This window comes from Chiroxiphia lanceolata, chromosome 2, assembly GCF_009829145.1.
Source record: "Chiroxiphia lanceolata isolate bChiLan1 chromosome 2, bChiLan1.pri, whole genome shotgun sequence".
Classification (NCBI taxonomy): domain Eukaryota; kingdom Metazoa; phylum Chordata; class Aves; order Passeriformes; family Pipridae; genus Chiroxiphia; species Chiroxiphia lanceolata.
In genome coordinates, this window is record NC_045638.1 from 21,161,569 (window position 1) to 21,449,926 (window position 288,358).

At 37.1% G+C, this 288,358-nt stretch overlaps 1 protein-coding gene across 2 annotated transcripts; it reads left to right on the forward strand.

The window, feature by feature from the left end:
* The first annotated feature begins 52,717 nt into the window (after positions 1–52,717).
* On the forward strand, positions 52,718–187,003 carry ANOS1 (anosmin 1). 2 transcript variants are annotated; one of them, XM_032680358.1, is made up of 14 exons: positions 52,718–53,094; positions 78,258–78,305; positions 124,508–124,570; positions 127,755–127,977; positions 133,156–133,340; positions 140,504–140,633; positions 150,582–150,784; positions 153,301–153,448; positions 158,306–158,455; positions 175,596–175,690; positions 177,821–177,992; positions 179,206–179,426; positions 181,594–181,735; positions 182,594–187,003. In XM_032680358.1, exons 1-14 carry the CDS (start codon positions 52,903–52,905, stop codon positions 182,650–182,652), a joined length of 2,031 nt encoding a protein of 676 aa, XP_032536249.1. In that variant the 5' UTR covers positions 52,718–52,902; the 3' UTR covers positions 182,653–187,003. The 2 variants fall into 2 exon arrangements, with proteins under 2 accessions (XP_032536249.1, XP_032536250.1); XM_032680359.1 differs by lacking the exons at positions 52,718–53,094; positions 78,258–78,305 and adding an exon at positions 121,420–121,455.
* Positions 187,004–288,358: the final 101,355 nt, after the last annotated feature.

Below are 288,358 nucleotides of genomic sequence, written 5' to 3' on the forward strand. Positions count from 1 at the left end.
AAACAAATTCTGATTCTTCAGAACAAGGTGATCAGCTCAGATATACGTGTATGTGATGTTCTTAGAGTGTACAGACTTTAATGATAAATCAAATAATTTTATTTCTTATTCCTAGTGTCCTGGTTTTGTGGTATAGAGTTCATTTTCTTCCTAGTAGCTGTTAGAGTGCTGTGTTTTGGATTCAGCATGAGAATAATGTTGATAACACATTGATGTTTTAGCTGTTGCTAAGTAGTGCTTACCCTAAGCCAAGGACTTCTCAGTGTCTCTTGCTCTGTCAGTGTTCAGGTGCCCAAGAAGCCAGGAGGGAGCGTGGCCAGGTCAGCTGACCTGAACTGGCCAAAGGGATATTCCATACCATAGAATGTTATGCCCAGTGTATAAACTGGGTGGAGTTGGCTGGGAGGGGCCTCATCGCTACTTGGAGATGGGCTGGTAATCGGTCAGCAGGTGATGAGAAATTGTGTTGTGCATCACTTGTTTTCCTTGGCTTTTGTTCCTCTCTCTTCTGTCTCCTCCTCCTTCCTTCTTCTTCTTCTTCTTTATTTCAATTATTAAGTACTTTATTTCAATTATAAAGTACCAGTTACGTAGTGAGTATCACAATGACACTTGACATTCAAACACAGCTTCTATTACATATTTTTTTACGCTGTGACAGCATACAAGCAACACAGCCTGGTACATATATTAGCCATATGTGGAGAAGAGTCCATTTTCTTAAGATAAATGTAGTAACTTCCCCCTCTCACAGGAAAGTAACCTTGAACATCTGCAAATAGTCCTTTGAACCACAGCAAGTGCAGGAAAGAGACTGTTGTTAAAGAGGGTAACATTTTTGATGCGTAGACGTGGGTGTAAGTATGGAACAAACTTGAGATTGTCAACTAATAAGTCATGATCATGAGCTCATAATTTATTTATAACATCCTCCACACTGGTTTTATTACTGTCCTGTGCAGCTTTCTAAACAAACACTATCAGCCTGTCTTTTGTTCCATCTATGCTCAAGTGTAATACTGTAAATGTCTTGTATGGGTAAATTAGAAGGCTTTTTAAACTATTGAAAAAATAAAATTAAATGCTAATCTTACAAAGTTGGATATTCTTTTCTAAGTTTCTCTTTAGAAGTAATTCTTTATATGCCTGCTTAACATATCAGGGCAACTGAGACTGCTGCTTTTGTGTGGCATAATTAGGCTTTGGTGCCAACTTCTTTTATGCTGACAACATTGTGCCAGGTCCTATAAACAAACTGTTTTATAATAAATATAAAGATAATAAATTAAACAATAAATTAGGTAGCTTGGTTCCTGAATGCATCAGAGCAATATCTGTTACTTGATGTGCCACAGTTTATAATGTGTTATATGTTGAAACAGTCAAAAAAGCTAGAAGGTATTACGCACTCACTTCGAGGAGGAGAAAGACTTCAGCTGGTCTTAAGATTGCACTTGTGACCCATAAGATAAACTCCGAGGGAGATGTCATGCATGTGGCTCTGAGAGCGAATGGCCCAGAAGAACTGAGTTTGTATCTTGTAACTCCAGGACACAACACAACACAGACTGGCTGCATTCATCATCCTGTCATCCACAATCTGTTTCAGCCTCAGTCTTGTCAACAGGGGAACAAGACCAAGTTTCTTGGTGCATAGGTGCCCATCACAAATATATGTTTCTATGCAGGTTTCTGCTTTATTCCATAATGCACATGCACCATGTGTTTGTGGCTATATGGTCTTAGGGACTGATGAAGTCTTAAGGCTAGAAGACAGAGTTTATTAGCAATGACCTTCAAATACAGGAAAGCCTAAAATGAGTGTCTTGCAGCCAGTTCCTCCATTTCAGCAACTTCCAGCCTTCCTCAAAAGGACTTTTGGGTCATAAATTGTGATTTTAAATCTCCCTTTTCCTAAGTCTTTAAATTCAACTGTCATGTGTTTACGACTTTTTCGCAGCCCAAAACCTGGTTTGGCTAACCTTGTGAAGGAATAACACAACACCAGGGGTTAAAGTCATGGCAGTTTTCTACTGATGTAACTTGGGCCAGAATTTCATCCCGGGGTATAAAATGATTAGCAACATATTACACAGCAGCACAAAGCTGTTACAAACCCCAGACTGTTTGACTTATGATCTATCCACTTGCATGACCGTGCTCCCACATTTTGACTCCCTGTACCGGAAAAGCCTCCAGACTGAAGCAGTAGTGTAGAACAGGAAGATTTTACAACAGCTCAGTAAATCCATCATTAACAAACATAGCTGTCTTAGTCAAGAGGGAGCTTGAGCCTTTATTTTTAGTCCATACAGTAAAGTTTGGAGAATCCTGGATTAGACAGCCATCTCTGTAAGAATGAGAGGGTGAAAGGAAATGGGTCAAACGTGCCAATGTGGAGTTTGTGAGGAGTGTGGGATTTCACAGACAGATCTGAAAATGATAGCAGGTTCCCAGTGTCCATCTCCTAGGCTATGGCAGGCACAGAGAAAGCATGAGGAAAGCAACAGAGACAGGATTAGAAAGAGCAGGAAGGAGCATCTAGGCAGACTGAATCAGTGGGGCTTCACATAGTAGTTGATTGATATGGGTTCTGAAATGCAATCAGGAGTGTGGTAGCACAACACCTTGAAAGCAAGGCTAGGAAGCTGAAATGAAGACGAACACCTGTAGTTGGGCCAGGTTGAGGTCTTATTCTGTGCTGAAGTCAAGACAAACAAGAACCCTTTTGTGAAGGAACAAGATTCAGGATGGAAGAGGTTCCAGGTGCGGAGAAAAACATACAGCAATTGACAGGACTTTATGATGCAGACTTTACAGTTATTATGTATATATACCTTGTATGTTTCCCCAGGATTTGTATCTCTCGGTCAACCCCAGGCTTGCCCACTTCCCTGCTTCCCTCTCTGATTGGCCGGAGAAGCTGCAGAGAGGAGACAGCCACCATTCACCCTTTCCTTCCCCCTGCTCCTCCCATGTTCCTCCCCTTTTGCCTGTGTCCTATCCCGATTTGTTTCACCCATTCGTCTGTCTTATGCTCCCCGCCATGTTCTAGCCCTTTCCCCCGCCTGAACTGATTAAAAATCCCGTGCATGCCTCAATAAAGTATCCCATCTGCACCCCTACCTGTCTCTGACCCATCCATGCTGTGTCACGGCCCCATCCCCCCTCGGACCATGGCACCCTTCTATGGTTTTTCAGGACTATGATATACATCCTTACTTTGTTGCTCATTAGCAGCTGTATAAAGATAATTGAGAGAACTAAGCTAGATTTTTCATCAACAAGCAATAAAACGTTGATAAATATGTTACGTGAATGGCAAATGTTAGAATTAATAAGCTGAAATGTGACGAATTACTGTTTATATATTTGACTTGTAATAATTGCTTCATTTATCATCTGAATCTGGAAAAACTTAAATAGTAGGCATTTATAATTAATTTTCTCCCCTTGCAAACTGCAATTCATTCCAAACTCAAAGGAGTCAGTGTAATTTCTTTTCTATCAGCCACAGGCCATAAGTTAATGCATAAAAAAAATCAGAACATTTAGAATAACAGTCTAATTAAATTATATCCTCTACTGTTGAGAAAACACATGATTCTTCAGGAGATGATCAGTCACTGCAGTAAACACCATTTAGTTCTTCTTACAAATCTCTGTCTACCCACTGGCATTCTTAGAATGACAAGATGAGGAATTCACTTTGCTGAACAGATGAAGGATATTGACTTCAGTCTCATTAGGAACTTCAAATGAGAATGACAATGGGAGTTCATTAAATAATAATATTTTTCCATATACTGAGTTTTCTTCATCATGCAGAAGAATATGCTTTACACAGCAACTGACAAAGCCCACATTTCTGTTTAATGTTTCCCCATTGATCAGCTAGATAATGCCCTTTCCTTAAGGTCTTTTCTATTTGAGCAGCAAGGGCTGCTACTGCCTAACTGAAACCAATAAGGTAGATGGTGTCCACTTCAGCTCAAAACTCTGGAAGTGCCCTTCTCCAGGCTGAATCCATCTGAGTCTCTGGGAAGATCTGGGGACTTCTGTGAGGACCACATCAGTTAAAGTGGCTACATACAAAGTACTCTTCACAAACAGAAGCTGCTGTCCTATGGAGCAGAGTGGAAAAGTTATCATTAAAGACCTGTCGACTTATACAAATTTTCTAGTCAAAGAACATTCAAATAGGTATAAGAGATCCACTCAGTGTATACAGGTGGGAACAACTGTCAGAGAAAGGCTGGACTAGCTCCTTTTACACAGCCAAATGATCTCAGGTCTCCCATAAACCACAGAATCATAGAATATGTTGAGTTGTAAGGGACCCACAAGGATCATCCAGTCCAACTCCTGGCCCTCCACAGGACCATCCCCAAGAGTCACACCATGTGCCTGAGAGTACTATCCAAACACTTCTTGGATTCTGTCAGGCTTGGTACTGCGACCACTTCCCTGGGGAGTCTGTTCCAGTGCCCAACCACCCTCTGGGTGAACCTTTTTCTAATATCCAACCTAAACCTCCCCTGAGATGACTTCAGGCCATTCCCTCAGGTTCTGTCATTGGTCACTGTAGTGGTTTGGATTTTGTTTTCCCCCAGAGGCTAAGAAAAGTGGTAGATCCCAAGGGGTGGAAACCCCTGGAAGTTTTGAAATTCTGCCCAATGGGCGCTCCTGCAAAAATGTAAACATACCACAACCAGACCGGAAGAGAAGAGTTGTAGTTTTTGGTTAGAAGAAGGTGCCATGTTGTAGAGCCACGAGGAAGGGGCTCTGAGCCCCTCGGGGCCTCTGGCCCCCCCCCCAGCCCCGGTTGGGGGCTACAGGGACGTGGAACAGTGTTAAGCTGGACTATGTATCTGTAGCTATGAGCTGGGGAATGGTTCTTCGATGTGAGCAGAGACAGCAGCAGCAGACGCAGCGTCCGCAGAGTCTGGTTAAGAGCCAGGACAGATAAGAACTGAACCGGAGAAGCAGCAGAAGCCAGCAGCTGAGTTCTACAGAGTTCTTGGGGGTAAGAACTGATACCAGACCCCCCAAAACTCCTTTGAGACCTCTGAGAAGGAGGGAGGAATAGATGGACTCCTATTTGAGAGGAGCCTTGAAGTACATGCAGCAGTGGAGAGAGAGGAACTGAGAAGCTCGGTCGTCCTGAGAGCTGAGCCAGGACGGTGTGGGAGGTTGGCCTTGGGGGCCCTTCCTTGCTGCAAGCTACAAAGAAGCTCGCAGCCTGAGACAGGGCACAGAGGCCCTGCAAGGAGCTTGAATCTCCTGGAGATACCAGACCGTCATGAAGACTCCCTGCGTCTTTACGATATGACGTGGTGAAATGACCTTGTCTGGGGTGAATGTAGCCCACGGAAGACCCCTTTGCCTGCGTCAAGGGGCCGAGGGAGCTTGGATACCTCCCTCGTGAGTGCTGGTAGAGATCCAGCAACAGCTGCATGCATGAGATGAGGAGAACCTGCTGCCTTAGAAGATGCTGCTGCTTAGTGACTGGAGGGGATCTGTCCTTCTTTCCCTCCTGGACTTTTATTTGGAGGGGAGAAGAGATCTGATCCATTGTAAATACTATATGTCATGGTAGAGATAGCTGTGATCGTGTCTATAATGTGCTATAGTATTTATTTGTACAGTCATTGTAATATATTCCCTTTCCCCCATTCTGAGTCTGGTTGTGTTTTGTCTGGAAAAACCCATCTCACATTGGGTTGAGATGTGGGAGGGGGAATGGAGCTAGGGAATTGGATTTTGGGGTATTTCAAACCATGACAATCACCATAGAGAAGAAAGCAGTGTCTGCCTCTCCTCTTCCTCTCATGAGGATAGCTACTCACTTGACTATGCATAGTCACTTGGGCTGTGTGTGTGGTGAAAATCACCCATGTAGCTACTTCAAATGCTATTTTATTATAGAGTTGTTACAGCTGAAAAATAATTAGGTTGGGTTTTTTTTTCAGGTGGTAGACATTATCACATCATAAATACCATTATGTTTTGGCAAGAGATTGAGTACTTCATGCTAAAAAATTGCCCTCAGTATAATCTATTTACTTTTAATGATGTTTTTTTCACCTAAGTATTAGCAAGAATCTTGAAATACTAAGGATATTTCACAAACTGAATATAATGAATGCTTACTTGTGTACAGCCACTACCAATTAGTTCTCAGTTCTGTGTTAAGAATGGCTTTTCAAGTCTTTTTAATTTCAAGATCTTAAGGACAAAAGAACATGTGACTTCTCTTATGGCTCCCTACCCTAATTAGTCACTTAATTTCACATACAGAGAACTAAGTAGAACTGACAGGCGTTGGCTTCTCTTGCATTCTTGCAATTCTCTTTTTCGCAAGATACCATTAAGGTCAGGAGTTTTAGAAAAGGGTAGAAATTCGTCTCTTTCAAGATGCATTCCAACACCTTTCTCACGGAAACTTAGGAAGGTCATTCATTTGCACAGATTTTTCCATAGTCCTCCTGTGGTATTTAAACTTTCAAGGCAGTGGTCCAATTCTTGCTGTCTCCAGGAAAAGGCATAGTTGCAAGCTGCAACTCTCCAGCAAGCTGCACTGGAGTTGTATGCAATCCGTAAAGTCCTGGCCCCTGCTCCCACAACTGTTTGGGCCTTTTGCACTGAAAAGTCATGGGAAACAACCTGCAGAAGCCTCTCAGAGGGCTTCACTCCTCCCTCTTCCCAGTAGTTCCTTTGCCAATGGGCAGTTGGATCAGATTCCTTTGGTGCTCCCTTGTCCTGCCTGGTGGTGCAGTGGAGAGTGGAGGGGAATTCTCCCCTTCTTTGTAGCCCTGAGGATGCTCATCTGGGACACAAGTAGCGAGTATTTGAGCTCACTTTGGCTCACCACAAATCAAGTTAAGACACTTTATTTAAAGGTGATTGGCAGCAACTCCTCTTGCAAGTCTACAGGAAAAAGAGTAAGCCAACTATCTGTACTGAAGGGGATATGTTCAGCATCTAAACCCCAGAGACAATTTTAGACATGAAATCTAATTTTACTTAGCAGTCCTTGACCTAGCTCTAGGGTTAAATGAGAGACAGAAGGCTAGCAATTCTTTGTAGTCAGCAGAGATGACCTCTTCCCCCTCTGCCCCACTCCGTCAGCAGACCAATCATTGTCTTCAGCTGCAGCTTCAGTCCCTGGCAAGAAGAGAAATGTGATTCTCCACACTGGTACATCTTTGTCCCTTTACCAATCATATCAGGAATCACCAAAAGTTATGTTAAGGAATCGACATAACCTGGACTCACTAAGCCTGAAGACATTGTATACAGTAGAAGGGAAAGTCAATTCAAATCCCTTTCTCATAACAAAATGACTGGTTCCATGTGAATAGATGTCCTGATCATGGACATCCTTATTGCAGGTGGAATATTGGGTTTTTTTGCTCAGCTTCTTCAGAGAAACAACAACCCAAAAATTGAGATAACTGACACAATGGACAAGCAGTTCTCTAGTGGTATACAGAAAATGAAACTATCAAGTCAAACCTCTATTTAGACTTCATAATTCAGAAACATCAGCAAGAATAATTTTTAACAAATTGTAACTGTTATAATACATTGCAATTACACTAATTGTATTGTAGTTAATGGCGGTAATATAATGTGCTTTATTTTCTTTCCTTAAACCCAAACAATCAGGTGAATGAATTACAAAAATTGTTTGAGCTATAAGATAGCTACCCTATGCTGGCACAAATCTAGCCATGTTCATCATCTCATCTCACTTGCAACTTGTCCTGTTCACTGCAGAAAGTGATCTTTGGATCTTCTCAATAACCAGCATGAAAAATGCTGCAGACAGTAGTTTGGAAATAGAGCAGCATTTTAAATCATTGGAAGCTAGGGGATGATGTTATCCCAGTGTAGGATAAAATCGCTTTCACTACTGAAGGTCTTCCCTCTCCTCCCCTCCCCTCTTTTTTTCCCCACACTATCACTGTTCCGTTCAAGCTCAGTTTTCCTTTTACATGATTTAATACTGTATATCTCTTCAGATTATCTTCTTTTGCCTTAACTTTTAAATTTCATTGTAATGTTGTTTGTTTCTCTTTTTTTCTAACTTAATAAAATGAGGCAATTAATAGCAGAATAAAGAAATAATTAACTTGTCAGCTCCTAGCAGTTGCCAGGCAACAGACAATATATTACCATCAGTAGATGGTTGGCTTAATTACTGCCTAAATAAGTATTTTTTAGGTTTGAATGTCTCCTTTAACACAGTCCCAAAGTGAAATCCATTAGGCTATAGGTTTCAGGTCCCCACACAGAAAGGATAGAAAGCACTAGGATTGCTAATTTCCCCACATAATACAATGTCTTGTTTATTGTCTAATAAAATAACTCATGCCATAGGATCTTATATAGGATTTAAACTGTCATTCCAAGAATTGCTTTTCCAAAGGTACTTGGACACCTGAGCTGACAGGCCTGTGTCCTTTAAAATGAACGTCTGGTGCAGAACAGTGCTTAATTTATTTTACATTTGAAGATAATATTTGATGATATAATAAGAGCAAGTTGAAGACGTAGAAGTATAAAGTGAGGAAAGTGAGTCCATGCTGTTAAATCTGAGAGTTTTATCTAACTATAGCAATTTGATAAATACCATTGACAGACTGACTGACAAACAATACAATAAACCCACTCCAGTCTCGAAATTTTTAAATGTGATATTTTTGATTACTCATTTTGCTAGTGTTATTGAGACATTTGAGTTAGGAAAACTGATTTTGTCTGAGTGTATCAATTAGTACATAGATTTTAATACATAATAAGGCCTGTGGGCCAGGCAAAAAATATTATAATATAATTTGTCTCATGGCATGCTGTTAAGACGAAGTGACTGTTTTGCTACAAAGTATTGTAATTCTTAATGTCTTTTAGCAGGAAATCTGCTCAATTCACTACACAGTGTCAAAATAAAGATTCTACAACCAAACATAAATGATGACATTGAAGTATGACCCTGGTTGCTCAGGAACTCCTATGGAACATGTACTGAACTTGGGAAGGGAAGAGAGGTGACATTGGTAAGGTGAACTTGAAGAGACTTTTATCTGTTTCATCCTTGGCCAACACTAATCTTACGATGCTGTATTTACAGATGAATGGAAAAGAGCTCTGATCATTGATGGAAGACTGTAACAGCTGCAGGATGTATCACAGTCATTTACACCAGGCTGAGGTGAGGTTAAGCATGCCGTTCAACCAAAGTCATTAAGTAGGGTGGTAATCCACAATTTATGTATAAAGGAGGCACCTGGAACAGTAACCAAATGTATCTGACATGAACGAATCAGACCACAGGACCAGAAGAGTTTTTAAAACTCTAGTCCCACCTCTGCTCATGGTAGGGTCGATCAGAACAGGAGGCTTTAATTCCTGAAGATACGAAATCAAGATCTTACCATGAGTAGCCCAGCAGTCAAAACAGCATTTTGTAACTAACAAAGTTAATCTTTGTCGGTGTAGGAGTAGCTCAGTTCAGTTTAAGACAAAATTACATTTCATTTTTTACATGACAGATTCACAGAGATTCAAGTCTGATTTTGGGACTATTTAATAAATGTCTTCAATCAATATGTTATGTATTATATTATATTATATTTGCAATCAGATATGTCTATCTTGTATTGGCCTCATAAGCCACCAGTGTGCCTGTAACAAATGTGGATAGAGCCTTCCTAAATCTTCGTTCGCGAAGCCCAGCCATGATGATGATTATATTATATTATATTATATTATATTATATTATATTGAGTGAAGAAATTCTAATTGAAAAGTCACTAAGGTTTGCAGATAAATTTTGTTTCCTTTCTGCTGTGTTGGTTTTTTTTAATTTCATGATGCAAATATACACTTGATGTTTAAAAATCTTAAAGCAGTTTTGTTCTGATTTAATTAACTGGGGAAGGTCACATAGGTTAAGATGATATGTAGGACAGAGAGCTTACTGTAACACTTACAAGCATGTCTTGTGAGACAGTGTCGTCTATTTTATGGTAGGGTGAATTAAGGGTCAAATTTAGTCCTCACATTGGTGAATGGCAGCAGATTTGGGAGGAAATCCTAACAGTTTCAATGAAGAGTGTTGAATGAGACCAAAAGAGAAGGGCTTATAGGGATCTCAGTTCCCATTGGTCAGATAAAGTGACTTTTGTCTAGATATATTAAGAAATAGTGTTAGGTCCTAAACCAGTTTGCTACTATTTTATACAACTGGTTTACCAGTGTTTTCTTTTTCCCTTTATGCATACACAAGTTTGCCTGCAAATTATTTCTGATTTAAATAATTGATTAAGAGTCAAGTTCAGAAGCTGAAAAACTTGAGGAGAAAGCCAAAACGATGTCCCTAAAGTTCAAAATTAAGGTCTTCACACACAACCTGTCTTCCCGTCTTATTGTTAGTCTGTGTGTACTTCCGTCACCTGATTTGAATAATTTTTCTCTATTTAAAGGGACCTCTATAAAAATTTTGCTCAATATTGATATGGCTAAAATTATTGCTTTCATCTTCTTTCCAAGGTATTTCCTATTACTCAGATCTAAGTAATGGGACAGTGCTCTTCTGTATTTCAACTTGCACATCTCTTTGGAGAAAAACTAATAATTAGTAACCACTTAGACTTAGGGGAAGCTCAATATCTATAGTTACAGTGAGAATTTTGTCCAATGGAGGAACATACTCTGATGGAAGAACATTAACTGGTAATACTGACTCTAGAATGAATAAACAAGCAGAGTATTACCTCACATTTGCTGTGAGTGAACTGAAATTCCACCTCATTGAAAAGCTTGGCTACATTTTAAATAGAAACAGAACACAGATTTAGCATTTACACATGCAGAGTGGGGTTATTCCTTTCTAGAGGAATATTTTTTTTGTTGTGGCTTAACCCCATCCAGCAGCCAAACCCCAGGCAGCCACTTGCTTACTCTCCCACCACCAGTATTTAGGAGAGAATTGGAAAGGCAAAAGCCAGAAAATTTGTGTGTTGAGATAAATACAGTTTAATAGGAAAGAAAAGCTGTGCCTACAAACAAAGCAAAACAACGAACTGATTCACTGTTTCCCATGGGCAGGCAGGTGTTCAGCCATCTCCAGAAGAGCAGGGCCCCATCACACATAAAGGCTGCTTAGGAAGAAAAATGCCATCACTCCAAATATCCCCTCTTTTCTTCTTCTTTCCCCAACTTTGTATATTGAGCATGATATGGAACATCCCTTTGGTCTGTTGGAGTAAACTGTTTCAGCTGTGTCCCCTCCTAATTTCCCATGCAACCCCAGCCCCCTCATCAGTGTGGCAGTATGAAATGCAGAAACGGCTTTGGATCTGTGTAAGCCCCACTCAGCAATAACAAAAGCATCTCTATATTATCAACACTGTGTTCAGCACAGATCCAGAACAGAGCCCCACACCAGCCACTGTGAAGATTAACTCTTCCCAGTCAAAAATAGCACAGAGCTTCACCACACTGATGGCAAAGCCACAACACAAAAGTCAGAGAGAGAGGTTTGTTGCTATAGAAGTTAATAGCCATAACATGAAGCATAATGTGAAATCATATTTAAGTCAACAATGCTGAAGAGAAAACAAAAGAGAGGGTTTTGTGACTGCAAAGAATAAAGCTAGATCACTGGATTAAACAAAATGTTAAAACTGAGTGTATAGTCCTCCTCCATCCCGTGAGCGCACGGACAGGATCCAGGGAAGAAGCCGCGGTTCTGGTTTCCGCGATTCCTGCGGGCAGACCCGAGGGCACAGCGCCACCTGCCGTCCGCCGCCGCCGGGGCGAGCGGGAATGCCGGGCACAGAGCGACCGCGGGGGTGGGTGTACGAACGCCCACAGGACTTAATATTCCCTTTTGGCACACAGAAAGCTCACTGAGTTTTGTACCCACACAGGACTGTTACCCTCCCCCCCGCCTCCGGTAAACTGGCTGCATCAAATGCAGCCCTAAGATTGTTTTGTTGTTTTGTTTGTTTTGTGAGCTTTTTGTTTTATTTTTAAATAAATCTTATATTTTTATTAAAAAGAGAGCCTTGTCTGAACATAGTTAGCTTTCAATAGAAAATATGCTAAAAGCTTGAGACAATATTTAGAAATTTAGTCACACAGACAGTCCTATATATTTTAATCTATAAGTGAATGTTGAAATTTTTAAATGTCAAGTAATCTATTACAGAGAATGTACAAAATCAGCTTCACTGGAAAACGTGGGATTAAATTACTGCATTATGCAAATAATGCTAGCAAAAATCTGATTATTTTGCCATGTAAACTGAACTGTTCCTTTATGGCAGCAGTTTCACAAGCAGCGTACTTCAGAGAAGGTAAACAGGAAAGATTAAATCACTCCTTTTTAGTGACTCAGCTTTATTGAGCCTAGCAGTTACAGTCACAGTAGCCTTCAAAGTGTTTTATTGCTCTAAGCACACACTAAGCCAGATCCTAGTTTTCCAGTTAACTACACTAGGACCATTAATGCATATCTAATTTGGACATGAATTATTCAAGTCCCATTACTTTGGGCCTTATTAAAAACCTTTAGCAAGTCAGGTAAGTGGTTAAGAGAAGATAAATGTATTTGCTGTGCTGTAAATGTACCATATTCTCAATAGTGTAATTACATTGCGAGAGTAGATGGAGTATTTGACGATGATTCACATTATAAAAACATTATAAAAATACGTGAGGACATACCATCACTTGAGTCACATTTAAGGTCACCCCTGACAATTACCTGTACTTAATATTCTGTCAAAGCTTGACTGTTCTACGGAACTTGTTACACAAGTAAACCTTTCAAGAAACCCACTCCTTTCTTGAAAAGCTACTATTTCAAGCAAGGGTGGCAGAACTGGAATTCCTGAGGAGTGAGTAGGATTTGGGCCTTGGGCACTCACCCTCAGAAAGACTCTGGCTCTCCTGCACTGAAGGCAAACCCAGGGTTCAGTAGGAGAGACATTAGGACATCTATGGGATGGAAGTGACTCTGTTTTTGATATGAATTCACAGTCTGAATAATCAGATCCATAGGTCACGACATTCAGCCACAGTGTGGTGGAAATGTTATACCATTAAAGAGCCAGAAGATATTGTCTGCTCACAGGAGGCTGCTTCTGGGCAGAAGCTGTTCACTTAATGAGTTTATACAGTAATTCTTAAGGAAATAGGGAGCTTGTGGTTTTTTGCATCATAGCTGCTGCAGTCCAATAAAACATTTAGCCACTTACTTAAGTAAACTCTAACTTAAATGTTTGTTACATATTTTTAGCTATTTCTTGTGACACGTTCTTAAATGCTTTGCAAAGTTACTGTTCTCTGGAACTCTGCTACCAGCATCATGTATGGTGCAAAATAAAAATACATTTTAATAGGAAATCCTAAACTATGCTGGTAACTGGTAAATCTGGGGTGGTATATAGAGAAGCCTATTAACAGCACAGATACGGCTATAGATAAGCTGCAAAAGCCTAAAAGTATTATCACATTTATTTCACTGTGGTAATAAATAATTGGAAGGAGTCAAATCAAGAGAACTGAGTTTTTTATGGTTTGATTAAAACAAGCAGAAATTATTTTGGCATTGCAGTTTGGAAAAGTGTACTGCCATTTGACTTCAATATTTGTTCTAGGCAGAGAAAATATAAATATATATTTGGATAAAATATATCCAAACACTTCCTTATGCAAGTGCCTTTCCTCAGTACTAAGCCCTAACATTTGTTTAGGTGCACAGTATCTACTACAAGAGGTCAGTATTCCATCTTTTGCATTACCAGGTAGCAGAAGTATTACCCATTATCATAAACAGAGGTATCTATTCTCCACTGTGCATAAATGACATTTATTTACTCAACATAACGGTAGGGATCAGTTTTAATGCCATAGTCCAGTACCAGTACAAGAGAAAGGCTGGTACAGAACACTTAGGTTCTTGAGTACTAAAGTGAGATTCATCTCACCTAATTTCAGCCTTTTTCTTCTGCTTGCTTACCTAGGTTTTCTTTATTGAATGTAATGGAAGATAAACACTTCCAGAGGGCAAGTAATTAGAGAGAACCAGGGCAGAAAAATCAATTCAATCCTAGATGTTTGATAATAGAGAAATTTTAGCTAACACTTGCCTTCTATTTGAGATCTAGTTTACCTTGATGTTCCTGATAATTACTTGTCAACTCAGCTGTCCTGGGGATTGTACTTCTTTCTTTCACTGTTGATCAAAGATGATCTACCCCACATCTGTTGCCAAAGAAAAATTGGGAAAGTTTGACCTTTCTTGTGGATATTGCCAGGCATTTTATCTTTCATCACTGGCAAGACATATGCCAATTCAGAGCGGATTCTATTATGACTTACACAAATGATGTCTAATCCATTTCACCTTTACATTACTCTCTTGTACAAAAATAGCAAAAAAAAAAAATAAAAAAAAAGAAAAAAAGCAATATATGTCTCAGTAATTAATACTTGTCTGACAGTTTTAAGGTAACTGAAAATGAAACTGCCATTTTCATTATGACTTCCTTTTGACGATGTAATAGGAACTAATCATTATGGACTAGACTGGCCAAGATGCATATGAAAAATGTGAAGGGTCATTAATAATTCTTTCCAGGTCCCATTTACTCTAGGAACTTCTGTCAATAGCATACATCTGCTATAATGTGCTGGCTCATCTGTTATGTCTACCAATAGCAAGACTGGTACCAAGACTTTCACTTATTTCCATGCCTGACCCACACATTAAGAGTAAACCTCAGCACACAGGCCATCCCAACAGAGTTTGCCAGAGACATATGCCTTGTTGCAGTTTCCCTTCTGAAAATAGGGCTGCAGAGACTCAGTCTTTTCGGAATTTTGGAACTTTTAGGTTAGAGTTTCCTCATGAGGTCTTTATTATGTGGTGTACATTTTATCCTAGGAAAGAATAGAGAGAAAACAGAGAAGTTCAGGCACTGTCTTGGAGATGTTGCACAGAAAATTTTGATGACAAGTAGAAGATTTATTACAGGTCTCTCTTGCCACACTGCAGTGAATGATTTCCATCTGCCCACTTCAAGAGTTCCAGAAATGGGAATAGCTGTAGTAAAGAGTCCCAAAAGGTCTCAAAGGTCAGTAAAATTTTACACGTCTTTAAGAAAACTGCAGATCATTTCTCAATTGGTTGGGATGTGCCACAGAAAAAACACAGCCTCTGCTTGTGTGCTATTAAATGACTTCAAACTCTATTTCTTGACATTTTTTTGGCTAATAAAAAGATACACCTAAGAATAATAAGCACATATGGGACATTTATTTGTCATACTATCCCTGACAAGTGAATTTCCCACTGGACTAGAAATACAGAACTGCTGTGAAAACCTAGACAACTTGTTGTAAGCAAGTATAGGCTAAACTAGAAAATGAAAAGTAGTTATTTTGGAAATTGAATCTTAAGGCTCTAAATAACATCATAGAAAACTTCATGAAGTTCTTTATATTAACCATGTTTTTCTAAAAGGAGAAATAAGAATTTTTGTGTGTGTGTGATACTGGTGCCTTCAAACTTTCTCTTTTTAAATTTACTCATTAGACAGAACTGAAAATCAGCAGTAGCACATATTATTATTTTACACTGACAAAAGTTCAAATGTGAGATCGGATCCTTCCTAAAGGTTTAAAGTATGCTTGTAAGCAGCATGGAAGTTGTAACATGGTTTCCATGGGTTTGGCCATGTCAAGATGCAGAGCTTTAAAACCAGTTTGGATAAAACGTGCTGTTTGTAACACACTATTGAAGAAGATACTTGTTCTAAAGTTTACTAGACTATGTGACTGTTTGTCCTGTGAAACACAATGGAAGGAATATATCAAACATTTTATAAGCAAGTTGCACTGCAACACATTCTATTAAACAAGTTGCTTGGAAGCAGGATTTTAGAAGCTTTTCTTTTCAAAGCAGAGTTTGCATACAAAAAATCAGATGGAAACTTTATGGAGTCATCTTATGTCAACAGAGAGGGATCTATTTCAGGCACTGAAATCAACATAATTCCTCAGGCACATAGTACAGAATAATTTAACACAACTGGTGGTCTGTGCTTAAGAAAAGCCAAACACTGGAGCAGCAGGGATTCTGCAGGTCAGGAAACAGCGTGGGAAAACCTGCTGGTACTATGGATGGCGTCCTCATTTCAAGGAACAGCAATTCTAAACATTCTCTTAAAGTCATCAGTAAATACATAAAACCTTTCAGATGAATTTTCACTTTAGGCAATTAGCAGCAAAGATGAGAGACAAAGGGTTTACTTTATGTCTCACCTTAAGTAATTTATGATTTCCACTGCTAGCGTTCCAAGACATAAAACAGCATTTGGATACTTAAGACACAAAATATGTTGAAACCTTTGTTATTAATAATAATCTGCAGCAACAGGTCATATTCTTATATGAATAAAATTGACTTTAAAATTTCATATTAACAATAAGTTAAAAAAGGGCTTAAAAGTTGTATCATATTATGATTACATTACGTATATTTGCAGTGAAATTGCATAAAATGGCTTGTTAACATTTCAAGCCTTCAGTGTGAAAATTAATTTTAACTAGATACATGTAAAATCAGTAATTATGGCAGCTTGGTCTGATTAACATGAGTTAAAGCAAGCTAGAGTTTATGTTAATTACATTAAATACCTGAATTACAACTTCTGTTACAAACAGAAATATTTCAGAAACTGATAGAAAAGCACTGAATAGTCTGTCCTAAGAATTTCTATGGAATGTGCTAATTTTTAATATACTTTTTCATCTTTCCCTTCAATATCCAGACAGAAGAAGCTTTTCACTTTTCCCTTCTCTATCCCTATTCACTTTAAAAGCATGCCATCACAATTGAGGCAAATCCTGGTCATCAAAAGAAAACAGTAGAATAAAGGAAGATATTACACTCCTGTTTCACTATAATAGCTAATCTCTTACCTTGCATCTTTACTCAGTAGAGTTCTACAAATTCTCTCCAGATCCAGTGCTTGAACCCAGGAAGGTAGAAGGGCTTTATCCTATTTTCAGTAAGTCTAAGGTAGTTTTTATATGTCAAACTCACACTGAAACATATCACCACATTATCTTTACCCAGCAATAAGGTTTAATATACAAACCCCTTCTTTTTGACTGTAGGTTTGGGGTTTTTTTCAATGTCAGGTTTAGTCTGAATCTCTAAAATAACGTACATAGCTGACTCAAACTATCCCACAGGGCTGCCTCTATTCTTTCCAGATTTTGACATTTATAAGTTTATGTAAGGTCATCTTTCTCCACAGGCTAAGAATTACAGCAATATCACTTTTTCTGCTTAACAAAACCAGTTCCCAAAAGGGCAAGTGACTACAGGATCCAATTGCTTGCAAATTATTTCCAAAAACCTGGGAAAGCAAAGAGAAGATGAGATTTAATAGCACCTCATATTTACCCAAGAATTTAAATTTCTGGAATTATGTTATCTGTTAAGAATTTTGAGGCATATCAATGCTTTTAGTAAGCTTAGACTGGTCAAAGAACTGAGCTAACACTGCAGTCAATGGAAAACACCCATGAATGAGCTAAGGGACCCAAGGTCACAATCAAGTTGGCTTTAGTGACAGCAATCATGTGTATGTTGATGGAAGACAGTGCTGTGTGCCTAGAAAAGAAAGGTATTTTCCCTATTTCTGGGATCTGCCATTCGTTGCCCTCAAGGGACTGTGTGAAGTTCTGATGCAACTCCATTTTTGTTCTTCTGACGGCTGCAAGGACTAATTTTTTCTGGCATTTGTTTTCCTAGTATAACAACCCAATGCCCCTCCTTCCTCCCATAATCCCCCCTGCTTAGTAGCAGCATACAATATTTGAAGTTTTCCACTACAGTTCATTTGAATGAAGAGTGCAAATTTGAAGAGTGCAAATGCAATTCACCTTTATGTAAAAAGAAAAAAAAAAACCAACAAAAAACACCAACCAAAGCCCCTCCCAAATCAACAAAAAAGCTCCCAAACATATTACCTTTGGCTTCATTCAGTTGGATTTATGCCACCAGGAACAGCTTCCTCTTTCTAATTTAAGATTAAATTTAATAAACCCATATCCAACCAAAGAATGTTCTACAAAAACCCCTGCCACTTTTTTTTTTAATTGTAGAAGTATGTTGTTAGGTTTTCTTGTGGTTATACAAAGCCATGGTACTTTTCAGTTTTAGAATATGTAAAATAGTGTAGTTCCTTCTGCTGCAGGAAATCTTGACTTGTACGTGAGCTGCTCTTGCAGCTCCCAGTACCTCCTGCTCTGTTTTCCTTGAGTATTGCTGTTTCCTAGTGCAGAACCACATAAAATACTGCTCTGTTCTCTGCCATAATCTTACTTACAAACTGTCTTTCCTTCATTAAAATCAATGAAAAAACACCACCACCATCACCACCATGAATTGCCCCCCCTTCCCTCCCTCTTTGCATACAGCAAGAGCCCCACTGAGCATGGATGTAGAGGATTTCTTGACTATATTTTATCTTGTTCTCTGAATGTTGACTCTCTAACTTCCACGTAGAAGAAAAATTATAATCTTCTATTATTAAACAAGAGAAAACTTCTCATGAAACTGATTTAAAAATTGAATCTACTGGTGAACTTGTATGATTAAGTAAACAAATACAGCACTTATACTCCATCAGGACCACTTTACTTTCCCTGCTTTCAGTTATGCCCTTGCTTTATCTTTTTTCCCCATTCTGTTCAGCTGCCTGTGTTTTCCAGGTGGTCCTTCAGCTCTCATTGTTTTTGACTCCCCAATACTGTAGTAGCAGTGATGTCATTCCAAACCACACAAGGTGTTCGCCATGGTGTGTTCTGTGATGTCTGTCTCTGGTCATCCATATTAGGGAAATGATCAGAGCACTCCATATTGTTCCATATTTACACTTTTTCCTTTGGAAATCAAAACATGGAAGCGTTCTTAGCTTCCTGATTTAGGATATAATCCAACACAACTGTGCTATAAAGCTGAGTTGACTAGTTTTGCTTTAACTCCTGAAGAAGACCAACTACCAGAATCATGCTGAACCTGAAGTCCATCACTTCTATCAGGTTCACAAAGATCATCGTTTAAGAGCAAGGGCATCATATAGAAATGCACCTTTTCTCTGTCCTCTCACAGATTTTCACCAATGGAAGCAGGGAGGATAAGCCCTCAAGACTCTCTACTTCATTCCCTTGGATTATCCTCAAATCAACTCCTACATAGTCTACTTGTAGATCTTCTGGATAACTATTTCCAGGTTAAGCCACTAAAATCACTCTTTTGAACTGTGGTAAAATATCTCACGGCAGTTCCCAACACTGCCTTCTGCTCAAAGCAAACCTTCCCTTCCACTCAAATCAAGCAGCAACTTGGTTGCTTATTCATTGACACCAACATCCTTTCTCAGGTGAAGTACAACTCCTGCTCTTCTGGAGCACAGTCCTATACTTGGAGAGATGCCTGAGAAGGCACAGGTGAACTCCCTTGACAGGTTAACCCACTTGAGCTGTTCCTGTCATGAGCTAATGAAATTTCTATTACTCATGCACACATGCTTGGTCTACTTCCCATTCTCAGTCTTTCATTACGTGGGATAGGGAACACAACAAACATATGTGATATGTTTGATGCAAAACCATAAAGAAGTAACTTCTACTACACACTATACTTCTTTTAACTTCTTTTACATACCACAATCAAGATACACAGATATTAACAAAAATAATTTTAGTCACTCCACATGTTATGTATGAAATTGACAAAATCTACAGTTCTCAGAAAAAAAAATATTATCTCAAACTGCTGTAGTTAACACAACTACATTCATTAGAAGTTTTAATAATGAAAAATCTTAACAAATCCAAACAAATAGGATCAAATCTGCAAAAACACCACATAGAGCACTATTACAAGTAAGTGAATAGTCACTGACGACTATATTTAGGGTTACTCTTGCTTTCTTGGTACTGTATACCACAAATTTTAATGTAGTAGTAAGTCAGAGGACTATCAAAATTCTGTATGATATTCACATACCCCTACAAAAATAATGAAATAAGTCCATTTGACAAGATGTATTTTTCACAGTACATAGAAATGTTGTAATGCGTACCTGTCCTTAGTCCAAATTTCTTAGCATAAATATAGAGCTCTATTATCTGGACCACTGAAACAAAAAAAATTTTTAAAACCACATCAGCTCACACAGTGAACCTCTGAGACAGTAAACAGCAATATTCACACTTACACATTCATCAGTGTTAATGATAATGGTAGATATGAAAATGGTAGATAAGTAAAATAGTATTAGTTCCTTCTATTTATCTGTTCATCTGCGCTTATTCATACCAGAGAGTGTGTATGAAGCATGTAGTCAGGAAAACAACAGTTCTTGTACCTCAGTCTCACTACAGTTTTGTTATGCAGCTTTATGCTACCATTTTATCTGCGGGGAAGCTGCAAGATGCATGCTTTATTCCTGATGAAGGAACTAAAGGGGAGAATGAGGAGAAAGCAAGAAAAGTTAGGTGGTCTTTTAGAGTCTGTTTCCTAGCTTTGCTGAGAGTCCCCCACATAAATCATGCACCAGTGACAAAATGGAATGCTGACATCATTTTATATCAAAGACAGCTGTGTTTGCTCCTCAGGTTTTTTGAAATTGTTCTGAGTGACACCTAAAACAACCTGTAAGGAAGATTTGCTTCAAACAGGAAAATTGAAGATACTTCACTTAGAGAAATAATATTCTAATTTCTCTCACACAGCAATGTCTCTGGACTCCTAGTCTTCAAACATATACTGGATCGCCATGTCAAAGAACTTTTTTTCCCACAGTGGGGCATTTTTGACCTTTTTTCCTTTTTTGCTTTAAAACACTTCTTTTCAGAAGTAACTGTACCTGGGTAAAATTATTAAAGTGGCAAAGTGCAGCTGATCCAAAATGGATATGGTGACTGGCTCGCTTGATAATGTGGATAAACTTTTTTAGAGAGGGAAAAACGGAACACAAAAATACCCAAACAAACCTTTCTGAGCCTTCTGCACATACTGTTCCTCTCAGTGTACTCTGCTGAATAGGTGAAACTTGCAAATGTTCTTTGCAGTTGTGACTCAGCTCTGCTTATACTTATTTGCATGCTTATCTGTATATTAAAAGGGCTAACTTGGTATTTTGTTTGGCTGCACGGTATTTGCTTATTTTTACTGGCATGTCAAGGGACAGTGGCATGACAGAGAGAAAATAAGAATGAATGCCTCAACTTATGAAAGATCCCGAGTGACACACTGTGGATGTTTGTTTCTGGCATGATACCACATAGTCAGTGACTTTTTAGATTGACCTACAGCTGACTTTTAGCAGTGTAAAATGATGGAGCTGATGATCAACCCTGTAAGCTTCCTATCACCTTTGAAATTCTTCAGTTATCAGAAATAGAGAAAAAGCAGAGGGTTTTCAAGGGGGCTAAAATGACATAGTTTCTGTTTTCATTACCTAAAATAAGAATAATCTTCTTAATTGGAAAGCCATGAGTATAGAAAAACTGAAATGGAATTAGGGCTTACTGTCCAGGTTGTCAGTATGCTGCTAACATGATGAGGGGCGATAATGGAATTCAGTTACTGACTTGCTGCTGTAAATGGAAGTAATAAAACATTGTTTTTTCTTTATAGAGGACAAGAAAGAAGTTTTCTTCTTTATTAGGGAGTTGTGAAGAGTAATTATTCTTTGAAATGTGCAAGGAAATTCATGGCAATGACAAACCATCTATATTCTTTTAATGAACGCCATGAAAAAATGTTTGATGGATAAACTGTATGGAAAGCATGAAAGTGGTATTGGTATTGAATTTCTAAACACTTATTTGGAATAAGTTTTGGCTACATTTCAAATACATTAAAATAGTTTAAAATATAAAGTATGTAGTGTAAAGATGTTAACATTCTTTTAACCCATGTAATTTTGTTTTCATTATTAAAATAGCTTATGTGCTGGTGATCAATACACAAGATAAAAGGACCTCACTAGGGAAACAAAAGATAAGAAATGGGCAGCTCTTCAGGTTTAGGAGGAAAAGCAGTAAGGTTGAAAATAATCAGTTACAGAAACAAAGGAGAAATCTCAACCAAAAAGGAATTCTTCTGGCACAAAATTTTTGAAAATATAGAAAATACTAAACTAAATTTGACACCAGTTTTCAATTGCTGCAGAAGCTGACTCTGAGTGTTTCCATAGGACTCCTAAGCTTCTGGTTCTAATAAAATAAGAAAGACTAATTTAAAAAGATGTTTCCCACAAAAATTCTCTATATACTTTCTGGCACAATCTGTGTGAATTGAGACCTGAGGGCTTTAGAGAGAAGATATCTTGGAGTCTAAATGTTCAGTCTGAAAAAACTTCATAAACATAAAAGTTCCTAACATAAAACTTCATAAAACTTCATTTCACCTTTGGGATTATACTTCCATTAAGGTTGCTGTTTCCTACTCACTCATTCACTCATTCATTCATCATGTCATAATGAACTGCTTCAGAGGAATAATATGAATGCCTCTTCTCTTTATCTGCCCTGTGATAGAAAAAAAACAGAGGGGAAATAACTCTGTATAATGCAATCCATTTTCAGTATTTTCTTCTACTACTATCCTTTTCCCATCTTATTTGAATTTAATAAGACAAAAGAGACACAACAACCTTCCCCTAATCTTGATGTCCTGGCAGTTTGAAAGTAGTGGAAAACTCAGCAAACAGCTTAGTTTTACTTTAGCTCTAAGGGACATCATGACTACAAAGTTCTTTTGTCTTCTTGTAGGTAATACTTACAAGAAAAAAAGACAGAATAGACAATGGAGACTAAGTACAGCATCTTAAAAAAGATGAAGTTGAGAAACTACTGAGTGACAGTACATGGTATATTGAACTAATCATTCTGTGCAGCTTGTCAGGGCCCATAGTTCAGAGATGTATGGCATTAAAGAAAAAGCCCAAGAAAACATAAAAACCCCCAGTAATGACTGGGGCTAAGGCTGTAGATTACGCAGGTGGTAGATATCAGTTATTATTTTACATTGATTATTATTACTTCCCAATCCACTTTTTTATTGCATAAAAAACTTTGCATAACATGGACGTTCAAATTCAAATTCAATTTGAATTTTAGGGGGATCACGTCCATGTTATGCAAAGTTTTTTATGCAATAAAAAACTGTCAACTCGAGTGCATTTTGGATATGCCTTCCCTACTAACTAGATTCTAATGTCTACATCCTTCAGGTGTTTTAACAGATTTTCTCTAATTTTTTTTACTCATATTGAAGATCACAAACCCACAAAATAAGTGCTTAGATATGTCTAAATACTACATATGGAGTGATACAGCTTAGAAAGCCAAAGATATGTCAGATATGGACTTCTGAAATTTAATTTACAGTGCTTAAATTCTGTAAGATTTAGGCAGACAACAATGGAATTGGTAAGTCTGCACTACTTAAGTAGCTGGAATACTGTATGAATTAAGTGGCACTGCACAAAACAGACTTTTAAGACCTTGGTGCAAACAACACTCTTCATAGAGGGTGATGAATATCTACAGGATTTTGAATTTGCTTTTTCTTTCCTACTTGAAGTACTAAGCTACAGTTTAACACCTTTATACATTATTCACCTGGTAAGGAAGATTTTGCCCTGACAGGCTATGTCACAGAGTGCAACCTTTTCTTTTATAGCTACTGCTTTAATTCCTGTTACCTTTGTAGAGGCATTTATGTTCTGTTAATGTAACCAACTGTTAACACTAGTTCTTCCTCATTTTCACTACAGTATATTAACAGAGTTCAAGGGAAAATTTATTTAATACCTTTAGGCATCTTGGGAATGTAGAAATAATTGCAGGATAAAATAACTTAAGAAATGGAGTGAAGTGCATGTATAATTAATATGTGTGTTTCCCATCTGGGAGAATGATTGGTGCTGAGAATGTAAGTGTAATTTATGTATTCGTAAATTCCATTTTTCTCTGGCTGAGGAGAATCCTTTTGTTTCACAAAAATGATGGACAGTTAAATCAAGTTAGGAGATAATAGATATGAAGATATTTCAACATTAGGTTCATATCTCCCTATTATTCTTTGCAATAATGTCTTCTATAATTAGGGGTACTTGCAAGGTGTTATATAAAGGAGAATAGGAACATTTTCTTAGTTTAGTTTCGACAGCTCTTGGATTCCACTGAAGGCTTGTTAACTCCCGGAAGTTTAAGAAAGACTAAAAATCTCTGAATATACCAACACACAGGCTCATTTTTTTCCACTAATGTCAATGAGAGATTTTGTTCCACATCTTGAAATCCCAAGGTCCTTGGAAGGTTCATGCTTATCAACAAGCTGACAGCATTCATTATTCTAAACATGTCTGTACATCTAACCCCTCTGATAATAAGTGAATTCCCCAGTCTTGAAATCAGTGTGGCAGCATCCATTCAATGGATACAATCTATCCTTCAAGTTCACTTCAGAGTAAATTCTTCCACATAGATGTTCATGAAGGATGGTGTGGATTACTTCATTTTGTAATTCTCTTGAAAGTCTGTTTTTCCAGAGATAGCGACCTCAATTAGCATTTCCTTCATGATGTTGATCAATTAAGCAGATTCAGAGTCTCATTATTTTGTGTTTTCATTTGCATTATCATTCTAATGTTTCTAATCTAGTTTTTATAAACAACAGAACCTTCTCAAAAACTTATATGTCTTCAGAGATTTTTTTTTCCTTTTAACTGTGAGGAGGTCTTTAGGAGCACAGGTTATGGAGAGAGAACTGTCTGCTGCGTTACTGAATCAATCCTGAGACTCCTTTAGGTCAGTTTGCTTTGAAATTTTAGTTGTTATCTAATCTTTACCTAATCTTTTTTCAGCTATCAGTTTTGTTCAGTTGAAATTAGGAATTACTATTTTTGCCAAACTAGATAATGCCATACAGGATCTGAAATGTGTTGGAGCAAGAATAATTTTCTACCTACATTTCACTCAATCTAGATAATAACAATTACTAAACAAAAGAAAATAACACAAAGTAAGAAAAAATAGCTAAAATGTTGTTAGTGAAAAAAATGGGTCTGTTATTGCAAATTATTTTCATTCTACCTAAAATTAACAGATAGAAACACTTTGAAATTAGGGGTTTAGAACACAAAAACATTATAAAATATTAATTAAATTTTCCTTATTAACTGTGTAATAATTCAGTTTTGCCTCATGTTTTAAATCTTGCAAAAAAAATACTTTTAGGAAAATTCCAATCTAAAACATATAACATGATCTAAATAAAAGCTACTATAGCAAATGAAATTTTGGGCTCAAGCATCACTTTTATTACATATTTCTGAAGATGGCAAGGGCATCTAAATTTGAACACTACAGATGAAGATTAGTCTGAGGCTTATGACATAGCCTCTGATAAAGTCTATGTGATATATTGTATATATGGTATATCATATAATAGACATATTTACCCATATATTTTTGCAGAAATACATGACTGCAAAGTACCATATCTTGTTACCTTAAAGGTAAAAAGGAGAGAATGCAACAGTTTTACATGTATGTGTTTAAAATGCAATTTTGCTTTTAAATGGACAATGATGTTAAAAACACCATGATCTGCTGAGACGTTAGGAGGGACCAGCATATACCTACAAATCCATGAAGGAGTAGTCCTGACCTTTTAGACTAACCTAGTTGGGGGGGTGAGGGAGGAAGGATGGATTACTGATAGATTGCTTAATGCACCTACTGCATCTAAATGTTTTGTGTGTTACCATTAAATTATGAAGCTGTGCTTTTGCTTTTTTCTGACATTTATTTCAAGCATATGTGATTCTAGCTTTCAAAGTCATATCTATTGGTTATGTGCTGCAGGTGCAGCTCCTCTGTTCATATGGGTTAAATTACATATTGGGACAGCAGTTGGATCTTAGCTGTGATGTGATGATCATCAGATGGGTTTTGCCCTTTTTGAGCACAAAGACCTGCAGTATACCTTAAACCATAAAATTCCTGTTTAGAGTAATATTGAAGGTCTGACATGTTCCCAGCAGGATTCAAGCATACGAAAGCTGAAGCTTTTGATGGCCAGAAATTATTGTCCAAGTGGAACCATCACTTTCTAAAGGCAGTATCTCAGAGGAAAATCTTACAAACTTACTGCTAAGGGTGGACCTCATAAACATCCTGAACTTCCTACCTAAGCAGTTTCGTGGATAACAGGTACTTCCATGTAATTTGTTTGTTGTGTTGTGAAATAATCCTGTGAACATTATTTTTAAATTCATAATTGTAATTAGTTATGAGTTGATTTTATATTATATTGTAAGAGATTGTTTTCCTTCATTATTTTTGATGCAGATTTTTAACTTTTTTTTTTTTAAAATATGTTTTACTTAAAAAATTTGCTGTTTCTGTTTTTTCTCACAGAAGGATATCATTAATCTCACTTGAGTCAAAATTTGTACAGAGGAGAAATAGATTTTATTAGACCCATGACATAGCTAGAAAGAAAAAACCACAATGTGAAATGTTTTTTCTGTGTTTATTTATCATTCCAGTCTTTTAAACAAATTTTGGTTTTTATTTTGGTCTTTGCTAAAATTCATGTTTTATGTCTCAGTCACAACAAATAAATCTAAACTTGGAACATTTATGCCATCAATCTTTTTTTTTATTGCGTAAATTCATTGATATCTATGTAATTTTACTCATACTGGAAATATTCTCAATACTAGAACTCCTATGAAGAGTAAATTACCTTCATCCATTTTTCAATAAGAAAAATGTCAAATCCCACAGAATATTTTAAATTAAATCCAGTGGCAACAAAGAAAAACGAGAAAAATCAATAAAGATAAAAAACATTCTTTAATGATTGAAAAAATAGTAAATGTTCTACTGCAAATCATCCAAAATGTACTGAAGAAAATGGAAATACTTTTATAAAATTAGTTTTTCTATTAGTTTGTTTCATTTTTTCTCCAAAAGCTCCTTGCAAAATTTTCCAGAGTTTGTGTTTAGTTGAAAAGCTCTGGTCATAATTGTCATGGAACTGGTCTGGATCTCTGGAACTATTCAAATCAGAGAATTAATGAATTAAGCTGAATTCATTTTCAGTGTAACTTACATATTTTCAAACATATTTATTATGATAAATTTCAGTCTATGCATTACTACTTTAAGCTATTCATGCAAAACTGTCCAGCATTTTATAGCATCCTTACTTCTAAGCAGACTAATGCATCAGCTGCACATATGTGGGCTGCAATGAATATAATTTTGTTGAGCTCTATGTTTTACAAATTGGAGCTCTATGAAAGAAAATTAATTCCTCACTAGAGATATCACTGAAGAACCTATAGATCTATTTTGAACACCTATGAGATACTTGTACTTAGAGTAAAACAGATTTTACTATTCATACCCACCTAGGTATTGGCTATTGTAATGATTGTCTCAAATATGTTTGCTTCTTTTCTAAAGGTAAGGCAAATTCCTTGTCAGGTATGAGATGCATTTGTGGACTGAAACTTCCTGAAAAGATCAGAAAAGGACCACCTCTAGCAATTACATCTTTTGAGAGTGTAATTAATCTAAGCAGTTGATATCACAAAAGTGAAAACCACTGTCTTAATCCAGGTCAAATATGATCTGATATGATCTGTGTTAACATATAGAAATCATAAAACTTCATTCTAAGTGGTCTACAGCTACATCATGCATTGTAAGTACTTATTTCTAGAAGTTACTGTAATTGGGTATGTATTTCTGGTTGCTCAGCTTGTCTAACTCAGAAAGGTCATGACTCAAGATGTTTGGCAGAATGACATTTGGAGGGAAAAGCAAATGTTTGTTATGGAAAGTAAAAACAGATAAATAGGAATATAGAAGAAAGCAGTAAATGTCAAAGCACTTCAACACTATGTTAGTTTTCATGTTATGTTATTTACATATAAATTCTTAATATAGTTTGGAGAAGTGGCTTAACAGTAGATAAAAAGGTAAGCGCAATTAAAATAAAACAAAAAATAAATAAAATAAAGCAAAAACAAAATCAAAAACATACACGTACACGAAAAAAACCCCAAACATTGGAGAAGACAGTACCTTTACCTTCATTACATGAGAAGACCTAAAACACAGAGTGGATGTTACAGGTGTCAAGGGGAGAAGAGGAGAGAAAAGAGGGTTTGCCTGACTTCCTGTTCCCTTGCCAGGACATTAGAACTTTGCTAATGTAGCAGAAAGTACAGCAGCATGGGTTTTTTTCTGATTTTTCAATCCATGAATCATGGCCAAGCAATGAGAGAGATGAGGTACCAGACAGTCAGCAGAAGATGTGTTCTGTGTGATTGTAGCCAGGCACTGTAAATTCATGCCTCCTCACTATGAACTGTTAAGAGAAGGGAAGGACTCAAGACCTTCTTTTTTAATAGGTTTGAGCCTAAGCCATACACGGAATATGCTGCCTGGCAGAATGCAAAGTCCTTTGTGCAAAAGCCCTGATATTATACAGTGGAGCTAGAGGAGACTTCCAAATGAAAGCACCTAGTATGCTCTAAGTCACATAATAGAATTCAAAATTTATTTTATAATAGTATTACAATCTTGACTCCATATTAACTGAATCTGAAGTGTAAAATCCTGGTTCCATTGGCAGTAATACAAATTTCATCCTTGCCTTTCCTGAGGCTAGATTTCAGCTGATGCATAGTGCCTTGCTGAACCCATGATGGTTTGCACCAGCTGAGGATTCAGTCCAGTCTTGCTAAGCACAGCTAGGCTTTGCACCATGGACACTGGGAATAAGGTTAACCATTATTTTGCTTTACAGACAAAAAAATATCCATCAAAACATCAGACTCCCTGTCAGGACCAGCCCTAGTTGGATTTCAGAGACTGCTGTAAAAGTACCTTAATGAAATGCAGAAGACAATACAGTAACCCATAAGCTACTTTACAGCAAAGGAGAATATATGACTTTCATATTGAAGAACATATGATGGATTATTCTATCCTCCATTATTACCGTGCCTTTTCTTTTTTAATAGCAATAGACATAATACTGAACATTACTTAATTTAGTTTTGATGCCAGATTTTAATAGCAACTATATGAGATACAGTCCCAGACCCTTTGTACAGATAATTCGATGACAAATAGATTCAGCATTTTTTTTAAGAATTCAGTTGGACCTTTAGATAAATCTTGATCAGCACTTAGGATTATGTTATATTTTCATCACTCAGAACAAGTAACCAGAGTAGGACAACCAAACTTTTTCTCAAATAACATAGGCTCACTCCACTAGTAGAAATAGTAGAAAGTTTCCTTGTTCAGGCTACCTCTGATCCACTAAATACAAAACTTCCAGCTCTTGCCGAATCCCTTCCTCCTTCACTAGAACCATAATTGTGTTCAGTGATGTAGGAACAGCGCTTCATTTCTGACAATCTGCACTGCCTACGGCATTGCAGAATTTGCCCCATTTGTCCTGTGAAGGGCATGACAATTGTACTTTACCTAACCTATCTATTAAAGAAATCTTTTAAAAAATATGTCCTTTGGTGTTTATGGTCTTCTGTCTCTGACTGAATTATGAGTTGAGGACTAAATGCCGTAGATGGAAGCATTTAACTTTGAGGCTCTGCAAGAGAAAACAATCTTTATAAAGGACATTAACTAAGTAATCTATCTCCCTTGTGTTGTTTCTCCTTTTCTTGTACACAACAATAGTAGTCCCAAATGCCCAGATAAATTCACCATATAAGACACTTTTCAGGCCTTCTAACAGGCTCAATGAATGTCCAAGGCCAGCTGCATCCCTGGCCTCAAAAGAGAGACTGAGCTTTGTTGTTACTCACGTTGCATGCGTGAAGTGTCCAAAAGTCTGCCTCTGGGCACCTCAGCTGTCATTTTCCCAAAGCTCACTAACTGCAAGAGGGGAGGATTTGTTGCACAGTGTGTGCATTAGAAGTGCTCCTTCTCTGTACATGAAGGAAGAAACTTCATTTACTAACTCAGAGAATCTGAATATACTTTCTTAATAGAATAAAGAACAAAAGGTACCCAAAAATGTGAAACATCTCATTTAATAAAATGATCAAGTGCACCTCATAGCTCCTAAATATCAAAAGTAATGAAGAAAAAAACATAGTGGGTAGCATCTCTCCATATTCATAAGTTAATTTTGGGCCCTGGTGTGCTACTGTAGGAACTGCAGTTGTCTGAACCATAAAATAAAATGCCAGTGATGACCATTCAAAAGTCTGACTACTTCAAACCATTGTTGCAGAAGCGATATTGTTTTTCTGTATTTGCAGAGTAGGGAAACTTTGCAAAATATTAAATGCCACTGCAAATGCTGACTTTTAATGTGTATTTCAATAACACAACAGACAATTATGTACACAATAGGAAAAACAGAAGGGATACTAACGGTAGAAGAAGGAAGTGAAAAACATCACAAATGTATGCAAAAGGTGGATCAGAAAGTGCTTGAGTATTTAACTATGATATGCAGCTTCTTTGCACAATGTATGTTTGAGGAAAGATTGATAAAAGAAATAACCTAAGTTCAGAATATAGACACTGTATGTAGGTTTAAAAGATTATTGTGAGTAGATCTATTAACCTGACTGGAAAGGAATATAAAATACAGCATAAAAGAGTTGGAAATACCATGTGATGGAGTGGTCTGAAAAAAATATGAGGAGACCAATTGACACTATACCTGTGACAAAATCCACAGAACAAAAGTACAAGTACATTAAGCAATTCTTATATTGTTATTTTATATTGAAGTATTTAAAGTTAGAAAGTGAGATTTTGGCTATTAAAACAAAATCTTTTCCATTTGACAAGAAATATCACTTAACATGCAGGAAGTACTGATGGGTATGAATAACTAGACGAGAAAACCTAGAGTACAAAAAGCAAAACTTTAATTCCAGCACTGGTTTTAATCTCATGATGTGGCCATGATAGCCATAACATATAATATTATTTCCATTAAAAGATATTGAGTCCTTCTGAAAGCAAAATCCATGGGCATTCCTAAATACTAAGGAAGCCCATTACAAAGTCACGGAGTCATAATCAATGGCTGCATTAGCAATGCTATCCTTGACACTTTAGGTAATAAGGAAGGTAAGTAATCAATGGATTAATAGTTTTTACACATATTTCTCAGAAGTGCTGTCCAGGGAAAAAAGAATCATTATCATCCTTGTGCAAACAGTAATCCAAGGCACAGACAGAACATCAGATCTAATTACAGTTGCACAGTAAATCTGAAGCATAGCTGGGAACAGAGCACGAGGTTACTAACTCCCAGCTGGGATTCTAACTGCATAAAAACACTACCATTGGCTGAGATCATATTGCTAAGTTACACTGCACTGAGAGAATTGGAATAGTAGCCATCAGACAACCATTATATTTGTACAACACTTGAATTTATAGGATCTGGTCTAAATCTTCTTTATGGGCTTGAAATAGAGTGAAATTGGTGGAGTCTCAGTGGAGTCTGTGAAAGTGCTGTTAGATCAGAACATAGCAGAGAACCATGACATATATTCTTGAGGTAAAACACAGCTTTCTAAAGTAATATAGGATGAAGGCATAATTTGTTGCAGAATGAATTCTCCCAGAGAACAATTTGATTGCTTGGAATGATTCAAAAAAAGCAAAGTTTTTTGTTCTGTGATAAAAACAAAAATCCCTCCATAAAGCTTTTATTCAGAATTTCACTATTATTTGTTATATAATTTAACATTCAGCACACTTTAATATCTTGTTCTTGAATACTCTTCTTCCTTCAGGCAAAAGTTACATGGTATTGCAGCAAACCAAAAAAGGGCTTGAAACCAGCACCAAAATCTTATATTCACTCATTTGCAAACCTAAACCTCCATTTCAGTATGCAGAACCTTTCAGACTGCATCTGCAGTCTAATGGGAAAAAAACAGGCTTTAGCAGGTTCAGCCAAGGCAGAGAGGACCTGTCAGAAATTCAGCAAAGACAAATGCAGGGTCCTGCACCTGGGGATGAATAACCCCCCCTGCACCAGTACAGGCTGGGGCTGACCTGCTGGAAAGCAGCTCTGTGGAGAAGGACCTGGGGGTCAACAAGCTATCCATGAGCCAGCAGTGTGCCCTTGTAGCCAAGAAGGCCAATAGCATCCTGGGCTGTATTAGGCAGAGTATGACCAGCAGTTCGATGGAGGTGATCCTGCCCCTCTGCTCAGCCCTAGTGAGGCCACATCTGGAGTGCTGTGTCCACTTCTGGGCTTCTCAGTACAAGAAAGACATGGAAATCCTGGAGCAGGTCCAGCAGAAAGCTACAAAGACGATTAGGGGACAGCAGCATTTCTCTTATGATCTCTCTTCCCAGAGAAGTTGTGGGTGCCCCATCATTGGAAGCCTCCAAGGCCAGAGTCAATGCAGCTTTGAGCAACCTGGTTTAGTGGAAGGTGTCCGTGCCCTGCCAGGGAGTTGGACTAGATGACCTTTATTTAAAGGTCCCTGCCAAACAAACCATTCCATGGTTCTATGAAGTGGTGACTGTATCACCACCAGAAAACTCACAGAGGAGCCTGGCCCTTCTGAGAGTTTTTGGAACACATTTCAATACGCTGATGATGAGACTGAGACAGAAATCATGTCACAGACCTTGTTCATCAACTGTTTCTCAAGAAAATGGCTTATTCTGCTGTCCTCTCTGCTATAATTTTACTTAAATCAATAAACCCTTAAAAATCGCACTTCCTCACTCTTCATATTAACCATCTTGTCATAAATAGCTTACAAGAAAGAAACTGTACTACAATTTGTTTTTCCACTGTAAATCTGTCACCTTTCTCAATACTATCGCAGTGAAGTAACTAGAGCCAGGAACTAATGAGCGCACATATTAATCCACAAAATCCAACCGCGCTAATTATGAAAGATGAATTATGCAGCAAGTTCCCTATTTGTAGTCCAATTCCCTATTGTTTTATGGAATCTCATTATACTTCTGAGATAAAATGCTTAAAACAAACTTCTGCTTTTAAGCATAATTTTAGACTCTGAAGTTATATTGAAAGATGTGAATGAAGGCTGACTGGTTTTTGGTTTTTTTTAATAATACCATCATCATTATAAACAATTTTCTTTCTGACTTTAATATTTTGTAATTTCTTCCTAAAATAATTAAAGCAATAAAGTAAAAATATAAAACACCCGCTGCTTTGAACATTTGCATATTCTTCCTTAATGGATGGATGAAATGACATCATGGTTAACTGGCACTTCTGAATTAAGATAATTAATCAGAAATGAAACCATAAGGAGAGTGGGCTGGACTTTTAATCTAGTTTTCAGTAATGACTGATTTTTGTCAAGTAAAATAAGTAGCATTTTTTGGTTAGCTTCTTGCAGGAGAAATCGTTGAAAATCTGAAGTTTTAGAGTTTTAGATGGTTGATTTACTCCTTTGTGTTCTGCATAGGAAAGTCTAGTTGATGAATACTATTTTGTGGTTTTTTTTAAATACAGGTTTGAGGTAGAAAGATATGACAGGGAAGGACTTGTTAATTGACTTTATTTTAATTCTTTACATTAAACATAGAAAATGTATTTAAAAAGCAGGAAAAATGTTTAATATAGGGATTGTGGTGAGTTGACCTTGGGTAGCTGTCAAACGCATCCAACTGCTCTCTCACTCCCCCTCTTTAATAGGAATAGGGGAGTAAATAAGCTAAAAAACACTCATGGGTGGAGATAGAGAGTGCTGGAGATCACTTACCAATTAGTATCACAAGTAAGACATATTCAACTTGGGGAAATTTAAGTTAATTCCTTGACAATTAAAAGTTTAACTGAATGGTGAGATACAAAGACAGAAAGTAAAACACCTTCCTCCCAAAAATGTTTTTTCCCCAGACTCAACTTTGGTCCTTCATTCCCAACCCTTTGACCTCCTCCCTCATTAAGCCGTGCATGGAAGATGGGGAATATGATCACTCCATAACAGTTTCTTTCTGCTGCTTCATCCTCTTCACACTTTTCCCTTGTTCCAGAATAGGGCCTCTCCGTGGGCTGCTGTCCTTCAGCATAAACCTGCTCCAACATGGGGTCCTCCGTGGGCTGCAGTGTCAATATATGCTCCACCACCCTTACACAGGCAGCAGGGGAATCCACTCCGGTATCTGAAGTACCTGTTTCCCCTCCTTCTTCTCTGACTTTTTCTCTGACCTTACTGTTTGCAGAATTATCCCTTGTGCTCCCCCCTCCCCCCACTGTTGTGCAGAGTTTTACTCTTCATTAAATATACTTTCCCAGAGGCACCACCAACTTGGCTAATGGGTTCAGTGCTGTCTTCTGGTTAGTCTTTTACAGAGACAGCTGGAAACAGCTGTGTCTGACAGGGGCAGCCTGTGGTCTCTTCTCACAGAGCCGACCCCTTCACACTACCAAAACCTTGTGATGTACACCCAATATACACTAACACTGGAAGGATGCCTTTACATCTCCTATTTAAAACATGTACAAATGCACCTTCAAAAAAACCCCCAAAAACCCAAAAAAACCCAAAACCCAAACCAGAAACCCTCAGGAAGGAGGAACTGAAAAAGCGTACTACTATGAATGCTTCAGAAAAAAAAACAGATAAAAGGGGATTGCATTGTTATGATCTGGAATAAAGAACAAAACAATCAGTTCTCCATGCCTAGAGAGGATGGAACCTGAATTAATGGGTTTGAATTACAGCTAGGAAGATTTAAGATAGATATTAAGTAAACCTTTCTAATGACATGGATCATGATACACTGAATCAGATTGCCTGAAGAGCTTTTAGATTTTCAGTCACTGGAAATCTCTAAGGACAGGTTAGGTAAACATCTATCAGAGTTGACAGGTACAGTTGATTTTGCCTGCTGGCAAAAGTACAGGGTAGATGACCTCCTGAGGTGTCTTTCAGACTGCTTTTCTCTCATTCTGTGATAGGCAGTGATTTAGTCTACAAGTACACTCATGACTTCAATGGGTATTTATAGAAAAAAGTACTCCTCAAAAGGACATTTGCAGAGATGTCTGCTTTTCTGAAAGTAAGGAGGTATGCACAAAAGGAATAGAGATCCTGGCTGAAAATGTCATCCATTTTTTTTCTGATCAAAAAAATAACAAATAGGTTTTCTGAACAATACAGATGGGTTTGAATTTGCAAGAGGGTGTGCACACATTGCCTTGCTTACTATTGTAAGCAGAGCAAGACACTGAAACACATTTAAGTGTCTATATGTCTACAGGATATAACTTTTGTAGAGCTTTAGCACTGGGCACTTAAATGGCTCTCAGAAGATGGTATATCTTTGCCTAAGTAACTGCCCACACTTCATCTGGATGATTATTATAAGAAACTTGGAGTTCTTTCACTGAGTAATCTATCAAATACCTGCAGTTACAGACATTTGCACATCTACACCTGAGACTTCTTTTGGAGTCAGTGGAGAGGAACAGGCACTTTGTTCAGCTGACTTATTTTCAGTGTTGCCTTTAGAATAAGATGATTTTTGCCCTGGAAGTACTTCTTTAAGACTGTGAAGAAAACTAGAAGTGAAAAGTGAATAGTTGAAAACTGGACATACGTAATAAAAAGATAAGTAAATGAATATCATTCTTCCTTGGGTAGATTTTCACATTGTATATCATTGTCTTTCACATACTTTTTTTTTTCACACAGCTTCTGTGGAATAGGAAAAGCTCTTGACTTCTTTTTGAAGATGTGGAAATGAAGCACAGGATAGTTATGAGAATTGCCCAAGGTTATACCACAAAATTCAACAGAAGAGAAGCCTGAATCTAAGTTTGTGAAGTCTCTAACTGTTCCACTGGTTTTTTCCTCTTTTTAAATAATAAAAATGAATTTTTAACAAAGTATGTGTTCCTAAGGCAGTCATCATCAAAAGAGCAGCCACTATTGCTGCTCTTGACTTTATCCCTCCAAACAGACACTGATTTCCTTAGCTAGATTATTAAATGAGGAAAAAAAAGAAAATTGCTGTGTGTGAGAAGGAGTGAGAAATCTTTCTAATTAGAATGCTGCAAAATATTTGAGGATTACATAATAGAAAATTGTCTGGTGCTACAAGGATGGCAAATTTGCAAAAACATACCTTCAGAATGAGGATAATCTTACAAGCATCCATATGGTAAAACATTCATTATTTCTGATTTGGAAATGAATAAATTATCTTCCAGGGCTAAAACGCATATACACACACACTTGTATTCAAGTACTATGTATGTATTCATACTTAAATGACATATAAAAGCATTTCTTAATTTTCATTAGTTTGATCCAAGAATGAATCCAACTGTTTTCTTCAGGATCCAACTGTTTTCTTCAGAATGCCTAGCAAAAGGAAAACAGAAGTATGGAATAGAGGAGTTGATAAATGTCTAGTGCTTTAAGTATTTTTTGATCAAGAAGAACTGCTAAGCATATTTGTAAGGGGAAAATAATAGTTTATCTTCAGCTATGTGGCAAGTGGCACTAGTCCCACCAAAGAGAAGATACCCAAGACAAATAAGCTCTAAGAAAGTTTTTTAGCTTCAAACTTTTCAGCAAATTCAATAGGCCCTGATGTCCACAGTTTTGTCATAAATATTTTAGGTAAAATCTCAGTCTAATTTTGGCAGAGTAGCAACAACCCCTCAGTGTGAACAGAAAAACCCATTTTCTTCTAGGTTCATTGGAGCTCTAGAAGCTAATGTCTGAAATGCATACTTAGTTCTTGAAATGGAGCTCAGCACTGAAAGGAGAAAAGAAATAAGAGAGTAGAGAAAATAACTCTTCCGCAGGGTAGAAAAAACATGTAACAAAGAATCTCTAGGACACACAGAAGTACTTCCTGACACACATTAAAGCCCTAGCTTCTTTTCCATCTCCCATGATATTCTCCAAAGCTATGTGTGCATACAGTCAGCTCTTATATTAATTAAGTTATATTGGAAATAAATCTCACTTGTGATAATATACCCTGCTTCTCAATACACAGAGAGTTCAAAGAGCATCATTTGTAAGTCCTCTGGTAATTCTGCTTGACTAAAGTTTATGCACGTTGATCAAGGTGAAAAGATCCTGTAAGGTGTGAAGAAATACAAATCTGAAATATTATCGAATGCTTCTGAATAATCTGTAAAATGTTACTGCTAAGGTTCTTAAAAATTTAGAGATGGTACAGGTAGTTTTAAATGATCCAGCACAGCAGCCCTCAGGGGTAACCTTAGATCAGGGGTAATGCTGGCAATGACAAGAAGTGGCTACAAGGCACAGAATATTTTTTTTAATTGATATGTGTGAAACAATACATCCATTAGCAGCAATATTTTGTTCAGACTACAAGATCGTACCCAATAACATTAGTGAGAAAAGTAGCTGTCTATATGTAAATATTAATTCACCTTTTCAGCAAAACTAAGAGAACCAAGGAAAACTGTACCAAGCTTCCTCCTGTTAGTAGTTCTAGGGACAAATCTGGCCTCTAGCTGGAACAAGCCCTTAGTGAAGTGCAGATGGTGTCTCTGGTGTTGTGGTCTTTAAATGCATTACACAATGAATTCAGACCCTAATTTTTCTTATAATACAACATATGTGAGTGTTTTATATATTCTCAGTGAGTTAAGTCAAACTGTATTCACTTGGTAAACTCCATGCAGAAGTCCTCCACAGAGGAGGAAACTGGTTCTGCTATGTACAGAAAAATAAATTTACAGCAAAATATTGTTCTCCATCAAAATAATAATTTAAGAATAAATATGTAGAATTCTAGTCTTTCTTGAACAGACCTATTTTTAGTTATCTGGTCTAAAATCCAACTAATTTAATTTGCAAGTTTTTTCTAAAGTACAGTAAGATGGAATTCTAAAATATCCATCCTTTTCTTAAAATCCACTTCTTTTTGATAAATAATATGGTATGTGTAAACCAGTAAAATCAATACTGATTCAAAGATATATATCAATGAATGTAAAGATTCCAGCAAATAAAACAGTTGAAATTGAAATTTTTCTTTCATTTCTGCAGATTCTTCCAATGATACAGAAATTTTAAACAGATTTGCAGATTACAACGTGATTTTTCAATGAGTGTTCTGCACAGAGATTCTTAACTCTATTATGTTTTACATATGCCAGATTATGTGGCAAGAGGAGGCCCTGCAGCATGTAACTCATGGTCACATGGCTGGTCCGCAGGAAAACTGGGACCCAGCAGCTGGTGTTCTGAATCATTAGGGGTACTGAAAATTGAAGCACAACAGGCATGTTATTCTAGAGCTACACTAATAAAATCTTGCATTTCATTACTACCTCTGCTTTCTGTCATGGGATTTACTTTGCCTTTTATTTTTATACTTCTGGGTAAATATACTATTTAATGTATTATATATCTTTTGTAAGGCTTTATCTTTACTGCTGCTTTTTCTATCACCAAATAAAAATAGTTCTTCTTTTTTCTTTTTACAAATTCCTCTTTTTATATCCACGGCAAGCCAGACGGTAGTTTTACTTTAAGAGTGTTCGAATGTTGTGTCCAATCTTTTCTTCTTTGCTTAGCCTGCAAATTCCAGATACAGTTTGCTCTTTTGAATTAATGTGCATGGCTTTTCTATATTAAAGTCCTTAAACTCTCAATCCAGTCATTGTCTCTAATTGGTTCTCACAATTACTTAAAGTTTGACCTTTCAAAATCAAAATCCTTACTTACAGACATGCTTTTGTTTGTCCTACTGTTTCATTTAAACTGGATCAGATGGGGATCATTAGATTCAAGGTTTTCTGCAGAAGGCTCTTTTATAATGTGACTCTTATGTTGCCATGTACTTCATATTACATCCATGTCTTATAACTTCTATTTTAAAGTATTTATTGAAGATAAAGGACAATGACTGAGCAAAGGAATTTTAGATATTAATATATTATATGCCATAAAGCTCCATCTAAACCCAATGGTATTAAAATCATAAGTTCAAGCATTCCAAAACAGGAATTACAATGCAAAAATTGAAATTATCCTGACAACTAATTATACCCATTTCTCATGTACATCATTTTAAAGTATTTAGTTATGTGATCAAATCTCACTTACATTTCCACAGGATTTCTCTCTCAGGTGGTGCACAAAAAGCATGAAGACGAAGCTCTTGTCTTTGATTGGAAATATATATACCCCAGTTTTGAAAGAGGTGAATACTTCACTCAAATCTTTATAGAAATATACCACAAGAAGGTAGAAATACTGTATTCCAAGTGACTGCTTCCTTATTAGATTCAGTCACAGCAGTGTATATCTTTGTCATATTAGGACTGAATCCTCCTGAGTTCAGCAGGGAGCAACATGCAAAGAAGAGCTAATTAAATATCTCTGTTTTGGTGCAGCAAATTGGCATGGAAACACCTTTCCAATATTTGTTAAAGTAGAAATGTGACTCATTCAAAACTCTAGCCTCACAAACAGTTTTGTGCTACACTAGTAGATGTTTCTCATGGCAACTAAAGACCATAGAGACCATTATAGTTCAAGTTTCTAAGTATTTAGGACAGTTTCCCTACGGTTTCTTTTATGTCAAAATGAAAGTATATTCCAAACACTCTGAGTGTGACTTTTGAAGCCTTTCTTCAACAGTGAAAAAATGGTACCATTAATTAGCAATTGCACAAATTTTTTCATCTGTCCATTTCCAAGAAGTTTTTGGAGATGGGAAGACTTAGGCAACATGGAAAGAAATTGTATGTCTGAATGTGAAATAAATATACTGCTCCATTTTGAATAGTTTGAAATAAAAATTTTCCATAGATGGAAAAAGGGAAGTAAACTTTTTCTTTTGTAATCTGATCCTGCCACTCACTTTCACGTTGACAAGGTTTATTTTAAAATTTATTTTAAAATTATTTATTTTAGAATTAGAAAATTTGGGTAATTAATTCAATTCTGAGAAAAAAATCTCTAGTAAAAGCCATAGGTTTTTAGAATGGTTTAAGTCTCCTAAATTGGTATGCACCACTTTAACACAACATCATTTGTCACAAGGAAGGGACCTTGCTTACTCAAAGTCATGAAGTTTTATTTTAACAGGGTGAACAGTATCATCTCTGTGATGATGAGGTAAATAAGGAAGGTGGGAAAACATTATTAAAGAGTTCTCAAAAACCATGATGTTCATAAAAGAGTTTACTGCTGTTAAAACACACAGGTTGAATTGAGTTTTGTTATTTTGTCAGGAATACCCTAAGGTAGGAGGAATGAAGTGAAAAAGAAGATTTGATATAATTTCTAATAAACATTAAAAAAAAGAATTTTTTTATTTGTAAAAATGAAGTACGATTCTTTGTATTCAAAGAATTCTTTGTATTCAAATACTACCATATTTTTTTCATAATTTTATTTCTATTGGCCATGAAATATTACCTTTCAAATAAACCACAGATCTGCTTTTCCTTTTTTTTTCCCCCTTTCCACAGTTACCATGACAACCATAGAATTTTGGTAGGGATAAAAGATTTGACAAGCATGTTGTCTTTCTGCTTTTAAAGTCTTCATGGCAATATAGATGATCAGACAGGCATTACTAAACAAGGCTGAGTATTATGCAAGTAAATAAGGAGGTCAGAAAAAATAGTATTTCCTGTCAAGACCATGATACAAAACAATACAGGGATTCGTCATTGCAGTAAAAAACATTAAAATTGTTATTTACTTTTTTATGGGAGGGGGGTGGGGAAGGATATTTTCAGCTAGGGCGAATGGATCTGATACAAATGGGAAAAGGTGTACAAAGAACAGCTCAACATCAAGATCAGTGTAATATCAGTCCTACCTCTCAATTAAATTAGAGAAGTTTAAAGAGTAGTACAGAAAGCAAACATTCTCTGTGGATCCATATCTCACTCCATATTACCAAGATATCAGAGACATACACCCTTTTTCTAGATATTAAAACTATTAAACAGCTTTTGATAAGTCTGAGGACAGACTTTTAAATTCATGACATCCTAATTAAAATAAAAAATGTGGCACTTCCAAAAAGGGTTTCATTCTGATTTGGTAGTAAAACTAAACTGCGAAAAGGTCTCCTAGAAACAGAAACGTGGAAAACTTATTACTTTGACATGATTTTTGCTTAGCTAAAATTAAAAAAAACAAACCTGTAATAATAATTTTTTGTTAATTTGGTAGATTTGCAAAATTTATCCTATGTGTTATTTTTATGGCTACTAGTTAGTTCATGGCATATCAGCAGCAGCACATTCACCTGCAGCACTACGACTGGCATGTGACAGGAAGAAAAAATAATGAGATATTTTATTATTCTTAAAATCAATATCAATAACTGATTTGAGCACTTTTGGAACACTGGTCCTTTTTTTCCCCCGTTTCAAAACAAGAGATTCTTTTATGTGGCTTTAAAACTGCTTCATGTTTTCTTTTCAAAGCATCCTTTACCTGAGAGAATTTGGTTAAAATTAAAAAACCATTTCCATTCTATATTAAAACCATAATTTCAGTTACATACACTTAGTAGAAAGAATTCTGATCAGTTCAGCTGGCTGTAAATAACTATTTGGGTTCCCTATTTAATTTGTGTATATAGTGGCATCAACTGTGCACAAAATATTAACTACATTGGAATGTATATTGTGGGAGAGCCACTATACTGTATCACTATTTCACTATTAAGCTCTATTTCAAACTCTGAACTAAATTTTCCAAATTTTTGTGAAAAAAAGATTTTTTTTCTCTTAGCCAAGAGAAAATGGGCAGTTCCTATAACTACTAGTTCTTGCTAGTGAAGGCCTGATGAGTACTTACTATCATAAGTACATACACTGATACTGGACAAGCTGCCAAACTTCATCTGCTCAGTGACATTTGTGAAGAAAAATCAGACAAATTGATTAGGTTGCTTAAGACACACAGTTCAACACTAACTTGGAAGTAATCAAAAGGAATTCTGCTTAGTAGTGTAGAGGACAGATTTTTGACATTTTGACAGGCTCATTTTGCTTGTCTAGTTAAGCCATAGCTAATTACTTCTTTTAGCCAAATTAGACTAAGATGGCCTGGATGGCTGGACAAGAAGGTAAGAAGCTATTTGGATGGGCAGGATCAGAGTGAGTAGCACTCTACATGGCTGCCTCTGACAAGTGGATACCACAGGGGTCTGCACCGGGTCCTGGCAGGTTTAAGAGCTTTGTCAGTGATCTGCAGGTAGTAGTGGAGTGCACTTTCATCAAGTTTGCAGGTGACTTCAATCTCCAATTGGGGAGAACAGTAAATGTGATGCAGGGCAGGGCTGCCATCCAAAGGGATTCAGGAAGGATCAGGAAGGCTCCAACAGGAATCACAAGAAATGCAACAAGCATTGCACCTAAAAAGGAAGAATCTCAGGCACTGCCTACACATGCTGAGGACTGATGAAACTGGCACAGATCACTGAAGTATTTTCTTATAAAGACATCATATTTGAAGACATTGGAAGGTGGATATTAGTAGTGATATCTCTATTTCTGTTGTGTTTGGTCACATCCTCTAAGCTTTGATATTGCAGAGAGTAATATAACTGTCACCAGGCTCTGCTCTTCTGCATGGCACAAGGAACAGCACCATTCTAAAATTTATTATCAAGTGAGAAGAGGTAAACAAAGCAACTTTTCTGGGGTCATTCGCTACACTCATGAATTTCCACATATGCGTCTCTCTGCACATGCAAAAGCACAATTGCATAATTTAGCATTTTTAGTGCAAATAATAAAAGATTGGCAATAAAGGCAAAGACATTGCTATAGATTTTCCTTCTATTAATTTCAGAATTAATTAACCTTGAACAGAAAACAGTGAACAATAGAAGTCTGAATTATTCTGTATTTTAAATCTTAGCATTTGCAACATAGAGTAGGAAAATACAGAAAAAACAAATTTGAAGGAGCAGCTTCTCCTTAATTGTAATTTTTCATTCTATCACTTCTGGTGTTATTTTAGGTTGAAGGACACAGTGCACAAACAACAATCACCTCTCAAGAACATTGAAAGGTTTCAGCTTAATTCAAGGCAACACAGAATGTTTTTATACATCATGCCTTACCTTTAACTGTTTGGTGTACAAAAAATGTTATTGCAGACATTGAATAGGAATATTAAGACTTCATAATTATTATCTAGGTATGTTTAGAAAAGGATCAATTAATTATGTTGTAGTTCTGTCATCTGGAATGTTTTCTTAAGTAATTTTAATTTCCAAATAAATCTTAAAGGATGAATGATATTAAATTTATCATGTGAGTTAAGAAGAACTGATACATGTTGTGTAACAGTCTGGATGGTTGCTTAGGACTGAGGCTAATTAAAAAGAATTATTACAGTTGTTCAGACTCAGTACACATCCATTGACTGTTTGTAAAGCCTAGCCCAAGGGGTTTTTCACCTTGATAGGTCTGCCTCTTCTTGGCAAAAGCAACAATGGCAAGTATGATGGTAAATTAAATTAATAAATGCATGGAAAAAATTTTCATACACATATACAAAGCAAATCTGACATTGTGTTTTGAGGTGATTACAAATCCGATTGGCAATGTCAAAAGCATGTCACTTGGCTTATTATGTGACTTTCTAACGAAAATTTGACATTCAGCAACAACCAGTGTAAAACATTTGTGTTATCTAGATTAGAAAAAAACCTTTTATAACTATGCCAGCTCCCAAACAAATTGTAAATGGAAAAACCTAAAGAAATTAATGAGTTCAGAGCTGTCTGTTCTTGACTTAGTGTTATTAATTTGTGTATTGGTGATGAGAAATAAATAATAAAATCAATTCTTACAAAGTTTCCATGTGACATGATTATTGACTCAAGCGATAAATAATATATATAGAATTCTGAATTGCTCAGTAATCTGAATTCATTTTTAAATATCATGCATTTTAATGCTGCCATATGCGAGATTCTGCATCTAGGAACACAGAAAGGAGGTCACACTCACGAGACACAAATGTTTCTTGGAAAACCTATGTCTGCAAAAGCCTTTAGGGTTTACTGTGTAATCAACTGAACATGAGCTCCCAGCATAATACAGTGACTAATGTAGCTCTTAATTATATATGGTGAAGACAAATAAGACAGACTGTAGATACCATATTTCATCTGTATGTTATTGTTGACACCATTACTAGAATAACACATCCAATCCTCAGGTATACACCCCAAGATTGGAAAGTCTCTGAAAAAAACCAGGTTTTCAGAATCCGCAATACAGCAGAACTTCACAATGAAATTTCAGTCTGATTCATTTATAAAACAAGTTAATCGTGGTCTGCAAGTAACATCCCCTATTATCCCAGACTTAGCTTCAGATAGATCCTGACCTGATTCAGGTGGATTTCAACATGAAAGGAAGTCTTCATCTATCCAAAAGGTGGAAAAAAGTTCAACATCTAAGCATTAATAAACACTGAAGTCAGGCTAGAAATAAGGTACACATTTTAAAATAAGACAAGAACAAAAAGAAACTTCTCCCAAGATATGTTGATTTCTACATTGTTTTCTCTCCTGATATAAAGAGTGGTGCCTGTTTAAAAACACCCTCTAGTTCAATCTGAAGATAAGTAAGGGATATACAAAATGCAAGACAAAGAATTATGGTCTGTTTGAAATATGAAACAATATCAAATGACTGAAGTGACAAGAAGCAGCCGGGAACATGCCAGTAACATACATTTTTACTGCAAAACTTATTTTTGCAGACTAGTTGAAGACACAGATTTGGAACAAGGCCTTGGCTTTGCCCTATTCCGTGTGACCCTGAAGAAGATGAGAGTCTTTGGGAGGAAGTATGTTCATTCAACTAATAGCACTTTTTGCTTCTGACCTTTCTTTAGGGGTATCTCAAGTTCACCATGTTCCTAAATTTTCTTGTTTTGTCTCCTTTCTTTAGTGTTGTGAATGAAACCTCATTGATGAGTATTACTTGGGCACCATCTTTGATTTAAAGGCTTCCATCCCCACATCTTGAAAAGTACAGTTTGTCTAAATCTGCAGTCTTTGGCATAATGTCCCTAATATTCAGTCTTTTCTATCCATTCATGCAGCTAAACTCTTACAATTTTCCATTCTAAATATTTTGACCTCTTTTCTCTACTCTTGACATAATAGCAAATATTTATTTGTCAACAACAGAACAAAAGGTGCTTTCCAAGCCTTCTGTTTTAGACATCTTGTCTCTCTTTTTTTTTCTGAATTTGCTTCTCTTCTGCACTGCATTAGGACACACAACATTGAGTTCTAGTTTAACACTGAAAACCCCAATTCTTCTTACAGAAAATCTATGATGTCAGCAGTTATTCTTCATTTAATACCTTTTAAAATAAGCACCTTCATGTTTTCTGTTATGATTCTTATGTCTGGGAAGAGTGCCCAGTGAATCTCACTAAAAATATCCCATCACTTTGCTTCAAACTCCTCCTCCGACCACATTGTTCGTGTGTTTCTCAGACACACAGTATGAGACCTACCCCATACTCCAAAATTACCTAATTGGTCTCCTGCATTTCCTCAAAAATCTCTGGATAGGCATCTATTGTCTCTTGCTTTACACACAAATGATGAGATTTTTGGAACAGCGAACTGTTCCTTCGTCCTGCCTTCCACTGTGACTACTAACTTACTACCTATCACTGATTTCCCTTGTACAACAGGAAATTTGATGCAGAAAATTTCTAATGAATTGCTCCCAGGAGAAAGTATTATTTTAAGGACTGCAATTCTCTACCTACAAATGAAGAATATAAGCTCTACGAGACACAGAGACAGATTTCTGGATTTTACTTACAGGCTTGACTTAGGACTATGCAAAATTCTACTTCTCAAAAGGAGTTTGGGAAGGTCATTAACTTCAGGGATCACATGAGGAAGGAATGATATATGCCACCTTTAAGAGCCCATGGGAAAAAAAGAGGTCATTATGCTGCCCTTACCGAAGGAATGGAGTTGTATTTGATCCTTGAAGAAATGTTCAAGGCCATAAGAAAGTATATCTCATCCTTCCATTCACAGGCATGAAGGTTTGGTCCTCATATGGCATTACTTCTGGTACAAAGTAATTATTTCAATATCAATTCTGGCTTCCACTGTTTTATTTGCAGAAAGAAATGGTTTTGTGGAGGCATCTTTCAAAATCACTTAATTTTCTATGGTAATTTTCCATTTTCCCCTGAGCAGTAGAAAAGAGACACAGGCTGGCTTCAAAGCTCAGACATAAGAAGAAAGACCAGTATCTCGAAGAGATCTAGATATTACAGTTTCTTTGGTGAACTGCTTCTACCAAGAAATCACAACCAAGAATCATACGTGAGCTGGTCATCTCCCAAACCTTCATTAAGTCTATAAGTACAGTCAATACAGTTTAAAACTATATCTAATATTACATCTAAATGATTGTATATCTTATATATTCACCACCTTCCTCATATATGCCCTGAATACTAGTGAACTAAACACAGTGTAGGTAGGACATGTAATAATCTCTTTAATCCCTGGCCATAAATTCACTAACAAAACAGACAGACTATTGCTACTTAAAAAGGCCATATAGTTCAAACATAGTTGTACTTCTGCATTACATAAGTGCTTCTGAAAAAAGTATCTGCAGACTTCAGTGAAGACTAAGACAAGTAATTAGTTCTCAAGGTAAATATTAATGGTAAACATTTCTTTTTAGCTTTCTTTTCCATTTGGGAAATGCAATTGAAAATACATTTGTTTGTTCAAATTATTGTATTGTTCAAATCACAGAATGGTTAGGTTGTAAGGTCATCTGGAAGTCATCTGGTCCTACTCCCCTGCTCAAGTAGAGACATTTATAGCCAGTTGTCCAGGATTGGGTTAAGTCAACTTTGGTGTATCTCCAAGGATGGAGACTCCATGACATCTCTAGGTAACCTGCACTAGGGCTTGGTCACGCTCAGAAAAAGAAGTGTTTTCTGATGTTCACAGGGAACATACTGAGTTTCAGTGTCCATTGCTGCTGGTCCTGTCACTGGCCACCACTGAAAAGAGCCCATCACCATCTTTGCACTCTCCTGTTGGGTACTTACATGTGCCCCATCTGATGGCCATACTTTACCCAGTGCAGACCAGAATATCTTTCACCTTCATTTCTGTCATAATGTTGGCTCATATTCAAGTCAGTGTCCACCAAGGACCCTGAGGTCCTTTTCTGCCAAGCTGTTTTCCAAATGTGTGACCCCCAGCATTTATATTTGTGCATGGAGCTGTTCCTACCCAGGTGCAGGACTTTGTACTTCCCCTTGCTGAACTGTCTTGACGTTCCTGTTTCTCCATCTTGTCGAGGTCTCTCTGGATGGCAGCATGACCCACCAGTATATCAGCCACTCCTCCCTTTTTTGTGTCATCAGCAAACTTGTTGAGAGTACACTACACTCCATCAACCAGGTCATTAAAAATGTTAAGGATTAAGGTAATGTGCCTGAAAATTTATTTCTTGAGTAGCTGCTCCATTACCTTTCCAAGAATCGAACTGAAGCTGCTTGGCCTGCAGTTTCCTGGGTTGTTCTTTTTTCCCTTTCTGAAGAAAGAAGTCATATTTGTTTTCCTCCACTTTTTGAGCCTTTCTCCCAATGACCATGACTGATCAAAGAGTATCAGGAGTGGCCTCATGATGACATCTGCCAGCTCCATCAGCACTTGTGGGTGCATCTCATGAGGGCCCATGGACTTATTCATGTCAAGTTTACTCAGATGTTCAGTGACCTGGTTCTCCTCTGACAGGACTACATCTTTCTTGCTTCAACCCTTCCCCCTGGTCTTTGGAACACGGCATTCCTGAGGGCTGGTCATGCCAGTAAAGTCTGATGCAAAGGTAGCATTCAGTATGTCAGCCTTTTCCACGTCTCGTTAAACAATGGGCCCATATTTCCCTTAGTCTTCCTTTTGTCTCCCATGTGCTTATAGAATCATAGAATCACAGAATCAGATGGGTTGGAAAGGACCTCTGAGATCATCAAGTCCAACCCCTGATCCACTACCACCACAGTTGCTAGACCATGGCACTAAGTGCCATGTCTAGCCTCATCTTAAAAAGCTCCAGGGACGGAGAATCCACCACTTCCCTGGGCAGCCCATTCCAATGGCTGATTACCCTCTCTGTAAAGAATTTCTTTCTAATGTCTAACCTAAACTTCCCCTGGCGCAGCTTAAGGCCATGCCCTCTTGTCCTACTGCTGGTTGCCTGGGAGAAGAGACCAACCCCCACCTGCCTACAACCTCCTCTCAGGTAGTTGTAGAGAGCGATGAGGTCTCCCCTGAGCCTTATAGAAGTCCTTCTTGTTGCCCTTGAAGTTTCTGGCCATGTTTAAGTCCATTTGGGCTTTAGCTTCATCCCTGGATGCCCAGCAATGTTTCTGTATTCCTCCCAGTTACTGGTCCTTGCTTTCATCCTCTGTATGCTTCTATTCTGTGTCTGAGTATTGCTAGGAGCACCTTGTTCATCCATCCAGACTTCCTAGCATTTTTGCCCAACTTTCTATTCATTGAGATGGACTGCTCTTGAGCTTGGAGCAGGTGATCCTTAAATATTAACTGACTTTCTTTAGTCTCTCTTCCTTCTAAGACTTCATTCCATAGGATTACTTCAAACAGATCTCTGAAGAGGGCAGAGTTTACTCTCCTGGACTCCTGGGTCATGAGCTTGTTTTTCCCCTCCTCCCTGCCCTCAGGATTCTGAACTCCACTATCTCGTGGTCTCTGCCACCAAGACTGCCTCTGATATGCACACCTCAAAGAGCCCCTCTGTGTTGGTATGAAGTCCAGCAGATCACCTCTCCTTTTTGGTTCCTCTATCACTCAGAGGAGGAAGTTATCAACAGTGCAGTCCAGGAATCTGGATTGCTTATGCCCTGCTGTGCTGTCCCTCCAGCCAGTGTTCAGGTGGTTGAAATGCCTCACAAGGATCAGCGCCTGAGAACTTGAGTCTGCATTCATCTGACAGTTGAGGGCCTCATCCACTTGCTTTTCCTGGTCAGGTAGCCTATAGCAGACACCCACTATAATGTCACCTTTACCTGTCCTCTCAGCTGCCTTCTCATCCATCCCCAGCCAGAGCTCCATGCACTCCAGCTGCTCTCTCACATAATGGGCAACTCCTTCCCCCCAATTTTTCTCCTATAATCCTTCCTAAAAGACAGATATTCTTCCATTGCAACATTCCAGTCACGGGAGGCATCTCACCATGTCTCCGTGATCCTGACAAGATCAGAGCCCTATAGCTGCACACAGATCTCTGACTCATCGTCTTTATTCCCTATACACAGACACTTCAGAGAGGCACCCAAGCACACTGAGTTCCTGGAGAGGGTTTCGGGATTGTGTTGTACCCAGAGTTACGATAATTTTTGATATAAAATAATTAGAGCTGAAGAGATTTGATTAATAAATGGCACATTAGGATGATTTAATACAATAAACTAAATCAGTGAGCTAGAATACAGGGGTTTACGTGAAAATAATAAATATTTTTAACATTATCTCCTTTATTTCCTTACCTGAAATTAGAGCCTAATGTTGGTAATTCCCTTTAGAGTAAGAAGCAATTACTTAAGATGAAGCTATCTTAATTCAAAATCGATTAAACCCAACTCATTAACCAGAAATAAACCGGCACAAAGCCCAGTGGCTCTCACCTCGCAAAGCCAGCATGTGGCGCTGTCTCCTGCAGAAAAACAGGCCCGAGTTTCTGGAAGCTGGTCTGCAAAAAAGCTCATTTGAACATTATCAGACTACTCGGAAGCACAGGCAAGAAAATAATTCGTATATTTTAGCATAAAACCAATAATCTGCACTCGTAAGACTTTGTTAGTGCTAATTCTACTTCTTCTAATAAGAAAAGATTATTTAATGTAATTTGACAAAAAAAAGTTAGCAAAACATACGTCTATATGTCTATTTATCTCATTATAGACCACAATTAGCTTTATAGGTTGGTTGAACTGTATATATAATTTATTTCCAATTTTCTGTATTCTGTAGCCAATTTATTGACATCTTTAAAATGAGTGTACTTACGAACTTGCGTATCTTCTCTTTCCGTCTATTGGATATTTAGCCCATAGTGGGTTTTAGTTACCTACTAAATTCTTGAGCTACTGAGCTTGTTTCTTAATCTCCACATAATGGAACAGGACCTGTGTGAATACAGTTTTACTGGAAGTGAACAGCCAGTCTTTTGTGTGCTAACCAAGTCAGCCTTTACTGAAAAAGAATTCACAGACTACACTGACGATCTCTGCAGCCATGAGCTTTCAAACAAAAGCAACAGAGTAAACTGTGTATTCAGGAATTTTTTTTTATTAAGGGTTCTATGCCCTTTGCTACCAGACTTTATAAAACAAAAGAAACGGGATTCGTACCCCTTTACTTAAAGCTGGGGTTTATAATATATGACATAAAATGCATTGGTATTAACATGGAGGGGATATATCTACAGAACCACCTGGCCTCTCTAGATATACATCTGATTTACAATAGTTACATACATTTTCAGGCAGTTGTTATTATTTACTAAAATATGGTAGAAGTTCAATGCATTCAATGTACCTGTAAACACTATGAATCAGCAAAGCAATTTTCTTTTCCTGACTCAAGGCAAAAAGTTGTGAAATTTTTAGTCAGGGCTTAAGAAAACCTATTTAAAAACTTGTCATGTAGCAACTGGGAAGTTCTGAGCTTACTACTGAGGCCTCAACACTATTCTCACAATATTGCTAGGACTGTGCATTTATTTCTGTGTTGTTCTATAATGTCTTGTTTTTCCTTTGTAAATACAGAGCTGCTGGATTAGGCAAAGTAACCAGTTCTCTAGTGGTGAGAAATCAGTCAGAACTGGGGAAAGCATTTCTGAACCGCTTATGACGCCTGCTCACTGCAAGAGGAAAGGTAATCATTCCAACTGCAAAGATGAGGAAGACTTCAGGAGGTGTAGCTGAGATGGTCTTCCTTGCTTAACCAGGGCACTTCCAAATAGCTGGCAGAATATGCTAAACAGTGCAATCAGCAGGGCAACTTCTGTGCCAGGATGTTGCAGGTGACCTTGTCTTTTGGGAGCTGCACTCCTTCAAGCATCCAAGGGCACAAACTGTCATCTCCATTTCATAGCACTTGTAGGACTGAATCTGGCCTACTGGCTTTTCTCAAATGAAGATTTCTGGTTAGCAGACAAGAGACACTGTAAGCTGCAAAGTAACATCTAAACTAAAATTTGTCTTGCTTTCTATTATATTTGTATGTCACCAATACTCGTGACAAGAACTCTTCTTAATCTGTGTCTTTTGTGATAAGATAGTAAAACTATAGCTAGCATATGAAGGTAGAATTTAACAACTGATTTATTAGTTTGGATGCAGTAGAACTTTTTATATTTTGAATTTCTGACATATATAGGTTTATGAAAGGTGTATGCATATAGTGTGGTAAGAATAATAACATTAGGGAATATGCTTTATTTCACAGTTGTGTCCATAAGAACATCCACAGAGGAATTATAGCTATGTAAAATTAGTACAAGCCAGACTGGTTGAAGATCTTGCTGTTTTTTACAAGATTTTAGATGACTTTCCTAATGAACACTTAACTTATGCTAAAACTTGTTTCAGTAAAGATGACTCCTATAGTCTGTTTAATACAGAGTTTGATAACCACACTAAACTCCTACTTGTTTTAGTAACTAATGTAGTATTAACTCCTGAAACGGCCTAAGGTCTACTTATTTTCAAGTTCAGGAGGCTCAATCCACAGGCTCCAGAGAGGAATGATCCACTTGCTCTTTCTAGCAGCACATACTTGCGACGGGAGGAGTCCATTCAGGCTGAACAGGGAGAGGAATGTGGTACGTAACCTCTGTGCTACATACTGCAGCACGCGCTCCCAGCGCTGCAACTGACGGCGCAGAGAGAAAGGATGTTAGGCTCATATATACTGTATGGTGGCCATTTTACAGCTCAAGGCACTATTTTAATTTTTACAGCTATTACCCAGAGGTATTTGGACTAATGACTTGTAGATTTTCATTTTTAAATAACTCTTCAGAGGAGCCTGTATGGGTTTCACCTTGGGACAGGCGCTCACCGCAGTGTTTCTCTGTAAGAAACACACCGAGTTTCAAAAAAGTGATTTCCATGCGTTCTTGTCTCCCCGTCCTTTTCTTTTCTTCTTCTTCTTCTTTTATTTTTTTTTTTCTTTTAAAGAAGAAATAAAAGGCACTAACCAGGGTGTAAAGACTGGTTACCTGTGGCCCCGCCACTCAGCGCTGCGCCAGCGCGGCGGGACCCCCACCCCGCCTGCCTGCGGGCAAGGACACAGCGCGTGGCTCCTGGGGCCGCTCCGAGCCCCGCAGGTGGCGGCTCCGGTGGAGGGTCCGGGAGCCGGGGCGGCCCCACCGACCTGCCCGCGGGCACAGGACCCGCCCGCCCGCCGCTGCCGCTCGGTGCAGCCAATGGCGCGGCCGCTGTCAGCATCGGCCCGCCCGCTGCCGCCGGGGGAGGGCTGTGGGCCGGGGAGGGAGGGAGGGAGGACGGGGGTGAGGGGAGTTGAGTGATTGAACTTTCTTGTGTAGTTTCTGCGCGCAGAGGTGTCCGTCCCCGGCGCAACCCGGTACCAGCCCGCCGAGCGGGAGCGAGCTCACCCCGGCGCCTGCCGCCCCCCGCACCGCCCGGCCGCCCCTCTGCCCTCCTCTCCCGCAGAGCGATGGTGCGGAGGGCGCCCGGCGCGTCCCTCGCCCTGATCCTCTGGGTGACGGCCGCCTGCGGCAGCCCCGACGGGCCGGGGGCCGCCGCCTCCGCTCGCAGACAGGACGAGGTTTTCTCCACCGCCAGATGCACCTCCAGGTGCCTGAGCCTCCAGATCACTCGCATCTCCGCCTTCTTCAAGCATTTCCAGGTAGGGGCATGGCGCCGCGCAGGGGAGCCCCGCTGCCGCCGCCCGGAGGGTGAGTGTCCCCCGGCACCGGCGCGGCGGCGCGGGGTGGGGGCGGAAAGGACGGCCGGGGCCGGAGCGCCTCTTGGCAAACTTGGGGTGCCGCGCCCCCAGGGGATGGTGGGCGCGCTGCGGGAGCCGCCGGCGGCACCTGCAGTCTCTGGACAGGTGGGCACGGCCCCGCGGCAGCGCCGAGCTCCGCCGGTGCCGGTGGGTGCCGGCCAGGCTCGCCGCGGGCGGGTCGTGGGGTGCGGCGGGAACGCCGCTCTGCCCTGGCTGCTCGCAGGTGCCCAGCGCTCCCGGCCGCTGCCCCTGTCAGGGCGGGACGGGCCCCGGGAGCTGCCTCCGGCGGTGTCCGAGGCGGTGGGACAGCGGGGCGGCCGCAGCTCGGTGCTCCCGGGCCGGGGTGCGCTCGTCCTGCCGGGCTGCGGGCGGTGCGGCCGCGATCCCCCGCCTGCCTGCGGTGCGCCCGCGGGTGGTTCGCTTCTCCAGCCTGGTGTGAAAGTTTGAGCCTATTTTTTAAGAGCGATAACCGGGAACGTGTAATACTTAGTTCCGACCTCCTGGGAGGTGAGGCTAGGGGTAACGCTTTTTTTTTTTTTTTTTTTCTGGGACAGAGAGGCACACCTCTGGCTAACGGGAGTGAGGAAATAGGGATAAAGTGGGGGGAAAAGTGGTTGCAGTAGCGAGAGACCTGCGGGGCATAAAATGAAATGCTGAAAGCAGTGCGGGAGCTGGTGCAAGAGCAGCGTGCGTCTGCCCGTCCTTTCCCCTTTTCCAGTTACACGCGCACCCTTCCCTTCTCCGTTCCCCACCTGTTCTACACTGCGCACATATTAAACCGAGTCGACTTCATCCGAATGATGGAAACCTTTCAGAGCTGCAAGTCCATCTCCCTCCCGAGCACCCAGGCCCCTTTGGGAAAGGGTTGGCCAGCTCGGTGGGAAGGGAGCCACGCTCGCCGCTTGGGGTGGCACATCTCCGCACCGCCCCGGGCACCCGGCGGGGAGCGCCGCTCACTCACCCCGGGCTTGCCGGGCGGTGAGAAACCGGGAGCGCCCGGGCAAATGCTTTGGGTGGAGCAGCATTCGGGGCAAAGGTGTTGGCAGAAAAGGCAGGTTTGAGAGGTATTTAAGGATAACCCGATTGAAAAAAAAAAAAAAAAAAAGACAGTGTGAAAGGAAAGCTGAGTATGTGCGTTGCAACGGCAGCAGAAGTGTTTGGGTGTCTGCAACAGGACTCGGGTTGAAGAAACCGGGGTGCACCCCGAAGCGGGTGGGGAAGGGATTGCCCTGCCCTGCCCTACCCTGGCCTGGCCTGGCCGACGCGGGGCTCCGCCGAGGCCGGGGGCGGAGGAGCGCTGTCATCGTGGTCCCTGCATCACGGGATGGTCTGAAAGGAGGGTACCCATTAAAATAGTTCATTATCCCGGAGAGGGGTTAGTATTTTTTATTGCGTTGTTAAGAAGTTGTAACTTGTTTCACAGTTTCAGTGGCTAAAGAGACAGTTTAGATCAAGCCAATTCATGGTGAAAGGTTTTTTTTTTTTTTTTTTTTTTTTTTTCTTGGTATGTGTGTATTCTTGGCAAGATTTCTTTCACGATGTAAAACTGCTGACAGAATGCACATTGCCAAACAATCGTGATTATATTTTAATTAGCCAGGCTGAAATAAGCAGGGAATTACTCACTTAGGTCTTGAAAACTGGCTGGTTTTTTGTAATCATTTGAGAATCTCAGAGTTTAAACCCCAACTTGCTAAAGCACACAGTAATTTATATAAATTACCAGGGATTAAACTCCTGCTAGACATGAAATGACTGTAATGTTTGGAAGATAAAGGGCTCTCGTTTATAAAAGTTAAGATCTCCATTGTCTTTTAACGAGGGAAAGGAGGAGAGATTTAGAGTACATCATGCATCCAGTGTTCGCACAGGAGACTGATAAGACACAGCGGACTGTAGGACATGCAGGTTTGAGCCCTATTATTCCATAAAGGCTGAAGGATAAGATGTTCCTTTCATGCCTTTCTCTTCTCCCTTCTTCTAGCCACTCCCCTCCTCTTTTCATCTCAACTAGTAGCAATTTCTGGAGTTCTCTTCATTTCAGAGATGCCCACTTATCTTGTAATCTGATTCAACCTTTGAAGCAAACTAAACACTAGCTCGTCTCAGTTGGAGCAGGAAGGAACTCTAGTGTCTCCCAGTTAGAGAAAGAATTGAAAGAAAACTAACCCACTGATTTCCCAACCCTGCTTTAGATACAACCTCAGTGGTGGGGTCAGGGAGACAACAGCTGGATACTTTGTGAGAGGTGACATCCCCAACACTTCAGAGAGACTTCATTTCACATAGTTTATGGTACTAAAGTCACATTAGTAACAGCCTTTTAAAGAGAATGGAGTAGTATGAATAGGAAATCTGGGTTAATAATATACCTTCTGGCTCCTCGTTTGAGGATATTAGCCGACTAATATTTTTCCAATTTCCAAAATGATCACAAGAGATTGTAATTCTTTTTCCCTTCACAGAGAATTTTTACCCATTTTTCTTTAATGTCCCTTTCTGTGAACAGGCCAAGAGAGGTGTTCTGTTTTTAAAAAAACCTATTTTTTAATTTACATTAATTTATGCTTCAAAGCTCATTTTAAAGATGTGTTGTCAGTAGGAAATTATTTTTACCTAGATACAGGTCAAATAATATACTTTTTTCCCCCCCCTGTAGACTACTGATATGGGCTAGAGGAGGAATCAGCCACCTAAATCATAAATCTTTAATCTTCAGAATGTTTGTTGAAGAGGCACAGATGCCTGCTTTTTTACTATAAAATCCCCATGGCCAGGGTACTTTTCCAGTTCTGGGAAGTTCTACGTAGAGGTTACACCAAAGGATATGTGAGATCAATATGGGACTTATGCATCACATAGGTCTTATTGCCCAATGAAATATGTATGGTTTATATCTATCTGTGGCCTATCTTCAAGCTGGGAACTTTCACAGAGCATGCTGGCACAAAGTCCTTTCATAAAAAAACCAATCAAACAAAAAAGGTAAGTGGCATATTTATCTCAGCTCTGTAACTTGGGCCACCAGACATCACCAAACGAAGCATTCACTGACCTGTGACCAGAAAGAGTAAGGGCAAAGAGAACTCCCGTCTCTAGCCTAATGTTTAAGGTACTCACTTTTAGCCATTTTGGGTGTTGAGATTAGGGTTTTACAATGACTGTTGCATCACATGTATGGAGGGAGTAAGCAGAGCATTCACTGGAACCTGTCCATGCTCTTGGGTCACTGCCTTGGCAAGTAGTAGAGTTTCTACTGCTGTACTTTTTTTCTGACAAAGTTCTCTGTAAAACACCTGAACAGAGGACAATGGCAAGAGTAAGGAAGGACATGACTGTCAAATGGCCTTCTTACAATGGAGGAGAAGGTGAGGTGTAAATTTGAATCGTGTCCTGTATCATAATCAGTGTTGTATGCATTTGGCTGTTACCTAAAAGAGCATGCCTGTGTGTTAGTAAGCTGCCCTTATGAGATGGGAAGGGTGATTCCTCCTCTAGTTTGGAATGAAAGGAAGGACTAAAGTGTCTGGTTCCAAAAGAAACACCAAGAATGTGAATCCTGTGTGGAAAAAGTCATACTATTTTAAGGGACCGAGGTTGTAAAGAAGAGTGATGTCATTGGATACATTCTTTCCCCTCAATATTTTCTTATTAAGGCAGTTCCCTTCTCAGAGTTTTAGCTGATATTCAGGAAAAAGGTAGGAGTTCTAATTTGAGGTATTCAGAGTTTATTTGTGAATCTGATTTTATAGTAACCCTGTACAGTAGGTATAACCCTCATAAGATGAGGTCCATTAATGCACAAGTTTTTGTATGCTTGGAAAGGGTATGTATATAAACAGGGACCTCATACAGCTAGCTGGAAAAGAGACTTGAAAACTCAGATTAGTTTGCAAGGGATTTTCTGTATAACCTGCCTGTTTTATTGGAATGAGACTGAATTCCTTGCATTGCTATCTATGGATGTAGCCTTTGCATCTACGATATTAGTTGTGGATGAACTCCTTCCATTTTCAGGGAGCAGGCATGGTGTGACCTTTAGCATTCTGTTTTCAAGTTGAGTGAAAGCACAGTTTGGATTTTAATCTCTACAGCCAGACAGCCATCTAAGCCATGTTCTAAAAACAGCATGATTAGAAGTTTTCTTTGTGAATAAGACCTTGAACATCAGTGTAACTACTTAGGCTAAAGGTATAGCACAAAAATGTTACGGAAAGTGTTTACTTGGACTTGTGAACCTGTGGAACTTTTGTCTTAGTTGGCATCTGTTACAGACCTCTCAGGTATCTTCCTGCTTAATGTGTGCAACTTGCTAAGTTAGTTAAGGCAGAGGAGCAGTTAGTCTTGCTTACTGGGTCAAAAGCTGAGAGGGTGGTAGAACATGCCACAAAAATTAGGGGTACTTGCCAGTAAAACTGGCTCCGTTTGTGGTATGGAGTCACAGGAGAGGCCAAAGCCACATGCTTGAAGAGTGAGAATAGCTGAGGCTGGGCAGCACCTCCTGGCAAAGTGTCCTAATGTTTAATCACGCTTACAGTAAGAAAAAGGTGTTTTCTTATGTTCAGATGGAGTGTCCTTTGTTTCAGTTGTTGGCCATTGCCTCTTGTCCTGTTACTGGGCACCATTGAGAAGAGTCTGGCTCCATCTTTTTTACTCTCTCCAGTCAGGTGCTTATAAACATCGATGAGAACCCCTTGAGCCTTTTCTATTCAAGGCTAAACATTCCCAATTCTCGTAGCTTCTTCTCATGTGAGAGATACTACGTTCCCTTTGCTGAACTCCCTCCACTAAGTCCATGTCTCTCCATGTAACAGGGAGCCCAACACTGGGCCTAGTACTCAAAGTGTGGAGGAATGACTAGAAAAGAGAATAGAATTAGCTACATTTTGAAGGTATAACACCTGCTAAATATTGTTACTCACTTCTAAATTAATTTTGACGATTTATGTTTTCTTACATGAATTCATGTATGTCCATTTATGATTGTCAATGCATTGAAAAAATGCTAAGGCTAAGTCAAATCAGTTTTTTTCTATATTTTTAGATATCAGTACATCTCATGTAGTTTTCTTTGGTGGTTTTTTTTTTTTTTTTGGTGGGTAATCTTCAGTAGTAAATTGAATCTTAGCAATTCCATTTCTTTATTCTTAAGGGGGAAGTCCAGGTATGTTGGGATTTATACGTGTAGTGCGATCCGGAATTGTGATTGCTTCTTGAAGAGGCTCATGAGAGATTGTTTAAACTCGTTAAGATGGGTACTGTTTAGACACATACCAGCAACACTGTGGATGAACCTGGTTGCATAGGGGTTCTGTGTTAATTCCTAAATTGACTTATTTTAGTAGTGGATGAGTTGTAGTTGAAAATTTTGGTACAGCATAGACATCCCTCAAGTGGTAAGCCAGTTTCATGATACATGGAAGGAAATTAGAGAGAAATTTCCCCTTGTAAATGGGATTTAGTGTAAATCTGATAGTAATGTACTATGGATTCGTACTTGGGAATTAGTACTAAGCTAGATGAGCCAAGGCTAACTCAAAATTGCTTTTGAAAGTGTGGAAAAACATTGTTTTAAGCTAATAGAACCGTATGAAGCATAATGTTTAGTAGCTGTGAGAGGGAAGAATAAGGTCTTAAAAGTTTGTTATATCGAGTGACTGATAACTATATGGTGCTAGCAGGTTGTTTTTACTGTTGTAAAAGGACTGTTACCTGTCAGGACAAGTTTTTGAAGGCAATTCTTCTAAGTAAATAATAAAAGGTTCTGAGATTGTATATCTGCAAGCAAATAGTGTGCAAGTGGTTACCTCTAGATAACCAATAGCAGATTTCACCTACAAGTCAGGCAGCTAGTTGTTTAAATGCCAGCACATCTGCCTTCATATTGCTTGTAACTCCAAAGTGACTGCACCTGCAAAAATGTGCAATAGGTTCCAGCTGGGAAGGTGGTAGGATAGGCCGAAAGTCTAGGGTCCATGTGTCTCTCTGAGCTCTGCTGTAAAAAAGGTGAAGATCATGAGGAAACCATTTATTGTAACTGTCGTGAATAGTTCTGAAACTAAATTGTTTTTCATGAAATCTTTTGAAAAGATATGTGGTAGTTTCATAATGAGATGTAGTAGAATGGTAGTGTGTTATTTCCAGAACATTTCAGTTCCAATGGACAGGCTGCTCAGACACTTGAGTTTGCTTAGATCTTCTGGGACATGTTCATGATCTTTTCTACGTGTGAAGATGTGTGCCATCAGCTTGTGTTGCCATTTTAGTACTCATTTCCTTTCCAAAAATAGTCCTTGTATTAAATAATTCTGACTTTCATATGTCTTATATGGAACAGTGCTCTTAATTTATTTCCACAGATAGATTTTAACATTTGTTACTACTTTGTTTTCCTCAAAACTTGTTAGAAGTCCCAGTCATTCTCCTGTCTTTATTGTTAATATGGTGCATGATCTGGATAATTATTCTGGCATTTGATGTGCTCTTATTATTGAGATCTGCTGTCGTGAACAAGAAGTGCATGGGTCTTCTACTAGGATCTTATGTAAAAACTTCGAAGGTGAAAGGTTTGTTTTGAATAATAATGGTTGCATCTAGTGAAAAGACCTGCATTATTCACCATATTGTGGGATTGAGCCACAGTTAGTCTTTGCTGTTGTAACCTGGTTTGTTATGAACCTCCCTGATCTCAGTGGGAGTTATATTCGATTTGTCATAACTAGACTCAAATGTCTTTGGCATCGGTGATAGCTTGCATGGTTGATATGAGTGTGGGGGTTACAAAGCTGGGTCATTGTTTTCTGGCAGTTTTGATTATGCAGATTCGGGACCTTAAACTTGCCCATTGCTTTCCCAAATTAAAATGTCTGTCTGTGCTTGATGTGTAGGTTTTAAATGCAAAGCAAATGAACTGTATGAAAACCTAAGTGAATGATTAACAATTGTATTGAACAGTAAGAGTTGCCAAGATACTTTTCTCACATTTAATTTGTGGATGCTTACATATTAATAAAAAAAATCTTTATGCTAGCTTACTTGTGTTCATAAAATTAAAATCTCTGTTAATTTGGTTAATGTGCCTGATACCAGATGCAATACATCCAACAGGAATGTTACTAATATGTTTTGAGACAGACATTTATGTATAGAAAATATTGGCAAAGCATAGTTTTAATGTCACAGGCACGTCGGAGAGAGGGAAGAGATGTTGCTTCTGAAAAGCATTAGTAAACTTTTGAAAGAAAAACACTGGGAGTACTAAAATGTAAATCCTTTTTCCATTGGAAGATATATCTACTTACTACAGAGTGAAAGGTTTTTAAGATAGGTAGTGTTCATATTAAAACTGTTATTAAAACTTTATTAGTTGTCTGCATATGGATTGTCTCTGTAATTAACTAGTGCTTTGAACTGTATTTAAATGTATTTGGTTTAGAAAGTGTCCAAAACTCCAGTACGTTTCTGAGATAGCTTGAAAAACAGACTCATTTTCCAGATGCTCAACATTTGTCATTTTGCAAACGGCAAACTTCTTAAGACTCAGTGCTGAATTTGTGTGTGTCTACAAATGGAGATTGTTAATTCACAAGCTGGCCTACATCTCTATTGGCAATTCAGTGTGAATTTTTACTTTCCCAGATTATCTGTGTTTGAGTACACAGACAACTTCTGTAAACAGAAAAAGAAAGTGCTGTAATTTAGCATCCATATTTTTAAAGATTGAAAATAGTATAAATGACTATCAGGAACATCATACAGAAGACAGACACATTGGTATTAATATTTAGTAGTTAGTACCTAGCAAGTGTTAGCCTTGTCTAGTTTACATCAAGAATCTTCATTTTTTGACCTTTCCCACAGCTGAGCCTTATAAGGCCTTATATTTCAAAAACCTTTGAAGTCCATGAAAAGCCTTCTGTTGATTTCAGCTGGATCAGGTCCATGTATGAAACTAGGTCCATGCAGCCTTTGTCAACAAAGTAGAGTGCTGTGAACTTGGTATCCCAACTCTAGTTGTATCCATTTTTTAGTCTTTTAATGACCAAGACATCACAGGACACAGAGGTGAAGAACTGGGGGTGTTGAAAGGTAAGTGGACTCTTTAATCTTGAAAGTAGAGTACTGTTCCTTTCATCTCTGATTAAAAAAAATCAACACATTCAATTCCTTTCACTGAAAAGAATATCAAATACTTCCAGATTTGGGGAAAACCCCAGTCCAAAGTTTTTATCAAATTTCTTTTGTCTTCTGTGAATCATGTTTTCACCTCTGTGTCTCTTCTAGACTGTCAAAGAGGTATGACATCAAAGTTAAGTACAAATATAATACAGGAAAATACATTTTCACCATAAGAAAGTCCCTCTATGACTTATATCTTTAAGTTAAGGACACTGCATGTTTTGCTTTGTTTTTGTCTTGGTCTGCATGTTACAATAAATTGTCCTTTAAAAAAAGAAGAGAGTTGTCCCAATTTTGCAAAAGATATGACTGTCCTAGTAAGCAGCTGAGATTCCTGAGGAAGGCATGGCTCTGGAACTTGTAGGAGAAGCAAAAGAAGAGACACAGAGTCTGAGAAGGGAGAAAACTGGAGATAGGTGACCTCCTACAAGCTCACAATGCTGCAAAGTGAAATTACCTAGGAGAAGAGGGCACTGTAAAATTTACTGTGACACAATTAATTGAAATTAAGGCTGGAAACAGAGAACAGGTACAATGGGTGTAGGGAAAGTTGTTTGTAAATGTTTTTTGTGAATGTTTTTTATTTCCTTTTTTGTTGGCTACTTGGAGTTTTATTTTGTTTCAAAAGGTCAATTTTTCTTGTTTGTAGTTTGTAAAAATGTTTTGAAAATCCTTTTGTTACAGGTAAAACTTCCAAGAAAATTCACCACAAAATTCTAACCAATTTGTCGTCCTGTCATGTATACCAGTGCAGGCACATAAATATTAAATCTGTTCTAGATCAGGGGTGCTCTAGGTGTGGAGCCTGTCCAGATAAAGCTGCTGACCTGTGATTGGCTTCTTTTCAGCTTGTTTTCATTTATTTCTTTCCTAAAACTAACTTGTGAGTCTGGAGGCAGTTTATGGACTGAGTGTGTCCTGGTGATGGCAACTTGTTCCTCACTTCTGTCTTTTCCTTTAACCATATTGACAGATTGTGAAAAAGAAGGACAAAGAAATGGGCTACTTTGGCTTTCTGAATGATTCCTGCTCTCCAAACATTATGAACTTACTCTCCGGAGAGTTTTCAACCAGAAATATTTTCTGGTGATGGCTGCCTGCTCTCTTGAGTCAATACTGTGATTTACTTACATGTGTTCTGAAATAAATAGTAATCCCTATTCTTTGGAAAAAGCTTTGAATCTTCTTATGAATGTGTTCTGTGCATTTTCAGAAGTGATGGATTTACTGTATTGCACATATATAGTAAAGTTTGTTCATATGAGGAGACAAAAGCTGGATATATGTTTTATTCCCATACAGTGAATAAGTGAAGTGGCCTCCCCAGGCAGTATGTTGGACATTGTCTACTACAAAGATGTCTTTTAAGTCAGAAATGAGACAAACTGCTGCCACTGTAATTTCTCAAGTGGTCTCAAGTGAAACTACAAACCTAGCCAAGGTAGAGGAGACTGTTTTCTCTGCCTGCAAGGGTTGCAATCCAGCTGTCATGGATCCTATTATACGATAATATGAGGGAAATAGGATTGCTTTAGAGCAAATGTCTTCTGTCCATAGAGTCAGAAATTGAGGTTGATGGTGAAGATTGGATAAGAATAATGTACTCTATTAATCCAATACAAACATATTTCAACCTTTTTTGCCATTCTTATGAGAATTTATAAACATAAATCTGTTTTTCTTTTTTTTAAGAGATTACTCTTTAGGGAAGTTACAGTCACATTAATTTATATTTAAAAAAAAAGAGATGTGATGACAGCTCATGTACATGAACATGATTTCCCATCTGATAATTTAGGCCATGAATGTAGGGACTATACATCATTTGTATTTAACTTCTAATGCTTTTTAACTGTTAATGACTGGAACATTCCAGTCAGGCCTCAGGGCGTTTTTGGACCTAGACACTATAAATTCATTTTTTAACCTCACTTGCTGTAAGATTTTGGGTTTTCTTCGAATTTAGTACATGGCTGACAATGAGGCAGCGAATAGTGAGGAAGGGGTGATAACAATTTACTATCAGTAGTAGTATTAGTATTACTGTCATCGTCATCATCATCATTGTCATTATGTTTCTGTTGTAATACAGTGACTGCTTGTCATTTTTTTTCAGAATTTGAATCCCTACATAGAAACTATTTCAACAGGGTGGCTTTTTTTTTTGTTAGGTGATAGTTATAGCTCCTTTTGAAAATAATAAAAGCACGTTACTGTGTAACCACAAATAGACATCTAACTAACCCCATCACTACCTGCCCCCATTTTTCTTAGTCACAAAGAGTGTATAATATGTTGACATTCAATTCCTATCTAGCAATTTTGGGAAGGGAACTAGAAGTAGGAGAGCTTAAGGCTTTCTTCTCTTTTGAGATTTCTTTCTATGCAACTATGAACTGCGAGATCATGAATTAACCAAGCACTGGTCACTCTGCATCTGCAGTCGGTGGAAGGAACATTTGGAATTAGACAAATTGACCCAAAAAGGTAAAAATAATCCAATTAATGAAGTGTGTGTCACTTCATATAGTACTTAGTAGCAGCTACGGGACATGTTTGTCAGAATAAATAAGGAAAGAAGATGCAGATTCTTGCAGCTAGCAGCTATTGTTGATTTTTTTCTTTGAGTTGAAAAATTGAATAAACAATGGGAAAGGCAGAAGGCTTTTGGTTTCTATCTAGTGGATCCTCACTGACCAAGTGAAGTAGGAATGCCTTCAATATGTAGCATATTAATTCATCTCGTAAAAGATTTACTTTATTCGTAGAATCACAGACATAGGCATTTGAGCACTGGACAGAAGAAAAGCTGTAATTACAGTGGCAATAAATGTGCAACAGCAAACAATAATTATTTCAAGACTCCTTCCAGTATTCAAAACTGTCCTTAAGTAGAAAAAAAGAGCAGCAATGTGGACTAAACTTGAAAGTTAAACCTAACCCGAGCCATTTTCCAAACTGTAAAAAGGCATGAACATATAGAGTTTCCAAAAGAATATACTGACTGCCTTTGTTTTGGAGTAGAAAATGTAACTCAGATAGTTTTAAAGACTGAAGAGCTTTACACGTTAATGTAGTATAAGCTGATATTGCTTTCTTTAGTCGGAGATCCTTCAGACTTCTGACTCATACTTTTTGATTCTTCAATTTATGTAATTAGTAGTTTGACAGGATTTTTCTGGAGCTTTCATTACTGGGCTGAGTCTTATATCCCTACGCTTGCTAGTAATGTATCCAGTGATTTAAATGGAAATAAGCTTAGGCCAGTGAAAATATACTGGAAATGGCCATTCAGAGTTTATAGATAAACCCAACAAAACTCCCAGTATGCTGCTTAAAGACAATTAACTTGAATTTTTTAAATATGATCCTACTCTATCGTGACATTTTCCTTCGCAATTCAAAGTGGTGGTAAATGGTACTATGCCATTAGGACAAAGTAAAACTGAATTGCCAGTTATTTGTCAGATGTAAAACACCTTGACTTCAAATTAAGATATTTTTAGAAGAGATTCTTTAAGGTATTAAGGGAAGGTAGAAGCAATTTTAGATGTAGTCAGAGCTAAGTACCACTGAAGACAGTAAACAATTTTTTTTTTTTAAATGAAATATTGACCAGTTACTGATTGTTACTCTCTGTATCCAGGTGCCCTCAGGGATTCCAAAGCATCCCTGTAAGTTTCATCAACAGGCATGGCTTATCCTCTTAATAACAGGAGCAGATGTAAAATTTTCATGCCCCTAAGATACTCATACCTAAGAGATCCATCTGGTATAGATCGAGCCTCAGTCAAGTTGTTCTCACCCATGAACTTCCTACTGAGAAAGCAAATCGAGCAGAGCTCCCCAGTCCAATGAAAAAGAAACTTGAATATTATCAATATACTTGTAGTACCGCAACCCCCTTCACTGTGTTTCTTAATTGCTTTACACGGGTGAGAATTCTAGTAAGATGGAAGGAAACATTACGATTGGGATAGAATACCTGGATCTTACCACCAGTATCTGACACTTTCCAAAGATGGAACAACTAAAATATTTGTCAGTTCTGCAAAAAAGAATGATTTGAGAAAGAAAAAAAAAAATTAACATAGAATGCTTTCTGGTAGTACAAGTTATTGACAACTGGTATTAACCACAGTTGTCCATATTTTATGAGCTTAAGGTATATATTATTATGTTTTTTCTTTTGTGGCTGTTGATTTAGATTAAAGATATAAAAGCAAATGCTAGACATCAGAACCAGTTTGATACTTGCAGTGGAAATCTGTGAAATTTCCTATCCAATTGTTTGCATTAACTAGAGGCTTATAATACTGTGGCATGGGTAGGGGCTTAAGCTGAGCTTTGACGTCTCTCAGTTACACGCCTTTCAATAACTTCAAATTAACCTGATTTGCGTTTTACCTTTTTCACCTGATGCCAGAAAGGTCTGAAACATGATGGATCTGTCAGAAAATGATTGCTCTGCATAACAGCTATATTTCTGGTAACCAGATGTGTTAATGACAAATGCTTCACTACTGCCTTGAAGAGAGATTAATTTTCTTTTTATAGTATGTTTTCATTAGCTAGTTATCAAACTGTATTCTAAAAACTTGGTGTATGAAGTGCTTTTATGTTTGTGGGAAATTTTATGCCAATGTGATGAGGCAACGTAAATCTCCCATTGAAGATCGTCACTGTAGAAAGATGCAGTTAATATCCCTGTAGCTTGAATTGTATGAGTAGTTTTAGTATATCTTTCTCAATAGAATTTAATGTTGATTTGTTCTTTCTCTCATCTGTCCTTTCACAGTCTTATATTGGTTGCAAGGTGGTCTAGAAGACTGGACTGCAGCAATTGTCCCGTATAATAAACATTTCTTGTGGCATACAGCTTTTAACAAACTGTAAAAAGCCCCTAGAGAAAATGAGAAGAATCTATGGTAACCTGCATTAAAAGGCTGGTTCTCCCAAGAGTATACTGTCAGCATTGCAGGGCCAAAGGATCCCAGCTAGGATCAGGTTACCAGGTGTGTTAAATTTCAAGTGGAAAGGGAAAGACTCACCCACGCTTCTACGTGCTCCTTCACTTGATGCCTGTTTTTCATCCACTGTCAACACAATGTCATTCCAACATTTGCTGTTGTGGGAGCTGTTACCATTCCTTAAAATAGGATAGGAATAAAAATGTGGTCTGCAGACAAGCATGAACAGGGTTTACACGTCTGGGAGCTGTGGAAAGAGAGCAGCACTGAACTGGCCTGGAGAAGGGCATCGTAACTTCCTCTTGTTATGTGATACAATTAGGAGGATTAAGTGATCTGTGATATCTGAGCAGTATGCAATTGGCATCCACTAATCTTTGTTGTAGGCTTAATGTGGCAGTTGTGTGTGTTGACTTTCTGCAAAAATGAGAGCTGGTTTGGGAAGGGAGAGGCCAAGGACCAAAACAAGAGGAGCAATGGAGAGAAGAGTGTTAACTTGCGTGCTGTGGTTTATTGTTGTGTTGTGCTTTAGAGATGAAAGAATAAAGTTGTGAGCTTATTAAACTGCACCCATTACATCTTGTCTGTCTCTCTGCAATGTATACAATGAAGGCAGATGTATGGAAAGACTAATAATTAAAATATGTCTGGGAATAAGACTTCTTCCTGAAATTCTGCCTAATTGTTATGGTGAAAGACTGTTTTGTGTGGCTGACATATGCTTCTTTGAATTAGTGCTTTCTGAGTGTATGCTAACAATATTGTGTTGGTTTATGTTCAGATTGCAGATAGGCTGTTCTGTTTGAGTCCAAGGGTCATTTTTATTTGAAAAGTTCTTTAATTCCTGAATCACCACAGAACCCTTCTGCAAATGTTTCTAGGAAAAGAAACCTCCGAGGTCTGGTGAGGTGTACTGTACTGACTGAGCAGGTCTTCTGTGGAAAATGGAAAAAAAAAATCTCCAAAGACTATGCAACTGTTAGAACTGCAAGAATTGTGTTAATTTTTACACTTGTTACTTTTGAGAGCTTTGCTATGAACTTCAATAATTCCTCCAAAATATGATTTTTATATAGAAAACTTTATAAATATTAATGGATCTGTGAAACTACCAATGAATGATTGTAGTAAAATTTTAGACTGCATATTTCATCTGTAGGATCATTATTTGTGTAGCATTTTTCTGCTGAGATTATACTTTACTGCATGCTTTGAAAATATTAAAAGAACTTCGACAGTGAAACAGTATTCGTATTGGCCATGATTTTTTTGAGCTTATTGCTTTGCACAGATCAAAGAGGAGAAATTTTATAGTAACACATCAAGACAATTGAAGTAAAGAGATATTTTTCACAAATATTTTCTGTTGAAAAGGTGCTGTGTGGAATTTATTTATTAATTTGTTTGTTTTTCTTTAAAAGGGAAATGAAAATACGTGTATTCATCAGCTTGTGGTGGATATGGCTGCTACTACAGATTGAAATATTTAGTACCTTGTAAACTAGTAACACATGCCAAAGAGAATGGAAATCCGTTCCTGAAATTTATCATGTGAATTTCATAAAATTATATTGGAAATAAGTGGTATGTTAAACACAAGTATGTGAGCATGACATTTGAGGGTGCCTGATACTGAGTCATAGTAACCTGGGTGCTGAAGAGCTGCTAAATTCTAAGGAATGGGCGTGCATACATACTCTTGCCAAAGATACAAATGTAGTATATAATGGTGTCCCTCTCATACATGTCAGAACAGAATAGGAGAAAATACAGTAAAACTTCACATGGCCACTACGTAGTACAGAGCATTTAATGGTTTTGTTATCAGGAATTAATTCATGACAATGCAACCTGCATGGAATATATGAATATTCCATGTTCATGTAGTTATAGTTAGACTATTTATAATGGACATTTTTGATGATCTAGAAATGTGTGATTATTATTTTTGTGTGTGTGGTTAGCTTCTTAAGAATGTGAAACAGCAGAACTCTAAACATTTTGCAAGTCGAGAAAGGAACGCTACCCTGAATGGCCCTGAAACAGTGTGGATTTTGTGGAAAATCTAGTCTAGTAGGAAGGCGCTGAATTATCACTCTTGTGTGTTTGGGAGATGTTAGAAGTTCTGAGGTGCATCTACACGTTAGTATTTTAATGTGGATCACAGTTTGCTTTTGGAGTGAGTCTCTTTTGTTTCACATCACGGACCAGTCTGAGAGTTCATGCAGTGGATTTTTTCTGGATTAACATAACTGGGAGGGATGATCCAGGGTGACTTAATGTGCTTTAGGAACTAGTGGGCGTTGTGTCCATGGGACCAGACTAGAACTAGTTGAAGGGAAAGGGGAAGTTGGAATATGTGTAGTGCAGACATCAAGTTCATCAGCACCAAGTTTTTTTGCTCAACAAATGTGTTTCTGTGGTTCACACAACTTCCTAGTGTGGAGATGGTCTGAGGTGTTTGTAGTTGATTCTGGAAGGATCTTTTGCTAGGCAGTGCAGGTGAATGCAGCCTGTGGTAAACATACCACATCACATGCTGTTAGGAGTCAACCAATCAATCATGGCTGGGCTTCGCGAACGAAGATTTAGGAAAGCTTTATCCACGTTTGTTGCAAGCACGCTGGTGGCTAGTGAGGCCAATACGAGATAGTAGGGATCAACCAATAATCTTATAATTTTACAGAATACTAATATGGACAATAATTTTCAGTTATGGAGTAAAATCAGCATCAGGAGGAGCATGCACACATTTCTGAAACATTGAATGCTACTATATTTTGTAACCAATTGTGATTTTTCAAATACACTAAAGTAGGTCACGTATGTCATTTATATTGGATTTTGCATAAGCAAGCATTACATTTTTCGAATGCATTTTGTTCTTTTTGGTTTTAATTTCCCAATGGGCTACAATTCTGTCACATCCTTGAGTTGGCATATACTTGTACTGTCTCATTATTTCATATGTATATCAAATCTACTTTATGACATGACAGAAAAGGCACATTAACATTTTGGAAGGGTGGGAATTTTGAAATAGGGCATACAAACAAATAGTCAACGAGCTATCTTTTGTTTACCATATTAATGCTATTAGATTAGTTTCTGTTCACTTCAACGGGATTACTTAATCCCAAGAAATGTGTGCAGAATTTGGCCCAAATATACCTTAATGTGAGATTCAATATATAACTTTAATATCTTCAAGTTAGTGTCAGTGTATTTAATTCCTCCTATTGCACAGTGAAGTGAAGTTTATTTCATCTGGTTTCTTTTACAGATTGATGGGAACTTCTGTAAAGTAAAATAAGACCTCAGTTGAGATCAGTCTTAGAAGTGGTAAGAGTGAAGTCTGTAAAACCACAAGAAGGCAGTCATAACTCACAAGTGCAGTGGAGACACAAGGATTCCTGTGGCTCATTTGTTTTTACAGCTTGTGTTTATCTAGTAGTTTTTCTATGCATTTGAGAAGATAGTGCTGTAAAAAGAGAAAAGGTGTTCCACACTTAGAGATGAAAATTTAATCCAAGCAATGCATAGTCTATTTGGAAAACTACTGATCTTTTGCTATTTCATTGGTAATGACCTTTGGGTTTTGATGACTGTCTTTCTAGGAACCTACTAATGCTGACAGCCAGAGAACAAATACTATTGTGTCTCATAATTTAGATGATAGTTGCTGATTTTATTTAATTTCTTTTTTAATTACTTTAATCTTAATTTTTTTTTCCTGTTTGTATTGGTGTGTGTGAAGTTGTGGTTTTAAATATTTCAGTCTGTAATAGCAATGAAAGTTGAAGATGACTTTGCATGAACTTTTTAGGAAATACCAATGCAAGGTTTAGGTCAATATAGTTCTATTTGTAGCCATTCATCTACAGGAGGACCCACCATATCATTGTGATAGAAATTAGGACATTACAGGTGTTAGCAATGTTAGCATAAATCCCAAAGAAAACCTTACTAAGACTTTCTAAAAATTATTTGTGATATCCATTTTCTGGTGTTAAATCTAGATGTTTAAAATTAGATGGCAGTGTGAGCCATGCTGTTACCCATTAAAATTTAATTTTTGTTTATATTTACAAACTGCAGTTTTGTCACCAGAATGAATTGTTAGGCTGATCAATTTTATAACTATTTCTTACATTCAGTCACCTCTTTAACTTAATTACTTTGGGTTAATGAGTAACAAACATTGACTTTTCTACAGTTAGAACATCTGTGGTATAGAAATGGCTTCCTCTAAGGGGGATGTACATTTGATTTAGCTGTGAGTAATCATAGTGGCTAGTTACAATAACATAAGAACTTTAGTTATTTGTTCCAAAATGTGTTCTTGCCTTCAGCTTCCAAAAACTGCTCAGTTTTTGTCTCTTTTCTTTTTTAAAGGAGTTGCGTATAGTTATGAGATGGCAAAGAAAATATATGTACGTCATTAAGCTTAATGTTGTATATCTACATGTTTTTATATAACACGGTCATAAAGTTCTCTGGTAGTAATATATTAAACAATGCAACTAATATGTGCTAAGGGCCATTTGTTCTCTTACCTTGTCTCATATTAGAGTTCCATGCAGTGATTTTTTTTGTTCGTTTGTTTTGTTTTGATAGGTTTTATATGTTTTGTTGTTTTGTCTGATTTGGGTGATCTTTATTGGGTTTTGGTGTTGAAATTTTGCTCTGTGCTTTTGCTAACTAGACCAAAGTCTAAGAACATTACTTATATATCAGGAATAAATGAAGATGTTATTATAGACCCTAAAGCACAGTCATCTTCTGTCAGGTGCAAGGAGGGTTGGCTTCTCCCAGGGGTTGGGGAGCCAGGGGCTGATGGTGACCCCGTTGCACTCTATGACCTCTCCAAGGGGAGCAGCCCCAAAGGCCCAGGCACAGAATGGGCAGAGCTGGTAACAAAGTCATCAACAGCCCCAGACATGGCAAGGGATGAACCAGGGTTGGGGATGAGCCACGGTCAGGGACAGTTGTGGGATGAGTGGGTTCATTGTGTGCTGGGTGTAGAACTGGCTGGAGGGCAGGGCTCAAAGGGTTTCAGTAAACGGGGCTACATCTGGCTGGTGGCGGGTCATCACCAGTGTTAGTGTTCTGCTTGATGTATTTATCAATGCTCTGGATGCCGCAGTTGAATGCACCATTAGCAAATTTGCTGATGATACCAAACTGGGAAGTGCCATTGAATCTTGAGGGACAAGAGGCTTTGCAGAGGGGTTTAGATGAGTTGGAGTAATGGGATGAAATTTAACTAATGAAAAATGTTGGATTCTGCATAATACTGGGCACAAGTAAAAACTGGCAAAGGAACAGCTCTGCAGAAGGGATCTGGGATCCTGGTCAGCATCAGGCTGAATAGGAGTCAGCAGGGTGCCAGCGCAGCCAAGAGGGCAAATCCCATCCTGGGGTGTATCAAACTCAGCATCACCAGCTGATCAGAAGAGGTGATTATCCTGCTATATTCAGCATTGGTGCAGCCTCACCTGGAGTTCTGTGTGCAGTTCTGAGCCCCACAATTTAGGAAGGTTGTGAAGATCCTTGAATGCATCCAGAGGAGGGCAACAAAGCTGGTGAAAGGGTTTGAAGGCATGTCCAATGAGGAGCAGCTAAGGATTCTGGAATTGTCTAGTTTGGAGAGAAGGGAGTTTGAGGGGTGACTTCATTGTTCTCCACCTGAGAAGGGGAAGTGGAAAGGGAGGTGCTGATCTCTTCTCCCTGGGATCTAGTGACAGGGCAGATGGAATGGCTCAAAGGTACAAAAAGGCATTCAATTTATGATTTGTTGATGATTGCTTTATTCAGTTTCGTTCTTTATTAGAACCATTATAAGGCAACAGAAATTCCTTACTAAGGAATTATTTCCTTAAAATGTAATTTACAATGAAATATGAAACTATAAAAAGAACAAAATGTACTAATTTCAGTTGTTCGTATTTCCTTCCTTTCTTCTCTGAATGGAAGCCAAAGAACTAGAATATTATCGGTATTCTGTTGTGTTTTATGGGTGGTTTCATCTCACACTGATCCTCTTCTATCTGTGGCTTATCCAGTGGGTTGTCTTCAAACCTAATGTACATTGGACAAGGACATAGCGGTGATGATGCTAAAAATATGTTTGCATCAGTTATCCTTGAAGAAGCAGTCTTGTTTCCCAGAAAGGTGGTCTTTATGACTTCACTTGTTCACCAACTCCAGCTCCATGTTTCTCTTGCTCATTTCTACAGAGTGGCTCCGTTTCACTGACCAAGTTTCAGTCTTCACCCTAGCCTGTTGTTAAGAGTAATTTCAAAGTGCAGAAGGGCTTAAATTTGCTTTAGCTTGGTGAAAGACTTCTAGGGTCAGTGTTCATGATGTTGTATAAAAGAGCATCCTTTTTTCATTTTCCTGCCTTATTTTCAGAGTAAAATGCATTCTGTTTATTTATATGCAAAAGGATAAGTAAATACCAGAGCCCAGGAGAGGTAGTGCTGTGGTTCCCCTGCCCATACATTCACTACAAGTTTGTGTTTCATCTCCATAGAAAGGCTTTGAGAAATAAAATTTTCTTTGGCATTTCCTATTTCCAGGCTTTGATATCTCTCCCCATTAAGTGTACAGACTTTTCTGAAATTCATTCGTAGGTCCATACTTTGGTATTTGGGAGCTGGAAAGTCTAGTTTGAATTTGTTGATTCCATTTTGCATCTTAATTCCACACTTCAGAGTTGGGCCTGGGGACACAGCACTGCCATGTGTAAGTCCGTCTATTAATTTGTGTCATAGTGAGCATGTAGTCAGGAAATGCATGTCAAGCATAATATAAATTATATTTCACTGTTCCTTTTAATTTCATGCTGTTGAGATTTTTGAAAGGTTAAGGAAAATGTATATTGGGAGCCTGTCTCTTTAAATTCATCGTTGCAACAATTATTGATTTGTCTACTCAAATGTTCTTTTTCACTTCAGTGGGTACTGTTATTTGAAGGGTTTTTTTCTATGCTTTTTTGTCATTTTGAAAGAATTGGTGAGGTCGTCGGGAGAGGCCAGTTTTGAGAGATGGTCGTTTCACTCGAATGTGAATTGAAAATTGGGCAGAGGAGAAGAGACTTCTAAAACTGATAATGGGTATACAGGTACTGTCATAGCAGATTCACTGACATTTTTCATATATCTTCTCTGGCATTTCAAAAGAAGGATTGTAGCTCCTAAAATAATTATGGACAGAGATGCAAATGAAATAATTCTTTTTGCCATTCCTCCAATTAAAGACCAATTTTTATTTGCTTGTGAAGGTTATTAGTTTTTTTTCCCCTGGGGCACACTGTAGATAGAAGATCAATTTTTCTTGCTTCTCTGCATGTGTTTTTTCCTTTCAAGAGTTGCTGCACAACTTTTCTTTTTCTCAAGGCATAGTAGGGCACAGAACAAAGACATTTATAGTTTGCCAGAGGAAAGCAAGTGTGCACATATACTTGCTGAAATGTAGCCGAGTAAGACTGATTAGAGATGCCAATGTAACAGTTTCATTGAAAATATGTGTGGCATGTATTTTCTTTAAAAGTTGGAATGATAAGTCTTGTAATATTTGTCTGCTGTTTTAAGTTTTTTTCTCCATCTGTCTTTGCTTTGGTAAACTCTTGTCCTTATGCAACTTCAAATTGTCCTGGTCTTTGAAGGTCTGATTCTGGAAGTTTGTCTGCATTTTCCTTCCTGACAGACTGAAAGTGTATAGGGCTCAGGTGGTGATCCGAGTTCCTCTACTCCATCTACTATATGCTGTTGTAGAACGCTTTAGTCTCATCTACCTGATGTCTTTCATATGACATGTCAGGGCTGGGAAGAAGGATACTTTGAGTTTGCCCTGTTGAGTTCAGTTTATTCTCTTCATAATGCAGATTAAGATACTTCAAGGTTACCCTGAAGGTATGTTGGTGCAGGGCTTACAGATGGGTCTATTGAACTCTTCCTTGAGGCCATTTCTGCACCGTAGCATTAAGCCACCACTAAAGACTGAGTCAAAACTCTCATTGTATAAGTTGGTCAGGATTGGGTTTGAACAGAAACAGACGTGAGGGAAATTTCTGATGTTTTGAAATTATGTTTTCAGCCAGGTACACTAACAGGAACAATAATCACAGCTGGATGTTTCTGATTAACCATTTGCTAAGATGCAGAGTGAAGGAGAGCCTTCATGTAGCATTTGTGCTTCTTCTAATGCCCTATTGTTCAAAGGAAACCTGTACAATTTGCTTTTTCTTCTTGTGCAATGAAAGATCATTGACTTCATGTGAATGTGAGTTTGTATGAAGCTGAAGTTGCTAAACAATACTTTTACTTTTTGATAAACTTACTTTTTAACTCAAGTGCTAATAGTTTTCAGTAGAGAAATGAAAACAGTTGTAGACATTGAAATTATGAAGTAGGGGACACACATCTGGACATTTATGGCTTCATTGTCTCAAGTAACAGATATAATTTAAAAGCAGAGGTGCTTTTTCTAGTTCAGTGGAAAGTAGCAGTGTAACTAAAACAAAGTGGTGAGCTGCTAGTAATCTGTTATTGCAATCAGCTACCTCTGTCACATTTTATATGAAGAAGAAAGGGGGGATAAATTGCAAGTAACATATGAAATATTGTTTTTACATTACTGCTGGCTAGATCTTTAAATGGAAATAATAAATCCTCATACAGCATTGAGGGTAATACTGAAGAATTCCCACTAGCATATGTTATTTATGGCTGTTCTAAAGTTTTATTACTTCTATTTATATCTCTTTTCAAAGGGTTTTTGACCTGACATGGTGCTGCTCATAGTTAGCTAATGTTATACTAGCAAATTTCAGTTTTAGCTAAAATCTACAGTAATGATAGATAAAAGTGCTATCATAAAATCAAATAGTGATTGCATTTTAATCTGCTGGAACATAAATTTTCATAAAATATTGAAATTAAATGATTAGAATTTTGCTCCTAAATAAGCCGACAAGTGGAAAGGAGTAAATATATCTTTATCAACCCCAGAGCTCCTTAGGTGATACAGGAGGAGAAATTTTTAGTATTACAGCTTATATGAAAAAAAAGGCTTATATAAAGTTTCTGAAGTTCAGATCAAAAGTTGTGGTGAAAGCCAAACCATTCTGTGATTCTATGGATGTGGAGATTGTTGAAGCCACACACTCACAGAATGATTGAAGTTGGAAGGGATCTTTATAAAGATCATCTAGACCACCCCTCCCTGTCCTGGGATCTTTGACGAGATCATACTGGTTGCTGGACAGTTCCAATGATGGAACATCCACCACTTCTCTTGGCAATCTGTTTCAGTATCTCACCATCCTCACTGTAAAAAGTTTCTTCCCTAGATCCAATATAAATCTGCCCTCTCTCAGTTTAAAACCGTTGCCTCTTGTTCTGTCACTACAGATCTTGGTAAAAAGTCTTATCTTTCTCATAAGCCCCTTTTATATATTGAAAGGCTGCAATAAGGTCTCCCTGGAGTGTTCTCTTCTCCAGACTGAACAACTCCAACTCTCTCAGCCTTTATTGAGCTCAGGTCTTCAGATCATTTTCGTGGTCCTCCTCTGGACCTGCTCCAACAGGTCCTTGACCTTCTTGTCCTGGGGACTCCAGAACTGGATGCAATTCTCTGTGTGGGGCTCATGAGAGCAGATTAGAGGAGGACAATTCCTTACCTTGACCTGCTGGCCACATCTTGGGAGCTTTTATGAACATATAACATACTTGTATGAAGACATGCACAAACATGATCTATTGAAACATTCACAAAGAGAGATCCAGCTTCAAAGCATAGGCTTCATAGCTGTGGTAGCAAGTCACTGTATTCAAGCTTATAAGCTTTGCTGGATCAGAACAGAGTGCTGCAGTTTTGAGAAACTGTTCTAGTTGTCTTGGTTACAATGTTTCTAATGTATCTATTTCTATTTCCAAATTGTAGTTGATGGATATTAAGAGAATAATTCTGAATTTGTCTGTGTGAGTTTTATACATAAACAGTTATGTATTGTTGTTGTTAAGAGCCAGCTGGCAACTAAGCTTGACACACGTGCTCACTCAATTGCCCCCCTGGGTGGGATGTTGAAGACGATCGGAAGAGTAGAAGTGAGAAAACTCGTGGGTTGAGATAAAGACAGTTTAATAGGTAAAGCAAAAGCCATGCACACAAGCAAAACAAGGAATTATTTCACTGCTTGCCATAGGGAGGCAGGTGTTCAGCCGTCCTCAGGAAAGCCGGGCTTCATTAAACATAATGGAGACTGGGGAAGACAAATACCATCGCTCCAAATATACCCCCTTCCTCCTTCTCCCCCCAGCATTATATGTTGAGCATGATTCCATAGGGTATGGAATATTCCTTTGGTCAGTTGGAATCAGCTGTCCCAGCTGTGTCCTCTCCTAACTCATTGTTTATCTCCAGCCTGCTCCCTGGTGGGATCGGGTGCAGAAAAGACCTTGATGGTGTATGTAAGCCCTGCTCAGCAGTAATAAAACCATCCCTGTTATCAACACTGTTTCCAGCACAAATCGAAAGCATAGCCCATACTAGCTACTGTGAAGAAAATTATATCTATCCTAGATGAAACCAACACATATATATATATATATATATATATATATATATATATATGTATATTATTCTATTATTTGCATCACCCTTCATTAAAAAAAAAAAAAAAGAGAAAAAGGTATACTGCTGCTGTATTAGTCCTTCGTATTCTGGCCTACCTGAATTCCTTCTCCTTGGAAACTGATTTCCAGATCTATAGTTGGTGCCAATGGCAGAGATATACTACAGTCACATTAATTCATCCCTGGGAATTAAGGTGGGAATACCTTGCCTAATTGATATGAAAGGATGTCCTATTACTCTATTTGACTCACAATTGTAGTCAGATTCTGAACAAATTTACCAGAATCTTCTTCTGTTCTATTTCCAGAGTATGAGCTTACACATTTTGGAAGAAATATATATGAGGTCCAAAGTACATGAACATGCACTCTGTGTTTCAGAGCTTGTACCCTATTTCTCATGTTCAGTCTAAAGAGTCACTCAGTTCTTCCTGATGTTGTTTCGATCTTCCCCTATACAGAAAGTGAATCATTATTTTGTCTTATCTCTTAACATCACAAACATATGTTTTTCTTTTCTGAACTGTGTTTTTTTTTAAACTGGAAATATTGTTTCCAAAATTGACTCTTTAGAAGCTCCTCTAGGAGAACAGCAAGTTACTGTTTGTCCCTGTGCCAGTTTTGTATTTATCTTTCTGTTCTCATCATGTTTTCTTTTCCTTTAGCTTAAATTATTATTTTGCATGTTATACTGTATTGGTTGTTTTACTGCAGTCAAGATAAATGAGAGCTGTAGTGTTTCCTTATCTGGGAAATGCACTTTATTATCAAAAATATAAAATTAAACTGGCACAGATGTCTTTGGTAAACTCATGTCTCATTTAATTGAATTTTCCATTACTTCAAGGTTGTTCATTATCTTTCCTCGGTAATTTATTTTAAGTATCATGCAGTATTGAAATGTGACTAATGGACTTTCTGTTCATGAATCACTACCAATCCATATCAATTTCTTAAATGCAAGTGTTACCTTTTGTCTGCTTCTTAGCAATTCTAGACAATAAGTGTTTACAAAGATGGACTAAAAGATGACTGGTCAGTTTTCCACCAAACTTATCTGGTGAAATGCATTCCTAACTTTTTTCTGATCTCTTTACACTCGCCTGAGCCTTTTACTCCACACAAGGGAGTAGGAGTCAGCATTGGTACTTGTGTTGTGGCACAACATCATTCTCTAAGAAGAACTGGATGGTGTTTTCTATTTTAACACATTAGGGTGGACATATCGAGTCTGAAAGAAATATTAATATTTATTTACTTTTCCTTTATCTTTCAGAACAATGGGTCACTTGCTTGGTGCCAGAATCATAAACAGTGTTCAAAGGTAAGTCCTGTTTTCCCCCTCTCATTTAGGTTACCTAGCTGCTTTCAATCTCATCTATAGATTAAATGCTTCTCTTCTTAGCCTGTTCTCAGAAGCATCTGTTTGTATTTTATTTTTAAACCTCAACCTATAATAAAATATTGAAAATTAAAACCAAGTGGTTTACTCTTTCAGGACAAAGGAATCATGTTTGAGGATACATATCAAGCATAGTTAAACTCTAATTCTGTGTTTATAACAAAGTTTACACTGGGTAAAATCTGATGTATACTATGTGTTTTTTCAGTTTTTGTGGTCAGAAGAGAGTAAAACTGTCAATAACTTTAAAACCTTCCTTCAACAGCACCAAGCTATGTCAACATTCAACATTTCATTCAGTTTGGGTATTTAATTTTTAGCTGGACACTGCATTTCTTTCAAAGCATTCTTGATACAAATCCCAGTGGCTCTACTGATGCCCTGTCCTATCTTAGCACTGTAATCCTGAAAGCCTAAACGGTAGGTGAGATAATTGTCAGCTGATAAAAATCTCTCTATGGTGCCTGGAGGGAAGCAGCAATGATTTGGGAGCTTTGGTGTGTCAGGTAGAATTACACATTTTGGTCCTGACTGTTCATAAACATCATGGGAGGTGCATCCATTGGAAATTTTTCTGAAAATGCTCAAGGTAGTATTTTTGTCTAAACATCCTGAAAATGTATTTCTACAATAATTTAGGCCTTTTAACTTCAATAATTATTCTTTATTCATGAAGATTGTACTGAAAATGGGCTTAAATCTAAGTAGCATTGTTCTGTATTGTTTTAATAATGTAATCTTTGTAAATGCGGATGCTAACCCTTGATTTTAACACATGACAATTTCTTGTATACATTTAAAGAGTGAGATTACTGATTCACTGCTCTAGCTTCTCTTGACATAAGTGGAATTGGAAATGGGGCAATATGGTATTGACTGTTCCATTGCAGGTAAATAAAACAAAGTTGATTGCTTTTGTCGGCATGAAAATCCAGAGTATAACAATGTCAGTATAAGAAAAGAAGGGAACATTTCCTTTTAGCTTTGCCTCAGTGCTAAGGGTTGCACTTCTGCAATGAAATCTCATCATTCTTGGAAACGCCAAACAGAGGTGCAGAGAATGTGTTTCATAATAACCGAATTGCCTTTGAAGCAAAGCATGAGGGCCTCGTACCACAGTGGAAAGGTTATTCAGTGGTTTGTGTCTGCCCAACAAAGAAGGAATAGTACAAGAAAACTAGTCCAGCTTTTAAGGCAGGGTAGGATTTATAGGAGTATCTCTCAGAGTTGCTCACAAGTTTATGCAATCCACAGAAGGTGTATATAAGCTGTTATGGATCTAAAGTTTACCTTAAGATTTTATTAGTCTCTTGAAATCAGTGTAAGAAGGCTACAAATTAATATTTTATTGTATTACAAAACACAATGATACCTTAAGTTTTAAATTACTTAACATATACTTTACAGTCATGTTACCTTATGTTTTTCATTCTTTTTTAGGAAGGTAATATATTTTTCTTGGAAAGCAGCTTTGCCATATTTAGAAAATAACTAAATATAAACTTGGTCAAATTGTCAGCAGAGCTGAACATAAGCAGAATGTTGTCTTTTCAGGATGGCTTTGGTTTTTTGTGGTTTGTAATGTGAAGTCAATTGTATTTTCTAACTGAAACTTTCAAAGTGATGCAGGGAGTTGAGTTAACCTTTTAAAACAGCAAAATCCTTTCACTGCATCTCAGCACCTCAGTGGATGAGGTTTATATGAGTATGGCAGGTAGTGGAGGATCCTGCAAGGAATGGTGTGATACTTGACCTTATACTAACATGGAAGGCCTTGTTGGAGATGTAAAGTCTGGAGACAACCTTGCCTGCAGTGACCATGAGATTGTGAAATTCAGCATTGGGCAAGAAGGAAGCAGGGCAGCAAGTAAGATTACAACCATGGATTTAAGGAGAGCTAACTTTAGCCACTTTATTGGTCTTCTTCGAAGAATCCTGTGGGAACAGGTCCTACAGGGAAGAGGTGTCAAGGAGAGCTGGTTAATATTAAAGGATCACATTCTCAAGGCTCAAGAACAATGCATCCTGATGAGCAAAAATTCAGGCTAAGTGGGCAAGAGACCTGTGTGGATAAATAAAGAACTTGTGTCATTACACAAGCATAAGCAGGAAATATACAGGAGATGAAAGTGGGATCAGGCCACTTGCAATGAGAATAGAAAGGTCGTCAGAGTAAGGAGGAATGAGGCAAGGAAGGCCAAGGCCCATCTGGAATTAATGGAGTGGGGACCATGCCAACAGAGGACGTGGAAAAGGCAAAGTTACTGAATGCCTTTGTTGCTGTCTTCGCTGACAAGACCAGCCCTCATCAATCTCTGACCCAGGAGACCAGAGTGAAGGAATATTGTAAGGAAGACTTTCCCTTGGTCATGGAGCATTGACTTAGAGAGCACCCTGACCATCCACACATCCACTGGCTCTGATAGAATGTATCCATAAATGCTAAGAGAGCTGGCTAACACCATAGCTAGACCGGTCACAATAATTTTTGAAAGGTTGATCAAGTGATCAAGGGAGCTGCCTGAGGACTGGAAAAACCCAGATTTTACCCCAGTCTTCAAAAGGGGCAAGAAGGAGGACATAGGGAACTACCGACCAATCAGCCTCAACTAAATCCCTGAAAAGGTGGTGGAGTGTCTCACTCTGAAAGCTATCTCTGTCCACGTGGATGACAAGAAGGTGATAAGGAGTAGTCAGTGTGGATTCACTGAAGGTAAGTCATACTTGAGCAACCTGATTGCCTTCTGCAACAAAACAACTACCTGGATGGATAAGGAAAAAGCAGTGGATATTGTCTACCTCAGCTTCAGGAAGGCTTTTGACACTGTCTCTCACAATATCCTCATAGGACAGGCAAACTCAAGAAGTGTGGACTGGATGAGTAACAATGAGGTGGATTAAGAATGGGCTGAACAGCAGGTCCCAGAGGATCATTGTCAGTGGCACAGGGTCTAGTTGGAGGTCTGTCAGTTGTGATGTCCCCCAAGGTTCAATACTGGGCCTAGTATTGTTTAACTTATTCATTAATGACTTGGATGGAAGGGCAGATGCCTCCTCACCAAGTTTGCTGATGACACAAAGCTGGGAGGAGTGGTCGATACCCCAGAGGGCGGTGCAGCCCTTCAGAAGGACCTCAACAGGTTGGAGATATGGGCAGAGAAAAACTGCCTGAAATTCAGCAAAGTACAGGGTCCTGCACCTGGGGGAGAATAACCTCAGGCACCAGTACGGGCTGGGGGGCTGACCTGCTGGAAAGCAGCTTTGTGGGGAAGGGCCTGGGGTCTGTCCATGACCCAGCAGTGTGTCCCTGTGGCCAAGAAAGCCAATGGTATCCTGGGATACATTAGGAAATGCATTGCCAGCAGGTCGAGGGAGGTGATCCTGTCCGTCTACTCAGCCCTACTGAGGCCACATCTGGAGTGCTGTGTCCAGGTCTGTACTCCTCAGTACAAGATAGTACAAGAGAGGTCCAGTGGAGGGAAACGAGGATGCTTGAGGGACTGGAGCATCTCTCTTATGTGGAGTTGGGGCTGAGGGAGTTGGGGCTGTTCAGCCTTAAGAAAGACAACTGAGAGGGAACCTCCGAACGGAGGGCTCTTTTCAGTGTTGCCAAGCAGTAGGACAAGGAGCAATGGGCAGAAACTGATGCACAGGAAGTTCCACCTGAATACGAGGAAGAACTTCTTTGCTGTGTGACTGTACACTGGAACAGGTTGCCTAGAGAGGTTGTGGAGTCTCCTTGACTGGAGATATTCAAGAACTATTGGGATGCAATCCTGAGCAATGTGCTCTAGGGTGACTCTGCACGAGCACGGAGGTTGTACCAAATGACCCACTGTGGTCCCTTCCAGCCTTAACCTTCTGTGGTATCTCAGATGACATTTTTTTTAAAGGATTCTCCCACCTTTGTTTTGTGGTTGTGTTGTTTAGCGACAGGACTTTTTGAGGTGATTTGTGGTAAACTGTGGATGACAGCAGGCATCCATCTACTTTATTAGTGGGGAGACTTTGAAGCACAGAAGTATCTTTGTTTGCACACATATTTGCATCTGATACACAATGGAGAAGTTTTACTTGGAAGTTGTATCAACGTATTAGACAGTGGCTGACACAACAATAAAAGATGTAGGTAATTTAGTAACTTTTCTATTATTTTAGGCTTTCATAGAACAGTTTATAAGATGAAAAAGGTACACTGTGGTCCATCTTCTTACTTGTAACATAATTAATCTCAATTTTATTTTAGAAGCTTTTATTTTATTCCAAGGGCAGACGGTAGCCTGTAAATGTAGAAGTCCTGAATGGGAAATGGAGCTATGGAGAAAAAAAAAAAATATAAAGCATCCAATACAAGGCTTTTGCATGTGTTTTCTCCTTAATAAGCCTTTGATGTCTGTTTTGATTTCATTTTGCCTAGACCTGATCTGAGAAAAAACCCCAGTTCTAGAGTCTCTGCCCATTATTCTCTGAGAGTAAGATCAGTCTGATATAAAATTCTGTATAAATTTTGTGGCTACTCTTTTGTACGTAGAATGATTGGGAAGAATATTTTAATACCAGAATAGAATGAAAATTATTTTTTTTCCTTTTGGAAGTCTGTGGTCTGTAGTTGAAGATAGCTCCCGATAAAGTATTGTTCTAGTTTGTTTGGTCAGTGAAGTACCTCTAAAGCTAATTTCAGCTATTATACCATTGCCCTCTAATACAGGTGTAGACAACAAATGCTTAGTTGAAGATGAACATTTTTGAGAATGGCTAGTTTGTCAAAGTGGTGCAAATCTAATGAACTAAAGTGGTTTTAGCTTGCACAGGAACACTTGTAGATCGCTACCTACATCCCAAATGGCTATTTATATTAGTAATATTAATGGAACAAGTCACAAAAACATGACTGTGAGCAGCAAAATATGCACCAGTGATTTTACATATAATTTAATTGAATGAGATCTCTCCAGAGGTCTGTTTTGCAAGATAAAACACAAGAGAGCTCTTGAATGCTTACCCTGTTTGACATAAATGTATGTAATTTCAATATGTTAAAATACTCTTATAATTGGGACAACTACAGGATCAGTAAATAAATTGCCATTTTTGGTTGCAGTAGTTACTAATTCACCGCTATCATGCACTCCTGCTTGTCTGCTGGCACCGTGTTGAAACAGACTGAGGGCTTTCTTTCTTGGATTCTTGTCAATTGCCTGGTTGGCTTCCACTGTGAATATGAGTATTGAGGTAAAATTGGCACTGTAGTTGATGATGTTTGTGAAATTCCTTGGAAATGGATTTAAAACGCAAATTTCTTTGTCCAGCTTCATTCATAGTTTTGTTTGAGCTTATGCTTCTTGAGTTGTAGACGATTCCCTTCCAAGGGGACAGAGGGTCCAATATGCTGACTGGGCCTAACCCATAGGAAGGTCTACTGTCTCCCTGTGGCCTGGGTAAGGATACCACCAGAAAACTTCCTAGCCTGTTGCAGCCCTGAGACTACTAGCCATTACTGATCTTCCATGTAGGGAACAATGAAGGGGCAGCATGCAGTTGAGGATGATCAAAAAGGGCTTCATGACCTTGGGATGTTTGGTAAGGGAATTTGGGACACAAGTTATATTCTCCTCCACACTTCTAGTTAAAGGCAGCAACACTGGAAGAAACAGACAGGCTGAGTCTACTAATAGATGGCTCTGTGGCTGATTTCACTGCCAAAATTTTGGGGTTTTTGACAACTGGTTTATCATCTACTGAATGCTTCACCCACCAAATCCATATCTATCCAATTTAGAGAGAAGGATTTTGGGGGAGACCCTGTAAAAGGCCCAGTAAAGCTGTTCTGTGTGTCATGAATGACCTCCCTATCCTTTACGTGCCTTAGAATAGCTTCTAGGAGGATTTGTTTCATAATTTTCCAGGCACTGAGATGAGGCTGACAGATTGGTAGCTCTCAGGGTCCTCCTTTCTACCTTCTTAAAAAATGGATGCAATGTTTCACTTTTTCCAGTCACCTGGGACTCTGCTATGACTTTTCAAATATCATGGCAACTATGTCAGCCAATTCCCTCTGAACTCCGGGATACATCTCATCAGGTCCCATAGACCTATGCATGTTCAGGTTCCTGATCTTTACTTACAGTTGGAGGAGTTTTGCTTTCCCAGTCCCTCTCTTGCAGTCTGTTCACTCAGGAGGTTTGGGAAGAGTGGTTGCCATTGAAGACTGAAGAAAAAAAGTTGTTGAATACCTTGGCCCTCTCCCTATTGGGCTATGTCCCTTTACTCTTCCCAGGGCAGATGTTCCTGCTTCCACTGCCCGTGCATTTCCTTTTTACCCTTTAGCTTGATGAAGAGGTCTCCATGCATCTATGCTGGTCTCTTGCCTTCTTGATTTCTTACACCTGGTGATCTAGCGCTCTTGTACTTTATGGAACATGTCCTTAAAGATCTGCTAGCTCTGTTTTGCTCCCTTCAGAGCAGCTTCCCAGCAGGTCCTGTTGACTAACTTCTGGAAGAGCTAGAATTTTACTTTCCAAAAATTTAGGGTCCTGATTCACTCTTCACCTGACCCATATCCCTCAGGACTACAAACTTCATGATGATTGCATCCCAGGCTGCCTCCAATCTTGACATCACCAATTAACTCACTTGATGTAAAGCATTATAATAACCATTGCATTTGTTGATCAATCTCCTACTAACAGCTGTATGTCGATTTAAGTACTACACGCTATTTGAAATACTATTAGAATCTGGCCTAAGAAAATAGTGTGCAAGAATGACTCAAGTACTTCAAGGGTAAAAATGTTGCACCAGAGGTTTACTTGTTTTGTACAATGGCAATAAATTGGTTTATGTTGTGTTTGGAATTCCTCTACTGAGTTAACCTGTGCTTGGATTTAACTTTCAAGTCCTTACATAAGTAGTGTTTGGGGGTTTTTTTGCCTCTCTTTAACTTACCCTCTGAAAAATCTTTATGTGGTATTTTGCCTTTTTCTCTCCACTAGTGTCATTATTCTGTGTGGCCATCTACCTGTTTCTTACAAATCTACCAAAGAATCAGTGAATTGTTTACATTGGAAGGAACCCACTTAGATCTTCTAATACAAGCCTCCTACTCAAGTAGGGTCAGCTAGACCAGGTTGTCCAGAATCACATCCAGTTGGGTTTTGAGTATCTCCACGCATGAAAACCACAACCTCTCTGGGCAACCTCTTTCAGTGTTTGACGGCCTGGCCGTAAGAGAGTTTCTATTTCCTGTTTTTTAATTTGTGCCTGTTGCCCCTTGTTTAGTCCATGGGCATGCCTGAGAAGAGCCTGATTCACTCTTCTTCATTGCATCCCAATGGGTATTTATAAACATGGGTAAGATCCCTCTGAACCTTCTCTCCAGGCTGAACAGTCCTAACTCTTTGAGCTTCTCTGTATATGGCAGATGCTCCAGCCCCTAAATGATATTCTTGGCCCAGTGTTTTCTTCTTCTTTTCTACTTATGCTTTCTAAGCCCAAAATGACTCCTGCCTACTGCCATTTGCAAAGCCCATGTCCTTAAAATCCCACTGCCCTTTGTTGTCTTATGAGCAGTGATTCATGCTAAACTGTTTGTAAATGCACAGCATTTGCTGTTCCTGCTCCGTTTTTCCAGTTTGTTTTTGCAGTGTGAGCTCCGTATTACAAGGCTGTTCAAGTACTTGGAAGTGCTGAGCCCATAACAGGTGCTTCACTGTAAAAACAACAGTAGGAGTCAATTGCTACTGAGAATAACATGAAATGACAAACTGTCCTGCATTGATGCTGGCTTAGTGAAAAATGTATTTTAGCCCTAAGCGGAGGGGGTGGTGGTGGTGCAATGACTGGGAAGGGCATTTCAAGAGTTTGTGAAGTAGAGATAATTATTTTTTTTTATTTATTTTACAGCTCCTTACACAGGGTTTTCTTTTTGTAGGCAACTGAAAGTCAAGAGACCAGCAGGCATAATTTAGAGCTGCATGTGCAGTGGCATTTACAAGGACTGGAGATAAATGGGGATCATCATAATACACTGTGAATTGCAGTACAAATTTCTTGTTCCCAGTAGCCAAGGTAGTGGTCCCTGATTGATTGATTCCATGGGAAGGCTGAAAGGCTAGTTTTTGAAATTTTGGAACTGAGAGGAATATGTGAAAATAAAGATAAATAAGTTTACAAATGCTTCAGCCAAATAAACAGATTGTTTGACTATTTCAAAAAGAAAACTAATTTCTTTATAGAATGTACACTTCTGAATTCTATATGTGAGCAATTATTTCAGGTTTCAAGCTGAGCTCTTTCCCAAGATAGTGCAGGTGAAAAAATGAGCTAATGGTTTAAACAATTCGAGTTTTGATGCAGCCTTCCGTCAAAGCCCACTGAAATGAAAACTCACAGTTTTAATTTGTGCCTCCAGCATCTAACTCAGTCTGAAATGGTGTCAGCGATTTGCCCTGCCCACAGTGCTGTCATTCTTATGTTAAGCATTCTGTGCACACACGCTGGGAGACTTCTATCAAACGTATTAGTGTGCATTTGAGAGATCATTAGCCTGAAGTAGCTGGAACATTCCAGGTTTCTTAGCCGGGAAGCTCACATCGCTGCTGGAAAGTATGTTGAGCCACTGTTATTTAAACAATAAAGCTACAGCAGGATAGGGATAGCTTTGTAAAATTTAGTAGGAATAGTGGTATCATGATTGAAGTGGCACCCATGAGAGGGCAAGATAATGAATGTTTTGATTTTTGGCTAAAAAGACAGAATGAATTAAAATTTCTTTCTCGATCTGCCAGACATTGTTTTTCTTTCATGTAGTAAAAGATAAGGTAAAACCATTTAATAGAATCAGAGTTCATAAGACTTGATCAGATTATTGGTCTGCTAAATAGATGAAAATAATCCTGATCATATAAGAAATAAGAAGACAGATGTAATACTTATTGCTGGAATTCTTATAGATTATTTGATTTTGTTATTATATTAATCTATGAAAAGGTAAAGGGGGCTGAGATAATCATAGTGGTTATATGATTAGAGCTGAACTACCTAAGAAATAGATGAACTGAAGTTTCTGGGTATTTGTGTTTGGGGAAATAGAAGAAAGAGCTTTGTGATTCAGTGTTTGTGTTGGTACAAAAGCATTAGTGTATAAATGTGCTGTGATGACAGGAATCCCTTTGTTCTCTAAAGGCCTTGAGAACTGACAAATAAACAGAGCTAAAATCCAAACATTGTTTACAGTACTTTGTAATACACTGATGTATTGTTATGTGTTTGTAAATATCAAGTATTGGTTTTTTTGGGTATTGAAAACACAGTTATGTTTGAACATGGGACACTGAAATAAGTGAAAATTAAGTAAGTTCATATTCCTCAAAGTTGCTGTGTTGGATCACATCAGTCATCCTTCCAGTCTCATACTTGTCTTGCCAGCTAGATTCCCCAGAGGTAAATAAACCTTCAGGTCTAGAATAACTGCTAGATAACAGCTAGAAAAAAACTTACGTAAACCGTATTACTTACTTTGTGTGATACTGTGAAACATAAAGGGTATGTCCTTTTCAAGACACTAGTTCTGGTTTCTTAGTTCTTGCTGCTTACTGTTTTGTTCAGCTTAAATGTTTTTGCCTTAGGACAACAGGCGTCAGGGCTTTATGGAAAGTGTTGTGCTTGACCTTCTCTCTGAATGATGCTGCTGACAAAATTCTGTCTCTTGTACAAATAATCCAAATACTTTCCTTTTTCTCTTGTTAAAAGATCATTACCACTGTTAGAGCTCTTATGACAGGCAGGGAGGAAAAGATCATATTGGTTGTCTGTCCCTGTGCCCCAGGTTTTTGTTAATACAGAATTCTGCTGAGGTTCTCATTGATCCTCAGTGTGGATTTACAGAAAAGGTTGTCTCTTTTGAAGCTTGATGTTTTGGCCAGTTTTATCTGGTCCACTTTTTAAGGAGGTAATCAAGTCTGATCACTGTGCTGTTTGAAATTTGACCTCCTGAATACTGAGCAGACTAAGCCAATGCTGAGCATAACTAGCCGAAGATTAAGTAACCCTCTTTGACAGAGAAAGGATGCAAAATTGTCATTAATGACTGAATTGTGCCAACACTGGCTTTGAGGATAATAGCATAGCAGTCTCAACTCCAGTCTCAGAAATGCACATGCTGGCTTTAGACCTTAAGTCTGCATACTCTACACCATTTACAGACATACACTACAGCTAAAGGGAGAAACACGTGCGTGGGCGTGCACTCATACACACACACACACACACACACAAACCCAACATTTATTGAAGCTGGCATGCCGAAGCACTAAATGCTTCTTTAACTTAGCTTTATCTGCTTCAGTGAACACTCTTCAAAATCCAAGGATATTCAGACTGCAGAACCCTTTATTTAGAGGTATTTAAACACAAACATAATCCCTTCCAAGAAACTTTTGAAATACCAATGGAGCTATGCAGCCTAATCAAGTGTGAATTTTTGTCATCTAGAAAGCAGTTGATTAAGTAACATCTAACAGAAGGACAGTCATCATTGGAGCAACATTAGTCAGACAGTAAAGACAAACCGTACAACTGAGACGAAGGAAAATTAGCAGTAAATATACTTGAAAATAAGCATCGAATTAATCTTTCTGAATCCTTAATTTTCCCAGGTCTCTCACCACTCAGTTTGCTGAAACCTTGTAGATATTTTTTTCTCATCTTTCAATAACTTTACACTCTATATGCAGAGGGAAATATATAATATGAAATTGTATTTGAAGTTTTGATTCCCTAAATACAATATTAGTTCCCAAAGCTCAGCTGCATGAATTGCCCTTAGGAAATTTCAGTAGCTCACATAAGTCAGAAAATGTGTACAAAACTTATAACTTTGCATTGGAGATCAGAATCCTAATTTTATCTTATTAAAATACGTTTCATTAACCTAATTAATTCTTAGTACAATACAGGCTGTAATAGTCTGTTTAAATGTATGGTCCTTTTCCTCTCTTGTGGGAGACAACTGCAGAGTTAGATCAAATACAGCTCTAGTTAAGTGACAAAGACAAAATGTACTTGCGTTGACCTTTAATGTAGTAATAAAATACATTCAGCCACTGTAAAGAGTTTTGCTTGACTACACCAGGGCATTGTTCAAAGCCCACTGAAGTAAAGAATACTGACTTTAAACAAGCTTTATACCCATCTGTAAGGCAAGATTGTGCTTTTTCAAATGACCTACCTGGGAGTTTCTCCATTACTGTAATATTGAAGGAGATGTAAAAGTGTGCTTAGGTAGATGAGGTTACTGTGCTGAGAGGAAGGCAACTGTCTTTGAGGCACACAGACAGGGATGTAAGCATCCTCTTCTCCACACACTCACTGAGCTGTAAGGAAAGCATTGAGCTGGAAGTGAGAGCTATGACTGTTTTCCACTTTTGAGCGCCTGCAAAGAATTGGAAAGCTATCCGAGCACAGAAGCGTGGTCTATCCTGAAACAGAAATTGCAGGTTTTATTTTGTAACACTAATTTGGGATATTTAATCAGACATTAATGATTTAATTGCTGTTTAGCACTGATTGTTATTAGAATAACTCTGTATGCACAACAGACAAAAACGCTTCTGAAAGGGTGCAGTGTTAAAGAGCTAGTTTTGTGCTATGAATTTTAAGGAGATCTCCTCATTGAGTTTCCATAAAACGTTCCACTTAAAGTCAGTTTGGGGTATAGTCTCAGGTTAACAAGTCAAAAAGGTAACTGGTTTTGACATTTCTTCCATAATATTCACTAAACAATACGATTTACAAGCTTGCATTGTGATCTTAGTCTTATCAGATGTTTTTAGCTATTTCAGTGGCCTGAAGAGTATAAGCACACAGTCAGCACAGAAGTATACAGACAGAGGTCCCAATACTGAGATAGTGACAGGAAAGTATTTGAACCTCTTTTCTGAAGTCACTTCTGAAGTCACAGCAATGGGTCTAAAGGCTATTTCCTGCAGTGTATTTTAAAATTGGGTTGCATCCTCATTTTATACAAGTTAACAGTTACTTGGGGTATAAAGTAAAAGGGGAAATCATAGACATATTTCTTGAATGTTGACATATTTATTTAATATGTATGGGAAATGTAAAGGCGTATTTTGAGTTCATGTTCAATCTGAGCAGTTGCCCATGCAGGAACACCAGCAGGATCCACTACACTGAAATGAAATAAGACTATTATTTTAGAAATAACTATTCAGCCTTGTACTGTTTTGATGCTGGTGTATGTATGCATAAAAGGGATTTCTTGTTTCAGAAAGGTGTTTTCAGCTTATGCATTTAGAAATTAAAGGATTGCCATAATTAAGTCTGTGAAGGTATTTTTTGCTTTGATGTGTGAACCAGGAGACTGAGTTATGAACAAAGATCTTTTCCCCAGTGTATCTAATGTTCTACTTCCTTTAAGTTGTAAAATCTGTGGGTCCCAACAAATGTCAGTTTGCAGCCTGTAACTTTGGATTATACATATGGGTATGATTTTTTTTCCCTCACAGAGGTGATATTTATTGTATCCACAATAAATGAAATTTCAATATCCACAATAAACCATGCTATGAAAAGAAAACTGAGTTACAGCACTTGGGATTTGAACTGCACAGTCCAAAGACAGTAGAAATTTTCCAGAGTTAGTAGTGCAGAATCAAATTTTAAAGCAGTTTCATATTAGGAGTGAAATCTCTCCAGTTTTATGGTTTATGTAAAACATTAATCTGTGTTGTTACTAACTGAATTTTGAACACCTTTGGGAAGGAAATAGACTTAATTTTGTTTTATGTAAATATGACCACCCTGTTAGACCTGGTAAAAAACAAATTATTGGTTAAACAGTAGTTACCACTATATAATTTTTTTCAACTTATGTCCACTTAAATCAGGCTTTATTGTTACATGGATTCTGATGTGTTGATCTTCCTAATATTTGGAATTCTTTCAGTTTAGCCTGAGAATACAATATATAGCCCTGAATATATCTCTAGCCTCATCCATGCAGCTTGTTCGAAGAAGAATTAACCAAGCTTGCTTCTGGGTGGCAGGAATGCTCCTGGGAGGTACGGACAGACACAGCAGGCAGAGCTCAGTCTGGCTGCAGTTGTTAATTTTTGTTTGGATCTGAACCATATTGTTGAGTGATATCTGAGGATATCTTTATTCACTTACCAGGTGGCAGGTCTAAAGCTCCTAAAGGGCCATCAGCAAGGGAGGAATTGCAGTTTTTTGTGTGAGATTTTTGAAAGGTTAGGATTTATAGCTGTAAAGAAGAATTGAGACAAAGAGAGCTGATGTGTAACTACTTAAATCAATGAAGACATTACCAAACCTGTCTTTGCCACTTTAAGATCATTGGCTCAGCACCACTGGTGTCTCAGAGAAAGTCTTCAACATCTTTCCACTGGAGATCTGTTCTGCTCATATATTATTTAATGCTCTATTTTCCTACCAGTATTTCTCATTGAAGGTATCTGCATGACAGTTCAGCTATTCCTGCTGCACAGTTTCCTCATCCAAAATCGTGTTGCATTTTGTGTCATACACAGCTCCTACAATAATTACAACCCACATTTTTGGTGGGGTCATGATACAGAAAATAATCCCCTTTTAATTGCTTATTTTCTTCAAAGATGAATTAAACATGTTTCATAACTGAATATTTTAAAATTAATCTATAGTTAAATAACACATTTGAATAACAAATTAGTGTTAAAAAAGAAGAAGATATTTGGTTGGTGGCTTTGTTGCTTTATTTTTTTCCTTTTAATTTCAACCCTCCCATTAAATAAACTGAAACCAGGAGAATTAAAATAATGTAGCTGTATTGTGGAAATACATTTTTTTGTTAAATTATAATAGTGGTGCAGAAAATCACAACATGTACTTCATTCAAAGTAATATCCGTCTGTAGGGGAAATCATCTGATTTTCATGTTTTCTAGGTTTAATAAGGGTTTAAAATTATTGCAGATTGAGGAATTTAATTCCTTAAATGGCAAGTAAGTAGGTCATCATCATCTTCAGGGAAAGACTTATTTGTCCTCATTATTCCTGGGTCCAACATTATGCAAATTCACTTTATAATACACGTGAAAGTACTTATTGTAAGGAAGTGGGTGTAACTATATGCAGTACTTTCAACATTTTTATTCTGACAACATCAACAGCAAAATAGATTTGCAAACACTATTCATATACATGAATGTTTTCAATCATTAATACAGGAAGATTGAATTAATTAGAAATTAATCTTTTCTTCCCCCTTTTTACTGGTTCTATGGTAGAAAGATTGTCAGATATAATACCAATTTAAAAGTGTTTGTGAATTGTATGGTGCACTTCATGGCTATTTAAACTTCTACTTTTGGCAAGTTATATAAAAATGTTAAAAGACATTGGTGGTATTATCTTAAAACAGTAAGGGCATGGCATGGTGGTAAAAGAGCAGTGAACAGGCAGTATAGTAGTATAGGCAGATCACATACTTGCATCTTTGCTGACAAATGACAGGGATTGTTCCTGCCCTGCTAGCAGGAGATCCTAGGGGAGGCTTGTTGCACCTCTGCTATCTGCCTGCCACACCTTCCTCTTATTAGAAAAATGAGCTGTGGTTTTAATTGTCTAATTTTTATTTTAAAAATAAAGTTTTTCACCATGGAATAAAAGAAGAAAGAAGATGTTACATTGTAATAATGTATATTTTCCCCCCAGAGTTGTTGCAGTTTACTGGGTAGGTCAGTGCAATTCAAACAGTTGCATGTGTGGCAAGTGTGTTGTGTGTTTGTACAGAAACACACTTGATTGATCAGTTAGACCAAGGTGACATTTTAAGTGCATTACAGTTTGGTTTTTGGTTTTTTTTTATTCCTCTGGAGAAATACTGAAATACTTCAATACAGTTGTGCTTTTTATTGTAGTTTTATCAAGCAGTGAACTTAGGGAAAAGCTCTTGAGTATGTTTTATTATGCTGTCATGGAAAGCTAGCACATTTTTTCTAATTGCTAACATTTGTTGGGTGATGACAGGTTATCAAATAGTACAGAGCTATTTAACACCTTGGAAGAAGACAATAAAGAAACTTGTGACATTTTCTTAACATGGAGCACAGTGTGTTTTGGGAAATCTGTCAGTGAGAAGACAGGCCTGTAAAGATGTCTGGCCTATTTTGACCTTTCTGCCCCTTTTTTGTATTCTGCTGTTTCAGATTTGCAAATGACTCGATGTTTGGTACTTGAAAGTAGACATCACATAACGAGGAAAGGATATGAATATGTTTCAGAAATGTTGTACTGCGCAGTGGAAAAAATTGCACTCAGAAAATGATTACGCATTTTGTTCATGGCTCCAGAACATTATTAAAGGGAGTAAAAATGTTTTCTGATTTAAATAAATTGTAAATGTAGTTATTTTTGGGTGGTCTGTCAAAGTGGTAGATGTTGCATCAAATCCAAGTACTACTGAAGCATGGTACTATATGCCTGCAGTAATCTGAGCTCCTCCATAATGATGTATGACACTCACTTTGCATGCTTTGTGCTGTATTTTATCCAGCATTTGGGTAGCATGATATTCTGACCTTGTCTGATTGGTGATCTCATTTTCCATGAACGTCGCAAGGATAGTAAACAAAGCCTAGAAGAATTGTCAAGCTGACAAGTTGTATTGTTCTGTATCTTTTCAAGACAAAGCTACAGAAATTTATCCCTCTTGACACCTTTGTCTCTTGTATTAAGAAAGCTTTAACTAACTTCTCTTTAGTTCTATGGTCTACCGTCTAAAAATGCCACATCTTATAAAGAGAACAGGTAGAAAGGCTTTTAAGGAGAGGCCTCAGGGACGTGGAGTAAGTTAAGAAAAAACAGCAGCAGCTAAATCGTCTAAGGATTCCAAGACTGTCAAGAGTGCATTATAAGAAGTGTATGAAACATTTAAATGACACTTCTGTATTAACACTTATAAATAACTATGAATTAAACTAGTTTGTAAATACATTGTACAAATATGTTGGGTAGAAAAATACTTTTTTTCATGAATCCCACAGACATTTACAGATGTCAGTGATTGCAGGAATGCTGAAATGGTTTTGTTTTATTGTGTTTTCCTTTCGCTTTCCTCTCGCACTCCCTCAAGAAACCTATAAAACAGAAATGTTTCACTCTGTTCAAACCATATGGAGGTTTTGCATCTGGAAAATTCGAACCTAAATCTGTATGTAACTTTCAGTTGAATATTGATCTTTTTTCAATTGCATTATTTAAATTCTATGTGTGAAAGATAAATTCTGGAGTCTAGAATTGCATCTCGATAATGTGGTTGTACTTTAGTTGCTTAAACTAGCTTTTGTAACTATTTTTGCTTTTGATGGGAAGTTGACAGTACACATCTTCAACAGGTACTTATAAACAATGAGAACTTCAAAAATGAAGGCAGTATATAGCTAAGTGGCAATCTGAATGGGAAGTGGGATTACACTTTACTTATACTGGGATTTGGATGTAAGGTCTCTAATTTATTTATAACAAAGTTAATCATCTTCTAGTTGAACAGTTAAATACTGAGGACATCGCTTTTTTGAGTTGTTTTACGCTTCAGCCAATTGACAGAAGATAAGCTTCTGTACCCATCCCTCCCAGCACTTTCAAAGCGCAGTGGAGCTTATTATAAATGAATGACTCATACATAGGGTGGAACAAATGCACCATTGGTAGCCTACAGAGATAATAACACTGACCTCCGGTCATTTTACAAGGGAACTCTCTCGTGTAGGTCGACTTCCCACTGCTTTAAACCCAACCTAAATAGACCATTCACGAGGAACTGGATTGACAGATTAGAGATTTATATGCACAAATGTAGGCATTAGCAGCATGGTCTCTGCACTTCAGGAGACGAGAAGTAGTTGAAAGATCTGAGCACTTAAAGCAGAGGGACCCTTTTCTGTAAAGAAGTAGGTTTGTAAACTTCATTCAGACTTACTGAAGTATGTAGGGCAGTCATAAAAGTCCAACCTTGCAGTCTGTTTATGCAGGACTCTCAATAATATGAATAACCAATTTCCAATATAATTTGGAAATAAGGGTTATGATAGCACTGCCGCTTCATATGGGATGTTGGAGTGGGTGAAAAGAAGACACAATTTTAAGTTCTAAGTCAAAATATGCTTAAAATGCATTTTTTGCCTTCTTCCCTTCAATACATACGTACAAAGTGAGTAAATGAAAATAGTTTTGTAAAAGTTTTGTAGAAGTTTAGCATTTGTCAAATGATACCCATTTTAGAAGGATCTTGACATACTAAATTTAAGCTTAAGAATCCAAAACTAGTAATGTGTACTAGTTGAAATTTTTATACCACAAGGTATGACTTAAGTGCATCAGATATCTTCATCTTTCAACTGTGTTAATGCTCTTGTAATACAGTTTGTCAGTGTGTACTAGAAATATAATTTGTGCCCTTCTGCAGAACGAGATGTGTTCTTCTGCCTGATTTCAACAAAAGGTTATATTCAAAGGAATGATTTTAAAGCAGATGACAAATTACTGAAAAGACATTTTTATTGTACAATAGCATTCTCCCACAAAGAAAAACAAGGGGGGGAAGGGGAGACAATACCCCCTCCCTCCACCCAGCTCCAACATTCCCTAACACTAATTTAAGGAAAAACACACGAAGAGGAAACCTTCAGTGGCTTTCTTTTTTTTCATTTCTTTTAAGAATGAGAATCTTAACAAGTTCTTTCTTTTTTCCTGGCCCCTTCAGTAGAGAACATTATTAGCAGTCAATTGGATCTCTCAAAAAAGTTGGTTTTTAAAATGATTATTCCTGTTATATTGTGTCTGTAGAATATACGGCAAGTGCGTCAATGATACTTGATTTATAGAAATAGTAAAAATATGTTGGAAATCTGTATGAAAGAAAGTGGTGAAACTATAAATGGGAGTTTAAGTCCAAATGTAGATATACCAATCTGACCCCCTTAGTCATCCTTTATGTGGAATATCAGAATTCTAAACTAGATCTTAAAATGTGATCTGTTTTCAAGATGTTAATTATCTCAATTTGTTTTCATACCATAGTTTTTTATGTTTACTGAAAGCAGTGAAACTTTTCCTGTTTCTCTTATGAGCTTCGATGTTTTAAACCTATACATTTCATGCCTGAGAAAATAACTCTTGTTGATTGGTAATGTAGTATGTGTCTATCTATTTCTTTGAAAATAAATAATTTTTATTCTCACTGAAACAAATTGATGTTTGCAATGACATTGCATTATCTGGCTCAGGAGGCTTTTCTTGAGACCTGAATCCAGAGTTCTTTACTTGGTCATGCCTCCCGCAGAACAAATCCAACAAAGCAGTTTTCTGGGACTTTCCTTACTTTGTATCCAGGCAAAATTTCAGTGAACTGCAGACACTGCAGTCATATAAAATCTTCCTCCAGCAATAAGACCCTTTAAATTGAAGATTGTGCAACTAGGCTTCAAACTTGCAGTGATTTTCTTTTTGGAAGATGCAGGATAACACACACATATTCATAACATAAGGTAGAAACTGGTGTTTGGGAGAGATAGAACATTTTCACTTGTATTTCTGCTGTGTTATCTATGTAAATAAGCATCTACCTATGTAGAAATGCACAATTCTCAAATATGCTAATCTCTCTTCCTTTCTAATTTCCGCTTGGTTAAATTCTATTTTTAAAGAGTTTGGAGAGTCTTTTGATTCTTAAAATACATACATCTTAACCTTTTCGTGACTTTTGCTAGCATTTACAAGGATGTGCCTTTGATTCATTTTTGGTTTAGAGTATATGTTTTTATAAAGCATGGTCAGTCAAGCTTATGCTTAAAATGACCGTATTTGCTCTTGAATATAACAAGGCTTCTATAGTAATGGCAACCAATCAGGATAGTCTGAGAGACAACATTTTCCAGGCTACTATGTTTTTCGGATAAAAAATCTAATCCCCAAGGAAGTCGGTGTAATTTTCTCTGAAAGTGTGAGTGTGGTAAGGAACTACACTGAAGTTTATTGAACTTGGAGTACCATCATTGTAGATAGTGTAATTCTGAAGCTAAACAGTGGTGCTCTACTTGGGATAATTCATGCTACTTCAGGATTTGCTTTCTTGTTAATGCAGAAATATTTACAGAGGATTATAGCCTGAGGACCTAGAACCTATAGAGTGCTATTAGCAAGAATGTCTAGACAAAATGTCAATACATCTATAAATTGTATCTTACTGAAGGATTAAGTCTGTCTAAAATACTATGATGGCACTAAACTTCATGTCACTATTTATAAAATAGATTAAATATCTCTTAGTGACTGATATATCTAGTTAGGCTGAAATTACAAGACAAAAATTAGTAGTTGTCTAATATTTCTTTAGTTATCTTTTTGTTCACTACCTACTCTTGCAATGCAGCGATTAGGTAGCTTGTTATGACAATATAATTTAATTTATCTCCAGTCTTGCTTCTGTTCTGGTAGTTATGGTGAATTAGATATTCTATGAAGGCTAGGCATATCTGTAATTGTAGTCACCTTTTTTAAATATAGTGTTGTATACATTTGTTGCATAATTTTTATTTGCATGGGAAACATGGGACTTATTTCTTATGGAGCTTTTGTGCACATTGCTGTATAGGATCCTAATATGACCACAGAATGAGCCTGCTGCTGTAGTATGAAAGCATATGTAATAGCAACACCCTTTTCTCTCTATATAGATATTGAGCAACTTGCTTTAGTGGACTCTGCTTTGAGCAGAGGGAGTTGGACTAGATGATCTCCAGAAGTCACTTCTAGATTCAGCTATTCCATGATATAGATACAGATATCATCCTGAAGTAATATACAAATTAAAAAATAGACCTTCTGATTGTATTTAATATGTGCTTATGCACAAAACCCAGTTCTTACCAGCCAAACTAGATGTCTTAAGATACAAAATTGAAAAGGGAAGATTTGAAACACAAAAGGAAGAGTAGGCAGGTACTGTCTCATTATCCAACATAAAGTTGTCTATTTCCTTTGAAATGCAGATTTTGTTTAAAAGAGGAAAAAGAAAAGAAGCAGCCTTTAGTTCGTATTCAGGTTAATGTGAATTTTTTTAAAGGAACAGATAAAATACCTTGGAGGAGGGGTATGTGCTAATTTTAGGCTTGTACAGGCTGTCTTTTGAGCTGTAAGAAAGTATCATTTCTTAATTTTTAGCAGTCTTCATCACTGAGGAGTATTGCAACTAGGGCTGACGGTTATTTGGTCACTTTATAATTGCAGCTGACTTTATTCATAAGGGGGCACTGCTTGTACTTCTTGTGTAATTCACAATTACAAGAGAAATGCAGAGAAAATTATACATTATTCTAAACTGAGTTGTGTTATGACTATATTGTTATTACATAGAGTTAATTTGGGATGCTAGCTGACCTGCTAAATAGTGTCCTTGGTTTTTTGTTATGCATTCAGTCTTACTGCTTGTGAGAGGCTGCTCTAAGTGCTTGGACAACAAGTAAATCGACCCCCTTTTCTCCACTCCTTTGAAGTTGTAATTTGCCTTCAACCTCTGCTCTTGTCATTCCTCAAGTTCAACTAGTTGGTCTTTCTCACACTGAGCATTCACTTACCAGTGGTTCAGAGTTCACTTAGTGCAGTGCTAACTAGGTAAATTCTCTGGTTAGAAAAATACATCTCTTTCCTTCAAGCTGGACTGCAGATTCTGTTTTGTTTACTACACTTTTTTTGGTTCTTATGGTACCACTGAAGAGGTTATTGTCCCCCAGGTGCTTATAATTTCTTCCCTCTCTGCAGTATATCCCTGTGTTTACTGCTTCTCTGCTATGCTAGTCCATTGAGCACATCCTAACCTGTTTCAGTCAAAACAAGTTAATCTGGAAAAATGTACAGTTTTTTTTGCTAAGCAGCCTAATTTTGGCTGGAAAAAGTCAAAAGACCCACCTGCCTGAGGATATCTCAGGGTACAGTATTATCTTCTACAGAAAGCACAACAGAAGACAGAGGTGGGATATGGGGATCACCACAGCAAAATCTGAACGTGGTGCTTAAGACTTGGGGGGTATCTGTGCTGTCACCCAGGGATAGGAAGTGTTTTTAAATGGTGAATTGCTTACAGGTGACTGTAATTCAGGTAGGAGTAAGATTCTTTTGATTTGCCTGTGGTTGAGAAACACACATTGTTATTGCTGATGTTCTTTAAGTCGTCCTGGCAAGTTCTGTGCTTTCTATGCTCTATAGCTTCCCCATCTCTATAAGGGAATGATATTTACCTCCCGTGGACTTTTTTGAAAATACATAGATATCACTAGGTTTAATCAAATACGTAGATATCACTAGTTCTTCTGTTCTACTGAAATATAATTCCATTTTATAAGTTTGACACTACATAGATGGGTTTATATAAGAATTGAAATTTGTGTTGAGAAGAATTCTGTAATAGTGTTTGAAATTAAAGTATTACTTGTATCCTGCAGCTGTCTTTTTGGAATGAAGTATTTCAGTGAACGTAAGAAACTTTTACTGTCCAACGTCTTTGTTAGGAGTCTGCAGGAGCTCAAGTCTGTTATGATTTTATGTAAATCAACAATGAGAGACAGGGAAGAAAGAAATATGGTTACATGGTGCATGAACAGAATAGGAACCAAGGGTGACTCTAGTGGAAGGGAGGCTTGCTTTCTTGTAAAATGTTAGTCCTGATTTTCTGTTGCCTTTTTTTTTTTACCAACTAAGTTTAAGAGAGGGAAGTTATTTTTAGGTTACACATGCAGGCATGTAGGGTGCCTAGTCACTAGTGTCTGCTTGAATAATATTCTAATAAATATTCTATAATAATTTTTCTTGACATCTGAGCTCAGTACAACAAAGAAAGAGTAACAAATAACACAATGATGAAAAAGACTCGTTATATTCTCTATCAAGGAAATCATGAACACTTTTCACAGTTTTGTCTAGTTATAACTATGTGCTTACATTTTTTTTGTGCTAAGTAGGAAAAGGATTATACCATATTAGTATAAATGGCTTTGCCAAAGTGGAAGCTTTACTGGAATATTTATGGACTAATCATAATATATGTTCCTTTTGGCTAGACTTACATTTTGGAATAATTCTAGTCTTTTTTTCACTTCTTTTGGATGATAACTGAAACCATGATAAACTGATAGGTGTGAAATAATTCTGCCATACTTTGTCTCTTTATTTCCAGCATTACAGCTAAATAGATAAAAGAAATTGAGTCTTCTTACATATCAGTAACTACTCTAATAGATTCTTTTAAATTAAGGTCCTCTTAATAATGGTTGATGAGATAATTTTAATTTAAAGTATATACTGGTCTGTCGTGAACATTTACTGTGTTGATTGTAGTAAACTCCTACATGGCTGGCAATGGAGTGAACTTTATGGGTGAGAGTTTATGGGTGTAATTTCTTGTGATAACAGTTGGCATAATGGATCAGAAAATGGTGAGTAAATAGGTGGCATACATAATATTTTTCCTACTTTTTGTAGCTCTATTTAACTCCTTACTATCTCAGCAGAAACAGTCACATGCTACTGTGTGAACCGTCTGTCTTTTTAGTGATGGTGGTTGAAGTTTGGTGACAGAGATGTGAAAGGTTATGAAAATATAATGTTTATTTCTTATATTTTGACCCAGAATATAGAAGATATAATATTGTGGTTCATAGGAAATCAAATGGTTTACCTTTGCTTCTCTGTGAAACTAAAATTTTTACACTATTTTATGTTGCTCTTCTGTATTTTTTTAGCTTCAGTAAAAAACTGGCTTTCATTTTTGTATTTAAATCATATGTAAGAGAGAATGGAGGAACAAAGTGAGTCTGAGACAGATTTAAGTACTATTTCTGACAGAATAATTTCATACTGAAGCATCCTGTATATCAGCTGTGTGGGAAACAATCACAGCTAACTTTTTTGTGTATACAAGTTGTTGGGATGAAGGAAGCATTTGGATAAACCCATAATGATTATACTTCTAATTTTATTTGAAAGAAATACAGGTCTGGCTGGATATTCTTTAAGCTGTCATTTGTTCTAATCTGTTTTACAATTATGATGAGGAAAAAATTTCCATCAGAAGCCATCTGTAGCTGCTCTTTTGCTTTTGGGGTTAGCTTAGAAGGATGGTTACATAATGAAATAATCTACAAAGTTGTCTGCCAAGTCTTTGATCTGTGGATCTTGCTTTCTCCTAGATGACATGTCTTCTAAATCATGACAATATGCAAAACATATTGTATGACTCTGAAAATTAGAAGTGAAATCGGTATATTGTTGTTTCAGTCTCATAGAATTTTTCCTAAAATTGACTTTAAAAATTCTTTACATGATTTTCCATGTTTCTTCACTCAACAGACAGAATTAATGCAACAGTGGTTGCCTGCCTAACAAAAGTGTGCAAGATCATATACAAATATGGAATAAAAATACAAATTAAGCTTATGTGCCCCTTGATGTACAAAATATGCTATAACTGTAACAAAGCGTTGTTACAGCTTTGAGCTTTCAGGGAGAAGATCTTGCTGTGTCCTAAATCCCCAGCAGACTATTAATCATTTCATGACTGAGATATTACTCAAATCTGTTTCAATGTGATTGGGAACTTATTTGGAACACTTCTACTCTTCCAAGCAAAATGTTTTATCCGGGAACGGCACAGTCTTCTGGAGTTTTGTTCCCCATGTGGAGCCAATGCTCTTCTCTAAGAATACAGGATCTCTTTGTAGACATAGCTAGGCATGTCTATCTAGGCATACATTTCCTTCTTGCAGAGTAGTTCTGTTGCCTGGTAATGTTGGATTCCCTGCACGCCGTAAATCTTGTTAGAAAGCTCTTCCAACCAGCCAGATAGAGCTGCAGAAGCTGTTGGGTGAGCAGGCATGTTGGGTGGGGGCATCAAGCTAGAGGGGCAGGCTTGAGGGGAAGGGGAGGGAGAGTGGACTTAAGGTGAAGACCAAAATGGTGGGCATCTCTTCTGTCACAGCAGACTTGACGGGTCTATTGTTTTGCTCTTCTGTTCTTCTTCTTCAGTGCAAATAAAGGGAAGACATATATTGCCCAAATCATAAACAGATTTCATAGTGGAAATCACATTTTAAATTCTTTGAGTATTTCAGAAGTTTCTTTAACACTTTTATAGAACAGTAGTGCAGCGCAGAAAAAATAATACCACATATTGCTTCCATCATATTATGTCTACATATTTTAGACTTTCAAAGACAACCAAACATGGGAAAATATAAACTGTTTTGTGTGTGCTTTTCTATTTTTGTAATAGGAAAGTACTGTTCAGTTTTTAAAAATCTCATTACTTATGTACCATAAATCCTCATAAAAATGTAATTGCATGTAATTTATGCACATTCAGTACTACATGTTACACCGAGCTTAACTATATAATTAATATATCAACTTGATTTTTTTCTGCATCTGTTGTTGGAATAAACATATTGCAGAAGCTATACTTATAGTCTGTACATATGTACAGACAAACATTTTGAAGAGGAGGCTGGTGTGTTTCAAATTTACATAAAAGATTATGTTTCTCAACATCTTTTCCTGTTTGTAAAACCATAATGACATTACATCATTTGGAGTCAAAATAAAGAACTGCGGTAAATATAGATTAAGATTTCATCAGATATTATCAATAAACCTACTCTAAGTTGAATGTCTGGGAATAATTCCAAATTTTAAAAAATCATGCAGCCATTTTATAATATTTCACTGAAAAATAACAGGAAACAAAAAATGTAAACTCATAAGTTTTCAACAGGTCTTGGAATTTTTAAGTGCCAAACATGTTTTGCATGCTCAGAATCTATTGACCAAAATCCTTTTTGAATTACAAATTATTTTCAGCTTGAAAGCCTGTTGTTAGGGAAATGCAGGCTGTGAATGCTAATTTGGATCTACTTTAGTAATTAAGAATTGTAGTTTGAGCTGGACACATTTTTGTGAACAGTTCTTTATTATAAATGTGTGAATGCAACACCTATAAGTTGTGCTAATGAGGTTACTATCAAGTTTAATAGGCAACATTAGTAATTCAAAACAATATTTTTGAAACTAGTAAAAAGCTTTAGAAAACCCGTACAGCTGCAAAGTTGTAGAAATTTGTGTCTTCTGTACTGTTAAAAAGCTTTGGGAGATGTTTTGCTGTTAAATCCAGTGCAATAATTGAAAGTGATAGACAAGAACTTTGGGGGCAGATTAATAAAATCATTTCATAGAAATTGTTACAATAAAGTATAAACGTTTGCATACAATGTTAATTGCTAGAAAATTGCTTAAGTTCAGTAAACAGAGTTTTAAATGTTTCATGTTTTGACAGTAGGCTGAAAATATGCTCATCTGTGGAAAAAATCATCTACTAATTTTTCATTGATAAAACAAAAAAATAATTACACTAGAAGGAAATGGTCAGACAGAGTTGCAACTTTTCTTTGAAAGGCAAGCTGTTTCACACCTCGAGTAAACACAAATGTATAAGGATACTGGAACAGTTTAAAACTTTTAGTTTAAGATGATGGTGAAAAAAATACGAACAGCAATAAATAATTACAAAAAAAGAATTTATTCAAACTACAGATGGTAAACGAGTGGGGAAAAAAGACCTTTTGAGATTAAGATTCTCAGTTTTCAGCTGTCTATTTTTATAATGTACATGATATAATCAAGAGTTATCTTTCAAGACTCAATTAAAACAATTACAGCCTTATTGAAAGCCTGCTGAATTAAATGCATAGATATCATTGATTTCAGTTGACTTTGATTCTAAGCCTTATTTCGCTCCTTAATTTTTTTTTTTCAGTTTTAAAAATCTTATTTCTTATTATAGAATTTTCAGAATGCAATTCCTTGCCCTTCCTCTGATTGTTTTTCACTTGACCAGTAGTATATCTTCATTTCTTCCATTTTCGGCTTCTCAGGGTTTTCTAGTAAAATAACAGTTTCAGGATAGATAAGAAATACTTATCTTTCTCCAACCTGGATTATTCATGTTGCTGAGAATCTCTTGAGAAACTCCTGAGCTTTTTCTAAGGAGAATTTCTCAAAATAGCTGCATGCTATTTTTGCATGCCCAAGACTCTTGTGAAGATGCAGAGCAAAGAATGTGTAGTTGGGGTAGAAGGTGGGACATCGCAGAGTGGTAAAAGGCAAGGGCAGTTCACAACTCCGTTGGGAATACTTGCTGCACACCAGGAAGCCCAGAATTGAAACCTGGTAAATTCTCCAACTCCCATAACTTGTTGCTTCACAGGGAGCATGTGGGATTAGAAAAAAACCCTTTACTTTGCTCCTTAATATGTGTGTCAGTTTGAAAGTAAAGAAGTTGAGATATATGCAATATATGGTTGCAAACAGTATCATCCAACCTGAAAGCATATAACCTTTTTGCCCAAATTAGTAGCAAATTTAAAACTATAAAAAATGATTTAATGACTAAATTTTAATTTCAGTGTGAGAATTTGGTCACTGGACCAGTCGTAAGCGGTTACATTACTGTCTTCTTTGTATGTTTTCTAATTCTCAGATTGCTCAAATTTGTGTCTCTATTTGAGAACTTGAGCAAAAATAGGGCAAATCATGCTTTATTATTTTAGAATGCAATGCACCTTTCTTTGAGGATTATGGCAACAGTTTACAAGTTCTAATGCAAGTACAAGAAAAAAACATTCACACTCTTTTTTTTCCTTTCTTTATTTTGTAGTCACTTTAAAATCCCCAATTTTTTTTGCTTTAGTAAGAGGATGACGAAAAAAGGAAATTTTCAAAACACACTACAGTTTGAGGTGGGTTGGCCATAAGGCTGTTTTTTATATCAGTTGATGTGTCAAGGGAAAGTCTTCCCTTCCCTCAGCTACCTGTCTCATCCCAGGACTTATCAGTGAGCAAGGTGGACAGCTCACACATCTGGCCATAAACTACTTGGGGTAGAGGAGATGAGCAGAGGGAGATTTGTCAGCATTGCCAGCATAAAACTGTGTTCACTTTTTTAGTTGAAGCGCAAAAGAGCAAACACAATTGGCAGCCCAGACAGAGTGGGAGGACAGAACCAGAGCTTCTGCCTACGGCTGATTTGGGTTATGCTGTTCCTAGAGCCTTACCTGCTCAGTCTGCAAAGTGCTTGCTCACTCTCATTATAAAGGGCAAGGGGACTGGAGTCTACTCTCACTTGTGGTACTTAATAGCTGTGGGGGAGGATGCCATTTCTCCACTACTTCTTGACTAATACTTTTGTATGCCTCTCACTTAACTCTCACTGATTGCTTTGTAAAGACAGCATCTCTAGTTCTCAAACTGGATTCAATGAGTTGGAAAACACTATTGTTCTGTTTTCGTATCACTTGATTTGTGCTTTGTTTAAGTGGCTCTACAAGAAGCAATGCACTGGAAGGTAAAGCCCACTACAGGTCTTGTATTGTTCATGATCTGCATAAAGTTCAATAAAGCTTTTGTTAAGGCATTAGCATTGCTTGGGGGGGAGGGGTGTGGTGGTGATGGTGGTGTGTGTGGAACAAAACAAAAAAACACTGAACAGCTTTAGCATATACAGTCTCTCAAGTGTATTTATATATAGGGAGAGGATGTTAAGTATTTCAGACTGATGAAGTGTTCCTTATGTAAACTTGGGAAGTAAATGCCACTGTTTAGTCTGCTTCTGCTTTCACATGTTTTTGAAGACACTGTTTCAAACATGAAATGTTCCTATCTTCTATACTATGTATTCTGTTATAGTAGTCAAATGATCCATTTAAAGTTACATTTCTACTTTTTAAAAAAGCAAATCTGTCTGTAAGATGGTTGTCATTTAGAAAAATCAGTAATATGCCTTGACAGAGGAAATAGCTTCTGCAAACTCATATAGCAAATGTGATTGATTGTCCTTCTTGGGGATAACTGGAGCAATTTGGGTTATTAATGTGGAAAATAATAAACTTCAGAATATTTTCTCTTATTTTCTGAAATATTACATGGAGGTTTGCAGAGTACATGAAATTTAGTTCTACTTTTACAGTGGGAAATGGTAAAATGTGCCAGAACTATCCATGAAGCAAATAAAATAAAGCTTTTAAAAGAAAGCTTTAGCTTATAGTATTTACAGGGCAAGTCAGTTACTTGAGAACAGTGAGTGCCAATAAATTAATCTTAAGATGCATTACAGATGGGACTGGTATGTTTTTTTATCTTCAGCTTCTTGGATTGGATTTGTGCCTGAAGAGATATGGTGACATATTTAATGAACTGAGCTATAATGATTTTTGGCTTGAAGTATTCTTCTACTTTAAAAAATCCTTTAATTGCCTTAACACCATTCCTTTGTAATACTGTTGTCAGATCCAGGAGAGGAGACAAATATAAAATTATATCAGCAGCTGGTTTGGCAGTATAGAGCTTTTTGCTACTCCTCTATCAAAGTACTTATAGGGATGTAATTATAATGGCATAAGAGGGCTTTTGCAGGCACAGACTATTTCAACTTTACTGTAATAGGCTGTGCCTTTAAGAGCACATGATTGTAAGCTTCATCTAGATTTGAACAACTTTCCATGTATCACGAGTCTTAGTATCCAAAGTAAAGTCTGAGATACACTCAAGAAGTGTAGATTTTTCTAACACAGGTGATGTCCATTTTTGCCTACAGTGATGCTTTTTTTCTGGAAAAGCTCTTATGTCTAAAGTATCTCGATATAGTAATTTGTGTTGGTCATCTTCAGGCCTGGAGAGGATTTCTGAAGATGAAAAGGATGCATAAAAGAACTGAGAAAGAAGTAAGTAAATCAACCATAATGGCCACAATTTAGAAGAACATAATTTTTAAGGTATTTTTAATGTCTGAAGGAAAAGTTTATTCATAGAAACAAAAAACTCAAAAAGACATAATTTGAAGTTAGTTTCTGAAAAATCCAGGTATAGATTAGTCTAAGAGGTTAAAATTAAAAAGAGAAAGATATATTTGGACAATGAGCTGTGACAGCTGTTATTGCTCTTGCCTTTTTTAAGCATATGAATAGAAAGGTTGTTTATGGAAGTGGCTTGGCCTAAATGTTGCTTCAGAATTTGTGCCAAATTCTTAAATGAATTCTTAAGATACTTTGGGCCAGACTCTGTCTTCTTGATTGTCTGGGTGGCTTTTACTGATTTTAATGAACATTGCATGTTTTATTTCAAGAACAAAATTGGTCCTCTGGTACTGAGTTTGTTTATATATGAATGTGTAAGCAATTTTTGGATACTTGAAGAATACATTTGTCAGATGCATGCAAACTTTCATGGCCTTTCCATTAGGCAATTGTAAAATGCGGGAGAGAGGTATTATATTTCTTCACAGTCAGACATTATTAAGATTTTTAGTAGTCAAATCTGGAAATATTCTTCATTCTTGTGTATCAAAACGTTACTCAAAAAATTTTGTACTGTTCCCTAAAAAGGGTAGTTTTTAGTGATTTGATTTGTAATAATTGGCATTTGCAATAAAGACAATACATCTATTTTATGTTACCGGTAATTCTGTAAACTGTTTCAGTGTACTAGCAATTTTGCCTCTAGGCAGTGACAATTTTACACAGTGGTAGAAAACTTTTATCTGACTGTCTTGTGGAGATTAGGGAAAATAGAGAATTAGTTTTTTATATACATCATCATTTGATGCATTTATTCAGACAAATATAGAATGGTTACTCTAAGGTGCTTATAATATTAACCTCTAGCTATTTGCCCAAAGAAGTACTCTGGAAAATATAAAAAGAATAGGGCAGTTTCTTTCAATAAGCAGAAACTGGTGTCTTGGTGGTTTCATTCATAGTCCCAAACATATTTGAAGTGTTACAGCAATTGAAAATTATATAAATTCAAATTGGGTTGAGGAAGTAAAAATTAGTAAAATCACGTAACAAATGTGACTGGTGGTGAAACAAACCACATTATATTTTACGTCTTCTACAGAAGTCTATTCATGAGTAGTTTCCTATCTGCCTTTCTGTCTGAGTGTTCCTATATTTAAGGAATAGAATACAGCCACTGCATTATAAATGTCTGCCTGAAATACTTGTTACTGAAGTATTCTGTTTTCAGTAATATTCTGAAATATTACAGTTATTGGGTAAGAAGTGTTTACTCAACCCTGTAATCCCACTATGACAATCAAATTAACAGTACCCTGATCAGTAGTAGGACTTAACTTGAGATTCAGGCAACTGAATTTTGAATTTTATACAGTTATTACGTGATGGAGCTATCCAGACCCACTCTGTTGCCAATAGGGATCAAGTTAGTATTGTCAGTAACCTCCAGAGAGGTAGGTATATCTCCTGTAGGAGACACCAAGTGGTTCTTCACATGCCATTGACTGTATTGACTAGATCTCCATCAGCTGATGGGAGGTTAAGTCCCTGTCTCACCTGTCAACATGCAACTTAATTGTCTGAGACTGAATCCTGCAGAAGGGCTGTATTGTTTTTTACACAAGAGCACCTGGTTCTATTTGAGCTTTAGACATTTGGGGGCATTCATGTGGAGCTAGCAGGTGTGACAGATACCTAAAGAAAAGGTGTTTGGCTTTCAGGAGTAGCAGCTGTTGCCATACTGTGTGTTATATTGGACATAGGCTTCTGTGAGTGGACAATGGTCTTTCATACTTTCCTTCCTGATGTTTGGTTTCAAAAGGAGAGTTTAACTCCTAAGAGAAAATCCCTAATGCATTTCATTATAAAAGCTATATATATTTCATTATAAAAGCTATATATAGCTATATAGAAAACAGAAAATGTGGTAATACCCTGACTGAATAAAAAGCTGCAGTCTTTTATTACACATTAATATACCCTCAAGGACGTACTGCAGTTCTTACAGATGACTTCACACAGAGAGGTTTGCAGGACTGTTTTTTCTCTCCCCTCCCCCTTTCCTGTTTCCCTCATCCGTTGCCATTGTTTTCTTTCTTCCATTTGCACGGAGTCCTCCAACCTGCCATCTTGCCACTACTGCCTAACCTGTTTTTATTGAGATGAGTGGTAAAAAATGACATCCAGTTAGAGCTGCTGCAACTCCAGAACTCTCAATGAAGATTTTTCAGGATTGTCAAGTTTTGCAGTTTACAATGACAGTAACTACAGAGCAGCTCACAGGTACATGCTCTCTATACGAAATTGAGCATTCTGGTACTCTTATGTAGACCATGAGATTTAGGATGCCTCTGAGCAATCAGAGGGAGTCAGTTCCTGAGATTGGTGGGCACCTGCAGTCTGTGCTGATGTAATCTGGAATTATGGCTTTTGATTCAGACCCTTTGGCTATACTTCATTAACTAGTGTGCATTTCCTTGCATATATTTGCATAAAAAGGCAAGCTATCCATTTCATCTGTCAGCATAGAGTGCTATGCAAAGAGCTGACTTCAAGATAGTTATTTTCTAGGGTCTTAATACCAACATGTTCCCATAATCTTACTCTCAGATTCCTCTGAGAGCTTGCTCAAGAGTCCTGTTAAAATGAATGGCAGAGAACTAGTTAAAGCATTATATATTCCAAAAGTCTACTTTAAATTTTTTTGCTGTGCTATAGCATCACCTTTATCATGCTTTTATTTCATTTCAAAGAGTCATAGAATCATTTAGGTTAGAAAGATTGAGTCCAAGTGTTAAAGATCATTTCATCATTTTTACATCTGCACACCGTGAAAGCTCACTTCAGGATAACTAGAAGTATATTACTATCAGTCTTTTCTTTTACGTATTGCAGTTCATGGTGGGAAAGATCAGTAAGTTTGAATAATGTTAGAAATCAGTGTATAATTAATTAAAATACTCAGCTTTCAAGCTAAAGTTAAAAAAAAAAAAAGATACCTCTTCAGCCACAAATCTAGAACACTTTTTGAAATTATATGTGGCAGTTAAATTTCGTATTTAAGAAGAATTTTAGAAGAATTTTGCTTGCCCAATTATCAACCTAAGTTTATACAATGAAGAAATGTGGTGATGCCTGTTTGAGCTGCAGAGGTGAACTACAACATTCATGTATGCTGAAAGCAGAATGTGCTCCTGTGGTGTAGTCTGTGACAGTGTGGAGAAATTGTCTTCCCTTCTGTCCTGGAAGTGGAAATGGCCAGTATTCTGTCCCAGACTATAGCCAGGGAAAATGTATCCAGCTCAGTTCTTTCAGCAGAAGGCTGAGGTTTGATTTAACAGTTTATATCCTATGACAGTTTAAACAGAACTATTTATTTATTTATTAACTCTGCTGCCAGTTTGTCCTGCTTACCTCTCAACACCATAATGTTAACCTTTATTACTCAGCCTTGGAGGGAAAATCAGATATTAGTTAGTTTTTAGACTGTGGTTTTATGGCTGGCTTAAGCTGTTGTAAGTGCAGGCTTGCAATTAAAGAGGTGTTTACAGACTCCTCTCTCTTTCCCTTATGCCCGTGTCCCCAACCCAGACAGCCAGTTTTTATGAGGCTACTGAGCAAGCTGAATGGGAAAGTTTACTTAGCGAAAAACTGGTCAATATTTCATTTAGAGTGTCTGTTTTAGCACATTTACATCCAAAGAAGTGTTCACATGTACGTCCAAAGGGCAGTTCTGGACTGCCCCTTTTGGTGGCATTAGGGATTTAAATTTGCTTATGCTCATCACATAAACATAACCCCAAAACCCCACAATAATTAGAGATAAAAAAATTTAGCATGAGCATGTAGTCTTTCTTGCTTATGTGTAGCATGCACTGAAAAAGAAAGGAAGGCATTTATTTAATAACTTTTGAAAGAATTAATTTGAAACAAGGTTACTTTGTTTAGATTTCTTTTTCACCCCTCAACTAATATGTGAAACTATCTAAACTTTAAAGTATTTCTAAGCAGTGTTTATTCTATGAATTGTCATGTAAATTGATAGATTTTTACTCATTTTGATGTTTCAGTAGACTCTGTTAAGACACATGAAGAGATTGTTGTGAAAAGGATTCACAATATCTCTTTTTACAAAAGATTCAATGGATACAATAGGGTTTCTAAAAATAGGACAGAAAAACATTGTGTGTGTATTGGGAATATACTTGAAAAATCCAAGATAAGTGTAGAACATTTAATGGAGTTTCCTGTTACATTTTGGCTTTTTCTTCTTGTTGTGCTTGGGATTAATGGAATTATAGCTTCTACTTTTAGAGAATTAAGCAATATTTCTGTTACATATGATCCTGGATCTTTTAGAAGCACGGTATTTCTTATTTGTTATTGCCAATCATCTTCACTGGTTTTAGGTTTTAGGGGGGTTTTTGGTATGAATGTTTACTGTGAAATTTAAAAAAGTGCAAGTTTATTACCTTTAGATATTTTTTTCCCTTCTTCTCACAAGTTTGTATCATCAGTCTGCTTTAGGTCTGATTTTAGGAATAGATTTTCCATTAAAGCAACAAGTATAACTCTGAGTACACTGAAAACGTTCTGGGCTTACTATTATTAGATTGATTGGTCTATCACTGAGGTGGACAAGAGATATATTTAAAACTATTTAGGCCAAGCAATAGAATGTACATGCTTCAGAGTAGGGGATTAATTTTTTTTTTTTCCAAGAGAACCTCCTTTTGATTTTGCTATTCTTTTTCCTCCCCCTTTGCCATAACTGGTTGAAGAGGCATGCACAGATGCCTGCTGCCAGCGTGTGATACTTAACCTGACCGCCAGACCAGCCTCACAAAAGAGGGCTTTTCAGGTCCCCCAGTGAAACAACCACTGCATTTTATTATGGCGTGAAATTAGAAATGAAAAGCCCTATGGCTCTTGCTGTTTAGTAATGCGGAATATGTCGTTTCAGATGGTGATGGTAGTGCTGGGAGGGAAACAGAAAACCAGGGGAGAGAAACAAAGTAACGATTTAGACAAAGAGGGCCCCCCCTATTTTGGTCGTCCCTGATTGTTCAGTGGTCTATAAAACCATAGAACTGTGGTGGATACAAGCAAAAAGAACATTTAGTTGCGGCTCTCTCATTCAGAAATGTATGTGTGAATTTGCAGGGTGATGTATAAGTTGAGTCATCTGTTATCAGAAGAGTTCACTAGTTTAACTCATTTATAAAACAGCAACAAAAAATTGACTTTGCTTGGAGAGAGCAGTGCTGCTCTGACAGACACTTTAAGTTGCACAGCAAGATGGTGTTTATAACAAGACTGTGTGTGGTTTTCTGAAGCTGCCTTGTAACAGATTGGAAGGGGAAAGTGCCAGCTTGAAGAGGCTTTCTCTTGTCTGTTTAAGATTAAAAGAATTATGTTTTCTCGATGGAAATTCTTTACATGTATAAAATGTCAAAATATTTATGCTCACTTTTACTTTAAAAGTATTATGTAATCACTAAATCAAATGGTCAACTATTAGAAAATGAAAAGGCAGTTTATGAGAGAGACGTTTTAGAACATAAGATGGGTTTCTTTTTTATAGAATCATAGAATCATTTATGTTGGAAAAGACCTCTGAGATCATCAAGTGCAACTGTAAAGTTATCCATGACCTGATCACTATCACTACTGCCTGAAACAAATGGCAAAAGCCCATCTGCATTTCTAAGATATGGAGGGGAAAAGCTGTTACATTTTGCAGACCCGTGTTGTTAGCAGTAAATATTGCTGTTATTTTTACTATATTACCCTCTTTGGATTCTATCCATGTGGAAAGGGTGTCAAGGAACAGTGGCCTAGAAACAGTAGGAACATACAGGTGGAAATGTTCTTACTATGTTGCTTACTATCTAAGTTCCAGATGCAATCTTGGAGAAGGTTTAAAAACAGAAAGAAAAATTTTTCATGACTGATTCATGATAAAATGGTGGAACAGATGCAAAGATGAAAAATCAGTTTATTGGTAAACTGCACTGCAGGACTGAAACCTGAAGAAAGAAAGTCAAACAGAGAAGTAAAACTGCTACTGTTGTTTAATTTGGATAGCTCATTTCGTTGGTCATTAATACAGTAGCTACGCTGCTGAAGAATGTAAGCAATAGCACAGAAAGAAGCAGGAAGGCACTAAGCAATTAAAGCTATTAGCACTATGAGAAGAATTCTATTACAGGAATCTTCTTAACCTTTTTAGACTGTATCACTCTTCGTTTGATTTAAAATAATCTGTGCACTTTGCTACAGTATTGTGGTAGTTTGGTCTAGGCCTTCCTTGGTGACCAGTTTGTAGCCAAGGAAGGGCCCAGATTTACCCAGTATTCCCTACGATTTTTACGTAAGCCAGACTGTAAGAAGAAAGGAGGGAAGGCCTTCGCTTTCTTTCCTTCCGGCGGCTTGGAGGTGCAGGTTCCCTGCTGTTGAGTCTGCTGTGTTGGGGAGCGAGGCCTGGTAAGGCCTTGTCGACCTTGGGAGGCGGAGGTTGCCGGTGATCGTTCCAGAGAGACCTTCGGTTGTCCCAAGGAGAGTAGTGAGATATTTCTTTGCTAACTCTTTTAGTGGATAGATATTGGGCTACTAATTGGGATATATATATATTTTATTTTGGTTTTGTTGCTTTTCCCTTCCCCCTTCCCTTTCCCTTGTGAAATTGTATATATTTCAAATGTATATAATTGTAACATAAGTGTAAATATATTTATATATATCACTTTAGCTGTCTCTCTCTCGTTTCGGTTTTCTTAGTTGTTTTTTTTCTCCCTCTTCTCCCTCTTCTCCCTGAGGTTTGGGGGGGGACGACGACTTCTTGTGGTAAGGTTTGGAGACTTGGCAGGGAGCCAGCTTCAAACCATATCAAGTATATATCTTGTGTGCACATATTGCTCCAGGCTTGACTTACTGCTTCATAGCATTTTACCAGTGCTGCACCTTATATCTTGACAGGTGAAAATTCAAAATGTGGAGATTTAGAATAAGGGCTAGGAAGAGTTTTGAAAAAAGAGAACTAATTTGCACTTGATGCAGCACATAAAAGCAAGGCAACAGAAGAATAAGAAAAATGTTCTTTGAGACAGCAATTTGAATAGGGGTAATTAGAACAACAATTTTAAGGCCAGAGTGGATTAGTAGAGGAATCAAAGGTGTGAAAAGAGGAGAGAGTGAGAAAGAGTATTATCTCAAGCAAAGAAATGCTGGTGGAATAACTACTGCACTGAGAAAGAGCCAAAATATTTGTACCTATTATAAGCATTTCAAAAGAACTTCAGGAGGATCAGAAGTGCTGCTAGGGCATGCCCCTTCAAGGTGAGAAGTTGACATTTAAGGCTCTTCTCTAGAGATGATCTCATTGTTTATACAAGATGAAACAGCTTCAACAGGAGAGAGAAAGATCCATCAAATACTCTATGCTTAGGGGATTCATCTTGAATGTAGGAGGTTTAAGTTCAATTTCATGTTTCAAAATCAGGCAAAATAAGAGCTCAGAGTTGTTTCTTTGGTGATTGTGTTAAGCTTTAGGGCATGAGGCAGGAAAAGAGAAGAAAGTACGTGTCCCGGTTTCATCTGCTGGTACAAAACCCTGGAAACAAATTTTGATAAAAACTGGTCAGGAATGAACTAATGTTTGAGAGCCAGTTTTCTGTTGACATCGATGGCCATTATTTTGACTTGGTAACAAAGAATAAAAACATGAAAAGAATTCTAGGATTATTCTGTCCTTTTAAACAAACACTTCTGCTGGCAAAGTTTGACATGCCAGACAACTAACCTATACAGATAGATACCAAGCTGTCAGTGTTGAAAGTTGTTTTCACTTTAAAAGGGTTGTATTTGAAACTACTGCATTTCAGCTACGGTGTGATGATATGACTTCTTTTTTTTCTTCTTTTTTTTTTAATAGTAATTCGCTTTCCAAATATTTTATGTCAAAACAGTTTCTTTTTTTTTAACACCTTCAGTAATTCTCACCTTCAGTACATATACACCTTTTCTAGTAGCTTTCAATTCCTGTTTAATTTTGGGAATTAACGGCAAAGGCTACATGGGCTTTAAGAATATTTGACCTGAAGTTCTTGGTCTTTCTGATGCCATAATGCTACTCTGTATATGTAAAGGTCTGTCAGACTTAACTGATACACTGTGACTAGCCCTTTCCCTCTCTCTATTCCAGGAAATATTAGTACTGGTCCTAAGTCATAAGGTTTCCTATATTTGCGTAGGGTATTGAAGGCATTCAGTAACTCAGATTGCTAACACCTATAATTGTGATACTGGCAGTCCTGATGCTGTCTACTGAAATGAGGTGGATAATTAAAAAAAATTAAATGTTTCAAGCTCATGGTCTTGTTAGATAACAACAATTGCTCTTCTGAAAGTTTTTTTTACTCTAAGTCCTAATTTGATATTAGTAAGTTTGCATAACCATGGAGAGTGCTAATGCCTATCCATGTGTGTGCTTTTAGTCCCTCCACACCCAAGTAAAATAAATACATATTGAATGCAGCTATTTGCTATAGCAGTTTAAACTGTACTGCTCAACTTTGCACCCAGCAAATTTCTCAGAAATGTTCCATTCTGCTCTGAAATAACCATTCAAATGACCAGACCACTCTCCAAACTGCTGATAAGAGATAGAAGACGGTTGCACCTAAAACTGTAGTTTGCTTCACTGTGTTTCTAAGCCTTGTAAGAGGCTGAGTAAACAGAGCTGTAGTGAAGGGTTTGTCCACCTCTCTGCTCAAACTGCAGAATAGAGCTTCAAAGAAACATATCAGTATGTTGTCCTTCTCTTACTTATCTGGATATGATTTTGAACATTTTTTTTTCCCCTGTGTCCTTCAGAATTTGTAATTGGAAAATACTATAGATGTGTTCTGCCTGGCTTGGTGAAGTGAAGGTTGCAGTGGTTTACTATGAGACACCGACAGTCCCATCTGCAGAAACAGTTTCCATTTATTGAGAACACACTGCTTGAATGTGAAACCAGAAGTCAAACTGTTTAATGCTGGTTTGGAAATATAATTTTAAAAAGTATTTCTTATCTAAAGCAGGTGATGTGTCATAAGTTCTATATTTCACCTGCAGGTTATATACTTAGATAAGAGCTATTAAAAATAAATCTCAGTTATCATATGCTTTCTCTCTCCATTATACAGTTTTGTTATTCTTTTCATAAGGGATATACCAAATTCTGCCAGGAAATAGAACTCTCATTCCTATTGACTAAGACCAGTGCGGAATGGCTTATATTCCCTCTTACTTTCCGATGTTATAACTTAACAAAAAATGCTGTTTTCTCATAATTTAACCCTTGATACTTTTAATGGCAAATTGCTCTGGATGAGTTCCCATGTGAATTAACCAGAAAACTCTCTTATGGTGTTAGCCTCAGATTAATCCCAATCCCTGCAGGTACACCCTATGTGATGTGTTAGAATATAATGTGATGGTTGCTGCGTGGTTGCTGTTCCTTGTTCTTATCAGTTCCTAACTGCTCCTGTTGGACCCTGGAGTTTTGAACTGCACTGTTTTACCTTACAGTTGAAGAGGATTTAGAATATTTAAGGTAGCTGTAACTGCACCTTCAATAGAGACACCATTCCTGTAGTTTCCATGCCAGCCATTTTGTTGTTACTTTGATATAGATTTAGTAGAATTCTAAAAAATAAAAGCATTTATCTGTCCTAAAGCATAAGGTTACACTCTCTGAATGTTGATTACAAATAGAGGATTTTTCTTTTTCTTTGCATATATATATATATATATATATATATATACACACACACTTTTATTAATTGGAATAAATTAGTACCTGCAGATGATAACAAATTCCACCTGTTCCTTTTCATCTACCCTACTACAGTCCACATCAGGATGTCATCAATATCAAACAACAAAAAACACATTTCAAGAAATCTAACCCCCCTCAATTATTTAAAACCTAAGACCTGGCTTTCATTCAAAACCAGCTCTACAATTAGCAATACTTTCAGACAGTATCAGCTGGGTTCCCAGTGTACATGATAATGTCACAGAATAACCCCAACTGTAACTAATTTAATTAAGACTTGATCCTGGAATACAAAAGCACTTCTTTTCACCAAATCATGATGCTCACTGACCTACAGGAGAGAAAACAGGCAACACAGACAGGGAACCTTTTTCTATCATTTAACCCTTTTGTTTATTCAGTTACAAGGGAAATATATTACTAGTGTAATTCTCATGAGAACCTCCTTAAGATGAACAGAGGAGTAACTCCAGGTAGCCACATGAAACTTCTATTTTACATAAAAGAATATGTTTCAGAGTTATTCCTATTAGACTTTTAAAAACTTTAAACAGTTTTAAAGATACATAAACCTACATTAAATATAAGTGAGTTTTAGGAGGTGGTTGTGGTTTAAATTCAGCTGACAACTAAGCCCCACACCTCCACTCACTCAATTACCTCCTGATGGGATAGGAGAGAGAATCAGAAGAGTTAAAGTGAAAAAAATTGTAGTTTGAGATAAAGACAGTTTAAGACAGGTAAAGGAAAAATTGTGCACGTGAGCAAAGCAAAACAAGGAATTCATTCTCTGCTTCCCATGGGCAGGCAGGTGTTAGGCATCTTCAGGAAAGCTGGACTCCATCACATGTAACAGTGACTTGGAAAACAAATGCTATCACTCTGAATGTGTCTTCCCCTTCCTTCTTCTTCCCCTGTCTTTATATGCTGCGTATGACACTGTACAGTGTGGGATATCCCTTTGGTCAACTGGGGGCAGCTGTCCCAGCTGTGTCCCCTTCCAGCTCCTTGTGCATCCCCAGCCTGCTCACTGGTGGGGTACAGAAAATGATCCTGTATGCAAGTGTTGCTCTGCAGTAACAAAAACATTTCCAGCACAAATCCAAAACATAGCCCATACTAGCTACTGTTAAGGAAATTAGCTCTATCCCAGGCTAAAACCAGCACAGAGCTAAAATGTCACACTGATTTCTAAACAGTTGACAATTGGTGCTCTAATGATTCAGTCTGCTAGTGAGGGAGGAGAGAGAAAAGAATCAGAGAAGCAAGAGACTGACAAGGAGGTGCTTGACCTGTTAGGGCGTGTGAGCACCTGAAATTTCTCATACCTGAAGTGCACTTGATCACTAGGAAAGGTGCCCACAAGCTTGAGCATGATACATTTGCATGGAGAAGTACTCAGATGAAGCCTTTAAATCAGTCAAACTATTGAGCATGGGTTTTGGAGAGCATCAAGAATGATCTAGTGTGGAAATGAGATTCACTTACCTGCCTATGTAGGATTCTTCGCTCTTGAGTGCCTGAAATTCTCACTGCATATAGATTTTATTCACCTGAGCTTTTCGTTTTGTAACATGCAGTCACACCTGTGCATTCTGGGTCAGTAGACTGCCCATACCTTAGTGCTGGTCAGAGATTGAAACTGGAGATTAAAAAAAGTAGAACAGGGATCTTTAAAAGGGTTTGTCTAATTTCAATTTCAGAACCACACACCTCTTTCATTTGAATATGCAGTATTCAAGTAAGTTGCCTTGAATCTACAGAAGGAAAATGCCCATCTTAAAATTTAGGAGGACGTGCGTAACCACGGAAAGTTGAGACACAAATGTATAAATAGGTTTTTATAAAATAAATTGACAAAAATTAAGCACATTCCTGAAATGGGCAGCCAGAGTCCTTCAGATAGATTCACTGGTCTCATCCTAGGATGCTTTTCTAATCTTTCACTGCAAATTGTTAAAGAGTTGTGATTCTTACTTACTTATATGCGTAATTAATATTCTCCTGTTATGCTAAATTATTTCCTTATAGGTGTAGCTTTTAGAATTACGCCATGTCCTCCTAGATGCAGAAGTACCAAGTCAGAATTATGTGTCATATTAGAGAGTTTAATTTGGTCTTTGGTTCTAACAGTAACATAAGTATGGATATTTCTTTTTGGCATTAATAAATGAAATGTGTCTTCTAGGAAGAGAATGTTTGAGGATTGGGGTTTTTTGTGTGTATGGATCTTTTGGAAAAATATAATCCAGAAGTAATGGGAGATTTTTTTTAATTGATGAGGTAAATTTTTTAAAAAATTATAATCTTCTCGATTCGTGTCCTTAGTTTTAGCATGAGAAATAGTTTCAGTAAACTCATCCTGCATCTCATGACTCTTACAGTAAAGAAGAAAAGTAGTAGTTTAAACTGTTCAAAAGATAGTGTGTTCTGTGATGTGATATTGCTAATACCTGATATTTTTTACCAAACTAGCATGCTACTGATTGGTTTGAACTGGGTAAATATGTAACTGTGCATTTATGGTTCTGAAATCAAAACGTTGCATTCTTCAGACATCTCACAGTCCCATTTTTGAGAAACAGAAAGTAACAGTTTCTGTTCCTATTTGTAAACAGCAGATGAAGATTAAAAAAAAAAATCTCAAAATAACTATTTCTCTCTTGCTGCCTGTTTCTGTTTTACATTGTGTTTACTGCCACTGTGCTGAGATTTACAAATTCAAAATCACTTTTCTCCTGGTTCTTTTAAGTGCAGTTGTAATTTAAGCATACACATCACAAAATTATTCTCTCTAAAACTAATGAACACAATATTCTTCTTTGACTTTGGCTAAATTCCTCACCCTAAGAATGTTCTCTGCTCCGTGCCTGATAGCGAGCACATGCATTTTTCAGGTACTTCCTCATGACATGGTAGATTATTAGGAAAGATGTTTGTTCCTTTTTTTTTTTTTCCAACCATCTAAGATCCATTTAATTAAGTTCCTTAGGACAGCAAAGCACTTAAATATATGTTGTAAACATAAGCCATTCATTTCTGACCTTACTGTTGGGAGCAGCAGGAATGATGAATGATAATGAAAAGAGTAATTACATTCCAGCTATAACTCTTAGATTCCATTGTTTTTACAACAATTTGCAGATGACTTGGTTTCCACTCTGATGAAGAAAAATGCCTTTTTAGACAAAAATACTGTAGGTAGACTCTTCTACTCTGAAATAAATAATTTTTTGCTGTTTAAATAAATGTGTCATATGCAGCTATTTAATTTAAATATAATATTTGAATAAATATACAGTATTTGAATAAGTATGTATTTCAATACTTAAGCGAAGTTTTGCAATTCATTAGACTTTGAAAAGTGCTGTGTTGGTGTAAATTTTTCAAATTTAGGTCAAAGGCATCCTTTCGTAAGAAAAAGTATTAATAAGCTATTTTGAAGATCCCTTCACTAACCAATGTAAATGGCATGCATCATATGCTAATCTCCTAGCTGCTTTATTTATAGATTAAAAATTAGAACAGGAAAGACTTCTCTAATATGGCCCTTAACTGCAAATTTTTTAAAAAAGATGAAATAAAAAACATGACCCAAAATATTTTAAAGCAATAGCAATCCTTTTTCGTTGAATGAAACAGTACTTTGCTCTTATTCCTAATTCTGTGCGGTCTAAACATCAACAGGCCTGTAGTAGAGTGCTTACTATTAGCAGTCCCTTTGGCTTTTGATGAAATTGTTTAGTATGAATAACAACTCCACAGCAGTCTGGATGAAAAAGAAAGCCTGCAACTTCCAGATTTAACCACCAGAGATGATGAAATAAGCACTTGAGGAGGATTTGATTTAGCAAGGCCGGTGTGATCGGCACCCCTCACCCTCTGATGAGTGCCACTGGCCTGTCATGACTGGTTCAGTGTTGTGTTTCACATCTTGTCCTGGCCCAGCAGTACTAAGCCTGTGTGGTGGTGCCGGGGCAGGGGGCAGTGGTGGCTCCAAGCCACCAGGCGTCTGCCAAATGGACTGCTGGGATGCTTCCTGTGCCACTGCTCTGCTGCCTGCTGGTGGTCTGCCATCATCGTGCCTAAGCTTACCTTCTGAGGGCAGGTGGCTATGTCTGCAAGGTGTTTTTTATTACACAAAATAGAGTCCAAACCAACTGCGAGCTGCTGCTCTGCCTACAGTCTTCCTTGTCCTGGATAGAAGATTTCAGTATCCTTTTAACAGACACACACATTTACACTAATCCAGAAAACCTGAATGTGTTTCCCTGCTGGGTGGGACTAGTTTTCTCATTAGTGTTTTACATATGTTGAAACTGTTGAAACTGTTCTTACTGGTGAGAAATACTGTATGCTTTCCTCTCAGATGTCAAGGCTAAGCTAAACAGAAGCAGAATAGCTCCTGTTGATCCGGTCAGCAGGGTCAGTTGTATTGATATTATTAGAAATGTAAAGTTCAAGATTATTATTCTATAAAGACTTGGATTTGAGGAAACAGATATTAGTGTCACTAGTTCTGACTCACATTTTCTTGATTTTAACTTTTATTATGTACGGAACAATACCTGTCACAAAACCTTCAACTGCTTTTCACGTAAGGCCCAATTCTTCTTTTTCTTGAGACAGTTTTCAACTTTGTTCTTCCCTGGAATAGATGGTCTAAAAAGGGGGGGGGAATCCATAGTGGAGGGATAAATGTTTTACTACTGTACTGTGCAGAGCACTGCAAAATGTATGTTCTTGAATAGTCTCATCTTGATGCACATTCATAGCAAACCATGCCAGAGATGAGGAAAAAAACAACCCAGCCCTTGGAGATAAAAGATACATTTCAGAGTGGCCCATGTAAATGGGATGCAAAAGTTTAACAGAACCAGGTAGGCTACAGTTTGTGAGGACAGAGAGTTTATTGGAAAGCTGACCGGAAAAAAGACAAATTTATGTACATGACAGCCCTTCTTCAGAGCTAGCATGTATATAACACTTTGGATTTGGAACACATTTCCATCTTCATGTAAGAAACATCAGGAGAGCATTCTTAGGGGAGAAAAAGGTGTCTCTCTACCTGAGATTATTCTTGTTCAGAGGATATAGCTCAATATCCCAGCTGATTTACAGTTTAAATCAAGGATTCAAAGGTGAGACCTGGATCCAAGCTTTCCAGTGTTTTCCAGCTACCTGCATTGGGGTAACCTCATAATAGGGTAGCTAAGAGGATCAATGCACAAACCTCAGTGCTTGTGAGGTGTTCTCATCTTTGTCATTGCAAGGTTAATAACAACCTTTTTAGTAAGACAGTTCCAGACTCTTCTACTGCAAAATTTCTGCCTCCTAGCAGTTGTTCTTAACCAGCAGAATGGTACAGCCCCACTAAAGCTGGGTAGTCAACTCCTGCCCATGATGCTAGGCTGGCCCAGGGCACTAAGGACTCCTCATACAGCAGGAGTAGAGAGATTTTTTTAGTGTATGTATAGGTAAGAGCGTGTACCCTAATCAGAGCCTGTAAGAGACTGTGGAAGTCTCTTGAGTGGCTGTATCATCTGTTTTCCTTGACATATTCTGAGAGCAGTTGGAATTCAGGATACTGCTCAGCCCTGGTTCATTTTCTCCTTTGAAGTGTAGGAGTTGAGATGCCCATTATCTCTGCTTGCCCTGAGGCAGGAGATACTGGAGCACAACTGAAAGTAGCCTGGGCTGTTCTGTGTTATTATTGAAAGAGAGCAACAGCCAGATGGCATCAAGTGTTGAAGCCTACTTACATTGTGGATAAAGACATCCTGGTACAAATGCATTGAAGAAACCATCTGAATTGTACAGTATCTTGGTATTTCCTTTCAGGAGTATCAACTGCTTTGCTCTATAGCCTGCAAGAAAGGTGGTCCAGTCAGCATGAACTTGGTCTTAGTTGTCAGCTCAAGATTGTGGATATGCTGGTTTAGATACACTCTCCGTGGCTGCACAACAGTGCAACAGTAATTCAGAGAAGGCAAGGACATGGTAATCCTGACAGCCTTGGGGATCACTGACAAAGTCCCAGAATGGTCAAAATGTCTCCTATTTTGTCTTTACACCACTTATACCTCAGTAATTTTTGGATTAAATCCATCAAAGCAGGAGAGTTGTAAAATGACATGACAGTGGAGTTGGGCTCAAATGTGTGGTAACTATTCCACAGGAGAAACAATACTCTGGAATTAATTAAACTTGCTGACTTCAGTGACATTTTATAATGTATCCTTCTAATTATTCTGTATACAACACATTGTGAATTTTGAAGAGCTAGAAATTGAGTCTGGAATACCAAAATATATATAAAGAAAATGCTTTAGTGATATTTTTCTTCCCAGAAATATGTAACCTCTGTGACTAATGGTTTTATTATATTTTTAGGCTATGTTGATAGTAAGAAAAATGCTTATTGTTGGTTTTAGTACATTAATGTACAGGTGTCCAGCCAAGATTCAGCCTATATGTATTCATGCTTGACTTTGAATAGCATAAATCTAATCCGATCTAATACTATGTATAAGATAAATTATAAAAATATTGCATTGCATGTCAAAGGCCTTTCTTTTTGTCACAATAATATCTTTCTGCTGTTACCAGAAGGAGTAGGTGTTATTAACCCCCAACAATGTCAGTATTTTCCAATATCTTATGTTTAATAAAGGAAGAGAAAAGTTTTCTGGATGTGAATCTGAATTTATGTTTCAGCTACAGTAAATGCTCTTAATAGTGTGATTTTTCTTTATGCTATGCTGTGAAGCTTAACTCTGGTTTGCAGAGTTTAAATCTCAGCTCTCTGTATAACCATTGCAGTAGAGGTTGAAGGTGAAGTAATGGTAATATGGTACTTGAAATAGAGTGGTTTTGCTAACAGACCGGTGAATATTGTCTATTTATACAGAAATAGTGTTTAAACCTCTGCTGGGTTTACTCCATAGCTTGATGAAATAGTTTCTCGCTTGAGTAGGCAGTGTGCCTGTCTAATCTTTAGTCTGGTTGCTGAGGAGAAGATATAACTTTCTGTACTTCTGTACTTTCACTACTTAGAGTAGTGCTTTTGGCATTGTCTCTGTGATCCAGTGACATGGTGTTAAATGGTACTAAGACCTAGATTCAATAAGCTGGAAAATAGGATGATATAATAAACAAGTGAGTTGATTGCCTTGTACTGTGAGAAATACCGAATATGTTTCTTGTATTGTAATCATGGCTTGTCATGACCTTGCTCTGACACCATGACTCAATGACACAATCTTTTCCCCAGGAGAAGTGGATTATTAACTTCCTGTAGGCCAAACAAACAACTGGAAAAGAAATGGGGTTATTTGTGGTTGTTTATTTCATTCTCTTCCTGACACTTCTCTGCCTCCTGACTCTTCCTAGTGCCTGGAGCCCTGCAAAGAGTCCTGGGACCTGAAGAAAAACCATTGCCAAAGCTTCTGTGAGGTATGTCAGCCCAAGGGCACGCTTTCTCACTTTGTTCTAGCAATCTCTTTAATTTAAATTATTAGCTTCATGGAGCCAGCTGAAAAACATGGGATTTTTACAGCAATCACCTTTATTTGAAAGGCTACACATATAACAATGTATCCATATTAATTTTGAATTAAAAAAAATTATATTTTTCTGACCAAATGATTTATCTCAACTTATACTTCTAAGACTTGGTCCAGTCACACTTACATAGCATCTCTCAGAAGCTATTTCTACCACTTGCCGTTCTATCTTTTCTGACCATGCATAAGAAAGACAATTTTTGTTTAAAAGATAAAATGTCATTGTGTAAAAAATCCTTGTGCAGGGTAGCTAGAACAGATGGCTTTCCTGCATGTGAAAGTCAATCTGATTTCTAAAAGAATAGTTCTCCAGCAGTAACTGGATTGTGGATTCCAAGTTCAGAAGACTGATATCAAAATGCATTATTATTCAGGAACAAATCTTCAGAAAAACTGGTTTTGGATCATGTTTCAGAATAATCTGTGAATAAGCAAACATGAATCAGTTAAACTAGAAAAAAGATGGAGATGGTTTTATTGGATTTGAAACATGGCTCTGTTGAGTTGGTGGAAGTCAGCTGTTAGAGTTTTTAAGTGTTTTTTAATTCAGAATGGAAATATCTCAATAGAAAGTTGCTTTGTTATAACTAAATCAATATAAAGGTAAAAATTTATTCAAGTCTATTAAAGTGAATCATTATCAATGTTTTAATGTTTTCCTGTAAAAAAATAGAAATTACTTTAATTGATGTACTGATATCACTGATACACTGATTTGACTCATCTCCTTTTACTGTGGACACTCCTTTTCTGGTATAAGAGCATGTCTTATGTTTAAACTATTTTAAGCATAATGAAGATGATTAAGAAAAGCTATAATTTCAAGTAAAAAGATTTAGATACAACAATGTATAAGTAGGGATTATACATGATCTATGTAGTTACAGCAGAAGACAAAGTAAAAATTTCCCATGAAAACCAAGACTTGTAAGAGTTTTTCAACCCAGATTATTTGCTAACTCCTCATATACAAAACTCTAGGGTAATGTAATAAAGCAGTTTTAGTGGATCTAATTTATGTTGTTCTTTTATATCAGTCCTCACTCAGACTGCATGTTTCCAGATATGAGTGAAAATATGTAAAACTGGTTTAAAAGGAAAACATTTGTAGTACACTGTTCTATTGTAGTTAAAAACTGTGAGCATCCTTCTTTGATTAGTGTTTTGTGGTTAAGACTAAATTTGGAACTTCAAAGGCCCATAATGAAGAGCAGCACATTTAGCAGCTAACTGAAAAATGAGCTGTGAAATAGGGTGAGGAGGAGAAGCCTTGAGGACGTATTATGCCTCAGGGAGCTATAACATTTTTAATTAAGTAGCTGCAAATTTGTGATGTTTTAAGATTTGAAATTAGCTTCACACACACAAAAGCCCGGGACCACTTTCCTTTCTCTCAGACTCTTGTATACTCCATAGACATTGATTGAGTTAAAGGAGGATGTTTTCCTGTGAGAGTGTTTTCAATCTTTTCGTATTTTGTAAAAAATCTGGAAGCAACAATTTAGCTTTGTTTCTCAAGGTCCCTGCTTGGTATATTACTTCTTATCTACCGTATAAGTGTACTGCTGAATGTTAAAGGGAACCTTACGTGTGAAGAAGAGAAGTAGACAGTTTATCTGATTCATTTTTTTTTTCCCCATAAATTTAGTTTCTGCTGGTTTAGCTTTTTAACTGACTAGCCATGGGATCAGGTGCATTCTGATGGGTGGAACATCAGGAGTGCATGTCCGAGAATCACTGGGGTCAGTAGGAGGTGTAGAGACTGCTTGGTTTTGCAGCCTTTAGGCTAATTAAGCCTGTAACACCCAAATGCAACCTTAAAAGCCAGATTCAAAGATTCTGGACTGCTCTGTAGGAAGAGATTGGAGAGGTAACGTAGTGGCACATTCTTGGACCACAGTGACTTTGGAGAATAAACTGACACATGGACTGTAAAACACCTGGGCCCCCATAATAGCCAAATCTTTCTCATTTTGCCAGAAATATGAGAACAGTAAAAACAAGAAAGTAAAATATTTGAATATGGAAGGAAGTTTCAGAAATTACATGAATAGTTGGACAGGGAGTGGGTTATAACTCCTATGTAGTCTTAGGAACCTCTAAATCAGATCTGTCAGGGTGGAAGGTTTTTGGTTATTCTAGGATAGAATGGCCAGCTATAGACAACCCCAATTGCAAGGATTGCCCATCTGCAGTTCCACCTCAATGACTTTGAGGGAATCACTTTAGCTGGTTTTACACCAAACTAAAAAAAGAGGAGATGTAATCTCCATGTTACACACAATATTCTCCCCAGGATTCTAGATGCTATTTTACATACAGTTTTAAGTGGACCTTGCAAACCTCTGAGTAGTACACGTTATATAATGTCTATGCATTGAAGCAACTTCTAATATATCTAGGACTAGATTTCTCAAAGAAGTAGCATTTACTTTGATCTTTAATCAATATATTTAAGGGTCATTTCAATTTGTATTTTCTGCTTATCATTTTATCAGAAATTTAGTTTCAGTCCATGAAGAGTTATACAATTACTAGTATGCTGGCAAGAGCAAAAAGATGCTGCAAAATCTTCTCTTAGCCAACTTAGTTCAAACGGTATAATGACACAAGATTTCCCTTATTTATCTAGAGTGGCATTACATCAGATATTGTGGTGAAAGTGTTACAAAATACAGAGGGAGGAATGTAGGGTAGTCCAAAAAAAAAAAAAGCAGACTGTCTGACCGTTGCTTCCCCTTTGTTTTGGGTATGTATTTAATCTGTCATTGAGCAACTTTGTACCCAGCCAATGTGAGGAAAACAAGGGAAAGCTGGCAGATATAAACAACATTATTTCATTAAATATGGTGGTCTTACTTGAGAGAATTCATCATTCTGTACTTGGAATGCTTTTTTAGAAGTGGCTTAAGTATATAAATCTTCAGGGATAGTCTTGCAAGAGCTAAAAATCTGAATATTCCTTTAGGAGATCTTGGAAAACTTACAACATTTTTTCTTTGGTGTTTTTATATTTCTTTTTTTTTTGTTATTCCCATTGAAAACATTATACACTTCTTTTGTTTTTCTTTTAGCCTCTTTTCCCCAAGAAGAATTATGAATGCCTAACTAGCTGTGAGTTCCTTAAGTACATCCTGTCTGTGAAGCAAGGGGACTGCCCAGCACCTGAGAAGGCCAGTGGTTTTGCAGCTGCCTGTGTTGAAAGCTGTGAAGCTGATAGTGAATGTTCTGGAGTGAAGAAATGTTGTTCCAATGGATGTGGTCATACGTGCCAAGTTCCAAAGAATCTGTACAAAGGTAGAGATTATTAATATGTACTCAAACTGGGCTAATAACTTCAGGCTGGAACAAAGTCTCCTAGAAAACCAGGACTTCCATTTTCTGAGAGTTTGTGTGGTTGGGGAGAAAAAAGAGAGATGCCTGTGGAGATATGGCCGCACAGTGAAAGGGTGGAAAGCTAGAGAGAAATGCTGCTTAAATTTGTAATTTTTTCCCTTCCTTGTGAAGCCCTTGTCTGGAAATCTGTGGAATGTAAACATGGTTATTAAGCAGAACAAACTTTGCCAGTTTAGGTGAAATCTCACTTAATTTGATACAGATGAGAGATAATGCAGCAGAAAAATATTTAATGATATATAGTTCAGGTCCCATTAATCACAAATAACATTTATTATCTATAAGCCAAGTAGGTGGGACTACCACACAGGAAGTGTGAAATAATCTGGTAAAAGAACAAATCAGCACAGTATATTTGACATTGATGTTCTTAATGACCTAAGAACAAAATAGTGAAAGATTATAATATCACATATATATATTAACTCATTATTTAAATATTATTAAAATTTTTTTAATTGATTTTAGTATTGTAAAAAAAAAAAGGCTTTTTTTTGACATCCTTCAGTAAGAACATATAGGCTAAGAAATGATGTGCTTAGGCAAATTCCAGATTTTAATTCATTGTAATTAAAAAAAGGCTTTATACATGGAAATATTTGAAAAATGTGCTCCTAACCAGAAAAATAGGCATTTGTGAAAGGCATATTCTAGTTCCACACAGTTGGTATGTTTTGTTAGAAATCTATTCTCCTACATCAGTGATAAAAAATAAATATTATTCAGTTGTTAATCAGATATCATGGGCTCTCTGTGGGAGCCTAATCAGCAGAACTCTGAACTAAGCTCCAGGCTTAGATCTGAATCCGTGCTTATTTCCATCTGTGGATGGAAACATGATAAAATATATGAAGAAGATGGTGATTTTATTTTTAAGATCATTGTTCTAACTGAAATGTTAATGAATCTTTTTCAGTGTCTCTAGTGATGAGAATGTATGTCAGAAATAGTGTCCTTTGACTTTTGAATCCTGTCTTTGAGTGTACGGGGTGGGTCATCAGGAAGCACTGTCTTATTTACTGACATAAATAGAGAAAATTTGATCTAGAAGTCATAGAGTTGAGTAAGCATAAAACTTATGAAGGTAGTACTCAAAGTATTTCGAACAGTAGGCAATAGTGTGATCCCCATTTCCAGTGCAGAAGGGGAGTTCTCTTGTCTCCAAGATACTTTAGAGCAGGCCCTTTAAAACTGTAAGGAATTAGTACACCCTAAAACACAGCACCTTTCAAAATGAAAGTTATTGAAATGGATCACTTGTTTATTTCTTTTGTCTTATTGAGACAAATGATCAGAGTGATAAACAGGCATTCATGTTTTATATGTAATGATTTACATGATCAAGCTCCATGCCACAACTACAAAGCATTCCAGTAAAAGTAACAGCTGGAGAAAGTAAAAACAAAACAAAACAAACAAGTGAAAGAAGTTTATATGCTTCTGGAGCTGGCACAGAATATGACAGGGTATGATACATTCTGTAACTGCACACTGGAAGGTTTACTACTGTTCAGCCTGATTATGTAGGAGCAGAACTAACCTCCCCTATCATCTTATCACTGATCTGCAGGAGGTGCTTGCTTGTAAGAGCATATATGTCTTGCAGAGGAAGGGCAAGCTCAATACCCTACTGCCTTCTCAGCTGATGAATTCAGCTAATTAGCCTCTTCAACCTGTCTTTCTGCAACAAAAGACAAATAGACGCGGAGCAGGCTTGCTATTCATTTCCTCCAGGGGTAAATGACCTTCCTGTCACTAAGGAAGAACAAACTGCAAGCACCACTGAGATCTAGTGAATAAGTTTAGTACTTATCCTTATCATTTTGACAGCACTCACAGCTTGAAAATGAACTCAGATTGAATCTAAGAGTCTACAGAAATTACTATAGTTTTACTGTTGATCAAGTTCTGGAGATTAGTTACAACAGCAGATACAAAATTCCCATCTGATTTGCTGGATTAACAAACTGAATTTGCCCTCTAGTACTGAGTGCTAAAGCCCAATCCTAAAAGAATATTAATGTAAGTATGCTGCCACCAAGGACATATATTTCAAATGTTGTTGGATTAACATAACCAGTTCATTATCACTGTACTTTTTCATCTCTGTTGGAAGTATTACTAATTGGTTGAGAGTCTTCATATATTTATGTTGTTTTACTGAAGATGTCAGGTGTTGTCTCCTGCTTTTTCTCATCAGCCTCATCCACCTTCTTTACACCATCTCAATTAGTGAAGAAACACTTCTAGAAGTGTCCCTTCTCCATTGCCTACCTAAGTTGTTTTCTATATGGACATAATGATATTATAAATAACAGTAATTGTCTAAAGTAGATTTGGTACTTTAAAGGGGGGCAATAAATCTGCTTAGAAATAAACCAGTTTAAAAATGCAGAAGAAAAACGAAGGAAGCTAAAGGAATAAAAAATGTGTGACCAGGTTCACTTTGTCTGATGTGCACGTATGCATCCCCAGCTAAGGACAAGGACATGTATCTTTTTCTATGCTGAGCTGGTGGCAGCTGAAAAAGTTACCTGTCACCTTTTTCCTGTTTCAGAAGTAGTGGTCCCTCAGATGTGATGATGCACCTACTTCATGCTGTCTAAACCTGCCTAACTATTTTTCTCTGAAATGTGTAAGGGAGCAATCCATACACAGAACAAACTGCAGATCTATGTAAAAAAGGTAAACTGTGACATTTAAAGGGCTTGATAGTGCCAGATGGTCACCCACAGTTTAATGACTCTTTTCATGCTTAAAGAAAAATAGTTTTCTATTAAAAACATAGTGCACAATTTTAAAAGTGTCCATTTATGAGTTGTTGAACAACTGTGTTTACAATTGTATTGATCCCATTTACCCTTTACTGTCCGAAAGCCTTCCATGGGAACTCTTTGAATTCTTGGAGATCAGCATTAAGATGGGACATTTGTGATGGACCATTGTGCACTTACTTTTCATGACACAGAGATGCATGTACTGTTTGAAAGACACCTTTAGAAACATTTTTCCTGGACTCTGTTATTGCACATATACAGCAATCAGTGATTTGAATTCTTTGGTTGAGCACAGCAGACTTCAGAGGACTAATTTGTTCCAGCGTGAAGAAAAAGCTGACCATTTACATAATAAAAAGCACATTGAAGAGTAATTGGATCTTCACATCTGGATATTAAATTGATGGTGCTGGTTCTACAAAAGTATTTTAAAATGCACTTGTGCTGTGCTCTCATTGTTTGTGCTGCCGCGCTCCATCTGCACACAATTACGTAACACCGGAGAGGCTGAGATACTTGCAATCAAGTGAATCCAACTGCCCCTAATGCAAAGCAGATGGAAGTTTTCTTAGCATGCAAATTGTAGGATTATTGTATATAATAATTAAAGAAGGATTTTCAAATATGGAAATCTAAACTGACATGTTTGGTGATGTTCATTATATCAGACTAAGACTACAGGGTGTTGAAGGATATCCAGGTTCTAAACTGCTGTAATAACTAGATTTATTTACAGGATTGTCTTCAGGTTGATTTTAGGTTTCTTCAAGATCTATAAGATCACTTTTCATTTACTTGTAGCTACTTGTATTCTTGGATTTTTTGAGAAGACCTCTTAAAATATAAAAGCAGTTTGTTTACCTGAGGAAATCTTGGTGCTCAGTCATCTGTGGCAGACTGAGTAGAAAATGATTTATCAAACCAATACATATAGCTGGACTTATGTGGGCACCCATTGAAACAGCAAAATTAAATTAGGTGCGTACGATAACTTGCAAAGAAGCTTTATATGTCAACGTAGAAATCTTATTTGTGACATATCCTAAAGTGACAAAATGCTGCACATTCAAATATATGTGTTCCTAAAGTCTGTCTAGAGAAATGTATCTGACAACATATGGATTTGTTGATTTAATCAAAAGATGCTGAATTTGAACAGTTGTTTTTTCCTTCAAACTACTGCAGGTGTTTTCAAAAAGGGATTATTACGAGCAGTATAAACAACAGAAATAACAATTCTTTGGTGTCACTGTGTAATGAGAAAAACAGTAATATTTTAGAAAGACATCTCTGTCTCTGAAATGCAACAATTTGACAATATACATTAGATATAACATATCTGTTCCAAGATGTCTTGGAATTACCTTTCCTAGATCATTAGGGAAGTGGAGAGTGGAGAGTGACACATCATACAATACAACTGCATGTGAGTCAATAAGATCATGCTGCCATGGAGAAACAAACAGCATTTTTAAGTATATCAGACTAATGTAAAATGTGTAAAATAATCATGCTTCACTAGTTTACACTATTAAGAACTTAGACACAGTCTGCATGCAGTTTTAGGCTTGACTCTGGAGAATGGTGTTGGCCAACTGAAGAGTCTCCAGAGAGAACTGCAAGAGTGAACAAAGGTCTAGAAACACAGAGAGGAGATGGAGTGCTCTGTGGTTATTAGACTGAAGAAGAAAACATTCCGAAGCATGATAATAGTCTTGCGGTACATAAGAAGCTTCTCCACAGATAAAAGAAAGAATCTGTTCCCTATGATCCATGAACATCTTGGACCAATATCAAGTTTAAGATGCAGCTGAGGCGACTAAACAAGGTAGTGAGAAAGCTTTCTTGTAGTAAGGATAGAAAAGTAGTGAAACAGATTACTGTGTGATGCTGTGGAAATTTTTTCAGTAGATGTGTTTCGGGATAAATTAGGTGAAAAACTGAGCAACGGGTACAGCTGATTCTGCTTGGGATCAGAGGGATCTTTCTCCAGGTTATCAAAGCTTACTTGGGAAATCTTTTCTTTAAGATCAGTTTTAGCTTACAACTTTCAGATCCTTTAGTTTTTTAATTAAATAAAGAAATAATTTTGAAGATTTTTTAAAAACAAGTTTTAATGTTTGCAGAGATAGGTTAGCTATGAGCATTTCTGAAATTCCATGCTTATAATTCTCCCCTTTTGCCTTCTCACTGACCAGTGATCTTTTTTTTTAATTATTCTTTTATACAGCTTTGTCTACAAATGGCCTAATTGCATCTTTTAAATTACTCATATATTTTTGTCTGTACATTCCTACTACAGGTGTTCCACTGAAACCCCGGAAAGAGTTAAAATTCATAGAACATCAGTCTGGAGACCTAGAAGTGAAGTGGTCTTCAAAATTCAATATTTCCATTGAGCCTGTGATTTATGTTGTTCAGAGGAGGTGGAATCAAGGAATCCATCCAAGTGAGGATGATGCTACTAACTGGCAAACTGTGGCACAGGTCAGTTCTTTGCAAGCGATATGGATCTCTGGCTTCTAGACCATAATCTAAAGGTCTCTTCAGATCAGAGAAGAGATAGATCACTTACAGGTGGGGAGGCTTATGCTCAAAATACCCCAAGGTTTATGTTTTCAAAATAAGTTTATTTTGTGGGTTTACTCTCTATAAATAAAAATCTATAGAACTAGCCAGAGGCTTGATTTTCACGAGGCCAGTGGGTAGCACTTTCTTGCAAGCACATATTTGTGATCTATTCAGATGAGAATTCTGAAATCTCTGAAAGTCACAAGTCTCTTGAAAAATGTATAATTAGAGACCAAAATCCGCTGGAGGAAGCGCATAAGAGACAAAGTCTTTTTGCGGTCAGTGAAACTTGTTACACAGTGTCCAAGGCATGACTTGGGTCTTGTCAAACCATACGAAATACAACTGATGAAAAGGCCATTGATTTTTTTTTTTTTTAATAAAACAGAGAGTGAAAAAAAAGACTTAAAACCTTTTTTCTTCTTAAAGTTGTTTTTTTCAGATGTGACCCCCCCCCCCAGTTCAGCAAATTCTATGATGTCATGCTCTTATCACTCAGAGCAATCCAGACTGAAAATGTAAGATTCATGAGCAAATGTTTCTTAATGAGAAGCAGCCAACAGAGCATAAATTTTCACTTAGTTCTTTCCCAGTTTCAATCTGTTTTTTAACATGCTGACAGTCCACCTGGATGGCAGAATTCCAATCGTTTATCTTACTACTTCACCCTCATCCCTCTTGACAAGAAAAGTAAAATGCCGATTTTGAAAGGATCTGCAAAATGTCATTATAGCCAGGAAAAAAAAGGGGAGAGAATAAGTAGAACCATCCACAAAATAAAGGATTTAAATTCTGTGACAATTTGTGCTCTTTCTCAATTCAGACTGTGTAGGAAAATGCTATGTTTTAATAAGATAAAGCTTGGGAGACTGAACACTCAGAAGTGAATTTCTTAGCTTCAGTATGGTGCTGCAGGGAGCTGGCACCATGTTGGAGTCTTGCTCAGAAAAAGTCACCTGCAGCAGAGCCTGACATGAAACCGTGCTTGTGCAAGCCCAAGGGAACATGCACATCTCCAAACCTGATAAAGTCACAGTGACTTATTATCTCTCAGCTGAGGTACAGGTCTTGAACCTGCGTTCTCCCTATCTAGCAAACAACCTCCTGCCTTGGCTACAAGGAAAATATCAGGTAGCAAAAATTAGCCAGATATGAATTACTCTTCACTGTTGCCATGCCATGTGTATGTGCTACAGGCAGCACACTGCTGTGCTTTTTCTCATCCCAGAAACAGATCTCATGCACATTTCTGGAAGCATGCACCATACATACTCCACAGCAGTGGAACATATACAAATATATATATCTACAGGAGAGAGTGTTTCAGAAACATGTTCCTGTGCAAGAGCAATAAGAACCCTGGCAGCTGCCTTTCCTGGGGGTCTGTTAAATGTAGGCAGAAGGGTCTGAGTTAATCAGTGTGGCAGGAGAAGCCTCCTCCAACGGGCATCTTTCTGACAACTTCACTGTCCCATCTGCGTCAGAAGAGACAAGAATTTGATTGTGTGATGGACCCCACTGGGGATGTCAGTTCAAAACATACTTCAGGGATGCCTGACTGGCTTTGTGGACTGTGTATACCTTATGGGACATGGAGGCTGGTCACCCTTGAGGGGTGCTAGTAATCAGAATTTCTATCCAGTAGTGTACCTCCATGGTGTTTAGACAGTAGTTTTAGCCATCCCACCAGGCAATCAAATTTGTGTGGCTGCTTGCAATGCAATTTATTTTGCAATATCAGCAACAAGGATGGATATCCAGATTGACTAAAGTGACTGTGTGCACAGCCTCCAGGCTTTTCTTGTCTGCATAACAGATTTTTTCTTGTATGATTCCTCAACGTTGGGATATGAGACCTTAATTATAGGCAAAGGCTTAGAAGAGCTCAGACATTCAGCTGAGAACTCCTAGAGTATCTCAGTCCAGGGGAGATGATGCAGGCTCTTGTATTACTCTGCAACTTAAGCTAGAGACCATGTAAAAGCAAAGATCAAAAGGGCGGTGGGTGAGGATCTGAATTTCTCTATGCCTATCCCCGTATGTAGTGTAATTATGCAGTTATTGTTTGCATCTTATAAGAAATTTCATAATGTTTTATCAGAGTTTCTCATCCAATATTTTATTTTTATTGTCTTTTCAAGAAGAAATAGGGTTATAATTTTCAATAACTTTAATGTGTATACTTTTAAAAAAAAAACTTGCTGTTTTCTATTGCCTTTACAAGAGCTAATTTGCAAGTAATTTCTCATATCTCACATAAATTTTTACTTGATATTGAAAAAATAATTTTGAAAAAGTTTATTTCCTTTGTGTTATCAGATCTTTTTTTATGTTTTCTTTTTAAAGAAGAAGTCTCAATCTATTATTTCACTATTTTATTCTCCAATTACATAAAGAAAGCAAACACATTGAAAACAATTTCAATAATTTTTCACTTCATGAAGAAGGAATTTTTTTAACTTTAGTACTGGAACGCACATTTTTTGGAAAACTTGATGTAATTAACCATTTGACTAATTTCCATTAGCTAATATAAAAACTGTGGGAACCAAGATGCTAATTAGGCTAGTTGGCTGGGATGTAGAGTGTCCTAAGTTTTATGCCAAGTTCCTTACACTACTGTGTTTTAAGATTTAACCATCTGAGCAGGAACTGCTGCACTATCCTATGAGAATACTGTATGTCTTGTCAACAAACTTATTGTTCTGTTTGATGCTAATACTTTCTAAAAATAGTAGTATTCCTGTTTACATTGGAAATTCAGGTGTTAATCATATTAATGTAATTAATTAAGTTAATTCAAATATGCCAAGTAAGGTATTTTCAGAACACATCTGTGTTGTGTGAATGCATGTCAAATATATGTATAAGTATGGACAGACAATAATGAAGTACACTTATTAGTTTATTCTGGTTTTTAAAAAAATAAGGGGCAGTATTTACTTGATAGCTTGATTGTGACAGACCTTAGTACTTCACCTTAGAAGTGTCTGAATTCTGTGGACAACTAATCTTTTTTTTCTGAGATACCTAAAGGTCAGGTTCTGAGGATCACAAGAGGGTTCTCAGCCCTTGACAGTGAGATATCTCTGCTGGAACTAACCACTGGTACTAGAGGTTTCTTTCTCCATCCCCCAGAAAGGACTTGCTTTGGTAAGCATTCTTAGAATTCCCACCTTATGTGGGATTGCATTCACATGAAATAGGGGAGATCTTCTGTCCTGTGATAGAACAGTGGATACAGCACTGTCAGTTTGCTTTTGTATCAGAGGAAACATAAACTCAGCTTTTATGATACTCTGGATGGTATCCCTTCACTCTCTGAAATGCAAATTCTTTTATCACTGTGCATTGTTTCCAAAGGTGTAGAGCTGTAAAATCAGCAGGGTAAGACTGTATTCTCCTATGTCTGTTAAATCTTTGCACTACAGAAAGGAGTCCAGGATTGATAGTGTGAAAGAAAGGGAATGAACACAGTGAAACAGTCCACTGATTACTGTAATCCTTGGATAGAGGAGAGTCCTCTTTACAAATCTTTGCCACGAAGACCTTCTTGCACCATTTTTTTTTCATACAAAAGATAGAAAAAAACACCTTAAAATGATGACAGAAGAATCCCACCTGAATGGCCAAATTGCTATGCTGCTGGGTCATATATTCTCTCTCTTCTCCCTTGCAATCCTAACTAATCCCACCTTTCCCTTTCAAGAATTTTTAACTTTCAGCTTTCTTTCTCCAAGGAACAGTTTTGTCTATGAGTGTAGAACATGTTCTAATGCTAAATAAGATGCAACATCCAAGATGATAGGGAATATTTTCTCCAAACCTCTCATACAAAGGTTGGGATCGAAGATCCATGCTCTGGGCAAGTACTTTAATCATTAGTCAGTTGTATAAGCAGCAGAGGGAGATTTCTGTAAGCATTCTGAAGAAAATAGCAGACAATTATCTTTTGAAGGATAGAATGAGGAGGCTACTTTCAAGAGAGGACTCAGGGTTTAAAGAGATAAGGGCGTCTGGGAGAGGAGAATTGTCAGTACTTCCTAAATGGAACAACTCTGGAAGTGTCAGCCAAATTCTCACCTGAAAGTCCAACAACCTTCTTCTTTCTGGCCCCTGGAGGTGGCCGATTGTCCTTTGAACCTAAGATGCACTCTTGAGAAGGAGTGTCAAGATATTATCTGTATTCTCCAGATTACATGCTGTTCTAGTTGTATCTTTATGTAATTAATGGAGATTTTCCCTTGTCTTCATTAACTTTGAGTGGTACTGAAGTTGGACATATTGACCAGTTGTTATCTGAGGACTCATTCATTATTTTGTTCCAAATGAAACGCATACTAGGATTTGAACTTGCCTTCCTTTCGTTTGTCTTTTAAGTAAGCAGCTAATGCATAGCCAAAATAAGTAGTAATTATGATCCTGAAATGATTTGAGTGGTAATCTTTGATGTATTTTTTGGGTTTTTTTCAATGATTCTTAAAAAAATATTCTAGCCTTCTAAAAATTCAATAAAACTTTTGTTTTATTTATTTTCTCTCATATTCAGGTAGAATTTGAAGTGTGTGATGAAATTCAACCATTAGTTATTTAGTACCACTCAGTATACCATTTAATGGGCTTACATTAATTTGACAGATATTGAAAAGACTCTGAATATTATGATCCCAGCTCCAAACATACTTAAGTAGTGAGAACTAACTACACAAACGCAATTAAACAAACAAAAAAAAAATTAGATTTACAATTAAGGTAGTATAAGATATCTCATTAGTACTTAGTTCTTTCTTAAAATGTATTAATTCTTTGTAAAGGTTGCTTAGAGGTGCCCAAGTAATTTGTAACGTGGGAGTTACAGATACACCTCCTGCATACCATTGAGCTTGGCAGGAGTTTTGCCAACAAAATGAATTATGAAAGTAATAGACCCAAGGCATGTTCATAAATTAAAATAATTTTGGTGTTGTGAATTGACGGATAATTTGATTTTATAGCACTTCAAGGTTACCTCAGAAAACTGACGCAACAGAATTCTTTATTTTAGTCAGCACAATAGCTGAGCTTATGCCAGTGACAAACAAATTCCTTAGCTGAGAAATTTGGGATCAAGTCTATTCAGATTATACTTGCCTTGTAATGAAGTTCAGCAAATCTGTTTTTAAAAGCCCACAGTATTGTAATTAGTTATTTACAATTAGGTATTTTCTATTAACTGTTTTCAGTTGCAGCAGTAACCTGAATATATCCTTGGATTTTTTTCTGTTCATAATGATAGTTTATATTCAGTTCATTGTTGTGTCTTACATGCAAGTTCTTGAGTATGTGGGCCTGCATGCTGGAAAAAGATAACACATTTGAGCACTCCATAAAATAAAAAAAAATAGCAGAAGTTGTTTCAGGTAGGCGTTTTCTTCACTAGGGAAACCCTTGATTGGATGATATAATTCACTCTACAGGTAACATAAAAACTGAAAAAAAGGAAAGAAAATGAGGCAGACAATGAAAGCTTCAGGGCTGTTACCCCTGCTTACTCTAAAAAAAAACAAATACAGCAGTCTGAATGGAGAAGGGTTCTGAGTAGCAGCAATATGTGATGGGCCCAGAGTGTGCAACACTTACCAGTCTGAGAGCAGTTAACAGTGTGGTTTAGAAAGGCTCTTCTTCCTTTATATGCACACACAAACATTCACTAAATTTTCTGTTTGTTACCAAATGAAGAGACTAAAAGCAGGATAACAACTACAAATTTAATTTGTCAGGTCTTTAAAAATACTATTACTGGAGAGCTGAAGCAACTTTCTCAATTTCTGGCTATCTGAGTTATGTCAACAGCTGCTGCTTTCTTACACAGGTTGTAAAGGGAGCAAAAAGCAGAAATTATACTGTGTCTTTTTTGGGAACTACTTGGCATCATTGCAAGTAACATTGAATCCTATACAGGGAAGGTGACTGCTTGAAGTTGTAGAAAACAGAGCTTGTAAAAATAAATTGATGGAACTACATTTTCAATGAACTTGCATGTTTGGTCAGTAATGGTAATTAGTAATGATTGTATAATGTATTTAGACATATACATGACATCTGGTTAAGGTTCATGTGTTCTTTTGATTAAAGAATTAAATCAAAATGCAATAAACATGATATTCTAAAGTAAATTGAAAACCAGATAATGGAGAGGTAATTGCAAAAATAAAATCCACAAGTGGATGTGTTTCTGATGTGTTCTACAAAGATGCTACATCTTCTGTATTTGTCAGTGATTCAATGGTTACCAGGAGACTGTGGCAGTTCTGGTATTTGTACCTTAGGAAAAAAAACCACTGTAGAAGATAGCTCTTCAAAAGTTTTGTGGGGAAAAAACATAGAGGAAAGCAGGGTTCAGAATAAGAAAGAATAAAGCACCTCCTACTGAAAGGGTTCAGAGTGCATCTGTGCTTGTGCCATATTTCAGCAGTTAAGGCTCTCCCCACAGAATTGGCAATTGAACTCATGACACTGGCATTCTCAGTGGGTGTTGCTGGAGAAAAGGTCACCTCCTATGACCTGAGAAAAATCTGCAGGGAACAGTTAAGGGTGTGAGTGTCTTTTTGACGTAAGTGTCAAAGATCTGAAGAAGGCTTACATCCATTACCTGAGAGTTTTGTGTTTCCTATGAACTAGAAAAAGTGGCCTCTCACGTTGCTGGGTTTCATTAAGCAATTTTGGACCCCTTATTCTCTGAGAGTTGAGAATTGGAGAAATCATTCCTGTGACCTCAGGCAATGAGTTCCCTGAAACGTCAACACTTGAACAGCTAGGCCCTAAACACTGGTGAAGGTTGTGATAACTGGAAAACTAATTTTGTGAATTTAACACTTCACTGATTTTCTAAAGGATACTTTTTCTAGGAGAGATCTGCAATGCACTGCAAAATTGGATAGTTATATCAATTTATTCACAGCTGCAAATGCTTTGCAGTGCAGAATGATGGTCAAAGTCAGGTGACGTGGTTGCATAGAGCTTGTGAACTAACTGTTGTTGCACAAGAGATGATATCCATGTCAGAACAGCAAGTGTAAGTGTGGCATTTTCCCCAGCAGACTACGGATGAGCGGGTTTGGCTGCCGGACATCCGAGCAAGCCGGTGGTACCAGTTCCGCGTGGCAGCTGTGAACGTACACGGGACGAGAGGCTTCACAGCACCCAGCAAGCACTTCCGATCCTCAAAAGGTTAGTTTTTGCTCACTGTGTCTGATACTCACCTCCCTCTCACTCACACCTGGAACACAACCCGATTTGCCCACTCTTGTGGCAGAAGTTTTTTAACAGATGAGTTTTTGGGTACTTCTGCCACAGACTTTAGAAATTACGTGAGATTTGTTTGGAGTCGGCAAAGGAATTAAAGGTTAAAGATGTCATTATTCTTTTATCAGTAAGAGGTCTCCACGAATAAACCTCCTTTTAAACAAACATTTTCCACATGATTGGTGTAAAACACTATAACCCTGACCATGAAATATGAAGGAACTGGGGTTTCACTGTGTTATTCCGAGAGGTTTATAATATTTTTTCCTTTTTGTTAGGATAAATATGTTGCTGCAGTTAGTACAGCAGTGAAATATTTTGTTGCCTGTATCTAAATAATTGTAGCAACATTGTTTTGATGGAACTGTGGACCCTCTTAAGATATTTTTCCCCTTGCTAGCACTAATTATAAGTACTTAAGAATAAAAAAGGGTAAAAATGGGAAGTAACGTGTTTCTGTTCATTAGAAAGGCATGCCTGATGGTCTACAAAGTATTGTAGAAATTTTTGTTGAGATTTCTGGTTTTGCAATGGTTTGGGTAATAAAATAACTTTGAAAATTATTTCTGTACCAGTAAATGGTACTTGAGAGATGGAGGAGATAGAAACAGTTCTCCCATCCTGTGAAGTTCCTGGCATTGTCCCTGGTGTGCCTTTGACCCACGCGAAGCAAAATTTCCTGGATGACTCTCAGGCATAGTATACGGGTTACCACATACCAGAAGCTATTCTGAATAGGCAGATAGTCTGGATGTGGTCACCCTCTCTTAAAGACAGTCGATAATGTGGTCATAGCCAGACCATGTTAGTTGACTTCAGTGCCAAAAAACAAGATCCAGCACTTTTCACTCTACTAATAGAGGCAACTTCTAATAGAAACAGTTGTAGTTGTTTTAGTAGTGTTAGAATCTTTTTGCTGGTATAACTCACCATACTTCAAGGAATGCAATTCCTCCTCTTTCTGCAGACAGAATTATCTTGCAGTACAGATAGCTGCCATCTGTGGGTTCCAAGCTTTTAGCTTGCAGTTTGGCCAGACTGACTGCTTGCAGTCAGTCCTAGAAAAAAATCTTGCTGGAGGTGCATTTATAGAGGCATGCAAGTACTTTTGCTGGTATGGACGGTTTAATCACTTACTGAATAAGTATATGTTAGACTTAATAACTTTTTGGTGCTATATCCATATTTGTGGTCAGAAGGTTGGCTGGCATAGCTATCCCATTACTGCTGTGACCACAAACCTTTTCATGTATAAAAGAAGTATTATTTTAAGAATTTATTATACTTAAGTAACATACCATTTCAGTCACATCAAAAATATACTTCCTTTGAGGTGTGTTGAGCTTATTGTAAGGACCCTTCAGCTGCACTACCTTTCTCTTTTCTTTACGAACAGCTCTTCAGCAGATGCAGCAGTTTGTTGCTGAATCAGGCACCAACTTTCTTTTAAACTGAGATCATTGTCAGTTGTTTACTGTGTAAATATTTTCTGACTATTCTGCTTGGAACCACTATCACTTCAGTTACATAAAGGTAACTGAATGATAACACCAACGTTTTGGCTTGAATGTGACATTTTCAGGCAGGATTTTTATTACTTTCCAAAAAATTTACCCCCTACTGAGTGTGCTAGCCATGGAAGTGTATTGCTTAAAATACCTACATTGGTAATGAATGTAAGAATATCCATGGTAAGTCATCTTGAGGGTCTCTTTAGCCCAGAATCTGACCCCAGAAGTGGGTTTCTGGAGAACAATATAAGAGCAGAATAAGCACATAGAGGTATTTCTTCAGAATAGCCTCCCATCTGGCAGTGATTTGTGTTTCAGGAGCTTGTGGTTTTGAAACTATTGCATGAATACCAGAGTCCTCTTTTTCTGTGTTCTCTGCAGCAACCCCTGAAGAACTTGCTCTCCTTGAGAACTACTCTTGGCTGTCTGGTGGAGGTGGAGAGCATTTTTAGGACTTTGTGACAAAGATAGTGGGAAACAGTAGTTCCTCTGCATGCTCTTACCTAATAAATTTAAATTAATTGGATTTTGATAATGGCAGAAAGTATGTAGTCAGCATTCTTCAAAAGGCTTCTATAACTCTCAAAGTAACAGTTTTCAATTCTGAACTCCAGCCTTTGGCAGAGAATTATGAATTGCCAGAAAAACAGAAAGGAGTTCAGTTTACTATCAGCTTCATAGCCCAAATCATCCTGATCTGGCAGCTCATTTTACTGTTTAAGGGGCTTTAATACTGTCAGTGGTTGTTATAAAGATGCCATGTTTGCCAGATGAAATGTGTAGTCACACTGGGTGACTCATATGAAGATGCTTCTGGGTGCTGACTGCTGGGAATGATACTGGGATGCTTTAATGGGTATCTTTTAGCCTCCAAGTCCCCAGGTAGGCAATCATAGTGGCAACAGTTATAGTGTCACATAGACATTTAATTACTACTTTGGAGCTCAGTGGGAAGTGGCGGCCTCTGCCTGGCTGAGAGGCAAGAAACTGCTACTCAGATGTGCCTTGTTTTTGGAGTGCCAGCATCTACTGGCCCCTGCTGAGCTCCTACAGGCACGTTTAACCTCTAGTTTGGAAAAGGAAAGTGGATTTTGGCACATCACCTTTGGAAGGTTGCTGCCTGTCTGTGCTGTGTTTATGTGAAGTGTGCACAGAAATTCACATCAGTGTTTCACTTCACCCAGTTGTGCCAAGACCAAGAGAAGATTATTATCTTTGTCAGACTTAGCAGAAGTTTTCTTCAAAAAGAAACCCTTTGATCAAGAAACATGACAGCAATTCCTAAGACAGTTTCTCACACAAGATGCTGAACTTCTACCAATTGCTCATAAGTTATAATGAATAGCAAATTATTTGGGTTTGGTTTTTTCTTTAAAGGAGGACAAATACGATATTTAATCTGAATCTAGGGAGAAGTATGGCACCACAAAGTCTCTGTCACTAAATATTTTAAGCTGTTAAGAGGAACATTCAAAAACGTGCTGTAATTACTTGGAGAAAGACTTTTTGTCTGGTTACCACAATCCTGTTTTATACTATTTTGTGCTTTTTGCAAAGGCAAAAAACATGATCTCTGAGTAGACACAGCAAAGTAAAGTTTTGTTTTATTCAAAATAGTATTAAGTCTTCTGAGGTAATTTCCATAAACTTTTCTATCACTAAATAAAGCTCCTCATTATCCAAAGTAATTTAAAATGGATTGAAGTGAAAAAGGACTAAATGAGGAAAACAAGAGTATTGCATCAAGCATTTCAGCTTGACATTCTTCATATAGTTGTGATTTGAGGTTTGATCTACTACAGCTTTTGATGCTCTTATATTGCAAACATTTGATGAGAAGGTTTATTAGCTTTTACACTGCCTCATGTGTTCATTTATGGCATTAATTTGTAAATAGTAAATAATCAAAATTACACAGCTGAGACTTTATGAAACATCCAAAGCTTAAGCAGAGGTTTGGGGTTTTTTTAATACTGTTTATTTATTTTTTATAGAGGAAATGAAGGGTTTGCATGTGCTTGTCTGACATGACCCTTCATAGGGAATAAAGTGATGCTTTGTTTTGCCAAAATACGATTCCAAAATGACAAGAAACACAGGTTATCCTCTACCTACCTGTTTGTAGAGGAGTGACTGGAAAATGAAGTGAATGCTGCGCTTAGAAAGTAGTTTTTTTCCTAGAAGTAGGACTCTGTACATGGACTTTTACACTGATACTGTCAGCTAAAATTGATCAGAACTTTATTCTATTTTAACAGTGGTTTCCACTTCTCTTTTCAGGGTTTTTAAATTGTGTGTGCTTTCCTTTTCATCTTTAACTGAGTGTCAGTGGTTTACAATAACAGCAAAAAATGAAACTAACTGAATACCTAGCAGAACATTTTTGATCTCCAAAGATACAAATATACTTCTCGTCATATTTAGGCTGGCTCTCTCCAAGCTGTTTCCTTTCCTCTGGAAGCAGGAGAGAACTGTTCCTACAATCCATACAGTAATGTCCTTGGATGAAAACTACCTGTACTTTTCACCCAGTAAGCAGGCACTGGATAACCTACCCCAACTGGTCAGAAGCTGCTTGGCACTAGTAATACAATTTTTAATTTGTTGCGTTTGGTTCAGAGTTTTTAGGCTATTTTTTTCTTGCTTTTTATGATTTGTGATGAGAATGAGAATGAACTCTTAGTAACTGAGACTACAGTTAACTACAGGGATCAGTTTAGGCATTTCTATATAATATATTATCTCACTGGTCTGTGGGATAGGTACTGTGCCATTCTCAGAGAGAAAAAGAGGCCATAAGATCAACACAATGAGCCCAAATCATCCAATCCTTCTACCTCTGCTACAAGTTTCTGTCTTCATCATGAAGGCGGTTACTAGCATATGCAGGATAGATTGTCAAGCAAAAGGAAGCAGACAACATTGTTTTCACAGCACATAAGTACCATGCTGGATGTGATTTCATGCATACATTACTGAGTGTTAGAAAAACCAGAACAGACACCCACTCACAGCAATAAAATTCTTTCTGTTGCTCCTTTGAGACCAATGATTTTTTTATACTGTTGCACAGCTGGTTTATGTGTGCCATTTCCACTGGGCAAAGCCAGTCCTCCCTCTTATGCCTTGAAACTGTTTAATGGTTGGAAACTTGTCTGAAGAGCAGCTTCAGCAGATTTTTAAAGTTGGAAGGTCTAATGTTTGAAAGATAGCAATGGGAGATCTATTTTAAGTCAGAAAAAAACCTCCATAAAAAGGGATTTAAATTGTTGTCAAACTTGCTCTCACTTTTACAGCTCAGAATGAGAATTCTGGTTGCAATGTCATTATCCCCTTCTCTGACACATATTCCAAATCATTTACTGTTTTCACTACAATTGCCACATTGAAATCCAAAGTGGATGCATTGCAGCAGTGTATGATGTGATTCTTGTGTATAGCTTGCCCATAGTGTTTTTCAAGGTTGCAAAAGTGTTTCCAGATTCTATTGATTGAAATAATTTTGGAAAATATAAACTATCACTACGTTTACAAATATGAGTGTGGGAAGACACACATTTTGAAATGGCGATGATGTGAGGTTTTTCTTTTTTTCCTTTATTTGCAGCAACAAATCCTCCCGTTTGGGGACTGGAGACAGAGTTTTGCTTGTGATGGCTGAGTAGCCAGCAAGACAAGAATTTAAGTCCTTTGGGTATACTCAAGCCAAATACAATCCAGACAAATGCAGTACTTACTCCAAGTGCTGGAACAGCAGCTTCAGCCTTGACCTAATGAAGCTATCATTTCTAGCAGTGAGAAGCGATTTACTTGTCAGGTTGCTGAGACCAGAATTTTTTTCAGAGTTGAGGGCAGCTGTCTGTGCCAAATTCTTGTATATATAGAGTGACTTCTATTTTATTTGAGTTGTAGTATAAAATGCAAGGGAAAAACTGCCACTAGCATCACTCTTTCTGCAGACCAAAGAATTTGATTTAACACTCTGATAAATTCATGTATATAAAATTTCAGAATTTACATTTGAAAAACTGGCAGCAGTTTCCATTCCAGTAATTTAATGTTAATGTGTCTGAATTATACATGTGGGCAATCAGTCAAAGGGATCACAGGTATATGAAGACTAACAGTAGAATGGCTGTTGGCTTTATAGTCAGCAGAATGTCACTTGAGCTTTATAGCCAGGTTAACAAACACCTTATGTATGTAAGCTTTACGATTCAGTACCAGTTATTAGACCTTGAAGTATTTTAGCACGAGTTGTATAGTGCTTTTAATATCTACATAGACATAAGCATAACAGACCACCTTGTAGAAGCATGACTTTTCTGTTCAATAACACAGAAAAAAACCAACTAATCTCTTATCTGGTAGCTGGCTGGCATGCATTGTGGAGGAGCATGCTCTTGCACTTAACAGGTTTTTTTTGTTTTTCTGGGTTCTTGTTTATGTGAGAGGTCTAGGAGGGTGTTGGTTTTTTGAGCGTGTTTTCTTTGATGGTGGGGTTTTGGTTGGTCTGGGTTTTTTTCCTGTTAATAACAGAGATCAAATAGCTTGCCCTGCTATTCCTTCTCGCTTGTCTGTTTTGCTTGTGAAAATAAATCCTTTCAAATGAAGAACCGATTAATATTCTTGGGTTTTTAGCTTACAAAATGATGATTCTATCTCTTGTAATAGTGATGAGTGCCACAGAAATATACAGAAATAGATGAATAAATTATATAGTGGTATTGAAATACTTAATATGGAATGGATTCTCAGCTGGTATAAAATGCTCACTAAATGGTTTAATATTTCAGGTAATACACCCAAAACTCAAGAAACATTTTACTGTTGTGTCCATACAATCAGACATGTTTTTTTTTCCAGATGATTAAACGCAAAACTGTAATAAATTAGGTTAGTTTATCTTTGATGACTTACTTCTTTCTAGCTTATTATTTTCTCCAGGTTACTCTACTAGTTTTAGAAAAGGTCTTATAGAAAATGTGTCACTTTCAAATGTCTCACCTTTTCATGTTTGTCAGCTGCAGATCTCCTTTCTGTCTTTTACTATTACTACTACCACTACCACTGTTCCTCATTGTTCAGAGGCATTTTTGTGGATGACATTTGCGAGATTTACAAAAGAGTCTTTGAAGAAAGAGGGCACTCAGGAAAATCTCTGCTGTTGCTGTATTATTTCACATGTATATTTCTTCTATGAGGACATTCTTTCTTTCCTTAACTGTAATTAACCAACGATTTTTAATACAATGTGTACATTCTCACATAGCAAAGTGGAAACACTGATAGGTTTTCTTTCAAATGTAGATCAGCATTTTGTCTGCTGACTGGACTCTTTATAGTGAGCACAGAGGAAATGCTACTGATAAAGTAATGTTTTAAATAAACTATGTAATTATAAAAGATACAGGATGAAATGCTGGTGCTATAGAATTCAGAAGAAGTGATCTATTAGTTTCAGGATGCACATAGTTCTTCCTTACTCTTTTCTTTTTTGAGATGGAGATAGAAACATTTGAAAAGGAAGAATCTAAATTTGGTCATTTACTCTTAGACCTAAAAAAAATTGGTGACTAGAACTTCAAAATATTTTTAATCATAATACGCTTTGTCCAGAAGAGTTATTTCCTTTAACTTTCAGATTTTTTTTAAATGAATCTTAGTCTTCTGTAGATGCAGAATGAGGAAAAACAAGTTTTATACTTAGAATTGTTTTTGCTTATATCTGACCATTTGGAAAGACATTCTCCGAAACACTTTAATTCTATCCCATATGTTTTGTATACATAATACATGATGCATAGTACTTCTGGGAGATAACCTAAATAATTCACCTACAGTAATATGATCATGTTGCACTTCAGGTTATAAATGTTTTATTTCCCTAATACATTCTCATATCTATGTGCCGTAAAAACCCCCCAAACATTTTAAATAGTGAAGATGAACGCTTAATAAAGGTTTTAGATGTATGAATCATGATTATGTTTATATTTATCGTATGTGAATGTAATTTATATTTGCTTATTTTATTAAACAATAGAAGGAAATTAAAAGTTGCATCAGAGCGTAGTACAAACCATTTAGCTAAATTTTTCTTTAATTTATCCATTCTGGTATAAATACTTTCGTATACTTTAAGTTGGAGTGGTTGGTTACTTCTCAGGTGTTGTGGTTTCACCCCAACCACCAACCAAGCCCCACGCAGCCACTCACTCACTCGCTCCCCTACCATGGGGACTGGGGAGACGGTCGGAAGGGTAAAAGCCAGAACACTCCTGAGTTGAGATAAAGACAGTTTAATAGGGAGAGCAAAAGCTGCACACACAAACAAAGTGAAACAAAGAATTAAGTCACTGCTTCCCATGGGCAGGCAGATGTTCAGCCATCTCCAGGAGAGCAGGGCCCCATCAAGCATAACAGTTATTTGGGAAGACAAACACCATCACTCCAAACGTCTTCCCCTTTCTCCTTCTTCCCCCCAACTTTATATACTGAGCATGATGTGATGTGGTCTGAAATATCCCTTTGGCCAATTTGGGTCCCCTGTCCCAACTGTGTCTCCTCCAATCTTCCATGCACCCCCAACTTCCTTGCCCGTGTGACAGTATGAAAAGCAGAAAAGGGCTTGGCTCTGTGCAAGCCCTGCTCAGGAATAACAAAAACATCTCTATATTATCAACCCTGTGTTCAGCATAAATCCTAAACATAGCCCCATACCAGCCACTGCAAAGAAAGTTAACTCTACCCCAGCCAAAACCACCACAACAGGTAAGGAAATAAGTGTAACAGCAGTGCTTCTCCAAAGCCAGAAAAAAATAAAAGCAAATGGCTTGTGAGTGGATTAAAAAAAACCCACAAATGGAACTAAGGAATTCTTATTATTTGTAAATTATGTTACATTTCCAGAATTCTTAAGTATGCTTTGTAACTTTTATGGCCAAAATTTAGGTTGAATTATATATGTGAGGAAACAGAGACATCCGTTATTATTTAAGTAAAATAGCATGTGTGAGGAGTATCCATTGTTATTTAAGCAAGAGTCCTAATCAATAACAAGAATAAGCCATTATTTCACATCTGCTGATCTTTAAAAGTGAGATGCTGTCTTTATTAATTCTGAATGTGTCTTTTTTCATGAAGTAAATGATGGATTTTTTCAGTGAGACCATTTGTCATAGGGATTATCTAATGAACTTAGTACGCCTGGAAAGTTTATTTAACAGCTCATTTACCATTATAAAAAGATGCAGGTGAAGGGCATGTCTGGTGTCCCCTGTGCACAACTCCAGTTTTATTTCTGGCAAATAAGGCTACAGGTTCCTAAAAGGTCTTAATTAACATGAATTTCCATTATTGTGCTTGATATCTTTTAATTTTTTTTTTTTTTTGAGTCTCATCGTTTACTTCTAGTAAATTTTGGTTTTGCAGTTTCCTTGTATTTTGTCTATGAATTTTTGGCTACCACAGCCATTTAAAAAAAGGTCAGAGTTAAAAAGTAGAATTAAAAAGTAGGATTTGTTAAACAGCAAATTGGACTTTCAGAAGCTCAGCTGCAAATTTCCACTGATTCACATTACTTGGGGCCAGGATATTATGTAGCAAGTCCACAAGAAGGACCTTATATTCAATATTGGAAAAGATTCAGTATTAGAGCCTCTGACTGTCAGGTGTCCTTTTTGACTCAAGTGTCAGCACAAAGACAACTGACAACTGTTATCTCAGTCAATATTGAACAGGAATTGAACAGAATAGTGAAATAAATCACAGGGGAAGGTAACTGCTTTTTGTCATTCTAAAAAAAACCCTATAGACTTCTGTCACAGAATAATCATTACCTCTTAATTACATTAATTCTAAGGAAGTGTTTATGTACCATGGTGGTAAATACCAATATTAGAATTTTGGAGAAAGATTCAACATGCTGAAACATAATTTTATCATCTGAGAATTATCTGGCAACACCAAAAAAATATTCAGTATTTCTACCATACAATTCTGTGGTGACTGTACAATGCAACTTGTAGAACTTGAGTGTTTTACACTCACTGTGTATTTAAGGTAGTAAAACCAATAGTCTAGTACATTTTGACAAAGTCTCATAATGTTTGTGAACTATCAAAAACACAGAGTAATGACAAAACTAGATGCTAACCCATAATTTTTATTTCAGTAGAGTATGAATTTCTAAAATTTACAAAAGGCCATATCAGTTATGGGAAATCTTTGCCTGAATTTTCCTCAATAGTGTGTTTAATCCAGCTTGTGTATGCCTGGTAAATATATAAGTTGAAGATAATATTTACCTTAATGAAGGTGATCTTTATTTTAGAATCTCTTTGTTTATTTTAAATTCCAGACCCATCTGCTCCACCAGCTCCATCTAATATCAGAATTGCCAATATCAGTGCAAGCAATGATGGGAGTGTGAATGTAATGATTACATGGGATCTTCCAGAAGAGCCTGATATCCCAGTGCACCACTACAAAGTCTTCTGGAGCTGGACATACAGCAAATATGTAATTCCAGCGAAAAAAAAGAGAAGGAAGACTACCGATGGGGTAAGAAAGAAATTAATAAATGGGACAGAAATCTGGCTTATTTCTGGCACAAAGTATAGTGTAAGTATAAAATATGTGACAAATTGAATGATTTCAGCAGCTGCTAAAGTGGTGGTCTTCATATCACCGGGGCCATAGACAATTTTGATCTCTCAATGCTATCTTAGACTAAACTCAGGGAGAGAAGTAGACTTCTGCCTCAAAATGAAGTTAAATACAATAAGCTTTTTCAGGAAAGTTCAATAGAAAGTTAAATGCTGTTAGTCCTCCAAATTCAGGCTTATTCTATTAGTGCTTCTTAAAGATGCAGTGCTTGTTTGATTTAAAAAGCCTAACTTCATCTTTGACATTGTTCTTTCACTACGCAAATAAAACTTGCGATACTATCTTAGAGAATAACTGTTAAATAGTCAGCATAGGTCCAAGGGAAGAACATTCTCAAAACTCTTTAAATAAGCTGCTGTACCAAAGATCTGACATATTTCCTTAGCAGCAAAGAATGAGTTTCTTTAAAGATGATTAAGTATTGGTTTACTGGAAAGCTTTCTGTTATGATATCCTTACATATATTGCATATTATTTTAAAGTAATTAAAAGAAATAGAAATCTATTACAGATAACAGGTCGAACTTGATTCTCAGTGCATTGTGCACAGATGCATTGTGAGAATTTTGTCCCATGTCTATGTCAACACTGTCTTTTGGCTCTGGCTGCCCACTTGAACTGTGATGAATGACAGTCACAGGGTCATAGTTCCCTCTTTGTCCCTCGGTCATCAAACTTTTATAAAAATAAAGTCAGTGAAGGCTGCGTGATGAAATCATGCAAGTAAATTTGCACAGAAAAGAAGGTTAGTTCTTAATCGTCCTCTAAAAAAATTATTCTGGCAAGATAGGAGTAGGGTTGGACTATGCTTTGTAGAAAGGTTTGTGTTCCTCAGGACAGTTTACATTGGCTTGAGACCTTCAAGACAGAGTCTTCAGCCTAAAGATACCAGGAAGCTTTCTTTCTACAAGCTGGTCCTTAAATCACAAACCCCAGAGAATTTTAAAGTTGATCTGGGTCCTTAATGTTGTTTTGGCACTTTGCATACCGTACATCCTACATACAGATATATTAAAACAGATCTAATATTGAACATTATGTTAATTCAGACCACGTTTCTGACCTTGAATATAGGGAAATACAGAAGAATCAAGCTGTATTTTTATAGAAAAGTATGGCTCTTACAATATCTTTCGTATTAGTCCTAGTTTACTGTACTTTTCTTCTACAGCCTGTAATGAAACTGTACATCGCTGCCAATGATATTCAGAACTCCCTACAGGACACTCCATATGCTATTGCTAATCAGTGGTCATTTGAATATTATAGCAAATCTTAGGCTAAAAAAGGAAAATGCAGGAAAATTTAAAAAAAAAAGGAAAGGTGGAAAAATCTTGGTTTTCAAACATAATTGAAGATTATTTTTGCCCAGTTTTAATGTTTAGATATATAGCCTAATTCAAATAATTTTATACTGATTTCCATGTGAAATCATTCCAGGTAGACATTCAGTTAATTTGAATACAATATTAACACTCTTAATCAAGAGCTATAGTCAATATGTCAGCACAAAACAAGTAAAGATAATTAATACTAAATGCTTTTGGCAATCCCTTATTAACAGTCCAAGTGTTAAATATGGGATGGTTGCGTGGGTAAATAGTTGTCTTTTTCACTCTGGATTGACTGTCAAACTTAAGAGGCACAAGGAATTCTGATAAAAACAAGGAGTAATATCTTCTACCTGGCACTTGCGCTAGAAGGACATTTTTATAATTAAATCTAGACAAAATTACACTGTCAGACTGTTGAGAAGCCTGGACTCTTCTTTGCAGTATTGTGTGACTTGCCTTAATTTATGGGTTATTACCTGGAGAATGATAAACCTACTCTGTTGTTTCCCTATTAAAGACACTTGCATGACACTAGAAACTGTATTTTTTCTATTATATTTTCCATTTTATAGGGGAAAAGTGTTCTTACCAATGAGTGGGTATTTTTTTTTATTTTTTTTTTTTAATTTTTTGTTTTCAAGAGTTGAAACAAATAAAAAATATTGAAGAATGTATTAAATGTTGGATTTGAGCTGTCTTCAGACTGGCTTCTGTAGAAAAAGTTTTCAATTGCTTTACTAACACAGAAATTGAGGAATAAAACATTTAAATTCCTTTGCTAAAATGATTTTGGCATAAGAAAAAAACTTTTTATATGGAAGAAAACCCCTTTGTTTTGGCCTAGGGAATTGCCAAGGAACTGCAAAAATAGCATCAAGAAGGTTAGTATTTTTAAATGACACAGAAAAACAGAGTCCAATAAAAGAGATTTTTTTAAAAAGGAAATTTTGCTCTGAAATTTATACATGAGTTTTCTAATTTCAAAAAGGTAGGGTGCCTAAGATAACAGGCCTGTTTTTAATAAAGGCCTGTGTTTCAGCAATACTATAACTGCTTTGTATATTTATTCTATTATAGGCCCAAAATTATGTGGTCTTGGAGGGGCTCCAGCCCAACAGCAACTACAATGTAGAACTGCAGGCAGTAGCACGTTGGGGTCAGATACGCCTAAAAAGTGCTAAGGTTTCTCTCCATTTTAGCACGACTCAGGACATCAGGAGTAATAGTGAGTAATCATATTCAAATACCTGAATGCTTTTTCTCTCCTTTGTCTGGAATTTGAATGTTTTGTATAATGATTTCTCAAATTTAAAAAAATAATTTTCTTAAAGCAGGCTGTTTCATAGCACAAAGATCTTCTCTCAGTCGAGTAACCTTTTCATGTTAAATTTCTTATCTAAGAATTGGTGTCAGTTTCTGCCTAATTCTTTGTCTTAGATCCTACTCACCTAAAATAAACAATTTCAGTGAGTCATCTACATGACTATTGTGTTAGTGTTCTTTAGGTGTTATATAGGTATAAATACTGATGGTATTTGTCAGTGTCTGGAATAAAACCATTTCTATGTCTTTGTCTTAACTGAACAGTATTAACCTGCAGTATCTTTCAAAATCCTGACTATTTTTAGTAGCCTATAATAGGCCTCTAGGTTCTTGGACCACACAAATATGTATTTGCTATGAATTGATATAAAATATTGTCTCTTCTCTTAGGAAATCAAAAACATTCCATATCTAACAAGCAATGCATTCTCAAAATATTGCTTACATAGGACCTGCATTCAAATTAAATCTCAAGATCTGTAGAGGTTAGGTTATGCATTGCTATAGTCTTTAGAACCTGACATGCTAAGTAATATAATTGAAAACTGTATCTGAATCTGAGAATAAACCATGATTCTTAGTCTTGGTTAAATGCTATTTGTACAATTAAAATACACTACTGGTTTACTGCCACAATTGCTGATGTTTCTCTGTTTAACTAACATAGAAAAATTCTGATAATAAGATGTTAAAGAATATGATTTTAAATATTCCTCCCTGTCTCCATTTCATTTTCCATTCATTTACATTCTCTCTTTAAAGTACACTCAAAGTTTAAACTTGTGGCCATTTTCATAACAGAACTGTAATTACTTTCAACCTAACTAATCAACTGCTGTTGTTATCATATTCTGTTTGGGAATACATAAAATATTGTAAAGTAGTTGTTAGCTATAACAGATCTTGTCTATAGTTGCTTCCCGTATTAATGTACCAAGAAGAAAAAGTAAACCTAAATATCCTTCTTTTTCCCATATTAAACTTACTTTTACTACTTTTCTGGGCCATCTTAAGAGGCAGCAGAAGGTTTTCATCTCTTCCATACACTGTCTTTTCTTCAAATCCATACCAGAATATCAGCTTGAACCTTCACAGTCTGTACATTAGTCAAGTTTGGGTTAAATCCTCAGTGAAGCACAATGTAAGTGAATATGAGTTCTGCCATTTCCTTATTGGCTCTCCGACATTGTATCTGTACTTTTTGTCATCCCCTAGAAAAGTAATGTAGTTTACAGGACTGTGCATGATGTCAAAAACTTGAGTTGCCACATAAAGTTGTCCTTTGTTTTCTGTATGTACACAGGAGATGTAATAGAAGAAAAATTACAGTGAGAACTGGGTGTTTAATTCCAGAACACTGAGCCATTAAGCTACACTAGAAGCATATCTTTGGTGTTTAGGGGAGGTGTTCATGTTTTGCTGAATCTTTTCCTAAGAATTTTTTGTGGGATATGCTACTGTTTTTCCTTTCTCTCTTCCTCCCCTTCCACTCCCCCTGCAAAGTTCATTTTGCTAGAGAAGCAAGCAAAAATTTTGTTGGTTTTTTTTTCCACCCCCCTCCCAATTTCCTGCTCCCTCTGGTAAAATTTTCTGTTCTTGCTCTCGGTGCTAAAATTCAAGGTGTTTAGTTTTCAGCCCAGTCGTCTTGACTGTCATGTTGCCAAATTACATCTCAGCTCTGAGAAAGAGCTGGGTTTACGTCAGATCACAGGAGAATGCTGGTGCTGGGATTTCAGCTGAGTCAGGGGTTGGTCTGTGTCCTGATAACTGGAAGAAAATTCTAGATACCATTATACAGAACTAGCTTCCTATATTAATGAGGAACAATGGGCAAACTGTTGAATTTCTTTCTCTCATTTTACTATGAGACTAGCTTTATAAATGTTCCCATTTTTGGAGCAGGGATAATTAATCAACCAACCTTTCTCATACTTTATTGCTAATCCTGACATCAGGTCAGATCATTGTAGTCTTTAAACATAGTAAATAAAGACTTTCAGTATAAAAAAACCCCTCTAAACTGAAGCTGAGTAGTTGAGATTGGACCATGTAATTTTTGGTACCATTTCATACCTACTGTGAGAAACCCTTTCACTGGTAGTGCTGTATCAGCTCCCCATGGCCTCACTAATGGTCTGACTTTCTTGGTCTGTATCATCCCTGGGTTTGCGTTGAGAGAGGAAGATGTTTGTTTCACTTCTCCCTCTTCAAGATGTGTTTTTTGGAATCTGAAGCAGATCACATCTCAGGTATTACTTACAAATCCTCTACCAAATGGAGTTCATTTACGCTACACCTCATGTGTGACTTTGGTTGTTTCATCATTTTCTGCCCACTCCAGTGGCACCTCTTTCCTATCATTGCTTAGAATTCCTTCCACAATTTTGTTTGGATACTCTGCCCTCTCCTTAGTTGTTTTGCTTCAGAAAACAGTCCATCAGTATTCTCTGTGAAAGTCTGCTGTCTACTTATGTGTAATTAGTACAGACTTTGTAATGCCTGGTGCTTTATTTTGCTTTACTGGGGTGACCTTTTTGTACTAAAAGGTTCATTAATTGTTGTATTTCTCTTAAAACTGGACTAAGACTATACTGAGAATAATATTTTTGTGTTCTCATATACTTCAAGTATTTGACTGTTCTGTTCAAATTATGAACATCCATTTAGTTAATGAGCAGTATGTTCTTTCTAAGTGCAAATCAGTGCCTGTAAAAACTAAAACGTATTTGTTTTACAGTAGAGTGTTTCAGTAATAAGTTTACAGACAAATCTGAACATCCTTTCTACTAAAGCTTTGAGGTAAAGGATTCAAGATTCTTTGAATCTAAATACTGATGTCACACATTTTAATGAATAAAATACTCTGCTGAGAGGTGTATTTAGGCCTTTTTGGACATTTTAAAAAAATGGCTAGATTGTAGCTTATGTAGAAAAGCAAATAAAAACTACTCCTGCAGGAGATGCAAATTCATCTTCTGAATCTCACTCAAGTTAGGTACAGAGCCAGTCCTGCTTGAGGTACTTTTGAGAATTCTCAGAAGCAGATGGAGAAATATGAAAAAGAAAAAAAAAATTGCCTGAAATATTATCTAGGACATGACATTCATGGCCTGTCTTTATTTGGGGACTTCCATAGCCTTTGGGAAGTAATTCCAGAAGCAACATGCCAATTTTGCTGAAGTCTCACTGTCAGATGCTTTGCTCTGTGTGGAATTAAGCTCTGGGTTTTAGGTGTCTGGTCCTATTGTCAGAATAGAGATAGTCCATAACCCACTGAAGTAATTTAGTCCTACAGACCTCTGTGAGCTTTGACCCCAGCCCTCTGGCATTATATTTCCCCACATTCAGAAATATGTTGCCTCACTGTATTTGTATGCTTCACTTCTGGGAAATGCAGCAAGACTCTTGCTTGATCTTTATATAGAAATATTCTAAATTGGTGTCCTGGTTTTTCTGGGAGTGGAACAGACAGAGAATAGCAAAGCAGAGATGTAATAAAATTAAAATACTTTAAGTTGAGGAATACCTATTAGATTTTAGTTTGTACTTCTCTCTATTACTTTTTGATTTCCATGTAGGCAGCAGAAACTTTATGGTTACTTTGAGAAAGAATTTCCTTAAGTTTGGTAGTTTTACTTTAATGTAAAACAAAGAAAGAAAATGAAAAATCATACCAGATTCAGGAAAAGGCTGAGAAAGTAAAATTTGACCATAAAGCAAGTGAGTTTCAGCTGAAGCTACATGTAAGGCAAAATGGTCAATTTTATGTTACTTGTGAGGCAAAATGTTCCAGTTTATTTGTTATTTGTGAAAATTATTGAAATCTGAGCCTTTCCCTCTTTTTCTCAAGTATGTAATTAATAATTTGCCACTTCCTAATTATTGGACTCTAGTTTTCATTTAGGTGTATTATTGAATTATACAGCTTTTTTTTGTTTATAATCTGATCCTCTTAATTGGATTGGATATATTTGCAAATGTGCAATGAAAATTGCAGTTTGAATCAACATTGCTGCCTTTTCCACTGAAAATATCTAGAAATACTGTCAACTCTGATAAATGTTCATAAATTGTTGCCAAACAAAAGGCTTGATGAAAGACATCCCATTACCTTTGCTTGTTGGAAGCTAGGCATGTATAACCAAGGGAATTACTGAAAGAAAATTCTGCTCTTTCAGTGTTTCCCTAAGCATTCACCATTCTCTGTTGGAAACAGAAAAGTGGGCAAGAAAGATCTTTAATCTGGCCACAGTGTTCTTATATAGCATATTAAAAGACTATATTTACTTTTATGTAATAACCACATGTGGCACTCTGTGGGTTACACTCAGTGCAGTCCCTGGTTTTTGTGCGTATTCAAACACTGCACTAATATAAAGACTGGATGATTATACAGAACTACTACTAGATACTGTGTCTGTTTAAAAAGTCAATCTGTTAACATTTCTTCTTCTTGGGGATATAAACACAGTCCCTTTCTTTATGATTCTTTAGAAAATTTACAGAGCATTTTCATATAATAATATATTTATCTTTTTCTGTCCCTGTGTAAAATATTTTCTTTGACTGAATTTCAAACAAGTGATGTTCTTTTCAACCATTATGGACAGTTTGTTCCTTATATTAATTTCATTCAGGTAAGATACTGAAATAAGATAATTTGGATGAAAGATAGTATTATTTTCTGAATTTCAGCGCAGTTAACATTTTACAGCACCGTACTAACTAAATAGTTTCCTGATTGTTCTGTGTATTGCAGAGGAACGGACGTCTGTTGGGAAACCACAGAAAGGACTCGTAGATCCTTACCCAAACTTTCAAAGAAGGAAAACCACTCGTTTTCTAAAAATTGGAACTCCTTTCTATCAGGACAATCAACTTCAGGTCAAAGTCTACTGGAAGAAGACGGGTTTGTCAAATTTTTGGTTTACTGTTTTTTCTAAGGAAGACTCTCATCATCTGTCTCAGAGTCATAGAACATTAATACAATACTATACAGTAATTCAGAGTTAAATCCTACGCCCATTCTTCCGTCTCTTCACCTTCACGTTGGAATGTTGTGTTGTGTTACATCTGTGTAAATGTCTCACAGAAGGAAATGACATGAATTGGTTATCCAAAATTACAGTCAGTCATGTTGGGATGCTGAATCTTCACATAGCTGAGACAATTTTTATTTCTGTAGGAATTACCTCCGTGAAATTTTAAATAGACCAGAGCCACAAAAGCTCAGAGGAACATCTGAATGTTGTCCCCCTAGAGGATGGTTGGAAGATCTCAAGCACATACAGTTCCAGGGCAGATTTTCTGCTGATGCCACTGCAGTGTCACTTGTTGGACTTTGTCTTTTGAGAAATGAGTCAGGAAATTAATGCATATGGAAATCATGCAGTGGTGTCACAGAAACTAAAAAGTAGTTTGAATCACAAAATTTAGAGCTGTACTACCTCACTGTAGGGCCACAATAGGCTTTATGCCAAACGTTATAGTCGGTCACAACCACTGAAAAAGTCCTGGTTTTCTGCTAGGCTGCATCCCTCTGGTTTTCAGAAAAATCTAACAACAATTTTATGGCTTAGTCGTCCAGTTTAAAGGAAAATGCCATACATTTAAAGTGTCTCATCAGATTAAAAAATCAAAAAAGGGATTTTCCTTTCTTGTCCTCTACGAGCATGTAGGTTGTTACAAATTACCCCAGCTTAGCCATTGCAAGTTCATATGCTGTTATTTCAAAACATGCTAACACTGTTAGTGTTTACTTGGAGCAATGTACATGTGTAGCAGTACTACTAAATAAAATCCACTCAATTTTTATGTTTGAAATAAAGGGCTACAAAGTGGATAATCACCTTTTTTTCTGGAATTTTTCAAAGAATTTCAGAAATACTTAAGTGCTTTTGTGTTTAGGTGTATGCAGCACCACCTTGAAGGAGGACAGGCTGTATAAATGTTCACTTATGCTATGTAACATAAGAATATGTCACACAGAATTGTGCATGAGACGTATCCTTTGCTTTTTAAAAAGTACCTGCCTGTTTGAATGGTGGCCTTCTGCTATGTCAATGACTTTCAAATCCATCCTTATTCCTCCATAAAAATCTGCAGGCTTTGATTCAGCCTGACTACATACACCTTTTAAATGTTTGTCCCTGTCTTATCTGTGCTAGTTTTCTTTTTCTAGCTTTCCCCATTATATTTCAGTTTTAGGTAGCTTCATAGGAAGCTGGAGTAATTTAGAGTTTAAATAAAAAAGTTAGGTATTTTTAATTGGGGAATATTGTTTACCTAAAAATGTGGTTTTTGTTATCCGAAGCGAGATTTATATATTCTGAGCTTGGTTGAGACTGATCACCTTGAACTTTGACCATTTGCAACTGTGATGTCAACTCATTGGCCAAGCTCCTTTTATAGTCAGAAAATAAAAGCAGGTGATTTCTGAAGCAATTCATCCCCCTCAGCAGCAGAATTGTTCTCTGGAGGTACCTCTCTATTGAGAGCAGAAGGGAACCTAGACAGCTCATTTATAGAAGGCTTAGAGATACCTAATGTCTCTCTGTGAGCTGAAGTTCAGTTCTTGTCAGTCTGTACTGAAAAAACCGAGGGAAGGATTCAGAGATGAGGAGACTATGATGTCTCCCACAGGCATCAGGCAGGGCTGTGCTATTCACAGTCTGCAGGCAAGAGTCAGCCCAGTGGAAAAATTGATCCAGCTGCAGCCGTTTTCCTGCCAGCCTGTTGCCAGAAGAAAGCCCATGTGTCCTATGACCAAAATGCCAGCACCCCTACTGAAATTCACCTCAGTAATAGTTTTCCAAAGTTAGTTGTACTTAAGGAAGAAAAAATCATGACCAGTACAGCAATATTCTTGTTCCAAAGTAGATACTTTGAACTAAGTGTCCGATAATTATCATGGTAACAGAGATATCAAGCTTAGAGACATTGCAACATTTAAATGTTTCCATCTAAATCTGGAGCTGAATCTCACCCTCTACTACATACTTGGAGATAATATTTGTATTAAATGCTATAGATGTCTGTAAGAAGAAATAGGTAGTCAGCATCATTATAGTGACTCATAGTTTGGAAATAAGAGTGTTTGGAAGTGGTGTAATCTCCATAATAGGAAAATGTCACAGACCTGTCAAAAATGACGTTGATTTACATGCTGTGACCTTGTGCCAGGAATGGACTAGCTGAGTTGCCAAGAAGCTGACTGTACAGCTGACTCATCTTGTGTGAACATGTATGCATCCAGTTTCATAAGGGGACACTCAGAGGTCCGTTTTGGTCATGAGCTGGGGGCAAGCTCTATAACAGGCACTGGAGTGTTTAAGTACATGCCCCAGTCACGCAGTAGAAGATGCCTTCATTTTTCTCCCCGAACAAACAGTGCTAGCAAAGGTGTGTGAAGAGAGGCAGAATATGGCAGTTCATCAGACTTTTTTATTTTCTTTTTTAAAAAGAAAATATCCGCGTTCTGAGTGACAGCATACGCAGTAACTCAGCAGGAGCCATTGCCTCATGTGGAACTGAAATATAGCCAGTTACTTGCTCCTGAGAAGCCAGTAACTTCTATAAGCCCTTGCAGGAGTTTGGAGATTATGTAGTGCGTGGATGAGGTACTGACTGTAAATTTACTAGTGACAATTTACTGCAGAGAAAGTCTGTTTCACCACGCAAGGAACACAGCGGGAGAAGCATATTGGCTGTGTCCTGTATTTATGAAAGACAGCAGTTACTGGAGCCAGCTGTGTTGGGAACTGTACCCATGCATCTTTCTCCGTTATGAACTGCACCGTCTTAAGTTGTGTTTAGTGAGTTGCAGCAACTACAATAGGAAATACTGACAGAGAACTTATCTGAGCCTGCTCTATGGCATAACATATATTTATATTGCAGGTAGGCAACCAGAGTTCAAATCCTTCCTCACAGGAATTGACCTCTTTATCTCCTACATGGTGGGTGAACACAGGAGTCCCTGTTGATTGCAATAATGTTCTCATTTTCCTGTGAAAAATCAACACTTTTTTTGGTGGAGAAACAACCATTCTATAGTCCTATATTAGAATGTGCAACATTAAAACATAAAAATTAAGAAACTATCATAAAACCATGTGAAATAAGTAGATTGAGAAGCATAAGAGTTTCCACGGTTAAAAAAATAATTCAAGAAATAAAAGTCTCAAGCTTAAAGATGATGAACATTTGTAAATTGATCACATTTCAGTTGGTTGTAGCAATATTTGCTTTGTCTCATTTGGCTTTCAAGTTTTTTGTACTCTCTGCAGTATATATCATGATCCTAACAAGAGATGGTTGCAGAGATAATGAAAAAAACCCCATTACTTAGATTTTGATTTTTTTTTTTTAGATGAAGACATTTAAACCAGTATGTTGTCACAGAATCGCAGAATGGTTGGGGTTAGAAGGGACCTTGGAAGATTTAGTCCAACCTCCCTGCTAAATCAGGTTCACCCAGAGCAGATTGCACAGAATTGTGTCCAGGCAGGTTTTGAATATCTCCAAAGAAGAAGACTCCACAACCTCTTTGGGCAGCCTGTTCCAGTGCTCTGTCACCCTCAAAGTAAAGAATTTTTTCCTCATATTTATATGGAACTTTCCCTGTTTCAGTGTGTGCTCGTTGCCCCTTGTCCTGCCACTGGGCACCACCAAAAAAACTCTGGCCCCATACTCTTGACACCTGCCCTCAAGATGTTTGTATGCATTGATAAGATGCCCTCCAGGCTAAACAGGCCCAGCTCCCTCAGGATTATTCTAAAAGAATAATCTTTTAGATTGTTCTCATTGGTTCTGTTGTGAGCTGAGAAATCATTTTGCTTTTGAATTTGAATCATTTTACTCAGTCTAAAGAGCTAAAATAGGTCAGAATCATAAAATAATTTAAATGGGTTAGAACGGACCTCTGGATGTCAGCTAGCCCAACCACCTGCTCAAAGTAGAACTAACTGTGAAGTTAAATCAAGTTATTCAGTTCTGTCTGTAAGGCTCTATAACAGATGTTGTCATTGTTTCCTCAATGACAGGGAATTTATCCTTCATGAATACCAGCCTACACAGGCCATCTAAGTTTATTGCAATGTGCCTTAGGATTTACAGAAGGTATGGTGATGTCTGTTGACATTCAAAGGTAGTTCTTCCATGACTATGAAGACATATTCCTCAGTGAAATTTGCAGATGTGCCTCTTGGAAGCCAGTGAAAAGAACATAATGATGACATCAGGGCCAAAGGTCTTGGTTTTGTGCCATCCTTCTGAATAGAATGCATCAGACCTCTGTTCTGTACAAGAACTGCAACAGAGGGTGTGTTGCAAACTATGACCAAACTGATTTCATTATACAGTAAAGGAGTGATTGCATGTCAGTACTCAGAAACTCATTCAATACTCAGAAGTTTTTGAGTAAAAGTCTTAGTAAGTGGATGGATTTCCATATATATGCATCATAATGTGCCACAATTTATTAAGCAGGAAAAACTTATCTAGGCCTGTTCTTTAAGTGTCATTTCTTAAGTCCCATTACTTCAGTAAGCACAAGGCATGAATAAAAATGTAGGATCTGGACTTTACATTAAAATAGGTCTCTTTCTGAAATAATCTTTCAGTTTGAATGCTTCAGTATGATGGCAATAATAACTTCACTCAAGGATGTATGCTAGCAAAAATATCTCCACACTTCAGGCAGTACCAGGTACTTAGCAAATGCACATAATTTTGCTAGAGTCATCAAAAAGCATATTGCGCAAGAATACAATAGATTCTTTTGGAAGAAAGAAAATGTGTTTCACTTGCTGCTTGATTTAGGCTTGGGATTAGAGAAACATAGTACATTCCTTAAGCAGCATGAATCCCACCTTTGTAAATGAAAAGAAGAATGTATTTGTGTCCGGAATTTTTGGCCATCTTGACTGTGTGAAATTAGAAATTATGAACTGTTTTTGTCAAATGGTAGAATCAAATTAAACAAATCACTTTTAACTCCTTGTTGCTGGAGTCACAGAGTACCATCCATTACCAAGAATGGATACACTCTGAACCCCCTACTTAAAAGGATTAGCTACTTAGGATAATTAAGATCCTCAACATCTTGTACAGTAATCAAGACTGAAAGTGTGAAAATAAAAAGATGCTTAAATTTTCTTTAGTTTTCAGTGGTTGGGCAGCTGAAGAGCTGAGATTTTGGACATCTGCTAAAAAGCCGACAAGTTGTTGCAAATTTGTATATGAAAATAAGATGTTTCCAATAGACAGAAGGAAAAAAAAATACTTTTTATGAACTCACTGCATCAACTCTCATCACTTGCTGCAATAATCATAATACATTAAAATATTAGGAAGTATTTTCTTTCCAAAGCAATGTATCGCAATATTTTCTAACCCATTACTCTGCTTTCACTACCATTTTCTTAGTGCCTGTTATAGGAGTATAATGCACCTCTCCTTGTTCAGGTAAAGTTTTATTTTCTTTCACTTTTTTTTGAATGAAGTCTATGTGCATTTACTTCCCCCTGTTTAAACTACACATTTTAAGTACTTGTAGGTATTTAAAATCAATATATCTGCCCCTTGGTTTTGCTTAAAAAGACAAATATTTAAAATGCATTAAGACTTGGCTTCAGGCTCCTTTCTTTGTGTTTCTGTAAATGCTAAAGCAGAAGAAAAAAAAAAAGAACACTTAAGGCAGGGAGAGGCAGAGAATCCTCCATTGTCTGATAAATCAACCAAACAAGAATAATGAATTAAATTACAGGGAAGAATAAAATGCAAGGCAAGGCAAAACAAACAGAAAGCTACCACAAGTGCTTTTAAACCCAGATCTTAGGAAAACGAAATTAACTTTCACTTAATTTAGGGACATAAATGAAGTGACTGTATGTACTGACTCTTTGTTTGTAATAAAGTATTTCATATGGCAGGTTTTAAAATAATTGAAAGCTTTCCCCGTGTTATCGAATGGTCCTTTCTCATGGAAGTAGAGCTGTTGAAGCTAATGAAACCCTTCAATGCCAGCTGGAGTTTCTTGCTGTTATTGTAAAGAATTCAACACTAGTTGCTTAACGCTAATGCATTATTTAGTTTGGTACTAACTGTTGCACTAGGCAGATTAGTGTTTGAGCAGCTGGCCATATTCTAATTATCGATATTTAAGCAGTAAAATATTTGTACTTCAAGATATCACCAGGGTCTCAATGGTTCTTCCAAGAAAATGACCTCACTGTTAATTATTGTGAAGTATACACCAGTATGTTGCCCTCGGACTTCCATGACAATACAGAGATTTTGTCTCAACAGCGGTTGATTGTGTGGGTATGCATAATGTGCATTAGTATTTAGGGATTTAATTAGTAAAGCTGGCCCCAAGCACAGGAATCTTCAACTAGATCACCTCTTTAGAAATGTAGTAGTAGACATTGCATAATTTGCTTTTACACATAGGCTACAGCTGACTCAGATGCCTTTATCCTATGGACTTCCATAGCATCCTCTCTTTTTGGAGAGAATGAAAAGGGGAAGAACTGACTGTTGTACTGTAGAAACTGACTACAGGACTCTGAGTGTTTCTTTTGTGTCCATATGTAAAGTGCTAACAATACTTAAAATGTTACTGGTGGGAGTCATGAAAAACATCAACCACAAATAATACAATTTGGTAGAGCAGATGGTGTGCAACTTCTCAAATGGTTTGCAATTGATTAGTGAGACAAGTAATAAAGTTTTAAAATTACATTTACAATATTGGTAACCTCAGTGGCATCTCCCCTGCAAATGAGACAATATGGGAGAGTCGTTTCAAGGGCACAGTTCACTGCATTTTTTTGCATGTTTTCAAAAGCAGGACAGAAAACCATTACTTGCTGCCTTTCACTTGATTCCAAGTCTCCATACCTTTCAGGGTAGGTGGTGAGAGAGTCTTAGGGGCTAGTTTGTCCAACTATTAGTCCCAGAAATGTAGTTGGAATTGATTCAAAGTCTGCCAGGAAATCAAACAATCACAGGCCAAATCAGAACTACCCACTGTAGTACCAGAGCTCAGACATCACAGAAGACTGATTTTGCTTAACAGGCACCCACTAATGTCTGCTAAAGACAGAATGTCCAGAACATTCGTCAGACTAGTTCTAACACTTTGTACAGTTGATCGATTTATTGCTTCATTTTAAAATTTACATGGTGTGGGCTGTTCGGAAGCCCTTGGTATGACCTGAATCATACTCCAGAACACCTTCAGTAATTGTGAAAGTGTATTTAATTTAATTTATGCATTTAAAAGAAGTCTTCTTTTTATTCTTAAATTCAGTAACTGATAGAAATTTAAGCTTGATTTCTTTTGAACTTGCATTAAAGGATCAAATAGAAATATAATTGCAAATTATCTGGTCCATGAGTGCAATCCAAAGATAGACCATCATTAGGTGGAATGAGGACCTGCAGTCAGACTGTAGATACACATATTGCATTGCAAAATTATTTATCAAGACTTAACTCACATGCATTGAAAAAATTAACTGGCCAACTAATAAGTAAAATCTTGACTGATTTTTCATTCTTCAGGAAAAAATAAGTTTTCAAATCCAGCATCTTTATGTACCTTCAGTAATACTGTCTACTTAGTACACATTTTCTGTATTTCTAATTACTTCTTGAGTGTTACCACAACCTATAAGGTTAATTATTTTAACAAAAAATACAGTACTTCATATGTATGCATACATGTATAGTATCACTAAGCTTGTCAATGGCAATGTCTGTTGTGAGGCAGTCTCAATAACAGAGGGATAAAATGGCAAGTTTTTTGCCATTCAGTTCTTCCTCTTCTTTCCCCAAGCTGTATCACTAGGTCATATTGAGTTAAAGTTCTGTCTTATATGCTTACACCATGCTACCTTGAGCAACCATACCATTTCTACTGTGAGTAAAAAGGTACTGAGGCACTATAGTTTAGCAAGATACTTCTCCATTGGCTATGGGCTTATAACTGTTCATGAGTGCTCTCTTATCCTGCCTAAGTTCTGAATAAAACATTTATCATGTGATCCAGGGGAGGTTAAGCTATCAGCAGGGAATCATCATGCTCATGGTGAAGGTGGTTTAAACTAACGAGTGTCCTCTTGTAATTTGGGTCAGTTTTCCTCCACATGCCTCTTTTTAAGCTGTGCTTTTTAATTAGCCTGGTTTTATAAGGCCATAAAACCAGTTGCATAAACACTACAGACAGGGAAGGAAAATGGACTATTTAAATGAGTAGCTAGAGTTGGAGGGAAAGAAACCAAGAAAAGGGTATCTGACACTAATATTATAATCTAAATTTGAAGATGTCCCATGTATGCATCTGATGAATAATGAGTTGTTAAACACCAGTTCCTTTTGCTCCTATGACCATAAACTGAATTTAAAAGTATCCATAGTAGTCTAGACCAAAGATCCTACCCAACAGTTATTCTGCTCTTGTCAGTGGCCAAAAGGAAATCAAACGGAACTTAATAATAGGGCAAGAGTCTAATGGTACTTCTGCAGATTATTGTCCTGGCTTCAGACAATGTCTGTTTAATGAAAATTCCTGAGCTTGATGTGATTTCATTTTATTTATTGACTTCTGGTGTGTTAATCTTCATGATAATATCCAGTGTCCCGTCAGGGTGACATAATTTTTTGGGCATTTGAAACATCCTGGGCTATGGAGTTCCAGAGTTTTAAGTTCTTGTTCTATTAGGAACCACACTTTTTAATTTGTTTTGAAGGCAGTTCTTTTACCTTTATTTGAATACAAATTCTTACACTGGGGACACAGAAAACAGTCAAGCTCTGTTCACCCTACCTGTATGCATGTGATTTTATAGATGTTTAAGCTGGTTCTTTTTTCTTGTAGACTCATTAATTTTATACTGCAGATTTAGAAACTGTGTGTTAAGGCAAAGCAACATCCTGATATGGCATGCTGTGAAGCATATCAGGAAATTCCAGTTTTGGAACTTGATGGATCATTGTACATATGTACAAACACACCCTATGGCTTTTGCATGGGATGTGAGACAGAAGGGAGTAGCAGGTGCACCTCTGCATCTCTTCCCACTGTGGAGTTAGAGATAGGATGGGTCTGTATCTTGACTCTGGAACAGGGAAAGACTCCAAGATTATTTACCCTCAATATAGCCTACTCATCTAAATTATTGTCCAGATTTGTTGAAGTTACACAGAAAGCTAAATAATAATAGAATGTGATGTAATGATAGGATGCCTAGTGACATTTTCAATGTATCTATAACCATAGTGAGTGTTGGACTTTTTTGTTTGGGTTTTTTAGTTTTTCATTAAATTCAGGTTTTGGATACTTAGATAGCTTTGAAAATCTGGCTGTGAGTGAATAATGTAGGGAGCTACCGTTCAGCCTACAAGCAGCTATTGTGAGACTTGGAGCTTACAAGAAGCAAATTTCCTTGTAATAGAAAACCAGAATGAGATACTGTTGAACTCAGTTTGTATAGGATGTTGTGTGTGGGAAAATGAGTAACGGTAGAGGTAATCCGGCTTAGAGATGATCCCAAACTTAAATCCTTCAATATAAACATCTTCAAACCTTGAGGCTTCCTAGGTCTAGATATGGACAAAAATACTGTGGCTCAGGTCTGTCTTTAAATTGCACAGTAATTGTTAATATAATTTTTGGAAAGGCTTATAGCTGTATTATACAAAGAATGTGTTCTACAGAAAGAAAGTTTGTTTTAAATGGCATAATGTGAGAAACAAAATCTTTGTGATTTAATTGAAACTGCCTATATTCCACGTAAGAGCAGGAAACAGTAAGATTTGCCTTGTTAGGAAGTGTTTGTTGAATGAAGTTTAAATGTCAGCTGAAGGTTTTGGTGTTTATTTTAATCATACTGCTTGAATAGGTGATTATTAAAAAGTTTTTTCTCAGAGGTGTCATGAATACCACGAATTTCATAACCAAACAAAATTTTGTGGGTTTTTTTCCCTTTTTTATACCACCATGTGGATCATAGGCAGCTAAAGAGACAGAGAGTTTTTCATTTAATTGTTTTAAGATGCCTGTGACAGAACAAATAGTTTTTCCAGGGAAAAGAGGAGTACAGAGAGACTTGCAATGCATTAGCCCATCAATGCAGCATTTTAACAATAGTTGAAGGTAAATTGTGTTTCCCCCACTTTGCCCTTGTTAAGTTACCATGAGTAAAATAGCACTTGTTACTGTGTTATTATTTCTTGTCCTATCATTAGCTTCAGATTGCAAATGTTGGACATCATGATTCAGAGTCATATAATGTTCATGAACCAATATATGAAGAAATAAATAAGTGTTAAGATCTGACTGAGCATATTTTGCTTCTCTACAATACACTGAAGTATCCCTTCCCTAACTGGTCTTCAGTCATGCTGTAAATACCATGTGGATCGCTTCATGCTAATCAAGTCTTCAAAACTGAAGGAACTAGTAGGAAATAACACTGCTTTATTTATTCACTTGGATTTTGCCCATATTTCAGCCTTTCCTTCATATTTTTCAGCAACTGAGTCTTAGCAGAAAAAGTGTTGATGGAAAATTGCATATTATAGATCTCTCTGTAGACATGGAAAAGAATGTTGGTCCAACACAAGCTTGAGAGAGCAGAGGACACTTCATTGCATTCTGTCTCAACTATTTGTTTAAAAGTTCTTGGTCTGGAAGTACAGGCAGGTCATGCTGTATTTTTTCTGCTAGAGTGGTGGGTTGGAATCAGTGCTGTGTTGTATTAGTTCCACAAAGGTGTATCAGCGGTTACATACTGCGAGTAGAAAGAACAGGAACATTTCTGCAGGAAATCTTTGACTTCTACACATCTGTGGGCACTTTGGAGATGATAGTTTGTTCTACTTTATGGAAGGCATCATAAATTTCATGATTTATCATTGCTACTTTTGCATTCGCCACAGCACAGCTTCACCATCCAATACGATGAGATAAATATTTTTTCCTGGATGGTGTGTTTATTTGACCCAGGATTTATACAGAGCTCCCCAAAATCATACTAAAACTTTACAGTAGAAACAATTAATCAAGCTTGTAGATACTGTGACATGCACTTTATGTGTCCTGAGCAGTTTATGCCCTGTGTTGTGATATTAAATATAACATCTTTTCCCCTTGCTGGAGTCTATTTTTAGAGCAGTAATGCTGCAAGACACATGATCCAGAAAGGAAATTACTTAATTTTGCTATATTTCCTTCTTTGTATTAGTCTAAGACCATCAAAGACATGGTCAGGACCATTCTTTAACTATGGTTAGTATGGTCATTTGTGTCTTGATCTTGTTGGGTTCTAAACTTTCTGGCCTGATCCATGAGCTACCCTTAACTATTGAAGTCAACATGACTGTTCATATGCCTAAGTGCTTTGTTGAATCAGGGCCAGAGTGTTCAGAAGCTTGTAAGATCAATCCCCCCCGCCCCACTGTGAGAAGCAAAACAAAAAACATATGGCCAGTCAGAAAAAATCATTGTGGTTTGCTATATGAAATATCAGATCTAACAAAACATAATGAATCTAAAGGTTTAGCTGCACACAGAACAAGTTGTTTCAATAATTTTCTTACTGAATAGTTTTGCAGATATTTCAGACTCTTCATGGTATTCTGTTTGCAGGAATACTAGCTTTGAATGAAGACAGCAGGTTTACATATAGCTAATTATCTTCCAAGCTTTGATAACAACTCATTTTGATATACAGTTAACATACTAATTATATGTATGTATTTTGGAGAGAGTCAGTTTGCTGAGGTATCTTGACAAAAAATACAGAACACCTTTTTTTCTACTGAAATATGCATTTCACAGCTGCTAGTTATTTATATATATTAATACTTTAATTTAAAGCTGACAGGTAAAGGCCTATAAGTATGTCTTATTTTATAATATTTACTTTTTTACCTTTTGTTCTAATGGGAAAATCTATCAGACACTGCATATTAATTACTTTAAATCCTGTCATGATGCAGAAATCAACTTGATGTTGCTGTGTTTATTGATGCCAGACATTTTTATTGTAATTGCACCTTAATTTGAGGTGCTGTTGTTGAACGTATCTGCTATGAAATCTTGTTTTCCAGCAAATCCCTTTCTAATAAGTTTTTGTAATTTAGTGCCTGCATAATAGTGCTGTCACAGCTGGTATTAATTGGCATTTTTGTACCAAATGGTAGAGACATACATCAGAATAATTTACAAGAGCTGAAATACTTTTACGACATTCACCGTTATCATCACCACTTGACGGGGTAGAACAGAGGTAAGGAGCCATGAAGTGCTTTGCCTAAAGACCTCCAGCAAACCAACTGCAGTTCTCAAAACAGTCTGCTGCAATCTTCTTGCTGTGGATCACAGGAATATAAAGACATAAATACCTCTTAAATCTGTTTACCTGGTCTCCTGGAGTGACAGTACATCCGTATTGGTGGTGTTGGGCTGCATGAACAAATTTCACTGCTGTTATGCCCATGCTATGCAGGTTTTTTAGCTACAAAACAGGCTTCAGTTCCTTGTGATTGTGAAGTTGGCACCCTCCTGGAACAGTAATTGCAATATAAAGCAAATAAAGTATTTGAGGCCGAGAAAGTAGGTGTTTGCAGTAGCATGGTAAAAAAAAAGAAACCGCATTAGAAGAAATTATTCATATGGCTGGCAGTAATGTATATGTACAAAACAGAAATGTTGGCAAAGATGAGGGAAAGAGATCATGTTTAAAATTTAGTTTATTTTCAATAGACTGTAGAACCATTTAAACCAGAAATTCCATCTAGGAAAAGTTGCAGTTACCTGGAACTGTGTTGGGTTATTTTTCCGAATGATTCTCAGAGCTTTAAATTCTGGGAGATTATGAGATTTAGCAAGTGTAGAATGTAGGCCTAGGGTATTCCTAGTAACCATCGTGCAGCCATGGCTTAGGCTTTGTTCCAGTACTTGGTACTTATCAATTTAAGATGCTTAAATTGTGCATAATAACCTGAACTTTTCCAAGTGGCGAACAGATGTATTAGGCATTGACATTAACAGGATTTTGAGCTATTTTTACAGCTTGAGGCTACAGAATAAATGCACATTTTCCACCCACAAAAATTTTAAATGTATTGTTTTATTTTTATTAAAATGGAACTAAAGAGTTTAAATTGGGGAGGGGGAGAAAATAGAAAATTTGGTGAAGAATATCTTTCTAAACACAGTTGATAGAGAGCTTTGTGGAGATTCTTGTGAAAATAAAGGCAGTTTTGGTCAAATTAAGAAAAACCACATGCGTTAAACCATCCCCTGATCCATACGTTTCTAATTAGGATTTAAGATTTCTGTCCAACAAAGTTAGCTGCATACCTTTGTTGAGCAAAAGAGGTAAGTGCATGTGATGTTTGTATAGAAATGTTTTCTTAAGCCTAGGAACTCATTTTATACTTTAGAAAATTTACTTTAAAAATCACAATCAAAGTAATTAGCAGCAACTATTAGTTTATCTGAAAAGATTAGTTATGTGCAACTGTCTTATGTGCTAACTGTCTTTAGCTTGGGCAGCTGGAGATCATTTCCATGTCATTATCATTAAGAGATTTTCAAAGTAATTGTCCTGGATTGTCTCTTTTTTTTTTTCCACTTTACATAAATTTAAAATAAAAATAATTATTTAAATAAGCTATCTGCTGTTCTTACTTAAGTCTGTTAACTAATTTCACAAGCTTAGAGCTGCTCAGATGAGTGCTAGTACTTATTATGTACTTCAAGTTCAGTGTTGCTATACAAATATTTTGAGTTCTGGAAAATACAAATGCTTACTGTTTGAGCAAGCATCACTTTTTTAATGTCGAATGATAGACTTTCTAACCATGAGAACAGTGAAGTTACCAAGCTTTATAAAGACTGCTAATAGGAAGTATAGAATCAAGAAAACTCCAAACTAGTAAGAAGAAGATTGATTATATACAAAAAGGCCTTATACTGTGACATCTGAAATATCAGGGAAGCAGGCTGAAGGAGTCTGGCAGTTTCTTGTCAGTGTTATGTACCTATTCCAGAAAGGATAGCAGAGCTTTCTTGTAAAACTGTCCAAAATAAGTCCTGTTAGGTAATGAATAATCTGTTAATATTAACTACTCAAATGACTTTTCAGAAAAAGATGTGGCTGTTTGCTCAATGTATTAATTTTAGCTGGACTTAATTTGGTGGCAGTGGCTGGCATTTGTCTAGACTGCAGCTTGAATGGCTTTTCCAGTACCTATCCCTGAGTTTGTAACGGACAACTAAAACGAAAAATCTAAGTAAAATTATAGCAGTGATCTCACCAGGAGTGTATTGCTGAAAGGAGGGCTGGGAGAAGCTTTTCTTTTGTGTTTGTTGTAAATACAAAATCAGCTATATAGAGTTTCATAAAACTTGAGAGCCATGACCTGTATGAGCACCTTTAAAAAACAAGTGCATATTTTCATCATTTTTTTAAATTCTCTCATTGTGGCCTTTTAGATACTTCCATGCGTTTTGTCTCCTTTTCCTTTTAAAAATATTAAAGATAATTTCTAAAACAGTTTTGTCATTTAATATGCATACTACATGCATGCACATACATTTTCAGTTTTTCAGGCTTCCTGTGTATCTTCGAGTTTTTTTAGATAACAGACATTATAAAGGTGGAAGTGAGAATCAAAGGAGTTTTAATCTTGAAAGTAAAAGTTCAGGGAAGTCATAAAGCCCTGTTCTAATGAAATGTTTTGGATAAACTTAGCACCAGTTAAGCATCAGCTCCAGCTGTCATGATGCCTTCCAGTTTATAACAGCTGATATACTTGTATATATGTATGAAAAAACCTTTTTCAGATAACTTTTAATTGCATACTCACTGAAAAGAAAAAAAAGTCCTCTATTTTCAGTATAGGTTGTTATCAGAATACCAGATGTGAGCACTATCAAATCTAAGATCCGTTTGTTCAAATAAAATTCTGAAATTGTTTATTGAAAACCTTCATCCTACATTTACAGTACAAATTGCAAATTTACAATTGATAGGCTTTTTAAAATGTATTTCTGCTTTTCTGTCTCAAATAGAGAAGTTATCAGAAACCACAGCTGTTTACAAATGGTCTACTAAGGGTTTGCTAATGCAGAAAAGGAAAAGTAGAAAGGAAGAAAAGAGCCACCTGAGAGCAGAAGCTCACATAATGAATGGAGATGGACCTGCCACCTAATCAATTCTGCTGTGGCAGTAGCTGAAAATAACAAATATTTTTTCCTGTCCCTGGCAGTGTTCAAGACAAGGTTGGATGGGGTCATTGAGCAACCTGGTCTAGTGGGAGGTGTCCCTGCACGTGGCAGGGGAGTTGGAAATAGATGATCCTTAAAGTCCCTTCCAACCCAAACAGTTATATGATTCTATGATTCTATCTTGAATTACTTTTCGGAACAGAGGCCTAGTAAATTTCTGCAGCAATATATCTGAATGCTGAGCTGTTGTAAGGTCTTGATGCTTGGAATTTGTCTTTCCGCAGTTACCCATGTAGTGATATTCAGTAAGCTACTTCAGATATGTGTTTTATCCTATTCTTGATCGATGGATAATTACAAGGCTTGGATAAATCTCTACCAAAAAAAGAGTGATTTATTTATAGATTGCAAGTGAAAATTATTACAAATGAAAATAGCCATTTTATAGCTTTGCAAAGAGCAGCCCACCCATGCAGGTAGTTTAAAATAATCATACAACTATAGAATGGTTAGGGTCAGAAGGGACCTTATGGATCACCTAGAAGGTGATGGACAATAGTTGAGTGAACTGGAAGAGATAAAATCAGATGAAACCAACTTGAAAATGCACTGTGAGTTTATGCCTCCATCCAATAGGCACATCAAGTGGGAAGGCCCAGCAATGAAGAGACAAGAAAAGCACATCCATTTCTTTCTTTATTTTAAGTGGGAGGGAACAATCACAAAGCAGGACATTATTTTTTATAGATTTCTTTTTGAAAGAAATATTGTTTCTAAAGAAATCACACATATAATTAGCATACCTGTTGTTATGAAGACAGCTACTACAAAAATCTATTTCAATGAGCCATTTCAGCTAGTTTCATACACTACTTATTTTCTCTGTAGTTTACAATCTTTCCCTTTTGCATCTAAATTGCTCATAGCAGTGTAATGCCAGATCAGCCCTTAAGGCGTCAAAGATATTTGTTTTCCCTCCTGAAACCCACAATCAGGCACTTGGCATTAGTGGCTATGTCATACCAAGCTAATTAATAACAGACATAATTTTGCATCCCCTGTATAAAGATAGAGAATGAAATCCAGAAAAATGTCAGAAACTATTTGGACTACCTAATGAGTTTTTCTTCTTTTGTTAAATTCTTTATTGCTCTTTGTTTTGCTTCCTAGACAAAAAGCTAGAAGAGCTGGAAATAAGTTGAAAGCTTAACCTATTGATACTGCGGCAAGTTTTGGCATTGATTGAAATGGGAGTAAACTCAAGCCTTCAGTATTAGTCCTAAGAGTCAAGACTAGAATTTTATTTGGACAGATACTGAACAAATTTTATGGTATATTCTGAAAGATGAAAACTCAGGGATTTACAGGCATTTTTGCATATCTTCAGGTACAGATTTTTCAAGCAGTGCCAGGCAGCAGTATTGCAATGCTCTAAAAATATAGAGTCAGGCAGTTGTCACAAAGTCATTCCCATTATTTGCAGGATGATTAGAAGTAGTAGCATTGAGATTATTCTTTTAATACTCAGTTTAAATTCTTGATTTTTAAAGAAAATGTAAGCAGTATATGCTAACATATCTGAAAATGCCATTTCACTGTTTTTAAGTTTATCTCCATTAGCTGATGCAAAGTTTAAATTACTTTAGTATATAATATTTTCTCCATTATATCTTAGGTACAGGTGAGTATGTACCATACTTACAACTCCTTCTATATTCATCCAGGGAAACCAGAAAAGTTGCAATGGTGAAAGCATATTTATAATATATGTCTTTTCCTCTCCTCTTTTTATATCATTTAGATATCAGCATGAATCAATTCCAAGTCCACTGGTTACTGGAGTCCTGTGCACACAATGATACCAAAGGACTTAGGAAAGTAACAGAGCTGACTTATGTAAGTCTCCATTCAGCCTTCTACTTGACTCTGAATAGCTTCTAAGCATCATGAGAAAGGATGGTTCTGTATCATAACACAGTATGCTTAATACCTTGCTTCACAGATAAGTAAGGATCTTTCTAAAGATCCTTTCTAAAGCTAAAATTTTTTGTTGTTGTTGTTATTCAGAAAATGAGACCTGGCAAACTTCTTAACTAAGTACTTATGCATTTCTACAGCAATAAACATGGAGCTTTATCTGAAATTAGTGATGCAGGACTCTAGCACAATGCAAATACTGAACAGTAATAATAGTAATTGATAAACTAGGTTTTCTTTTAGAGATGCAGGTGAGTTTCACAACCCTGGGGAGAATAATAGATATAAGAAAAAAAGGACTGTAGGTGAGAAATATTAGACGTTAAATCTGGAAGTCAGGCAGATATCAGATGAGAAGAAAAACTCCATGTAAGTACATGTCAGCCCAAATATGTATTGCATGGCAGTTCTTCGTTCTCAATTTGTTGGCTACCTAGTGTTATATGTTTCTGTAACACGTTATTTGAACAACATAGTAATGTGATTGGTGAATCACAGTTGATTTAGTGGGTTATGGAGAGTGGACAAAATCACAGTTCACCTTTCCTTCTTACCCTGATCTATCCTACCACATCAGTTATGGGGAGTTAATGACATGTAAAAGTAGAGTAAATCAAAAGACATAATTTCTCACGCAGGGTGATGTTAGCTCATAATACTTAATGCTTCATGGGGTTAGCATAGCAGATATTAGAGGTGGATTTAAAAAATGATGTAATGTTATGATGTTCATTCCCAGTATTTCGAGATATGCACATTGGAGATAAGAGAAAGTTAACATTTAAGAAGTTTATTTCCACTAGAGGTCAGGAAAGACTGTTCATACATCTGTCCAAATGCATTGTGGGATTAATTTATTTATTTCCTTTCAATCATTTTGTGATAATTCATCCAAAATACTTTGGGAAGCTGTTTCTTTTGAGGAAAAAATAATTGAAAGCAAACAGAAGAGGGTGGATACTACAAAAGGTTTAGTACTGGGTATGTATAGGTCAAGGAGGGTAAAGCCCTTAAGCTTTCAGTGTTGAGCATTTAGGCCTTGCCACAATAAATAAAAATAGCCCTGTCACAATTTTAAGGAGACGTGAAGCCTGTTGGAGCACTCTCCCAGCAGGAGGAAGGCAGGGAGTCAAGTCCATTCTCAGCCTGATCCCTATGTCCCATCAAAAATGACCTTCCAGGTGAAGGTTAGATGCAAATCCAGTTTGTAATTAGAAAAAACAGGGACTTATGATGCAGAAGAGCACAGGAATTAGTCATTCTGAAGGGAATTAAAGACTTAAAAGGTAGTGAAAGTCTTTTGACCTTAACCAGTAAGGTATTATTGGACATTTTCCCAGGAAAAAATCCAACCAAACCAGCATTTTTTTTTTTTTCCCGTGCATGATTTGTGCTAAAGCTTTCAGACTGTGATTTTCAAAAGTACTTCAGACAACCGTAAGAATTTGTCAGGACACTTACACTTTCTGTAGAGTTTTCTCCTCTGCTCATTGTCCTTAAACAGAGACTTGTAGTTTGTAGTTTAGCTGTGGAGCTTTTCTTCCTGATAAGAATATAGAAGTAGTTAATGTACTGAAGAGGAAAAAAATGCATCTATAATGCCATGCTGAATTTTGAACGTGCTTTTAAAAAGTTCAACATAGATGAAACCTGTCATTTACAGCAGCTTAACTTACATTTATTTAATTCAATTAGCATTTATATCTCACATTACTACCCCCACTACCATCACTCAGAGAGACTGTTCTAAATATTAGAAGCCAGTTGCTTTGATGCAGCATGATGAAGGAACTGTGTAGAATTGAAGGACATATTCAAATACCATGCTAATATACTTTACTACTGAAAATAATCATAACATTGGCAATGTTTGCTTTCTTCTCTTAAGTAAAAACCACGTTGGCATGTGTTAAACATACCAGGAAAATATAATTTTGGAGAAAAGTTTTCATCTTTTGCCAATCTTATTCCTCAGTTTCTTCTTCTTTTTTTTTTTTTTCCCTAGAGCTCTATTTCCAGCATGTGATTTTTTTGTTTTTCTTATTGTAGGAAAACTACATTATTCTGAAGGACCTGTCATTTTCATGCAAATACAAAGTAACTGTTCTGCCTGCAAAATCTAAAGGGCGTTTTAAGGCTGAGAGCACTTTCTTTGTTACCCCCCCTTGCTCTGCATTTAAAGAAAAGAAGCACAAGCACATTAATTGTCCTGCTGAAGGAGGTAAGGCATAATCTGGAGAACTAGTCAAATAGTTCCAAATGCATTTATAATCACCAAAAGAGAGTCTTTAAAAGCAATTCTAAAACAGGAAATGAAAGATCGAGAACAAATAGAAATATAACTAATGCTTATGTGAAAAATCACTTGAAATACAGAGCAGTATTGATTTGGGCTAGTATATTACTGGTTTGTCAATTTAGTGTAATTTTATTGGATATTTTAATAAATATTTGATGACATGTGTTATGACACAGTTTTTATTTTTGTAAGGAATAACAGTTTCCAAGTTATATGTATTGTAATGATGGATGATAATTGTAAACATAATTATGCTGGCATGACCTATCATTTCAATATTTTGGTGCTGATATAAACTGCTTTTTCAGTTTGTTTTTGTTAAGGTTAATTCTGCTCTCAAATAACAAATACAGGCATTCATACCTTTTATGACATTATCACAATGTACAGCTAGAGGGTTATGGAAATTGCAGAATTATGGAGATATTGGTTGGAGAGGACTTCTGGGGTCAGCTAGCCCTAGGTCAGGTCAGCTATGGCTATGCACTGCCAAGACTGGATACCTTTCTCTTTGGTTAGAGGGTAGCTCAGTTATGTTGAGCCCCTACTTTTCCCAAGGGTACCCCCATGCTCCATGAGTCACTCAGAGTCCTGCTGGCCACCACTGCCATTTCCTTACCACCCCTCCTGACAGTTTCCAGCAGTACAACCTTTCTGGGCAACTATAACTCAGGTATATCTTTCCCATATTCAGAGTGCTGCTATTAACTTGTACTACAGTTTTAGAGCATGAATTTTACTCTTTGGCTGAATTATGGAATTCTGTGCTATCCTGTGGGTTTTCTTGTGGTCCCAAAACTCAGTTGGAGGTATTCTGAAATATGAGGAACGGGAGGATGGCTGCCTGTGAATGAGGCACTTAGATCTTTACATGCCATAGGCTTTCCTTGCTGTACCTGCAGCTGATAGCATTTGATATGACGTTTGAATTTGGCCCAAAATGCCAGTGGAGTTTATCAAAAATAGGCTTTGGTTAACACTGAAAATGTGATGCCAGAAAGCTGGCTGGATCCTGTCAGTATTAGAAACACCAAAAAGAGATCTCTGGCTGACCTTGATTTGTGAAATTAAGTGAATGTTATTGAAGATTATCTCTCAAAGTTTAGCTTATCTTTTTTGCTTTCCAAATTTGTAGTGCCAGTTCTACCCAAAGTGTTGGCCAAACCCGAGAATCTATCTGCATCTTTCATTGTTCAGGAAGGTAACATCACTGGTCATTTTTCCTGGAAGATATCTAAGGCAGACCTTCACCAGCCCATGACAGGGTTTCAAGTCACTTGGGCAGAAGTGACCACAGAAAGCCGGCAGAACAGTTTACCCAACAGCATCATTTCGCAGTCACAGATACTGCCAGCAGTAAGTTGTTTGTTACCTTTTGCTAGTGGCTTTATAAGTGTGTGTGTGTGTGTGTGTGTGTGTGTATGTGGCTCATTTTTAGTGTTTAGTGGTGATGCAGATGTCAAACACTCTGACTCTACAAGCAAGTTGGAGCAGGTACAAAGTATAGCTACTCTTCTTGATGACAAGTCAAACATTTTGGTGTGCACAATTTTCAAATTGGCAATTGTTGTCTGACAAGTGCCTGAAAGGAGGAAGAGATCATCTGTGTAGCAATAGACAGTTTTTATTTTCTTTTCATGATCAAGCTGTTCAACTTGGTCAGTTTTACTAATTATTTGGTGTCCCTGTTGATGAATTTAAAAGACTTTTCTCTTCCTTTGAGTCACTCATTACTCTAAGAAAAATAAAAACCACTTCCCCTTCCGCCAATATGCACTATTATCTGATGGACAAATAATTTTAAGGAGAAGTAGATTTCACTGTTTTTTGACAGTGTGAGCATTAACAATTTTAGTTCTTCCCCCTATTTTCTTCAAGATTGCCTTTGCTATTTAAGGTCCTCCTCTGGCAGAGGCAGGTGAAGAGACCTTCATTCAAACTCTACTGCCAGCTCTACCAGAGTAAACAGACCATGAGATGTTAATTTTCACTTTGGTTTTCATCTTTGTTTTTGAGGAGCAGGTGTATGTTTTATTTAGAATTTCTATTCCTTTTCGTAGGCCTTTGATTCAGATCCGAAATATATATGAAGTTTTATTTAAAACATTCCTTTTCATTGTGCTGGGTTTCAGTTTTTTATCTGTTTTCCTCTAGTTTCACTACTGGAGAGTCTGGGGATTCCTTTAATTATCTATCACTATGTCTATCTGTCTATTTATGGCACACGGTTAACTTGCAGAAAACTGTTTTGAGTTGAAACAGTATTTTCTACCTCTCAGAAAGCACCAAAATGTAGGGTATTTTATGGTGACGGACATTCATTCTGACTGAAAATGTAGCATTTACACAACCAGGGCTGAAATGCACAGGTCTTGACTGCTGGAGGAGCACCTGAATGAGCAGAGTGTGTGTATGAGTGCAATGTATGTACTCTATTCTCTTTTTCTTACCCTTTCATTATTTATACGAGGTGGAACAACTTCAACAAGGTCTATTAATGGCAGTCCCCTCTCAGAATACATGCTAATTTGCCAGTAAAACTACACATTTCCCCCCACTTTTTCTCTCTGTCCTTTCCCCTTTACTTTCTGCTGTGGCAGTAACAGCAAATTATCGGTTAGTCCCATGGCTCACTTTGGTTTCCCCACGTGGCACAGGTACAGTGCCAACTAGCATAACTTGTCCTGCAAATTCCTGGCCAGCCCAGCCTGGCAGGTCACAGGAGCACACTGTGCCCGCACTGTCTGGCTTCACTGCTCCAACTGTCCCCTTCCTGGGACTGGTCCTTTTCAGCTTGGAATAAGATGAGTGATTTCTAACAGCTCACTACAGGTGATGTTTTGATTTATGGTTTGGATTTTGATTTAGATGAATAGCTTCTGATCCTGTAATACCTGTCAGTCTTTAGCCATCTGAGACATTCTGTGAAATTATTCTGAAATTTTGCACAGGTCTAAGTGACCATGAAAGGTATGGAGTAGTGAAAAGTGAGTCCATCATGCCAGAAATGGCCTTAAAAAGACAAATTCTTGCGGTGTAATTGGGACAAATCTGAAATCAGTGTGATCACTCTTTTTTTCACTAGCCACAGAAGGGGCTCCAGACCAGCCACTAATTAAATTACCAATTAGTAGAATTCATATGCAGATCCAAAATAAAAACAAGTTTATGTAATGAACATGTTTGTTACAAAGAATGTTTAGAAGTTACATTCTTATTCATCTTTTTAGTGGTGAGCACACCGTCCACTTTCCGCAACAATCTCTGTAACAATTTGGACCTTCTAGACATGAAACTATAATATTATGGTGAAAGAGTCTGTTCAAAGGGAATGGCAAGCAAAAAATTCAAACCCTCTCAACAACGTGATGCATATGTTAAATCCTTTTAACGGAATTCTAAGAAAGTGATTTGTGGGTGCTGAGAGTGATAGAACCTGTTTAAACCACTGATGTGTGCGAGTAGAGCAATCATGTTTTATTTTTAGATGCTCTGAGAATCAAAGCGATTTATTTAATTTTAGGATCATTATGTACTCACTGTGCCCAATCTGAGGCCATCGATGCTGTACCGCTTGGAAGTTCAAGTGCTGACGACTGGTGGGGAAGGGCCAGCTACGATTAAATCATTCCGAACACCTGACCTTCCTCCGTTTTCACCCCACAGTAAGTACTACACTGTTCTGACATGTGGTGACGTTGCAAAAACTTCAATCCTCCACATGTAAACAGATTTTCAAGTCTTAGAGTCTTTACTGAGTCCAGTAGCATTCCATAAACTTAAGATGTGGGGAAGATACTGGCTTTTTTTTTGCCCCACAACTATCCATCAGCAATGATTGAAGCAAATGCAGTCTTTCTGTCACTCAGTTTCTGTGGTCTGACCATTTGCCATTCATTCAACCACAGCTGGTTCACAGAATCACAGGGCAGGCGTTTGAATGGGTCGTTGCGGTCGCGGGGGTGTGTGATCAGCTCGAGGTTATCTGGTGTCACCAAAACTGCCAAACAGGCCTGGGGTGTTTTTGGTCTGATAAATGCACATGTCCCTGGGGGTCAGAGCTCGCCTTTGGCTTATGCTTGTAGCACTTGGGATTCAACGTTGGTCTGTCCTCCAGGTGCTACCTAGGCCTGGCATTCCTTAGCTTTCAAGATTAGATTTTTCTAGGTTTGCTCAGTACAGCATGGCTAGAGCCTGATCATATTTCTAAAGCAGTGCAAATCTCTTAATGCCCATTTCCAGCACTTTATATGTTTCTGAAAAGTGCAGCTCAGTGTTGAGAAGCCAAGTAAAAAATGTAATTAATTAGTTCAAGACTCATCTGCTTGAATCTTTCTGTCCTTTCACAGCCCCACTAAAGTTCTCTGGACTGAACATGCACACAGTTGTCAGCACAGGTATTTCACTTACAAGCTGAAGGACTGCAAACTGAAGGTCTCACAAAACCTTTTAAGTACGGATAAATGTTGGCATTACATATGCAGGGCTTGATATGTGCATATTTTCCTGTTCTTTTTGTTTAGGACCTCATCTGAAGCAACATCATGCACATCACTACAAGCCACCCCCTGAGAAATATTAGGCTGTTTCAGATACAAATAACTGAGCAGAAAAAACTGAGCTCCCAAATGAGGTCTGGGAAAAGGCATATCTGTAATAGCAATGAACCCAGTTTTCCAATGGAAGTGACCATCCTGTACGACTGTATCTACTTCTCTGTAGTTTATTCATGAAAAATTATATTTGCACCATGACCAGGATGAATCATACAGCAAGCATCACTTCATTACCACCACGGTTCAACAAACTGAAGATTGCATCCATCTCAACACCTGTGAGAAAATTAGAAGTGTGTTCATTATAATGTTTTCATATAATATGTTTAAAGTAGGTTGAAACAGTGCAGTGTATACAGCTTTTTCTCTTAGTGAATTCAATGTTAATATTTGCAAGGTAGTCCTGTGATGTATACATAATTTTGAAAGAGGCCAGCTTCTCATCAGTGGTTTTAAATGATCTATTTTACTTAAAGCCCTGCCTGTCACCAGTTTAAACCCTATTGTATTTTGCTATTAAATAAGATCTTCACATATCTGAAATAAGGACATGAGTAAAATAAATACCAGTAGCAGTAACCCCAAAGTATCCAGTATTTAATAATTGCAGTGTCACCATGGAGGAGGAGGATGATATGTTTGTATATCCATCTGGTCTAAAGTGGTAATGTTCTATCACATAGATCTTCTATTAGTATAGTTAATAGCTGAAGGATATACAGGGTAGATATACCATTGTATAGAAACAAATGGCGATTAATATAATTGTTTAAAGTTGGTGGCAATGAATGCAAGTAATTGATAGGTCCTGGAAGAATGACTTTTAAAATCCAGTTTACATTTTTTTGATATATAATATTTCAGGATATAATATTATCTTGAAAAAACCCACAAGTTTTCTAGTTAAAAATCTGAATAGTTAACATTAACATTTTAGAAACTGAAATTCTGAGGCACATTTATTATTCAAGTAGCTGTAGAGCTACTTTTTGGCTTTGAATTTTGATGCACATATTTCTTTTCCCTGTGGAACTTTAGAACAGAAGGATGGATGTATTTACTCTATTTTGCTGTTCTGCTTACAGAAAGAATTATGTGACAATATTCTGGCATATGGAAAACATTGGCTTATAGTTTATTTGAATGCATTTTTCAAATTTAGACAGAAGGGTGCCCTTTTTAACCATAAGGGAATTCATATTGCCTTATTGTGCAATATAAACTGTCTAGAGTAATTTGTCACACAGAGAAACATATCTCAATAGTAAACAGAAACTGCTTGGATTTATTATTGAGAGGGTGGAAAGTATCTACCAATAAACATCCATACAAATACCTGTAATCAGCGTTTAACGTTCAGGATGTTCAAAGTGGTCCTGCATTCTTTGGCACCGTTTCCACTGCTCCCTGAATCATCACATACCTCTGACACTTGAGTCCAACTTGACTAAGTGGCCACCTTTTCTACCAGCAAATTCTATGGACTCACCTGTGCTTCATATTTATCTGAGATATTCAGTGAGAGGAGCTCAGACATTAGTGGTAAATAGATTTTCCTTCTCTCCATAACAAACTGCTTTGTGGAAGAAAATAAATACATACCTGAAACTGAGGATCAGAGCTATGTTTGTTATAGTAGAATATTCACAAAATACTCAGTTTGTCTATACTGAAGTTTATAGCTTTTTGTTTCATGTGGATTAGTACCAGAAGGAAACAGTATTAATTTCTGATCACTTGCTCATCTCAGTTTTTCTACATTTCTACCTTTGGTTTTAAAGGGCTCTTTTCCATTCTCTTTCTATTTTGCTGCTTCTCTTTTTTGATATTCACTTAGTGACCAAGAACTTTGCCATAAATTTTTTATAACTACATGGTTTGGGCCTTTAGCAGTAGTTTAAAAATGTTAAAGGCTATGGTGCTTTTTAATTCCTTCTTCTGTTATTGTGTCATCTCCCAAAATACATTAGCAAATAAACAGAGGAACACTTCTTCAAAAAAATCTGTAGAATAAAGGTTTATTTTCAGTTTTGGCAAAAGACCAGAGTCTGAGGGATTTTTGTCAGGATGGAAATGTTTCATATGTATAAGTCTTTATAAAGAAAATAAAATTTGAATTGGACTGGTGGGCAACACTGCTTCCACATTTGGATTGCACAGGGCGTAGATGAGTCTAGAAGTGATCTTCCTGGTATTTGCTGGATCAGCAGAATCAGGGAAAGTAATTACCTCAGGCTTCTCTGAAGAATTCTGTCCAAACCTTTCAATCACAGTCTGTTCTAGTTGTGCTGGATCAAATCTGCAGTGACTTGATTAATGTTAATGAAATTACATTTCATTCGTACTGACATGGTAAAGCATGGAACAGGAATGTTGGTCTTAATTACAATGATGCCAAATCTGGATTGGATATAAACAGGAATTTAGGAGCCCTGAGTCATCACACCCTTAGACTCAGTTGCTGAGAGAAAGCTTCATCCCTCCAAAATGAATCAAAATGGTTACTGTTTGCTGATGCCAGTCTCTCTGAAGCATTCATCTTTTCAAAGTAACAATGTACTTTTGAAGAATATCAAGAGGTTTTCCCTTTTGAAGTAGATTAATCAAAAAAAAAAGTTGATAAAGTAAAAATATACTGAACAAGTGTATTATATAGAGCCCACTAAGATGTAAAATATTTTTTCCTTCTACAAATGATCTTACCAATTCACCTTTCAAATCACCCTCCAAATAAAACCCAAGAAGTACTAAGTCAACAAAGCTCATGAATGGATGTTAAATTCCCAACTGTGATTTCTTGATTATTTTTTTAATTTAGCAGTACAGATTTGAAGTTTTTAGTGCCTAATTCTAGAGTCTTGTTTGCTGAATCAGACAGGATATCGTCCTAATTTACTAAACCACATTAGGCATTTAATTCAGCAATAGAATTGCAGTTTGCTACTTGATTCACTAGTTAAAGATTAATTTTCTCTAATGATGTTGTGTGATACAGAGCTAATATTGGGATTATATTAGAGATATTGGGATGTTTTTAGATACTCTGCACCTTTACACTAATGTATTATTTGTTATGTACGATTCTGATGGATTTGTCAGTTGACTTCAGATGCATTTTGTTTATTTCTTAAAGAAGAATTATAAGATTATGCTATTTTTGCTAACTGCTTTGTGAAGTGGATTTTTCTGTTTGTTTGTTTGTTTATTGGTGATTTTTGTTTAAGAAGGAAAATGGCTTGTTCTTGTTTTATCTTTTTTGACCATTTTTGAGTTGTTTATAGAGCCGGAGAGAATAAGACAGAACTTGTGCTGTTGTCATCCATGCATATCATCTTGAATATTCATTAGGAATATAGCACATAGGTGAAAATAAGAAGTCTGATTTCTGGAATGCTGAACATCTTCGATTTAATGGTTTCAGCAAGAGCTAAGGACATGGTGTGGCAATGATAACATTAATATTAATATTTGACGTGGTCACACACAAAGTCAAAGAAATGCTCATTGCTAATGTGAATGGGAACTTTACCCTTGGGATTAGCAGAACTGTATAGAAACCTTAATACTGAGTCAATTTATTCCACAGTAGTTTCATTTCCATGCTCCCAACTGGAGTCAGGGAGAGTTTCAAATGAGCAGGTCCTGATTTAGGAAGGTATGCAGAAGACAAAACTTCCATGTGCACAAAAGACCCCAGTGGAATGGAAGTAAACCAGTGCAGCTAAGAATGAGCTTTAGTGATGCTTCAAATCAAGCATGGATGTCAAAGTTTGCTTGAATACTCTCTTAAATCTGGGCCTTGTAGAACAACATGAGGGAACCAGACAGTTCTAAATTCTGTGTACAACACCATAAAAATTTTTATTTTTCTTTGTGTATATGTAAATGTCATTGTGATATTGAGTTATTTATTAATTCATTTTCTTATACCATGTGCCAAGTATGTTCCTACCCTTTTGATCAGTACCTGTGAACATCAATACTAAAAATAATGTTATGCAAACTTGTGCATTTTAACCAGGAATATAATGCTAATAAGCTGTTGCATGTAGTTTTAAATAATAAAGAAAACCCTTTATTTAAAAAATGTAAATGAATACCTGCAGATGTTGATGATTATATATGGGTTTGCATGCCAAAACTCATTGTTCAGTTGTGGGCATGAAATGTAACGACTGTATTACCTCTACTGAATATATTAGTAAGGTACAATTTACAAAGTAATCAACAGAGCTCTATATGTAAAATTTTTCCTTTTTACTTAATTATATTGTAGTAGCGGTAGCAGAACTACTTCTCTGTTACCCAAATTGGCTGTAGAAATTATGTTTCTATAACAGTCATTTAAAGTCAATATTTATTTATGTCTGTAATACACAAAAGATCGGTCTTATGTGTTTGTCCTGTTATTTAGAGAAAAAAATACACTTCTTGTAAAAAAAATTTGTAAAAAAATGTAAATAGAGTCTGATTTCTTTTACTCACTATTTTCATGTTTAGAATTTGTACATACTGTTTAGGTAATAAACTATCCTACATCTTAATATTGCTACATTATCTCCTCCATACAGAATTTGGAGGGTTTTTTTTCCTTGAAGACATAGAGCCATCTAAGAAAAATTGTTGTCGTGCCAAGTACCTTTGCTTCATCTAAATTTCATTGTGTATGAAGTCATACCATTTTATCCACTTTACTGCAGCATTTTATTTTCTTTAGATAGTAATCAAAATAATCTGAAAATAACTTTAGATATCATTGGAATTATTTACATTGAAAACCAATACTGGAAGTAAAAAGTAAGACATAAGAGCTTCTCTTTTCCCTGTTTTAATTCGATAGTTCACACTGAAGATTTGTTAATCCTTTTGTTATGCTGACTTAAATTAATTAAGTTGTTGGATCTATGTCAGTGACCTGATTCCACAAATCAAGATTTTCATGATTGAAACTCATGGTGAAAGCTATGTGTGCACCAGATTTGGAGTATTTTCTATTTTAAAGTGCAGTATCCCATGATTTAAATTCTGTATTTTTAGTAAATATAAATATCCATCTTAGTACAAACACTTAACTGTTTCAAATTGTCAGATATCTTTTGTTTGGGGATGCGTCTTTGGGTTACCTGGCTTACCTAATAAACATTTAGATTTTGTTAACTTGATCATAAACTCCAAAATTTCCTGGTACTTCTTTCTCATTAGAATAACTGCTTACATTTTGGGGTTTGGTTTTCCTTTTACATAAATGGATAATATTTATAAAAACTCATATAGAAAAATTTCTCTATAAGTTGGACTGTTTCAATGATATTTGCCATTATGGTTCAGTAAACCCAAGCAAGAATGATATATCACATGAACGGGTGAATAGGTAAGTTGTCATAATAGTTGGTTGAAGTGTTCAATACACTTAATTCAAAATAGCCATTCATTTTTTCTTTCCATAACTTCAGATAAATATTTTATTCAACATTGGATTAAAAGACACAATGACTGGATGATGAAAACCACATGAAATAAAGCAAATTTGGTGTATATTGAACGGTATTGATTATTCTGTGTTTGGGTTATGCGGTTTGTGCTTCTGTACAACTTGGCTTTTTTGCATCTAAAACCAGAATACACTCCAAAGATTCCACTTCATAAAAAAAAATAATCCAGTGAAAGCTTTTTGCAGTACAAAAAACCAAAACACAAAAGAAAACAAAACAAAACCTGCAAAACACCCACCCTCTATATTTCTGCTTTTTTGTTACAGGTATTGTGTTGTCATTGTTTGAATCTCTGCCAGCCTCCTTGAGGAAGGCCTTGGGGCCAAAGCACTGGCTGTTAGCCTATTGGTGGCAATTCAGCACCTGTGAGGATAAAGAAATGACCAGGTAGAACAATGAGAATGTCAGCTTTGAAATAGAGCCAATGTGCAAGAAACAAACGGTTGTGTCCCCTTTGGATTGTGCCAAATATCCTTCCTGCTACTCAAGGTGCTGGCAAGAGCATAGATTAATATTTAATATATGCCTTGCTCTAAGCATTTGCTGAGAGTGCTGTGTGGCACAGAAACTAAAGAATTTATGAATGCTTTCTGTGCCCACTTCCTCACCTGTGATGGTGATTTATTCATGTTACTTAATAATAAACTGCATTCAGAAGGTCTTTTTCTTCTCAGTGGAAGATCAACGTTGGAAATGGTGGACTGTCGTTTTTCAGGTGAGCTAGGCAAATATGCTACACACAAATTTTTCTTTATATTTGTGTGCAGATATATTTGTACAGCAAATAGAGTTTGCTTGTCTGTTTCACAAGCTGTCCAGGAATATGTGGTGCAATAGGTTCAAAATTGCCAAAGCTTAAAAGTAACTCTAAGTTTGCTGATTAGTAATGATTAGTTAACATATTTTTCATAATTTTATAATTTTATTTAGAAAATATTGCCTGATTTAAATGATTCGGACTGAAGAGCTGTTAGTAGATGTTGATGGGCTGGAATTTCCATGCTGTCATTTCTATGTAAGTCAAAGGTAGAGGAGGAAGACTGGGGACAAAAGAGTATAGGTGGTACAAAAAGAAGCTGATCATCTGGTTTATTCATTTCTTTGCTGACATCAGTTTCTAGTATTAGTTCCAGTATTAGTAGCTATCTGCAAACATTCAAATTAATATTTTCAGTTTCTGAGATGTGCTGCAATACTTGCTTGAAATACAAATATTTCAGACTTTCAGTGAACATACCTGAGTTACAGTTAGACTGTAACTCATAAAACAGGAATTTACAAGAAAAAAAACCTGATGAGTGCTAATTGTTCTCTCAGAGCAATTAGGGACAACTGTTCTTGGTGTTTATTGAATCATATCTGTAGACAAAGCAGATCCACATGCATTTTTTCATGTTTTGAGGGAAATACCTCTAATTTGCTAAAGGTGCTTCATGAATGACTGAGTTATCCTAACACTGTAATGATGCACTACTGAATGGAGCCTTGTCGTGGTTTGAGAGCCCCAAAATCTAATTCCCAAGTCCAAGCCCCCCCTCCCACAACTCAGAGCAGTGTGAGATGGGTTTTCCAGACACTACACGAGACTCAATATGGGGGGAAAGGGAAATATATTACAATGACTATACAGATAAATATTACAATACATCACATACATAATCTTAACTATCTCTCCTATGATAAATCAGTATTTACAATGGATCAATCTCTTCTCCCTTCAATAAAAGTCCAGAAGGGAAAAGGAAAGATCCTTTCCACTCTCAGAGCAGTAGTCTCTCTAGGGCAATAGTCTCCCTTCCTCTCTGCAGCAGCTGTAGCTGGATCGCTTTTCATTACACATGGCGGGGGGTCTCCAAGCCCCTCTCGGCCCTTCGACTCCAGGCGAGGGTCTTTCTCTTCCGTGGGCTGTGTTCACCGAGACAAAGGTCACTTCACCATGTCATATCACGAAGTGCAGGAGTCTTCGTGACGGTCCCTATCTTCAGGGGAGTCAAGCTCCCTTGCAGAGCTCCCATGCTCTGTCTCAAAACTGCTAGCAGCAGCGGGGTGGGGGGGGCGAAGCCCTCCTCCACATTCCATTTGACCATCCCAGTCCAGCTCCAGGACACCTGAGCTTCTCAGCTCTCTCTCTGCAGTGCATGCTGCATTTTAGGACTTCCATCAAGTGGGAGTCCACCACCCCTCCTCTCTAGGAGGGGTCTCCAAGGAGTTTGGGGAGTTTATTTCAGTTCTTACCGAAACTCTCGCTCTCTCTCTGTAGAGCTTAGTCCTGCTCTGTCTCCATCAGACATTTCCCTGTGTCTCTCTTCCTTGGCTGCAATGTCAGCTTTGCTGCTTCTTCAGTTCTTATCTCTTGGCTTTCAGCCATAGCCTCTATTCACTGCTGTTTCTGTCACTGCTTCTGCTGCTGCTTACAGTGGAGAAAAATCCCCCAGCTCTTAGCTACAGATACTTAGCCCAGTCTAACACTGTTCCAAGTCCCTGTAGCCCCCCAGCCGGGGGCTGGGGGGGGGGGGGGGGCAGCCCCCAGTGGGGCTCTGGGCCCCTTCTCCTTGTGGCCTCAGAACATGACCACCTCTCCAACAACTACTACCACATCACCTTCTTTTCCAGTCTGCTTGTGATATGTTTATATTTTGCAGGAGCACTGATTGGGTCAACCTCAAGAGGGACACCACCCCTCTTGGGGATTACCGCTTTTTATAACTCCAGGGGGAAAACGTTTTTCCCCCACCACAACACTGTATTTTCTTCATTTATCTGAAGATTTATATAAAGATTGTGTTAATTTCCCTCATCTTCTTTCCTGAACTTGAAGGGTTTTTTGTTTTGCATTACAGTGGATCTCTGTTCATCACTTGTGTTGTAAGGAACTTGTCTCAGTTGCTATTCTTAGTCATCCATGGCACACTGAAAGCAAAACTGAATGAATTGGGATTCACGTGATATTGTACCATATTAATATTCAATTAATTGTTCAATATTAAATTGACAGTGGCAATGGCCCATGTGTGTTGCCTCTTTTGCATGCCAGGGGTTGTTGGTTTGAGGAACCGCAGCTACCCAAATCAATCCTCCTTGATCTGGTGGCATATTACTCTTAGCAGGTGTGGCAGGATGCTCTGCCTTAGAATGGAGTAAAACAACTTGAACAATGCCCTGTTTGCAAAGATACCAATGGTAAATGAAGAAGGGGGCTCATGCTGCTTTTTGTGTTGAATAATGCTGAAACCAGCCTGACTCATCAATCCCAAAGTTAAACGTCCTGATAATGAGATGAAGATGTGGTAGACCTGGTAACATACCCAGAGAAAGTTTCAATCTGTGAAATATGTTATTAGTGCGTCATAGGAGTCAAAAAATGCCTCTGTAATGTTTGGAAGCCTTTAGCTGCAGCATTTCAGTGAGTCTGGACGTCTTGGAATACTGCAGTTATTTATTAACATTGTATTACTCTTGACACATTTTAATGCTGTCAAGAAACATATATGGCTTAGCTAAGTGTTGACTAGCATCAGCTCTGTAAGGTCACACTACACAATCAGTTTAGTAATGACTGCTGCTTTGGTGTTTGCCATGTTCTTTAGCCAGATAAGCAAAAAGAATGGCAAAAATGCATAAGAAAAGGCATGAAATAAGATCTCTTGTTTCATGATTTTAGACCATTATTACCAGATTTAAAGCAAGCTTCTTCCAATTTCATTTAATCTCCTCCTCAGTGACTGTGATGTAGTTAGGCATTTCAGTGTTTGGAATCCTCACAGTGCTGAGTTTGTTGGATGCACACACCCTCCTTGTGTCATTGAGATAGACTTTGTGCTAACCAAGGCAATTTATGTGTCCCCAGGGCTACTGAGCACTAGCTGTAACCACTCCATCTGGTTCCTGGGATCATCTCTTGTAAAGTCTCTTTACAAATCACATTCACCTCTGCCCTTAAATCCAGTTTAAATTTAATAGTAGCACTGCTGGATTTGAGATCAACAAACCAAACCTGCTCATCATTGCGGACTTTGAAAGCAGATCCTAGGTTGCATGAAGCACTTACCCTTTATTAGGCAATTTCACTAATTCTTTCATTTTGACGGACAATCCTGAGTTTTCCTTTACACATCTTGGATACGCTAGTGTTGCCTGAGCCTTTCTCCTCTCTGCTGTATTTTGCCTTGTCCCTAAGAGCCATAATTCTGCCATGGGAAACCCAGCCTTCTAAAAAGCATTTTTGTGGGTTCCTTGTTTCTCTAGAGAGCTTTTTCTTGACTGCTATGCCTCTACTTTTTCGTAGGGTGACTTGAATTTTGCCTGAATTGGACAGTGATGCTTACTCCATTACTCGTTTAAGAGGAAATACAATTAGTAGCTGCAGGATGTTTTTTAAAATTCCAATTACTGAACAATCTGTTATGTGTGCCTCAGTTGCAAAATTTTCAGCTTCTCACTTATAAGTCAACTTTACAACTTCTCCTAATCACTGACTATTTTGTGGCAAAAGACATCTCTTTGGGCATAATATACATTTTAGGTTGCTTAGTTTTTTTAACATCACCACAATGATCTAGCAATATTATTCTTAGAGGGATGATCTAGCAATATTATTGCATTCCTCATTACATACAGATGTTTTTTGCTTCACAGGTTTGCATGAAGCTCCATTTTTCTAGTATTTAGTGTCTTCTTCTTTTCTCTCAGGTGATTCAATAAATGAGGTATAAGAGATCTTTTAAAAGGTTAGATTGAAGCTGATTGTCTTTCTTATTTAGTCTTTTTCAAAGTGAGTCTATGTCTCCCTAAAAGATCTAAAAATTATAGAAAACATAAGCAATTATAGTGATGTGTGATTATTTTTTTCTGTATTGAGTCACTATTTGCATGATAGAATGTTTATACTTTTAACTTAATCCCACAGATGTTTCCTAAATTTTTCTTAACCCACCTGCTTTCTTGTTCTAGGATTAAAAAAAATAAAGGAAAAATCCTCACAGCAGCTAACCAGTATGTCACTAAAAGATTGATTTGATATTATATTAGGTTTCCCTTAAAATGTTTCTGAAGGATGAGTGTCTGAGGCACTGCACTACACCTGTGTAAGTTCATTTCACTGTGAACTTGGACTTTTTACAGAAGTATGTTTTAGGAAGTATTTCAAGAATTCAACCAGAGATTTAGCTGAAGTGGAAGTTTATAACTAAATACTTTTATCTTCTCTTTAACCTCTTACCCCTAAGGATGGATGAGTTTGCGTTCTTTGGTTCTACTATACTTTTAATTGTTGTTGGCAAAATAATTCCTGAAATTAACAAACTCATATATGCTTGACAAATCTTTGAGTTTTCTAAAGAGAAAGTATATGTGTTTTCATTTTTTGTTTCATTTTAATTTATATTCTGGTTTCTTGCCAGACAGTATTTATTTTTTGGAGTTTCTTTTTTTCTGTGATTAGAAAAGTTATAATTTTAGAAGAGTGACAGTAACAGAGGGGGAGAGATTGGAAAAGATTAATGTGAAATTCTCATGAAGTTAAGAATTTAAAGGATTAGGTTCAATGAAAAACAATAAGTAACACCATTTCTGTGACAAGATTATAAGATTTGTCCACGACAGTGGTGATGAGTGTGACAATGGGACCCATCTGTTGAGAAACCTTGACATTCTGGGAGGCATGCTGCCTCTGAGGAACCCAAATCCTTGGTGTTACTGAAATATTGCTAAGGCTTCTCCAACCCTCTGAACGCTATCTCATGCTTATGTTCCCTGTGAGTGTTAATAACACTACTGGGAATGAGTTTACAAAGATTAAAAGCTACTGTAAGGATCTGAGAATGGGGAGGTGAAGGGGTCAGGAGCTCAGGTGGCATTTTTGTCAGCTCCACTGATCAAAGGTCAAGGCTTAAGGACAGATGTGACATGGAGATAAATATGTGAGTGAGCAGATGGTGCTGCCAGCAGAACACCAGCTGCCTTAACCATGGAATAAGGTTCCATAAACTCTATGGTGCAAGGAAGAACTGCACCTCTCTGACACCAATTTACTAATTTGCTGAGACAGTTTCACAAAACCCACCAGATCAATATGAACTTTTCTGCCCTTAAAAGAAAGTCTAAATATTGCCAAAAAAGATAAATATTTACCATAAAGTCAGAGAAGAGCCAAAGAAGAGAATGGTGTGTTGCCCACAAATATCTTAAGATAATGCAGGGATTAACTAGGAGGAACCAGAGACTTTATTACATGGCCAAAATTCGGCTGTAAATGGCATTTGGTTTATTAAAAACTTGTTGGATGATTCACATGTGTCTCAGTACTGAAGGATATAGCTTGCTCAGAGAAGACAAGCTGGAAACTAATGCAGAAACAGGATGATGAATACCTAATGGACTCAAATTTAAGTATTTGGAAAGTATTTTGTGTTAGTGAGGACAATAAAGCACTAGAGAAGCTTACCTGAAGAGATTTTATGTGGTTTCCAGGACTTAAGAGCCATTGAAATAATCTTCTGTCCTAAGTACCATCAATTTCACTTTCAGACACGTGAATATTAAAAGGTCTCAGACAGCTTTAATATATGAGAACCAGGGTCCTACTTCATTCCTGAAGGAGAAGGACTTGTCTTCAGGAGAGATTTATATCAGGGTTGGTGCAGAACAAGTGAAATGGAGAGTGGGAAAGTCCCCAGCAAGTGCCACCAGATACTTTGAGCCGAGGGGTGCATATTGATGTTGCTTTTACTAATAGAAGAATGATATTCCAAAGAAAGCCCTCTTTCCACCTAACTGGTTGCTGAAGCAGTGATGGCAGAATTCATGTCAAGGAACAGGGATGTGGAAAATTCTCCATCATAAATACAATGCCCTGTAATGCCATCATGCACAAAACTTTAAACAAACAAACAAAATTCTAGATTTCTTCAGTGATTGGTTAGATTTGTAGATGTTCTCTGACTTCTCTCTGACAGCCTTTGAGAGTTATGAAGTCATTTTTTTTAGTTTCCTTTTAATTGTTGAAAGTTCATCAAGAGTTGTGATCATGGCATTTGAAAAAAATGTTTCCTACAAACACTTCATAAAATGCTCTAAACCAGTAAATGTCTAAAACATTAAACAAATGAGGAAATTTTACATAAGAAAAAAGCATAAACTATCATGAGTTTCAACAAAATGAAATAAAAATTTCACATCTTTATTGTTATAGGCTACAAAATGATGGATTCTTTTAATATAGAAGTAATTCTTTCTCAGTATGTGTTTTGTTAAGACATTCCATGGCATGTAAAGTAATTATAATATTTTTAACTCATGCAATATCTTATGAGATTAAATCAATTTCTGTAAAAAAACTACTACTGTAGAGTTACTACTTGATTTTTAACTTAGTAGATGTATGTGCAGTGTATGCTATAATACAGGACTAGGATAATTATTAGAAAGATTATAAAAAGGTACTGTGAGTTTTATCTCTGAAAGTGTATATAGACATACTTGTAGTTTATGTCAGCTTCATTAGTAAGGGTAAGAGTTGTCCAGAAAACACTGGAGGAGGAATACTGAAATAAGACAAGGATTAGTTTGGACAAACAGCCAAAATGCCTAACTTGGATGCAAACTAGTGGGAAGGCATCCTTACACCACATTCCATTTGCCAGTTTGTTACTGTTCTCCTAATATTGATGGAGTAGTTGCTGTATGCTGACATTCTAAAAAGATGAAACTGCTTTATTATTTAATCTTATTGCAATGACCATGATTTTCATGATAAAGCAGCAAAGCTACCAGTTGCACACATTTTGTGTCATTGTAACACATGAACTTTCTACGTCCTATCCATGACACATTGTTCTTCATTCAATCATTGTCCTGCATCTTTAAAAATTTTCTCTCTCACTGTTAAAACTTAGTGTCCTTGAAGAGCATTCCTAGAACTGTTTTGGTTCCCAGTTGAAGCCTGAGTGCCACCATTATCTATTGTAATTAGTTTAGGATATTTGAGTTAAAGGAAATTTTCACTATGAACTATCAATTTAAATAGTCACAATGTCGTTAGGAGATCAGATGGGTAAGCTGAGCACATGTGTAGTCAAGAGTCAGCAAATGCTTCTAAACAGTTTTAGAGGAAGCTGAAATAGGTGAAGATGCCACAGAGCAGAGCAGATGCTTAATCAGGGATACCAGCAGCTAGTGTTCCTGGGCAGTGGAACATTTCTCACTTCAATGTTCAAGCAAATCACCACGTCTACTTCACTTAGGAAAAAAAGTGAACATGGCTTAATACCCTGCCTGAAAGGTGCTTTCTTCTTCTCCTCATAAATGCTTGTATATCTCGTCTGCAATGTTTTAGTGCATCCTTCAAGAAACTGGGAAGTTATTCTCATTTGTTCCCAAAGGACTTGAAGGTGAAACAGCAGGATGGACAGTGCAATTTGTCAAATTTGAAGTTATAACAATTATTTAATTGAAAACAGTAGTGGCTTTATATTGAATTTAGCATGGGCAGGACTGGAACAAAATGTGAGAAAATTTCTGAAAATTTACATTTTTAAGATTAATATCAAATGCTTTAGACCTGACACTGGGAAAAAAATATAACTCAAATATATTTTTATACTGGATCAAGGTAACCGCAGAATTAGCCCTTATTTAAGGAGTAAAATCAATAATTTTCTTCAATTTTCCAAAATTATTTATTACTTTTTACTGGGATAATATTTGAAACAAAGAAATTGTTGCTGGCTAAATCAAAAACTACTGACTTCCAACATGAGTTGCTTATATTTTTGTTCTATTTAGAACTTGAACTTCCAGCTCTGGATACACTATCATACTTCTCAGAAATATATGAAACTAATAGAATTCAAACCATAGTGCTGCTAATGTAGAAATTTTTCCAATAGCTTTTATAAGGAATCTTTATAAAAGCAATTAAAACTTTTTTTAAAGAGTCTTATTTCTAAAAGAGGGCTGCTGGTAAAATTGAAAAAGGCTAATAGGATCACATTACTTTTAAGAGCAGTTCCTTTGACTTCAGTGAATACAGAGTACTTATGTAAAAAGGCTTCTTATATGAAACAGAGATCTCAAGAAGAACCTGTCAGATGTATGGTAGCTTTTTTAAATTGAGTTTTGTCTGTATTGTTAATGCATTGGTGCAAGAAGTTGAGACTTGGAGGCTTGTATGGCATTTCTCATAAGATCCAAAGATGATTTGTACATATGTAAATATCTAGGTTTCTTTATTATGTCCATGAGTAATCCTATTACAAAATTAATAAATCCGAGCCTTAGTCAACTCCTACTCTTCCAGGAATGTTATCAAAGCTAGTCACAGTATATTCTCATTGTTTTTCAAGCCCAGTTATGACTGAGAGATGAAAGGTACTAGATGTATTTTAAAAACTGTTCATCACCTCAGGATGTAAAACTGACATTGCAGAAGGTCATACATTGATATTTGCTTTAGATAAAAAATGTCTTAAAAATGTTAATAAAATAAGTAAAGCTTTGGAAAAAAAAAAGACTGCTTTCATTTTGATATCTTTTAATAGACAAATGCAGTAGAAGAGGGATAAGTATTGGCTAAATAGACAAAAGCCATGTTGAAAGTCAGAGATTCAGAAAGGTGTATATATGCTGTGCCTATGTCTGCAATTATTCATCACCTAGAAATATTACCACTGGAGTAAAGGTCAGAATTGACTATAAGTTTCCACTATTACTAAATAGTCCTCCATGCTGCATCGCTTTTGTGCAATTTATTTCTGTCAGCTCTGCATATGACATTTGCCTTAATGCTGTTTAGTGTATGGAAAAAGAAATGACCAACTGGCTGTGCATTGCCTTGTATTTTGGGGTACACTGGCAGAAATGGACGTAGTCAAAGGAGCTTGAGCCCTGACGTAGTCCAGTACAGTCTTACTGCAGAGGACTAAATAGAAATGCTGCTAGAAACCTGCCCTGTCAGCAGGCAAGGCTAAACTCTTTCTGAGGACTGGAAGACAAAGGAATTTGGGCTGCATTCAAAGAATCTCTTTTTGCTGTATAACCTTTGGAAAATCTCTCAATTTTGCCAGTTTTTGTCCTACAGTAACAGAACAGTAACTTCTTGGTTGTCTATTTGGGTAATAAATTTGTCTGACTAGAGATTTATTTTCTACCTGGCATCCTATAATGGGTCCATAAATATGTTCTTAAGCTTCTAGGTGTTTCTTTGATAGAAAATAAGTAAAGATACGGAATTTCAAAAGCAAAATACTCAGTCTGTACTCTAGAATTTTTGAGTTTATTGGATATTTTTAAAAAAAATCCACCCACATTTAGTAAGTTTAAAAAGGTAATTAAATCCTGCTTCTAGGACAAGCTATCTATATTGCAAGAGAAATTATTCCTTTCTGGTTATCTTTTCTCTCTATTCTGCTTGCTGCCTCCCCTTCCAACTTCTCTTCTTGAATACAGTACAGCTTGTGTCCTCCCTCTAATGCATACCTTCAGGAGGAGAAAGAAGTAGATGTTCTCACAAAATTATAAGTATTTGAAGCAAACATACAATCCTAAGCTGCTTACTCCAAACAGGCAACAGCTAGTAAAGCAATACGAAGAGAACACAGCATGTTTGAAGATGTTGGATTGACTAGTTTTTTACGGGGCATAGTTGTGTTTGAAACAAGAAAGTAAAAACAAGGGCAGCATTGTCTGTTCAGAAATTTAATAGACCTGGCTAGTCTGCAAAATTTTACTCTGAGTCCTGATTTAACTTTTGCATAATGTCACAGATATTTGCAACCCTTTCAGTTCTGCTGCTCCACGTGGAAGTGAAAGTCCAAGGTTTGGGATGCCAAGGGTTTTATTAATCTCCTCACAGCTACTACAGCATCTAAGAATCTGTTTAGAGTAATTACTTCCTTTAATAATGCTCAACATTTACTTTCACTTACAGTAATGTTATTAAGGTAGAACTGTATTTTCTACCAGAGTTTTGCACAGACTGGCTTGTTTGTGTCCAGCCAAAGAGGAATGCGAGCATACCTGGGCTAAACATTTCAACTATAGCTAGCCTGACTGTTAAAGGTAGAAAAGGTTACATCCTTCCTGGCATGACTTGATCAGGAAAGAGTTTGTATTCTTGTTAGAAATTGGAAGGGCAAGAGAAATATTAATCTACATAAGGGGGACAATGCCTTTTATGACAGTTATCACTCAAGGTGAAGAGCAAATTAACAAGTTTCTCTTTCATTCCACAAGACAGGAGCACTGAAGTTGAAATCTTTGAAGCTGAGCTTGCAATCTGAGAAAATACACTGCCATTTTCATTTGATCAGTAGCATCAAAGATACAATCAATAAATTCACCCTGTAGCAGCATCCCTGTACTGAGAAACTGTCTTGAGGGATATAATGTTACTTATTATATGATTCAAAGCTTCCTGAACTGGAGTTCTTTTAATATAAAAGAGTACATTCTCATCCACTGTAAACCAGCACAGCTATTTTGACTTTAAGATGCTACCAATTAATGTGTATTTTTGCAAGGCTCCATTATTTTCTTGCTCAATACTGACTTTGGTAATGGCTTATTAAGTCTTTACTGATTTGTGCTATTTGGTCACATAAACAGTGTGGCATTTCTTTTCCTCCCAGTTGTTACTTTCCTTGGTGAAGGTCTTCAGCCACAAATTAATTTTATTGTAAAGTTGTTTTATAGAAACTGATTTTCACAAATCCTTGCTAGGATTGCACTGCTATGCTACAGTTATATCATTTCAGTCTTAGCTGTGCTATTTTGCAGTTGGGTCAGGCTTGCTGAATTACATTACCTTAATTGGTAAGTATCAGTTCTTCTCTTTCCATGCTGAAAGAGTTGGCATACCACCACGTTCCTCACAAAACAGACTTTTCCACAGCAGGCAGTTTCTTTGACTATATTTTTTAAATCTTCTCTGAGACTGAAATCAACATAATGAGAAGGAATGTGAAGGAGGTTAATAAAGGTTCATTAAACAAGAACCTTTGACTACCCTGTGTTCTTCTTCCATTTCAGTTCTCTCAGTGTCCCAGGGTAGCTCAGTTTCATTAGAGCAAATAGACAACTTAGGTCACAGGAAAAAAATGAGCAAAGTTGCTGACAGATGGCTAGAACAAAAATAATAGTTCAGAGTTTCCCAATTTGTCTTCATAGTCAATGTACATGGTACAAAAGAATTAACTTTTTATCTATTTTTTTTTTCAGATCTGAATGATTTCTACATTCCAGATTCTTATCATAAACTGACTGTTCCCCAGGTAGGATCCAAATAGGTAACACCACAATTTTCATCTTAAAAAAAAAAAGTTAAAATTTTCAGGAAATTTTTGAAAAACTTATAATATTGGACTTGAACATGTCTATTCAGTTATAATATTCATATTATGAAAGTGTGATCATATAGAGTTTGAATTTGTCTCATAAAAGTTGTGCACATGGAACAATACATGATGTCAATAATAACAGAAAATACTCTCAGTATTGAAGACTCTCCATATTATAAGACATTTTATAAACTAATAATTCTAATACATGGTATTGAAGTTTTCACATTTACCAAGTACACAGTAGAATGAATTTGCATTCATAAAATTATTATAAACAACACTCATGTTTGCCAAGATATTATGGAATTCTCCTTGCAAGGAGAATTAATGAATTTCTAGTTTGAGTTTTACCAGTGTAAATTCAAACGCAATTAGATGAAATCAGAGAGTCTAAGCAGTGGTATTTCAGATTTCTAGGTACATAATCATGACTAAAATGTACTTTGATGATAATATTTTTCTTGGTTTGTTATTTCATTGGCTTCATTTATTTAATTGATTTGAGAGACATAGAAATAATAATAACATTCCATGTAATCTTAGTATTATACAGTTATCCCAAAACTGTAACAGATTAACTTCTAGCTCAGATACTGCAGCTGATAACATGAAAGCCTAATTCAAAGCAAAGTAAGGAACTGTGAAAATCTTTTATAGTTGTTACACCTAAATATTTAGCTCCAACAACATACTTGATTCTCTGTTTCTATACAAGACTAATTTACATTTCCCACCTTGCGAAATGGAGAATAAGAGAAAGTAATCACTTCAGGCAATTTTTCCATTTTTTTTTGACAGTAAATTAACTTATGAACAAACTGACAAAAAGAACTCTCCATCTACAATTCATGTGAATACAGTTTTTTAAGTGCAGCGAGCAGATGGCAACAGCAAACACATGGCAACAGTTCAAAAAATGTGCTGAAAAAAGGCAATAAATAGAGAGCTGGCACTGTTAACAGTGTGAAGGGGATGGTGATGGGGTATGTTCACGGAACAAGTTAGGGTAAAGCCTAGCAAACAAAATCAAAAGCAAAAAAGTATCAACTTCCAATAGTTAGGAATTAAATAGAGGAGGCAACTCTGAAATAACTTGCTGAAAAGAGAAGTAAAGTTAGCATGAGCAGGGATATGCATTTTAGATAATTTGAAATGAAGGGAGGTGATTATGACCTATGTGCATTATCTGTGAAAGAGTCTTCTCCCAAAACACATGACATATTTTAAAATAAATGTCAAAGTTAGGTGAGAGACAAATTAAGCATCTTTTTATTACTCTAGCCTCGAGATAGATTATCTAATGGCATGAAGAAAAGAGTCAATATTGTCACTATATAGAAAAACAGCAAAGATGTACCCAAAGAATAGATCTTTTTGTTCTCTCATTTTCAAAGAAATGGAAACCTTGCTTGTTCAAAACAACAGTCATCATCATGGCTGGGTTTCGCGAATGAAGATTTGGGAAGGCTCTATCGACATTTCTTACAAGCACGCTGGTGGCTTATGAGGCCAATACAAGATAGACATATCCGATTGCAAAAGGCACAGCAGAAAGACTCCTTAGGTGGTATATTCTGCAAGAAACGACTCTTTCTGTGTTGTCTTTTCTCCTGGAGAGTGATCCTGCGTGTGTTCTCAAAGGAAACAGCAGCGTTATAGATGGCGTGTCTCCAGGTCTCCCGGTTTGAGGCCAGAGTAGACCAGTTATGTTGATCAATATGGCCAAGGCTGAGATGTTGTTGCAGGGAATCTTTGTATCTTTTCTTCGGGGCTCCTCTCTTGTGGCGGCCAGTGGCAAGTTCACCGTAAAGGAAGATCTTAGGGAGGCGGTGGTCCTTCATCCTTGAGACGTGCCCTGCCCAACACAGCTGTGTTCTCAGTAACATGGCCTCAATACTTGTGGCTGCTGCTTGTTCTAGAACAGATGTATTGGTCACATAATCTGACCAGTGGATGTTTAGGATTGTAGTAATGTGAAAGTCTCCCTGAAACAACATCTCATCCTTGACCATATTGACCAACATAACTGGTCTACTCTGGCCTCCAGTCAGGAAGTCTGGAGACACACTATCTATAACGCTGCTGATGCTTTTGAGAACACACCCAGGATCACTCTTGAGGAGAAAAGACAGCACAGAAAGGATCGTGCCTTGCAGAGTGTACCACCTGGAGAGTCTTTCTGCTGTGCCTTTTGCAACCAGACATGCCTATCTCGTATTGACCTTTTTAGCCATCAACGCGCTTGCAACAAGTGTGGGTAGTGCCTTCCCAAATCTTTGTTCATGAAGCCTAGCCATGATGATGATGAATGTGAAAGTAAAAGACTGCTTTTCACTTAATGTCAAATATTCAAAGATACGTGAAAAAAAAAAAAAGGAGAAAAATCCAACAAAAAGCTCTGACTGCTGTCAGTTTCACATTGCTGGGAAAACCGTATTGTGATGTTATCATGAAAAGAGTACAGTGTGTGTGTAACTATGATCACATCTTATTTGTAACAAACAAAGGGTGGTGAAAGATGGGAGCAGAACAGCACCAAAAGCAGAGCAGAGGAGTGAGGGATTCAAACAGCAGTGGGTTAATAGGATATGAGAAGGGAGGGCACAAAAGAAACATAAACCGTAAAGGCAGCTAATCTAACCCCTACTGAATAAAAACTCTGCTTTTAAAATTCTTGATTGTTAAACCAACCAAGCAACAAGTACACCTTTTAAAAAATAATCAAATTTCTCCATTAGTAAGCACACATGGATGGGTGTGGTGAGGCAAATGCACAGCTCTGACAGTGATAATCCCGGTGTTGCTACAGCTGTCTTTGGGTAGAACCTCCCAAAAGGCTTTTTTTTCCATCCAACCACCTACTGAAAACACAGATGCTGGGACCTCAGTAGTGTTCCAACACTGGCTTCACTGGAATGCAGAAAAAATGGTGAGCCGTTCCTACAGAGAGCTTCACTTCTTAGCATAGCTATATGGTGCATAGCACTGGCTTTTTATATGTGTGTGTGTGTGTGTGTGTGAGGGAGAATTCAGAAGCTTTGCAATCATAAGAAACCAAAGATCTCTCAGAATACAGCTAGACCTCCCAAGAATGTTCAGAAAATTATCATTAACCCAAAACATTAACTTCCTTCATTTCTTAAAAGCAACCCCGACTTCCCCAGCGTGTGTTTACATTATCCCACTGAGTCGCTTCTTCTTTCCTGTTGTAACCTTCTGCGGTTAACAGTACTACTGAGAGCTTGGTCCTGTGTGCTTAAAAATTCTGGCCTAAGCTTTTATATCACCACAAATGAAAAGCTTTTCCTTTTTGCCCCAAGCACAGGCAGAGCTTTCATCCTTTGAGAATTCTTGTATGTGTGAAATAGAGCAATCTTTAGTAAGGGCAAACAGGGCCTTGGAATTTGAGAAATCCCAGTGATAATTTAATGCTTAAGGAAAGACCAAAGAATTTTTGGCGCACTGCGATCTTTCCGTTCAAGTTGGAGGGAAAGTATCTGTCTGTCTACCTCTTGTAGGGATATAAATAATTAAGTTGGTTAAATTGATTGATTCGTTACACATGTACACACCAAACCTGGGGAAAACCAAGTGAACAAAACTTCTGCAACCACAGACTGCTCCAGGTACCTCAGATTTCACTTACAAATTACAATATTAGCATTAATAGTAATTACCACATTAGTATTCCAAGTATTTAGAAGTGACTGCATATTGATCCCATTCCAGTGGGAGGGACTGCTACTCCTCACAAGTATCGTACAGCAACTCTGTTTGCATGTTGGATAAGGAGCTATCCTAACTCTGCTCGGACTTTGGAAGAGTTTTTTTCTGAAAGTTGGTTTCATGCTGCATGAGTCTCCATAGCTGAAACCTAAACCATCTGGAACCCAAACCACAAAGATTTTTATGCTCAAGGTGACCTTGGTGAGTATTCCCTTTTCCCTTCCTTCTTGGTCTTTAACAGTCACCTCCCTACCTACCCTACCACAGTTTGGTATGGGTAGGATGTTTTCCAGCTGTGACTGGCCATGGTGTATAAGAAGAATATGAAAATAAGACTGTCTAAATCTATAATTTTCCTTTCCTGCTGAAGAAATGAAGATTGTTTTTTACCCCAAAAGTTCTAGTAGCAGCTTATTTATAGTTTATTTTTAACCACTCTTCTCTCTTACTTTGTTAGTTCCTTTATATTTGCACTGCAACTCCCACAGATAACAAACACTGCCAAATATATGCCCTTCTTTTTGTTGTCCTTTCTCAGACATAGCTGAGAAGCTGACAGAGAGACTGACAGTTTGCTACAGTTAATGGGGGCAATATGGGTCACTGCAGGTGTGTCAAGTTCAAAAATATAAATTTTGTAATTATCCACAAAGTCATTGTAGCCTAGAGCCATGGAAATGCTAAAATATATTTTTAATCACTTGATTGCCACTCAGTTTCCTCCTTCAGTTTCCCAATAACTCTCAACCATCTCAGAACAATTTGGAAAATTACTACCATCAACATTGATGAGGATATAAGTAAACTGTCTTCTACTGATGAGGGTATGACTCTTCTTGTAGGAAAGAAAGAGAAATCTGGAGTACTTTGTCATAGCAAAATAGGTACAACAAAATTCTTTAATGTCTGTATCTAAGATAATTCTGTGGGTGATTTAAAGAATTCTTACTTCTGCTGAAGTGATTCTGTTATCTGTAGTATAGAGTAAGCCTAAAGCAACACATTCTTTGGAATTAATGAAAACATGAAGAGAACAAGCCTAGAGATATGCACATTTGCCTTTGGCTTTGAATTGAAGTCTTTGTGTCTGCCAAACTCACCTCCACAATCTTTAATGGAAAAAAAAATCAGGGCTTTGATGTAAATGCTTTGAACTGCTCCTATCTAAAGAAAGCTTCCAGGCACGTGACACTACCTGCCTTAAAACTTTCTAAGCATACGTACTATGATTTTGGTGGACTAAAGACTGACTGAATTTGCTTAAAAATACGTGTCACCGAATATAAAAACTGTGTTCCTCACAACTAATAGGAAGCTTGCCTTCAGTAGGCAAATTAACTGTAGAAGTGAGAAACAACCCCTTTTAGTTAAAGTTGTGTTGTTAAGTGTATATTCAGCAAAATCTAAGCAAAAGGTGTGTGCTAAGTGCTAAAGGTGTGCTCATTGATTGTCAGACTAATAAGGCTGGAAATCAGTCTTGCTATTATAAAAATGGTGTTCAGATGGTTGCAAAAACCAACACAGGTGTTTGCAGAACTGCAGATGCTATCTTTGAGCACTATCACTACCTCTGCTCACAAAACAATATTTTAACTGCAAAAAATCTTTCTAGAATGATGAACATAGTAGTGAGTGTAGTAGCATCTCAGGATGTTTCTATAACATAATTAGTTACGCATGCCTAAATGATATGACTATACATTATGACCTCTTTTACAGGACATTTACTGCCAAAGTGTGAGCAGTAACATTCATTCCATAATGGATTATTAATATAAGGAAACATTTATGTAACTTGCTGCTGCTATTTCAGAAGAAATATGTAACATAACTATTTCTGGGCATCAACAATATGATGTTATTTCATATCTATTATGATTTGTGAACTGGATAATTTCCAGAGCAATTTAATCCAGATTCTCTTATAATTTGTTGCTTTACATAACCCAAGAGAGGGAAAAAAGGAAAACAAAACAATAAAGCACTAATCAATTTCTGTTTTTCCCTGAATCCTTGAAGCAGCCTCTAAATTGCATCACCCTGAGGTAGAATCCAGGGATTTTATGATGCAGGAGAAGATTTTTGGGATGCTTTGAGAGCAAGGTACATTTTCTCTCTGAATGTTTCCCAGGTTATTCATAAAGAGTGCTCTCTACTTGGAGGACTGCCTAATACTCAGGTTTTGAATACTCAGTTGATGAAGTTGTATAGTTCCACTTCACAGACTGGTAAAATAGGGCCATATAGGGTTTAGGATTTAATGTTTTGAATGGCATTGAAGGAGTTCAAGATTTTTTGAGAAAGTCTCAGTATTTCTGCACTGCAGTATTTAAAAAAAATAAAAAAGTGAAGAAATCCACCAGAACTTTGCTGCAAGGCATGACCTCTGGATTCAAAGAGCAACATACTAATAAATTAACATTAATCAGCACAAGCGATTGCTGAACTTTACTTTGTTATTACTAAGGTTGCATGTCTTGGTTGTTGGTATTTCAGTAAAAAAGCTAAACAGCATTAAATATGCACACCTGGAGGGTGAGTGTTAAGGTTTTTTGGTCTGGTATAGAAAAATCAAGTTAGCTTTAAAAGAAACCAATTTGATTAATTTAGTTTCCCAAGTACCTGCCTTTCTGCCTTCTTTTTTTCCTGCATATTTATTTATTAATCCAAGGGCTGGACATGCAGTACTTTGGAATATTTGTGGAAGAAATGGATTGATCACATTATAGTGCAATTCATTAACGTTAGCCAAATCATATTACATTATAGTTAATGGAAAACAATTTTTTTTTCCTTTTTCCTTGGTTGAAAAGGCAGCTAAGATTAAGGAGATACTGAGTAATTTAATTAATATTAATTCATGATACAGCAAACAGTTTGGTCTAGAGAAGAGCTGAATGGTTTTCCAAAATTGGCTCAGTCTTATTTTTTATTTGAAGAATGTTTTTGTCCATCAGTTACAGTACCACAGTATACAGTATCCTCTATCTTGTTTTACATCTGAAAGAAATTTTTTCCATTTTTTTTTCCCCGGAAAACCTGCAAAGGTGGGTGTATTACCCTTTCTTCCAGTCTTTTCCTCACTTATGTAGCTGTTTAGCTCACAAGTGCCATTACATTGACATAAAAATCTCAAAAACATTTGAGACTTTGTGCGTTTCACACTAAAATCTGTGATGGATTTTTATTTCACATTTTTAAAACAGTAAACTTTATTAGGCCCATGCACATCATTTGCTACAGATGAGAAATCTTTAACGACTAACTATATTACTCTTCACATACCCTGGTAGCTGTGATGTTATCAGCACTGTAATGAAAGCAGAAAATGTGTAGTTACTGACATCACGAGTGCAGCTGACACTTGTGTTGGTACTGCTTGTAGAACAGAATATTGGTGGGCTCGTATTCTTAGTACCTTTTTAAGTAATCTTGTAGGTGAAAGACTTACTATCCGTTATGGTTCAGTGAGTCCGGGCTCATTCAATCAATGGGACTGGAATGGAGATGTTCCTACTAGCACTGTGTTTCATAATATTCCATTTCTGAGATTGTAAAGGCAACATATTTACAGGCAAAAATTAACACCAAGATGAATGGAATATTACACTGTGATGTTATAAAAAACAATTTTTGTGAGGGGCAATACAACTCAAGCAGTGCAGTACTGTTTCTCTGGCTTTAAAAAAGGGGCAAAGCCCCCTGTGATTGAATGTTGATAAAGTCAGTGTTTGTGTAAAGAACTGGATAGGGAGAAATATTTCCTTGTGACATGCCCCTAGAAGAAAAACGAAAAGGAAAAGCTTTGAAATGGAAATTTGCTTCTTAAAATAATTATGATGTTTAAAAGTACATGGGAGTGCTGATTCCATCTCAGTTAAAATATAAGTATACACACTATGTCCAAAGACAAATATGAAACTTTGTAATGATTATAATTAATTGGGTTTTAGCCTTTCATTTTGTCACCATGTTTGTGCTTTCTGTCACAAAAGCCAACACCTAAACAAGAAGCTGGGACATTGAGTGAAAGATGAGATTGCGTTTCTAAAGGTCTACAACTCATAATGACATATGTACTGTTTTCATTTTAAGTGATTAACAAAAAATATGGGCAGAGTACTCATAAATTTAATGATACTTCACATTATAATTTGTGTGAAAATCATGAAGATTTCAAAAGAGAAATAACGATCTTTTATTCTTTTCTCAAACTGATATTACTAATAATTTTTTATCATAATACAAAGTTAAAAAAACAAAAGAAAGAAAACATTCTCTGTAAACATCTTTTACAATGATAAAGCTCAGCATTAATAATGCCACTGCCTATGTTCAGATCATTTATTTTCTCCCTACTCCTGATTGAACTATGCTGAAAAAATACCACAGGGTTAAAAAATTACCGCCGTTCATTGAGAAACAGGGATGGAGAAAAAAGGTATTTTTTAAAGATTTAGTTAACCAAGGTCAAAAGGTCAAAAGAGATCAATAGTCTCACTGCCCTGGTGTTTGCAATAAAACATTGGCAAAGAGTATTATAAGCCACTTTGTTTCTTTTCACATGTTTTGGGAAGATTGTTTTTATTTCATTGTAGCTAGTAAAGCACAGCTCATACTGAGAATATGTCTCTCACTTTCTCTCTATCAAATCCTCTACCCAGAAAAAGTAAAGATCGTTCAGAAAACTTCCATACCTTGTTCTACATGGGAATGAGCCTGCCCATAGAAGAGCAGACATCCAGCCCACAAAAAGTAAAATTTTATTGTTCAAATACCTCCTTACAGTGGTGGAGACGCAGCTGCAAGTCTGATATAGTCCCTTGTGTTGCTCCTCTTATTGGCAGTTGTATTCTGATTTTGATAAACTTTTTTATTATAGATACATAGAAATTCAAATCCTTTGATGAAAAGATTTTAGTTTACATTAGCTGGTATTTTCAGGTGTAGAAATGTTGGAAGGAGTGCCCTTTTTAGGCAAAATATATTCCCTCTGTTTCCATTGAGAATGATTTCCTGATGTACAGGAGAAAAAAGCAGAAAAAAGCAAAATGGGATGTATATGGAGGTGTTTTATGAGGCTTTTTCATGCTTCTGCTTTAGTTTTGTTTCTGTGCTGGGTGTTTGCATATAGATGAGAAACTGCATGAGCGCTAAGCCAAGCACAAACTTTTTGTTGTGCTCTGAAAAATTGAGTCTTTCAATCTAATTTGTTGTATTATAAACATTCAAAGCATAGAATCTGCTGAAGTTGAAATACAGTCTTTTCCTCTTATGAACATTACCATACTCTTTCTTGTGGACACAGCTATTAAGGGATGTTAATGTCATGGATGTAACATCGGTCACTTGAGTAAAACTGATGAAAAACTAGATTCTCTTTTTCAAAGAAGCAGTAGCTTACCATGTGAGCCCTTAGTGTGGCCAGTGCCCTATGCTGCTCAGAGGGGCAGAACTGCTCCAAAACTTAACAGAGCTTTGAATTTCAGATTTCTTCCAGGTACCTACACACAATCACTCCTCTTCTCTTGCAAGAGGTACCATCTATTGACCTACTCTGAACTGTCTCTTCCCACCTTTCATTTTCCAGGCCTTAGGCCATAAGTCATTTGCTGTTACCAAAGCACACAGCCATCAGCAGAGTACTTTTGCAATCCTTTCAACCAGGACTCTTCTTCATGTATCTTCCTCTGTGAAAGAAAGAAGTATATTTCTACCTGGTGTCTCACACCACAGCTGATTTTGCTTCCAGCAGGCAGGTCCTGGACCAGGAATCTACTCACTGGCAATGATCTCCAGATTGCCTTGATCCTGAGCAGGGGCAGTGTCAGCTGCAGAGACTGGAGACTACTATTCAGGGATCATAACAGGGAGAAAGCCATCATACAAAAGTGGTCTGCCTGTAGCAATGTTGTGGCTTAACCCAAGCTGGCAACTAAGTACCACAGAGGTGCTCACTCACTTTCCCATCCCCACCATCGATGGGATGAGGAGGAGAATTGGGGAAAAACCAGAACTTATGTTTTGACATAAGAATAGGTTAATAATTCAAACAAGTAAAAGATAATAATAATAATAATAATAATAATAATGCTACTATTACCAAGAATCATTTTAATAAAAAGCAGAGGGAGAGAAGGAGATAAAACCCAAGGCAGAAAAGCGATGCACAATACAATTACTTACCACCCACTGACCAATGCCCAGCCATCCCCAAGCAACAGCTGGTGGCTCCCAGTCTACTCCCCCAGGTTTATATACTAGGCATGTTGTTCTGTAGTACAGAACATCTCTTTGACCAGTTCAGGTCAGCTCTCCTGGCCATGTTGCCTCTCAGCTTCTTGTGCACCTTCTCACTGCCAGAGCATCAGACACTGAAAAACCCTTGACTTAGGGTAAGCACAACAACCGAAACATCAGTGTGATATTAATGTTATTCTTATACTGAACTCAAAACTTAGCACTGCAACAGATACCAGGAAGAACATGAACTCTATCCCTGCCAAAATCAGGATAGCAATCTCTACCTATAAACATGCAGACTGTTAAATTTTGTAGCAACAATTATGTAGCTTTAAGATTTTATACCTTAATACTGAGGTCAGGATAACAAAAACAGCCTTGTTGTTGTTTATTAACAACTGTAGTAGGTAGAGGTATAGTTTTCTGATCAAGCCAGGACAGTAATAAAAGTCATTCCCCTGATTACTTGGCAGCTGCAGTTCTATGTATACCCAGCTATGGTGTACTCAAAGTCTATGATAACCAAGGAGAGGCAAAAATCTCAAAACATTCCCATTTTTCCAGTTCTCACGTCTCTTGGTTTTTTTCCCTTTTTACATAGAAGGGAAATGAAATTTTTTAACCAATGAATATTAGTAGAGAAAGGAGTAAAACCAATATGAGCCCCAATTCAGTGAAAAACTCTTTGCAGTCTTCTTGCTCAGAAATGTTTATAAATGTTGGAATTATGAATATACGTGTACTCTCTTAAGTAAAATCAAGATGCTGATGGAGGTTGGAAAGGTAGACAAATGAGCCATAAAAAATTGTTATGGTGCCAGATGGAACAAATTTATAATTCATACATCAATAATATGCATTTCTTTAAAATCTATTGTCTGTAAATAATTTTGAAGACTACACATATTTTTCTCATCAGTTAGCATTCTTTGACTTCAATACTCTTTGGATAAGGGCCTGTAGCTAGTCATTTAATGAAATGGTAATGTGCTTACCCATAATTCTGGAACCTTGAAGGGAGGTTCATCTGAACAACAACAGTATTTTGGCCATCATGCTAATTTATTGCCTAAAACCTGAAATTTATGCAGTTAAAAACATTTCAAGTATCAGTATGCACCATTAGAGGTAATAGACAGTAGTAGTATACTGTTTCACTACTTCAATATCTAAATGCTAAAACACAAAATTAATCCACCCTGACACATCTAAACCAGTAATTACCTAAAGCTATTCACATGGTGTGGGGCTAATTGAAAGAGGTCTTGACCTTCATGAGCTGTCAGTTTTGCCTCAACAGCTTGACCCAGGTCAGAGATTATCTGTGATAACTTTTGCTTATCAGTAAAACCTCACTGTACTAGAAACAGCATGTATATATATATATGCATGTACACATGCATATCATAGGGGAGTGTATATATATGCACAATAATAGTTAAATATAAATAATAAATATTTGTGCCATTGATTTTTATATTCTATATTTTATTTTTGTTTTCAAATAATATAGGAAATAAGCAAATTGCAAAGTGAAGGCTGTATTACTTTTGTTTGTAGCTTAAACATGATACCAAAGCACATTTTCCAGGTGAAACTAGAGCAAATGTGTTGTTGCTTATGTTATCACAAATACTTTTGAGAAATTAATTTGCCTGATATAAGGTTTTCAAATGGTAACATATATTTATGTATATAAAATTAATTCCTCTTTAATGTAAAGATAAAATTAGTCAAACATAGTGACTGATGCACCTAGCTGTTAGATGGGCCAAAACTTGGGATACTGGTTGAATTTTATGCTTTGCTATTACTGTAGAGAAATATGTATTCTATTACCTACCCCAAACTTACTTAACTACATTTCAGTTCAAGAGTTGAGTACTTGAAAACCAGGAAATACCAGCATTTAAGTTATTTCTGGATTTACAACGAGAAATCAGAAGTTTTGTCCTGAACATTATGCTTCTCCCTTCGTAAGCCCAAAGCCACAGTTGGTACAAATACACTCAAATTCCTGAAGAGGGGGTGTAAAGAAGACAGAGTCAGGCTCATTTCAGTGAGTGGTGGTGGCCAAGGGCAGGACCAAAGGCAATAGGAACAAACTGAAACACAGAAGGTTCCCTCTGAATATCAGAAAACTCTTTTTCACTGTGAGGGTGACCAAGCACTGGTACAGGCTGCCCAGGTAGTCTGTGGAGTCTCCATCCCTGGAGACATTAAAAAGCAGTCTGAGCATAGTCTGGGTGAATAGCTCTAGATGGCCCTCCTTGAGCAGGGGGTTTGGAGCAGATGACCTTCCAATCTCAACCATTTTTTGATCCTGTGATAGGTAAAGTGGAGTCAAGAAAAACGTAAGTTCTCAGACAGGATATGCTCAGTTACTCTGTGTAATTAGGCCACATGTGCTTCCTCCATGAGTCTGTACAAAAGAGGTCTGGATAGCAAGCTTCAGTACCAGATGCCTTGCTTAATTGTTGGTTTATTCCTTACTCCAGATAGAACCACTCCAACTAGCAAGTACCCAGGACAAAGCCCAGAGTTTGGATAAGTTTCTCTTGACACTACTCTCCAGAGCCAGGGTGTTCTGTTAAATCACACCATTATATTATATAGTAAAACCACTCAAGTGGGATACAGCACAATCCTCTTAATATTCCAGAGAGTTTAGGGCAAAAACCACATAGTTGTAATGATGATACAGGAAGCAAGGAGAACAAGTACTGTGATACACCCTCAGCAGCATGGTTGTGAGCCGCCCTCCCTGTGGTCTGACGTGGGGTCCTGGGCCCTGGGAAGGGTGGGGAGAGCCCCAGCAGGCTGGTGGCATCCTCCAGTCCCACAAGCAGCCAGTTAGGATCACTGCAATGGATCAATCACTCTTAGTCCACATGGGGCTGTATATTTCATCACAGCCATCCAGTCCTCCGTTAGCTTACCTACAGCTACGTTAATTCCACATGAATCACACTTTAAAGTTGCAACTGTCAATATAAAATTTATAATACTTCTAAGATGAACCATAATGCAAGCAGTTAGTAGTGCATTTTCAGTGAAGATTTGCTAGTACATTACTCTGCCTTCAGAGAAAAGGAGCAGATCCAGCAAACTAACCTGACAGAGACCTTGTGCATACTTAACCCTCATTTTTTTATGCATCACATGCACTGTAATCTTGTTTCCTCTGACATTTCTCAGATGCAGCAATCCTTTCACCCACTGAGATCAGATCTGAACTATCATTGATTTTATGCAAAGGCAACCTGTGGGCCCCTTAGACAGTAACTTCTCGTCCCTGCCTATAGTAGGTCAGTTGTAGTTTCTGTCTATTGCCTCGGTGTAAAACTACATTTTACTGGTTAATTCACCTACTAAGTCTGACTTAGACATGCTGATTTACATCTGTTTCAACCTATTGACCCATGTGTAGTTGTTCTGAACGTATATTAAAGTAAATCACATAACTAAAGGCATATACTTTCTCACATCAAAGGGCTAAAGGGAAGACTGTGCTGCCAATCCTGTCACTGGAGGATGTGTCCTCATAAATACTTTGTGAACTAGACAGGAGAACAAGACACTGCTGTCAGTAGTGTTAGTGTGTTGTGGCTGTCCATCACCCACAAAGACAAAGTATCCTCCAGTTCCAACAAGAGCTGAGATTCTTTGCAGGCAGAATAAATTAAAGAGCAAAAGATATTTTGTAGTCCACAGGAATATAACTATTGACAAAGCACTAACAAAATCTTTCTAATCAGATACAACTGATGCAGCCATCAATATTCTTCTACTTTTGTATACAACAATGTTCCCCAGTTCCCTCTGTTAAATGGGATGAAAAAGAAGAAGGTGGAAAAGGTGGCTGATTTTCTAATATGATTATTAGAGATTTTGGGAAGCAAGTTCCTGCCAGTAATATTTATGGAAAGAATTGTTATGGAATTGATTCTGTTGAGTTTTCCAAAATTGTACAACACTTAATCCCATAGTGGTCTCAGGAAAGTTGATTGTGCTTCTGAAACATCCTGGTTTTAATTTCTAGCAGATATTATTGGGCTGCATATTCCATTTGTAGAAATGGGATATTTTGTTACTGATATCTGCTTGGTATCTCCAGCTGCTCTGGAAATTTGTCACAGAAAACTATTTGTTTGTTTTCCATTTGTCTTTTTTTTTTTTTCTTCAGCTTTTTCTTCTTGGTTCACCACAGTCCTCTCTTTTTCTCACGTTTTCTCTCTATGGTATTTTTGAACAATGCATTAGACATAAAAATGATCTGAAACTGTCAGCTGCTGAAGTAAAATATCTTATGTATATCAGAATATGATTCTTGTTGATGTAGACTTAACCTGCTTAGTCAATGAGATGCATGTGTCTCTGGTGTTTGGGTACTTTCTGAACATGTAGTAAATATTATTTCTGGCACGTGTGTGACTGATTGTTTCCAGAATGAACAAAACATAAGGCAGCATCATTATGTCTGGTAGATGCAGGCCACACTCTCAACAGTGGTCTTGTTTCTATAAATTAGTTAAATGGTTTCCAGAGAATGATGTGCTGAACTATTTGGGACACATTTCTTTTAAGCAAATGATGAAAGGATTTCCAAGTAGTTCCAAATGGTCCAAATTTACTTTGTTTAACATACAGGCATACTAGTCACCTGGAAAATATCTATAAAAGATTGAGGCTGTGACAGAGTCATTTACTTTTATTTAATCTTTACTTTGATTTTAAGCACTGCATTTGTACCTAATAAGACATTACCATATTCATAAGAATTTAATATTAAATCATGAATAGAATAATTTTGTTTATGCCTTAAATCTGTGCAGAGTGTTTCTTTACATATATTTGCATCTTAAAAAACTACTCACCTAATATTCAGATATAAAGTTGTTACATCATTCTAGAAGAGAATAGAGGATTTTTTTTGTAAAACGTTAAATCTCAGACCTAAATTCATCCTAATAAAAAATAAAGTTCTCTAATGAATGTTATCTTTTTTGTGCTGATGGCATAAAGAAGCTAACAGAAGGCATCTGATTACTCCAAATTGCTTTACTCCCCACAAGTTTATGAAAGGAATAAGAAAAAAGTGATAGAAATGTTGCAAAATTATCAAGGTTCACAGATTACCTAGGGCAATATATCAAACAGAGAAAAAGCATAGTCTTTGTTTTAATCTTTAATTTTGTACTCTGAAAATAATTTCTCTGTAAGTTAACTCAAGAATTAATATTTCCTCTCCCAAATGAAACTAGTTTTCACTGCGCTTGCAATATCTGATCAGGTGAGATTGAGATCTGTCATTATTTCAGATGAGTATAATGGTCTCTGCTGGAATCTGAAGAATAAACCAAAGAGAGATTTCTTTGAGGAGCAAATGTTGATCAGCATTTAACTATGTCCACATAGAAACATTTTTTTTTAAATCTAGGTTGTGTCATCATTTGTGTTGATAGGAAGCTGTATGATTTCCTGTAGGAAAAAATATGAATACTCCAAAAGCTAAATTTTTGCTTTAATATGACCAGGTAGAATAAGGCAATGACAAATATTCTCATTAAATGTTTATTCTAGTTTCTGATGATCTAGAATTTCTTATTATCCTTAAGGTGGGGTTCCCTAGTATTCCCTAGATATGCAGAGAGTATGTAGCAATGTGTCTCTTGTGTATTAGTGCATCCCATCTAAATTTGGAAATTGGTTCATGCAAATTTAATTTAATTTCAATATCTATTTTTTCAATATGTATTTGTGTTTAGACAGTTACTTAAAATGTTAACCTGAAAAAGCCAGAAAACAGAAGGCAAAAGTTGCTGCTTCTGAGCGTGACTTACTTCCAATGTTCTCACAAACTGCTTCACAAATATTAATGATTATTGCACAGACCTTGTCCTTTAAGAGGCTCACTGATTGCCAAATATTTCATATATATCTAAACTAACAAATTATAAAATTAAAAATTCCATTTTCAATGAGCAGAAAGTCAACAGTTCATTCAAATTTGAAAGAGAAAACAAAATATGGGAGAATCAGGAAATGGATTGAGACATGTCTCCAAAAATCAACACATGCTTTTGAAACTCCCTTCCAGAGAAGATTGCCAGATTTCTCAGAGCTACATTTTGAATCTGCTTTGGGATTGTTCTGCTTTTTTTACAAAGGAAAAGGTTCTTTTTTTCCCCCAATTCACAGGGGAATTCAAAGTGTTGAATTCAATACTGCTGGTATTCAAAGTCATACTTTCAGGTAAAAGTTCAGCATAAAGTGCATGTAGCAATTGCATTACCACAGCTATATTCCTTTTGTTGGCCTTGCAACCAACATGGACTTTCATTATAAACCTGCTTCACAATAAAAACTTTTTTCCTCCCAGCTGCTAATCCAATAGCCTTTCATTAAAATCCCCCTTTAAAAGTGTAACCCTGAAATAATAATGATTAGCAATGCCAAAGACTGACTTAATCTTTAAACAGTGCCAGCAGCTTTCAGAGCAGCTCAATGTGTTAATTACTTCATACACTTTTCACAATATAATCTTTCATTTCTGTATTTTTTGCAGTAAAATCCTATCATTTTAGTTTGCTATGACTATTTCTGCTTTATGTGGTATAATTTTAAAAGAACTGAAAACCTTGCAAGCTGAGAAAAATAAAATTATTGAAATTAAGCCTAGGAAAGGGTTTTGTTTCATTTCATCATGACAATAATTGTTAATGAAAAAAACCTTTGCCGTAAGTAAATGTCTCTTTTAGCTTGTAAATTTAAATATGTGGTGAGGTTTTATAAACAGGTATTGTTTTTAAAATATCTTTTTTTAAAAAAAAGTCAAAAGAAAACATCGCTTCAGTTGTCAGGAAGGAAGAGTTACTTTGCTAATGACTGACGATCAATTAGCTGATATGAAACTTGCATGTGCATCCAGAACCATCTTGGACATTTAACATAGTTATCCCACCTCGATTTATGTTTAAGAACAACCTCTCCTGGCTGCTTGGAGAGGAAGAGCTTTGATACCCTATCATGTCAATGTGTACTCAAAAGTTTCTTATGTCTCTGGTCATTTGAGTCCTGGAAGCTAGCCTATTTTTGCCCAATTTTTAAAATTGTTAGATTAAAGCCCCTTTATGAACTTTTTCTTGATTCTATATGAGCCCTTGACTAACCTAAGAATAGATTCTGGTATTCCCATTTCCCTACAGTCCAATCTGAAGCAGAGTGGATTAAGTTGCAACCTGACAGAGAGGTTGACTCCATCTGACCTGATATGCTTCATGTAGTCAGAGAACTTATTGCACAGAGAGCTACATTGCTGTTAACCCTTCTGAGTCTGTGCTTTCAATACTGAGATCAGAGAATATTGACATCAACCATCTTGGCCATCTCTCCCATGTAATCTGAAAATGGTTCCCAGAACTGACATTCAGTTTTAATGTAGGAAGGCTGGATTAATGTCACTGAATAGATGGGGTTGGATTGTCTGGTCTCTTGAGATTGTCTAGTCCAGCTTTCCTGCTCAAGCAGAGTCAACTATAGCAGGTTTCTCAGGCCTGTGTCCAGTCAGGTTTTGAATATTTCCAAGGATGGAGACTCTTCAAACTCCCTGGGCAGCCTGACACAGTGTTGAGTCACCCTCACAGTAAAAAAGTTTCCTGATATTCAGACATAGATTCATGTTTGTACCCTTGTTCTGTCAGTGGACACTACTGAGGAGTGTGCGTCTCACCCTTCATTTTCCCCACTGTATGTTTACACTTATGGGTAAGATCCCCCCTGAACCTTCTCTTCTCCAGGCTGAATAGTTCCAGCTCTCTAAGCCTCTCATCCTGTTGAAGATGCTCCATTCCCTTCCTCCCGTTTTTGATCCTTTGCTACACTCCACTACATCCATATCTGTTTTGTAACAGGAAGCCCAGAACTGGACCCAGCACTGCAGATGTGTCTCACCAGTGCTGAGCAAAGAGGAAGGATCACTTTTTTTGACCTGCTGGCAATGTTTTGCCTAGTATGGTCTAACCTGCTACAGGCCTTCATTGCCACAAGGGCACACTACAGGCTCATGGTCAACATATTGTCTACCTGGACCAAAAGGTCTTCCTCTGTCAAGCTTCTTTCTAGCCACTTAGCAATCAGCCTGTACAAGTAGAAGACTTATTCCTCCTCAGGTGGAGAACTCTGCTTTTCCCTTTGCTAAACTTCATATATTCTTCTCTTTTCCTTTCTCTATCCTTTTGAGGTTCCTCTAAATGATGGCACAGACAGCTGGTGTATGAAGCACTCCTCCCAATTTTGAATCATCTGCAGATTTGATGAGGGTGCACACTGTCCCATTCAGATCACTAATGAATATTTTGAACCCTATAGGAGCCAGCTGTGATACCTGAGGTACAGCCCAGGATTAGGATTTTTCAATTCTAAAAAGAAGAAAAAAATCCTTTTTGGGATCTGACATACATACAGTTGTCAGTTGTGCTCTTTTGAGGTACTTGATGTTTATTAAGGTAATTTGTAGTGAACATGCATCCTGCAGACCATATTATTTACTTTTGTAGATATCTCTGAGTCTAGAGATTCACTTGAGAAAGACACACTTTCTGTTATTTTTCTTAAAGATTATTGTCAGATAAAATTTTCATTGGATCCAATTCAGAGGTGGGAAAGAGAGGCATTAGCAGATTGTCCTGAAATGGAATTAATTGTAAACCTGTAAATTTGTCCTTTCTCAGATATTTCTGTCCCTGCATGTTCATAACTTTTCCATCAGAGTAAAGTAGTTCCTAATTAAGTTAGAATCATTCCTACAAAAAAACAGTAGGAAGAAGAATTTGGGGACATTTAAAAGAAGACATGACTGTTTGGTACATAAAAAACTGAGCTGGAAAGCAACTTTTGCAGAAGATTATGTAGCTAAACAAAATTTTCCTTAATGGATTTTTCTCCTTTCGTGATATTAAAGAGTTGTTCAATATGCAAACTTACTTAACTTTCAAATTATATTGAGGGGGTATGTTGAGCACGTGCAAGCATATACAGTTGTCATATCATGATATTGCAACATGTTAAAACGAACCTTTCTCTTGAGTCCTACCTCTGCTATGCCATCGCCATTAACTGCAATGAGATTCAGGAGTTAACAGAGAGGGAACTTCAGTATCTTCAGCAGATTGTCTTGTCTGGAATGGTCAGATTACCAGCATTACCAGGTGTTACTATAAAGGACAACTAGATAAATCCCAGTTTTTCAAGAGATTTAGGAAAATGATTTATCTGAGGAAATAAGGCAGGGCATGCAATTTATGCTCTGCAACATTGCAATTTGCGGTACATAGATACATCTGGGAGCCCAACTTCCAAACGTGGAAGCTAACAAAGGGCAAGCTCTCCACATTTGAGATCCTAGGGACCTTATAGATTTATCAGTCTTATTACAGCAAAAGGGATGGACTAATTTGTGCACTTTTTGCAGTAGAAAGAAGCAAAGAAAAAGTTGTGCCTAAATAGGAAAGATAAGCCTAGCAATGATCAGATAAGTGAGAAGAGCTAATGACTCAATTAGGATGCTCTAGATAACTGATAAGATTTATATTTGGCAAAGGCTCAGCAGAAAATTGTTTTACAAGTTTTGCAGTGGAAGAAGAGTTATGCTATGTTTATAGCAAAGGCATGTTGGACCTTATCCTGGGTAGTCTTTTTTGCTTACCAGTATTGTTCATTAATTTCAGTGTGACTTCAGTTCCTTAGCAAGTGAGAACTATTAACTACAGGAGATGTACTGCTCAGAATATGGCATGATTGCCATACTTATTAAGCTCATGTCTGACTAGATTGTCACAAAGCAGAGGCAGGTGGTAAAGAGCAGTGAGAACAAGTGCCATTTACTTTATTGTACATGCACACAGTGCCTGGTAGAAAGGGAGAGGTGATCCACAAGCTTGTCAAAGGAGCTCTGTATGCTCCCATAGCAGAACATTTTCCCAAGCAGAAAATATGCTTCTGAAATGTCAAAATGTGTGCCATTGCATACTGCTTTCCTGTCAGGAGCCATCCCCCTATCCAACAAACCAACACACTTCCTCTGCCAAAAAACTCCGAAGATGCTATTCACAGTGGAGTTCCTAGCAAGCTTCATAGACAAGACAGATCTTGTCTAGATCCAGTCCAGATTTTATGGGGACTTGCATATGACATCTTTACAGTGGCCTGGATTGTGCATACTCTAAGAAAAAACCCAATTTTATCCAGGGATCTTGAGTCACTGTATAAGCAGATGTAAGTTATAGTATCACAAATGGAGAAATCGGAAAACAGAGATTTTCTTTCCAAGATTTTACTGTGAGCTTTTCCTCCACTGGGTATTCCAAATAGGTACAAGTCTGTAAGTAAAACGGAGAATGAGAACACTAATCACATAAAGCATTAGCATGCAACAGGCAAGTGGACTGATGTTTCTAACAGGCTGCATCAAACCAAAGTATGAGGCTTCGTCATACTAAGTCTGTAAAAGTTCGACATTTTAGTGTTATAAATCATACTATCCTGAGCACTTTTAGTTTTGGCTTCCTTAAGAATCCTTGCAGAGCTATTGTAATCACAGGGCTCTGAAAAGGCCAGTTCATTAAATTGTTGACTTTGCTGCTTGCAGATGTTTAGGGCAGGTGTTCTGTTCAGATGAGGGAGTTTGCTTTCTTCTGCAGCATGTTGCACTGCGGGTCAGAGGTTACACCTCAATGGCAAGGTCTCAACTGCATGGTAAGTCTCAGAGGTGTTTGTTAAGGGAGAAAAAGAATTTGGTCTCCTTAAAATTTATGTACTGCAAAAGATAACTGCACCTGCAGACTGCTGCTCTTATTGAAAACACGTGGTGGTTGCTGGAAGAAATACAAAATGCTACTCTGTAGTTCCTGTTGAGAATATACAGGAACTCCAAATGATCAGTATTAGACCAGAGATACCTGAATGATTCATTATCCAATAGTACACAGTTCTGGTAAAAAGCACAAGTTTTTGTCATATACTTAGGGACTTGTGCAAATCCACGTGTGTTTAAAAATTGACTGTGGCCAGTGTTGTATTGCCATCCAACAGTTGCCTCACATAGTGTAATGTATGCCAGCAGGCATTCCCAATGACCTAGCTAGTTCATAATTAGAAAAGGTTAGTCCACTGTTTCCTGGCCACCTGTATATTGGCTTTGTAACTTCTCAAATGGAAAGAGCAAAAATAGATTCTTCTGGATGCAGGAAATTCTGTAAAATGGACCACAGGTATTAGAGAATCTTCAGTCTTAGAAGACCACTGCAGGTTTACAGAGTAAAAACTGTTTCGTTCTTGCTAGAAAAAGCCTCCAGCAAACACCAAGTTTTGGTCAGTTCATGTTGCATTAGTCCGGTATAAACCATAAATCATAGAATGATTTGTGTTGGAAGGGACCTTAAAGGTCTTTTGGTTCCTAGTTGCTAGTGAACCTACATGTCATATCCATTTTAAGAAATCCATTTTAAATACTAGTGATGAGATAACTATTTTCAGCTGATGATTAATAGGGTCAGTGTTGCTGGCTGGGAAATTTGGCAAGGAAAACAACAAAGAGTGTATATAATTTGAATGATGTTTTTCAGAACACTTAATATTTGCTTCAACTGCATTGTGCTTTCACAAATTACAAGCTACTGCCAACCACAAAACCCTGGTGGAGAAACACTGAATAGTGTTTCATCCAGTTCTTGATGAAAGATTTCTACATGTAATGTACAGTGTACTGTTGAAGTTTCTAAGAAGACTTCTATAGTCATATTTACCGAGAGGCAACAAGGTTCCCCATGCTGCTTTATGTTGTCTACAAAGTCTCTGATGGAGGAAAAAATCATGTTATCTTTAAATGAAGTGTGAGGGCAATGAGGTGCAGAACCGAATTCAGAACTGTCATTCAGCATCATGAGTGAGGAGCCACCTAAACTAAGCCAACAGCAAACATTAAGAATGGGGGATGTTTATTAACCCTATTTTTTTCGTTGTTATTTCTGTTTTGAGTTTATAGCAATGAACCTTCTCCAGACTGAGACAACTTTTAAAAATTAACCAGTATTGGGGGATTTTACAATTAGCAACTTTTAGAACTTTCTGACAAGAATAGAGAAGCAGAGTTTGGTTTTTTTCACTTCATCTGTATTTGTAGCACTCATTTAGGATCTTGGAAACTTAATTTTAGTACCTTTTCTACCTGAAAAGATTCATGCCCACATTTTCCACTATCATTCTCATTTGTGTAATGTTTTAAAACAAGTTGCTTTATAGATTTGAGTAATTTCAATGGCCATGAGTGATAGAAATGGACATATAGTTTTAGAAAATCTTCTACTTTTCCTCTGGTGAATATCTCTCTCCACTGAGTTATCAGTGGTGAATGTACCAAGTTTCAGTTTTGACAAGCCACGTTTTCTGTTGAAACTCTGTTTTATCAAAGCAATTACAGTCACCTGTTTCCCCAAATCCTCTATTGCATATAAAACCTGATATGGAATATGAGCAGAGCAGAAAATCAGTTTTTTAGATTTACAATCTGAAAACAGTAAGAACAGATAAACAGGACAAGACAGAGACAAAATAGAGTGTTCTGCCACTAAGTGGAGACAGCTAACACACACACAGCACATTTGCATTCCTTCCGTTAAAATCCAAGGTAATAACTCATTCCATTAAAAGATAAAGCAGCAAAATTTTTTTCCCAATTTCAAAATTAGACATGTGAGGCACATTTGCAAGCATAAATTCTTTAGTTAGCTTTCTAGTCTCTACTTATTATGATGATGATGCTTATGCTAATGTTATGTTTTACTGTGGATCATATAAAGTCTGTCTTAGGGAACATCTTTTCATGTTGTCCATCTTGTGTGTTTTGCTCAGATTGCTCAATTATTTGAATCTCATATTAGGACACATGTATAGAAGCCCAAGTATAACTTTATCATCACTTGCAGTATGAATCTGAATGTTTTAAAGATTTTTTTTATGTCTCAAATGTTTTAATTTGAATCGGACTATGCAGCATTTCAAGCATCAAGAACCTTTCTGGTTTTCTAATTTCCTAATAGATAAAGACATCATTCATGAGTTTTAGTACATTACATTACTACCATGCTGTTTCTTCTTGTTTTAAAAGAAAAGGCAATTGTACAATGCAACAATATAATATATTTCCAGTGTTATTGTATTGTAGTAATCACACCTTCTGCAGATGGTTTTCTGTAATCTGCACTTCTAAACAGGATAAGAGATTTCCCAATGGATAAGATTTGATGTTAATGTAGGTCTTTTTTCCTGCTAAAAAAATACTAAAGAAAAAAAATAACTAAAAAAAGAGAAATGTTCAATGAGGAAAATATTTTAATTATGGTTACTTTATACTGCATAGGTGACTTCTTACACATTGTCAGGTGAATCTCATCCTTGACTGTTACGAGAATGTGATTGATACTTTTCAGTTTTTTTCTCAGGGCACAACTGCTTCTTTATAAATTGCTTAAGATCTGTGAAAGACTGTTCTTCCTCAGTGTTGCAAATAACAGCAAAGTGTATATAAGTACCCCAGTGCAGAGATCCGTTTGCATGAACTTCACCTTCTAAGTTATTACGAAAAATGCTCAGGTCAGTCAGTCAACAAGATCCCCCTTCATTCTGACAATACTCTTGAGTGAGTACTTCATTTTTTTTATTTTTTTTTTTTTAACTTCTCTGGGCAGCCTGAGGCCTGTAGGATGAGTTTATCTTATGCCAATAAAGCTCTCCCTCACCCTTTGCCTCAATTCTTCATCATACGTATCGTCAGTTCTTTATGCAAAAAAAAAAAAAAAGACCTTGGATGTATGCCTGCTGTTTTCACTTCTTTCCCTAACACCATGATATAATGATGTCTCTGAGCAAAGGTAGCAAAGAGTAATACCTGTCAGATGCTGATGAAAATCTAGTCACATCTTTGATTTTCTGATCAAGACCATGACATGTAATAAACTAGTCACCTTCCCAGAAACTGCATTTGAAGAGACAGGTTGTTCATTCTTTGGCAAAATGTACTACAACTTGTCAGGAATCCAGATGTGCTAAACTGTCAGCACCACACTCCACTAGCAGCAAGAGAGGTGTTTCTGGCCAGTGAATGGAGCTACCCATGGTGGAGCAGAGTCAGGGCAACAGAACTTCATCAGGCATTTCCCTCAGTTCTAAGACTACATACAAAATTCCCAGGCTCTCTTCTCTTTATTATTCAGTGGCACAGTCCATGGGAAAGGCTTGTGTCCCAGATGTCTGGTCATCTATATTTCCACTAATTTGTGTACTACATTGGAAGTTAAGGTCAGGGAAAAAGTGGGTGCACACAGAAAGTGTCAATATGGACACATTCTCACACTGAGACAAAATTTAATCTTGCATAATATGTCACATTCTTCAAATGTGTGCAGTTCTTTCCACCTGCAGTTCCACATCTTTCTCCAGTCTTTGTTAATGCTCAGGTCCTAACTTGCCTGGGAGGTCAGTGTCAAAGTCTCTTCATTTATTATACCACCTAATGATGCCAGAGCAGACAGACTGGTGTTTCTGCCTCTCTCTGCTGGACAATGCAATTCCCATGCATGTGTCACTCATAACTCTCCTGATTCGAGCTTTCAGCAACATAATATCTCTTACCAACAGCAGATAAGAAGGAGGTAGTCAGGCACATGCTGAAGGACTGTCTCTCTAGAAGTCATGTATTAAAAACCTTTTGCAGGAAACAGAGTCTGTGTCAGTATACAAAAGAAAGATCACAATAGCTCATCCTTCTTCAGGACAGTATTTGTCCAGGAAAGAGGAAATGGCACTGCAGTGACTGTTTATTGCTTTCTTAAAAAAACCCACAGAGTAAAACTGGACAGCTGTTCACAGCTATCCCTTGTCTGATCCATGTCCTTTCCCAAAACAGCCTTTCCACTTTCCTAGGGCAAATGATTCCATCACGAGTATACATGCAGATTAGATGCTTTAGGGAAAATTTTTGGATGTCCTCCAGTTTCTCTAACTGGAGATATTCTATTGCATTACTCAATAAATGTGATGACTGATCAATTAATCATATCTCTGGTTTTAGTAGCTCATTTTGCATCTCCTTGTCTGTGTACTAGCTCTTACTCTTCTCTCCTTATCTTGATCCCTGCTAGTTTTTGAATATTCATCTGTTATGATATTCACTGCATGACCATTATTCCTAGCCTCGCTTCCAGGCGACAAATTATTCCCTAATTCACTTGGAGCAGGATCTATTTTCCATTTTAATCAACAGTATCTTGGGGATGCTATTGATGAGAACACCGTTCTAAAGATGCAACAGTTTTAATTTTTTTCCCTAACACTCCTTTTAGAACTCTTTCAACATTGGACAGCTTTCAGCAGCACCCAAAAAGTCATCGGGACCAAAATAAATGAGCACAAACACCACCAGAAAATTTCTGTTTGAAGCTCTATGCTGTTGGGTTTCTGCAGCTGAAGGACAGAGTTCAGGTTTGATACATTAGAAACTGTTAAATTCACAAACTAGTCCAATGATTTGCCATGAACTGTAAATGTGCTTGATCTGAATGCGCGCAGAACAGCCTGGGTTTGATTTACTGCTATGAGGTTCTATAAAGGTGATAAAGACGGACAAGGGCACTGTAAGAAACTTTTAGCCATAGATAGTTGCTTGTTGCAAAAAAAAAAAGGGTAATCCTTATATGGAAATAAGACCTGCATTTGAAAGACAAATAAAATCGTAATCAAGGTTCACCTGCATGAGGTATCACAATGTAACAAATAGTGTGGTAATTTGCCAGGGTAACCTTCTAAAATAACTGTCTGCCTTACTATTTAGCTCTACATCACACTATAAGACAAAGCAGCTGCTATTGACATTAATATTTTATCCTAAATCACAGCAGGATTTCTAACATACCCAACTTTCTCACAGCAGACTTTAGGGAAAACAACCTGTGATTAATTTCAACAATATGTCAATCTGTGATAAAAAAAAAAAAGTGAGCCCCTAACACCAACAAGCTCACGTTATGAATGAATATGTGTGTAAAACCTGCCGAGACACATGATTTGAAAGAACTGACACATGGATGTGCCAGCCAACTAGGAATTGCAGTGTAGGAGGTCTTTCTGAGAACTTTCAGCAAATGTTATTGTAATACTGTTATGCTGCCATGGGGGCTTGGAAAAAGCTTAACGTATCTTTGCAGAGTGAAAACAATGATAAGATGAATGAGCTATAACAGAATCTAAAGAAGGAAAACTTTACCATGTTTGTTTCATAACTCAAGAAGAGTGTGATTGGGTCTTTCTGCAGCAAGCTTTAGGCTAGAGGTCAAACGTGCAAAATGCTAACTAAAGAAAAAAAGACCTTCTAGAAAGGGGATAAAGAAGGTTTGTTTGCATGCTTAGGGCCACAGCAAGCCCCTGTCTGTATGAGCTGCATACAGCCATTTTGGTATTTCTGTTCATGAGTAAAATATGTAACTTCAGTAAATCTGAAATATGAAACTGCAGTAACTCTGAAAACTCACATGCAACTCCATACATGTGGCAAACGCATTTATGTTTAATTGCATTGCTACATTTTTATGATGTTTCTGCTTTGCTAAAATTAACTTGTGAAGTCATAACCTGTTTGCCTAGGTTATCAACCTTTTTGTCATAAAGTAAAACATTTTCGTCTGCTCCATTCTCATTCTGCCCTCACTCTCTGTTTACTTTTGTTTTGTGGTGGCTTAGTCGCTAGATCACCAAGGCAAAAGACAGATAGAGGTGGATGGATAAGGAGACTGATCTTCCCCCCATCCCCTAGCAGGAATCATGATAATATATAAAAGATTTGAGAAACTTGTTCAGCTGACCTTTATTACAGTGATTGTGTGCCACTATGGCTGAAAAATACTTAAAAATTCATAAGTAAAAACAAAAATTTGCAAATCTGAAAATATTTCAGTAATCTGAGTTCTGGATTTCTGGAGATATGTTCTTGTGTGTAGAAGCTGCATGTCATTGGCTTCATATCATATGCATATGTTTTGTTCTGACTTTAAGAGCACATCATAGAAGGAGTTTAGCTGTAGCCATAACCTTGCTTTCTGCTGTCATCAGAATCTTTCTTTGTCATCTTGATTGCTTTAAGAAAACAATGATGCTGCAATTGGCTCAAAAGAGGCGCTCTTGAGCAGATTCCAGTGTTCTTTCTGCAAGGTGACATTTGTCTTGCAGAGCTGAAATCATCATTTTGTCTTGGTTGAGAGTAGAAACATTCACCTAACGAACATTTTCCAGTTTCTTATCTCTTATATTTGTTGCGTTGGTAGAGTTGCAAGACTAATAATAAGTGTAGGTTCTTTGCTCTGATCTTGACTGAATACCAGAAATATCATGATCTGTTACTTTGAGATAACATACATATGATTATTTTCATTTGCTGAATTTAGGTATCTTGATTCATCAGTATTTCTTTACATTTCTTAGGAACTCTTCATTGGGAAGTTTGCCTTTCTCACTATATCTGATCTTAAACTTTTCTGACGATCTTCCTTCCAGAAGGAATTTAGTTTCTATCTGATCAGCTGGACTGAATTAAATTACTGTGCCTTTTCAGTTTGAAAGAGTAGGGTAGATAAGCTGTGTTTATGTCTTTTTGACTTAATGTCTCAGAAAAATAAAACATTTCTGTTAAAGTTACTGTCCAGAACATTGTATACCGCATTTCAGGATCCTTAGAAGCATTCCAAGTTGTACCTATTCCCAGATACTCTCAGAAACTGAAATCGGTGCTGCTACTTGTCCTTTCAGTTAGGTAAGAAAAAACACACATCCAATGACGTGACTGACATTTTGTATTTTATGTCCTGGCATATAAATTTTCATTTGGATACTTCATGAACAATTTCTGAAGTACGTATACACAATGCTATTTTTACTGGATTTCTGGCATGCAAAATTCATAGCAATGAGAATATTTAGCTTCTGATTCCTTTAGCTGCATGTTTTTGATAACATTTGACTACCAAGCCCATTACTATTAGCTGTATTATATAATGGTGTCTTTGACAATTGTTGATAGACATATTTAAAGTCAATATTATATCTTTCAAGTCTGGTATACTTTTACCAAAGTACAAGTTATCCTATAAAAGTCAATAAATTGAGGAAAATTAATGTCATCACCCATAAATCATACCCATAAAGCCCCTCTCCTTGTGTTAGAGAAATCTGTTTTATTTAATCCACCATAATTACACGTATCGCCTTCCAGCAATTGCTCAAGAATAATCTCTCATGATTTTTTGAGCCTCTGTTACCATTATGTCATTTTGAATGGCAAGAATTTATTTCAGCCTTCTTTCTCTCACTTTAATGTGAGTGAAGGATAAATATGTTATTCTGCCTACAAACCAATCAGTTAAATCAAGTGATAGCTGGCTTCTCCATTTACTGAATTATTTTCCATTTGTTTAAGACACCATCTTGCAGGTCAAATCCTTTTTACAAGGTGATTGGTGGTAGGCACTAAAAATCCTTGTCTTCTTGGTTTGTTTTTTTTTTGTTTTTTGTTTTTTTTTTTTGCAAAAGTAATAATTTTGGGTTGTTCTTTTTTTTTCTTTTTTTTTCCCACTTGGACATGTCAGATACTCACTGCTCTTCAAACTATTTTTCCAATTATAATCAGTCCAAGAGGATATTTACTCCCTGTGCACAGTCAAAAATAATTTTTATCCAAAATTACAGTAAAATCTGTTCACAAATTTCATAACTGCACAACTTAGAGTGCAGTTGTATGTAGGAAGTGACTTTATTTTCAGTGCAAGGCACAAGAAAAACTGAATGTATATATGCATTTCTAATGGCCTGAGGGAGCTAATATATGATTATTAGAAATATCTTAAAGGAAATTATGTTTTAATTAACCGTGTTTTAAGCACTTCAAATCACTACAAGAATATGAAAATTTATTCTGTCATTCAGTTGGTCATTAACCATTTGATAAGACTTAACTGGCACTACAGAATGCAACACAAACAATATTCAACAAACTGAAGCATTTTTTCTGATGCTGTGATCTGATTTATACTTTTGGGAATCAGCCAAGAAAAAACACATGAAGAATGAAAAAAACTTCTGAACTTGGTGATACCATAAAATTTCTAAATTTAAGTTTTGGTTATGTAACTCTCTAAATTAGAGAAATGACTGCTTAAAACCTAAGCCTTTTCAGTCTTTTTCTCTGCAAGGTTTTCAGGAGCTCTATCAAACCAGAGGCAGAGGAATGATAGCCTATTTTAGCTATAGAAAGACAGAGAGACTGAGAAATCCATGTATAAAGTTAAAAAGATTTCACAATGTTTGCAACAGAAGAGAGAGATCATAAAGACAAAAAATAGGGAAAGGAGAGACGTGATCTTGAGCAAGGCACCTTGCAGAGGGAACTTAATTTACTGAGCTATTTCCCAACCATGGAAGCTGAAGTTCCATCTATATCGCTAAATAAAAGTCCAGGGATTGATCTTTTGCTGAAAGGCTGACTGCTGCCAGCTGGCTCTGGTCCACAGTGCTTGGGGCTAGACACCTCTGTAAGAAATTTGTCTTGGAGAAAGCAAGCTGGAGTATTCCAAAAAAAGGAGCCAGGAAGTGCTGTTAACAATTAGGCAGTAAGGATGATACGGTCCAGTGCTGACCTCAGTCTTTGGCCCTTTTTTAATACAGTACAGAGGTATCTGGAGAGATCTTTAGCCTGGTATTGTCCACTGGAAGCTATCTGATTCTCCAGATGAGAAATTTCAATCAAAGTTCAGTGTTGGTAATATATAACTAGCTCTCGTTTGAGTCTACATCCAAGTTATATTAATTAGAATAAAAAATTAAACTCATGATTCTTTTGTTTTCAACCTAATCTCAGAAATATTTCTTATACCCTTCCTGATTTACACTGTTCTGCTTTATTTTGTTCATACGTTTTTCAATATTATAACACAGATAATGTTGAAAACCTTGATCTGGCTCCATGCTTAGGTATATGTTTGATTTTGAATTCTTCTGTTGAATGTAATTAGAATATTAAGAAATATTAAGAGCTCTGCTGGATTGGGGCCAAGATTAACATTGCTGGATAGACTAAGCTATATTTTACATAAGCTTTAGCTAAATGTTCATAGTCTTTCTCTGTAACATTGAAAATGAAAATCGGTCCCTGCTAAATAGACTACAGACATTACACAGCATACCACAGCAGGAAGGGTAAGTTGAAGGTTGTCAATTTGCTTAATCCTGAACGAAAACAAAAAGCTGTTTCTAAATGCCTGAAATAATAGGAACATCATGGATCTCAAATCCACTTTAATCCTCTTTGGCAGCATAATACTTTTCTAAAGCTATATAATCAAAGTGTGGGGAAGAAAATGATCAGGTTTAACCTATTGACTAGAACTTGGACCTCTGTATGAAGCCTATGTGTTTCATACATAATTTAGCAGATGCATTCATTTTTCTTGTACATATTCTTATACATAAAAAAAAAAACTATTTAGTTAAGACTCTGGTGATGCAGCCATTTTCCTTTCTTCTATGTTTTATTTCTTTACAGAGCACCTTCTTTTACAAACTTTTTTCTCCTGGTGAAACAATCTTTCCAGTGTTTCTCCTGAAGGGCTGTGTTTTATTGTACTAACTGTGTCAAGCTGATTGTAGGCATGTATTGCAAAGCCAGCACTTTCAAAAGGAGGATTATATTTCCCAGTTTTGAGAATAATACATTTAGTAAATTTTTATTAGGGGTCATAATTTTTATTATTAACTCCTGGTGACTTGTGAAATATCACGAATGGGGCCCATTGATTAGGTACTGTAATGCCTTTCCTAACCTTATTGCAGTCCAAATAAATACTGAAAAAAAAGATTGAAAGAACAGAAGCAAAACATGCTGAAAGGTTAGCATTACGGGACAACACCAATCTAGGGGTATAAATTTAGGAAGGGGAATTGTAGGATGTGATTAGCTAAATGCTTAAATAAAGTAAAAAGAGAGAGCGGTTCCTACCAGACCCAAAGCTTTTAGGTCTCTGTTTTAGCTGATTGCATACTCCTTCTCCTACATGAAATTGGGAAAGAAATACTTCTTTAACTATGCAGCTTTTGAATCTGCTGTGTGTGAAACCTTGTTTGCAAATGTCTTTATATTAGGAAGGAAATCACTGAGGTTAATACTCCATAATATTAATTAATTTTTTGTTTTGTTTAGTCGTGAACAGTGTCAGTATTGAAAAACATGCTTGTCAATAGTATGTGGGCTTGGTTCATTTGCAAAGCTGTAGATTAAGGATGTCATATAAGCATTGACGCAGTTCCTGTTGTAGTTTATTTTGCCAGTGATCCGTGTGAGTAAGGTCTATATAAGCATGAAGTGGTATGATCATTAATAACTTTTGTACACTTTGTAAATGATCCATGGGTAAGGACAATTTATCATATATTTTGATTTGATCTGAGTCTAGAGAGTGGTGGCAATAAATTTAATATAAGGAATATAAATTTCACTTAAATGTTTTTATGTTTTTAATTATGTCATGTCATGTAAAAAATAATAATAAAATCTACATGAAAGAAAACTCATTTCAAGACATACCATTTCAAGACAGTGTCTGTCATTTTCATGATATTTGTTCGAGTTCCATGAATTTGGCAGTGACTGGTTTTATATCTTTATAATCTGAACATTATCTTTACCATGGAAGGGAATTCATATGTAATCTTCCTGTAAAAATTCATGGGGATTTATCTGGTAGGGGAAAACACACATAGACACACATGTACAGTTGTGTTACACACAATGTATAAACTAATGGCCATTTTGACTTCCAGTGGGAAATATTTCTTAGTTACTTTTGAAAATGGGTCATATTTCACTGAGGTATTTCAGGATTTTTGAAAACTCTGTTTAGTAGAATGAGGACCCTAAGATACCAATCTAATCTAAGTCACAATTTTTAAAAACTAAAAAAAAATGTACATACAAAATTTCACACATGCCCAAGATCCTGTCTGTGTAGGCCTAGTGTTTTCTAGTGGTAGAGATGTTGTGAGCTGGTCGTTATGGACCAACTGTTAAGATCCTCTTCAGCTGCATTCTGTATTTAATGGTTTTTTTCATGCCTTTTCACACACTTTTGCCAGATGTAATTCATGTATTGATGGGATGTGCCTGTTAAGTTAATACACAAACTTTTATTGTTTGTGTGCAACATGATGCTCATGTCATCATTCAACAATGGTCCTGTTTGAACCATTTGGTAGAACATATTAGAGTTCTCACTTGAGACTGGGTTTTCATGGAGAAGAGATTTGTGAGGTAAGCTAATCCATTTGCATCATAGAAATATTATAGAATCATAGAATAATTTTGGTTGGGAGAGACCTTTAAAAGTCATCTTGTCCAACCCTCCTGCAATGAGCAGAGATGCCTTCCACTAGATCAGCTAGCTAAAAACCCCATCCAACCTGACCTTGAATATTTCCAGGGATCTACCACCCCTTTGGGCAACCTGTTCCAGTTCCCTCGATGTAAAAAATTTCTTCCTTATATCATATCTATATCAATCCTCCTTTAGTTTAAAGCCCTTACCCCTTTTCCTACTGCAAGAGGCCCTGTTAAAAAGTTTGTCCCCATCTTTTTCAAAAACCCTGTTTAAGTACTGACAAACCACAGTAAGATCTCTCCAGCACCTTCTCTTCTCCAGGTTTAACAACCTCAACTCAGCCTTTCCTCATAGGAGAGGGGCTGTGGTCCTTTGATCATTTTTGTGTCCCTCCTCCGAACTCACTGCAGCAGGTCCATGCCTTTCCTACGCTGGGAGCTCCAGCGCTGGGTGCACTATTTCAGGTGGGGTCTCATGGAAATGTAGTAAAGGGCGAACTGTAGACAGCCTGCTGTCCAGTTTTGATGCAGCCCAGGATGTGACTGACTTTCTGGGCTGTAAGTGCATCTCTGCTGTCTTTCAAGCTCTTTCTTCCAATCTGCTGCTAACTTGTACCTGTTTTTTGATCGGATTGATTTTCAGTTTTCACAGAGACAGCTGCAGCAGTTGGACTATGTTCTCGGTGTTCGCACAGCTTTACCTATATAGTCTGCCAGACACTGTAGTATGTGGACAAATAATGTTTACAAAACTATCCCCATACAATGCACTCTCCATGACCAGATGTGCGCACCCGATAAGGAATTTGGAAGAAATTTCATGACTGCCTCTTAGCACTTGTCAAAATGTTTATTGTAAATGTAGCTCTTCGAGTATTGACAAATATTAGAAGCTGAGACTGGGCCAATCAATGAAACATAAATTGTTCTTTTTCAGAAATCAGCCTAACTGATGCAGCATATTTTCATTTAGTGGGAAGTACACCAATTTTAGCTGAAGACTGGTTTTAAAATCAGAGGAATCATCACAAGAAATGAATGATTAAGATATACATTGCAATTTTCCTTTCTTAGGGGTCTAGTCAGTTGTTCAGATCTCAACTAAATTAATAGATTCAAAGTCGTTGCAATCTGTAGCTTTTCAATGACTTGTTACTGAAACGAACTAATGGAAACTATCTGTTTCATATTAAGTTTATGGTAATGAGAAAAATAGCAACTAGAACTCCCATTAGCAGTTTTATGGGAGATAGACTTGAAACAGAATTCCTGTCTCAGAATAAAACTCATCTCAGTTCTGTCTATCTGAAAGACAGATTTTCAGCCTTCCTCCCTCAATAATTTACCCTTTAGGCCCCATTAGTAGGTGATTCCAGCAACCTACAGTAAACACTTATCTGAGTAGTTCAGAACATGCTATGCTTCATTATCCATAGCAGTAAATTTTAAGTTCTATTTAGATTGTTCCATGTTATCTATACATCTCTCCAAGCAAAACTCTATGCCATTTGAACATCCACCAAACTTTTCCAGATCTATCTGTTGCAGAGACTCTCTATTGCCTTTCTGCTCTATGACTGGCCTTCTAAATGCTCACAAGTCTGAGGGCTGTACGCTCAGAGTGTGTACAAACCCTTGAAACTTAATGACCATTTTGTTAAAATGGGATTTCTTTCTTCCAGCATGATGGAATGCATTTGAATTTTGTACTGGTGCATTAATAATAACAATTGTTGCCATATGTTCAGTGAGCATGCTTAAAATGTTAGATCCACTTTAAAGTATTATGTCTTTTTTGAAATGTGGCAAATATAATTTAATGTGCCAATTGGTAATAATTTTAACCCCTAATGAACTCTGTATATGCTCTGTACGTAACATATAGGCAGATAAAACAAAACCTACATATATAAATATCACTTCCAACATCCACTCTCTGGAGTAGCTTCTAAGTTTTGGGTTCATCAGACATATGACTGAAAACAAGCATTTCTTCATCTGTGCTCTTTTTCTTAACATTCTTTATGCTCCAAGTGTGCCCATTTGACCTGTAGGTTTTATTTTCTTAAAAACACCTTTGATCCTCAGCTGTTTACCTTTCTGAAATGGAATTCCAAGCTGTTGTCCAGCCAAAAGCCTGAAACAAAAATTTAATCCATCAATGCATGTATGTGTATACATGTGTGTATATACACGTGTGTATATATATATAAACACCAATGCACTTGCAACAAACGTGGGTAGAGCCCTTCCCAAATCTTCGTTCGCGAAGCCCAACCATGATGATGATATATATAAACATATATGTATATAAACACATATGTCTATCTATCTGTCTATCTATCTCCAAATAATATACATATGTATTTGGATATATATTCCATCAATCAGTGTGTGTATATGTGTATTAAATGTACATTTGTACATTCAAAATCTATCCTCTTAGGTTGATATACTGACACCAGAAACCATAATATTAGGGGTGTTAGAGAGAGATTTGAAAATTCCACCACATGATCATTTATACCCCTAAGACTTCAGTCATGTGTGAGAGATACAGACACTAGATAAAAGAAGGTTGTTGTATTATTTTTTCATATAAAAAGCCAGGAGACTCTAAAAGACAATGCACAATGCGTTTTAAGTAGTGTAAACTAATCAATTAGTTAAACAAAGTTCTTTAGCATATATGATTCCCAAAGTTCAGTTATCTCTGTCTTCCTACCTTCATTTAAAGACAAATATTTTTGCCACTGTATGTCAGGAAGAAAAGATTTTCTATAGTTTTAACATTTAACATTTTATATTTACTATATATATTTGGTGCAATACTGTGTCATTCCTTGTATAGGTGGGTACTAAGAATCATCCCTCAATATAGAGATATTGCAGATCAAACTGAACTAGAATAGATGTGCTACAAAAACACATAAAGGAGTTGAGCTGTTATGGTCTTTTAGGTATTGAATTTTGGGTTTACTATTGTTAAAAGATTACTTTCACAGAATCACAGACTATGCTGAGTTGGAACAGACCCACAAGTATCATTGAGTCCAACTCTTGGTGCTGCACAGGACCATTCCCAAGAGTCACACCATGTGCCTGTGAGTATTGTCCAAAGCTTCTTGCATTCTGTCAGGATTGGTGCTGTGACCACTTCCCTGGGGAGCCTGTTCCAGTGTCCAACCACCCTCTGGGTGAAGAACCTTTTTCTAATATCCAACCTAAACCTCCCCTCACACAACTTCGGGTCATTCCCTAGGGTCCCGTCACTGGTCACTAAAGAGAAGAGATCAATGCCTGCCCTTCCTCTTTCCCTGACAAGGATTTTGTAGACTGCAATGAGGTCTCCCCTCAGTCTCCTCTTCTCCAGGCTGAACAGACCAAGTGACCTCAACCACTCCTCATACAGCTTCCCCTCAAGGCCCTTCATCATTTTTGTTGCCCTCCTTTGGACACTCTCTAATAACTTAACATCTTTCTTATATCATGGTGCCCAAAACTGCACACAGTATTCAAGGTGAGGCCGCCCCAGTGCAGAGCAGAGTGGGACAATCCTCTCCCTGGACCATCTGGCAATGCTTTGCCTGATGCCCCCCAGGACAGGGTTGGCCCTCCTGGCTGCCAGGGCACTGCTGACTCTTATTCAACTTGCCATCGACCAGGACCCCTAGGTCCCTTTTTGAAGCACTGCTTTCTAACATCTCATTCCCCAGTCTGTACATACATCCAGGGTTGCCCCATCCCAGGTGCAGAATTAGGCACTTCTCCTTGTTGAACTTCATGTGGTTCGTGATTGCCCAGCCCTCTAATTTGTCAAGGTCTCTCTTCAGGGCCTCCCTGCCTTTGAGGGAGTCTTCAGCACCTCCAAGTTTTGTGTCGCCAGCAAACTTGCTTAGTATCCCTTCCAGTCTTGTGTCCAAGTAATTTATGAAGACATTGAAGAGCACAGGGCCTGGGATGGAGCCCTGAAGAATCCTACTAGTGACAGGTCACCAGTCTGATGTTCCCCCATTCACTATTACCCTCTATGCTCCACCTGTGAGCCAATTGCTCACCCACCACATGATGTGTTTATCCAACTGTGTGCTAGAATGTTTTTCCAGAAGGACCCTGTGACAGAGTATTGAAAGCTTTACTGAAATCCAAAACGATTACATCAACTGGCTTCTCTTGATCAAGTAGGGGTGTTACCTTGTCATAAAAGGAAATCACTTTTGATAAGCAGGACTTTCCTGTCATCTCCTCTGTCCAACCTGATGTCCTGGTTCTTACCAGGACAGGGTTAATCTTTGCAGTAGCCAGGTGGGGCATGGCCAGGACCCTGAGGTTATTCCATACTCCCCAGGTAATGTGCAGGGGGTGGTGGGGAGAGTAGTGTGGCAGAGTGGTCAGGGATATTGCAGAGTTCTGTGTGATGAGCACTCTGTTATTAATATTGTTGCTGTTATTGTTAATTTTCTTATCTCATTGCTCTTTCCAGTAAATTTTTCTTATGTCAACCTGTGATCTTTGCCTTTTGTATCTCTAATTCTCCTGTCCAGCACACCAAAGGGGGAGTGAGAAGTGAGTGAGTGGCACATGGTTCTTAGTGTTTCAGTGCAAACACTAAATTGGGGAACATGGCAATACTCTGACCACTCTACCATGCTACCTGACCTCTTCCTCCTGCACTTGATGTGAGGTGGTATAGAAGAACCACAGGGTCCTGACCATGCCCCTCCTGGCTGCTGCAAAAGTCAACCCTGTCCTGACCAGAACCAGGACACCTGCTTGTTCAGTCATTTCTTCAAGACCATTAATTTGATCCTTGATCAAAGTGCTGAGTTGTAGGAAAATTTGGAATTTTTGCACAAATGTTTACCATTTTGGCACAGACTCAGATCATCAATAGAAGGATTAAAGTAAGATTTAGGTGATAAATTTTACTGTGACTTTTATCATTCCAGGCATACAGCCCAAAATTCCATGATCAGCTGCTGCCACCAAACCTTGTTTTTTGAGGTGTGCATTTTTCACCTAAAATTTTTTTAGGTGTTCAATCACACCTCATGGTACACAGTAAAGGGAATCTGAATCCGCTTGAGTATGGTGTAATCAATAAACTCTGTCTATGCTTTTTCATGTGCTCATGTCTCTGGCCCAAATAAAATTTATTTTTTTTCCATCAAAATGGAAAATTACAACATGATAGTTCTGTGAGTCCATCGATTTCAGATCCCTTCAGACTGGCAATCTCCAATTACTGGTTATTCCCTAAGCTACTGACTGATAAAATGGCTGTATCTTCTTATATTTACTCTCTATATATACTTGGGATATAAGTAAATTTACAATGGACGTGTATATACTCTTACTAACCATATGAATTTTCATTTATAATTATTATTATTTCTTTCTGCATTTTGTGGAAAAGGACCATATGAGCACACTGATTGTGCATTGCAGCTAGAGGTATGTCACCATGTAATGGAGAAAAGTGAAAACTAAAGTCATGCCGCTTTCTATCAACATGTTCTCCTGAGTATTCTAGCTGTTCCCTGCTCAGCACTTGCTGGGGATCCTCTTTCTTTTATCTGTCTGTATGCACTTAAGAAAAGCTTTCGTTATCTAAACTAGACCTTCAGTTTTCATTTCTGTGTGTTCTCTCATACCTTTCTCACATCAGCAAAACTAATTTCATTTCATCAGATTACTTTTGATTTATACTGGAATAAACATAAGAAGCCTGAAGTTTCTTAAATCTATTGTTTTGCCTACCAAATCAGGCAATAACTGAGAGATGAGGAAAGAAAATATCTCAGTTATTACATGAAGTATTGACTAGATTCCAGTTAGCATATTATGAACCGTATTAACTGCCATCTCATATTGATTTGGATAATCTAATCTGGAACATAAATTTGTATACATTTGTGTAAGTTTGGACCTGGCTTCCCGCCAAGTCTCTGAGATTATAGCAAAAGCCTTTCCCCTCCCTTCTCCTTTGGACAAAGGAAAAAAAAACTATAGAAACTGAAAGAAACCGAAACAAACTGAATTATACCAAAATATATTTATTTTTACACATATCACAGTTATATACAGTGAGAATACTATGTACATATAAACAAAGGAACCCCAAAACAACCCCCAAAAAGGGGAAGGGAAAGGGAAAGGGAAAAGGGACAAAACCAAAACAGATATGTGCGATCAAAACCCGGCAACTAGCAAAATAAAGAACTAGCAAAATGAAATCTCAATACTTCCCTTGAGAAAAGCAGGATTGTGCCAGAGACCGTCAGCACCCTCCGCCCCCCGTGTGGCAAACAAGAAGCCTGAGCAGGCCTCAACTCCCAGATGAGCGAGACCAACCGCAGGGACCTGCTGTCTCCCAAGCTTGCTGAAAGAGAAGAGAACCTCAATGTCTCCTCCTCTCATATTTATAAGTCTGTTTACATGAAGGAATAGGTGGAACGCTTCCTTGGTCACTTCGCTAGTTCCTTCCTGGTTACCAGGAAGGCCTAGGCTAAACTACTACAACATTATAATGAAAAAGTAAGCAAATGGCTATTTTCCCCTAGGATACAACTTCTGTAATCTGGACTGAATATGAATATGAATTTAGACTTTGCACTAGAACTGTATACATGTCTTCAAGGAAGAGATGGGTCCGTCTGGGCAAAAGAAGTCAGAAAGGACAGAAGATGTGGAAGTCTAACACAGTTTCTTGCTTCTTTATTGTATGAACTGCTGTGCTGGGAAAAAAAAGGACCACTATTTACACTTTACTCTCTCTAAGTAATGTGTTTAGAGCTGTTACTGCTCTACAAAGATGTCCTGGATAATATCTCTGACTGTTGTTGTTTTAGAATAGGTTTGGTTTTGGACAGTTATGTGAGTTTCTCCTAGAGTTCTAATAGTCCTTATTCTCAATCCTCTTGAAACTTTGACTTCATGTGCAACTAAAGTCAGAATATATGTTTGCACTTTATGATGGTGACAAATGACTGTTTGGAATATTTTTCCATATTAATTAGAGACAAATATGATTCATATATTCTTCTATTTAACATAACACATAGTTAGGTTGCAGTCCAGCTAGAAAAGAAATAAATACCCCAGAGGAAAAAGCACACTGTGGATTTTGAGTGAGCTTGATTTTTTGGATGAGTTTATAATTTCTTAGACAGAATGTGATATTCCTTTTAACAAATATTAAGACAAAGTCTAAAATAGTCCATCATACTAAGACTCCTATTACCTTTGAATATATTTATATCTGTCTTTAAGCTAACTACATTTGTTATGTTGCAGTCTGGAAATCATCAAACGGGTACCCAATTGAGGAGCATATTTTTCTCTGATTTTTCTACTGAAACACCAAGTTGCAGATAAGATTATATATCTTCATTCTCTTTCCACTGGTCTATTAAAAATTCATATTAGTATAATTTTTTTAATCATTTTGGCTGCAAGTTTTTAAAAACTCGTTCTTTTATTTTTTAATTATTAGTCTGGCAAGAAAAAATGTATTTGTTCTGCAATTTGTATTTTTTCTGCAGCTTACAGTTTCATGTAAATTTGTGTCATGTTATCTGGGCTTTTTAAATACATGTTTTTCAATTTATGGATGCATTACTTAGTGCATTATGTCCATAAGTATACAAAGCAACATTTAAAAGTAGTTAGGTAAAGACTCGAATCTATTCATACTGAGAAAAAAACCCCCTCAATACAACCCTCCATTGTTTTATTGCTAATTCAAAAAAAAACCAAGAAAAAATATATTGAGATTTAATCACTTACATTAAGGATATTTACTAGAAAATTTTAAAATTCACGAAGTATAGTAAATTTCTTTGTACATTAATTTATCGGGACACCTTGGGGCTCATAGGGGCTCCCCATGGAGGACATCAGGGCAGGGCCTGTCAGCCAGGACACAGTCCAGCCCAGCCAGGAGCAGGACAGCTGGTGGCTGGAATGCTCCACATTTGTTGTATCATATTTCTTAGGAGAAGCTTGCCTTTCCTTTCTCCTGAATCAGTCAATGAAAAAATTAGTGATTAGGTCAGTAGGAATAGGACCTAATTAATAGTCAGAGTAGGTATGGACATGCTCTGTATCTGTGACTGTATGAATGAACATAAATTTCAATTTAATGTTTCTGTTGTAAAATGAGAATGGCATTTTCTCTGCATTGGTAATTTTGAAGCAGAATCCTAGCTGAGGTGCTCTTCAGTCAGCATTATTCAAAATTTTGGCAAGAAAAATATACAAAAATGTCTAGACATGGTCTTTTTTGAGCTTTTAGGTTTTTCTTACCCCATAAGAGAAAATCTTCAATTTTTTGTTGTTACATAAAAACACACACAGTTGACACGTTCATCAAAGCTGTTAACCAAGAATCATCTTTGACAGATTATACTAAGGAAAGTTTTGACACGAGAATAAAGTCTTGAACTGAAAGAACAGTGAAGACTCATGGTCAGAAAGTGAATGTGAGGCCACTTTGATAGAGTCAGAGATCTGTGGAGAGCTCTATGTAATGCTTTGCAGGACCCTAGAAAACAGATGTCTCCACATTCCAGTGTGGAGGACTGATCTCTACACAAATGCCTCGATAGAATGGAAGGTGTAATATATGTATCTTGTCATAAAATGGTCAGGAGTTGTAGGGACAGCAATAAATGGCAGGGCTGCAGAAGGTGTGCTAAGTAACAAGTTTTAAAACAAAAGTAATGTGTTTTTTCCTCTTACTTTTGCCTTTTCCCTGTATAACGCTAAGAATCTGACTGTTTGCTCTGCATGTGATTGATAGAATCCAAAGCCATCAGATCTATTTTAAACAGATTAATATGTACCTAGGAAAAACTAATAGTTTTTAGAATATTACTGTTCTGAGTCCTAATATGGAGATTTGATTTTGTTTATATCATGTTACCCCTGGCATGTAAGTCATATCATACTTGTATGTAGCTGTCATTTCTGGACAATGAAAATCCAGTGATTCTAGCATTTACACATTAATTACCAGGCTCCAATTTAGTTTCTAGTATCTTTTGTACCAGTTTTCCCATGAATACCCACAGGAAATAACCTAGAAATATGTTTAGAAGGATTGATATGGTGAATGACTAAAGAATATTGATTAACAATCTTTCCTGCAACTATATTAGATTTTAGGCCTTTCTTTAAAAGCAAGCAAACAAATCAGCCTAATATAGATTTATTTTTTTGCTATGATGCACTGTAATTTGAAAATTCTTAAAGGCCTCAATTTCTTATATGAAGGATTTTTTGCATTTAAAGACAGTATTAGATATAAATACATATCTAATCTGTCTAATCCTCTGTATAAAAAGACATATAGTTCTTTAAAGACATATGTATGTTAACAATTTAAAAACTGGCCTAGTATGTTGTCCTCTTTATGACTTCAGAATGAAGAATCAAGTCAAGTGTAAAGTAAAAAGGTTTGTTATCTTCCTTTTGTTTGTTCCTATCAAATGAATTTTTCAAGATTAGTATTTGTTTAGATTAATACTTGTTTAGAAGTAGTGAAACACAACAAGAAAACAGAGACTGTACACAGCATGGAGGCTATACCATTGTACTAGGTTTCATTTGACCAGGTAAAAGTGTAGTTTAACATCTGAGGTTGTGGTCTAGAATCACCCTAAAGTCAGTAAAGAGGAGTTAATAGTATATTTAGATGCACACAAGTCTATGGGGACAAATGTGATCCACCCAAGCATACTGAGGGAGCTGATGAAATTCTCACAGAGCCACTTTCCATCCTTTATCATGAGTCCTGGCAAACCAGTAAGGTCCCATTTGACTGGAAGTTATTAAATGTGATGCCCATCTACAAGAATGACCAAAAGGAGGATCCAGGGACAACAGATTTCTCAGTCTGACCGACTATTTTTTTTAAAACTCATTTCATTTGAGCTTCTCAAAGAATATCATAAGATCTGAGCAAGATCCATGGAAGCAGCTCAAATACTTGAGCAGAAAATATCCAAAAATACACACCTGGCTCTAGAAAAGTGAAAATGGAAAATGGAAATTTAGTTAAACACCTAATCACCTCAAATAAAGAAGAGAGAATTTGGTCCTCAGATAGGCAGCATCAAAAAACTAGGTCATGAGCAGGGAGTCATTACCATTGACAGGAAACATTAAACCCAAATGTGTATTTGCTGTTCTGGCCACCTCTAAGGCACCAGAAGAAACAAAAGATCTGTAAAGAAGGTAAAAAATACAAACCCAACCCTTTCATGACTAGACATTGAGTTGAACAAGGAGAATTGTGTTTTCAGTTCTATGTTGCCAAGTTTGGCTTTGTTTATATTTTGTGACTGGAATGGAAGAGTGGAAAAATCTATGTCAGTTTAGGACAGAGTCCTACCAGAGAACTAACCTGCCACTGCCAGTCCTGTTGGCCTTGTGCTCTTGTCTGATGGCTTACCAGGTTGGCATCTGGCTCCTTCCAGATATTTTGTATGCAGGTAATTAAAGCATTCTCCTGGGAAATGAGCCACATGTATTTCAAATCCTTAGGCTGTTTGCAGTCCAGGATCTAGATGTGCTTTTATTCTGAATGCTTTTAAGCCCTCCATCAAGATCTTTTGTATTCTCACTTGTTCTGTGCTAGAAGCAGGAAAGCAGGAATGTTTTACTGGTGTTTCTTTTTGAAATTAAAGTAATCTAAGTGACTCAGTTTACATTGTGGCCTCATAAGCAATTGTATTAAGGATGACGAATACAACATTAGCGTGAGAATGAACGCTAAAATAAGGAGGGAGCAATGGACCTCTTTAGCTAATTTCTACACAAGAGAGAATGTATTGTGTTTACCAAGACAAGGATTTGAAATTTGGCTTATAATTGAATTGATTAGCTGTCCAAAATAATTAGCTGTTGATAGATATGGAAAGATTATTTTACAAGAGATACAATGCCTAGAATGTTAGAATTCCCTACCAGATGTGGGGTTTGATGCCATGGGATCTATTTTGACTGCACTAACATATTGTTTATGGTCAATCAAATTAATATAACATGTAAATAGGAAATATCTTGTGGGGTTTGATTATGCCTTTCAGTTGTATAACAGCGGCTATTAACAGAACTTTATTTATGTATTTATTACTTTACAATGCTAAGCTCTGAAACAGAAGTAGACCATGCAAACTCCTTGAAGTGAATGATTTGTTCAGGACGTTTAACCTTGTTCAAATTTATGAAACATCCATGTGCGAGTCCTGTAAAAGGGTTATAGATATCACAGAAGTAAATTCACTCTGGCTGTTTTCACCAGTGTTGACAGACTTTCTCACATGCAATCATATGATAAGAGCTACATAAGAAAGGACTAAGAAAATGAAACACAGACTCCTCCTTAATAGCTGCTTGCAAGTGAGCAGCAAACTGCAGGGATTCACAGAACCCTAGAAAAGCCCATTTTATAAAACTGATTACGGGATCAGAGGTTTCTCAAAGCAACTTACCAACTTGTACAATAAATATGAAGCGGTAAACATGCCAGGATCCCACTGCACTTTACAGATAGAGCAGTTGCTACATTTAGATATGCAGAATACTTTTCCAAAGTGACCTGTGCGCTGACCATAATGTATGGTCCTATGTGCTTTACCTCCATGAACTTATTTTTCTTTTGTGAACATTTCTATTAGATTTGGTGGGAAACCCATTGCTAATTAGACTGATTCACAGAGCAGTGCAGTGTCTCTTTAATGCGATAGTTCACATATATGCTTTGCCTAGGCATAAATGGCAGTCCTGGGATTCAATCTGCTGCCTCCTTGTGTCCTTGTTACTGGTGCACTGAGGGACAAGTGTCCTTACTTTCGTTTCAAATTCACATCTGTTTCTCCAGTTGGATAGACTTCTAGAGATTCAAATGTGATGGTGCAGCTGTTGCCCTTTTGCACATGCTGTCTCCTTCTTTGGGAACTGAGAATTAGTTTTCTCCTTTTACAGAACAAAGATACAAACAGTTTTCTTCAGGGGCTAGTTTGCGTTAGGCTTTCTCACACTCAGCTTGATGGAAGGGCATTTTGCAGAACACTTCTCTATTTCTATGCAAGATTCTGTCACCACTCCCTTGTTTAACTTCCGAAAGAGAGAAGGTACCACATAAGGTTAAAGCCATAGACATCCTTTCCCATAATTGTGGGGTAAGCCAGGTGCATTGGAGGGTGGAAGAGCAGAAAATAGTTTACACAGTTTCCTAGACACTGAAAACTATGTATTTATGATGTGAACCTGAAGTTCATTTTGCAGACCATACTGCATTAAAATACTACTGCAAGCTTTCATGGTCACACAGAAAAATGTGTTTATATATGCTACTTTTTTGTGTCAAGCCCTCTTGTATATGGGTCTGATCCTTTAACTTTTTTCACTTTCAAATATGTGATGACTTTTGTGTGTGTGGGAGGCTTGGGGAGGCAATTTTCACAGTGAGACACTGGAAAACTGGAAACATGAGGAAAAGTTAATTACAGTAATTCCTTCATTGAAATGTTTTAAAACAACAAAATAATAGAAATGATGATTTCATCTTCTTTCAGCTTATTGATAATACACAGTAATACTTTCCTATGAAAATTTATTCTAACAGTGCCATTTGAAAGTGAATTTTTTACTGCCCTTAATACTATTCTATAACATTCCTTTGTGTTTTACTGTGTATGCCAGGATACTCTTAGAATTAGGAATGGATGATTTCAGCGCCCTGAGAGAACTACTGAAGATTAGTATAAGTAGTTCCATGAGGCATGAAAATAGTGAGATTTTGGAGAGAAAATGATGAATCAAGGTTAAATTTTGCCTCTACAGAAGAATGAGGGTGTAGTCAGATTATCTAAAAAGGGCCATAGAATCCTTTCGGGGAAAAAGTAGCAAAATCTTCTTCATTACATTCCTGTGATTTTTTCTAGTCCTGCTGACACAGGCTGTTAAAAACCTTGTTTATGTTTTAGAGACTTTTTAAAGAGCACTTTGGAGCTTTATAGTGTTTGTAGAATGTCCTTTATAGTTAAAATTACATGCTGAGATGGCAGGCTGCTGAGCTAATATATTGTTATACTGATTAAATTGATTAAAAGCTTTATTTTTGATAGGCAAATTGTAGAGGCTGAGATCTCTTTATTGCACATTTCAGTAATTCAGCTCATGTCTTGTCCTGTTTAATAATCACTTCTTTGACTCCCTGTTTAGGAATCATCTCAGCAGCGGGTACATTTTCAAACAGCATATTAGCCTCACATCTGAATTACATGAGTCACAGTGCATTGGCATTACAAAAGCCTTATTCAAGGTAATGGCTTATTCAGTGAAACACTTGAAATATATTCCTTTTTGTTTTTTCTTGGTATATGGTGAACAAAGAAAGGGATTATTGATTTTTAGATTAGAAAATAAGAGATTACTCTTACCATAGCTGTGGATTGACGGGAGAGGTCATACTGCAGAAACATTTCCTGTCCTGCTCAGAACAACATATGCTTACTTAAAAATGTGTGACAAAGCAGAGCATAAAACCTCACAAGAAATCGGTGAAGATATTACAGGCAGATAAAGAAGAGGATTCAGCAACTTAAATCAGCTGCAAAAGAGATATTTTACAATAAATGTGGAAATAAGGTAAGGGTATTTTTTTTTAAATTACTAAATTTAAATTTTTCTAAATAAATGTAGAAACCTACAGATACATCTGTACATCTGTAGGTTTCTTATGGCCATGCAAAGTGCAAAGCGTTCACAGCTTGCCAATAGAAGACTCTGAAGGCAGTCCAAAAATATGAGCTGGCTACTGGTTATACCACACAAATATGGGTATTCAGTGCCAGCCACAAATTGCATTTCTGCACAACACATTCTCGATTTGAAGGTAAAAGCAGACTTATTTAGCTAGAGATCAGTGCCCAGGTCAGTGCTCTATCAAATGCAGATATACTACTTTCATACATTTTAGCGTGCAGATAAGGAGATTAAGTGTGTCTACCTGGTTCAGACTCAAGTTCCATTAGTTCAGTACTCTGAATTGTTGACTCTGCTCAACAAATCATACAACCCAACTTCTGGCTATTAGAAGTTTAAAAATTTCTGGAGTGGTAGTGACATTCTGCTTACTCTATTCGGATGCCACTGATGAAGCTTATCTTTGGATTTTAGTTTTTGAAACTATTTGCTATATCAGCCACATAGTATCCTGTGACACTGAATTTAGTAACTGAGTTATGTTTAATTTTAAACCTGCCATTTTATTTGGAGACCTGTTTTTCTTTTATTCTGAGGAATGATAATTAATCTTTTCACTTCTTAATTTCTTCCTACTATCCGTCGTGTCAGAGAGCTCTGGCTGTCTCCACACATTATGCTGATAAAGCATCCCAAACACAGCAGCATTTCCAAAATTGTTCTAAAAATCCTGGCAGCTGACAGAGAACTTAATGCAGGTGTAAAGACAGTTTAAATGCTGGTATCTTTCCCTCTGCAAATGTAAATCTAAAAGGGGAAGCGAACTGGAAAGAAAACTTGGATTTGGCTTGGAAAGAGGTAAGGAAGGCATTGGAAGTATATACAACTCTCAGTCACATGCAGATCTGGGAGACTGTATCTCCTGGCATCTAAAGTTGGTATCTTCTCAACATCTATAAATGGTTCAGGAAAGATGGAGAGGGAGGAGGGAAAGGAGGGTCTGCTGTACAACACAGATCACTGGGATCTGGCTGACACTAATAGAATAAACTGTCCACAGAAATTCAGGGCAGAAAGTCAGAACTACAAAACCACCTTCTTTCTTTCTTTCTTTCTTTCTTTCTTTCTTTTTCTTGTTGTTTTGATCGAGATGTGGCAGAAGAGACTGACTGCCCCTGCCTCACTACAACCTCCTTTCAGGTAGTTATGGAGAGCAATGAGGTCCCCGCTGAGCTTCCTCTTCTCCAGACTAAACCACCCCAGTTATCTCAGTTGCCCCTCATGGGACAAGTTTTCTAGAGCTTTCACCAGCTTTGCTGCCCTTCTTTGGACACTCTTCAGCACCTCAATGTCCTTTTTGTCAACCAGCAACCCCAAGTCCTTTCTGGTGAGCAGCTTGAAAGCCACTCTTCCCCAAGCCTGTAGCAATGTCATTGTAGCCCAAGGGCAGGACCTGTCACTTTGCCCTGTTGATCCTCATGCAGTTGTCCTCAGCTCATCAATCCAGCCTGTCCAGATCTCTCTACAGAGCCTTCCTACTCTCAAGCAGACAACAATCCCACCTAACTTGGTGTAAACTTGCAGTCATGATTTTTTCCACTAGCATGCTATTTTGCATCTCACAGTCGACAATATGTGGCTGTCCTCATATTAATTCTTGCTACCTAGCTGACCAGTGCAAGTCAGCCTAAACCTCCCCTGACATAACTTCAGGCCATTCCCTTGGGTTCTGTCACTGGTCATCACAGAGAAGAGATTAGTGCCTACCCCTCTTCCTCTCACAAGGAAGTTGTAGACTGCGATGAGGTCTCCCCTCAGCCTCCTCTTCTTCAGGCTGAACACACCAAGTACCTCAACCACTTCTCATACGGTTTCATCTCAAGGCCCTTCACCATTTTCATTGCCCTCCTTTGGACACTCTCTAACAGCTTAATATCTTTCCTATATTATGGTGCCCATAACTGCCACAATATTCAAGCTGAGGCTGCACCAGTGCAGAGCAGAGCGGGACGATCCTCTCTCTGGACCATCTGGCGACGCTTTGCCTGACATGGTTGGCACTTCTAGCTGCCAGGGCACTGCTGACTCATATTCAACTTGCCATCGACCAGGACCTCCAGATCCCTTTTCTGTAGATAAAATGTATTGAAATATGTTAACTTCAGTTTTGTTTTCAAAAAGAAGCTGAAGGTTATGATAATTGAAGTATATGGTTGTTGGAAGAAAGATGGAAAGAACCATCTTTCTCCAGTGTCTCAGGATGTCCATAAAAATGGACACTTAGAATCATAGAATCATAGAATCATGGAATCATAGAATCATAGAATCAGCCGGACTGGAAGGGATCTCTGAGATCATCAAGTCCAACCCTTGATCCACTAGCACCATGGTTACTAGACCACGGCAAAAAGTGGCACATCCAGTCTCACCTTAAAAACCTCCAGGGATGGAGAATCCACCACTTCCCTGGGCAGCCCATTCCAATGCCTCATTACCCTCTCCGTAAAGAATTTCTTCCTAATATCTAACCTAAACCTCCTCTGGCAGAGCTTAAGACCATGCCCTCTTGTCTTACTGATAGCTACCTGGGAAAAGAGACCAACTCCCACCCGGCTACACCCTCCTTTCAGGGAGTTGTAGAGAGTGAGGAGGTCTCCTCTGAGCCTCCTCTTCTCCAGGCTGAACAACTCCAGCTCCCTCAGCCTCTCCTCACAGGACTTGTACTCCAGTCCCTTCACCAGCCTCGTTGCTCTTCTCTGGACCTGCTCCAGCACCTCAATATCCTTCCTGAACTGAGGGGCCCAGAACTGGACACAGTACTCCAGGTGTGGCCTCACCAGTGCTGAGTACAGGGGCTCACACTTCCCTGGACCTGTTGGCCATGCTGTTCCTGATCCAGGCCAGGATGCCATTGGCCTTCTTGGCCACCTGGGCACACTGCTGGCTCCTGTTCAGCTTCCTGTCAATCCAAACTCCCAGGTCCCTTTCTGTCTGGCTGCTCTCCAGCCACTCTGTGCCCAACCTGTAGAGCTGCAGGGGGTTGTTGTGGCCAAAGTGGAGGACCTGGCACTTGGCCTTGTTGAACTTTATCCTGTTGGAATCAGCCCAACTTTCCAACCTATCCAGGTCCCTCTGCAGGGAGGGACCTGGACAGGCTGGAGGGATATACAAGGGATATACAAGTTTGAAAAACACTAAGGGAAAGTGCCATTTTACTTAAAATCTTGCCATTTATTTTATTAATTTCTAATTTATATTCAAGAAAATGTGGTCACAGAGCTTCTGGTGACTTCTGTGGTGGGAGTTAACTACCCCTGTTTTGAGAAGAATGGTGCTTTCTGCTTTGGCATCAAGGCATGGTTTGGATGGGTAAACTCTTTAAACAATTATCCTTGAGCTGTCTATAGCAGAGAGATGGCACCTGACACTTGAAAATGCAAAGAAGCAGGAGTCAAAACTTCTCTGACTTACCTATAAACAGTGAATATAGAAAAAGCTGTTTTGGAGTCAGGTGGTGTAAGAGAGCAGTAAAGGGGTTTAAGCTCACTGAATTGTGGCAGATATCCAGAATAAACTTCATAGATCATGTTGTCTTGGGGAAAAAGACCTGGGGTAGGAGTTTACCAAAATATAAAATTCAGGTGACTAAGAAAATACTTCAATTAATTGGATTTTTCTCAGGTCTTGAAGAGAGAAAGGTGACATCTTTTCTGCAAAATGAGAGAGGCCATGAACCATTCTCTGACTATGAGGCTAAGTGACAAACCCACAACCACACACCTAAAATCTCCCAAAACATTGCAGGAATATTAGAATTGCCTATCCAAAATGAAGCTCAAATACACAGAAACTGCCTGGGACATAGTTAGTTGCCAGAGAGGTCAGAAATGTACCAGAAGGTGAATTCCAAGGCAGGGTAAAATTGAGTGTGTTAGAATTCTTCTAGAGAAAGCAGACAGTATGAAGATTGTTGCTGTCTGGCTTCAAATAAATAAAACTCTGTAGAGATTACTCTTGAGAAAAATCTCTCACTTTGCATCATTTATTTCTTCTCTAAGTGAGGAATACATCTTTTAAGTCTGAAGAACATTCTACTTTGCTTTTATCTTAGCCTGGTCATGGAAACAGAGCATAATGACAATAGAAGTCAATCCAGACTCATAGGGGGTTCAGATTTCCTACATTCTTTTCTTTGTTAAGTTTATGCCATTTTTCATTTTTGTAGCTTACCCTTATGCATTATGTCATAATTCAGTCACAAAAATCCCTTCCAGTTCAACATCAAAGGGTACTTTAAGTTAAAGAATGTGTATTTAATGGATCATATATTTAAATCCAACTGCAGTTATTGGGAAACTCATCAGTCAAAATAACAGCATAATCTTCTGCTTTGGTTTCTAGGCTGGTCTCTTGTCTGTTTTGACAATGACATGTTGATTCACAACCTCAAGACAGACTAATGTTGTACCCTCCTAAGGAGGAGTAGCTGTTGGTTAGTTCTCCCAGCAGCAGAATGATACAGAATGGATGGGATCTGACACAAGGACTATGATATAGCATAAGGTAGATAATTTTATGGGTGACTGAAAGGGATTGAACTGAAGAGTCATTTGTGTTTCTAGATCAAAACAATAATTAGTAAGTGTCTACAAGAAAAAGTCAAAACTGTGATTGCAGTTGTTATAATGGAAATCAAAGTGTGTTTTTAGAAAGTTTATTTTCATCAAGGCCGTTTAGCAATGCAGAACTGTTTGGAGCAAGGCTGTTTTAGTACCTGGAATCAGTATAAATAGAAGATGCTGGAAGAAAATATTGTCTCAGTTCAACAATTCTTTTATTTTATTTAACTTAGTTTAGTTTAGTTTCTTGCTGTATCTCATACAAACTGCAAGTCTAATGTAATCTCTTTGGGTACATTTCTTCTTCTGCCAGCTGGGAAGAAATAAGCAAGATCTTTTCCTAGTAGACAGAATGGTTATTGATAGAGTGTCACGCGGTTGCTATGCTCCCAATTCTGAAAGGTGGGAGGGGAGGCTTTCAAGAATCAGACACCAAGACACTACTTGGAAGAAAAGAAAGGCAGAATAAATGAACTGCAGGGAAAAAAGGGAAAGAGAATTTGCTTAACTCCTTCAGAAAGTCTTAGATCATTTTTTTGGAAATGGGAGCTCAGGGGACAGGGAATCATCGTTTCTAAGATGCTGGGAAGCACAAAGAGGTCTCAGAGGAAAATAAGTTACAAAGCTGGGAAATGTCACTAGCAATATATTGGTCTGCTTTACCTCTCTCACTCCTGCTTTCTTCCCATTTCCAATGATTTAAAGCAGCTTGTGATTAGCCTGGTGACCCTGGTGGGTGACTTCCCTGAAAAGAAAGTAAACCCCAATATTTAAATGTAGTGTTTGACATAAGCATGAGCCACGCCTCACCTTTTTATGGCTGGAAAAGTAGGAAACACAAGAGACTTATGATTTCACTTAAACAGTTGTGCTAATAGCCAGATTGGTTGTTGCTAGAGTGTGCCCAAGACAGGCCTCAGCATTTTTCTGGTGTAAAGGAAGAAATCACAAGAGACACTGTTTTTCCCTGTCTTAACCAGGTGTTTGTTATTTGATATTGGTAGTGCATAGAATTGTGTATCCTCTTTTTTTCCTCTCTTTCCTCTCTCTCTACTGAACTGTGTTCCTTAAGTTTTATTCTGGTGTCTATTAAGAGCTAGGAGATAGTAAAACGACTTTCAGCTGAATGCTAACTATACTGGACAAGTCATAGTTTTGTGGTCCATGAAAATTAATTGCCAACAGTTCTCATTATACTTGTGAAATACAAAAAATTAAGAGAAGTATTCAGAAATGTAGCCATACTGAGTCTGGCTTGAGATACATATTGTCTAGCATTTTGTCTCTGGGAGTGGTCAGATATTAATTAAAGTACTGTTTTTACATAAAATTTGAACACATAATTCCCCGCTCTGTTGCCAATATAACATCAGCTTTGGCAGAGGAAATACATGGCATCTACTAATAGGCAAGCAAAAGGAGCTTTATGGAGGAAACTAAAATAATATGTCTTTGGCTTTGTGTAAAATAATTCATGACTAATTGTAAGCAGATACTGCACTTAAATACTGGGTTACATCCCAAGCTGATGCAAATCTTATAGCTCTGTAGCTATCAGCAGGACTCTTCAGAGCAACATATGCTCACGGTGTGATTCATAGCGAGAAAGACTGATTGTGTTAACAGAAATTCCAATTGAGAGTTAACTTTTCTTCACTTTTTCCCTCTTTGAAGTCTATTTTAATGTCCTTTTCTCTCTCAATTCAAAAAGTTATACTTCATTTGAATTTATATAGCAAGTTAAACAGAAGCTTAATCTTGGTCTGATTCTCTACTGTTCAGTACTCTTTGTAGCCGTTTCAGAATAAATGTAAAAGGTTTCCACTCATATCTGGTGGCATTTGATATTCATTTCACCAAAGTATAAATGACAAAAAAGGATAGAGGGAAACATATGACAGAAGTACAAAGACCCAGTAGAACTACAGGAAAGCAGTGGCTGTTTCTGTTCATGATTCTTTGATGGCAGTAAATTCATCACAAAATATAGATACATTTTTTTTGAAAACCAGGTGCACAGTATGTTCTATGCTATGTCAGAATGCTCTCTATATAGGATTGTTTACAACAGGCAACCAAAAGAGGCATAAAACTGTATCAGCCTTAAAAAATATCAATGCTAATTACATGTAAATTAGTATACACTTCCATTCACATTATGCATCCAAAAGTCAGACTGGCTTCAAAATCCAGAGAAGCTGAGTTGTTCACGGTGTAACTTCAAGTGGTTTAATACATTTAGAGAGACTTTCAGCTATATTTATGTTACATCTGACTTTAAAAAGATATTTTCTAGCAATGCAATACAGAAAAAGAACATCAAAATATGAAATGAAAATATTCAGGTAGATGAGATAAAAAGTTAACTTGACTCCTTGGTGTCTTAAGCAGATTATGGTTTCTATCAAGGCTAAGGATTTGTAGTAAAGCAAGTTATTTATCTTCTGTCAGCTTTCAAACTATAGTTTTTTATTGCTCTTTGCATTGTGTACCAAGCATATCAAATATTCCACCACATACTAACACTATGAATTGGTTATTTCAAACCTGTTAAGCCATGTATACTTTGGCAAAGGAAGAGAGAACACTGTTACTAAAAGACTCAGCAAATATGTAGAACATTTTTCATAAGTTCCAAAGAAAAGTTAATTAACAAGCCATATGGGAGTGAATAGGAATGAAAAAAGAAGCTGTGCTAGCATGAAGACATCGGACTGAACAAAGGCAGTCATATGTGCATTCCAGAGGAGAAATAAAAGCAGTATCTTTTCACTCAAAGAGCACCTCTGAGTCTGATACAGTAACTCTGGTAATAATATCCTAGTGACTTATGATCAAATCCAAAACAGTTTTAGGCTTTTGCGTTGAAAGGATGATCTAAAGAAACTTTCCTGGATAGATCCTTGAGAAAGGAAGCCCTCTGGCAACTGAGTTTCCTCTGCACCTGCAGCTCTCAATACATATTAACAGGGCTACCTGACCTCAACAGCTAGTTTCTTTGCATTCACCTAAATCTGGCTAGGTCTAAATCAAAACCTCTCAATCAAACTCATTTTGATCACTTGAAAACACATTTTCAATATAAATGACATTATGCGCTGCAATTGGAAGTTTACAGAAAAAAGTATTCTTCTTGACTAATTACAAAAGAGAGGGTAATATAAGTCCTTGCATAGTCAGTACTAGTGAGCTGCTGCTAGAGGATCAGCACACAAGAAGGGATATGGTGCCCCATCCCGTTAGGGCACTTTTAGCAGGGCTGGGGCATCCAGAAGCCACAGCCTTGCAGTACTGTTCATCTCAGTCACAAGAGTGCTTGAGTATGACTCCTGCCACAAAGATTGTTGGGAGTTTGATGGTGGAGGGTTTGTGTGGGGGTGTGATCCGTTTGTTTGGTTCTTGTTTTGGTTTGGGGTTTGTTTTTGGTTTTGTGGTGTTTTTTTAATTTTTTTTTAATTTGGATTTTTTAAAATTAATTAATTAATTAATTTTCTGACTCAGAAAACAAATGGAACTGGGAGGTGAATATCCTTAGGCTGAAATAGGAACTAAACCCAGATTGTTTACTTTCTGGGCAAAACATCTGAAATCCAAACTAGTGTATAGCTTTTTAAGTGAAGGAGACAACAATAAGTATGTTTTTATTTTCCTCATTATTTTTACAATCTCTTAAACATCTGTCCTCAGGAGTAACTTAAAAACTTAGGCACAGCCTCTTACATGTGTCTAGGAACCCTTGATTAATTTCTACCAAGTCCTTAAATAATTCTGAGGGCTAAAGATCGAAGATCCCAGATCCTGTTAAAAGTCAGTACAACGTAGCTTCTTAAATATGCATCAGTTCAGCAGAAGGGATTGGTGTTCCCCGTTAGAGGCACACAAGCCTTCCACGTGCTCAGTCCTTGCAAATTACAAGTATGTTTCAACACACAAAAAGATTCACCTGGAAACATGGTCAGCATTTGCAATATTATATTACCGTGATTACTAAAAAGACTTGTTGACTCACGTAGCTCTCATTTATGGTGTTGTTACCTATGTGAATGTGGAAAGGAGCTCATATGAATATTTAACTTATATCATTAACAAAGCCTATAGAAACTCCATAAAGTATGTATTTTACCAGACTCCATTTTAAATAGTACTCCAATTAGAGTAGTGCATAGCAACCATAATTGAAATCAGGGCTTGTTTTCATGAAGCAATACTCAAGCATGATATAAGAGATTGTCCTGACCTCAAAATAAATGATAGAAAACACTATAAATTAACATTCTTGCTATGTATTATTATGTCTTATACAAACTTCTCAAGAGTAAACTTCAAATTTCAAGAAAGACAGAAAAGAGTATTTTAGAATTTTTGAAACTCATCTATCCTATGCCAAACTGGGTCATAATTAACATTCTAGCTGGGGAATAATTAATATTGGTTCTACTTCTTTATGAGTTAAGTGCAAAGGTTAATGTTAATATTTTCTGGCACACTCACACAAGGTAAAGATGCATTCATTTGTAGCTGTGTCTGTGAGATGTAAGTCAGATCTTTTTGAGTCTGAAATTATCTTTGAGGCAGTGCACTGAGAAAGTGTTTTGGGTACAGTGGTTAACAACCCATTTGATTTAATGTGTAGCATCTTTGTGTAAATCTTTGCAGTCAGTAATTTAGCATTCCAAAGCATCAGCAACTATTAGGGGAACTTCAAGTTTACTTCCTGAAAACATTACTACAGGAGAAGCTCATTTAATATCGAAGTAAAAAAACCAGGTCAGATTAATTTTTAAGTTCAAAGACACGTGGAATATTGTGCAGTTCTAAATCAGCTCTGAAATCGTATCACAAAATCCTCCAAAATGTTGATATAGGGAATATTTCTCTTAGTGTGGTTTAGATGGCAAGTAAAACATAACATTTTTTTCTTTTCTTTTTTTTTTCCATTTACCACCTTATTCAATCATGCATGTTAGAAGGAAATAAGCGTTTGCTACTGCAGGATCAAAGACAAGACAGAAAATACAAGAATGTTTAAACTGCGTATTGAGGGACCGCTAGGGAAGAAAACTGAAAAAGTAGGGCAGATACCTGCTTTGGGAACTCCTGTGGAAGTTGCTCAGTCAATGTCTCAACAACAGGTGGGTCTAGTTGGGAAGGTGTGTAGAAAGGTCAGAGCAGAAGTGATTCCTGTCCAGAGAAATTGCTGTGAGAGGAGGTATCACGCCAAGTGTCTGGAGTGCTCAGGCCACCCACTGCACCTCGGGCAGCAACCCCACACAGCCCAGGGGGAGTGAGAAAGAACATTTCATTTGACCATCAGGGCCCTTTCCTTCTCATCCAGAGGCTGCAAGAGGCTGTCTAAGCTACCGGCAAACTGGGAATAGAAACAGATATATGTGCAATGCGCATCCCAGTCAGGTTTTGCTAAGATGTGGGAAGGGGAAACACTGTGGTGTACAGCTAGCAGGTAAGGACGTTTATAACCTGTGTATGCAAGGAGCAAGAACAAGGCACAGCAAGGGTTCCTGCAAGACTTCAATTGCAAAACCATCCATAGTATTTCTGTGTACCCCTCTGCAGTCTGGTTTATTTCCTTGATTCTGAACTCCAGCTTTCACAGAAGAGCAGAGCTCAGAGGAGAATAATTCATCCTGCTGAAGTGGGTTTTTCAGTTTAGGTTGAGCAGCAGTTAACTGTCTCCTCATTTGAAGCTTTAAATGAACTAGTTATAGTGTATCTGTACTTGTAATCACCTGGGAGTGTAATTTGGGAAGATAAAAGCGTGTATTGCAATTATGTAATTCTGTCTCAATTTTATTCAGATTAGATAAATGCTGAATTCAGAACTCTTCTGAATTTCAGAAGTATTTAAAAGTGCTGAGTGGCACATAAAATAGTTTTTAAGGTGCAACTACAGATATGACTTTCACCTCATTTAAAGATCAAAATTTAAGCATATGATTAGTCTTAAACAAAATTTTGCAGAATATAGCTGGCTTGCTGGATAGGTATCTAAATTACTTGACTGAGGATTCATGTGACTAATTCTTTCTGATGCTGCAGCATAACTTATACAGTGCTGCCAGACCTGTGTTCTGCTTCTGTTGCAGGTGAGAGGGAATAGCAGTATCACAGGTATCAATGCAGCATTGTTTCAAGATGAGCAGCAGAAACACAGCCTAGCAGTGCTCTAAGTAGGAATGCAAAGGAATGCCAAATGCAGACAGAATGCTTTGGTCTTGCCACACTGAGAATCAGAAAAGCAAGTACTTTCCAGAGTACAGACATGGTATCCAACTTGGCAAAACAAATTAAGGGTGAAATAGGTTTGGAGACAAAGAATTCACTGGAATTTGTAGTCCAGCTTGTTCATGAGACATTATTTCAGTCTGAGGCATCGTGAAAGAAAGGCAGTCTCATGTGGAACTTCTGGACCCAGGAGGCAATGGTGAGATGGGTACTGACAGTTGCAGGCTTTGTCTGAGAAACTAAACACAGTATTTATTCAAAATAAATAAAAAGCTGCTTAGAAGCTTACACGCATTAACTGCAATAGTTCAAAGGTCTAAAATAATAATAGAAGAATAAATAAGCAAATAATTCTGCAATTTCCAAACCACTGCTTCTGAAGTATCATGTTTTTTGTCTTGAAAAGTCAGATTTTTCTACATATACGAAAATGCTGAATAGCAAGAAGAGATTCAACACAGTAATATAAATGGGAAGGCAGTTTGTGCTTATTTTTAAATCAAAACAGAATTTGTAGGCAACAATGACAACTCCACCAGAGCTATAAAGCTAAACCTTTTCTTAATGTTATAAATTGAGGCAGGAAAATAAACCACATGCATGACAAAATCCAATGAAACAATATTGCTAAAGAATATTTATTATAAAACCAAAATGTCAGAGTAAAGTGATTCAGTTTCACATATACTCTTTTTTCTTATTAGTTTCTTTTTTTCCTTCTCTGAGATTAATATGTTGCTAGCTCTTATTACTTTTCCAGACTCAAGAGGATCACCAGTGTGCTATTTTAAACCTTATTTGTATTGCATTTTCTCATAAAGCTTAAGTAAAACAGAGAAATGAAGATTGCAGACAAATCTATAAATTGCTGTCCACTGCTGATGTTCTTCACACTATGACCTTAATAGTGACCAGTTACAACAATTATAATTGCTCTTTTTATTAGCTCTGCTATTCTCATTTTGCACCTACACACTGTCAGGGGTTCAGTGTTGTCAGGAAATTGAGGAAGCAGTTCTAAGCAATTAGAGCTTTTTGACATGTGTTTCTACAATACATGTACTTCTTAATATGGGGTTTGGGTTATTTTTCAGTATAAATACTGAAAATAATAAAAAAAAAAGATTTGAACCTCTGTAGAACAGACAGGAATATTCAGTGAGAAGTATGGGAATAATAGGTCACTGAGAAATTAAGTGAGATATTGAAAAAAAAAAGACAACTAAAATGACGCAGAAGACCACAATAAAAGGAGTTTGAATGCGATTTCAATGTGTTAGCAGAGGGAGTTTTTATTATCAATGCCCAGTCCCTCAGCAGCTCAGCAACTGCGACACTTATAGGAAATCTCTACGGGTTTTTTTCTTCAGCTCTGTGCTGTGTGAACTTGATCGTTTACTTTCCATGAGTTCCAAGACAAATGTGCATAACAATGGCAGTTTAAAGCTAATCCAGTCAAAATATAAAAAAGATGTGTTAGGTTGAGTCTTAGTGTTCAGAGAAGGTATATATTGTTACCGCTTTGTGCTTACATATTCCTTATGGTTATAAACAATATTTTTCTGGGAAATACAACTTTCTGACACACTTGTACTTCAAATTTCTTCAGAACAGAGTAGCAGGTATCCCAGGACAGATGCATACGCAACTTTTCTGGTAACTTTCCTCCACTCTAACCACTTATAAATTGATGCATAAATTTAGTCTTCATTTATTATCTGCTCACTTTATATAACGACCTCCAATAACGGCCTGATAAATGAGTTTTGGACAATTAAGGAGGTTTTATCACTTGAGTTTTCCTTAGAAGTACTACAGTTAAACACTTTGAAGAATGACTATTTTTTTGGGGTACAACTGTTATAAATGTATAAGAAAGACTGTACTTACAATTGCCAAGCAAATTGTATTTTTGTGTCCATTATTTCTAATCTTACTATAAAATTGCATATTTTTTGAGATTTATTTGAATTGAAACTTTCTAAACTTCTTAAAAATAATATTTTGTTAAAATTATTTAATGTCATTTCTGTATAGTAATTATCAAGTAAAAATGCACTTGCAGATTTCAATTGTTATGTAGGAGGTTTTATTTTAGGTTAAATTGTCATTATTTTCTTTTCATATATTATTAAATATTAAATATTTCATGAAAATAGCCTTATCCCATTATGCTTTAGAAAAGAATTTTATGAACAGTGTAACTTCAATTTCTGTTATGTTTTTCCCACAATAGGAAATTAGTTTTGAACCTAAACAAACATTGTTTACATCATTTAAGTAACACAAGTTGACACACTTGCCATCATTATTTTTGTGTATGAATCTGAGGATTATAACTCCTATTAAAATCACTCCAATTTAACAAGCTTCAGTTAAAGCCCAAAGCTTACAAAAGGAGTATGTGCCATAATTTAACCTAAGGTTGTCATGGAACGTGTGATATTCAATGACCTGCTGATAGCCACTGGTTCTTTTTTCCTTAAACACTTTAGTTAACTTTTTTTTTCTTTTTTAAAAAAAGACTTTTTTTAAAAATTGGATTTTGACATGATATATAGTGACAATTTCATAGCACATTTGGAAGCAACTGTTGATTTTTAAGGTCATTGGCATAGGCATGTTTCATATCTTCTGATACTTGATAATACTATTAACCACGTGAATATCGTGATATTTGTGTATTTTATTACAGTGTTGATGTAACATATAGGAGGAAGATTCTTTTTCTCTCTCTCTTATTTATCTTTATAAACAATGACTTGTGTTTGTCCATTTGTGTATGTCATTTCTTTATCTTAACTTTTTTCATCAAGGTTTCCTGAAGAAATTAAACTCTCAGATTTTTTATGAACACCAAATTGATAAATCATACAATTTCATTAAGAATAGATCTAACAAAACAGCATTTGATGCAATAACCAAATTCCTTGTCACAAAAATGGGATTTGAGATTTCTATATTTTTTTGGAAAAAGAAAAGCATAAATCTTAACTACCCTTGTAACAGCAATGCATTTGCTGAGAACAGACTTACATATTTACACATGCATTGACCAAAATGTTTCTTTGCAAATATGTTTCAACCCATGAGTTACTTGAGAACACTGTCAGTCCTGAGGCTTATTATTGAAGCTTGGTGATCTGGAGTGTCTTAAGAGAGGACGGCCTGAAAACCTGTTCTGTGACAGTGTTAGTGACACACAAGACTGACTGTGTGAATTCTGACATCATAAATTGACTCCTAGATTATCAGCAGTGTGATTGCCACAGGAGAAGTGGTATGCATTCAGGTTAACCTGACCTGGAGAAGAGGAACAGGGTAGGCAATATCTCAAAAGCCTTTTTGACTTTCTTTTACTTATTCTAAGGCACTATCTGTGAAAAGTGTATCTAAATTCACATTCACACAGATGTCACTAAATCTTTTTTTTTCCCCAAACATTCTTGAGGAAGAAGCAAATATAATCAGAGGGAAAATGTTGAACAATTTTTTTTTTTTCAGACTCAGAAAATATTAATAACTTGTATAACTTGTTCATTACATGCAATTCAAAAAGGATGTGTTTTAATGAAAACATGAGCCTTTCAAATACTAAAATTTCATATTCAAGTGTGTAATAAATATGGCATTAGAAAATTCACAGTGTTGTGAAGAAATAGAGGCATCATGGTTGAAATACTGGACTGCTTTATGCCACCAAGAAATCATCCTTTGACTTTCCTGGAGTGGGTCATATAATTGAGGGAGCAGTTTGATAATTTATTGTATGTACTTTTTTGGGTGTCTGTTTGTATGCAGTGAGTCCTAAGAAGAATTTAAACGGATTTTTTTTTTTCCAGAAAAGAGACCTTAACTATGGTAGCTCCAAGGGCACCATCACTCTGAATAGAAACAACCTCAATGACAACCATTTTAGGTATTACATGAACGAACCTATCACAAACCTAGGAGAGTCCTATGATCATTTGGAAAACAGAGAAAAGACTACTGGGTTTTTTTCTGACAATTATCCAGTGATAAGAAATTTAACTTAAATTGTATAAAAAATAGTTCTTTAAAATGTGATGTTGAATTACACTATATCTTTTCGGGAAAGAAAAACTGCCTTCAAGTAAGGTGAAACTGAATGACATATGCCAAGTGCTTCATCTCAAGGGTTTGAGATAGGAGCAGAAAGTAATAAGACACTGTATTGTAAATAGAGATGGTAAGTGGGATGCCACTTAAGAGAAGAGTGTACAAAATAGTATAGCATTATATATAGTGACCACAATATCATATTGTTCTAATTTTTATTGCATCTTCTAATTTGCCCATCTAAATTGCAAGTGTAGTTTAATGTATTTCAAGTGCTTTGAACATTAGAACCAAGTGTTTGTTATTATCTAGATACTTTTAATTATAGAATTTAATTTACTGTTAATAGTAAAACTTTCTGAAAATATTGCTATTTTAGTTAGTCTAGAATAGAGAGAGGGGTTTATATTCCTCTCACTCATTCTCTTTTTCACAGCTTGTCTTGTATTGATTAGAGTCAAGGTATTATTCTTGTACTTGAATGCTTGTTGCACAAAATTTCTAAATCTAGCTAAAGTTCTGAAGTTGATTATCAGAAACTGAGCCATCTGATCTCACTAGTCACTTCTTGGAGATGTTGAAGGGGAAACTTGGTTAAAGTACAGAATTTTCTGTCTCTGGGAGAGTAATTTGAAAGACCACTTGAGACCTTTGTTTCTGCATGGAGACAGTCTTCCATGTTTATCAGCAGTTAAAAGAGAAGGTTAGTGTAGATTCTCCCATCTTGTCTTTCATCTTTGAACTGCAAAAGCAATTCATGGTCATGTTTTCCCACAGCTTTATAACTCCTTGCTTAAACCTAATCTTCTTGATTTCCCATATTTCTCAGGCAAGGAATCTGAAAAAAATGGTACTGGCTCACACTCAAGGCCAAGTAGTGTGGACTTTATGGGGTAAATATATGTGATACTGTGGACTGAAGCTCACCCTCTGCATAGCTAACAAAGACAGGCACAGCAGAACCAAGAGATGAATTTTGACAGCAACAAAGGTGTTTTTTGCTATTTTTTCCTCCTAGCACTAATAGTTGAAAGGGATTTTTTTTACTAATAATAGTCACTATTCCCTTTATTTAACTATTTCTATCGTTATTTGGATTTTCCTTTTCTCTCAAGTGAGATTTCTATTCTGGGTCCTTATATTCCACAATTATGTGCTACCATCCAGCTCCACAGGGAATGAATTCATATACTCAAGTGACAGTGATTTCATATCCAGAGTCTTTCTCATTTTAACTGTTTCCCGCAAGTGTTGAAGTTATGTCGGCATTTTCACAGTTAGCTCAATTAGCAGCTATTTATAACAGAGTGGCAAAAATTCTCAGAAGATTCATAATTGAATGGGAGAGCTTCAGGGTAGAGTTAGCTGTGAGAAGTACCAATGAAATAATGTAGGAACTTAAAATCTTTTGAGGGTATGTACAGTGTAGGTCTATGTGTGTAATTTGCAGTTGCAGCCATTTTCTCGTGCAGTTTTGTGCCTGGATTGGGATGTATGTAGTTTTAAATTTTATAGTTGTTTATAAATTAAAATTATAGCTTAAAAATTTTGTGAATTTTAGTTGGAATTTAAATATTCCATGTACGGCTACGCCTTGATTTTGAGTGACCTAAGTGAATGAAGCTGCATTCACAGAATTTTAGACAATTTATGAAAGAATTTTTCTAAATTATTTCCTAAATCCTAATGACATGAGAGATTCATTATCCTTAAGGGAACATTTTTAATCAACAAAAATTATGTGGTCCAGAGGAAGGTCCCCAAGGCAGTGGGGGAACTTGGCTGGGTCACCCAAGAGAAAGGATGTCTTCAGGGGTACCTAACAACATCCCCACATCTACAAGACGTCATTGATGGACCCGGGCTCCTCACAGCAGGGTAGGGTGGGAGGATGAGAGAAAACATGTACAAGTTGCAACAGGTTCATTCTGTGCATGAACACATGCTGTGTGTTCTCATGAGGAGTGAGACAGTAGAGCAGGTCACACTGAGAGGCTGTTTGTTCTTGGAAGGTTTCGACCCGTGACTGGTGCAAGCCCTGAGCAGCTTGGTCTGTCCCCTGGGCTGTACCTTTAGAACTGCATGGTACAAGACTCTGTGCCCTAGACATAGGTCACTGACATGAGAATTAGAACTTAATGAGGATATTTTTTTCTCTCAAGTTACACTACTTTCCCTTGTTTATCTGTTTAATATTAATAATTCTGTATAAGTTCTGAAGTCATGGAAAAATGCCCAATGTAAATACTTTAAGTTATATAATGCATACAGGGTCCCAATTACTCTAGAGAGCTACACTTATTATCATTTGATGGGACCATATAGTCAATGCTAGAAGGTTTATCAGGAAAAACAAACAAAGAGAAGAGTAGTTTAATTCTTCCAGGATTTGAGATATGCTATCTGCCACTAGGAAAAATACCAAATCACTATCAATCCTTGTAGCATGCCATGACAGCCAGCTCTTTACATTTTTTCTCTTCCTTTTATTCTTCAGGGGCTGGTACACAGGCGACAGAGGGGAGAGCTTTTCCCAAACACAAGCACTGATCTACAGGTCCTGATCCCTAATCCTCAGAGTCACACCCATGAAAATAACAGCAATGTTGTCTCTGATTTCGATGTAATTTGGATCAAGTTTAGGAAAAATAGGGCATTTATTCCTCATCTCATTTGATGCTAGAACCAGTGGGAAAAATCCCTAAGTATTGTCATATGGGATAGCAGTCTTGCTACGTTTTTTCTTTCCCTTTTGTTGTTTTAACTGTGATGTTTGAATCACCCTCAGACAAAATATTTTTTGAAATCTCAAATGACATTCTTGCTTAATATTACATTTTCTAAATAATTCTGATGTGACACTGCTATCAAGTTATCATGGTAAACCACTTCCCTTAAGAAATCTGTCCTGAGTGGCCTATGACTTATATTCTTGTTCAGGGACTGTTTTTTAAGTGAACTTGAACTCTGACCAAAGCTGTGGTCTTCATATTCTCCTGTAGAACCAGATCTGCTGCTACCTACACAATTAATTATGCCCCTGCCTGTGAAATCTAATGAGGTAACCATAACCACTAATAGCCTCCCAAGAAGAAAGAAAGGTCCCTTTGGTTTTGCATTTATAATGTTAGGAGTCATCAACATTTTAAAAATAATGGGTTTTTTTGTCCTAAAAGTACTACAGATGAATGGAACGAGACATGTACCTTTTTTTTTGTAAAACATTTAAAGGTTTTGTTTTCAGAAATGCAGACTTGTTATTAATCTGTATTGTTACCAAGAATGATTTGTACATGATTAAAATTACTGATATGCTGTTCTATATTTTTGCAGGGAAAAAAATGAAGATTTTCATAGAATTTTGGTGGGGACAGGATTTCTCTAAGCATCTTGTAAAAGGCAACACTCAAGCACCTGAATTTGGTGGGACAAAGGCTGAATTCATTGGTAGATCTGAATGAAAATTATTAATGAAAGTATAGCTTCCTGGATAATTTGGAAGCTTTTCAGGGACGTTGCCACTGTGCATGAATTTAAAATCTCTAAGACCAGATTTATTCTGTTGAGGAATTAACAGAATTATAATGTGAAGGAAGATAATATTATTCATAGCCTTTTCAAAATTACTGTAGCTATTTGGAGTCACTTAGAATTTTGTGTACTAGAATAAGCTCCTTGGAGAGAGATTAGTAAATGTCATGCAAGAGAAATATTCAAGGCATGTATGGGCTCCAGATCAAGTGATTCTACTGATTATCACCCGGATGCAGAAAAAAAGCATTGGAACTATGTACTAATTGCAAGATATTCAAGGAACTGGAAAGTTAAGATTAGTTTGCTATAGAAGCATTTCACTAACGAGTCATATGGTTTGAACTCTGCATCTTTGACTTTCTATAATCTGTATGAACTTGCACTAGCTGAAGATTGGATTCATCAGATTTGATTTCCTGTGCATTCTGGGTCTTGGTTTTAATTTAATTGCTCAAGTATAGTGTTACAATAAAATAGCTGATTTATAGTAAGCCCATTACTTCTAGACTGTGTAGTTTAAATTTTATTTCCTCTAAATAGAGGAAACCTTCTCATATAATGAATTCTTGTTTACCTCCGATAACAACCAAAATCCATTAACTTCATTGAAACTAGTCATGTGTAGAACATTAAGCATGTGTATAAGATTTTTGCAGAATGGACCTAATTTTATTCTTATTAAACTATAGGAATGCATTTTTTAGAAAAGGGGAAATTGGGATAAGTTTTTAAAACATACTTAATTGTTGTTTTTTATCCTAGTAAGCTGAAGCAAACAACATCAAGGAATGGTATGAACTTTCCTCTCAAGATTATTTAACTATTTATTTAGATATAGAACATAAAAATAGTAATAAATTATAAAATGTTTTCTATTATTTAATATGCTATATCAATGAGAGGTTTTTAAAAATATTTCAGGAATTAGATTGATCAAAGAGGTTCTGCTATACATATACACTTTGCAGTACAGAAACTTCCACCTTGTTTGGGGTGTGTATTTTCTTGCTTTTTGATGCTGGAATAGTAAATTGCATTTTGCAATTGCCTGGCAGCTTTAAAATGTAAAAATAATTAAAAAGAATAATAAGAATATTTTTCTTTAGGGTTTTTATGTTGTTTTTTTCATACCACAGAATCCAGACCTAACTCTAGATCACAAACCCTGAAGTGGTACAGGCATGCTCATAAACAAAAGTTTTGGCTGAGTAGATGCAGTGTGAAAACAAGCATTTTGCTATTGAACATATTGGAGCTGTGCTTGGGAGATTTTATTTTTCATATTATTTCACTTATTTGCTTTCCCTATCTCCAAAAACCTAGTAGGGTTTACATAGGCCAGTTTGTTTAATAGCATTCATTAAATGTTGTTGAGATTTTAAGCAATATTGCACATGAATAGGCTGTTGCACATGAAACTATTCAAGCTGTGGCAGCCAAGAAATGCTCTCTGTGGAGTCGTAAACTAGGTGGTGAAGGGAAGATACGAGAGTCAGCTAACCTAGAAAAAGCCTTGGCTGACAAGAAGCAAAAGAGTTTTAAAGAGAGAGGCATTGGTTTAAAATAATTAAAAAAATTACAATTTTCAAGATGATGGGATAATCAACAAATAACTACTAAAGCCTTCAAGTGTATCAACACTGCACAGGCCAACAGCTTATGCTCAAACAGAGTACTTGGAAAGAAAGAGGCCAGGCTGAAAACTTGATGTTCCTGATGAAGAATCAGGCTACCTCCTGCTCTCTTCCCTCCTGCAGAGCAGCTGGGAAGCACCTTCATTGCCTTGGCGTACATATCGTCGTAATTGCTCCAGCAGGGCAGCTCTATACTGTCCGATTTAAAGTGATCGGGGCTCATGCTTCAAAAGCTCACCTAAAATAAGAGTTGATGTTGCAGATAAAGGTCCTTCCTACACTCATAGGAAACTGCAGAGATGCACTAAGTTCCCTACTTATATTGATTGAACACTCTTACCTGTCCTGATGCTGGAAGAAAAAAAAATATTTTTGAGTCAGTAATGTTGCATAGAAACAAATGAAAAGATTCATTGGATGGAAAAAAAGATAGAAGCGTGTGTAGCATAATGCACTTAGATATCCTACTCATAAGGCAGTTATACATTTCAATTCCAAAATATTTTAACTGTCTTGGGAGACAGAACTAGGACTCAGGACTATCCTACATGGATTGCATTACCACTGCACTCTGAAGTCTGTTATGCTGTGCAAGAACAAAGGATCTGCACTATTTTAACATTTAGTGTGCTGACAAAGTGCTGTCTTGCTCTCAGTAAGCAAGATGACTTGCATTCCAGAGGTGCCTCCAAGTGTCTTAGCCAGAAGTTCTCTTGAAACAACATAAAGTAAACCATAGAATCCATCTAAACTAGATGTGAATTCTCAGATGTATTGCTGAGCTGTACCAGGATTGTTGGTGTGGGAAAGAATAGTCTGTGACTTAATCCAGATATGTTTCCAATGTTCTGGGTGTGAATATTGCATAGCAAAGTCTTTTAAGCTGTCTGGGAAATTACAAAATTTTTAAACATTTTCTTCTGACTCTTCACCCAGCAAAACTGTTTTACCAGTGGATCAACAGTCCAAAGCTTTTCTCAAACTTCAAAGATTCAGACAGAAATTGGAAGAAGTATTTTTACTGTACAGTGATAATGAAAGAAAATGTATTCCAGAAGACAGCTTTAAACTACAGAAATACCATGTTTGCTGCACTAAAAATATATAATAGCCTGGGAAGGAGAGGAGGGAGGAATATTTCAAGTTACTGATTTGTGCATTACACAAAAGTATGGATATATTTTAATTCTGTGTAATACACCTGTAAAATGCACTGTATTTTACAGTTCAAATTTGATATTAAGCGGAGGGAGTTAAAATGTCCTTTTATCTGAAGCAATTTCAGATTTTGTAAGAAAATCCAACCTGAAGGTCAGATAATGCTAAATGATGATCAGTCTCTTCCCCTGCAGCCTTAGTACAGAAAGGTAGCCAGCTTTGATCTTCCAGTTATTTACTTGAACTGACAAGAGTTTTTAGCTCCTTGAAGACAGACCAGATTTCAGTTACATTCATGTCAGGGGTTGAGGCTGAGCCTTAACCCCAGATGGGGATTGAACTCCCAACCTTCCAATGCAAGGATAAGTTTGACTGCAGGTCATTTCCTCAAACACGTGCTATGTACAAAGTTGCATGCACCAGGTTAAATTTATCTACTCATTTAGTTTAACTATGCTCTAAAGTCAACCCCATAGGAACTGTATATCTACTTGGAACTGTTTTCGCTTTTACAGGCCACTTTCTTCCTCAGCAGGTACATTGACTGCTATATTTTTAAGAAGCCATTCAAAAAGTTATACGTTTTATTTGACAGCGTCCATCATCATCTGCTCTTCATAAGAAAATCATAATCCATTTGCATTTAATCACTTAAAAAAGAATCCTCTCTTTAATAGAATCAAGTTGGAAGGGATGTGTAAGGATCATTGAGTCCAACTCCATGCTTATATAATAACAGAATTTAAACACAAATTCAACGATAATTTTCAGAGCTGGTAAAATTTATCCTCATGATGCTCATGTTAAGTCAGATTCACAAGAAATAGTTACAGAAAAGCACTATTTCTTTCTTTATCCATTGCTCCACTTAGGTATTATCTGCATTTCTATTCTTCTCCTTTACTAAAAATTGACCCTTTTTAGTCTCCTTCCTCAAATTCAGGCTTCATAGAAAGCTCTCCATGAAGTCCTGCTGTGTTGTTAAACAATGTCAGCGTCAGTGAATGAAATCTCACATTTACTGGAATCCAGAAGAGGAAAGTTTGACCCACCAGGGCATTGCAAGAAGATCAGCAGGAGTTCACCCTGACTTGGGAAGGGATATGGTATTGAGTCCATCAGTGATGTGCATAGCTGAAATGTGTAATGCACTGCCACAGTCAGCAGTGGTTTGAACTTTCAGTTCTGTTCAAGAACAGAGAGAATTAAGTCTGGGAGAAAAATAGAGTGGATATATTTTAAAATAATCATGATTTGAGTTGATAAATTTAGCTGTAAGTTTGTATTTCATGGAGCTACTTATACAAAGTGTTTATCACTTAGTCATTATTTTTTGGCCATAAAATACTCTTGAAGAGCATTATTTTGCAGGTTTATAAAGTATGATATGAGCTAGCCTCTATCTAGTTAGTTGTTCAATTCATGTAATGTAAATTAAGGTTTTACATGATGACAAGACACAATATGGCCTTAACTTTCTCATAAACAAGTTGCATTTATAAGGAAGAATAAAAAGGATAAATTCTTTGATCACTAAGAGGATTTCTTATGCTAAGAAACAGCATTAAGTTACAGAGCAAACTCTTACTTTCATGTGGGAGATATGAATACGAATAAAAAATTGTACTGATCTTTTTTATTAAAAGGAACTATTCATCCAAGTACTGTGTTGCAGTGTCTGAGGGCTGCAAAGAGTAACATTCTTCCCTGTTCCACTGTAAGCCATAAGCAATGAGAAAAACCTCCAAAGATACACAAAAGATGTTGGTCAGACTGAGTAGGATCATTATACCAACTCGTTCTTGGTTTGACTGGCAAAACAGAATACCAGCCAAGTCCCACAGATGCCAAGAACTGAGAAAGAAGGCTTTTGATGCACAGTCTACTCTTATGATTTTAATTTGTATTTATTTAGGAAATGTATTACAGTCAGCTATGTAGAACACTTTCACAATACTGTATTTCATTAGAGCTATGTTCTGAAGCTGATGCAATCTGGGCATGAGCTAAAAAGACCATGAAAAAAATAATTCAATCAGTAGAGCAAAAGGCAAAATGTGCTTATTCAGTGATTTCTTAAAAGGACAAACAAACCGTATTTTGGTTGGAAACAGTGTGCAAATTTCACTTCTTATTAAAAGAATTTTTTTGGTCTTTTTAATCTTTAAAAAACAGTAGAAAAATACTCTTATATCCATGTGGAAAAATGCAAATTCATATTTAGAGCAGATGATTCTCAGCGTGTTGTAGGAAATATTTTGCACATTTTCACACAGAATAGATATGTGAAAGCTTTAATATCAAGATAGGTGAGCAATTTTCAAACTGCTTAATTGTAGCTTTTGGCCGACAAAGAGAAGACAGCACAATTTTTTCTGTACATACTGTTGAAATGACACAATGCACTCACTGGCATACGATGTAAAACCTACTCTGATTTAAGATCAGACACCAAATGGTAGCTATTTATAACTGTATCACTAGTTATCATTCTGCATCATTCCGCACTACTCTGGGATATCCTACAGTGTTTTGAGACATTAAGTAATTCATTACAGAAAGGCAGAACTCTGCACTTCAGAGTTTCACACAAAAATAAATCATATCTGATAAACATATCTACAGAAATATTTGTGAATGTGTTGTTTCCCCCTAAAAGGATAGTGATGATGGAACTCATGTAAGCATCTGAGCTAGTCCCTTCAGGACTTCTTCTCAACTGATGGAGAAAAACAATTCACCCAAGACGAGCTCCTCTAAAATAAAAAAAATAAGAATAAATAAATTATCATCATCGTGGCTGGGTTTCGCAAACGAAGATTTGGGAAGGGCTCTACCCACGTTTGTTACAAGCGCGTTGGTGGCTAAAAAGGCCAATACAAGATAGGCATGTCTGGTTTCAAAAGGCACAGCAGAAAGACTCCTTAGGTGATACTTTCTGCAAGGCACGATTCTTTCTGCATTGTCTTTTCTCCTCAAGAGTGATCCTGCCTGCTTTCTCAAAAGCATCAGCAGCGTTATAGATGGTGAGTCTCCAGACCTCCCTACTGGAGGCCGGAGTAGACCAGTTATGATGATCAATATGGCCAAGGCTGAGATGTTGTTTCAGGGAGTGTTTGTATCTTCTCTTTGGGACTCCTCTCTTGCGGCAGCCAATAAATAACCTTCAGAAAAACATTGAGTCAGATACGTTCTCTCCTGAGAGCTTTCTTCAGCTGAAGGTTTCTTTGATGACCGATTCAAATTTAGAGCCAGGTTTAGGCAAGATAAATGCTATGTTATGTGGCAAAACCCATCAGATGCAAGCTCATTGATCAAGAATTATGGTTGTCAGGTAAGCCTATTCTTCTGCAGAAATGTTCTGAAAAAAGTCAAACAAGATTTTCATGAAAACAGAGCTGATCACAAAGATATAAATAATTTGGGTATTTAGTTGCTATGAAGAACTGACCTTTATAACACCATTCCACTCTCTGTTTCTGATAGTCTAAAGCAACTTTTTCTTTGAAGCCAATCTTTATTGCAATTGTTCTCAGTCTGGGACATTTTTGGATAGTTTTCTATTGTTCCAGTCCTCTGAATCACTCACTGGCAGTGCTAGAAGCAGTTCTGTGAACAGAGAGCCTGAAGCTCTTATAGGAGACAACAAACTTTTATTTGTTGTTTCAGTCACAAGTAAGAAAAGCACATACAGAGGCATTTCTATTACACTTTGATGGTTCAGTAATTATGTCTTCCTGCTGGTCATGTTATCAGAAAGATAAACAGCTATAGCAGAAATATTTCTGGGTGATCTCAACTAAAATGAGTAATGAGTTATTTGTATTGCCCATGAGCGTTTCACTCCTCTTCCTAAAAAGATACGTTATGTAATGGTTACTTTGCAATGCAGGCTATGCAAAACCTGCATTATAAATGCAGGTGAAAGCTCATAATAAGGAGTTATACTGATGCCTTAGAATTCTTAAGATTTGTGGCAAATACAGATTGTTAGTATGGCCATATATTTTCTAACACTTTAGAACTGCAGTTGACAGCTACCAAACCCTGTTCTCATGCTTCATATGAAATTTTATAAATTCTTCAGGTTTTATTTAATGTTCTTTTCGAGGGAAAAGACTCTAACAAGCACATCTTGTTTAGGATATATGTGCTTGAACCAGAATAATAAGATATCCTTATAGCCAAAGCAACCTTGAAGGCCCAGGAACCTTGGAGGAGATCCAAAGAGAATGCATACTGTGAGGAGGAGGAATATGAGGAAGAAAGGGATCTTGAGACCTCTGGCTTAATTCTGGGGAGGCGAGCCCGGGGACAGATCTGGGGAGGTCCTGGGGGCAGGTAGTTCTTGTATTAGATGGATTAGTCTATAAAATTGTAAAAGCTCTGGACGCACAGGTGTGCGCCTATGTACTCTGTGCACCTGAAAGCTTTCATTAAGGAACTGCTCTCTACCTTATCTATACTAATATTATTGGGAGAATTTTTTCTTCCATTTTAGACATCAATACCACACACAAAGGGTTATCAGAAATATTTGACTTTGAAGCATATTGTGTCTATCAGGTCTGGAAGAGGAGAGGAGGGGAGGGGAGGCGAGATGAGGTGAGGCAAGAGAGGAGATGAAGCCCGTGACGAAGACCACGGTGAGACAGACTGTCACATTACAGCCCACGGAGGTCCACAGTGGAACAGACATCCACCTGCAGCCCATGGAGAACTGACCACAGCCTTGTGATAGTTTTAGTCTAGGCCTTCCTGGAGACAAGATTGTAACCAGGAAGGAACTAGGGAAGTGATCAAGGAAGTATTCCGTGCTATTCCTTTGTGTAAACTGAGGTATGAATAAAGCCGACCGGAGAGAACTCGCTCTCTTCTTTTCCGGTGAGGTTTGAGAACAGTAGATTCCTATGTTGGTCTTGCTTATCTGAAGCTGAGACCTGTAGCACCTGCTGTGTCTGCCATGCGGGAGGGGAGAGTGCTGGGCCGTGGTCTGGCTGTCCTGCCTTTCTCAAGGGAAGTGGTGAGATTTTGCTAGTTCTTATTTTGCCGGTTACCGGGTTTTTTGATTGTGCATACCTGTTTTGTTTCTGTCCATTTTTGTCCCTTTTTTTGTCTTTTTTTTCCCTTCTCCCTTCCCCTCTTTCCTTTTTGGGAACTGTTTGGGGGTCTCTGGGGTTATATGTAAATAGCATTCTCACTGTATATATCTGTTTTATATGTAAAATATATATTTTTGCTATAGTTTTGGCTACTCGTTTTTTTTCCTTCCCTCTCTGGGGAGTAGGCTCTTTCATTGAGTCTTGGAGACTTGGTGTGAAGTCAGCTCAAAACTTGCTCAAGCCTCCATTCTCTGTCCCTCTGTGCCAATGTGAGGGAGGAAGTAGAGAACTTGGGAATAAGGTTGAATCTGGGAAGAAGGGAGGGGTGGTTGGAAGGTTGGAATGGTTCTATTTCTCATTATCCTACCCTTATTTGACTGTAATAAATTAACCTAATTTCCCCAAGTTGAGTCTGTTTTGCCCATGACAGTGACTGGTGAGTGATCTCTGCTTGTCCTTATCATGACTTATGAACCTTTTGTTTTATTTTCTCTCCCCTGTCCAGCTGAGAAGGGAAGTGAAAGAGCAGCTTTGGTCAGCACCAGGTATCCAGCCACGGTCAACTCACCGCAACAGCTAAACTTGCTCTTTTTGATCATACTCATACCTTTGATAAGCAGAGAAGTCTTTCTTTACTGAACACAACTGTATGCTAATTGTTTCTCCAGAAATCTCTCTTTCAGTTCCAAACCTAAAGACTCTTTTTTTTTATTACATGGAAAAGTAGTTTACATAAACATAGTTTGGTTTGTTTCAGAGAAATCTCCAGGTGCAGGTCACACAAGACCTTGTAACAGAGGCATCACAGTGTTGAAACTCTCTATGCTCTATGGCTTGTCTTTTTCACCTTGGCTAAATTCTCCCAGTGCCAATTCTCCCACTTCAAAAGGACACAGGGAACTTTTTCCCAGAAAAATGAGGCTCGCTTTTCTCTAGGACCTTTGTGTGTGTTATTTAGGAGGCACTACATGTTTACGCTTGATGGCTGCCCTTAAAGACCTTTTCTGACCTATCCAGTGAGCACTACATTTATTTGGATATCACAGAATGGTTAATTAAAATCTGTGGAATTCATTCCTTTTAATTTCTGTGGGGATTCTTTTAAAACTATTCAACACCATAATTAATTTGATGTTGCTTCTTGCTATCCATTTCTCTCCTCACTGTCTCTGTTGTAGTGTAGTTGAAGTGGTCATGAAGTAGCAGGAAAAAAAGACATTTAGCTTACGTAACTTCATGTCCTGTATCTATGCTACCTGAGATCTGGATGTAAAGGAGATCTGAGGATTTTATGGAGAATGGACTAAGCCTGCCCCAAGATTGAGGTCTACTCAATGCCAAGGAAGACAAGTAGGCAGGCAGGCAGGTAGCTGGTATTGGAGCCATCTCAGGTGGTTTCAAGGTTAGGCTGAGCAGGAGACATAACATGAAAGCTTAACATATGAACATAGATTATGCAATTGCATTTTTAAATTTAATGCCACAGTGGTGATCACCAAAATACCATGCCATTTAGGGTTATTAACTTTTTAATGACTTACTACTTGCAATATTTGATGAGAAAGTTTGATCTCACACTCCTACCTTAATTTGAATTGATTTTTCATTGCTGTTAAAGAAATTACCACTCAAAAGGCCTCAGTCAGGAGAGTGGAATGCACATCAGTTTAACAGAAACTGAAGGAAATAAAAAACACATCTATTTGCATGTTGTAGGAGTTTGGCACTGAATACCATAATATCACTCCTAAGTGGTTAGTCACAAAGGTATCCAGCTGTTAAAAAAAAGTTCAGATTTGGCTTTAAGTCAGGAACTACAGTTTTTCAGCAGGAGTGGAAATGTAAAAAGCATAAAATGGGGTTTTTTTGATGGTGCTAGAAATGGTTTAATTTAGACAGAACTCAGTGTGATGGGTATGGGACTGCCCTCCAACAAGTTTTGAGAGCAGATACAGTTGTGCAGACTAACGGTCTTGATGTCTGCAAAAGGTAAAAAAAATTAGTAATCAGCCTCAACAAGCAATGGGAATACTCCTGTTTATATTTTGCATTATTCATTTACCATGAAATGAGAACATGCTCAAATAAAGCATATTGGAAGTAGTATTCTCTCCTTGAATGAGTTTTTTATTGTGAAGTAGGAAAAATTTTCCCTGAAGCAGGGAAAGAATCCACATTGTTTTCATGTGCTTTTCATGTCTTTCTCCTTTTTATTATACATCCTCCTAAGAATGCATAATAGTTTGCTATCAGCTTTACTCCTCCTTGCTTCAAAGCTAATAATAATCTTCCTGTGATAAGCTTACTGCTTTGTTTTTCTAGACTAGTTTATTGGATTGGTACAAGAGAAATCCCTAAGCATGTGTTTCAAAGAGACAGTGGAAGTTTTATTATTGTTGTTGCTACTTTTTAAATGGATAGATGTATTTCTAAAATTCTTGTTCCATTCTTTTGGAGACTCTTTTGATTAAGACATAAAACTACTAAATAGTTCATGTACTGCTGTGTACATGAACAGCTCATATACTCAGGTATAAACCTTTATGCCTCACTGACATGTATCATCTTTCTCTTCAGTGCTCTCTTTCATCAAAATTTTTCTCTTGAGAGTTCCAGCTGTGCACTCCAATCTGGCTAGCTTGTTCTTACTTTATAACTTGGTAGCTCCACTTGGTAATTACCATTTCTCCCGCTCCTGCAGATCGGTTTGTTGCTAGCTCTGTCCCCTCTAATGTTCATCTCTGCTACTGTTGTGTGAAAGCAGTCATGGGATGTGTCCCTGTCCCTCTTTCTAACATTTTCCAAATTTACTATCAGATTTGGTAGTTGCTATTAAAAAAAAACTATCTCGTTTCTGGTTTCTATTTTAATGGCAGTATTTATATATAGTTATCATAGAATCATAGAATCCCCTGGGTTGGAAGGGACCTTAAAGATCATATAGTTCCAACTCCCCTGATGTGGGCAGTGGCACCTTCAACTAGACCAGGTTTATCAAAACCTCATCCAGGCTGGACTTGAACACTGCCAGGGATAGGGTACCCACAACTTTTCTGAGGAACCTATTCCAGTGCCTCACCACCCTTACAGTAAAGAATTTCTAATATCTAATCTAAACCTTAGTTCTTGTCCCGCCATTACATGCCCTTGTAAAAAGTCCCTCTCCATCTCTTTGTAGGCCTCCTTTAGGTACTGGAAGGCTGCTATAAGGTCTCCCCAGAGCTTTCTCTTCTCTGGGCTGTACAATCCCAATTCTCTCAGCCTTTCCTCCTCAGAGAACTGCTCCATCTCTCTAACCATCTTGTTGGTCCTCCTCTGGACCCACTCCACCAGGTTGATGTCCTTCCTGCTCTGGGGATCCCAGGACAGGATGCAGTGCTCCAGGTGGGAAGCAGTATTATAGGTGGGAGGATTATATAAATTATAATTATAAAGAATCTTATATAAATGATATTTCTGTGAAATCTTTCTACCTGTTCATGGAATCTTGCTTTACTTTGACCTCTCTTGTGAGAAAGAACTGACTGCACACGTAGGAGACATTTGAATGTATTCATGTGAGAGCTTGTTCTGCAAATGTTCCTTGTCCGATGGCCACCTAGCTGTCTGACCTTTTAAGAGGAACAAATTCTTTTGGAAATAATTTCAGAAGGACACTGTAAAGGCAAGGAAAGCTGATGAATACAAAGCACATGAAAACAGAGACTCAAAACTGACTGTATTTTAGACTTACAGACCAATTTTTTTTGTTGTTTCTGCGGTGTTTCTTTGTACTTTGTCTCTTTCTAACATCTAGCTTAGAAAAAGAAAAAAAAGATGCCATCATAGCTCATATACTATCACAACATAAAAACATAGGCATTAAATATTTTTGTGCCCCAGTGCTGTTTTACTCATTGTTCTGTTCATGTTCTCAGATGTCTGCTTTTGATATGAGTGTGCTTGAGAGCCACTTAAATTTTCTGCTTCTGAGCCATGAATTTCCCACTATCTCCGACTGTCATGTGCCTGGTTGGAGCAAGAGAAGTGCTCAGGTGAGGCAGGAATCCAATGAGGCAGCAGCAGCTTATGGCACAAAGGATAGTTGAGATTTTGAGCAGGGTTAAGCGCTATAGTGCAGCCCTGAGGCTGTGATAGATAAAGTGGAGCCATGTTACAGTCCCCAAAACTTTCTGGGATGGCTTGAGGCTCAGGGCAGCTTTGTTGTCAGAGCCCTCATCTAGTTTTTCAGGCAGGTTTGGCTGCACAGTGAACTCTGTGCTGTCATAACTGTATCATTTACAGCATCCATCACTCCTATTTTAGTGTTATGGTGGATTGTGACAGGTAATGACAGCTTCACAGCTGCCTCGGGTTGAAAATAGAAGAGGAACAGAGACACATCATGGGTAAGATGATGCTTTTATTTTGTTTGGGCCATGTACCTGTAGGATACAAGCTTGAAAATGCATACACCACAATTGGGTGTCTCTTTTTACCCAAGGCAGAGAAAATTAAGTTCTAAGGCCACAGATTGTGAGGGAAACACAGAGGAAACCCACTGCTCTGCAAGAAAATCCTAGAAAAAAAGTAGTGTCCTATCGTGTGACACCTTTACTTCTCCAGACTGGGACAACTGATTTCCACTTCTACAGCCCATAACATAATGAAATCTGAGGTGCCTCCTTCTAGGTGCAGCACTGTCTGACCCAGACCTGCTCAGAAAATCTGAAATTAAAGATGAGTTCATACCAGACATCTAGTGGTACCTTTTCTTGCAGTGATTTCTTTTGCAATTCAGAGCAATAACTTAGGAATCAAAGTTATAACTGGAACATAACCTAAAGATGTCAATCTAGACTTGATATGTTCATCTCTTAAAAAAATAAAAAGTATCAGTCGAAGAAGAATATGACCATTGTTATTAGATGTGAATTTGCACTTCTCTGAATAGTGCTGGAGTATCTTAAAAACATTACAGTTAAAATAGTTAAAATTTAAGATTTCTATTCTCTGTTTAACTAATAATAATATGCTACATTTATCCTAGCATACTCAGAATATGGTCATTTCAGAACAGAAGAAACCATCTTTTTTTTCCCAGCTGATGACTTCACATTGAACTTACATAACATACTGTCAGAAAGTACGAATTTGCTATTATTTATGAAGATATCTAAATAATGTTTTTAATAATGAAGAAGCACAAGGACGCTGAATGGTACAAAGACTCAGTAAATATAATGGAGGAAAATGAGGAATCAGAAGATATTATATTTTATATACATATATATATATTTTATATAACCTACTATATAGATTATATATAAAGAATTTCCATATGATGAAAAATCTTCCTGCCCATTACTAATAAGCCTCAGTGTTTGTCTCCAAAGAGATTTACTGAAACTGTTGCTGAAGAATTAAAGGAAAAGAATGAAAATATTTGAGATATATGATAAGGACATGCCAAAGTGGCATGAGGTCAGCCAAAAACATGGAGTCTTTTCTATAGCCGTCATTAATAGTCCAGATTGTCAGACACATACTTGTGTTTACCTCTTTCTTTCTCACGATGGCAATAACTTTTATTTCTTTCCTGCCATACCTTTCTTGCAGATTACTTTTCTCTCCAGGTACTTATCTTTAATGAAACATTTCTTAGGTTTCTCGTTCTCTTACATCTACTTTCCTTCTGTTGACAAAGATACTATTGCTGTTTTTATGGTAGCTTTATGATTATTAGTCACTGGAAGCTTTTGTGAGGCAGCAAACTGTATAAGAATTTATGATTTTTTGAACACTTTTCACTAGAAAGCTGTCGTGTCCTAAACAAGTAAGAAACAAAAGACTTTGTCCATGATATGGAGATGTACACTGCACATTTTAGAAGTCTATTGTCTTTAATGCCTTTTTCCAGTTTCATTTCTCTAAGCAGTAGAACTACATTTTTCTCCTTTTTATACCTGTTTTCATTCTTCTTGTCCTTTTGCTCTCCCCACTTCTTTCTTCCAGTCAGTTTTTGCCTTCTGCAATTCTTCTCAGCAAAGTGCAGTGCATTACATCATTTAGCCAGAAACGAGTTTAAGATGATAGTGACAATTTAAGTCAAACACTGTGTTTGTTCCAGGCAGAATAAGTGATGACATCTATACTCAAGGACCATTTTATTTTTCTGCTGCAGCCCATGCAATGAACTATCATGGGAGGAAGGTCGGGAGAAAGGCTAGAAGATGTCCTTGAACTTCTTCACTAGGTAGTTGCTGCTATCCTCTTGTGAAAAGCTTTTTCTTAACTCCTTATCTCTTTGAGCACTGGTTATGATTTCTTTTCAACTGGCTTTCTGACCTTCTTCTTTGATTGGTCCTTTTTCACTCTGCTTAGATCACATGAATTGATTCCACCAGAGAAACTTATCTTGTTTTCCTGCTTCTCAGTTCCTTGCCCAAAACTTCTATTGCAAATGAAATCTATCTGATTTACAGTGGTTTTCACTTCCTTGTTACTTTCCATTTTTCTTCTCTTTCTGCAAGAGTGAACTGATGATGAAACAACTTTAATATGTTCTGAAAATCATGAACATCTGAAATTTCCAGTGAAACCCTCAAAATCTGAAAGTAGATTTAAAATCTTCCCCCAAAACCTTGACTCTCTAATGGTAAAGAATGAGGTATTCAAGTAATTTCTGTGCATGTATTTTCAGGAATATATAAACAAAATAAAATTTCAGCTTCTATTAAAACATTAGGAAAAGCAAAATATATCTAAGAAAAATCATACTGGCTTTGGTAAGTGAAAGAGACTTGCTTTTCTTTACTAACTGTGACTAAAGATCGTTTTAAACTGATTATGTTATTCTGGCTGGTAGAATATGCGTGAAACATAAAGTGTTTTAGACAAGATTTAGGTTGTATACGTACTGAATATCAACCTGTTTAAAGCCTGAAAACTTCAAAGGCTCCTGTACTATTGCCAGAGAATAACTCACTGAATTCTTTCAAATCTCAGAACACTTAAAGTTTCTCAATTCTTTCCATTTAATACTTGCACTTTTACACACATATCTGAAAATAATAGATGTTGTTATTGGACCACAGCTTAGTAGTTACACACCTTGGTTTCCTGTAATAAGAAAAAAACCCCAATTTTTTTATATAAAGAGACACTTTCACAAAGGCTAAAATGTGATGTTGGGAAAGAATTCCTCCTCAGAAACTCTTATTAATCTTTCATACCCTTACATATCATAAAGAAAATACAGACTTTTTGTTGTTTGCTTTCATGTCAGAACCTTGAGAGGAGGAATCAATGACATTTCTGGGGATATAGTGATAAATGGAAGGTAATACTTGGCTTTTTCAAGGAGTTTGAATAGTGACCCTCTTCAGAATAGCACAACAGGTGCCAGACTCCTACACAACAATCATCATCCTAAATTTGAGATAAATTTTTATCAAAAACAGCAGTTCCTCTCTGGCTGCAAAGGTGAGGATGGATGAATGCAAGTGTTTTTGTATTCCTTCTCTTAATGCCCCATAGTCATGCCTTTATGAAGCAGAAACTCATTGGATTGATGAACTCTACAAATAAGAAAAATTTTCCTACATGAGCTTCAATTCACTTGGGTTAACCTCTTCTTATTACAATAACCTGAAACAAATGACAGATTGGTAGGAATATGAAATGCTTATTTAATGAAGTGTCACAATACAGTACAGTTTAGACCTCAGGGCTACTGACATGTAAATCCCTTTTATACTGTCTGAACAATTATACTGGATTTGTGACTGATAACTGACTACTGTGGATTAATATCTTAGTTGAATATGTGTCCAGACTCCAGTTTTATTGTGGAAAAATTCATTATATGGCACAAAACCAATTCCTCTTGTCTGTGCTTTTTTTAAGTTTCAAATGATGGAAGAGTTTGACATTTCTTGGGTCAATGTGTGTACCTGATCTGTTGCCAAAAAATCATACTTTCTCTGAGTTTCTAATTTACTGAGATTAGTTGTTCCAGGTAGCTAATTCTCCTTTAGCCCATTTGTTTTAACCAGTGGATTACTGCAATGTAAGGTGGGAAAGGTAAATTCCCAGGGGTATTTTCTGACTGGAACTTGGAAGTTGTTCTTGTTTGAAAGAAAAGGATATCCTCCCTAATACATTTTCAAGTATCCCGAGTCATATATCACAATGTTATTTGTAATGCATAGAGATGTTTATTCTGACAAACACATTATTATTACTTGAGTGCTCCAGATTGCTATGATTTCTAAATCAGACCTAACACGCACTGGGTCTGCATCATAGAATCATAGAATTTTTTCTGTGTCTGAGCATAAAGGTGTGGAGCCATGACTTTTGAAGCCTTTTTTCTGTCAGCATCACCCCCTACTTTCTTGTCATTCACCTCCCTTCTCTGCAGTAGGGAAACATTTCTCAATAGAATGGCAAGTAATTACCATTGCTCATGAAGTGACGTGGTAGGTGATTTATGTTGCAGGACAACCAGATGCACATTTCCCATTTTTTAATCCCGAGTGTAATCAGTTTTCATTGATGGATAAATAACATCTCTGGGGCTCCTGGAACCTGACTTAAAAGATGGCAGTGATACTTCTGGTCTTAGTGTCAAACTAATGACATCTTTTCCAGGTGACATTATTAGAAAACAGGAAATACGTTGGTGTTTGTTCGTTTGTTTGTTTTAAGTAGGTACTGAAAAATGCTGTTCTAGGCTCAGCCAGTTTTAATATTTGTTTTCACCATGAGGGAAAACTCAACTGTTTAACTTCTATGGTTGAAGAATGAATCGACTCAATTATGCTTTATTTACAAAACTCCATTTCCAGAGATCAAAAGTACACTTAGAGAGAAATATGGCCTCAATTTTTTCCCTGGATGGAGTGGTTTTATCAACACAAAGAATTTCTTGTGAAATATATCCTAGAGAGAATATACAAAATAAAAGTTTAATAATTTTCTAAGTGCTCCCTCTAGTTGATATATTCCCTGCAGAGTGTTTTAGCTGCTTCATTGCTGTGACCTTTATGCTAATTCTGATAGTAGGAATTCTAGACATTTGAAAGGCAAAATGGGAAAGTTTAGAGTGAAGGAGCTGACATTTGGTACCGAAAACCAAAGGAAAAAATTCTGTCTCCTCCAGTGCCATTGCCAGTTGGACATTTGACAGGAAACCTATAAGTTTACGGTTTTCTGTTTATTGGAGTATGTTGTGTTCATTTTGTTCCTGCAGTGTTTGCTATTCACTTCTTCTTTATCAATATGAAACTGTTTATAACTAATTTGCCTTGAGATTTATATTTTGCATTGAATTAAATCTATTCATTACACACTTCAGGGACTTAATTCAGGGACAAATTCTCCGGATTTGCTGTAATAGTTCCTTATGGACCTTCGGGAATACTCAGATAAATAAATTGTCCTAGCTTTACTGGTTTAATGGAAATATGATAATTTACAGCTGAATATCTCTACCCCAACAATTGTTAACTTTAACATATGAAGACCAAAATCACTAAGAAAATAGACATTGCTTTCACAACTTGATCTGAAAAACAAAGCAAACTGGCATCTGCAGTTGTTTAAGATTGCTCACTTCACATGAGTTTATTTAAGAGTTTGGAGAGAACAGATTTGGGGAACATATATACATTGCATAAAGTTGGAAAAAGTTATACTTAAGAGCTTTAAGCAATTTGTTAATTATTAGGATTCTTGCATGGTACATTCCTGCCTTCTGTGTGCTCTTTTCCATTAATAATGTAGTTTTAGTTGATAATGTCTTATATATTGACTAAGGATCTTTATATTGTTTTGCATTGTCATTGTGTATTTTCTTAAAATAGAAAAAATTTTAAATGTAATCATGTGGGTTGTTTGTACTGTGTAGAAAACTAGACCAAGTGAGATGAAGCTGATCAAGTATGTAAACATATTCCAGCTTTGAATAAACTAGAGCTTGATTTCATGGCATGTAGATTAAATATTGTTTTTTCATCAAAAACAGTCTTTAAGATTTTCTTTCCATACTTATCTTTCATCATACCAAGCCACAGAACTGCTGGAGAGCCAGACAGAAAATTAAACTGAGGTCTTAAATATATGATTAAATAAGAACTGGTTTTCTTGGCAATGAAAATCTAATTTGTTAGTTCATATACATGTAATCTGAAGTAGCAAATTAAAATAATATTGTAATATTTTGATTTGATATCACAATGTAAATAGGAAATATGATATTTGTTGCTTTGTTAGAAAGCATTTTTAGAAACTTGTTAGAAAAATCACAGCATAAAATAAAGAAATTAAACTCAATGGAAGAAAACCTCTTGGAATATATAATTTAAATCATCTGAACACACAGAGCTAAAATAAATCAGATAAATCATGCCTTACAAATAAGAGTTTCTCTCAGTTATCTTTCAAGTCAGCTAGATTTAAAGCTTGGGAGTAGGCAACTATATTGCAGATGCCCTAAAACAATTTTGGAGAAATCCAGCTACACTAGAGAAATGTATCAGAAGCTTTCATTATGTAGCAGCAGTTTAGACCGTTTTGTGGATTATATTCCTCCTGTTATATCATGGCTTATTGCTATTTCAGGTAGCACATAACAAAGTGTTTTCCACAGAAAGTATTAAGTGTTCATTTCCATTTTCAATACCAGTACCTCAAAGAGCAGAACGTGATCATCAGTGGTTGCCTCAGCCCATGCACTTGTCAGCTGATCAGATCTCTCTGCTTGCTGAGCAAAGGACATGTTTCAGTACAGTGCAAATTAACCAAGATGAAAAAAAAGACATTTCACACTTATAAAAATTATTTAAAAATAAAACATAATCTGTGGGACAACAGCTGAGGGAGAACAGATGAAATTTGGTTGCCTACCCATATATCTCCTGCCCATGGACTATGTAAGAACAAACTCTATCAGAAAACTACGGTATTTGTAATAATGTACACAAAAAGATGCAGGCCACACTGTTTCAGGACCATCTTTTGTCTCTGACTATTCTATTATGATATGGAATTCCTATCTTCTTTTATTATTGCACTACTACTACTACCATTAAGTTTTGTATTATTCTGATCCCACAGACATTTATTCTTTGTGATATGATTCACTTCACGGATGTTAGTTGGCTGGTATTTTCAGTTAGTTCCCTTCAAAGATGAATTTCACCAGCATATTTAAAAATAAAATTGATCACAGTCTAGCTTCTTGGGTTCTTGGCAAGTATATTGCAATTAGATGCTTGAATTATAAGCAATGAAATAATCCTGCTGACCATTTACATGCAGGTAAAGAAATTTGCCACAATAATTTTCAAGCCTTTGGATGTATGATCATATTGTAAACTAGAATAAGAATGTCATTTGCCTTGTTCTGAGCTGTAAAACACTGGATGTTCTTTACACAACTTGAAAGATTTGGATTTTTTTAATTTTATGTTTGCATAAAACCACTTTCATTAACACTGATTATAGCTCATTAAAAGTATGCGTTTCTGAATATCTTTCAGAAGTATCTCCTGTAAAATTTTGAATAGAATGTATAATCAAAACAAACTCCCCCATCCAAATTCCACAGTTTGGAAAGTCCCTCTATGCTTTTCTCCTCCCACACATTGTATTTGAGAGAGAAACAAAAAATCCTTGGCATTTTCTGTTGTCTCTGCTTGTAGTTTCTGGCAGATCTTTCATTGTCATTCACAGAAGTATTCTATTTCCAGAATTTTTCAATTTTGTTCACTGTTAATTAATTCAATGTTAGCTAAATATTATTGTATTTTATATATTCCTGGAAGTTATGCTGTTAATAGTCTTTCAGAGTACATATTAAACCACAAAAAAAAAGGGAGTGTAACTGTATTTTTAATTAATTTCAGAGGTGTTTCAGCAACAAACTACTTAAAATCACTACAGTTATTAATAAAATTCAAATTAACTGTGGTTTCTCAATCTATAAAATTTTATATATGTTAGAAAAATTTATTTGTTCAAATGAATGATTGTTTGATTTTATAGGACTATTTATTTTAGAGAACATAAACACAGTCCAAAACACCAGCTAATAGAGCTGCTTTGCATGGATGTCCTTCGAATCTACAGACCTTTTCCCTACTATGGCATTTGACTGCAGTCCCACCTGCAGAGACTGCAGTTCTACCTCCCAGGGCACTGATCCCTCTTTGCTTGTGGTGCAAAGACAGAATCGCCTTCAGCCACCTTCTGAGTTCAGCTGGAGACCTTAGTAAGTAGCCCATCTGTGTGGAGGTGTGTGGCAATGGACTGAGGTGCTTCCCTGACCTGCTAAATATCTCTGAACACATGCGGTCTGCGTAAGAATTGAATTGAAATGTAGGTGGAATAGTGTTGTTTGAGGATCCTGCTATTCAGGACTCAACATTCTCTGTCCATTGCATCCTCTAACAGATGCTTATAAACTTTGTGATGGTTTTGTATCCTTTAGGTAGTTTTACATTGACTAGTCTTAGAGGCTTACTTATCTATTCAAACTTCTGTGTCAATGGAGGGTGGCCCTGTTCACATTTTGATGGACTGTGAACCTAACTTTCAGAATGCTCGTGTTCAGCTCTTGAGTTTAAAGGAACAAAGTACTGCTCCAGTTTTGATGGGGGTTTTTTTTGGCACTTTGTGGTTTAATTATTTTCTTTAATAACTGATTTTTATTCATATAACAGACATTTAGGGTTTGTGGTGGAACGGTAGACTTACTTTATAATTCAACTTTGAAGAATCCCAGACATAATAGATGAACTGATTGTTGTATCTGTAGCTATGTATTTTGTCCTTTTGTTTGTAAAATAAACAAGTGGAGTTTAGATGATTTCTACAGAGCTGTATTATATAAAACTACAATATATGATTGGGATGCATAAAACTGTTTTCACAGAATCACAGAATTTGCTGAGTTGGAAGAGACCCACAAGGATCATCAAGTCCAAACCTCAGCCCTGTACAGGACCATCCCCAAGTCACACCATATGCCTGAGAGCATCATCTAAATGCTTCTTGAACTCTGTGACCTGAACTTAGTGCTGTGACCACTTCCCTGGGGAGCCTGTTCCGATGTCCAACCACCCTCTGGGTGAAGAACCTTTTTCTAATATCCAGACTAAACCTTCCCTCACACAACTTCAGGTCATTCCCTCGGGTCCTGTCTCTGGTCACCACAGAGAAGAGATCAGGGCCTGCCCCTCCTCTTCCCCTCACAAGGAAATTGTAACTGCAATGAGGTTTCTCCTCAGTCTCCTCTTCTCCAACCTGAACAGACCAAGTGACCTCAGCCACTCTTCATACGGCTTCCCCTCAAGGCCCTTCACCATCTTCCTTGCCCTCCTTTGGACGCTCCCTAATGGCTTAATATCTTTCTTATGTTGCTGTAACCAAACCTGTGTCTCAATTCCTGAAGCAACAGACATTTCCTAACAGGAACAGAAAAGATCCTGCAGCAATCTGTCAGTCAAAAGATATGTTGTGTATCCTCCATTAAAATGTGTGTATTTATGATCTTTATAGACTGTTTAATAAAATTTGTTGAATTAATATGGTCATAGTTTACAGCAGAAATTATTCCTTCTCCACTGTTTCAGAAAATTTTTTGTTTGTCTCAAGAAAAATATTAGAATCTGGCTAGTTTACAAGAAACTATTTTGAAATTACCTCCTAATGCTAACAATCTCCAGGTCCACTGGATGTCAAATGTCCAGATTGCTCATAATCCCAACTATGGAGAACAGTGGAGATGCAGAAAAATAACTTTCTCCTGACTAAAGAGAAGACAATATTTTATACCATAAATACTTCCTTCTCCAACTCTTCCCTTTAAAATGTAGATATGAGGGAGAAATTGGTTTTTTTAAAAAAAACTAGCTTTTCACTATATTCTTAGAGAACAGGTAGAGGATACATAAAGGGCTTAGCAAATGCCATCACAGCACCTTATAAGAGAAATACGTACCTATATTGTCAGATCTGTGCACAGTCCAAGTGATCCTTTGAACTTTTTACTCCCCTAGAATTTCTCAGTTAGAGAATGAGACTAATTAAAGAGTCAAACCACATAAGCCAGAGGGTTGTTTGACCGTGGTGATCCAGTTGTTCAAATTCCTGTCTGGACTTCTGTAATTCCTTACAGCTTGTGTCTGAGCTCACAATCCTCTCAAATATTTCACTAAGTACAGAAACCTACAATAGTGTTGTTTTCATAGAATTATAGAATGATTCGAGTTGGAAGGGACCTTAGAGATGATCTAGTTCCAACACCTCTGCCAAAGGCAGGGACACCTTGCACTAGACCAGGTTGCTCAAAGTCCCATCCAACCTGGCCTTTAACACTTCCAGGGATGGGGTATCCATGACTTCACTGGGCAACCTGTTCCAGTGCCTCCCCACCCTCACAGTAAAGAATTTCTTCATAATATCTAATCTAAATCTGCTCTCTTTCAGTTTAAAAGCATTCCCTATTACCATATCATTATACGCCCTTGTTTTCCATGAAGTATTTTACCTATTCTCAAACCCTTCCATTCATCTTTGGACCTTCTATGAAGTAGCTTTGCTCATGACAGAGATTTACTGAGTTTCACAAACAAAATAGCTTTTCTGAAAATTGTGTACCACAGGAGCCAGGCGAACTTTATAAAATCATGTGTTTTAAAGGTGAAAACATAGCTGTGTGGGACAGGGCTACCTGATGAACAAATGCTGGGCTCTGATGCATTACAAGAAGAAAAATAACAGGATATTTTCTGGCTCTGCAGCCACAAAATGAATATAATATTCACTGTTTTGGTTCATTGCTTTTGTAGATACAGTTGTGAGTGTGAAGGAGGAAAGCACATTAAAAAAAAAAGGACTGAAGAAAGGATAAGAGTAAAGAGAGATGACAATAAAAATGAAGGGAACAATGGTGAAAGTAAACAGAAAAGGATGATGAAACCCAGAGGAGTTTTATTGACTCTTTGTAGACCAGTACAGAGGAAAATGAGGCATCCTGGCCTGCTTCTGTTAGGAAAACATCCTGGCATGTGAATTGAAGATACAGACATATTACAAACTGAGGAAGGAGCGTGAAAAAATCTTGTTTGTGGTCCGATGATTACCATGATCCACCCTGCACTCAAGATTTGTAGTTAATTCTGATACTTAAACTTTCCTCCTTGTGGCAGAGTTGATGCAAAATACTTAGAGATTGTAGCAAGTGGGTAACAACAACCATCTCTTCTTCAAATAGCAAAGACGCAGAACATGGAAGGATTATACAGAAACAACAAAAAAAGGGCAATTCACAATTTGTTGAGCTAGGAAACCTCAAGTTCACAGCTTGCCCCATCTTTGTTCAAATATGAATTAA

Coding starts and splice junctions, on each gene's coding strand:
- ANOS1 (XM_032680358.1), top strand. CDS start 52,903: ATGGTGCGGAGGGCGCCCGGCGCGTCCCTCGCCCTGATCCTCTGGGTG. Junction 127,978..133,155: donor TCCAAAGAATCTGTACAAAG/GTAGAGATTATT, acceptor TTCCTACTACAG/GTGTTCCACTGAAACCCCGG. Junction 175,691..177,820: donor AAGTAACAGAGCTGACTTAT/GTAAGTCTCCAT, acceptor TTCTTATTGTAG/GAAAACTACATTATTCTGAA.